The sequence below is a fragment of the Hermetia illucens genome, chromosome 3, assembly GCF_905115235.1.
Source record: "Hermetia illucens chromosome 3, iHerIll2.2.curated.20191125, whole genome shotgun sequence".
In the NCBI taxonomy this organism is placed as follows: domain Eukaryota; kingdom Metazoa; phylum Arthropoda; class Insecta; order Diptera; family Stratiomyidae; genus Hermetia; species Hermetia illucens.
In genome coordinates this window covers 36,992,126-37,280,483 of record NC_051851.1, presented here as the reverse complement: position 1 = coordinate 37,280,483, position 288,358 = coordinate 36,992,126, and the positions used below count along the sequence as shown (strand labels likewise).

The following is a 288,358-nucleotide window of genomic DNA, read 5'->3' as shown; positions in this document are numbered from 1 at the left end:
TGCTGCCACCCCTAAGTTCAACATTAACCGTTTGTAGTACCCAGCTGTCGCCTCACAGTGGGAGAGCTATTTTACCTGTCGGACGGTAGATATATTGGGTAAGCTGCCTGTGGATACCGACGAGCATTGGGCTGCCATCAAAAATGCTCTTTGCTCGATGTGCACACAGGTTTTCGGCTACGTTCCGGAGGGACGTCATAAGATCTGCTTGACAACAAAACCGTGGAAGCGCATCGATGAATAGAAGGATTGGCTCTGTTGACCGCTACGAGGGATGGCGGACATGACGCGCTTCAACTCCGATACCGAGCAAAATCCCGAGGAATTCCGTGTAGTGTACGCTGGTAAGGGAAGCGGAAGACGCCGCACATTGCAATGAATTCAAGAAAGTATGCCGCATGGTGGTTAAAGGGTAGTATAGATTCCAGTGCGAAACCGCAAAACCTGGAAATCGCCTGCTGCACCAACACCAACAACTCTATTACAAAACCCTATCTCCACCTCCACGCAGTGATCGCTGCGAGCTGTTTCTTAACAAAAAGCTGCAGACGAAGAAGAACGAAGGCGAGTCTTCCAAATCCAGGTTTGAGGTTGGAGAGGACTGACAACAACTTGCTACGAAGCCACAAACGGAGCCTCGGACTGGACTAACAACACAACGATGAACCTGGTAACGAAAACGGAATAACGATTTGCGCATTCTCTCACGGAACGTACGCTCCCTGTACAGAGAAGGAGCTACCAAGCAGCTAGCCGATACCCAGTCCCAATAGAGGGCTGATGTAACAGTATTGCAGGATGTGCGTTGGACAGGAACTGCTTTCCTGGAAAAGAGCCACTACACCATACATAATAGTGGCCATCCAGTAAATCAAATTCTGTAGTCCACCAAAAAATGAAATGTGCTGTTATTGGCTTGGAAAACATAAGCAAACGGCTATGTACCCTCCGCTTCCGAGGCAAATTCAGATATATAGGCCTTATTGACGTTCACGCCCTTACAGAGGCGACTGCAGAGTCGGAGAAGCATATCTTCTACAAGGCAGTTGAACTAACCCTCGAAACCTATTCCAGGTATGATATCAAAATCATACTTGCGGATTTTAACAGCCAAGTAGGGATGGAGACCGCATTCAGTCGATACGTTGGCTCCCCTACCTTACAAAAGGATATCAATGATAACGACTGCGGGTTATTCTTATATTAAAAGCGGTCCATAAACAAACGTGCGCCTCTCCATTTGCGGGATGCATGTTTTTGAGCTAGAAGGATTTGCAAACGATCTAGAGGAAGAGCGGACTTGGACGGGAAACGGCAAGTATATATGAACCTTCGAAGTAGGCTTTTGTAGGCTATATGGACCCGTAAGCGAGAATGCTCCAAGGAGTTTTCCTTGACTGGTGGAAGAGGCAAAAACTAGTTTTGCTCCCGAAACCTAATAAGCACCCAGAATATCCATCATCATACCGCCCGATTTGCCTCATCGAAACGGTAGGAAAGATCCTCGGAAGGGTCATTTACAATAGACTGCTCCCTATCATTGAATATAAGGATGCACTATCGGAGTGATAATTTGAATTTCGACAAGCCCACTTGTTGTTTTGAAGTTAGCTCGAGATGCGATGTCGTCTAATAAATTCTGTGCCGTGGTGACGTTGGACGTCAAAAATGCGTTCAATTCCGCTAGCTGGGAGTGGATAAAAAGCTCACTGGCTAAAACGGATATCCCTAGTTATTTGACTAAGCTCCCCGGAAGTTACCTCTCGAGGAGGACAAGGGACCACCGCAGGAGTACCACAGGGCTCAGTGTTGAGTCCTCTCCGGTGGAACGTGATGTACAATGGGGTCCTTGCCCTTCCCGTGTCTAAGGAAGCCACTATAATCGATTTCGCATATGATTTAGCTGTGGTTGTCGTCGCGAAATAAGCTGAAGGCGTTGAAGTGTACGTCAACGAAACCATTAGCGCCATAAAAGTGTGACTGGAGATGGTTCAGCTTAACTTTGCGAAACGAAAGACGGAGGCGGTCTTAATTACCAACCGTAGAAAGAGGAATACGGTTAATATTTGTGTTGGTGGTCACATCATCACTTCGAAATCGATTATCAAATACCAGGGGGTGATGATTAACGCTAAAATCAATTTCAAGGGACACCTGGACTATGCCTGTGAGAAAGCAGCAAATACCCGCGTGTCATTAACACATATGATGCCTAACATTGGAGGCCCAAGATACAGTCGCAGATTACTTGTGGCTGGAGTGGTTCACTCCACACTATTATACGCAGCACCAATTTGGGAGGAAGCACTAGCGTGTGAAAGTAATCTGAGGAGGGTAAGTATGACTTACCGCTTAGTGGCGCTAAGGGTATGCAGCGCCTTCAGAAAAATACCAGGCAACGTAGCGTGTGTTATTGCGGAAATGATCCCGATAGACATTCTAACAAGTGAGACACGCTGTCTGTACGAGAAAAAGAAAATGAATCCACCTGAAAAGGATGCAGACTACCGAAAGGCGGCAAGGCGAGAGTCGCTGGAAAAGTGGCATCAACGGTGGGATGATTCGCAGAGGGATCGCTGGACCCACACTTTGATTCCCCGTATTGAGGAGTGGATGCAGCAACGACACGGCGAGATGAACTATCATCTGACGCAATGCCTGTCAGGCCATGGTGGTAACAGAAAGTATCTGCACCAATTCAGGCTGGATGATTCTCCCTTTTGCCCTGAATGTGGTTGAACATGTTATGTTCCATTCGTCATCTACGCTTCAACTGATTTTATAATGTAAAGGATTGCCTCGAGGAGAAGTCCTCTGCCGGAAACATCTACTGGAAAATTCTTTGCCTGTTGAGACACCTTCCTATTATTAATTATTTTCGCATAACTACGTATAGGAAATTTTACTTATGTATAGTACGTCATTCTATAGTTTCTTGATTGAGTTGTTTTATAATTCAAAACAGTTTATGACATTCAGTTTTAACGTAAACAACCCAACCTTTCCAGTAATCTCGATAGAAACATGTTCATAGCCATATAAAAATTTTATTGCTGCTTCCTATTAACTATTACATCCGAGATACTTTTTGAAAATCCATAGTTCCTGACCCGTCTTATCCAAATGTTAAAAAATTATGTTGAAACGAATTTTATAGCACTTAACTTACCTTGCTCAACTCTATCAGCTGTTAATAAAAAAATAAAGATAAAACTTGCAAACTGGTCAATATATGTAGATCTTGATAAATATTTTGATGAAATATTATTTAACAGTTCATTTTGACTGCTTTTGAGAAAATGTTCCCAAAGTAAAGGCAAATTTTGTGCGTTTTATGAAAAAATGGACACGGCTAGACGTGAAATCTAATGTTTAATTTATTTGCGGTGTCACCAGTCTATCAGATTTCGCGCAGCCAGTCGATAAATTTGATATGGACTTCTGATATCATTCAAAGTAGACAAGAGCGGAAAAATAAAAGATAACTGGGGATTATCGTCAAGTGGTTCCGAAATTTAATGGAAAGATTTTATGAAAATGATATAGATGATAGTCATAAAATGCGGATAAGTCAGTAATATGTCAGTAAGATTGGGATTGCGTGGATGTGATCCGGCAATAATTCAACCTCTATTGAATGGGGACACCAGACAAGATATATAAAACTTGGCAAGTTTAATTTTAGACTATTTCTTAGAAATCTGCAAGATAAACAAGAACGGAACTAAAAAAATTTGTACGTAGTTTCTCTGGACTAAGTGATTTCTCACTTAATATTTTATTTTGTCCATTAAAACTGGATTAAGATTGAGGAACGTCAATCAGAGGCAGTATCCATTTAAAAGTATTTATGGAAAGAAAGATAGCCTTATAAGGCGGTTCAAAACAACACATGGCATTCATAACACGATGGGTCGTCAGGCGCTTGAATTCTAAATCAGTTTAGGATCGCATCAGTTAGTCGAATACTTTGTATTGCTAAATTGAATGTATTAATTCACTCATAGCCCTAGTAATTCCCCCCTCGATTGCGTAGTGTCCGGGGCTTAGCGACATGAGCGGTATTTCAGCCGCCTATAATGAAGCTAATGAAAAATAAGATGATCAAACGACTATCCTGAGTGGCCGAAGACGACCTAGATGAAAGAATTATCCCAAAACCTAAAAGATATTGGCTAAGGGACCGTGAAGGTCTGCCCGCAACTACTGAACCTCCATCAAAGTGCTCGGTTGACACGTTCCTGCACGCCTCTGTGGTAGCCAGGCTCGGGAATGTGGGAAGTCCTTTGAGCGCTTTGATCCCTCATTTTTATAAAATTAACGTGTCTACACCGATGTGGGGGTCCGCACCGGATCTAAAAATATCTCAAAGAACAAGGGAATTCGCGACGGCCTAACGAGATAAACCAGAACGCGAGCTAAACTTGGAAAATAAAAAAAAACAGCTCGACCGCGCGCGTAGAGTCGCAAATCTCCGAACCCGAGTGCCGCGATCAAGTGGAAGAAATCAACGACGGACCACAGCCTCAATCATTGTTTCCTCTGCCTCAGATTTTCAATGAAGCGCGCCTCCTGAGGTTCCTTCCTATCCATAATATCCTCAGACCAGTATTTGGAGGATATCCCTATGCAAAGGTTTTGCGGGGTCAAGGAGGAGGAGAAAAGGAAGAAGGCCTCAAATTAAAAGGATTTAATTAGAATCCATCCTATGATCTATATTATAAATCGATAAACATCAGTAAAATTAAAATAAATATAAAATAAATTAGGAACCAAACAGAAAACCGGGCAAAAAAAATAAGAATTAACAAAAAAGTAGCTAATTCCAATTAGTCAAGCTAAAATAATAAAATAAATAAGGAAATAAAATGAATATAATGAAAATAAATAATGGAATAAAAATAAATAAAACTCCGCCGAAGTCGGTCCCTAGCCCGGTTGCGAAAGGACGAGGGATGGTTAGCTTCAGTCTGAATGGCTGTACGCCACCGCAGCGTCTTAGGGGGTAGGTGAGGAAAGTGAAGAACTTTGTAGTCTTGCAGATTACTCACTGTGGAAGGTATTCCCACACCTGGCAATTAAGTATAAAATGCAAATCCATTCAATGAGAAGAAGGAGGTCCGGTACGGATAACCGGCGGAAGTCGTCTGACTTGGTGACTAGGTCGGGCTCCCATAATGGACAGCACAGCATCGAAACCGCTAGTCGTGGGGCGGTTCGACGTCTAGGCGCCAAGACGACCAGGAGCATAGCCACAATCTGTGTCGACCACTTCAGCAGTTGCGCGTAGGCAGCGGATGAAATGGACTGAACAAATGAACCTCTTCATCATTCGCTCCTACTACGAAATAACGGCGGGGGCGGATACAACATTTTACCGTCCCTTGTTGCACCAGAGCTTTTTTCGCAATTCGCGCACGTGACTGTACAGCGAGTCGCAGATCAATACCGCTTTATTACTCGCAGCGACACAATCCCGGCCACCATCAGGGCGCGTGTTCGACTTGAAGTCATCGGGGAAACTGGTGACCAAGAATCAATGGGGGCAGAGGCGACGGCATCAACAACACCACGCCGCACTGCAGGCAACAGTTTCAGTAGTCGCCGAAGCACTCTTCTCCACGGTCGAGCTGCGGTTTCCGGTGAGGTTCGGGACGAATTCCAAATTCCGTGTATAGAATTCTCGGATATGCATCCTTTGCATAGACCATGTACTCCCAGGCTCTATGCATATCCAGCAACTCCGGGAATTCTATCTCAAATCAATGATGATATTGCATCTCGGCTGTGTGCTGATATGTCGCTGCTGCAACTAAAATTACTTGTGTATTGTGATGCAGTTGCGGCTATCAGATTGCACGGTCAAAAGATTCGCTTTCGTGTTATTGGTTTGAGTGACAAAAGAGATCCGCCATGAAAAATTCGTCTGGAACGTCGGCGGGACTCACCGCCCAACATGCTGAGCATGCTCAGTAGATCACCGCCGAAGGCACCCGCCATGCCACTACGCCTGGCATGAATTTTACGGGTGTTACCGAAGAGGAAGTTCGGTGAGCCATAAAAAGCTCGAAGAACTGGAGGGGCCCAGGTCTGGATCGGGTGCAGAATTTCTGGTATAAGAATATTACCAGCGTACACTGTCGGCTAGCACGCAGTATAAATGAGGTCTTGAGTCGGCCGGAGGAATTTCCACCCTTCCTCACTGCGGGGATTACCTACCTTATCTCTAAGAAGGACACGGCGCAGGACCCCGCAGATACAAGACCGATTACTTACTTACCAACCCTCTACAAATTCATCACGTCCATTATTAGTGAAAGGATCAATGCGCACCTCGAGACAAACAACATTTTGTCCGAGGAGCAGAAGGGCTGCCGAGTTGGGTCAAGGGATTGCAAAGAGCAACTCATTATCGACTCGGTAGTTGTAGGACCAGCAACTAGAGGTCAAACAAACCTCTTTAGTTGCTATATGGATTATGCCAAGGCTTTTGATAGCGTTCCGCATACTTGGCTAATCGATATCCTTCATCTGTATCGCATTGATACGAAACTAATAAAGTTTTTGGCGACAGTCATGGAAGGGTGGCATACCACCTTATCGGTGCGTACATCTGAGGGTGCGAATACCTCTAAGCCCATCCGTCCCCTTTGATTTTGTATGGCACTGAACCCCCTTTCGTGGCTACTGAATGAAGTTAGAGGGCGTGGTTTTGCAATAAAGTATGGCCTACGTGCTAAGTGCGAACTGACACATTTGATGTACTTAGATGACATCAAGCTGTATGCTGGTACTGTCAACCCTCTTGGAAGCCTGTTGCGAATAATAGACATGTTCAGCCGTGATATTCGGATGGAGTTTAGATTAGACAAGTGTCGAATCCAAGCCATCCGCAAAGGTCATCATGAGCCGCATGCCGGACATAGCATTGGTGACCTCCACATCGAAGCTATGACCGAGACAGACTTCTACAAGTACCTAGGAATTCTGCAAGGAACCCATGTTCAAGTTGGTGTTCTGAAGGATGCTCTGCTGTCCGAATTCCTGCGACGTGTAAAGCTGATGCTGAAATCGCATCTCTCGGGGAAGAAAAAAATAAGCGCTTTGAAAGTATTTACTGGCTTATGCTTTCGGAATATTGCCGTCGACGAAGACCAATCTAAAAAACGTCCAGCGGCGGATACGGACAACTGTGTCCAAATTCCGAATGCATCATCCAAAGTCTGCCGTGGAGCGGATGAACCTGCCTCGTGAGACCGGAAGTAGGGGCGTGGTTGACGTGGCGGCACAACATCATCGCCAAGTCGACTTGCTGCGCGCTTATTTTTACAGCAAAGAAAAAGCGAGTCCCGGCTGTCTGTAAGGTAGACTGTGGGCTGACTCCACTTAACTTGAAGGATCGATCTTTCAATCCTCTGAGTGGGGTGAAGTCGGACCAAGAGCGGATCGATGAATAGAAGCCGAAGGCAATGCACGGTAAACACGTGAATTATCTTTGGCTGTCATTTGTCGATTTGCATTTGTCGAACATGTGTGTCATGTGTGCCATACAAGACGGCGTGGTCGCCACCCGAGCTTATAAAAAGCTCATCATGAAAGAACGGGTGGAGAACGACCAGTGCAGAATGTGTGGTTCGGCGTTAGAGACGTTGGACCATCTCATTTCTGGCTGTACTGTTATGGCACCGGTGCAATACATCACCAGGCATAATACTGTATGTAAGGTTATCCATCAAAACCTGGCATATAAGCATGGGCTGATCACGGGAACATGTCCGGTTTACGGATATGAGCCGCAAGGACCCTTACTTAAAAATTACTAAATTGGCCACAAATTACCCCACGTTACGATATCAACTCGAATAAAGTCAACAGTATTATATTACTAATATACTATAACCATTTTTCTGTCAGACATTGACCGCCCTCCCTTAAGTTTAGGAGATATTCCCTACAGCATGGAAGGAGCAGTAGCTGGTACTGCTGAAACATCCTCATGTAGACCCATATGATTTGTATACGCTATGTGGAAAATGTTGGAGTGGGTAATTTACAACAGATTACTCCGACTGTCGAAAGCCAAGGAGGCCTTTTAGATCGGCAGTTTGCCATCAAAGTGGTTACTGACTTGGCCGAAAATGCAATTCACAGTACGGGTTGTATCAGTAAATGTTGCGTGGTGGTGACCCTGGACGTAAGGAGCGCATTTAATTCGGCAAATGGGAACTTTATACGAAAGTGCCTGGCCACCATTGGTGTCCCCGCCTATCTCGCAGCTATTGTCGATAGATATCAGTGATAACGGAGGCTCTGATATGATACCGATGATGGATGGATTAGAGTCGACAATCACATCATCTCTTCCAAACAGGCCATGGTAGTAGTCGGAGGTGATTTTACCGGGTAAAAACGGCGTGGTGTGTCCAGGCAAGAGTCTTTTGAAGATTTCCCCCTCCATACAAAAAAAAACCATATCAGATGAGACAGTACTGGTGGTGATGAGAATGATCATAGTCGACATTCTGGCGAATGAAATGAGTACACTTATACCATACAAGACATATGGAGGGGTAACGGAACGCAGGAATGCGGCAAAGTCAAAGTGGCATAATCTCTGGGAATGCAGATAGGACCAGTCTTTGAAAGAACCAATGGACGCATCAGCTCATTTCCAACATTAGAGTATGGCTTGGACGGAAACACGGTGAAACGAACTACCAGATTAACCAGTTCACCATGGGACTCGGGGGTTGCTACAGGCAGTATCTACACCGCTATGGGCTGATTAATTCTCCTCATTGTCCTGCATGCAGTGGCCCACCGGAGGATGCAGAGCATGTGATGTTCCACTGCCCAAGGTTCGCGATGGAGAGAAGGAGCCTGAGCCAAGCGCTGGGAATGAACATGAGCCCCGGGAGTATAGTTGCCGAGGTGCTGAGGTCGAAGAAGAAATAGCTTACTGTTTCATCCGCAACTGTAAAAATACAGAGCAAGATGGTGAAGGAAGGAAGGAGGAGGAAAGCTCAAACGACAAGAAGCGCGAGTGTCTAAACGGTCAGCCGGCAGAGTTGGAGCGGACGTGTCTTCCTAAGATTTTTCACCTCCGTATACGATCAGACAAAAAAAACAAGGTTCCACTAAATATTGTAAATTATGCATTTGAATTAAATCTAAGAAGGTTAGAAAAAACCTGACTTTATTACTGCAAATTCAACTGTCTACCATCATAATTGATCCTGATAAAAAAACATCTTTATGCATATGTACCGACAGATATACTCCTACGAAGTTTATAAATTATTGATGAGTATTCTGCGAACTAACATTCAAACTTTCAAAATATTGTATTTTTGAAAAACATGACAATAAAATGCCAACCGAAAAACCCAAATACTGTCAAATTTTACGGGAAAGCACATAAATCTTAACAATAATCGATTTGGAAAGAGACTCTAATAAAAGGATTCCAATCGAGGGGAAATCCAGTAGTAAAACCCATAAAAATCTGAAAATTGCCAATTTTTTAATAATAGCGAATTCTATGACTTTCAAAATCTGAAAATGAGAGCTTTTAGACGACCTAATCTCCAAAATGGTTCATGAAATTGGCTTCGGATCACCATTAAATGCACCCCAATAAAATGTTAAATAACTATGAGTATCAGATTATGAACGAAACGATCAATGGAATGATCATTAATGGATAAATTGTGGTCATGTGGATTTATCTGTTTGTTGATTCCAGTTCAATATTCGGGAGTAAGTGTAAATTCTTACAACAACCTCGGCCAGGCTGTTTACATTCGATAATATTTACAATAAAGTTTGAGCAAGAATTGTAAACACGTTTCAAAAACACTTTTTTGGCGCCTCTTTGATAATAAGCGTCAATTTTTTGGAAGAAATGCCATTTCCGTGTGTGCAACCTTTTAGCGCATTCATTGAAAAACATTAAAATTTCCGGGAATTTCGATACTTCGCCATGGACCCCTGAAAGGGATGTCGTTCCAGTCGCTTATTTTTAAAAGTTTTATTGTCGATTATTAAACGATTTGAAAAGAAAAGGTAAAATGCAAATAAGAAAGTTCAATGGGGAGAACACGAAACTATCGATTGTAAATTCAGTTTTATGACCTACGAAATGAATCAGATCGTTGAGAAGCGCAGTTTATTTTGGTGACGTTGTTAACGATGGTATTCACTTTGTCCTGGGCACGGTACACTCATCCTGTGACATCAACCACTTTAGGGGTTAATTTATGGCGCCAATTCAAACGTTACCATATAATGTTCAAATTTGTAACATTATAAAGTAGCAGAGCCGTCGCCATGAAAACGGCGTGATCTCTTTAATGGAGGATTTGTAATTCTGATGGAAATTAGTCCCGGATTTAGTTGCACTGACTTGAAATAAGTTCAGTAATTCCGTTCGGTTTTATTTAAATTTTCATTTGCATGATTACAATATATTTTCGAAGTGCTGTTTGCATTCTCCGAAGTCATCACACAGTTCAACAGTTCAGTGTCAACTATCAGCCTGGCAGGTTTATTGTGATGTGAAGTGCATGTCCTTTCGATTGATGCTGGTATAGCGAACCTGTAACCATGGTCAGTCTATCCTTTTATCCAAGGTTCTAATGAATTGCCTTATACAAAACATCAGCATAGAAAAAGAATCATCTTTAAAGGCGCAACAACCGGTGTCCAGTCTAGGCCTACCTTAGTTTTTTGGAACTATAATCGCCAAGGTTCCACTAATTCAATATTCTCATTTGCTACCTCGCTTCCTATACAGTCACTCCATCTGAGGTAGGGTCTGCCAGATTTTTTCTTTTTCTACCATAAGAATTTCACATATATGTATGTTTTCCTGATTATCATCGCTAATTCGGATTAGGTGCAATCGAATCAATCAATCTTCACGGCGAAGGGTTGACTTTTTCAGGTTTTGTGTGAAACAAAACCTTATTAGAATCGAGACGGTGTCTTTTTTTTTCATCGTTGGAAGGTGGAAAGGTTCAAAACCTACTGCTGGCTCCTGCCAAACAGTTATGTGAGACTTCTACTCACTAAAACCACCACCTTCTTCTTCCACTCTCCCCACGGGACTGCTATAAGCATTGCATCGTGGGGCTGGATCAGTTCTTAACTGTGACGCATTGTTCGCTCCCTTTCTTGCTTTCTTCGCAGTTCTTCATGCCTTAGCTGTTCATGAATCATTTTCAGCTCAATTACCACTTGATTCCAAGCCTCCGTTGATTCCAACATAAACTCCACTATATTTCCAGGTGTTAAGCGCCTGCCTGCGATCGCCTTCAGCCTAGTTCGGTGTGCTGTAAACCTTGGGCACTCAAACACAACATGCTCCGCATTCTCAGCCACGTTACCACATCTTGGGCACCATGGTGATTCGTCGTGTCCAAATCGATAAAGATAAGCCCGATAACCTCCATGTCCACTTACAAACTGTGTTAGCTCGTAGCTTAGTTCCCCGTGATTCCTTTCCATCCATCTTCGAATGTGTGGAATGATACGGTAGGTCCAACGGCCAGTTTGTGCCTCGTTCCATCTCTTTTGCCATTTTGCGATGGATTCTCGCCGTGCTAGTTGCCATCGAAGTACAATAGACTCACCGATTGCATCATATTGTCGTAGAGACGCCGACCTTCATCCGCCAAGATGTCTATGGGGATTGTCCCAGCCAGTACATATGCTGCTTCTCCTGATGTCGTTCGATAAACACTGCATACCCGGAGTGCACTTAGTCGATACGCCATTCCTAGTTTTCCGCAGTTTGATTTGTTTTCCAGAACGGTTGCCCAACTGGAGCTGCGTAGAGTAGCACGGAACTAACTACCCTTGAAATAAGACGACGTCGACTTTGTCTTGGTCCACCAATGTTCGGTAGTATCCTCGAGATCGTTACAGCGATGGGAGATGCTTTAGTTGCAGCGCACTCAATGTGTTTTTTAAAATTGAGTCTTTTGTCAATCATTACTCCCAAATATTAAAGCGACTCTTGGGAGTAAATTGTTTTTTCACCAACTTTAATTTTCACGGTCGTGTCTTTCCTTCTTTTGCTGATTAGCACTAGTTCCGTTTTATGTTCAGCAAGTGATAGACCGGACTTTTTCAACCAGGAATTGATCTCCCATATCGCTTTATTTGCATAGATTTCGATCTCGTCTAAGCGTTTTGCCACTATTGTCACCCCGATATCGTTCGCAAAGCCAATAGTTGTCACGCCGTTAGGAAGGCGTAGCGTCAGCACTCCGTTGTACATAATTAACCACAGTAAGGGACCTAAGACAGACGCCTGTGGTACGCCGCACGTCATTGGGAATAATTTCTCTACATCGTCCGAGTCGCAATATAATCTTCTTCCAAGAAGAAATGCAACAACGATGCGTACAATGTACTTTGGAACCTTTAGTTTGGTTAGAGCCTCTACGATTTTCGTCCACTTTGCAGTGTTGAAAGCATTTTTTACATCGAGGGTCACCACTGCGCAGCATTTGTCATTTTGTATTGCAGCGCGAGCCAGGCCAGTCACCATGCTGATTGCATCGATGGTTGATCTCCCCTTACGAAACCCGAATTGCTTGTCGGATAGGCCTCCTTCCTTTTCCGCAACAACGAGCAGCCTGTTCTATAATACTCGTTCAAATAGTTTACCAATGGTACAAACATATCGGTCGATATGAGGAGGGGTCTCCCAATGGTTTACCTAGCTTCGGAATAAGTATCAACTTTTGCAGCTTCCATTGCTCGGGGAATTCTACTTCTCTAAGGCATGCCGTAAAAACTTTGGCAAACATACCTGGTGCTGACCTGGCTGCCACTTTCAGCGCGATATTCGGGATTCCATCTGGCCCTGGGGTCTTATTTTGAGCGAATTTCCTTGCTGCATCAAAAATTTCCTCTTCTACCACTTCAGGAATTTCGTCGGGATTTACATGCACTTTAGGCAGATTTGTGTGGTTCACATCCTCTGGGAAGAGAGTGTCCACTATGTTTTCTAGTAATTTTGGGCAGGTAATCGGTGGGGAGTGCTTGCCTTTCAGTGATGACATTACAGACCTGTAGGCGCCACCCCATGGATCAGAATCAGCTTCGGTACACTTCCGCTTGAAATGTTCGGATTTGCTCTTCGTGATAGCTACATCCTTGCAATTTTTTCCTCGCGTTCTTGTATTGCGTGTGCAGCTCAACGAATTCAGGTTGATTTCTTCTGCGCTGGGAGCATCTCCTAGCTCTGAGGCAGTTTTTCCGACATTCCTCAATTTCTGAATTCCACCAGAAATTGGGATTTCGTCTTCGGAAAGCGCTACGCCGTGGCATAGAGGCATCGCATGCCCGCTGCAATTTTTCCGCGGCCTGTAAAGCTTTTTCTTGTGCGCTTCCCGATACTAATGTGTCATCTAGAAGTACCTCCTTGAACATTTCTTCATTGAATTTGTTAGTTACCCAGCTCATCGTTATTCTTTTTGGTGGCTTCATATAATTCCTACGCGAGGTTTGGAAGACAATAGCCTGATGATCGCTGTGTGTGTACTCTTCGCTAACATGCCACTGCAAGTCTTTGATAAGGGTGTCACTGACGAAAGTGAGGTCTACTACCGATTGTCATTCTCCCCTCCGGTATGTGTTGGCTCCCCCAGAGTTCGCAAGTACGACATTTAGACGCGAGAAAGCCTCTAGCAGTATTTGCCTCCTTGCATTTGTTTTTCTGCTTCCCCATTCTTCTGCCCATGAGTTGAAATCCCCGGCAATTATTTTGGGATTATAGCGGCTGGCATCAAAAGATAGTTTCTCAAGCAACAAAGTGAATTCATGCAGCGTGAGGCTCGGGGCTGCGTAACAACTATAGATGTATATACCTCCTATTTTGGCACGTGTAAATCCGTTCTCTGGATGTTTTTTTACATCTTCTATAGCACGACTTCCGCAGCTCCATATCGCGGCTTTGCTGTTTTTGTCAGCTACCCATACTCTGCTATGAAGATTTTCATATTGTTCGCATACAATAGCTACGTCGACATTATTTTCAAACACGCTCTGGGAGAGCAGGTCTTGGGCCGCTCGACAGTGGTTCAGATTTAGTTGTATTAACTTCGTTTGCGCTTATTTATGAACGCCTTTCTGAATACTGGGCAATTACTGCTTAATGCAATGTGGGCGCTGTCGCTATTTTTCATTTCGACACAGAACACGCATTTGGGCTTTCCGTTGCAATCCTTCGCAAAATGGCCTTGCTCTCCGCACTTGCGACACAGACTAGGTCTGTCTTGTGAGCTGGTACAGGCTTTCGCAATGTGGCCGAACTGCCAGCACTTAAAACATTTATGCACCTGACTTTGCTCTCGTATCCGGCAAACTACCCATCCAATACGAACTTTAGTTGCTGCTATCGCCTTTTTTGCTGCTTCGACAGGAAGACAGGTGTCTGTCTGTCCGTCTGTCTGTCTGTCTGTCACACCCGATTTATTCGGAAACGGCTAGACCGATTGTCACGAAAATTGGTGAGAGTATGTAATCTGGTGTTCCCTTTACATGCAGTATGTGGTGCCATCTTCTGTTAAGTTTAAGGGGGGCTCCCCGTACATGTGAATGGAGGGTGCAAATTTGCCATGTAAGGTATCAAATGAAAGGTCTCCATTAGTACTTTTCAAATCTGGTTCAATATTTGATATTAGATGAAACATAGGGGAGTGAGGGTTCAAAATATGGCCCACAAAAAGTGTAACAGGTCTCGTTCTCAGAACCTATCCAACCGAAAAATCTGAAAAAAAATCACAATGGTGCATCTCTACGAAATCTAGGCCTCAAAATATATCCGGTTCCGATATCTGCACAAATAAAGTTAATAATAGTATATTTCCACATTTTAGAAATTTACCCGGCACCCCCCTTATGTTCATCCCAGAAGTACAAAATTTGGCATGCCTGTAATGAAGAACATAATGCAAAGTTTGATCAAGTTTGAAGAAAATCCAACAATTATTAACAAAGTTGTAGGGGGTGAAACATTACAATTTTTTGTGAATTTCATGGACTCTTCAACCTGCATGACGTCATCATCACATATCAATTCGTCAATACCACAACGAAATGAGTTCTTATGAATTGGGTCGCAGAGAATTATTTTGTTTTAGTTTTTTAGTTATTTGTCAACCAGACATGTGTGTGTGTAGGTATTTAATATATGCGTGCTAAGGAACTTTGCGGGTAGTGCCTAATTCAAATAGATATAAGAAGTAAATCGGAGATATGGGTACGATCAATTTATATACGTGCATATATGTGTACAGTATTCGGTTATAGGCAGTTTGTTTGTTTAGGCTAAGCGTGATATCTATGACTGTAATATGTACGTATGTCTGCGGGGATTTGTAGCTATATACGGACAGAAAAATGTGCGTTGAAGTTTCTTACATAAGATGAACACAAAACCTTTATACCCGAAGCGCGAGCTTCCGGTATTCCGACTTGTTTGATTGCTTAATTTTGTGCGCGTCTAAGTTAATGAAAAAAAAACTATCATAGTTTCTATGGCTTCTCAGCATCTGTATCATTTCATTTTCTTTGTACTGTGACGACCGTTTGACAGATTCATTTCCTTGTATGAGGCATATTTCGTTTTCTTCTTCTTAACTCTCTTCATTATCTCCATTACCCTCCTTTCTGTTTCTTATTTCCGATCACAACTCAACTTATGTTAAAAACTTTAACTTCAAAATGTTCATTTTAATTTTCAATTCTATTTACAAAACTCTCAATCCTTTGAACCTTCCACAGAACCTTGAAATTCATTTAAATATTCCAAAGTTAAAATTTAAAAAAACAAAATCCTAAAATTTCGAGAAGGATCATTAACATTATTTGTCGCAGTTTGCACATAGATTTAATCATGATGCATCTCCCCCTCGGGCACCACCTTGCCGTGGTAGGTGAACATGTAGTAGTTCACTACTACACTAAGGGTGTCCCAAATACACGAAGATTCAAGCAATAGATTGTAACTCTCCAAATGGTAACGAATCACAGACTTCGATTCCACCCGCGACTTTAAGAGATCAGGTGGTGCCCGAGACACGGATTTTAAGGGCCTCCCCAGATTCATGTTCCCCCAACAAAGAAGTGGGAAGCCTGCAACCAGTGTGTACGGCCCTGTCAGCAAACGATAGTATAGCAACTCCTTTAATGAGAAGAACTAGAAACCTAACTATGGTCGGAATGTCGGTGACACTGTCGTCTAATTCTTCAAGAAAACGGGAGAGGAAGGCTCGCTGGAAGGAAACTGCAGCCGCAAAGGAGTGGGGACTATGGGCTAAATCCTACCTGTTAGAACCTTCTTCTCCACCTCTATCAGGAAAAACGGAAAAAGGGAAGCCGGTGATGTGGACGCAGGAGGTATATGGAAACTGATCCATGCAGCCCGGACACCTTGAACCTGGGACGGCTCACAGAAGCCTACAACAATGGAAGGCACTGCGAAAAATGAGAAGTTTCTTATGAATAAGGAACTTTTCAGCTAGCGGCGGTTACGTCTCTCAACATAAAGGTTAGTAAAATTAACCTGCAACATGCCAAAACCTCTTCCTATCTACTGGTAAAGTTGCTGGACTGCCCTTATATATTTATGGCATAGGTTCATCTGTAGTATTGGATCAGTAAAGAGGACTAGGACCTTTTTCGATGAGAGATCCTCGAGACCTATGCCTGTGTACTGATCTCAAAATTGTTAGAGGCAACCACGCTTAGACAATTCGGTTCTCCGGACCTATTTCGGTCAATTTATAATACGTGGTTAATGGCAAGATCCTCTGCTTACTTACCTTATGATTCTTTATGTCCTCCGTGTGTGGCGGCGCAGCGGAGATGGGAACCATGCACTGCATTACCGAAAGGCGTTGCATGGAGCGCAGGCACCACCGATGCACTACTGCTGACATATCTGGCGGTCTAGCACGAGGCCCTAACCTTCTCGGGGTATAATTGGTTTAAACAAAAGCTGAAATATTAAGGAGATGATTATTATATTAAATATTGATGCTAATTAACTACAAGCGTGGAATGTTTAGCTAAAAGAGAAGCTATTTGATTTTATCACTTCAGCTGGTCTGTTGACCATGAGTGTTGGATCCCTAGGCCAAGTTGAAGTGAAATAATTGATCTCACAATCTGCTCTACAAAACTGTTAGAGTTAATTAGATTTTGATAAGTGCTAGGTGAAGTCTCACTGTCAGATTACCGTTTCTTAGAATTTAGTCCGACTATTACAGCTGAACAGTGTGTTCAATGAACCTTTTGGTAACAAAGTGGAGCTCCCTAGTCGACTAAGTACTCCTTTGACGATAGAAGGTCAATTAGAAACTCTGAATCGCACACTTTCAGAGTGCTTTGAAGAGGCTTACAATATTTCCTGAAGCCAAGCGATAAGACGGTTTCATAGTGGAACCGATAACTGCAAAATCTCAAGAAATCAGCCAGATGACTTCTGAATCGTGCTAGTAGAAGCAATAAGAATGAAGACTAGCTAAATTTCAGGAACTCACAGACTCGTAAAATATTCAAAGCAATACTCCTTTAGAGCATACTGTGAGGACCTGGAAAGTGAAAAGAGTCTTCCAGACTCAGCAGAGTCCTGAAAAAGAATGAGTCGCCCAAATTGGACTGTCTCAGAAAACCAGATGGAACTTTCATAAACTATGGAATTTATCTGGAATAATAAAAAACTTGTTGTTTCTTTTTCGTTGGTGTGGATATTTATTCTTGCAAGTACCGATATTTCGGGAACCACTTGTTCCCTTCATCAGTGCTAACAAGACTTGGAAACACCGCATAACTACACTCAGATATGGAATTTGGAAATACACCATCCGGGAGAACAGATAACAGAAGTGGAAGGAGAAGATTGGCGGTTTCTGCGCATCTTTCAACACAAGAGTGTTGCAAAGGGAATTATTACCAATGAAAAGTAAGAGCTGCTATACTATTCTCTGAACACTTCAAAGCAACTGGATGGCATCTATCCAGCGATGCTAAAGGAGAGCATCGAATACTGGGAACAACTTTATTATATTTTTCGAGGATGTCTTGTTTTAGGCTACGACCCTACCTCTTGGCAGAAGATTAAGGTTGTCTTCACAATTAAGCCTGAGAAAAATGACTTTTCAAATCGAAAGAACTTCAGAGAAATCAGCTTATCGTCATTTTCGCTGAAATGTCATGATTGCTACATTCATGAAAAGACGCTAAGGCCGTACCCATGAAATGAACATGCTTACCATCATGGAAAGTTCTATGAGTCTGCTCTTAACTCTTTGGTTTCAAAGATACAAGACGTAACTCTGAAAGGAGAGCATGCAATGGGGTGTTGTTGATCATCGAAGGGATGTTTGATTGTGCGCATGTGCTGGTGGGTGCTAATACAGAGATTGTTATGTGCTGAAAAGGGTGTTGACCGCTAGCTAACAGCGGAAGCGAAGAAAGGCTACCCTCAAGGAGGTGCGATATCACAACCCCTGTGGAGTTCGTTGGTCGACTCATTACTGTGAGAACTGCAAAATTTTCAAGTACACGCTCAAGTTTATGCGAATGACGTGGCTGTGCAAGTTATTGGAACGGTGTGTAGAAATACACAACGCCCCGTAGATTTGATTGAATTTAGTGCCTCAGGCGTGGACGTTCAGTAAGTGCACATAAAACCACAAGGGTATTATTTACTAAAAGGTGAAAACTGAATAGTATTTGCCTTGCAGATATGAAGGGTACGACCCTTTAACTCATCGGAGAAGTTAAATATCTGAAAGTTATTCTAGACGAGATCTTCTTCCATCATCATCGTCAACGGCGAAACAACCGGTGTCCGGTCTAGGCCTGCCTTAATAAGGAACTGCAGACATCCCGGTTTTGCGCCGAGGTCCACCAATTCGATATCCCTAAAACCTGTCTGGCGTCCTGACCTACACCATCGTTCCATCTCAGGCAGGGTTTACCTCGTCTTCTTTTTCTACCATAGATATTGACCTTATAGACTTCCCGGGCGGGATCATCCTCATCCATGCGGATTAAGTAAACCGTCCATCGTAACCTATTGAGCCGGATTTTATCCACAACCTCACGGTATCGCTCATAGATTTCGTCGTTATATAACCTACGGAATCGTCCATCCTCATGTAGGGAGCCAAAAATTCTTGGGAGGATTCTTCTCTCGAACGCGGCCAAGAGTTCGGAATTTTTCTTGCTAAGAACCCAATTCTCCGAGGAATACATGAGGACTGGCAAGATCATTGTCTTGTACAGTAAGAGATTTGACCTTATGGTGACACGTTACAACCGTGCGCGAATTTGAAAATCATAGGCAGAGGAAACAATGATTGATCCGTTGTGAATTTCTGCGTTTCCGGGACAACCGCAAGCCGAATTCGCTTTCCGGAAATTGTATTGCTATATGTGTAATAAAGCGGTATCATCGATTGCGACGCCGTGCTGTCCATTACGGGAGCCAAGTCTCACCCATTCACCAACTCAGACGACTCCTGCCCTATTACCCGTACCGACTTTAGGTTCCTTCTTCTCCTCATTTTATAGGTTTGCACTTTGGTGAGTTTGGCTTCTTCAGTGAACAATCTCTAAGACTACAAAGTTCCCGCACTTTCTAACCTACCCCTTGAGACACTACGGTAGCCTGAAACTATCCATCCCTTCTCCTTTCCTTTCACAACCGGGGTTAGAACCGGCTAGGGCGGAGTTAATTACTTAATTTTTTTACTCTATTAATTTGTATTGTTTTATTTAACATGATTGTTCCTTATTTCATATCAGTTTTATTACTTTGATTCACTTTTTTTATTTGGAGGTTTTATAGGTACATGGGGGAAAATTTTTGCAAAGATTTCCCTTTGGAGCGAATGTCATTTTGATAGCTTGAGTCCCACTCCTCTGTTATTTGGTTGGCCACCAGAAGATTTAAATCAATAGGTGCTAGGTGACAGTTCATCAGCGCGGCGCTGTTCTGGCCTTCGATAGCTTCCAGATGTGCACTTTCATTTAATTTGATGCCGGACACCACATTATGACTACTTCTTCGCAGTTCATGTATTTGATGTTGTTGTGGATTTGACTGACCATGTAGACTCTTTGCCCAGTATCCGGCACACGTGTAAGGAGTCCGTAATTATGACCACTTTCTTATGACCTTTTTTCAACGCATATTTAGTGGCTAGTCAAACCGCTTGGAGTTCTGCTGATAACGTTGTGATTTGGTTTAGCTTGTGTTGCCCCACCGTTTCAGCATGATCATTGACCACTGCAATGCTTACATCGCCTCCTCTAACAGAGGCATCAGTGGCATATATTTTAAAGTTTCTGGATTTGTAGTTGCATATGTGGCATTTATCTCGTTTGCTAACGCAGTTTTTGGAATGTTTCTGCCTGTCGCCTGAGTTATAATTACTTGTAGGGTATGTGCAGGGCTTGATTTTCTGTCAGCCTTCAGGAGGTCAAAAAGTTGAGAGAAACGTTTGTAAGTTGCAGAGAGGTCATTTTTAGCATCTGAACTCTTTTGGACATTCTGAAAGACATGAGGTCGATTTGCATGAAGCCTTAATAGCTCCTTAGTTGCTAAAATCGTTCTGAGATGAGGCGGTGGTTCATTTGCCAAAGCAAAGGGGGACAGGTGAAGAGCAGTTTTGGTAAGCCCTAGGCATCTTTTAAGGATTATCGTCGCTATTGAGGTGATTTTGTTATTTAGGTATTTGGGTGCTATTACAGATGTGGCAGCGGCGTAATCTAGGATGGGTCGTATTAGGACTCTGAACAATTTGATACTATTTTCAGGAGGAAGGCCTCAAGAATGCTCAGTAGAGAAATTGATGACTCTAGCGGCTTTTTTCGCCTTAGTGATGGTGTCAATTGTTTGATCTTTTAGTATTAAGAATGAGTTCCATAAAGGGCAATGGGGACTAATTTCACTTTCAACACATTGATAGTGTTGGTAAATGTCAATAAAATGCCAGAAAACTGGATTTTTTCTTAGTCGAGTTGAAATCTAAACACCGACTATTGTTTTTATTTGAAGAACTTTCAAACACTAAATTTCAATAACGTGATTATATATTACTGACACCCATAAAATATCGGAAAACTTATCATCAAAGAAATAACATAAATTAAATGGAAATAAAGATCTAAAAAGCAGCGGGTTCTCAGTGCTAAACTGAATATTTCGCCAATCATAAACATGAAGCCTTAGGTGTCCGATTACAACCTGTTCGGACAAATGCGCTAACCTATTTTATAAATCGTAACGGTTTGATTGAATCAAGTAAATAATACATAAATTAGCATAACAATTGAATAAATGGCCGAAATTCTCATCTTATTATCACACCTAATCATCAAAAGCAAACCGAAACCTGAGCCAAATTTAATGCGTTATTGACATTGAACCTTGAAAGAAAGGCGAAACATTGATCATGAAAAATATTTTGTTTCGTGGCTTCGTCTTTAGTTTCAAATCATAATCGATATAGACAGAGTGATAAGTGACCTTCATGAGCAAACCACGGGAAAACTTTACCTCATTCAGGTTTATAAGGTTTTTGACACCTGTTGAAGTCATAACACAGCAGATATTACTCATCAATTATGGCTACGTTTTAATCAAATCTATAAATAAGGCAATTACCGTGATCTATTTTATGGGATAAGTTTGTTTGACGCACGCAGTTCAATGAGATAAAAGTTGAAATGTAATTTTATGTTAAAGAACAGACGCAAATTTGGAATAATTTGACGTAATTAGCATCCAACTTGTTTCAAAAATCAGGAAAATTCATCGGCGAGGGCAGTTCATGTCTAATAATAGAAAATGGTACTCCTCTGTTTCATGTATGTATGTTGATAGTGTAAATTACTTTTATCATCAACTGATGAATGAATGTTCAAAAAATACAAAATGAAAAGTAATCAAATTAAGAGACGTTTCGGAACCTTGGAGTTTTCTTACGTTGTTTTCGAAACCTACTGTTAGTGGATGACTATGACAGTTAATTTGTAAGCACAAATCGAATGGCACCTTGGGGGAGTAGCTGCTAAAGTCGGAATCACCATTAGTTTTCTAGCTTTATTGTTTAAGGCAAATTGAACGACTAATTAAGCCATCATAGTTTATTATTCCTGAGAAAAAAGCTTTAATAATGCGTATTTAATCTATAAAGTAATCGAAATGGTTTTCTGACTGCCGGTACTCTTCCGGGGTCTAGATTAATTATATGTTACGTAAGCTACATTAAAGTTGGCAGCTATCAAAAGTGAGTGAGTACCAGGCAGATTTTGAGGCGCTAAGGCAGGTTTTCAAAACTAGTACATCATTACTTCACAGTAAATTAACATATGTCCATGTCTTAATTTCAATAATAGGAAAATTAAAATTCGGAGCATGAGATTAATAGACAGATACATGGATAATTATAATTCTTCAGTTTGATTGATTTATATACTACACTTATTTTCAACCGTGTTGGATACTACATTCAGTGGCGATATTAAATATCTCTAACTCATCACAACTTTCCAGTTCAAAAACAACATCTACCCATGCATCTCTTCCCCGAGATCCATGCTGGCATATCAAGATTGGCTTCTCCATAGATGCGTTGGAGTGTCTTCTTGCATTTAATACTTGTGAGATTTCTTGCGGAGTTTCCGCGAAACGCTTTCTGTACAATTTTGTAACGCTGAGGCAGAAACTCACCAATCGCAACACTAACTTCATTATGAAATGCTGCAATCATACTTTGTATCCTTGTAGGAATAGCATTGGCCTTCCCATCAAAATAGTTGTATTTCCCAAGGTTAGCGGACGAGGAACCGGAGAAACCGGAGTATATCAAGAGCAAAGTTGACTATCCTTCACCATTGCCTAGTGTTACACTACATAGCGCGTTTCACTAATTCGTTATAGTTGTCACTTTTATAAATAAATAACAAGAATAAAAAGGATACAAGCGTGTTGCTCATCGTTATATATAATTGACTCGCGCCAAGGCTGAGAAGCGGTTCGACTTTGGCAATTCATGTCGATGGAAACGCTACAAGCATACGGTGGTTAAACTTAAAAAGTCTTCGTTGAAGTTGATGCCACACAATACCCCCTCCCTCTAAGTGACGTTCGGCCCTCCGAATGATACTGATTTCTGGGAAGTTGTCTTCGTTCGTGGACTGGAGTATGGCTTGATGATTCCTCCAGATGTAATCGCACATGAATTTGGTTTCCTGAACGTTGACAGGTCTTACGATTCAAGTAATTCTGGGTTGAGGAAGTGCACTGACTTAAGACGATCCGTCGAGATCGTTGTTTTTTCCCGGCGATTTTCAGTTCAAATACGCGCTCGTTGATGTGATCTGTGATTAGACATGAGCCGGAATAAGGACGTTGTAAGTACTTCTTAGTTTCATCCTGCCGGACGAATGCATAAGTACAAGTAAATAAGCCTTTGTACACGGATGATTAACCGGTGTTGGTCGAAGGTTTTGCATTCTTTTTGTGGGGGTCGGCTGGGATGTCATCGATAACGAAGGCACCCACCGTATAGTCCAGACTTGGCACCAAGTGATTACCATCTCTCCCGGTCCATGCAAAACGCTCTTTATGCTACTAAGTTCGCCTCAAAAGAGGCTTGCGAAAACTGGCTGTCTGAGTTTTTTGCAAATAAGGAGGGGGGGAGGGTTATAAGATTGATTGATGATGATAAATTTGGTACTCCACAGATGAATTTAAGGGGGGCTTTTTGGTCAACTTCTAAAATTTTGTAATATACTATTAGTAAGCTTTTGCCATAGACTAACTCAGCTGCTGAACAATTGAGATTCTCTATGATTGTGGTGGTGAAGGCCAAGTAATACCGTGTGAAGCACTTTTGTGGCACATTGAGCATTCGGTGCTGACGTTTTACTATACCATTTGCTGCAATGGTAAGCCATTGTCCTGGCGCCGATTCAACCAATGAAATGCTGTAAGGATTTTGATAGTTCCGGAACTCCAAAATAACTATATGCCTACATACACACAAGTCAGTGCATATACAAATGACTAAACAACTAAAACAAAATAATTCTTTGCGATCCCATTCATATGAACTTACCTCGTTGTGGTATTGGCGAATTGATGTGTGATGATGACGTATACACGTTGCAGAATGTAGGAAATTCACAAAAAATGGCAAAGTTGCACCCCCTATAACTTTGTTAATAATAGTTGGATTGACCAAATTGTGTATCATGTTATCCCTTATCTGCATACCGAATTTTGTACTTTTGAGATGGACATAAGGGGGGTTTCCGGGTAAATTTCTAAAATGTGGAAATATACTCTTATTAACTTTATTTGTGCAGATATCGGAACCGGATGTATTTTGGGGCCTAGATTTCGTAGAGATGCATCACTGTGATTACACTTGTCTGTGTGTTACACTTTTTGGGGGTCATATTTTGAGCCCCACACCCCTACGTTTCACCCGATATCAAATATGGAACTAGTTTCGAAAAGTAATAATTGAGTCCCACATAGCTACATTTTACGAAAAAAAAATTTCGCCCTCCACCATTCACATGTGTAGGGAGCCCCCCTTAAACTTAACACAAAATGGAGTCACTTGCTGTATGAAAAGAAAACAACAGATCACATGCTCTCACCAATTTTCGTGACAATCGGTCTTGCCGTTTCCAAATAAATCGGGTGTGATAGACAGACAGACATATAGACAGACGGACAGAGAGACATCAACTCGATTCTATTAGGTTGTTGCAAATGAAATGTCGGATATTTGAGTAAAATTTCAAAAAACTATAACTTTTATGAAAATTAATTTTATTAGTCAAAATAAGAACCAGCAGCTTCAATGCACTTCTCCCAACGAGATACAAGGGCATTTATTCCAGTTTCGTAAAAGTCTGGGTTTCTAGAGCTAAGAAATTCTTCAAAGGCACTTTTGACAGCTACTTCATTGCTGAATTGTTTCCCCGCCAAAAAGTGATCCAAATGCTTAAAAAAGTGGTAGTCGGTTGGCGAGAGGTCGGGTGAATATGGTGGATGAGGAAGGTTCTCATATCGTAATTTATTTAATTTTTGGACCGTCATTCTGGAAACATGAGGTCGGGCGTTATCATGGAGCAGTATCACTCCATCTCTGTTGACCAATCTAGGCCGCTGAACACGTAATTTCTCGTGCATTTCATCAAGTTGGGCACAATATTTCTCTGCATTAATTTGTTTCACCACGCTCCAAAAACGAATAATGAATAATTCCAGATGCAGACCACCAACAGTTAGCATTACCTTCTTCGGGTGAAGGCTCGGTTTTGGCATGTGTTGTGGAGGCTGATCGGCATCTAGCCATTGCGCTGATCTGCGACGGTTGTCGTACAATATCCACTTTTCATCGCATGTCACTATTCTGCGCAAAAAGGGATTGTTCCTGTTGCGGTTGAGTAGAAAACTGGATATTTCCATTCGCAGCGCCATGTTTTGCTCGTTGAGTTCATGCGGAACCCACTTATCAAGCTTTTTCACCTTTCCAAGCTGTTGTAAGTGCCGAGATACTGTCGAATAGTGTACGCCTATTTTCTCTGCAATGTCACGAATCGATGATCGGGGATCAGATTCCACTATCAAATGCAACTCGTCGTTGTCGATCGATGGTCCTGGGTGTCCACGAGGTTCACTTTGGAGGGTCATGTCGCCTGATCGGAATTTTTCTAACCACCGCTGTGTCGTTCGTTCGTTTGCTGCGTCAGCTTCAAATGCTCTGCAAATGTTTCTGGTTGCCTCCGCTGCGTTGTGACCAAGTTTAAATTCATATAGAAAAAAAAGTAGACGTTTTTGACTCCTTTCCATGCTTTTTTCTTTGAGTTTTACTTGGAACTTCAATGACGATTGAAACAGAAATGACTCCTTGATCGAACGAACGACTATTTATACTCAATTATCCCATACCACCAGAGTCACCTTGCGGCAGTTTTAAACATTAAAATCATAACTAACTTCACTTCATTGAAAAATCCGACATTTCATTTGCAACAACCTAATAATAAGGTTTTGTTTCCCACATGTTATATCAGTTTCAAACTGGGGGCAAGTGAAAGATGGAATTCAACACAATGAACTTCCCAACCAAATCAGTCTGGTTAGTCAAGAGAAGATCTCTTACTGGTTTTTTAACTGTTGTTGTTTCGACAACAAAATTATAAATCATAGAATCTAAATAAAGTAATATACAATTGATTTTTTCAGGAAAAAGAAGAAAGCGTGGATAGAAGCTACAAAATTGAAATTGATATAAATCACAGTTAAAAGCCCAACAACTAATATTCGGCCCACACCTGCCTTACAAAGGAACTACAAACACACTGATTTTACGGCGATCTATCATTATACGTCATCGATTCATCTGAGCCATAGCAGATGTTAACCCTATAGACTTTCCGGACTGAATCATCTTCTACCCACTGTAGCTGGATTTAAGAGATGAAATTTCAAAGATTTTCCTCTTGAACGCGCTTCACATTATCAATTTGATTGAAAATGGTCCTATCTGGAGGGATAGTTTCCACTGCAACCCAGGTACTTCCCCCGACGATTTCGTTCGGCAATATTAGTTTCGACATATTGCCTGAAAAGAATAAGAGAATTAACAAGATGAGCTTATCAGAAAGGCTATTTGTCATCACAAAAGACTTAAGGCAGCACCCTGATTTTTTAATTTTTTTAAGTAGTAAGTTTTTTGAGTAAGTGTTTTTGATAGGAGAATTGTAATGAGAAATATTATTCAAGATTGTGAAAATTACCGTTCAAGTTGACTAGAGAGAAAATGTGACCAATTGTAACCATCCATGTCCGTCAGCACTTAATCGTTAAGTTTTACAAAGGTGAAACTTTGAAAAATGAGCAATTCTGACTTCAAACTTCGTGTTTGATTTGCCAGACAGAAATAGAATCAACTTTATTCCTGGCTAGGCTACACATATACTTCGTTTTATCTTCAACACTCTATTGTCGCATGGCTCTACTTTGTGGTACAAGTGTTTCTTAGCCTACATAACGACGAAATCTATGAGCGATACCATGACTGTCAAGATACCACTTGACCATCACCAACCGTAAAATCGAAAGTTTATTAGTTTCCTTTATTTACACAACAGAAGGCAAACTAACAATTAAAACTCATAAATCTAGTCTGAAGAATATTTGCAAAACGTTAACATTTTGATTAACAAGAGACGATCCCTTAAAAGAAAAGATTTAAGGCAGCAACCCGATTTTAAAATAGGTTTACTTCCATTATTTAAATTATGTGCACAAATGTAGGATTGGATCACTACGATAAAAACTGCTGGTCTAAATTTCATACTTCAGGATACTCTAGCGGATATTAATAATTAATTAATAGTATCGGGGCATTAACCTTTCAAGTAGTGACAGTGCATTTCGGTGTCTAGCTCTAAACATGCGCAGCATATTTTGGAGGCTTAGCCAAACGCACGGCGATATTATATCATCATATTATCATAGATATCAAGCAGTTCAGCAATTATAGAGATATCACATTACTGAGTACCGTCTATAAGATATTCTCCGCTATCTTGCTAGGCCGGATAGCCCCATACGCCCGGAAATATGGACAACAGCTGCACCATCTATTTATCGACATTAAAGCCGCCTATGATAGCTGAGTGGTTAGAGCACAAGGCTGTCGTACGGAAGGTCGCGGTTCAAATCTCACTGGTGGCAGTGGAATTTGTATCGTGATTTGACGTCGGATACCAGTCGACTCAGCTGTGAATGAGTACCTGAGTTAAATCAGGGTAATAATCTCGGGCGAGCGCAATGCTGACCACATTGCCTCCTAGTGTACCGTTACGGTCTTGAATGAAGTGCTCTAACACACTTCAAGGCCCTGATCCAACATGGATTGTTGCGCCAACGATTATTATTATTATTATGATAGCATAGCCAGGGTAAAACTGTACACGGCCATGAGAGAATCCGGTATTCTGAAGAAATTAATAAGACTGACTAAGCTGACCCTGACCAATGGTGCGAGGCCAGATAAAAGCAGGAGGATAACTGTCCAGACCATTCAACATCAACAACGGTCTACGATAAGGACTTGGCCTTGGAGAAAGTGATTCGCGTTGCAAACGTAAATGTGAGGGGCACCGTTCTCTTCAAGTCCTCCCCACTACTGGCTTATGCTGACAATATTGACATTATGGGAAAAACAACCCGAGATGTACAGTCAACCTTCATCCAGATCGAGCAGGCGGCGATTGGCGCGAGATCTTGGGCTGCACATAAATGAAGGCAATACGAAGTACATGGTGGCAACGTCGAATCACACTGGTCAAACGAAAACAATAAAGAAAGGAGACTACAACTTTGGGATCGTTGAAAATTTCTCCTATCTAGGGTCGAAAATCACAACCGATAATGGCTACGACGATGAAATCCGCACACGGTGGTTGGCAGCCAACAGAGCCTATTTCAGCTTATAAAAACTGTTCCGCTCGGAACGTCTCACCATAGGTTCAAACCTCTTACTGTACAAAGAGAGACTTGGGTTCTTAACAAGAAAAATTGCGAATTCTTGGCCGCATTCGAGAGAAGAATCCTCCGAAGAATTTTAGGTCCCCTACATTAGGATAGATGATTCCGTAGCCTACATAACGGTGAACTCTATGAGCGATACCACGACCGTCTGATTGTGGATAAAATCCGGCTCAACAGGTTATGGTGGGCGGGTCACTTAATCCGTATGGATGAGGATAATCCAGCCCGGAAAACCTATAATGGCAATATCAATGGTAGAAAAAGAAGACGAGGCAGACCTGGCCTGAGATGGAGCGATAATGTAGGTCAGGACGCCAGACAGCTTTTATGGATAGCGAATTGGTGGACGTGGGCGTTAAACTGGGTTGTCTGGGATTCTCTATTAAGGCAGGCCTAGATCGGATACCGGTTGTTGCGCCCGTTGATGATGATGAATTTATTATAGTGTACTCCCGGTCGTCGCGAGAAAGGGAAAGCTTTTAAATCGGCGGTATCAGTTCCGTAAAGTCAAATCAACTACTAATGTCATCAAAATAGTTACTGGCTTGGCCGAAAATGCAATTCACGGAAGGGGTTGTGCCAGCCAATATTGCGTAGTGGTGACCCTGGATATGGGGAACTCATTCAACTCGGCCAATTGGAACCTTATACGAAAGTCTGTTTGGGACGATTGGTATTCCCAACTACCTCGCTGCTATTTTCAACAGTGAACTCTCCGGTATAACAGTGATGATGGACCCAAGGACTTCATTACCTCCACGCGTGTCCTACAGGGCTACGTACTGGGTCCACTACTGTGAAACAACATGTGCAATGATGTAATTAACTATCTGGTTTCGGAAGAGGTCGCGGTGGTGGGTTGCGCCGTCGGCATAGCACCGTTGTGGCCGCGAAGAATCTCGAAGATGCTGATTTGCACTCAAGCGAAGTAATCAGTGGTGCAAAGGTTAGAATTGGTTAGAGAGTACTGGACTGGCACCCGCGGAGAAAAAGACGGAAGCGGTCCTCATCACTAAGCGCTGAAAGATAAATCACGCTTGTATTAGAATTGGGAATCATATCATCACTTCCGAGTCTGTCATAAAATATTGGGAGTGATGATAGACGGAAAGCTCAATTTTAACCGGTACATAGAGGACACTTGCGTAAAAGCATCCACCGGGAATATGGTTCTATTAGGGGTGATTCTGAACTTAGGAGGGCCGCGGCATACTTGCAGGTTACTCCTAGCCAGGGTGGAGAGTTTTAACTTGCTGAATGCTGTCCCAGTTTGGGAAAAAGTGCTGCATGTTTTAGGCAATGCACATAAACTGAGTGTGGTTTATAGAAAAACAGCCTTAAGAATGTGTTCTGCCTCCAGGACTATCCCAGATGATGCATCATTCGTCATCTCGGGAGTGATACCGATCGACATGCAAAAGCAGATGGCAACAGCGATGAGACCAGTCAGTTTAAATTGGACACACACCTGATTGTCCAAACTGTGACGGGGTCCCACGGGACCCAGAGAACGTATTCTTCCAATGTCCTGGGTTCGTGGTAGAAAGGAGGAACCTGGAAGAAAGTCTAGGTGAAGTGCTATACGCTCTGGCGCGCCCAGGCCAGACTCTTTTGCAGATGTTTAACTTCTTAAAACAGACAGAAAAATAGACGGACAGGCAGTAAACCGATTTTAATGCGGTTTTCTTTTAGATAAAACCTTGAAAAGAATTAGAGCACGCAATTCATGTTTTTATTAGTTTATGTATTTTATTAACTCAATACTTTTATTCAATAATACATAATTTCCTTCTACTTGCTTATCATATGGATCATATTATTACAACCAGTTCGACATAAACGTTAGTGGCTTCAGCTATTTGTGATAATGTAACCTTTGCGTAATATATGCTTTTGTTAAGCAATCTTCTCTAAACAATATAAAATTTTCTGTTGAAAAATGATAGTTAGCAATGAACAAGAAGCTCTTTTTCACAGACATAGCAGGGCTACAATCCTATAATTAACATTCAACTAGAAACAAAACAGTTTGGGAAATCATAGAAAACATCATTTGTGTATAATATATATATATACTCGTAGGATTGTATATTCTAGTCACAATTTGTTTTCACAACATCTAATTTCTATATATAAACTGTCAATTTATATTTTATCTTCTTGTGATTCTATTTCGTTCGATTTTAAATCAGAAATTGCTTAGATATATGTATGGCTATGTAGCATTAACATGTGTATTTTATCATTTTCACAAAATACCTACTTCCGTTCGTACTAAAAATATAGAATTTAACAGAATTTTCTTCCAGCAATCTGAAAGATAGTCAATAACAGCATGTATGTATGTATAAAGTTGATCTAAATGAATAAATCTAAAATATTTTCAACATATTTTCTATTTTATATTTGCAATTTATGGCCCGTGTTGATAAATCTCTAATTTTTCACTGGTTTGCATATGATGTTGTAGGTGTTCGCCGTTATCTAGGTTTTTAGTGATTTTTCACAGCATAAGTCTAATAGATTTTGCAATTTTGAATATTTCTGGCTTTGCTGATGCTTAATTGTTGCTATTATATATTGGGTTCTTTTAAAAAGCATATTCTCCTCGAAAATTCTTGAATTTAATTAATATAATTTTTATATTCTTGTAGAAAATTTTCTTGTATATAGAGCCTAAAGAATGTTGCATTTTATTTCATATTCTCTTGTATATTTCATATAAAATGATATTTTATTTATTGGTTGTTAATTTTATCTAATGATACGATGCATTTGTAAAGGGTGTGAAGTTCATAACTTTGTCTTCATTAAAAGTTTATTGAATATTTTTTTCCATATAAATGAGTCTATGTATATATTTTATACTTTGTCCTCATATATAATATCACACTCAACATTTGCGTTCATATTTTATATTGTACATTTTATCTTTAATATTACCTTCTTAGAAAAATATCATTTATTGTATACAATATAATTAATTTTGTCTACTTAAATTATTTTCATATTTTTGTTTTGTATTCAATATTTGTTTATCTTTGTCATTTCTAATTTCAGTGATGATTATCAGTACAAACAAAATAATAGTGCACTGAGAGTACGTACAATTTTTGGAGTCTATCAAACTACACTTTCCCGCAAGCATGTGAGCTAAAAGATTTTCTTTCATTTTATCGTTTTCACTAGATATTTGTGGTGCAACTATGTATTTTCTATATAAAGTCAATTCTACGCTACACATATATCTGTCTGGTGACTGCAATGCATATGTATAAAGTGTATAGGCCTTTGTAATGATATGTATTGGGTAATGCAAACTTTTGTATTTTTATTTCGTTTATATCTTTTAGGTATGCCACTTATTATCAGATGTCATAGCTTCTTTCATCTTTGTATACATAATTGCATTGTATCTGATTGATATTTTTCAAGTAGTGCTCTTAATGGATCTGCTAACTGTTTTCAAATGGGATGTTTGGATTCAGGGCTAATTACCATGATTTTTACCAATCAATAGTTTCGGAGCATCCATATGCACTTTCAATTTTGTTCTGCCTGAGATTGAAGGCGTTCAATTACGAAACATCCAAATGTTGTCTTCTTCAACTAAATTATGTAAAGAGATTCCAAAAAGATTATAAGATCGAGTATAAAAGTAGAAACACTCGTTAATAAATGTTATATTTTTAACTATTTTGTCAACAGCATTTCTATTTTTTATTTCGCAAATCAATAAAGTGAATCAAATTTAAAAAATGTGTCCGGAATCCGCCATCTAACGAATATCATTGTATATATGATGGGCACTGACTTTGCCTATCACGAAGTCTATCGAATGGAGAAACGGCTTCATAGAAAAAGGAAGCCTGGGAGACCCAAAAAGTCTGTGAACTCGAGAAATACAGGAAGCAACCGCCCCAGGCCTGGGAGTCTTACCATCTTTCCATCGACTTCAAGGACGCCTATGATAGCATGACCAGGGTAAAACTTTACACAGCCATGAAAGAATTTGGTATTCCGACGAAATTTATAAGGCTGACTAGGTTGACCCTGACCAATGTGCGAAGACACATAAAAACAGCAGGATGACTCTTGACACCATTCAACATCAGCAATGGTCTAAGATAAGGGAATGCCCTAACATGCATCCTCTTTAACCTGGCCCTAGAAAAAGTGATCCGCGATACTGATGTTGATCCAAGGGTACCATCGTCTTCAAGTCCATCATCCAGTACATGATGACAACGCCAGCACAAAAACCAACCGACCAACAGCATCAAATAGCGCTGGTCAAATGACAACAGTAAAGATAGGAGAGTACAATTTTGAGACCGTTGACAATTTCTCCTATCTAGGGTCGAAAATCACAACCGATAAAAGCTACGACAATGAAATTTATGTACGGTTGTTGGCAGCCAGCAGAGTCTGTTCCGCTCAAAATGTCTCACCATAGGGTCAAAGCTCTTACTGTACAATACAATGATTTTGTCAGTCTTCAAATATTCCTTGGAGACTTGGATTCTTAGCAAGAAAGATTGTGATCTCTTGGCCGCGTTTGAAAGAATAATTCTCCGAATTTTTGACCCCTTACATGAGGATGGATGAGCCCGTAGCCTATATAACAACGAAATTTATTAGCAATATCACGACCATCTAATTGTAAATGAAATCCGACTCAATAGGTTACGGTGGGTAGGCCACTTAATTCATAGGGGTGAGGATAATCCAGCCCGAGAACTCTATAAGGGCAAGAGCGGTGACGTAAGCTAGAACGCCAGATAGTTTTGAGGAATATCGAATTGATGGACTTCGGTGCAAAACCAGGATATCTGGAGTTCCTTACTCAGGCAGATCTAGATCGGATACCGATTGGTTACTCTGGCATCTGAAAGAAGTTTGTTGTCGCATCTCCACGGCGACCTGAATCTATCGAATGAGCTAGAGAGTCGGAAGTCTAAAATTCTGGTTGCTTTTGATCCCTATTTGGGATATAAGGCGTTTACCAAACATATCAGCTTCTCTTGGAACTTTCCAAGAAGTCTGCACTTCTCTTGTATTGTTCTGCAGTACCCTCTACAGTGTGTGAAAGATGCGTATCCTAAAGAATATTCAAGGAAAAAATTTAGAGAATAGACGGAAAATTAATCGGAAAAACAGAGAAAAAGGTGCCCAAATGACGATGAAATTTTAGCAGAAAAAGAAGAAGAAATTGCGTGACGCGGTCATTCAGTTAAGACACTTGTAGGCAGCTGTTAGATTAAATCAAAGTCCGAAACGGACTGCACTCCAGCAAGATTTCCTAAGTCTGGATATTATGTAGCGAAACTCTGCAGCCATAGTAACATCCTAGATGAAGTATTCGGGAACTACCAGCATGTCGAGTATTAAGAGGAACTTTACTGTTGGCTTTCCAACCAAGTCAGAATGGAAGACCAGCCGCAAAGTAGTCATTAAAGTTGTTCACTTGGTAGCCCTCTTTCCAAGCTAGCGAAACAGTGCAGAGACGTGCAGAACAGTCTGAATGACATGTTCAAAGTCAATATCCTCTGGTCAAACGGGACGCTACTATTGACAGTTCCTCAGTTTGCGCAATCGGAATCGGAATGTACTCGAAATACTTGGCTATCGCTGACTTCAGATGGAAAAAATTTATCACGATCGTTATGGAGGATGTGTAACATAAATCGATTGCCAGAGTTTCTGGGCGAGAGGCGCAAATATTTACAGAATTACGGCGCTTTACATAGGATCCTGACCTGACCTGACTTCATACTTTGCGATTCGGCACACCCTACAATTCGCATTGGCGAAGTTAAGGTTACGGTGGGAGGACACCTTTGGAAGTTTCTGCGAAAATTACCAGCTAGGGTCAGGCTGCGAACACTAAGAAAGCAACTCTTTGGGGATCTCTGGTTGTAGAGTAGAGGAATTACTATCATTCATTAATACTACGGGCTGACTTTAATTAGACTCTTCGGAGTGACCTATCACAACTATGACAACATTCAACCGGAAGACCCAATGACCCACCTAAAAATAAGTTCGACAACTTTAGGCAAAGCAGGGTACTACCCAGCCAGCTGACAGAGGGAGCGCAGTTACTGACATAAAAGTAGACACATTTAATGAAACTAAAAGGCGCAAATTATATAAATCTAGTGAAATAAGCACGCAGACCTCGCAAGAAGGGTAAACAAGCTTCATGGAACTCTCTGAAACTCACGTCCCCAAAACTTGGATATCTCCCTCGAATTTTACAAGAAAGCAATGATTCCATTGAAGTCATTACAATGAATTTTCAAGTAAAAAAATACAAAGAAACTGTGAAAAGTAATCAAAAGTATGCCCCCGAACAAGGAAATACAAGCGAATATTAGTTGATTACTTAGAATAATTGTAAACTTACGTAGCAAAAAAATGTATATCCTTTTGGGCGTAAATGAATTACTTCTTCCCAGTATATCAATAAACATACCTTAAACCTATTTGAATAGCCGATAATACCCATGTAAAGAAAGTCTTATAGAGAAAAATAGCTGCCAAAAAGCGGGTAGCAACTTGCATCTTTAAGTTTCCTAAATCAATAAAACATTCACAGCCTTAAATTAATAAAACGAGATCAGAAATTTGAATAGGACCTCTTCAGGACGCCAACAAATGCAAAGTGGTATACACCAAAAGTTACGAAGCGCCATTATTTGTCCGTATCGAATCACTGGTTCCCCATTTTCCAATGCCCGTTCATTGGCATTTCTGGCATGTCTTCTCCCTGCTTTGTGAAGAAAAGAGTTTTCATACAGTTTCCATTTTTTAATGAGACTATGCTTCAGTTTTATTATTGTCACACTTCATACTTTGCTGATGATAAGCCCATAGTAGCGGGATAGCACAAAGACGAACAACAAATATCCATGACGATCTGGGACCGTACTCAGGGCAACAAGATTGAATAGTTGTCGCTCAATTAACTCAACCATCGCGCGTCAGTTCAGATTTGTGGAAAAGCGTTGCGGTCCATAATTGATGGTGTTAGAGATCAAAGCAAATTTTTTACCATGCCATTCAAAGTGGTGATATAGAACCGTGCTCAGATAAAGCCAACGGGAAGAAGGAGTAGGAGCCTCAAATTGGGAATCTTTATTGGCTGTAAGGCGTATTCATGGTCCGAAATGAGAGACCCAGGTCCTGTAGGAAGCACTTGGCAACTTTTTAAATGGTGATATTCTGTAACAAGATGACATCTGGCTAACATGTGTATTTAGCTATCAGCCCTAGGAGAAAGTTGTACCTTTTCGAGGTTTTTAACGAGCCAATTATATCAACGTAAACATGGTCAAACCGACTGATTGGGGTAGCAATTTCCTTATATGGATGATCTGCCATGTCGGCCAATTTTTTTTTTTTTTTGACAAGATATGATCTTTTCAATTCGGTTTCCTGTTTTGATATATTTGACCAAACGAACTGACACAGGATTATTTTCTTTTTGATAGAGATATGACGAAAATGTCTATATGCTTGCTCTGGAAAAACATCAGCTGCTAAGGGGAATGCTCTTTTGATAAACTGCCCAGTGTATTTGAGTTGTCACTATTGATGGTTTGATCAGATGTATCGCTTGAGAGTGCGGCTTTTGCAGTTGAATAGTTGAAGACAACTACTTGAGTGAGCTTGTCCTTGCCCCTAACTGTTGGGAGTCTGATATCGATGGAATCGGGGTTCAATTTTCTCCGTGTAATTCAAGCAGGGGATTCTACATTTCAGGTCCTTGGAATCGGAAGATAAGGACATGTCTTGACGTCTCTTGACAAGTCGAATAGCAGAGCTTACTTTTCAGCGGCACCGCTTCGAAACTTTCGGTGAAAATTAGCCACTACTAGCAACTTTCTAAGTTTTGAATGCATTTGAGGCTCGGGGTAATTCTTGAAGACTACGGCGAACTCAAGTAGGGGTCGAATTATAGGATTGATTCTAAATCCAAACTTCATAAGACAGTTGAATTCGGTTTTCTTATGTGGATATGACGCCGTTCTGGTGACTAAACAATGAATGAGTGAATCTATATTCACGAAGTAGAAATCTCGCCTCGTTATGTATGATCAATCGGAGATTAATGGAGATGTATGTGTTAACCCGAAATTCATTACAATGAACTCATACAAACCAAATGATGGGATTATTGTAGTTTCTGGAACGTTTCCAGGAAAACCCGGCATTTGATGATACACTCTAATCAGGTCAATCACGGAAAAGATGGTGCAGTTTTGGAGACATTGAAGAGTGGAGCACTTGTATGATAAGGCAGCCGCCCTGAGTTTTCGGTAGACCTGGGAACCATGGGTAGAAGAATGACAAATTTTCACGTCCAACAATAACTGGAGCGCAATTTTCGCCTCACTGCTCTGCTTCGGGTAGATTTTTAGTCAAGCTGTAATGATATATGTTCCCTTATCATACATAGAGTGATCTTCTAGGAAGCGTGATGTCACGCGAGAAATACATATGATATCTTCCAAAGATAGGAAGGAAAGAAACTTAATGAAGGAAGTAAGAACGATACCAGCAATATAAGGACAAACGGAATATTCATCTAAAAATAATCTCAATAATTTCCAAAACAGCATATGCCTTAAGCTGGTATCCCTCACTTGGAACACCATAGTGCAACGGTTTAAACACAGAAACGAATTGAAAAAGTGCAATGAATGGATAGTGGGCAGTTTCCACGGTAAAGCTGATAAAGTTTCGGATCAACAACCTGAAGTAAGAGATCAGAGATTGGAGACAACCGGGCAACGCTAGGCGTTAGACTTAGGTCACTCCGCGAGAAGATGTCGTCGTTGTATTCAAAAAACAATTCAAACTTAGCGGTCTAGAGCGACATGCCACAAACAGTAGTAGATATTGTGAAAGCAAACTGATTCGTGTACAGTCTTAGCGAGTAAATAAGGGAGACGGGTTAAAATGCTCAGATTCAGCAGCTTTGTAGCAACATAAATGAGGGAAGGTGTAAAGGTATAGAAAAAGCGGCACCGCGGGGACCGGACCACCGCAGTGTTTAGTATGGAAAGCTCAAGAAGGCATATGTGAACAGTATGTTGTGGCTAGCAACAAATATCTGAATGTAAGAAGTCGTTTTACTACCCAAATAATTGAAGTTGATACCAATCTAATTCAAGCATGGGAGCGGCAGGAGGAGCTGCATTCGCAGATCGTTCTAGCGTCGGATATCATTGTGGCAGTAATTTACGAATCGTGTCAGAATTTTAGGGGATATTGCTTGAGGGGAAGATTCGTCAAGTAACATCACAATGTAACAATTTAGGCAATAGGGATAAAGATTTTGAGGACTTTTTTTCGTTGAGGATGCAGGGAGTGCTGTGTCCGCATCCACTTGATGCCGGACCCAACCGCTTAGGAATCAACTTACTTCCTCTCTTGTTGTCCGCGGACCCTTCGTTTTGAATTAAACACCGAAGTTTTTTTTAAAAACCCAAAAGGTGACGGTTTTGTCCAGGGTAGAGACGCTGCCTCATCTTTGCCCTGGAAGCAGCGTGACCGAAAGTGGCGACAGGTGGTAATCGCTCCAGTTATATATAATCGCACACACGACATGAGTGCGAATCATATTGAAGTGAAATCCGTCGTATGTTCAGATCTAAACTAGGCGGAGGTGAATTTTTTGTTGAGGATGCAGCGAATCCTGAGAGGAAGTAAGTTGGATCCTCAACAAAAAATTGACTGCTCACAGGGCGGAGGTGAGGCAGCGTCTGATGAATTGCCTCTGCCTCGGACAAAACCGTCATCTTGAAGGGGTAAAACTATGGTCCTGTAAGGCCAAAAATTGATGGCATTCACATTTGCAGCGACCACGTTACTTCTAATGCAATAAAAGGACAATACAAGGTGATATGAAGAGTTTGGTGCTTGAGACGCGAAATCACGTCTATAAAATAGTTGATTAGAAATCTGACCACAATTTGCAAGAAAGGTGTAGCAAGTATGTTGGTCCGACGGAGTTTGTGAGAAAGGTACATTCCTAGTGGCTCGAAAAAAATGGGAATCGAGAACGCAGAACCACCGCTTCAACTTAAAAGCGAGGTTTACGATGTAACTGTGCCAACGCGATGTTTTTCTTCTCGCAGGAAACCATAAAACCGAAGAAACGAAGAAATTGGAACGTTAAGATCACCCCACTTCTGAGCGAGCAGGTTTCGAAAGGCAAAACGAAAGCCAGAACATTAGAAGCTGGAGCGAAAATACCATTTCTGAAGTGAACTCTAATAGACCGCCAGAAAACGTAATGGTTGAGGGGGTAATGCACCAGCTTTCGAAACCCAATTGTTGGTCTAGTGCTTGCCCCGCTACTGTGAACTTATTGCTTGCACAGCGTTAAGTGTGATGATAGTGAAACTGTGACTGACTTTTTGGGAGTCCTATACTACGCCAAGAAGTGAACAGGAAACACCAAGCCGGAATTCGCCAGTAAGTTGTATCTTCAGGCAAAGATGAATCTATTGTGTACTGTCCAGAAATTATTAAGAGTATAGTAGAAGATAGGAGTCACTTCAACTGACATTAACAAGGTAAAAATAACCAATATTCCGTGGTAAGTAAAGACTCCAATCCAAAAGGAAACCCGTTCGCTATCTTCGCTTGGAGCAAATTAAATCCGGAATTGGATGGAATTCCCAACGAAGCTCGTGAACTGACTGGTAACACCAAAAACTAGACGCCGTGCTATCTTCTTATCACAATATCTGGCTACTGGATGCATATCATGCAAAGATGTTAGAAAGCGTAATCTGCCGTAAGCTGCTGACATCATTGTGGAAGATTTTTGGCGAACCCATTCTACTGTCGATACGATAACGAAGGCTGTTGATCTAGCGCGGTATGCGACGGACTTTGAAAAATGCTACAACGCTTGTCGTCAAAATACTTTTACTTTGCAAACTGGGGTAAGTTAGGGAATTTCAGCAAAACTGCTAGACCAATTAAAAATTATCTCTCGAAAATACTCTTTTAGTTTGAGACGTATTAAGGACCGATGGAATACAGTGAAGAAGCTAGTGCTGCTCCTTATTTTTCACTTTGTCCTGCCGCTGGGTTCCGAATGAAATCATGGTGATGGGTTCTGTGAACCTGGTGGTAGTTCTCTCTCTAATTCTTAAACAAGTCGGAATACCGGAAGCTCGCGCTTCGGGTATAAAGGTTTTGTGTTCATCTTATGTAAGAGACGCACATTTCTCTGTCCGTATATAGCTACAAATCCAACATAATCCTTCATATTTTTCCAAACTACGAGACATACGTACATATTAGAGCCATAGATATCACGCTCACCCTAAACAAACAAACTGCCTATTACCTGCTGTACACATATATGCACGTATCTAAATTTATCGTACCCATATTTCCGATTTACGTCTTATATCTATCTGAATTAGGCACTAGCCGCAAAGTTCATTAGCACGCATATATTATATACCTACATATACACATGTCTGGTTGACAAATAACTAACAAACTAAAACAAAATAATTGTCTGCGACCCAATTCATAAGAATTCATTTCGTTGTGGTATTGACGAATTGATATGTGATGATGACGTCATGCGGGTTGTAGAGTGCACGAAATTCACAAAAAATTGTAAAGTTTCACCCCCAATAACTTTGTTAATAATAGTTGGATTTTCTTCAAACTTGACCAAACTGTGCATTATATTCTTCGTTACACTCATGCTAAATTTTGTATTTCTGGGATGAATATAAAGGGGGGTGCCGGGTAAATTTCTAAAATGTGGAAATATACTATTATTAACTTTATTTGTGCAGATATCGGAACCGGATATATTTTGAGGCCTAGATTTCGTAGAGATGCACCACTGTGATTTTTTCCAGATTTTTCGGTTGGATAGGTTCTGAGAACGAGACCTGTTACACTTTTTGTGGGTCATATTTTCAACCCTTACTCCCCTATGTTTCATCTAATATCAAATATTGAACCAGATTCGAAAAGTACTAATTGAGACCTTTCATTTGATACCCCACTTGGCTACATTCTGTGAAAAAAAAATTTGCACCCTCCATTCACATGTACGGAGAGCCCCCCCTTAAACTTAACGCAAGATGGCGCCACTTACTGCATGTAAAGGGATCACCAGATTACATACTCTCACCAATTTTCGTGACAATCGGTCTAGCCGTTTCCGAATAAATCGGGTGTGACAGACAGACAGACAGACAGACAGACAGACAGACAGACAGACAGACAGACAGACGGACAGACGTAACCAAGTTTTAAACTCACTTGGGGAAAATGTCGCGGTTCGTTCCCAAAAACATGAGATCTATATCCAGTGCAAGGATCTCGATGAGGTAACATCCAGAGAAGAGATCTGCACTGCCTTGAAGGAACAATTCAAGTTGGAGGAATTTGGGGAAGCATCTATCGTGAGCCTTAGAAAAGCTTATGGCGGTACTCAAACGGCCACACTGCGACTGCCAGTAGAGTCAGCGCAGAAGTTGTTGGCCGTGGGGAAGGTTCGGATTGGATGGGTTGTTTGCCGACTAAGGGAACAGATCTCTTTAAAAAGGTGCTTCAAATGCCTAATGTTTGGACACTTCGCGAAGGCATGCACTACCGGCATCGATCGGTCCGATCGATGTCGACGGTGTGGGGAAAAAGGACATATTGCCAAGGAGTGCAATAGAGACCCCAAATGCATTCTGTGCGAAGAAAAGGAGGGAAGGGATAACCGGCATATTGCCGGAAGTGGTAAATGCCCAGAATTTAGGAAGGCGTTAACTGCAGTGAAAAAATGAGGTTAATACAAATAAACCTAAATCATTGCAGGGTCGCACAAGATTTGCTTGCGCAGACCACTTACGAATCCGCGATGGAGGTTGCTATCATTAGTGAACCGTACAGAAATCTTGACGGTGGTGTATGGATCACAGATGCGAGTGGTGGAGCGGCGATATGGGCGTGCGGTCGTCAAGCCATACAATATAGTATGCGTCAGGCGGCTAGTGGCTTTGTGTGGGCGAAAATAAGCGGTATATTCGTATACAGCTGCTACGCTCCACCGAGCCTCACACTTCCTGAGTTTGAAGAATTGTTAGATGATCTTGTTCATGACGCAAGGGGACGAGGTCCAAAGGTGATAGCCGGTGACTTTAATGCGTGGGCTATCGAGTGGGGCAGCAAAGAGACTAACGCAAAGGGGCGGTGCTTATTAGAAGCATTTGCCCAGTTAGATGTAGTTCTGGCCAACGAAGGCAATGTAAACACTTACCGGAAGGGGGGAACTGGTTCAATTGTAGATCTGACGTTTGTCAGCCCTGCGCTGGCACGTGGCATGTCCTGGCAAGTTAGCGAGGACTTCACGTACAGCGACCACCAGGCGATCACCTTTGAACTAAGGACCGAGCCACAAGGCAGGAGACCCGCACCCCGGGAGCCGAAATCCAGAGGAACACCAGGATGGTCTGCAAAAGCGATGGATGAGCCAACATTCATGGAAGTGTGGCTAGACCTGCCTAGCAAAGCCGGCACGTCCACGGATAGAGCTCTCCATGTTACACAAAGCGTCTCCAAGGCATGTGACGCGTCGATGCCTAGGAGATGCTCATTCTACACTAGAAGACCCAATTATTGGTGGAATAGTGAACTTGCCAGTCTTCGATCGATTTGCCACAGAGCCAGACGAACGGCTCAGAGGGCAATAGGTAGGATCGATCAAAGGCAAAAGGAGTATGCCTATAGGGAAGCCCGCAAGAACCTCAAGCTCGCCATCCAGCGGAGTAAGAGGAAATGTTTCAAGGAGCTCTGTTTAGAAGCGGACATAAATCCGTGGGGTAGCGCCTATAAAATCGTGACAGGGCGATTCAGAGGCCGATCATCACCGCAGATCACGTGCCCTATGCTCTTGTTGAAAATAATCCAGGGGTTATTTCCCCAGCAAGAGCGGGGTACTAACACTTTCCAGCGTCCCCTGAATGTGACGCCGTTTCCACCAGTCACCAGGGACGAGCTGCTGGAGATCTGCAGTCGAATAGGCGACAGCAAAGCCCCGGGTCTGGACGGCATACCGAATAAGGCGCTCAAACTTGCCGTCAAATGTAGACCGGATATGTTCGCGGAGCTGTTCGAAGCGTGCATGTCCGAGGGTATCTTTCCAGCGACGTGGAAGCGGCAGAAGCTGGTGTTGCTGCCTAAGGCTGGCAAACCGCCAGGGGAACCGTCCTCCTATAGACCCATATGTCTTCTAGACACTATGGGGAAAATGTTGGAGCGGGTTATTTATAATAGACTACTCCCAGTCGTCGAGAGCCAAGGCGGCCTTTCAGATAGGCAGTATGGGTTCCGCAAAGCCAGATCAACCATTGATGCCATCAAAATGGTTACTGGCTTGGCCGAAAATGCAATTCACGGAAGGGGTTCTACCAGCAAATATTGTGTGGTGGTCACCCTGGATGTGAGGAATGCTTTTAACTCGGCCAATTGGAACCTTATACGAAAGTCTCTGGCGACGATTGGTGTTCCCACCTACCTTGCCACTATCATAGATAGCTATTTGCACGAGCGAACATTGTGGTATAATACCGATGATGGACCCAAGGAGTACATTGTCTCCGCGGGTGTCCCACAGGGCTCTGTACTGGGCCCACTACTGTGGAACATCATGTACAATGATGTGCTTAACCTTCCGGTTCCGGAGGAGGCCACGGTGGTGGGTTACGCCGATGACATAGCACTGGTTGTGGTCGCAAAGCATCTCGAGGATGCTGAGTTGTACTCAAGCGAAGCAATCAGTGCTGTTAAGGCTTGGCTGGAAAGTGCTGGACTGGCACTCGCGGAGGAAAAGACGGAAGCGGTCCTCATCACTAAGCGCCGCAAAAGAAATTACGCCTGCGTCAGAATCGGGGATCGTATCATCACTTCCAAGCCGGCCATCAAATACTTGGGGGTGATGATAGACGGAAAACTCAATTTTAAGCAGCACATAGAGCATACTTGTAAAAAAGCATCCACTACGAGTATGGCTCTCGCAAGGATGATGCCGAACGTAGGAGGACCGCGGCATACTTGCAGGCTGCTCATAGCCAAGGCGGTGAGTTCTATCATGCTGTATGCAGTCCCAGTTTGGGGAAACGCGCTGCAGGTTTTAGGAAATGCATATAAACTGAGTAGGGTTTACAGAAGAACAGCCTTAAGGGTGTGTTCTGCCTTCAGGACCGTCTCAGACGATGCAGCGTTCATCATCTCGGGAATGATGCCAATTGACATCCTGGCAACCGAAATGATGAACATTTATAACACCAGGTCCATCTCTCCCTTATCGCAGGTGAAAAAAGCCGAAAGAGAGAGATCCATAAGCAGGTGGCAACAGCGATGGAACCAGTCAGAAAAAGGTCGTTGGACTTACAGGTTGATCCCTTCCATCAGGGAGTGGCTGGAGAGAAAGCATGGGGAGATCAATTATAATCTCACCCAGTTTCTCACCGGCCATGGAGGATACCGTCAATACCTGTACAGGTTTAAATTGGACACCTCGCCTAATTGTCCAAACTGCGACGGGGTCCCGGAAGACCCAGCGCACGTATTCTTCCAATGTCCTAGGTTCGTGGAAGAAAGGAGGAACCTAGAGGAAACTCTAGGTGAAGTGCTATCACCGGAAAATTTTGTCCGGAGAATGATAGCTTGCCAGGAAGACTGGGATGCGATCAATTTCATGATCGCAGTGATCCAGGAGAAACTGCGAAAAGCAGAAGAAGTGAGGAAGGCGCGGTTACGGACCCCGCGGGAAGACGGAAGGAGACCTAGCTAAAGTAAGCTAACTCCGCCCCGTGATGTAATACCTAAAGGTGGTTCCACGGGGTAGGGGGGGAGTCGGGGGTGGTTTTAGTGGGTAAAAATCCCACACGCTGGTGTGTCCAGACCAGTGTCTTTTGAAGATTTCCACCTCCTCAAAAAAAAAAAAAAAAAAAAAAAAAAAAAAAAAAAAAAAAAAAAAGACGGACAGACGGACAGACAGACACCGTCACCATTCTAATAAGGTTTTGTTTCACACAAAACCTTAAAAAACACCAAAAACGAGAAGCTATATGCAATTGGAAATGTTTGCACACACTATTAAGTGATGGTTTCGATTGGCCACACTGGACATAGTAGAAGGAAATCTAGAGGATCAATTACAAGAAAAATAATACTACCGATACCCACTCTGGTAACCACGAGGTAAGCCAGTAAGGGTTAGGTGTTCTTAGCCGGCAGACAGTTACAGGCTACTTGCGGCCAAGGTGGTGCGATCTATCCAACTGTATGTGGCTGTTACCTAGGTGAGAACATTGGCAAGCGCTTTAAACCACAGAAAAGTGAGTCTAGCGGACTAACTATGTTGCAGTTGCAGAGCAGTTAGGAAACCACCGGCTGGGATAGTGTGCATTATCATAGGTGCGAGTTCCACACGCTGATGCGACGTAGTAAGAACTCGTATACGCATATTTCCCAAATCTATTTCCAAAACCATACACTGACTTACAGGGAAAATTACTCTAAATGTGACACAAATGAATGGTAAATGCCAACATCTATGTTGTAAATTGAATAAATTTCAACCGAACGTGGTTCCATAAAAGCTTTCTACAACCTATTAAATGAGGAGGCGATAGTGAGTCATTCATTTATATTTAGAAAACAATGAATTGATCCAAATATATTCAACAAATTACCATTCATTCTCCAAATTCCCGGTCCTAAATCACTCACTACCCCAATAAACTACACGATCGTTATTACAAAAAACGGAATAAACGGTCCTCATAACTCTCCCTTTTTTACACCAAAAACCATTGGCATAAAATAACAATTTGTTTATGTTATTACGACCTGCAGAATTCACACCCAATTATGAAAAACTCCAACAAAAGGAGTATCTTTTTCGAAATGTTCTGAAAACAACTAGACGATACCAAATGAAGTCATTGTTGAATTGGTCGAGAAAAATTATTGATGGAAAGTAGGTGGTTCTTATCTTGTTCAGTGTCAAATCCATTCAAATCTGACATGTCCTCACACTATATTTTAGACACATTATTGCTTACTTCCGAATAAAATGATCACTTTCTACGCCCACAACGTACGCTAAAGGCATCCACTATTCTTCTGCTTAGTATGGAAATCAAAATTTTTGCAATCTTGTTCTGATCCGACTTGGAAGATGGATAATCTGCCCAGAAAAAATCAATGTCAAGATTACCTCTGAACCATTTTAGTCTGGGACTGTGTTTTGTAAATAAATTCAAATGTGTCTAGCGCAAATCTGAAGATGAACGCAAAAAAGCCGCTCCAGTAACGCATTCAAATGTGAGTGGACAACCGTTTTCAACTGACCTTTAGCTGAGGCATGAAATATTGATTGAGTCGAATAATATTCTTATCAGTGGAGATTTGAATTTTAGCGATTTCAAATCAAATAATCGGAAATATCTGCCAGATACGAGCCAAAATCCATCTGGTTAGCCTTCGAAATCAATTTAGCCAAAGAAGACCCATTAGCTGATGAATGCAACAACCCTCGGCGGAATATGGGTTATAGTGTCCATGGAAGCAATTCAACACATTCTTCTAGTGCTTTTAGCATAACTATGATATCACCAGGAAGTCAAGGAGATCAAAATAGTTCAAAGCGTTAAAAATAGATAGTTGCCATAAAATTCTACACCTGATCTTTTGGATATTGCCGTAACTAATTAAAGCCGCCTTCAATCTTAGCATAAAAGATAAATTTCAATGAGCCATGTGGCTTCTCGTTTTTTATGAATTTATTTATATATATTTTTTTGTCTTTGTTTAAGTGTCATCAATTTTTTTTTCTGCGGGTTGTTGTATCAATTTAGTTTGAATAAACATCAAAATTGAACTTATAGTTTTTTCTTGGTGAGAAATGAAACGTGCGCTTAGTGTGATGTCATCTGAGCCAGCAGATTCGATTACTCTAAGCAAGGTACGCTTACAAATACGGGATCAATTGTAAATCAAACTTTCTAGCCTTACATTGACTGCCAAAATAAGTAATTAGCAATAAAGTAATATCGTTAGCCTGTGGTAAATGATTAATTCCACAGTATGCAGACTTGAGCTACTTACCACCAAGACCCTGACTCGGCTGCTATGATATCAATTGTTATATTCAAATTCAACAGAAAAGAACATAAAATTATTTAAGAAAGATACAGAAAGCCCAAATACCAACTGAGTATGTCGCTCCGTGACAAGCTTCTTGCCTCCGTCAATTATCTAATAAGTGTAATAGCCTCATTTTCATTTGGAAAAGCAGAGAATTCACGTTACATCACCACTAAAGCAGCACATGCTAATCGTACAATTGTATGTATCCAATTCAACTAGATACAATATCTAAGAACATGTTTAGAGAAATATGTTAGCAGAAGATTGACAAGTTGTTCGAAAATGGTGTCTCTCTTTGATAATTCGGGTTGTTTATATGATCTTGTCAATCGCAGGCAAAAGGATTTGGGTAGAGGGTTTGAGATTATATACTAACTACAATCTTGTCGAAATGGAAACCAAATAATAACGATGGGCTCAAATCAAATCCTGCATAATCTCTCCCGGTGACAGGTCTCAAGTTGACCAGAAAAATTGATTGAATATGGTTGACCAATTTTTATGCCTCAGAACCAAAGACGTTTACCAACATCACAACAGCAGTAAGGACTTCATCCCTGATTCCAGAATCAAAGATAGCATCAACATCTGATATAATTGTAGCTATACAATATTGGTGCGTTTACTGGTAAGAAGGGAAAAGTCGGGAAGTTCTGCAAGAAGACCAATCGATATTTGTGTTCCATAAAAAACTTGATGGTCCGATACAAAATATAGAAGGTGAATGTGGAAAAAAAGAATATGAACTACTTTATTTTGATAGTCCATGAACGCAATACGACGTTGACTTTACCAACGCTGAGAGTTCCGCCAACACGGTTAAAGAACTGTAACGTTTTGATAACCTGCAGACGGATACCACAATTGTTTGTGCTGACCACACGATTGCGCCAAAGATTGGGCAACCCAATCCTGAGAAAAACGCCCTCTCACAACTGCTCCAAATATAATTTTCTGATCTCGGTGAAAAACAAATAGCGGCCGATGGAAAGAGGGTGAAAACTTCGGCATATTTATGACCGATAGCTGATCATCACGTTCAATAGTTTCCAACTAGAAATAATATACTCGCCCTACATATCTGTAGACCCCTAATATGTCAGACCTTCTATAACCTGTTAGGGGGAAGTAGATTTCTACAACCGGACACGCAACTACCTGCACTTGGCAATGTACCCAGACTGGTTCCGTCGGTTCAAAGATAGCGATTTCGTACTGAGCGACAAGGAGTGTGAAAATCAGCCCAGGAAAGTTAAGGACCACGAATTGGAGGCTCTCTTGGACGGGGACGATACGCAAATGCAGAAAATGCTCGCCAAGCAATTAGGTGTCTCTGCACAAGCCGTTTCCATGCGTCTACGTGCAATGGGTAAGCTTCAAAAGATCGAAAATGGGTGCCGCATGAAATGAACGATAGGCAGATGAAGCGGAGGCCAAAACATGCGAAATCTTGCTTGCCAGACACAAAAAAATATGTTTTTGCATCGGATTGTGAGTGGCGAGAAAAAATGGATTTATTTTGAGAATCCTAAACGAAAAAAAATGTGGATTGATGCCGGCCCACCAGGGACGTCTTCTGCAAGACCAAATCTCTTCGGACGGAAGACGATGCTGTGCGTGTGGTTAGAACAGCGGGGTATTGTCTACTATGAACTGTTGAAACCTGGTATTTTGAATAAAGTTTTCTTTGGTTCCTATAAAAAAAAGTGTTTTTCTTGAAAATAAAAACAGCGGATTTAAGCTTGTACACCTGGTAAATGGGGATGATCATGATTTTTTCCAATTTTTCAATTAGATAGTTTTTGGAAGTTCTGAAAACTAGTAACTTTTAACACATCTCTCCCCACGCCTTGCATTCATTGCCAAAACTGAAATCTTTTTCATAACATACCAGCTGAAGACTTTCATCCTTTAAACCCAACATCAAATGATGACTATTTCGTGTCAGTAGTTGCAAGCTTTTCCGAAAAAAAATGCAACTGACCAACAGCCAGAAGGACAGACAGCCTAATAAACAAACACTGCTATATGTACCTGCCTGGATAGATCTCCCATCTAGTTTGACCCTTTTTATAGCTGACCAAATCCCTGACGAATGCATATGAATAAGCACATGTGCACAACGGAATATATCCATTCATCTGCATGAACATGTTCTTGCACAGGTCGAGTAAGTGGGAGAATAGCGTCACCCTTTGGCAGAAATGACTATGACAAGGACCATCTGATCAAGAAACCTATATGAGGTGGTGGAATTCTTAGACAACGAAAGAAGTCCAGACAAAGAGGTTTTCTCAGAGGTAAACGTTGTTGCCAAGAGCACTATTCGCAAGAGCGCCGAAGGATGCCCTACAGGCAAGGCATCATCAATTTCCTTTTGAATAACCACGCCTGGATAGGAAATGTTACAAAACTAACGCTACACCTATTAAGGAGAAGTTTGTTGACTATGAGATTTCCTTGGGTGCTAATGGCGTGTTAAGTGTATAGGTCAGTAGTGCTACCAGAAAACTAAATAGGCGGCGACAGAACATCAATCAGACTAGCAGTGTTCGAACATGAATGATTAATTGTCAGCTCTACTCAGAACGAAAATAACTGCCCGAATTTATGACGGACCAACAAAATGTGCACAACACCGCTATAAAATGATGAAAGCCATGAAAATTCTTTGCAGTGCCAGTGATTTAACGAAGAAAAAAAAAGAGATATAGACGACGTAAGCAATGCCTCCTTAAAATTCAAGAGGATAAACAATTTTTTGGAGTACAGCACTAAGGCATAAGACGAAGTAGGATAGGTGAAGTAGCCGGAGCAACGGACGTAATAAGGCCACAATACATGCTATGCGGTTACCCATGGAGAAACATCGCGCTCTATATATTGCACTTCTGAATCTGGAGAAAGCGTTTGGCTGTGCAACGCGAACCTATCTGGTATGCTCTACAACACCTAGTATCAAAGAAACTCGTGCGCTGGTGAAGTTGCTCTATTACGATCCGAAAAGTGAAGCTCGAAATATGGCGTTCATCGAAGAAGCGTCCTCTCACCACTCCTCTTTCTCCTTTTCATAGACACTGTCCATCCAACTTCCCTATACACTGCTTTATGCAGATGATGTTTTCCTAGTGTCTTATAGAAAAAATCTCGAGCAACTTGCTCGAAAATGGAATGATCTTCTCATGCAATAAGGTCTCAGATTGAATCTGAATAGAAATGAATTTTTTATTCTTGATCCTCTTGAAACAGGCACTAGCGGTGTCAATGGTAGCGACCTGCCCAGAGACGAAGATGTCGCGTTGGACTAGTGGTGTGGCACGCCTTGATCACATCCGAAATGAGCAACCGAAAGAGCTGTCATCATATAAAGCTTTATACGCGCAAATTTTCCCTCTCATAGAATACATGCGTAGGGCGAGGAACAAACTGGTTTTCGCCATAAATGTGCACAAGATAATAATAATATTATCCAGCCAATACTATTCTATGAATATTACAAATAATGCAATTTAGTCAACTGAGGACGGATTAAAACAGTGATCCTTTGTTGCTTGACTAAACCGACCAAGAAGGCTGGAGAGTGTGATGAGCAATGGGGTTTTGCGGATCATTTAGCTATACTTATCGCTATGAAATTATCATTATCATTAGTGGCACGACAACTTTTTGGTGTAAGGGTGCTGCAGTCGAAAGTTCCAGACATTCAAGTTTGTTCCACCCAACAAAACCTTGACATTCTGGCATATACCATAGGTCTATAGACGACAAACCCAACCTCGTAGTTTCTTACCATAGATATTGTCCTCAAAGCAGTCCAAGTAGGGTCTTTCTCGCCAATTCGGGCGAAGTGCCCTACCCATCGCATCCTGGTGAGTCTAATTTTATTAATTACTGTGTAGTTTCGATGAAGCACATTATATAAACGTCGGAATCATCCATCTTTATATATGGGGCCAAAATGGGTTTCCCTTTTGAACGTGATTAAAAGTTGGCTATTTTGGTTCCCTATTACCCCAATTTTTGAAAATAGAGGACTGGCATCATATACAGTAGGAGTTTTCACTATATTGGAGAGACGTTTCGAGCGTTTCCAGATAATAACTTTGGGCCAATTTCTTCATTTGTGATTCCCTTTTGATGACCAACTGCATAAAAAAACAACTGGAGATGACCGAACCTATCCTAGATATACCATAGTTGGAGATGAAATACCTGAAGGTAATAAGTGACGCAAAGCCAACCTTTTATAAGCAGTATTAGTCCAGGATGGAGCACCACCATATGAAACTAATTGAGGAAAAGTGGACATGAACTGCCGCTCAGTAGCACTAGGGTCGTTTTTAGGGAAACTTCATAAGATTCGGCGTGCTGTTTCTGCTGGAGCCATCACGATAGATCTCCTAGTATCCACTAAGCGCCAAGACAAATGCCACTGAAAAAAAGGGATCATTGACTCCGCACATTGATTCTCGTAGTCCTGGCGAGTACAGATGAGACATAGTGTATTGATCCAACCTGCATTATTCCCCACTTTCGCGTTCAATGCTGTAACACAACTGTTTTATTTTGCACGATTTTGCTCAGATAGGAACTTGTAAGGTATTCCGAAGGTCAATATAGCCCTGGAAAACATTATTAGATGGTGAGATTAGAGAGACACTGGCGCGAGAAATGATCCCTTAAAACTCAATCCTTCGGGCAAAGTAATGTTTCACGACAGTGTGAAAGATGAAGAAGATAATGTTGGTGGTTTTAATAGGTGTTTATCTCACAAATTATTGGTTTCTAGCATAGCAGCTTCCCTCTAGTACCTCGACTTCCAGTCACACACGTAATGAACAACAAAGAGAATGTTCAATTGTAAGGTCATATCCACCATAGAATGTTCCAGTCCTGCTTGGGACTCATTTTGGTAAGCAGAAAAAGGTAAACGTGGTCTATCAATAATAACGGACTAGGCTGAACATGGCCAACGGATGAGTCTACTCGTAGATCAAAGCAACTGCGTTACTTTCGCTAGCATTCGATATCTAATTGAGAGAGAGATACATACTATCGTGTGCCTAGCATTGGAAAAAGTTATCCGAGGCCCAAGAATAAACGTAAGTGGTACCACCTTCAGTAAGTCCACTTAATGGCTGGCCAAGGCTAATTATATTGTTATCATTTGTGGAAACGAATATTCCTTAAAAAAGCTTCCATCCAGATTGAACAGGCGACCCAATATTCGGAACTGCTCATCAACAAAGGGAAGACCAAATTTGTAGTGATAGCGCCAGCACCAAAACCAATAACCAGGCAGATAGGAAGGTACAACTTTGAAAAAATTTTAATCCGGGGAAAAAGTATCAGCGAATTTTAACATGAATAAATGGTTGTTGGGTTATTTTAGCCTATCTAAATCGTTCTGCTTAAATGTCTCTCTATGAGGCTTTTATTGGAAAAGATAATAATTTTGTTAGTTTTCGCGTATTCTTCGGAAAACTTTGGGTTATAAGCAACCAACATTCTGAAAACTCTCAACTGCTTTCGAAAGCAAGGTCTTCAATCCAATGACGCATGCAGCATGCTTAAAATTTGTTAGGAGTAACGAATTGGTAATCCTAGTATGAAACCGGTTGTCGCACCAAAAATAATAATGGGGTGGGTCGCCATGGAACTACATAATGCGGGTAATTGAAGTACATCACCATGCATCGCAGTAATCAAGCATAGGTGTATTTGACGCGCGTTGCCCCACATGGCAGCCAAATATGTATATGGCCTATGACTTAGTGACAGCGCTTTCCGGATAACCTTAGGTAACATGTGTTATTTTGGAAATTATCTCGATAGCTCCGGTGGTTACAGTGATGTAGGCTAGATGATTCTTGCTTTTGCTTGAACAACATGCCATGGTATATAACAAAAAAAGTAGGTCTCCTGCAATTAGCTTCGTTATTGCATATATTATTATCCTCGATATAAGGAACTTCTATTAACAGGCTAAAAATCTATCCACATATATACAACGAATTAGTAGAGGCTACTTCGGGAAAAGAAAACTCCTCCACAACAAAGAACAGGACCAGTTAAAATAAACTGATGGACTACCTCAGAAATTTGTAATGGGGCCATTACTTTGGAATGTTAGGTCATAGCAAGTGTTGTGTATTCATTTTAAGGCCACAGACTACGTTTATTGGTTATGTCGACGATATCACGGTTGTGATTCTTCACAAAAATGTGCAACGTGGACATGCGAAGTATCAGCCTGGGTTATCAGTCTTACTTGATATTACATGGAACGTAGTTACCAGAGCATTAGACAGAACCTGCACTAGTTAACAGTGCTGAAGAAAACTGTTTCACGTAGGGAAGTTCATTTTGGAGCTTAATTCACCATTTAGATCATTTTGCTGTGAAATCACCGGTTAAATTTCGAAAAGCATCCCAATTGCGTGAGCACCAAACCCAAAGAAGTGACACTGCCACTAACTGAGATATTTCCCAACATTTAGAGACCCGAACTTATTTCAAAAATAAGGCTCCCAACGCTGCAACCGTGCGTAAGGATAGGCGAAGCCTGGCAACACCGCCTTGTTCGCTGGTTCCTCACCACCGAACCCAACAACAATCGCCTGTCTGCGACGGAAAGTACGGACCAGACAGCCATCCGCGGCACAGCCCGCCATGGCCGCAACAAACGAAGGACTTAATTGAGGGATTTAGCTGGGAAGTTATTGCCCATCCCCTTTACAGCTCTGATATTGCACCCAGTGATTTCTATCTGTTTCCGAAGTTGAAGGAGCACCTAGGGGTCAACGATTCGATACAGAATGCAAGATGCAAGATGAGGTTTCTAGGTTTCTCAACAGGTTAGCTACTAACTTCTTTAAAGCAGGAATGCAAAAGTGGTTTACTCATCAGAAAAAATGGGTAGAAAAAAATGGTGACTATGTAGAAAAATACTTAAAAAATCAACGTTTCCAATCGTCTGTTCGGCTTTTTTTTTTCCAATAAAAAATTCCTTGCCCCTGAAAAAAATGGGAACTTATTTTTGAAACAATCCTCGTAAGTCGATTTGCGGTCACTGGGATAATATCGATTGACATCTTGGCAGAGGAAAAGTCAGGGCTGTATGATTAAAAAGTGCAGAGTATTGGCAAGGCCAAAGAATGCAACAACAAGAATGAAGGTGCAAAAATTAGAATGTGACAGAAGACAATTCTGAAACACAACCGGATCCCTAGGGATATTCGTTACCACCCGATGCAATTTTTGATTACTCCTGGCAGGTACCGTGGATGCCTGTACCGCTTTGGACATGACGATTACAATTTTCATTCTGAATGCTTCATTGAATACAAAGATCTGGAGGACGTGCTTTCCTACGTCAAAAATTTTGTGGAAGGATATCAGGAATATATAACACACTTATTCGAAAAATACTTGAGTCTCCAATAGGATGCCAAGCAGTAAGTGGCACCATAAATTGTATCCAGACGGAATTTTAAAATGAAAAGGATTTTAACTCCGCCGCACTATGTAATGTCCATAGATGGTACTTCGGAGCTAATTAAGAATTGAATTCACTTTCTGGTTTCTTGCTTGTAGAAAAAACTGGGCTCCTTTCTCGTTATCATCATACCTAACACTGTGTAAGTGATAAGCCTACAGCAGCCGAACGGTACAAAGACGAACACAAACATCCATGACGATCATAAGAAAAGTAGTTGGTTCAATGATAGAAAAGGGAAAGAATGAATGAAAGCGAATGAAAATAGATACATTTACATAAAACCTATCATAGTTAAAACCCGAATAACAACCAAAACCCATTGGAAATAAGGACACCCGCAGTTCCAAAGCAATGTATTGTGTTTTGTGGTATCTGCAAGGTCATGAGGTACGAAAACCAGATGAGAGCATACAGACTTTCTTTCTTTTGAAGTTATTATCTATGTATATCAACTTGGTTCGTTTTAAAAGATAAGTGGGTAGTTCTTGCGGCATAGAGCTTCTAAACTGCAATTAATATGGGTAGAAATCAAAGCTTGTTATGACAATACTTTGAATATTATGACTATTCCCAGTTTTGTTTCTTTCATATTAATACCATCGCCTAAAGGCCTATCACTTTCAATACATAGGCGCACAGAGCGTCCAATAAAAAGAGCAAGAACCTACCCAGTAATAACTAAAATTAAAAAACCAGGGACAGAAAATACCACCCTTCATTCAAAAAAAAAAAATTAATAATTAGAAATAAAATATTGGGTACAGCTTTGATCTTGTTTTCCTACTTTTCGAATTACTATTATTTTGGCAGCCAATAAAGTTTTCAGGTTTTCAGGTTTTCTTTCCTTGATGGCAATCTTTTCCCAGTCTACATGTATATTCCAAGAATTTTGTCATGATTAATGAACTAACATTCTCCATTTCGGTCCTCCCAATGTTTACAAATACCTACATGGCAGCATGTACAAATTTACAAAGGACACAATTTTTTTTTTTCATAATTACACATTTCAAATTATTTTCGATTCATTTTTGTTTTCGAATTTCCACGTTCTCCTTGCATTCGCATCCCAATTTTATGGAGTTTGGTATAAAATTTTTTTTAAAACTTTTTTTTCAATTTTTCTTATTTGAAAAATTTATTTTTAATTTAGTGTGGCTAAAAGTTCACAATAGACACGATCAACGTGCTTGATGTCCTTCCTCTTAGAAATTGGATATTACTTCAACAGCTTCCCTATAAAAAATGAATAATATTCCAATAATGGGTAAGGTAAATATACGCATTTGTATGCTCCTTAATTTTCAATATTTTATAAATATTTAGAGAGGGTATATATTTTCATCTTTTTTCAGTTTTCTTATAATTTCAGATATAGTTATAAGCGCAGTACGATTACATCCGTACACATTTACGGGTTGTGTACGTACACACGTCCACCATTGTTATAATTATGAAGCCTAAAGTATTTATTATTTGATTGTTGTGTTTACTTGTAATTATCTTTTATTTGTTTTAGCTTTTGTTAATTTTATAAGCGTCATAATTTCTACTGTATAATTGTATAAACCTTATTACAACCTTTCCAAGCTAGGGTGTGCTGTAGGTTCCGCTTATTTTTAAGGGCAAGTAAAAACCATCCGAATTACATTTCAACATGCACTATACGAATGCGGTAAATATTATGAGTTTGTATCTAATTTAGATGTACCACTTTGGATAAATATAACTCGTCTAGATACGGACTTTGAACCAAAATGAAAGTTTAAAGCTTTAAATTTGTAGGTAGATGGTACCAAGTTTTATTTATCGATAATATTTTCTTCCTTAATATGCATATTCTCTTTATGAATGCAGCAGTCCACCAATATCCCGCAAAAAACATTTATATTCAATCTAACTTTCCGCTTCGATTAATCCTTAATATATTATGACCGCTTTAGGTATTCTCGATAAACATTCACGAATTACAAGAATTGGTACAAAGGAAAAACAGGCACTAGATTTAAATATGTTTTGGTTCTGTTCGTAGCTTCAAAATTCTCTCCGAGATACTGACTACCTTGACAAGGCAGAGAACAAGACTTGTCTTTAAATCGGAATGTATCTAAGTAGAAAGGCTGAAGGAGATTAACGAAATCAATAAATTTAGTTGTTGGGCGTCGCCAACTTGTCTGCTAAATACGAAAGTTTACATAAACCAAAATCAAGTTCGATGAACCAGATGAAGTTGAAAAAAAGTTAGGAATGTAATATGGTAATCAGATTGGGTCCAAAACTTATAAAAACGTTTAAGAAAATGCCAGCTACAGCCTGTATATGTTCATTAATCTACGGTATCAATGGATCTGAAAAAGGCTATTCAGTAACCTGAAAGTATCATTTACAGATTGTGTTTGTTTAGATGATGGGAGAATTCTATTAAAATAAGATTGTGCATATCATTACGAACCTAGAAAAAATAGGTTTTTTACGTTAACGTCTAGAAAAAAAGGCTGAAAGGAAAAAAACGGCGCAGCATATCGAATTAAGATTTCACAAATGAGTATACATTTCTCAAATACACAACATACCAAATTAGTCAAATAATGGAAAACATAATATAGGAAAATAATATAGGTTGAAAGACAAAATCTGAGATTCTTCAGCAAAGTTCGCCAGTATATTTAGAAGCTTTGGTTAGTGGATAGAGAACCTCTTGAAAATTAGTTCAATACCGGACGACAAGACGGTCAAAAAACTAATGGAGAAAGCGGCGCGACCTATATATAGACTCCCACCACGAATTACAAAATGTTAGGAGGAAATAACACCCCTGTTGAAGTTGGTTTTACCATCAAGGGAAGAACGCATAACGTACTGAAGACTTGACGTAGGCTAAAGTAAAAAGGCTAGATGAAAGTTCAGAACCAAATACGTTAATTATTATTAAAACAACCGCGGAACTCAGAAATGAAAGGTTAAGGAAGACCATTCCTTGCTGAAGGTCATTGTGTAATCGTGATTGATAGATTTAAGCCCAGGCAATAGAGAATATCAAATCATTACCAGATTAAGCAAATGCCTTAACAGAAGTCCTTAAAATCGTAGCTCGGACTATCATCGTGCTTGAGTCGAATGTGGCGAGGATAAGGAATGCATACCGTGGTATTCAAACTACCAAGATAAATCGTCCTATCGAAGCAGCAAAGAAGCTATTACTTGGGGCAAAGTCCACTGCAACTGCGTCAGCTTCACAGTCATTAAATTGTTATTTCTTCGATAGAAGCAAATGGCGAAACCGATCACGACGAGCCGACCCCGCTTGTGAACGGGACAAAGGCTGAAGAAAAAGAAGATGTATGTTGTTTTTTTCGGTTTATTTTATAATGAAAAAAAGTAAATGCTGAATAATGAGTTTTTATTCCTCATATACCGGTATTTCAAGGACCAGTTGTCCTCTTGTTCTGTGAGTTTTTTGGAGTCAAAAAACCGAAATCTAACAATCTAAATAGAAACTCATTATTCGGCATTTAAAAAATAAAATTTGCCTTCTTTTCATTATAATGATGTTTGTTTTTTTTCCATCGTTAAAAAGATGTTTCAAATATCTGGAATTTGGACATATTACGTAAGTACAGCAGGCATGACAGATCACATTTTTTTTTAAGGGGAAGTCGTACTTTCTTTAGTATGTTCGTTGTACTAACCCTTTTAGGAAATCACAAACACTCATAGCCGAGATTCGAACCGGGGCACGATGTCGAGATTGTGAAACTAACCCCCCAACCACAGTTTATCTAACAGGCAGTAGCCAGATTCAATGGACCGGATTTGCGAATGTATTGCGGAATCTTATCCGTACACATCGTAGCCCCTCAACATCTGGCAGTATCTACATCTGGTTTAGTGCCTATGACGTGTACGGATAAGCTTTCCCCAACATTCGCAATTCCGGTCCATTGAGTGTGGGTACTACTTATTAGATGGACTGGGGCCCCAACCATCTCGACCATCGCACCGTCGTGACAGATCTACGTTAGAAAGAAGATATTGCCGAAAACTGTAATGATAATCATAAACGTCTACGTAGCACGCCTTGATCACCAATCGTAGAAAAATTGCAAGAGGCATCTTGGATGGTGCCAAAATTGGTCTGAAGTACCGACCAAAAGGCCGGTCAAAACAACAGAGGTTTGATACGTTGGATGGGGATTTGAAAGCCTCACGACTGCATTCAGATCAGGCCATTGATAGGAAAACAGGCACAACCAATCACTACGGGCCGACCCCGCTTGTGAACGGGACGAAGGTTAAAGAGAAGAAGAAACGTCGAGTAAGCAAAGAGACACTGGACAGGAACATCAAGCTATAATGTTTACGTAAATTATGTGAGCTAGCCGTGAATGAAGACAGACGAGGAGCTCGTTTAGTTGCTTCACTAGTAAAGAGATTCTCCACAATCGCCCTTTTCACTAGCTAAAAATGTATATTATTATATTAACATATTCCGAATTGTAATCCTGCGATAAGGTGTCTGAAGTTTCGCCACCTTTGAGTTTTGAAGCCAAAAATGGACAGAGCCAGAAGAAGATTCTATTTAATTTCTGGAGAATTATCAATCAGGCTCGAAAGAGCCCTGTTGGGGTTTCCCCAACAAAGATCAATTTCATGCAAAGAGGTTTGTGCGGCTCATCTTCACTCCTTGTAGTGTATGTGCATTCATACGGTTTTTTTTCTTGTTGTCCTTCTCCTTCTATCTTCGTTTTTTCTATTTAATTTTCAGTTGAGCTGTGTATTAGATTTACTATCATTATAAACAATTAATCCGTCAATATAATAAGAAATCCAAAAGACTTTTCGACCATCTCTTGTTATAATTCTGTTTTTGTCGATCCTGGGCCATTTATCTGTTCTTCCGATGAATGATGAACACCTCCCATCCCTCCAAATAAGGGCTTCTAAAAAATCGTTTACTTTAACGACTCATAGATTCATATACTGGGGAACAACCAACATTACCGTGGTAATAGTACCGCAGTGCTTAGAATCTATATGACATAACCCTTACCAGATAAAGCTCCCCATAATTAAAATTTTAAAATGATCTTTGGTTTTGTTGAGAAAGAAGATTTTGGCGGAGTAATTAGTGTCGATGAGATTTATTTTAAATAGCGAAAACCGAGGAAACTTCCTTTGAAAAGCCCAAACCGGACTGCCCCTTGATTGCATTTTGCCACCGTTACCAATGGCGTCCTTTATGCCGCCTTGTCCGATGGAAAAGGCTTTTATTGGACGGTGATATCATCCCTCCGACACTCTGAATAAAAATTTGACATCTTCTCTACAATAAGTCTGTGGCCGATGGCAGGAGGCGAAATGGCTCTTAAATTGAAGAAGGTGGCAAGCAGAGTCGGACTGAAGACAAATACCAGCAAAACCCAGGTTCTTAGTTGGGTGGTAATCGGCATCGGGAGCCAAGACATTGATCAACTTGTCTGTCTTAACAGTAGAGTTTCTGCCAGTGGCACTGAGATTGATGTGGTTCGGCCAACCAAAAGCGCTAGATTCGCCTTCGCTATTTTGTCAAAAATCTAGACAATTGCATAAACATAGTAGATAGGTTCGAGCTCAATTAATTGAGCTTAAACTAGGCAAAAATAGGTCCCTCGAGCTCCAAAAGGGTACCAGAGGTGAAAATCTGTTAATAATCACTAACGATAAAATGCAAGGTCTTGCCCACTACAAAAAAAAGATCATCGTGGCGTAAGAGTGGTAATCACAACTGTGATTCACCACCAGCATCAAGTCGGGGTTGCAATTCCTTGTGAATACCTGTCTCCGCCGTGTCATTTATGTCCTCTGGCCCGACGCAATCTCAAATGAAAAATTTTGTTCGGCCCAGGTATAGATAGTCATGTTGATTGGAAAGCCAAAATAGATGGATCACACTTTAAGAGTGCGCGATAACTCCATCGGTGAATATGCCAGGGCCATGCATGATTATCCACTCTGCCTGAATTTCCATAGAAACACGTAGTATAGAAGAGTGAACTAGAAATATGGACTCTCAAAAGGACTTCAACGGAGCTATCACAAATTTCCATCAACCAACAACGATATTGTGTAGGTGTGGTTGACGCTCATTTAAAGGTCAATGGCAATCGTAAGTAGCATTTGCTTATGCTAATTGCCAAACTATTCCTAATGCACCAATGATAAAATGTATAAAAATTTAATTGAAAGGAGGGTCTACTATGCAAGTCGCCAACATATACGTAGAAGACAAGGAGCAGATGAAGATAGACGGATGACCATTGATTAAGATGAAACAAATATGCCATGGTGTTATGTAGACCTCCTGAAGATGGGAGAAAAGGAGCCAGGAAACAATCATTTGAAGCACTGGACTAATTCAATCATCAAGGTAAAAACTAAATCTATCGGTGGTGACAGTCTAACACTCGCAAACCTATCGGTTTCATCCACAATTAGATATCTAAAGCGGGGTAGAAGGCGGACTTTCATACGTGCCTTTCATTCATTTTAGAGGAAAAATAGATAAGTGAAATTGGGCTGCTATTTCGGCTGGAGGAGCATCCGATTTTGTAGGAAAATAACACATACCCCCAGGGAAGTCCTTATTGCAAATAATCCTAAGAGAAAGGGAAGTATATTAAATATACAAATTAGTTTGGTCCAGAGAGGTTAGACATTTGCCAATACTATTCAGTTCTGAGTTTCATACAAAAACCTTATTTTTCACCTTGATTTACGTATCAGATTTGGGGAGATTTTAATTTTCCCCTATCACTTGAAGAAAAGTACAACTGAAGCCCACGAAATGATTGTCGGAGCCTATGTTAGCACTGTTATAATTGATCAGTCGTCTAAGGAATAGTTAAGTTACTCCATAGATGGGGATTGAGGAGCGATTCAAAAGCAAAGGAATTGGATGTCTTACGAACAGAAGTCGTGTTGAGACGTTGAAAGATAATTTTTCGGTTACGCGCGCTTGATTTGAAAGCAGCAGAGAAAGAGTTTCTTTCTTTCGTTGAATGACGACGGAAGATTAAAGGCGGTTATTTACAACAACACCAATTATTACTCCAACACGAAAGTTGAACGTAAATAGTTCGAGGATCATGTTCTGTAACAAACCGATCGAATATCAGTTACTGAAATATGAAGATTCCATTCCGGGTGATCAGTCATCATCATCATCAACGGCGCAACAATCAGTATTCGGTCTAGACTTGCCTTAATAACGAACTCCAGACATCCCGGTTTTGCGCCGAGGTCCACCAAATCGATATCCCTAAAAGCTGTCTGGCGTCTTGACCTATGCCATCGCTCCATCTCAGACAGGGTTTGCCTCGTGTTCTTTTTCTACCATAGATATTGCCCTTATAGACTTTCCGGGCTAGATCATCCTCATCCATACGGATTAAGTGCCCCGTCCACCGTAACTTATTGAGCCGGATTTCATCCACAGCCTGACGGTCATGTTATCGCTCATAGATTTCGTCATTATGTAAGCTACGGAATCGTCCATCCTCCTCCGGGTGATCAGTATCGAATATAATTGATTAGATTCATTTGCGCCGTACATTGTAAGGAAAGCGGCCAGAATAATCTACAGCAATGTTCGGCCTCCTGCATCAAATGTCGTAAAAAGATATTTGCTAATCAACAACACAACACTACAACACTGTATCCACAGTAGTTTTCGTGTATTACTTCCTCTCATTACTCGCAGTTGCGAAAGATGCAGGACTTGGCAGATCACCTGTTCATTTTCCTTGTAAGTATCGAAAATTAGTTTCAAACTTGCATGGCCTCAAAAAATGGATCACTTTTTTGAGACAGATTCCGCAAATTGCCTGAGAGATGAAAAAAGGAATAGCCAGCGATGAGCAATATTTTAATTAATCTATTCACTGATTTAGTTTCGAAATACTTGTATTTCTTGGCTCATACTGTCACTCATTCATACCGCTAGTTTTATCACCGTGCCTTTGGAAACGCCCCTTATATTGAAGATAGCTATGTCTAGAATACGAAACATTAAAAACACAAGACTAACTGAGTACTTTTGGCGTATTTAGGTGAGTTTTAGCATGAATCCCATAGCAGTCGTTGCAATCTTCTCACGGAGCATCAATCCGATGCATTTTTATCATCTATTAAGATATCTTGAACAGAATAGGTTACTCGTATGGTTACCCCCTTTTGCAGTCGCCAAAGCTACTCAGACAGCTCCTTCACCGTTGTATTCTAGACATAGCTACCTTTAACATAACGAAAACCTCAAGAGCCTCGGCGATAAATTGGATCTTTCAGCCCGAGGATGTATGTATGACCACACCTAGTCGGACGCTGAGGAAAAGAGAATATTGAAGGAAGAATTAAAAGACGTTTCGGACTCAGAAGAAGGTTTCCGACTATATATTCCTCATGAATGTATCGAGGTAGGGCTGTTTCTGACAATAGTTCTGTTCTTTGATTAGGAAGCGGAAGGTCAATGGTAATGGATCTTAATAGAATCACTGTACGACTGATGGTTCAAAATTTCTCTATGGGAAGCTTGGTGGAAGCAAACAGCAACATTCTCGGCAATAGATCCGTGTTTGCTCTCCTAGGAAGTGAGTAACAAATAAGTAGATGCATTAAGATAAATCTTTCAGAATCATCCGTTTCCTTCTGAGATACGATGAAGAAACACACATAAGAAAACCATCTAGGTGACATCGACACACCTACGTCGTCCCTATCCGAAAGGTGCACAATGAGATTCCGTCCCCCTTTACCGCTGAAGTTGCTCCTCCTGTGTATAGTCTACTTACTACCGGTACTGTTTAGCTCGCAGAGTATATACATTTCTACGATGGACATGGCAGGAGTTTTTGAGAGACTAAAGTGAGAGGGGGGACGAAATAGAATAGATTTTGCAGCACATTGGAAGTTGAGTCTAGACAACTTTCGTCGCATTTCTTCAACTTAAGATGTGATTGTGATTTGTGAAGTAAGTCAATTACTAGACGATCAAGAATAATATAAATCTCGATGTGAAAGCGATGGCCTATTATCGGAGCAACGTAAATCCCAAGAAAATCCGTCTGAAAACAAATACCTACAGCTCTGCTACTAAACATCGTGGAGGTTTTCACGAACTGCAAATGAACGGTAGAAGGGGAGCTTTCGGTGCCTCAGAATGGAAACAATAATCTGATTGTTCCTCCAGGTTTGTAGTTTCGGAGCAATGGGCTTGCAACTAGCTTCCCACAATAACTCAATACGATGTACAGCAACAGGCTCTTGATTTTGTTTCCATTCTGGACTGAAGCTGGATACTACAGAAGCGATTGCGTAAACGGACGACTGACTATGCTCTAGGATCTGGGAATGTTGACCACTTAACAGAACTGGTATTAGTGGAAGAACAACCTACTCCAATACCGTTAAACTTTTCGAATCGGCCCGTAGAGGATGATCTAGAAAAGCATTACAACCACACCGAAAAAAGTAGTTGACTTCGAATCTCGGTACAGAAGAAATAATTGATTGGACAACTCGAACGCAAAAATTAAGTGGTTAAGCAATACTAAGGTTAATCAATTAGGAATATAGGAAAAAAGAGGAGATATTTTAAGGATAAAATAATGGAAATTGAATTGAAATGGGGCACTCTGTAAAAATAAAAATGGCGGCGATAATCGGTGACGGCAAATAAAAACGATAGGTGTCATTTTAAAGGTCGGATTTTTTTTTAACCGTGGGGCTAAAATCAAGGCAACTGTGTACCAAAAAGTTACTTTATAGTCCGTAGTAAAGCCGAAAGTTTAAAACTACTTCAAAAACCAGCAATGGACAACAAGACTGTACGCCGGCATATTCTGGGAAAAGCTGGCCCAAAAACAATTTTTTTTCTCGGTATTGTCGATTTTCATTAGGAGATTTGGAAGAGGCAACATTGACCTACTATGGTTTTCTTAGAATAGTACGATTTGCACCAAACTTTCCAGTATGGTGATCCCCGCTAATACTGTTTTCAACTAAATCCTTAAAAATTGGCAGAATTTCTTCTTTGCAAAATAAGGTTCGGTTTCAATTTGCTTTGACGTACGATAAACAAATAAACATTTAAAAACTTCTATTGTAATTTAGACTATTTTTTCGATAGCTGCGGACCCAAAATAATCACGAGAAAGACATGATAAACAAACTTATAACACTTTCTCATCATAAAACGACTTAGTGAGAACCACTCTGATATTTAGAAACACCCCATATAATACGTGAAAGAGAAATTCCTTGGCAGTATATTTGCTTTCTTCTCAACTCTGTTTTTGTTTTGTAATAAAAATAATCAAAATTAGTGAAAAATTAATCTTTGCCTCGTTTAGTACATAAGAAATCTCCAAAACCAATGACTCGAAATTTTCCTCAGTGTTCGGCTTTAAAAGTGTCTCGATTTGATTGCTTGACCCTAAAACTGAGAAAATTAAAACGAAGTAAAGATACTGTCCTGCAGAGATACGTAACAAATGTGACAACAGAATAACGTTGACGTTATTTACTACTTTTCATTAGAACCGGAAAGGCCGTTAAATTGAGTTCGTTTTTATGTTTTATTTCATTTCTTACGAATTTTCTATTTCCTTCCCTTTATAAATTTAGAAGACTCCTTACCGAGTCGGGAATTGTATATTTCTCTAAAAGCATTATATTTATTCTGTTATTAAAATATTCTCTTTATTCATTCTTTATTATAAAATTCATCTGATGACTATTCGATACTTCTTTGTGGAGGGAAAAAATACAGGTAGAAAAAACGCAAAGAAAGTAAAGCGCTTTTATCTAAAATGCATCCAACACCACAAAAGTGCTACAAGGTTCATGGATTTCATTGCCTAATTAACACTAATTTTAGATATTGTATTCTTGCAAATAATGTCATTTGAAATCCTTTATTGAATTTATTCAAATATTATTTGTTAGCTATTAGCATATGTCCCATACTAATTATATTTATATTTTTTAATATCGCTCCATTGTTTACACCTAGACTAACGATATTTAATGTAGCGTTACATTTTGGGTTATTTTTATTTGTTAATATCTTAATAGCCTACACGTATGTCTTATCTGTTTTAGTAATTTATACTAGATGCTTTAAATATATGTTCCATAAGAATAAGTTTCAGTATTTGCTATAAACACCTGTGATATTGTAAAAGTGGTTGCACAAAGAGTGCAGGGATCGTTAACAGGTTCTAAGAAACGCTCCTTCACTAGTCACTGCGCATATAAAAAGTTGGAAATAAAAAAGTAATGGGAAACCATCAGCATATAAAAGATATTAATATAAATATCACTCGTCAGATTTTTTGTATTCTATCCTTCATGCACTAGATTTTTATTATATTAGGGATTGTTACAAAACTGTTAATCTTCCATTTTGAATACCCCGAAAACAGCAAAGGACTGGGTTGGTAGTAATATTTCAATGAAATGATTATTTCAAGGCATTTGAATTCATGCCTATTAAATTAGATTCCTTCGTCTGGAAATATTTATTGTTTGTTGGACTTCATTCTATAACTTCACGTAACCGTGGGTCACAAATAACGACCAATTAACCGCCCAACAGGCTGGGTATGATTCTCCAATTTTCCAAATACTCTTCAGAGAACATTGTCTAGTAAATTTGGGTAGTTTATGTTTCACCGATTAATTACAGTTTGCTTCTATTAATGCTTCCATATTATTATTTCTGTTTTTGGTATTTTAAATTGTGCCGTGGCTGTGTATTCATTGGCCTACGTCTATGAATGTATATTATATAAACACAATGTATCAGGCTTGAATACATCCTGCCTAATATAATATATACCCTTTATGCTTGAGTGCAGATAAATCTTCATCTAATATTTATCTAAAAACGCTTCTAAAATGCTTTCATAGATGTGGAAACGATGTATATTATACTATTTATTGGGGCCATATATATATATATATATATATATGTAAATGTATTATTATACTGTTGAATTCTGGAATTCAGGCATTTATCCAGAATAAAAAAGGATTATCTCGATACTCGGAAATGTCTGCTGGGAGTAATGAACATTTTTAAAATTCTGCTTAAATACACATAACAAAATTGGTTCGATAATTTTTATATAAATTTATTATTATTTTTTTGTTATATCTCCTAAACAGTATTTTAATATACAAAGACAGTTACAGCATTTTTTTCTACATTATTTTAGAAATAATGCATTTGTTTTCATTTTTATAGATTAGGTCATCTGGAAATACTTGTTTACATTTGTTCAGTTGTCGTTTTGCTTTCATATAGGTTTCTACAAATAATTACAATAATAAAAATATATATAATTAGATTATATTTGTTTCTCTTTGATATGTCTTGAGATTTTTGTCCTGCTTTTTGGTTATGATTTTTTTTTTATTATTTTATTATTTTTATTTATTACCTTTCTCTTATAAATTATTTTGAATTATAACTAGTCTTTGCATTTTTATATCAACACCTATGATGATTTCTGATTTCATATGTAGATGATAAATTGTTGCTCTTCCTTTCGTTCTCGGAAAAAATACCGTTCAATTTAAAGGCTTATACGGGCGAGCACAGTCATTGTTAATATTGTGATTGTTATGTGGATGGAAGCCGTCACAGATGCTCCTGATGTTCTACTACTTTGTTCCAAGTCATTACATGGAGAGTTATAGGGAACTGGAAAAAAGAAAATATAAATTAATAATACCTATAAAACAGAAATCTCTTTGTCATTACTTTATTTAGAAATTTCCATCCTTTATTTTTTAATAAAATAAATAAAATAGCTTGTTTTTTTTGTATCTTATAAGGAATGGTAACTTGGACTGACATTTATAGTATCCAAGTGACTGGAGGACACTCAAAGTGATCATCCAAGGTGATTGTTCTCAATTATAATATGGTCGTCACAAACACCTACGTCTTACATAGATCGCCAACCTGTGTTATGCACCACGATTGTCCACTCCCAGCAATGTGCTTCAACTTCCTTCACGATTTTCTAAGAAGCTTGCACTTGTGGTTCTAGTAGTGGTTTACGTTTGTAGTGTCTGCGCTTCACGGCATATGCAAAATTTCGTTTTTTTTGTCCCGTGACATGCTGGCGAGCAAATTCATTTTGATAATTTTATATATATAAACTCTTGTTACCTTTTAATTTCCCTCCAAACCTTGAAATCCGATTAAATATTTCCAAATTTTAATAGGTTCGTTTTACCAATATCACGAAAACGATCATTAGCCTTTTCGTTGTTGGTTTCACATAGGCCTGCTCAAGTTGTATATTATTAAATGAATTCATAAAGCCTGTTTCTGGCTAAAGCAAAATGCATTCCAATACAAATTGACTTTTTTGGTATAATGAGTGAGCATTTAAATTTGGTCAAATGAGAATACCACATACGATCGCTAAATATGGAACTTAGTAAGAGCACATTTTTTGTTAGCCTTGGATGAGTCTGATGGAATCAAAGTTGTAGATGAATCCATAAGACACCTTCAAAAAGCAGTCGAGGAGAGAGGAAAAGAGACAAACTTTGGCAATATTGCATCACCAGTACAATCAGCCCGGAAGAAAAAAAGTAGTTGAAGGCCATGATAACTGCGTGAAAAAATCGCCCGTCGAGCCGAATCTAATGTTGCGATGCAACCCCCACTGTAGGCAGACTCTTCTTCTTCTTCCGCTCAGTTACTAGAGCAATATTAAGAGGTTAGATGTTGCCTTCTATTTGTAGTTAAGTCTAAAATTGATAGACCAAACTACAATTTTATTTTATTATATTTCGGGAGCAACTTACTCCCTTTATCAGTACAAAGCTTTGTACTGATGAAGGGAGTAAGTTGCTAATAATAAAATAAAATTGTAATTTGGAGTAAGCGACTGGTCTATCAATTTTAGGGCAATATTGATTATATTGTTGCTTGCTGAGCATGTGTGTGTTTGTTTTTTTTCATCCGTTTGAAAGGTTAATACATATCCTATAAATCAAATAATGGCTTGTTGTCTAATCTTGCAACACCTGTCCAGCCTATTCGGGCAGATTCCAACACAAATGTGTTTGCAAGAGCTTTAATAATAACTAATATTCGAGAAAGAAACTAAATTTGATAAATAAACGTTTGGCCGTTTGGCCCATGACGGAAGTGTGTTTCTGCCAACATAGTCTGCCATCAGTCCTGTTGGTGTCATCTTGGATGGTTTCAGGAAAACGTCTTAGTCTGCCAGGACCCAAGAGGAGAAACAAAAATTAACAACAACAGTAACGTATTCGCGATATAACGGCGGCGTGTGAATCTGCGACTGTCGCGGGACCAACCGCACATCAAAGCAAGGGGCTCCAGGAAGGCCACGTCCCACTTGGCTTAGTCGAGGCTTCGCTGGACCCAGTGTCATTATCCCACGCTCCGTTTGAGAAGCGTGTGGAGAAGAAATGAACTTGAATTCTCGACAAGCGTGTGTGTGTATATGAGGTGGGGAGAGGCAAAGCCTTCAAACACTAGGCGCCCAGTGATCCATTGTACTCGATCTCCCGTCTAAAGGAATATTCCGAACCTGTTTATGTATCGCAGGATTTCCGTAGATATGAAGCCACCGCAGCAGCTGGAGGTTGACATCTGATATCGAATACCATATAGAAAATGTTATGCGGATCCCGCTTCCTCATTACAGGATGGGGACGTATCATTTTGGAGAATCCGTATTCCGAATATATGTTCGGCTAACGAATTATAGCTAGTCAGATTGCCAACAATTTTTTTGCAAGTCTTCCTGTTTTTGGATAGGATAAACTTTGCAGTGTGTTTGTTTGGTTCTGACAGCAAAACCTTGGTGCGTCTAGCAGCACTAAGACCTTGCCACCAGCTGTTAAGGGAAACTTATAATGATGATACTGGTACTCCATTTGAATGCGGATATAGAGTATTGAATGCGGATATAGAGTTCAATAGATTGATACATACGATTTTTCAAGTGATGAAAGACTTCAGAACGGTTTTAATGCAGCCTGCCTATCTCTGCAGATTGCGATATGCCTGCCCTTCAACTGCTCGTCAATCGTACAGGTTGCTGCCTTCAGGATCACTTACAGCCTGAAAGGCCGTTTGCAGATTGTCCCAAGTTAAAAGCCCAGTTGTCGTGTTCATTTGAAAGGTAGCCTTCACCGTGTAGAAAACTTCCACATATCCCGCCACGTATTCCCCTGGGACTTTCCAGTTTTCTCGACATTTGAGGGGGAATGAATGAGAAACCGGGCATCAGGAGGCATTGCGAAAACTCAATTCAGTTCTTCCAATGTTCTGTGCCCCCGCGTCCGTTGTTTACATGTAGATCCAAACAAATTAGTCAGTGACCTGCTCTGATTACAGTGTTCTGAATAAATAAATCCAATAGCTGCAATTGAATAATGCTTTTAAAGCTGCGCTCGATGTCATGCTCGTGGCTTCGGTAATACAGTGCAAGGAGGCCAGCTTACAGCGAAAACTCTTTTATTTCAACTTACCCCACCACACTACGGATGCATTAGCGCTTTGGTGCGCCATTTTGATATCAAAAACTCCTAAGATCATGACTGGTGTTATGGAAGCAAGGAAGCAGAGTCCAACCGGCTCCGATCGACAGAGTCAGCCCGTAGCATTCACGAAGGAAAGCAGGTATCCCACCTTGTAGTTATAAATTTCTTTGAGGACCACAAAGAATAGTTTACCTAGTGTCTGTAGCCTGACGCTAGCTAAAGCGTCTGGCACAGGAGCTCTCATGATCGGGTGTTGTTATAAGCGGGTCAAATCCTCTTTGACTTGGCACAGGTGGTGAGCCTTCGCCATCTGAGGTCCACGGCTGCTAAGTAGTGCAAGTAGATCCCCTAGACAGTCGCCAGTGGAACACCGACTGTACCCGTTGAAGGACTGCCTAGAGCAGAACCCCGCCTGGCCAATCCGTTAGCCCGCTGATTCCCCTGTATGTTCCTATGAACCCAGAGCAGGGTGTTCTTGAGCGTTCCATCCAGACTATTCAATGCATTTGCACACTGTCCCAACAACCTGGAGGATGTCGCCGCTGAGTACAAAATCGTAATGGCGGCTTAGCTGTCGGTCAGAATGGTCATATTACACTTGGGGCTCGGATCATGCTCCAGCAACCGACAAGCTTCCGGTATTGCCAGTACTTCCGCTTCGAATACACTGGCGAAACCTGGGAGACCATACGACTCGAATACACTGTGTGTATTCCCTCGCACTGACTTTACAGACCATCTTTGATCCATCGGTGAAGAATACTGTGCCTTGCAACACGCCGCCGGACTTCCACTTTGTCCTGGTTAGAAAGTCCACAACAAAGCTTCTCGTGAAGTTCAGCTTGCGCGTGGAATAGTCCGTAGCGAATGCCCAGATTTCCTGAGGGTACTTCGTCTAAGGTGTTATTATGGCCGTAGAGTTTCGCTGTTTAGCATCCGGACTCACGTGATCTGACGAAACTGCACGCTAAAGCGTATTTAATATCTAGACGAAGGAGATGCAGGAGTACATTAAGAGCATCTGCCCGACAAGACAAGATGTATGTTGGGATGGGACGCACCACCGCCCCTTACATCCAGAGAACTATCCTCGGCCAGACATCCTATTTCTTTGCAAAGGTAATTTGCAGTTCTATGTACAATCTTCAATTTAGCTTCGGATCCAGGATTACACCCTGAAGAGAAGACTCACAGGACTTTCCATGCTAGTTTTTATTTAGTGGGAGCAACTTTAGTATCCTCCCACGAATGTGACCATCAACCTTAACCTGCGAAGAGCAACTTTGTTATAAACCTCTAAGCCTTTTAGACACTAAAGATTCTCTTCCTTGGTTAGAAGAATTTCCTTTGGCCGTGCCTATCAAATACTGGTTGGAAACACCGGGTTGAATTGGGAACGCCCGGTGATATGATGGTGGATATTCCGAATAAAGTTCTGATGATTGTCTATAGTAAGCCATTTAAAACCTCCCGTTTGCAGAATAGGCTCATTTTACGTCTTTTTAGGGAAATGATCTCTCTTATCTCATCAATGCAGATCCTTTCCATACCCTCGGCAGGATCGTGGTTTGCTTTGAACTTCACGTTTGTGTATGTCGCTCCAACGACGTTGGCACGTCCTAGTACTCAGACTTCATATCCTCTGAAGCTGGGTTATTTCTTTTCTCTCAGCACTTTTCAGAGGTAATTACAATCAAAAGGTAAGTGTCCAATTTGTGTTGACATAGTAGGGATAATGTAATCCTGCAGCACCTTATCTCTTCACGTCACAATAACATTTATACTACCTTGATCAAAAGATCAAGACTTTTTTCAGCGAATTCAAAATACAAGATTCATCATCATCATCAACGGCGCAACAACCGGTATCCGGTCTAGGCCTGCTTTAATAAGGAACTCCAGACATCCCGGTTTTGCGCCGAGGTCCACCAATTCGATATCCCTAAAAGCTGTCTGGTGTCCTGACCTACGCCATCGCTCCATCCTAGGCAGAGTCTGCCTTGTCTTCTTTTTCTACCATTGATATTGTCCTTATAGACTTTCCTGGTGGGATCCCCCACCGTAACCTATTGAGCCGGATTTTATCCACAACCGGACGGTCATGGTATCGCTCATAGATTTTGTCATTGTGTAGGCTACGGAATCATCCATCCTCATGTAGGGGGCCAAAAATTCTTCGGAGGATTCATCTCTCGAACGCGGTCAAGAGTTCGTAATTTTTCTTGCTAAGAACCCAAGTTTCCGAGGAATACATCAGGACTAGTAAGATCATAGTCTTGTACAGTAAGAGCTTTGACCCTATGGTGAGACGTTTCGAGCGGAACAGCTTTTCTAAGCTGAAATAGGCTTTGTTGGCTGACAACAACCGTGCGCGGATTTCATCATCGCAGCTGTTATCGGTTGTGATTTTCGACCCTAGATAAGAGAAATTATCAACGGTCTCAAAGTTGTATTCTCCTATCCTTATTCTTCTTCGTGTTTGACCAGTGCGGTTTGATGTTGTTGGTTGGTTGGTTTTCGATGCTGACGTTGCCACCATATACTTTGTCTTGCCTTCATTGATGTGCAGCCCAAGATCTCGCGCCAATTACCGCCTGCTCGATCTGGATGAAGGCAGTTTGTACGTCTCGGGTGGTTCTTCCCATGATGTCGATATCCTCAGCATAGGCCAGTAGTTGGGTGGACTTAAAGAGGATCGTACCTCATGCATTTACATCAGCATCACGGATCACTTTCTCGAGGGCCAGGTTAAAGAGGACGCATGATAGGGCATCGCCTTATCGTAGACCGTTGTTGATGTCGAATGGTCTTGAGAGTGATCCTGCTGCTTTTATCTAGCCTCGCACAGTGGTTAGGGCCAACCTACTCAGTCTTATTAATTTCGTCGAGATACCGAATTCTCTCATGGCCGTGTACAGTTTTACCCTGGCTATGCTATCATAGGCGGCTTTAAAGTTGATGAATAGAGGGTGCAACTGTTGTCCATATTCCAACAGTTTTTCCATCGCTTGCCGCAGAGAGATAATCTGATCTGTTGCTGATTTGCCTGGAGTGAAGCCTCTTTGGTATGGGCCGATGATGTTCTGGGTGTATGGGGCTATCCGGCCTAGCAAGATAGCAGAGAATATCTTATAGATGGCACTCAGCAACGTGATACCTCTATAATTGCTGCACTGTGTGATATCTCCCTTTTTATGTATGAGACAGATAATGCCTCGTTGCCAATCGTCAGGCACTGATTCGCTGTCCCATACCTTGAGCACAAGTTGATGAACCACTTGGCGTAACTGATCACCTCCATATTTAATTAATTCGGCTGTAATTCCATCGGCTCCTGGCGACTTATGACTTTTAAGCCGATGAATTGCACGGACTGTTTCTCCTATACTTGGTGGTAGCAGTTTTTGTCCGTCGTCTTCAGTTGGCGGGACCTCCAACTCGCCGATGTTCTGGTTGTTCAGTAGCTCACCAAAGTACTGAACCCATCGCTCCAATATGCCCATTCTGTCGGAAATCAGATTTCCCTCTTTGTCTCGGCAGGATGAGCATCGTGGTGTATAAGGCTTCATCCTGCTGCCTTGTTGGTAACTCTTCCGCCTTTTGTGCCTGGTGCGTTTGCTCCCTGTACTTTTCTAGTTCACAGACTTGTTGGTTCTCCCAGGCTTCCTTTTTCCATCTGTGAAGTCGCTTTTCCGCTCGACGGAGTTCATGGTAAGTCTCTGCGCGTGCCCGCGTTCTTTGAGAATGCAGCATTACTCGGTATGCGGCATTCTTCCGTTCCGTTGCTAGCTTACATTCATCGTCAAACCAGCCGTTCCGACTCTTTTTGCGGCTGGGGCCAACTATCTTTGTGGCCGTCTCAATGATAACGTTCTTCAGGTGGTTGTGAAGATCATTTGTTGATGCTTCATCTCCAGGACTTCTGTTGACTGCGGTTATTGCGGCATCCATTTCCCTCTTATAGGTGTCGCGGATGGCTGTGTTTGTGGATTAGAGAAATAACCTCTCGTATGTCATTAGTGTTCCATGGGTCCCTTCCATACCCTCATCAGAATCGTGGCCTGCTTTGAACTTCTTCCGACGTTAACATGCTCTTGTACTCAGACTTCATCTTCTCTGAAGCTGAGTAACCTCTTTTCTTTCAGCACTTTTCCGAAGTAACTAAAATCAAAAGGTAAGTGTCCTGCGGCACTTTATCTTTTCATGACACGATAACATTTATACTACCTTGATCAAAAGATCAGGACTTTTTTCAGGAAATTCAAAATAAAATATTATTCGTCAAAATCGATAATCTCCCTTTTGAAGTAATTTTCATCGGTTGCATTCCATGCCATGTAATTCTGCAAATTTTCTGATTAAGACAATATACATATGTTCTTGTCGACTCATTTATAAAGTAAAGGGATTCACACAATTTTTCCAAGTTATATCTTTTTTTCTTTGCCCCATTTATTTTTAATTGAGGCTGTGTTACGGTTTCGGTATCATCATCATCATATCATAATGTATAGAGGGAATAAGGTAACGGCAGCTGTATGAGTATAAAGGCAAACATAAAAAGGGTTCAGCCAATATTTGATCCCGAACACAGAATTAAGGTTATTAGCTTAGATATCTCAGAATCTTAATTGGCCCTATAGATATAGTAAACTACTTTAGACCACATTCCTATTATGTGATATAAAGAAGATGCCAAAGGTTGAACAGGTTCCAAATATACTCTATTTTACTTAGAAAATAACCTTCAGCTAATCGGCCTTTAAAATGAAGAAGCATTCTATTGATCCCCTCATAAATTTATTATCTCAAACCATCTTGGGAAGTTAGTGATTTCGCTGTATCGTTATTTTTAAAATACGCAATACTCCTCACGCTAAATTTGCAACAAAGCTAACTCCTTCAAATCTGGGGTTTAATTCTGACAAAGTGAAAATCAAATTAGCCAAATTGGTCAACTAACATTTTTTAATTCGATCAATATTGTCGAAATCGGTTTGATTTATTCCTGCAGCACAAGTCATCATGCGAATAAAGGCGGATCATCATTATATTTATCTGAAGTTTATACTAATGAAGAAACTAAGCATGTTTATGCAAATATTGCCAAATTGAATAGGATTAAAAGTTCGTCATTAAGATATCATTTCGAAGTAGGAAAAACAATTTACATGCAAAGTCTTTCAACGAATTCGCGAACCAAAATCATTTATAGATTATTCTCAATAAATTAATAACACATTCCAACAGTTCAAGCCCAAGAGACACTTTAAGGTACGCGTCCAATCCATTAAAGATTTAGTTTTGCCCGATGAGCGATATTTCCAAGGCACGGAGCGGCCAAACTGTCTTGAGGTGAGGAGCATCATCTCGTCGGTTATATAATAGGTTGTCCAACCTGCTATAAGTTCCACTGACTGTTAATTATATTAACACGGACGAGGGACACCTGAGAATTGTTCTTGGTGAGAAAGGAAAGAAGAAACATTCACTTCGTCGGAAATGCCAATGTAAGGTAATTTGAATTAATTATGACTAATATATCTACAGATATATGTCTAAGACGTAGGTTTTAGGCAATATTGAATTCGTTTCGCTTAAGTAATTTCTAAATTATGCAAATTGGGGCCAGATCAGAGTGAATTCAAGCAGAATAGACAACAAGCTTTGTTACCACGTGTTTGGAATTAACAGTTAAATCATCAACCTGGATAGACATTTAGGCGCTATATGGTGCTGTCGTGGTCCAAAGTTACCTGATGGGGCCAAGTATCGAAAGGAGAATTCCATTCAGTTCAAAAGAGAATACGAAAATGTATTACTAAATATGTATTATGTATTGCACAATTATTGGGATCTTCAATAGAAGAGTTTCAGGATTTGTTTTTGTACAATAGATATTCTGGACTAGTTAGTGGGATTATAAATTTTTTACAAACATCTCTTTAACTCCATCAAAGATTGCCCCAAGTCTTATGGAAGATAACGAAGGAGTAAGGCATTATATTTTCAATCACCGATGTCATTGTCGTTCACAACTCTACGGGGGAGAGTGCAGAGTGGTACGAACCCTCGAAACCTGCTCCGGGTGTGATACCAAAATCATAACTGGAGAAGTTAACAGCCAAATAGGGACAGAGTCCGTATGCGGACGATACAATGATTCCTATAGTTTGCATAAAATTTATAATAATAGCATATGCGAGGAACCAACAGAGCTTTTTCAGATCTCTCAACGAGTCCCAACAGAGCGTCCAGACAATACAGTTCTCGGTGACGGAAGCGAAAGAGTATTGGAGTCGACTTTGGGGGTAACCCGCCCAGCATGGTGAGCATGTTGAGTGAAACACCTTGCATGAATTTTGCGGATGTTACCGAAGAAGAAGTTCGACGAACCATAGACAGCTCGAAGAACTGGAGGGGCCCAGGTCTGGATCGGGTGCAGAATTTCTGGTATAAGAAATTTACCAGCGTACACAGTCGGTTCACACACAGCATAAATCAGGTCATGAGTCGGCCGGAGGAATTTCCACCCTTCCTCACTGTGGGGGTTACCTTCCGCAGACACAAGACCGATTACTTGCTTACCAACCCTCTACAAATTCATAACGTCCATCATTAGTGGAAGGGTCAATGCGTACCTCGAGACCAACAACATTCTGTCCGAGGAGCAGAAGGGTTGCCGAGTTGGGTCAAGGGGTTGCAAAGAGCAACTCATTATAGACTCGGCAGTTGTATGACAAGCACCTAGATGCCAAAGAAACCTCTTTCGTTGCTATATCGATAATTCCAAGACTTTCGACAGCGTTTCGTATACCTGGCTAATCGATGTCCTACACCTGTATCGTATTGATCACAAACTAATGAAGTTTTTGGCGACAGTCATGAAATGGGGAAGGGTGGCACACCACTTTATCAGTGCTTTCATCTGAGGGTGCCAATACCTCAAAGCCCATTCGTGCACGGAGAGACATCTTCCAGGTGGATTCTTTGATTCCCCTTTGATTTTGAATGACATTGAACTGGATGATGCTAGCGGGCATGGTTTTGCAATGAAGTATGGCCTACGTGCTAAGTGCTTCACTGGCTTATGCATTCGGAATATTGCCGTCGACGAAGACCGATTTGGAAAACGTGCAGCGGGGGATACGGACAACTATGTCCAAATTCCGAATGCATCATCCAAACTCTGCCGTGGAGCGGATGAACTTGCCTCGTGACATCGGAGGTAGGGACGTGGTTGACGTGGCGGCGTAACATCATTGCCAAGTCGACTGGCTGCGCGCTTATTTTTATAGCAATGAGCAGGCGAGTCCCTTGGATGCGGTTGTCTATAAAGCAGACTATATGCTGATTCCACTTAACTTGAAGGATCAATCTTTCAATCCTCTGAGTAGAGTGAAGTCAGACCACGAGCGGATCGTTGAATGGAAATCCATGCACGGTAAACACGTGAATCGTCTTTAAAAGCTATTTATCGCCATCATGTGTGCCATTCAGGATGGCGTGGTCCCCATCCGAGCTTATAAAAAGCTCATCATGAAAGAACGGGTGGAGAACGATCAGTGCAGAATGTGTAGTTCGCTGTTAGACACGTTGGACCATCTAATTTCTGGCTGCATAGTGCTGTATGTAAGGTAATCCATCAAAACCTTGCATACAAGCATGGGCTGATCACGGGAAGATGTCCGGTTTACCGATATGACGCGAAAGCAGTACTTGATAATTCTGCTTACAGCATGTATTGGGACCAGCAAGTTCTAACTGATCACCATATTCCACATAATAAGCCTGATGTACTGTTAGTTGAAGAGACGGGTCGCTTCGCATATATAATTGATGTTGCTATCACCCATAATAGCAACATTGAACGGAAATACGTGAAATTTGGCGTCTCAAACGGGTGGTTGTAGTTCCCATAATATTGTCAGCTACAGATGCACCTAAATCCCTCACAACTTCCCTTGATGTCCTGGGACTCTCACACAGTCTGGTTCAAACCGTGCAGAAATACACCATTCTGCATACATGCTCGATGTTGCGGGGAGTTCGCGACGGATTCTCCCATTGACCTATTACCGGCCACTACCACCAGCACCTCTTTATAATTTAAGTAGGTACGATCGACGGAGCCTAAATGCTTGGCACTTAGCGCTAGTATTAGGTAAAATTCGGCATCTGCTGAGATTGTGACAACTCGGAAATAATAATAATCATTGGCGCAATAATCCAATTGGATCAGGGCCTTGAAGTGTGTTAGAGCACTTCATTTAAGACCATAACGGTACACTACAGGATTAGAGTACTCTTTAGGGGGGGGGGGCTGGCTCGCCCTAGATTATTACCCTGATTTGACTGAGGTACTCATTCACAGCTGAGTCGGCTGGTATCCAACGTCCAATCACGATACAGTGAGATTTGAACCATGACCGTTGGTACGCCGCTTGTGCTCTAACCACTCAGCTATGGACTGCGGACTATCCAACTAACAGTCTCAGATGAAATAGTTCGAAAAGTAGCTGATCTACGCGGAAACAGATCTACAAATAAACTTGGGTTAACTCGAATCAATATCTCGTTGGGATGCGCTCTGGACCCAAATATTGATATCACCTCAAATCCCCTCTGATAATTAGATGAGAGTGAATCCATCCACAACAAAGCCGTAACATCTATATGAGAGGATAGCGCAACAACTATAACTCTTAGAGGTCCAGGAGACGATCATTATTATTCTGTTAAGGGAAAGTCGCACCGCGTCCTTGAAGAACTATTGTGCCCCTTTTACTGGTTATAGTGTACCTGTTGATCATAGTATCTCGAGCAGGCCTGTAACCGTTAGGAACTTAAGTATGTTCCCTACTTCCAGATGTTTCAGCTTTGCATCTGGTATTAAGTGTTCTGCCAGATATCTCAACCTACTCTGCACAAGTGCAGGACGTGCATAGAGGTTTCGTCCTCCTCCTCACAGAACCTGCAGGCAGTGTCCGTAGATATCCCTAGCTTCCTTAGGTGATAGTTCAGCCGACAATGACCAGTGAGAATTCCCACAATGATTCGGAGGTTCTTTTTGGTGAGGTTTAAGCAATCCTTTGTGCGCATGGGTTCGTATCCCCCAATAAGCACCCTGGACTGCTCCAACCCTGGTAGGCCCGCCCAATATAGTTCCCTCAACCGTTTCTCTTCGTTTCTTAGATTCATAGCCATGAAACCGTTTCCGATTCCACAGAAGGGTTCTGGCCCGTGTAAAGGCATTCCTGCTCCCTTCTTGGCTAGTTCATCCGCTGCCTCATTGCCTTCCAACCCAGCATGGCCTGGAACCCAAAGTATCCAGACCTTGTTAGACGAGCCGAGTGTATTCAGTCTCTCAAGGCATTCCCATACCAGTTTAGAGTTCACCTGGACCTAAGTGCCTTGATCGCTGCTTGGCTATCGGTGAGAATAGATATGTTCTATCCCCTGTAGTTCCTTTGCAGATTAAAGGAGGCACATTTCTCTATGGCGTAAATTTCCGCCTGGAATATGCTAGTGTACCTGCCCATTGGCTGAAAGTACATTTTCCTTGGACCAATGACACCGGCACCCGCTCCCTCTGCTGTGAGGGATCCGTCAGTGTACCAAGTAATCAGTTGCTGGTTTAAGCCGTATGTCGCAGCCACGCTCTCCCAGTTTGCCTTGTTACTCCAACGTGTTTCAAACTTCTTATCGAAGTGAAACCTCGTTGTCATGTTGTCCCTCGGTATCAGTAATTCGGGATACCGCCTAGAAAGGATATCAATCTTCCTTCGATTTAGGCAGCTCCCCGCCTCACTCATACTACCGGCCATCCTGAATATTGATCTCCTTGGCTGCATCTGTATGTGCAGATGGAGAGGGTTTAATCCCAGAAGGACCTCCAGGGATGCCGTTGGGCATGTGCTCATTGCCCCACTGATACACACGCAAGCCAGCCTTTAGAGCTTATGTAATTCCCTGGCTTGTGTGCTGAGTTCGGTTCTTTGTGCCCAGATTACCGCTCCATAGGTAATCATTGGCCTTACTATTGCAGTATATATCCAAAGTAGTATCTTCGGGCTGCAACCCCATTTTTTTCCTGCTATGGATCTGCAAGTCATCAGAGCCCTCGTGGCTTTTCGACAAGTGTTTCCGACATGTGTCTTCCAGAGTAATTTTTTGGAGGAGACGATTGGTCTACAAATAATCTTCAGAACTACGTCAAAAGTGTTATTTGACCCCAGTGCGCAAATAAAAATCGGAAAGCCTGAGGAAGGGCAATGTAGTAATCCCAAAGAACCCGAGCAACTGCAGTGACTCGTCACAACTTGCGTCGAGCGAAAAAGCTGTAATAACGAACAGGTCTATTGTCCAAATGCCACCACCACCAAAAATGGATGAAACGGTCCGTACATTTCATTGGCTTAAGGCCCTCACCCCTTATATTTCACCCATTGTCAGAAATAAGATCAGTTTCGAAAAGTACTAATTGATCCCTTTCAGCTGATACCCCTCATCACCATACTCGATGCAGAAAAATCTACAACCCCTTCCGAATGTATGGGAACCCCCCTCAAACTCAATACAAAATAGTGCCACTAGATGCCATATGAAAAGGGCTTCTCGCCAAATTTCGTGACAACTGGTTCAGCCGTTCCCGAGTAAATCGGATGTGACAGACAGGCAGATAGACATTGAATTGATTTTAGTAAGGCCTTAAAAAGAGGGTATCATACAGGGCAGCGTTTATAAGGGTATCACCATCCGCTATATGGGTGTCAGGGGTTTCTCCGACCTAGCACGACACGCTCAAACTAAGACTAGATTAAAGCTGCGAGATCAATCCTTTCCATAACCTACAGTTTAAAACAAGGGGATGTCGTATCATGCATCCTTTTTAACCTGATCTTCGAAAAAGTGATTTGAGATGATGATGTGAATGCCAAGGGCACTATTCTCTTCAAGTTCACCCAGCTGCTGGCCTATGTTGAGAGTAGCAACTTTATGGGGGGAACAAGGCGAGATGCCTTCATCTAGTTGGGGGCGTGTTTCAGCTTACAAAACTGTTTCCCTCGAATCGTCTCACCATAGGATCAAAGTTCTTACTCTACAAGAGAATCATCTTGCCAGTTCTCGTGTATTCCGTGAAGACTTGGGTTCTTAACAAGTAATATTTCGAATTCTTATGAATATCGAAATATTGGACATCAGCAGCAAAACCAAACACCGGCTGCTGCGCCGTTGATGATGATGCTATTATCAAGAAAGCCCTTAGTGAAGTAATATAGTGGACTCTGAAGGGAACACCTTTGTACTCTAGGTATCAGGTTGTTTCTGGCGACCACCGCAAAGAGGATTTTCTTAACCTGGGTGTCGGTTTCTGTACAATACTATGCACCATCAAAGATTTACGATATAGAGAAGGATTATTTCTACTAGCAATTATCCACAGTTCAGAAGACGCATTCTAAAGGTGGTCTGAATACCAAGATGGGCTCTGAGAACACCTTGTTCGGACATGTGATGAGGAAGAATCGTCTTGCCGACAGTAATCATCATTTTGTCATTGGCACAATGTTCGTGCACAGAGCCTGTCATAAGGTCAGTCGGGTTTCAACTGATACCGTGCGAGAAATCAAATTGACCACTTTGTGGTCAGTAGTAAGTATGACCCAGTTTTCGCTCGACAGTAGGAAAGCTACTTTCCTGATCGGACGGCAGGTTACTCAGTATACCCAACTGAGAATATCGATGAACATTGGGCCGCCATTAAAAATGTTTTTTTCTCGGGTGTTGTGCAGGTCGTTGGCCATGTCCCGAAGAGGCGTTACAAGATCTGACTGATTTCGGAGTAGCGGAAGCGGATCAATGAACAGAAGGTATTGAAGGTTAAACTGACTGCTTCGAGTGATGACGAGCGTGAAGCGTTCGAACTCCGATACCGAGCAAAATGCCAGCGTAGTGTACGCCGTGACAAGAGAGAATTTGCTATTGCGCTGGTCAAGGAAGCGGAAGATGCCGCAAATCGCAATGACTTCAGGAATTACAAAAAACCTTAGATGTGATCGCAAATCTTTCGATGGTCCTGTGAAGGACGTCAACGGCCGACTTCTCATCCACGATAATGAACAATTGAAGAGATGAAAAGAGCACTTCAAAATGGTTCTTAACCGCATTACATTCGGCGGGGTTCCTCGTTTTCTGGATGAAATGGTTAGTCACCGTAACTTGCAAATATGGCCTCCAAGCAGAAGAGAACTTGTGGCGCAGCGGGGCTAGCAACAACAAATTTATTTCGAATGTTGTTAATTCGATTGACAGTGGCCACCACCGGTGTTCGCCGTGACGGAGTAGGCGTTGATTTTTCGAAATGAAAAATAATTGAATTTGAGAAATGAATGGTGACAATTAATTTCTAAGTTAAGTAAAGAAAGGATTAAAAAGTTGTGAAGTTTTTGTTAGCTTTATATTTTAAATTATGAAATTAAATAAAGTTTTTATGTTTGACTTCCCTGTGTGGTTTTAATCCATAAAAAACAAATTGTAGCCTTTATAAAAGGGCTTTGCGAAATCTAACAGCGTGCTACGATCGAAGGCATATTTAACGCTACCAAGCTGTACTCCTGAGGAAATGGTTTGACGAACCGCGTTGCGTTAAAGACTTGCGGAAAGCTCAAGATCTACTCAAAATTGGTGACCCCGACGTGATCCACGCGTACTTTTTGAAGAAGTATTCCACCCCTACTTGGGACTTGTAGTATCAGCTGCAAATAACTCTACCACTGACCATTCATTGGATATGTCAGAAGACAACTTCTGATCCGTTATATTCAGCTACCATGGGCCTCAATCGATTTTGGAGTATGGCAAGATTCATTCGGTTTGAAGATGCGAATATGTTAATCGTAAAGCTCGTACCAAATAAGACAAAGCAGCTCCTATTCGCGATATATGCTCTATATTGAATATTAACTTATCAACGCGGATTGACAGTCGATGATCAGCTTTATCCATACAGAAGGCGAAGTAGATTCACTCATTATATACCATCAAAGCCATCAAAGTATGGTGGACATGCAATGCAGAAAATTTATATTCCTTAAATTGACAAATTTACACCGGAAAATTTACGGGTACCGCGAAGTAAATCAAGGCAAAAGAGTGGTAAAAGTTTTAGTCGAACCATATAAAGAATCCGGAATAAATATCTGGATGGATAATTTCTTTACCAGTCTTCCTTTTGCGAAGCATTTATTGTTAGGACTTTGAAAAAAGAAATCAAAATCATATTCCAGTGGAGATAGAGATGATGATGAAAATTTCATGGTGCTAGAATGAACTTAAGGGGGATTTTGCAGCCAATTACTAAAAATTACAGTAAAGTACTATTCATCAACATCAACGGCGCAACAATCGGTATGCGGTCTAGGCCTGCCTTAATAGGAAACTCCAGACATCCCGGTTTTGCACCGAGGTCCACCAATTCGATATTCCGAAAAGCTGTCTGGCGTCCTGATCTACGCCATCGCTCCATCTCAGACAGGGTCTGCCTCGCCTTCTTTTTCTACCAAAAATATTTCCCTTATAGACTTTCCGGGCTGGATCATCCTCATCCATACGGATTAAGTGACTTAGGACTTGTGGTGCAATGATGTATTCATTGGGCCTGTCGTCCGTCCCGTACCAAAGAGCTCTGTACGACGCCCATCTTTGCTCTCCCGAAACCAGCTCCCGGACGTTGCATAATTTCCTGAATGGCCTGCTCGCCGCACGGCCATATCGCTGCTTTACCGATCCCTGGTCCAGACACCAGCACCGTAGTTGCGATAGGGTTCACAAATAATGGCAACGTCGATTCCTTTCTCTCGAATGGTCTGTTAGCCAATAATTTCAAAATTGTTGGCTTTGCACTGGCAAACAAACAACCTTCAAATTTCATCTATAATGCAAAAATGTTCTGGAAAACAGGGCAGATTCGTCATTATGCAAAGTTCAGGAAGGAGGATATTCGTGAGAACTGCGTAGTTAGCCCATGCTACGAATCTATAAAATTTCTATTATGACGCCAATGACGCCAGAAGCATCACCTGAAAATCCACTGTTTGATAAACAAGCATTCGATTTCCGCGGACAATCAGCTCGTGATGAATTTCTCTATAAATTATGAAACGCATTTGGCGGTGACGAAAATGAATGTTCAAATGAACCGGACAATAAACCTTTCTAAGAAGTTTTCTTCCAAAACATCCGTTCCAAAAACGTGAGCATCACAACATGTTTGGCTTAAAGTTGAGTTTATTGTTCAGCAAAGTTGCAGTTACTCAGGTGAACGTGTTAATCAATTTATTGCCATTATTACCGCCATAAACTCCAATACCAAACAAACTACCTAACAGTGCCAACTTGACTAATCTAGACCATTATTTCTTGGAATCCCATATGTTTGTCTGGGAATACATATGATGATGTCTCTATTCCCCAGATGATGGTAGCAAATAAAAATATCTTCACCACTCAAGATGTCTAGTTGCGATTTCTTTGAACTTTCAAGACCTCTTTCCAGGGGTTTACATACCGACGTACATTCAAAATATTGGTTTTTGGTTCTGAAGCACGTGAAATAAATTTTGCTATATGCAGAGACGAGAATAAACACTGTAAACCGCGGCGGCAATTAGCGTTTATTTGTGGGGATTAGGAGCAAAAATACCCAAATCTCATTCATATTCTCTATTCCAGCTAAAGATTGTATTTGACGACATGTTTTCAAAAATTTGGATTGCACAGGTGTGATTTCCTATGAACCATTAATCCCGGTCGACTGCTGCTTCCTACTGTTTGTAAACATGTTTTCCGGACTCATTTCGTCATTTTATGATGAATGGTCAGGTTGTGTTGTATATTTTTGGCAGCAAATCAATCTAAAGATATTATATTAGAGGGTATTCGCACGGGCTAGTTTTTGGAAATTTGGCGCTTCGTATTTCTTGGGAAAAGTAAATTTTGTGGCGCAGAAGGAAACGTATGGTAAAGATTGACTTGTTTTTATGTTTGAAAGTTTGCGAGATGGGATTTTATTATTATTATTTCGGATGCCTCAAATAAAAAAAAAAGTTTATCCAAAAACATCAATATATGATGGAGAAAAATATAGTATTAACTCCGCATTTACAGTATCTATCAAGAAATGTTTACCAACAACGTAGTTAGACAGAGATTGGAGATCTCATACATACGGCTTTGTAGATTGGCTCACGAATATATTATATTATATTATCTTAGAATTATAATTTTGAAAATTGTAGCAGCAAAACTAGGAGACAGCATTTATTTATCGGAAATTCTATTCCATTCATTGAACAACACAAATGGACAAACAGAGAATGCACATATACCCCTCGAGGGTGCTTAAACGATCCTTGAAAAGTCAACGCAGATAAGAAAATATGATCGGGTAATATGTTCGGCTGGACAATAATGTAGAACAATTCAGGAATCCGGGAGCTGGATGCTTCAAGTACGAAAGGTTTTGTGTATTTCTTAGTACGTGGCACGTAATATATGCACATATCATGTGAAAGTATCCACTTTCGGGTGAGATTGAAGCAACAACGTATTATAACTTTGTTAGTAATGGTGCGATTTCCCCCAAGCCTGGCAAGATCATGCTCTATATTATAGCTTACATAACTGCATTTCGCGATTCTAGGATGAACTTAAGGGGGTTTTGCAGCCAATTAATAAAAATTATAGTAATATACTATTATTAACTTTATTTGAACAGATATCAGTATAGAAGGTATTTCGGTGCCCAGCCTCTTGATTTTTATTTCAGATTTTTCGGTTGGGTAGTTTCTAAGAACAGCTCCCTTAAAGAAATGATCACTCTCAACTCTCCGTACTATCCACCTTTTTAACAAATGTCAAAACAAAGACCGGCTTTGGAAAGTACTAACCGAGACCTTTCATTTGATACCCGACATGGCTATATTTGTGGAAAAAAAACTACACCCTCTTTTGCCTGTATGGGGACCCCCCTTAGATTAGACGTAAAAGGATGTAACTCTCTCTCTATATACGTGAGTGTTCATAGTTCCCACCTTTCCACCGAATTTTGTGTCAATCGCTATAACGGTCTCCGAGAAAAATGCGTGTGACGGACTGGCAGACAGACAGTTTTACAGAAAACCTTAAAAAATAAGCTGGTCCCTTTTCTACTATTTATTAAAGGCAGGTCCCAAAAGCCAGGCCTTGCATTTCGTACTTTCAACTTTATAATATTGTATTAATACCAAGAACGGTACACCAAACCTGTACTGCGTAAATTTTAACGTGACGCATCTAAACCTATTCGAGGCGGACAAGTTTGCCAAGTTGTGCGGATCATGCATTGCAGCGTAAGAGGAATGAAAGAAGCTTGTGTTGCTGGTGATTGGTAAACATGCAGGCGAGGCATTCCAGCCCCACTATGTAAAAAGGGCCTGGAAGGCATTTTGTTACTTGATTTCTATAAAGTGATCTCAACATTGAATTGGCTGAGAATGCATCAAATTTGGCCACCTGAAATCAAATTGGGAAATCACTATCGACTATATTCTCATAAGACGCCAACATTTTACCACTGTCACTGATTGCAAAGTCGTTCCCTATGAGACCATCACACCTCAACATCGGCCGTTGATTGCCGTCCTGCGAATTAAGCCACCGATAAAACAGCGTGAGGGACGCACTGGCCCGCCGCACATTAAATGGTGGCGATTTGGTGAGAAGAAAGAAGAAACAGTCTCACTCATACGATTGCCGACCATTACGAATTTGGAAGAATCATAGAACCAAATGAAAGACACGATCCACAAAGCGGCCTCTGCAACCCTCGGGGTCACCAAGCCGGGTAAGCGGTACATCAACCGAGATACTTGGCTTTGGAATGATGATGTTGAAATGAAGATCCGTGAAAAGAAACGCCTCTACCACAAATTTCTCGACGATAAAACGCCTGCTAATTGGAAAATTTATAAGAATGCCAACCGGGAAGCAAAGAAAGCGATCGCTGCCACCCGAGCAAACCATTTCAAAAATCTTTACGATAAACTGGACATTCGGGATGGCGAGAGAGATCTGTATCGGCTTGCTAAAAGCCGTAATGAACGCACACAGGATATCTAACACTTCTGTTGCGTTAATGAGAAGAACGGTACTTTGCTTACTGATCGTCGATCCGCGACGGATGGATGGCGAGAATACTTCGAGCAGATTTCAACTGAAGAATTTGCTCATCCCCCACTTCCACAATCATTGCCGACATTTGGAGCAGTTCCACCAGTCAGCGCAACTGAAGTCGAGGAGGCAATAAAACAAATGAAATCTGGGAAAGCAACAGGACCTGACGACATCGCATCTGAACTCTGGAAAGCGAAGAGCTGGGACCCAACACTGTGGCTCTGTGAATTCTTTAACCGGGTTATTCAGGAAGGAAGAACACCATCTGACTAGCAAGAAAGTACCACTGTTCCAATATGGAAAAAAAGGTAGTCCAGCAGAATGTTCAACTAACCGTCCGATCCGGTTACTTTCCCATACGATGAAGATTTTTGAACGCATTCTTGATAACCGTATTCGCGAAGTCGTTGAAATAACCGTGAATCAAGCCGGATTTGTCAAGAACTGCGGAACTACTGACGCAACACACGCTGCGCGGTTACTCATGGAGAAACACCGTGAGAAGCATCGCCCTCTTTACATTGCATTTCTGGATCTAGAGAAAGCGTTTGACCGTGTACCACACGAACTCATCTGGTATGCTTTACGACAACACTTCGTGCCAGAAGAACTCGTACGTTGGGTTCAATTGCTCTACCATGATCCGAAAAGTAAAGTTCGAAGTATGGCGGGTGTATCAAAACCGCTTCGTGTTTCTGTTGGAGTACATCAAGGAAGTGCCCTCTCACCACTCCTTTTTGTTCTTGTCCAACGTCCCATATATCCAACGTCCAGCGCCCTACACACTGCTTTATGGAGATGATGTTTTCCTAGCATCTGATAGGAAAAATGATCTCGAGCAACTTGTTCAAAAATGGAATGATCGCCTCATGCAACACGGTCTCAGATTTAATTTAAACAAAACTGAATTTTTGACGACCGATCGTCATGAAACAGGCACAATCACTGTCAGCGGCAGTGATCTGCCCAGAACTGAGCGATTTAAATACCTCGGGTCAACGCTATCAGCCAATGGAGAACTGCGTTATGAAATTGCTTGACGCATTAACGCAACCTGGATGAAGTTGCGTTCCACAACTGGAGTTCTTTGTGATCGACGTATCAACGAACGTCTCAAAGCTAAAATTTACCGCAATGTCGTCCGTCCAGTCGCTCTCTATGGTCCTGAGTGTTGGCCGACTATAAAAGACAATGAACGGCGTCTTGCGGTAATGGACACGAAGATGTTACGTTGGACTAGTGGCGTCACACGTTTAGATCACATTCGAAATGAGGATATACGCGATCGTTATGGGGTTGCACCGATCGTGGAAAAGTTGCGAGAGAGGCGTCTTCGATGGTATGGTCACGCAATACGTGCAAACGAGAATTCACTTGCCAAGATTGGTCTGAGCATCGAAGTCGATGGTAAACGATCAAAATGCAGACCTAAACAACGGTGGCTTGATACGCTAGATGGGGATTTGAAAGCCTCGAGATTGCACCCAGACCAGGCATTCGATAGAGCCAAATGGCGAAGCCGATCACGACGAGCCGACCCTGTTTGTGAACGGGACAAAGGCTGAAGAAAAAGAAGAACAAGAAGACTATCAACGACTTGTATCCTCAGTTAACTTGTTATTTTTTCTTTTTTGGACACTTACCCGGTTATTTTTTGACACTGATTGCGAATTCCACCGTCTTCACAAGTATAATCAGGGCTATATATTATGTTCACTATTATGACACATCACACACTATATTAAACAACGGAAATCGGAAGAAACGCTTCAGGTATGAAAGGTTTTGTTTATTGCTTATATAAGCATATTTAAGTAGAAATTTGTCCCATTTGTACCTAACTCATGCATGCAAATGACAACTTTGACCTATTATAACTTTGTTAGTAATAGTGCGATTTCCACCAAATTTGGTAGCATCATGCTCTATGGTATAATCTATATTACTGCAAGTCGATGATTCAAGGATAAATTTAAAGGTAATACCCAATTAATTTCTAGAAAATATATTTATAATTAATATGGTAAAATATGCTGTTATAACTTTATTTAAACAGATATCCGTATTTTCATGTCTAGATACTATGTGCCCATGCACACTATGGTATGTTTCTTTTCAGATATTTGGGTTGGGTAGTTTTTGAAAACGCGTCTGCCCTTTGTAACTAATGTCAAAACTAATATCGGTTTCGGAAAGTACTAATCGAGACCTTTTATTTGATATCCCACATGACTATACTTAGTGAAAAAGTCCCCCCCCCCTTCAAATTCAACGTGGCGCTATGTTTCATGTGATGGAATTCACAGGTCCCATCTTTCTACAGAATTTCGTATCAATAGGAGTAACCGTTTCTGAGATATAAGGCTGACAGGCATACAGACAGACAGACAGACTATAAAGCGATTTCTATGAGGTTTTATTTTACACAAAACTTTAAGTACCTTCTCCTTATCTTACACAAATTTTTTTATTGTGCATATGCATACGTATATATTTCGAGAGGTTGGCTATATACTGACGAAGGAAGTAAGTAGCTCCCGTTTGATTTGGAAAACCACGAGCAGAACTATAAAGTCAAAAAAAGATCAATAAACATTCAATAAAACATAGCAAACGCATCATCTGCTAGTGTGATATAGGCGCGTCGAATGAAGAAGTTGTTAAAATTAATTTTAATGCTATCGCGAACAATCTGATCCTTCAGTTCCCTTTTGTTTTTTCAATTCAAATTCAGAAGTAACTCAGACCAACATAAATCTACTCCAACATAAATAATAGGGCAATTGTATACCATTTTGCGTTTATTTGGTTATTTTACCGACTATCAGTTACGAGAATTTTATCGCAATGAGAGTCTGCACAAAAAGTAAACACCCTATTCCAACTGCAGAATTACTTACCAGCCCAACTTCTCAGTCTCGGAAGATAATCATTCCAAAATGCGCATGCAGTCGCCATTGGTCCTCGTCCAAACTTTTCAACTTTCTTATTTTCCTCGCCTTCCGCATTAAAAATGTAGTAAATTGGATTTTCTTTATTATATACCGGCCACAGTTCGCCATCTATCATTGGTTTCCTGAAAGTAAATATAAAGATAGCTAAGACAAATGTTGATAAGCTTTTTCGAAATTGAATATTGTTTGTAAGTAAAAGCTTAAAATAATTTCGAAAAGAAAGTTTGAAAGTAAGTTAAGCTTTGAGCTTACTTAGGACGTTCCGACTTCACTTGTAACTTCACTTGTGTCATCATACGAAGAACGACGAAGGCGGCGCGAGATCTTCGCCAGTATATTAATGAAGGCAAGACTAAATATATGGTGGCAATGTCAGCGTCAAAAACGAAAGAAGCAACAATATCAAATCGCACTGGTCAAACGGGAATAATAAAGATAAGAGACTACAACTTTGGGACAGTTAATCATTTCTCCTATCTGGAGTCGAAAATCACAACCGATAGCGGCTACGACCATGAAATCCGATCACAGTTGTTGGCAGCTATCTGACCCTATTTCAACTTATAAAAACTGTTCCGCTCGACACGCCTCGCTATATGGTCAAAGCTCGTACTCCACAGGGGGACTTACTTTCTCAGCAAGAAAAATTGCGAGAATTCTAGTCGGAAGAGACTTAGTTTAACGTCAAGGCACTCGAGGAACACAGATTTTGGAGATGGCAGGACCCATGACAGGACCCATTGTCCTAAATATCGGTAGAACTCCGACATTCCGACGTCCTGGTTGCAAGGGCGCTATCCCTGATGTGACTTTTGCTACGGAGTCGTTAGTCTCAGCAGTGCAACGATGGAAGGTACTGGAAGATTTCACGGGCAGTGATCATCAGTACATTTCCTTCAAAGTGAGAAACGGCTCTTCCCAATGTTCTGCCGTCCGGCAAGCACTTACAGGGTGGAACATCGGGAAAATCGATGAGGCAAAATTTGTCGAACCTCTCTCAAGAGGGGTAAATGAGAGACAAGACCCAGGTGGAGACAAAAGAACTTCAACTGAATTGCTAGTTCATTCAATAATAAGCCTTATTACCACAGCCTGCAATGCATCGGGTCCCAAAAGGAAACTGCATCCTGGAAAATTATCCGTGTACTGGTGGACCGCCGAAATTGCAAGGCTACCGAGAAATTACCTCAGACTTCGCCGGATTGTTCAACGCGCAAAAAGCCAAGACGAGGTGACACTTAGAACCGCAGAGTATAAGAGTGGGAAAAAGGAACTTCGCTATGAAATCAACAAGCAGGCACTCTGCTGGCAGGAGCTAATCAACGACGTAAACAGACAGCCATAAGCTAATTTCCAAAAAAAAAAAAACTCACTGCCCATCGGCCGCCCTATTCTATGGAAGCAGTTAAGATGGAAGAAATCGTGTAGGCCCTTTTTCCTGTCCACCCAATCTGAAGTGACGCTATCAATAAAGGAGTGAGTACTAAAGAATGCTAACCCTTCACTGCAAAGGAACTAGAGCAGGCGATCCGGTCCATGAAGGACAAAAGAGCACTAGGACCGGACGGTATTCCCAGTGAAGTTTTGAAACTTAAATTTATATTTACAAGCCGATCTTGCTACTCGACGCATTTAACGCACGCTTGACGGGGAATGTTTTGCCCTCCCGCTGGAAGTCTGCGAGACTTGTGCTGCTAAGCAAGGGCAAAGGCGATCCAGAGGCGCCGTCAGTGTATCGTCCACTCAGTATGTTCGACATAGCTGGCAAGCTGCTTGAGAAGCTCTTCAAGTCACGACTGACGCACGCAATATGTGCTACGGGAGACTTCTTACCAACAGAATATAGTTTTAGAGCGGGGCGAACCACAATTGATGCGATTGAGGAGGTGGTCAAAAAAACTTACTGAGGCATATGTTATGATATGATTGATGATGATTGATATGATTCTAGCTTCATGCCGGTGACACTACTTTAGGAAAGGCGTAGCAACTTCAGCCGAGGGTAGTTTCTGCGCTTTTGTCCAATGGAACTACTGTGTTTATCAACAGGGGGTTCTAGGACATAGTTAGATTTTGGCCCGAAACTGCAGCTTGTACTAATCTCTATGTAACCAAAGGTTATGTTTGTACATAATAAAAAAGATTAATAACGAACTATCTATAACAGACGAGGTTCTCCTTTTAATTTAAGAGCAATGACAGTACGGAGTAAAACCCAAATGTGGCTACCCGTACCGAAGCTAGCAAAATCTGCACTTTGGAAAAGAGGTCTCAATGTACATTCACTTAACACACACAGTCGTGACTGTCGGCGAGTGGCGCTCCTTGTGACTCTCGACGTAAGAAACGCCTTTAATTCTGTGAGCTGGTACGACATGCTTGAGGCATTGGAGAATCGTTTCCATACTCCAGGCTATTGCGGATGTTGAGGGACTATTTAAAGGATCGTGCCCTATTCTACGAGATCCGGAAAAGACAGCGCAAAATTAAGTAACATCGGAGGCGGCTGAGAGATCTATCCTTGGTTCGGACCTTTGGAACGCCTTATACGATAGCTTTTTACGACTCGAGATGCCTGATGAATCGCGGTTACCGCACGCACGGTTAAGCAAGCTCAGCGCACACTAGGAATGTTGATGCGGCGAGTAAGTAGATGGGTGACTGAGCATGGATTCTTCCTAGCTCTGGAGAAAACTAAAGTCGTTATGCTGACCAAGGAGAGGATTCCCACAGTCCTCTCTACTCAGGTTGATGAAGCCATGGCTTTGACGAAGCTGGCAGTGAAATACTTCGGAATTATGATAGACACGAAGATGAGCTTCTTCGAGTACATTCTAGCCGCAGACAAGACTGCGGCTAGAATGTTCTCAATTTGCCGGCTGAAGTCCAAAGTTGGAGGTCCCTTATCCAGCAGGCGTCGCCTGGTGATGAGCGCGGTTCGGTCCCTCCTCCTTTGCGGTTCTGAAATATGGGCTCTTACCGGCACACAATCGGGAAATCACGATCGTCTGACTGTATTTATTGTAAAGACATGATGATGATGCCTGCCAAACCTTTTTCTTCTGCAGGATGGAAGAGTGTCTTGGGTCCTCGGGCACCATAATTGAGGCTAAGCTGTAGAGCGAAGACACGTGGAGCCCAGTGGCACGTTACACTTAAGGCAATCTTAAGACGAACAAGTCGGGAAACCGGAAGCTAGGCGCTTCGAGTATGAAAGGTTTTGTTTGCTTCTTGTGTGAGTATATTTGAGTGTAGAACTATCCCATTTGTACGTAGCCCGTTATGTATCTGCATTTAGTATGTCAGATTTAGTACTTCGGGTTGTAAATTTACACGGTGAAGACAACTTTGAGCTACTGTAACTTTGTTGCTAATAATATGATTTTGATCAAACTTGGGGATAATATGCTTCATATTATAATATATTTTATATTACTACCAACTTTTATAACTCAGAGATAAACTTAAGCGAGGTTTTACTCAATTTTGGTGCTATTGCCTAAGGCTGGCAAACCTCCAGGGGGATCGTCCTTCTATAGACCCATATGGCTTCTAGAAACTATGGGGAAAATGTTGGAGCGGGCCATTTATAATAGATTACTTCCAGTCGTCGAGAGCCAAGGGAGCCTTTCAGATAGGCAGTATGGGTTACGTAAAGCCAAATCAACCATTGATGCCATCAAAATGGTTGCTGGCTTGGCCGAACATGCAATTCACGGAAAAGGTTGCACCAGCAAATATTATGTGGTGGTGATCCTGGATGTGAGGAATGCATTCAACTCGGCCAATTGGAACCTTATACGAAAGTCTCTAGCGACGATTGGTGTTCCCACCTACTTCGCCACTATTATCGATGGCTACTTGAAAGAGGTGGCACTCTGGTATTATACCGATGATGGATCCAAAGAGTACGTTGTCTCCGCATGTGTCCCACAGGGCTCTGTACTGGGCCCACTACTGTGGAACATCATTTATAATGATCTACTTAACCTTCCGGTTCCGGAGGAGGCCACGGTGGTGGGTTACGCCGATGATATAGCACTGGTTCTGGTCGCAAAGCATCTCGACGATGCTGAGTTGTACTCAAGCGAAGCAATCAGTGTTGTTAAGGCTTGGTTAGAGAGTGCTGGGCTGGCACTAGCGGAGGAAAAGACGGAAGCGGTCCTCATCACTAAGGGCCGCAAAAGAAATTACGCCTGCATTAGAATCGGGAATCGTATCATCACTTCCAAGCCGGCCATCAATATACTTGGGGGTGATGATAGACGGAGGACTTAATTTTAAGCAGCACTTAGAGCATACTTGTAAAAGAGCATAAACCACGAGTATGGCTCTGGCAAGGATGATGCCGAACGAAGGAGGACCGCGGTGAAGGGGGTGGTGAGCTTTATCATGCTGTATGCAGTCCCAGTTTGGGGAAAAGCACTGCAGGCTTTAGGCAATACACATAAACTGAGTACGGTTTACAGAAGAACATCATTAAGGGTGTATTGTGCCTTCAGGACCGTCTCAGAGAATTCAGCGTTCGTCATCTCGGAAACGATGCCGATTGACATCTTGGCAACCGACATGATGTACATTTATAACACCAGGTCCATCTCTCCCTTATCTCAGGACAAAAAAGCCGAAAGGGAGACATCCATAAGCAGATGGCAACAGCGATGGGACCAGTCAGAAAAGGGTCGTTGGACTTACAAAAATTACAAATTACAAAAATCCCACATTGCAAACAAAACCTTAAAAATGGAGAGATGCATAGGGGAGATACCAGAGTAGTTAAGGCTCCCTGAATCCACGGGGTTTTGCTCCTATACTGAATGGGCCTGGCCTGAGGTAATGGGTCAAACGGTTCCGGGTCAGAGCCCTGGAAGCTCCGGGGAGTGTTTTAACCGCTAGTCTGCTGAGACCGTAGTCCGGCACTTTATGGGCAAATGCATTTCAAGTCCCTACTCCCAAAAAAAGAGAGAGAGAGAAGAGTACTCTCCCGAGTCACAATTTTTCATCGCTCAGGCCCAGTATGTCCAGCTTATTTCGTTGGAATCTGTCTCTCGACGACCTTCGATACCATTGTCGAGGAGCATGCGTATATTCCAAGAACCAATCATGGTCCGTTATTAAGGGGTAACAGTAAAGTTTCAAAATTTGCGAGTTTTCTATCCCGTTTAGTCGCCTGTTTAGCTAAACAGGGAGAGCTTTCAGTGTATTCTTAGGCTCCAACTCTCAGGCCATTAAAACCATTGAGAAACCTACTTTACAAACAGACATCATATATTAGATATTCGTCGGTAATATCTCTAAAATTTGTTAATTATTTTGTTTATTAAATAACATTCAAAACAAAGACAACGTTACAAATTTCCATTTTAAAAGTCTAGAATAAAATACCAACGACTACATCTTCATCAAAGCAACTCCAAGCATTTATCGAACTTCAGCTGTTCGGAATTAAGAAGTTAAGGATCAAGGAAGTGAAAGCCAAAAGAAGATAAAGCTATTTATCTATTCAGTGGATGTTTACAGTCGGATTACAGTTTTGCTATGGCAGCTTTTGCAGTGGGTGAGGGAAGAATTTATAAAATAGACAACCGCAGTTGTGTTGCTCTAAATTTAGAGGACTCGCTCTGTTTCCTGGCATCTGCTCCATAAACGGAGGAAGACATTGGAATTTGCATATAATCATGAAAGTTAAATTCACATTCAGAAGAGGAACAGGACACTAAATATCTAAAGTGAAGATGAAGATTCGTATTTTCTCAGGATCTAAAGATAAACTCTTTCCAGGACTAAAACGCATACACGTCTATAAACATAAATAGTAAACATAAATTATTAAATTAACCCTTGCAGATTCGCCGGCAGGCGGGGGCTAAAGCAGATTTTCATTTCCATTATTATTTGATTAGGAATGTTTAAGGAACCCAAGAAATCTTGGATTCCTTTCCAATCTGGTCTAGTAGTCGAGCTAGTCTATAAGGCGCCAGGCGATTCTCAACAAATTAAAATCTTAATTATTAATGCATACATAGAATCCCTACATTTGCTTCACTGAGTACTTACCCTGTTCGAGCAAATTCGCTAACAGCATGTACCATTCTTTGGCTTAAATCTCGTTCCCGCTGTCTGTATTGGAGTGACTGATTCAGTGGCTGACCGAAAATGTATTCGATTTCATCCCCATGTAGAACTCCCATCCATTCACCCCACAGAGACGTACTTGTGCGCTGTAAATAGAACAAAAATGAATTTTCAATTAGTGGAGGAAAACCAAAAGGCTCGGAGCTATCTTTACCATTTAAGAACTGTAGAAGTTTGCATAATCTTTCTGGAGTTATCTTTGTGTATAATTATTGCGTGATATGTTGTCCTTGGACCTTTTATGGATGTCGGTACACTAATTATGCATTAATTTCTAAACTTAAAATGCTTTAAGCGAAACATAATTCATTCATGGGATTTTCTGCGGCTCATCATTACGCTCAGATATATCGCTAATGGGTCTAAAGTAATTACTGAAAGTCAGGGAACATTCTATGTGTGTCAACTTGATTGCGCATAACTTTATCAGGTTGCACCACACGCTGAAATAGAAGTCTGCACGTCCTTACATATGCATCCATCAACGAAAGGCATTTCCATGTGACCTAGTGACTTCTCCACAAAGCAGGGTATTATTTTGCTGTGGATCAAGGGCTGAATATTCATACATACTCATGCAGTTCCGTTTGGGGACTTCACAAATGCATTTGCCTCACTGGTATTTAGACGTCATTACTTTTTAATTTAATGAAGTGGTTGCTTGCGTTCACTATCTAGCTGACATCTAAACTTCAAGAAAGGAAGCATCCATTTTGGTGAATGGAGGTACATTTAGATGCTTTGAAGTTACTAACAGCGTTAATGGTTGCGAGCAACGTTTCTATGATGGATATAGAATTCATGATTTCATCTCTATTCATTATTAGAGAGAGGTGGATTCCCTGTCCATTCTAGGAAGTTTTCAAAACTGAACGTCTAGATAACCATAGCTTCCGTCTTCAAACACCAGCGCTTCAAAGGAGGGAAACAACCTCACCTAAAAACACACATGAGTATATGCTCCCAACAATAAATATCGAAAATCATTTTTTGTTGTTAGTTGCCTGGCACTGGAATAGAAAAAGGCTCTTCGACAAACACTAGAAACAACCATGTTTCGAAATATTCATTCCTAGGCAATCAGGGCCAACGCTGCCCCATGGAAAATTTGAATTATTTTTAGAACGAAAGTAGTATAGCTATGCGGGTTCTGCGCCAAAATCCCATGTATTTTTAAAGGGGCTTCCGATTTTTACATTCGCCGCCATCTTGGATTTTTGGGATGACGTCATAGGCTTTTTCCTAACGAATTGCATAATATGCGGAGTTGTTAATAATTAAATTAAAAAGCTCATTACATAATATTACCTTATATTGTGAAATAGCTTTTCAAGATTTTTACTCACTATGGATATTGGCAGTGATTTTTCATCTCAATAGATGGCGTTGTGTCTGTTAATGATATGTAAAAGTTTAATGTAGAAGGATTGAGTTCGAATTGGTTGGGTGCTAAAATATTGATATTTAAATTTATATTATAGCTCCACTTAAGTTAGATTAATAAGTACTACAATATACGCCAGTCAGTTTTCAAATACACACGTATGCGGTAAATGCCTAATTCAATGCCTTCTCTTTGATGATCACTTATCTGGTCAATGTACCTCGGTGCTATATCCAATTGATAATTTGAGAAAGGAAAACTTGATATTTATCCAATATCAGTTGAAAGAAGTGAAGGGTAATTGAAGCTTCAAAGCAAGAAAACCAATATTACCATATAATAAGAAATTTATTTATTGAATTAATTAAGTATATTACAATAGTGGATATAATTCATATTTTAAATTTAAAGAACATTCTCATACATAGTATAGTTTACAATATTTCCTTATTTGCTACGTTATCACTTATATCTACATCCATAATACTATGATGACCCCATGCAAGAGTTTCGAAAGTATCTTTTATCATGTACCTCTTATCATCATTAGCGCTCAAGGCAATTTTGAGTTGTCTTACTGAGCTCACCTTATGTTTCTGAGATTGTATGAGATTTTGCTTTACTTCTTTTCGAGTGTTATTTTTTAAACAGTCTACAAAATCATCGAATGATAATCTATTTTTTACAATTTGACTTTTAACACCTTTAGATTTTTTCATTTTATCTTCACCCGCCACGCGAATTGCATACATTTTTGAGCGTAAACCAACGAATTCGGTCATAATTTTCCCATTATTCTCATCTTTCATAAGGCCTAATACTTTTTTGTTTACGAGGGGTATTCCAAAAATGTTATTAGAAGGATAATCACTAGTATCAAAGCGATTGCGACAATCACGTTTAATTACTTCGTAGAAATCGTAACATTCTATTTCATATATAAGGGAATCTGTATCCGTATAACACAATGAACAGTTGAAACCAAATTCAGGAATCATATAATTATAGTGGAAATCATATATAGTGGTTTTTGCCAAATCCAAAATACACATACCTACATATATCGGTTTATTGAAGTAAATTTCAGATTTATTAAGTTCAATGGCTACAAGATTCTCATTAAAAACAGTTGACGCTTTAAATTCTGGCTTTGCAATTAGCGATTCAGCTCCATACCGACCTGACCATTGTGTTACTAGTTTCACAATGCTATATTTACGAACGTTTTCCATTGTTTTGCCAAACACAGCATTGTTCATCAGTTTAAACAAATGTTTTTCAAAGTCATTTTTTGATAAAGTTCGAAGTCGTGTGTTGAGTTCAATGTACGGTTTGAGCCAAGGAGACTACCTAAAACTGAGAACTCTGTGAATTTTAGTAAGATTTAGACCATGCTCCATTGCTTGCTTCAAGTTTCGGTAATGAATGATATATTTAACTTTATCTTTTAAAGTAGCCAACAATTTTTCTTCTTTTGATCCAGGCGGTACACTGCGTTCTGAACAGAAGGGGAGTTGATTGTGTAGATTATGTAATTCTTTCGGATATTCCAGATCTACTTCAAGGATATAACCAATAGGTGACTCATCAGACACATCTTCTACTTTAAAATCTGCCGTATTTTCCAGCCACTCAAAACTATTTTGTGGTAGAAATTGGCACATTGCCCACCCATATTGATTATTAATATCATTATAAATCAAGAATTTAGACGGCTTAGTTGAATCGTAATTGCACATATATTTATTGTTTGCCTTTGAATAACGTTTTGAACATTGACTAAGTCCTCCTCTAATGCCGCGTTCAAAAAACATTAACATATCTACATCAGTCAATAATTCTAAAGTAACATCAGTGCATTTGAGCATTGCATCCCAGGTATAACCAGGAAGTGTGAAGTAGTGAGCTGGGTCAAGACCGTATGTATTATAACAATTTGAACGAAATTCTTCAAAAACATCCGCCAGAAGAAGAACATCAATTTTTAGATACAAATCAGAGTATTCGCCAAGATTTTTTATTGAAAATTCCTCCCAAATTCTAGAGGTGTGCACGTAATCTTTGTGACTTACACTTTCGTCATTTAATTTGTTATAAAACTGGGGAAAATCAGGGATTTCTGTTTCTGTGAATTTATCGAAAGAGTTCAAATAGTCATATGGGTACAAAAGTTTGCGAGTTATGAGATTAAATTTATCTTCTGTAAGATCAGTGAATTGAGACTTTAAAATAGGAAACATGGTTAGGTAGGATGCTAATGTATCCAGACTATTTGCCATGAATCTGAAAGAATCAATAAAACGGAACTTAATTAAGTATCCTTCCAAATGTTTCGTGAATGAAATATATCGCTCTTTATTTATAGGCAGTAGATCAATGCGACCTCTTAACCCAGAAGCTAAATTCTCAATGATGAAATGGGAATCGTAGCCGCTAAGATTGTGAAAAATAACTGGAATTGTATGTGAATCTTTAAAATTAATGTTGCATGCATTATGGGCTGCACCTCGGTATTTACCTGTAAGATGACAGTGATCTTGCACTTTAATATCGTTCATGGAAAACAATTTTTCGCATATGTGACATTTGCAAGCATTTCTAAAATTACTGGTTTCTTCTATAGTTAACTCAGTCAATGGAACAGGGGAAAGGAAAATCGACTGTAGATATTCAGCAATTTGTTTCAATTCATTAATAAACCACTTTATGCAATCCTTCCCACGATAACTCTTGTAGAAAGATAAATTTTGATCATACGAACACTTAACATAATAACCTACATTACTGGGAATATGTTCTTGATACTTGTTTTTATCATTAATTGGTATCAGTAGACACTCTAAATCTGCATAAATTACAAAAGGAATTTCTACTTTATTACTAAAATTCTTAAATTTCAGAAACATTGAATCTTCGGATGGTAACCGAATTTTACAATTGTTAAGTTTATTACAATCCTGAATATGTTTTTCTAAACGTGTTGGGCTATAAAAATAATGAAGACATCGCTCACAAAATAAAATTTTGCTTTTATGTTGAGATACTTGTGAAGATAAAAGCCGTGATAGGTTTTTAATCCAAACAAAGTGATAATGCAAACATTCAACTCTATTAATATCGCTATCATTTACATCTTCGTCATTATAGTATTCACTTTGTACCATCAGAAGATTTACATGCTGGATTTTTTTAGCTTTTGTTAAGTAAGTTGGTAAAACAATATAATTTACTTTTTTTCCATCGCCTGTTTTCTGCAGAATATAAACATTAATAGAGAGATTATTCTGCTTCTCGAAACGGGGAATTTGCTTCACTGTTATTGGAAATCGTATATCTTTTAAATTCAGCACATGGGAATAATGTGGATATGAGGCTGGTCGATCTGGATGTTCCAAGCGATGTACTGAATGTAAAGCTGATACAACTGCCCAAGCAAAGCAAGCATTATCATCATTTTTTACATTAATACAAGCTTTCTTGTCACTTATTTCTTTAGGGAGTTGAATATAAGATGAGCCTTGCATTGGTGCGAATTTGTTAATATTAATGCTTAGGTTTATAATGGCTGATAGTGCCCAACCACTATCTTTCTCCTCGAATTCTTCCAATTTTTGTAAAATCTTATCCTGAATATTTCGCTTGAACCAAATATTAATATCAGTATCTTGATAGATTGGCATATTCCTTGTGTTCATACACTTGAACTCATAATGTTCATCTTCGCCTTTAACAATTTTAAATTCACCACACAATTCTGCGTTTACTTTTAACGCTATTTCACTTTTAAGAATTCTTGTTATACGACGACGAAATAAACTTGCACAAGCATGTAAAAAGTTAGCTGGGTCCTTGTTTTCAAGATTAGTGATCACTCCAGTCCGTATTCGACTTTTAAAAGCTGACTGCACATCTTCCCATTTTACTGTACGCCTAACTGGACATAGATTCGAAGAAGAACGGTCAAAGCACACAGGTCGACGTAGTTTCATTTGTGTTCGCAAACCACTTAAAACACATATTGCATGGGCGACTTTCCTTCTAGCGCCAATCGTTTTCGCGTTCATTAGAGCAGAGTTAAGTTTTCTTAAATTTTTGCTGCATTCCTTAATAGTACCTTCTAGTAATTCCACATTCTTCTTAGTTAAATTTACTGCGGATTTTGTATGCTCTATAATGTTTTTGATATTCATGTTGAGTTTTATCGTTTCGAGTAATTTTAGAAAAAACAATATTTATGAAATATTTTTACAGATTTTATATCTGACAATAAACAAGCAACTAATTAGATGCACATTAAACGAACATTAAATTTCGTTTGTAATTGTCTTTATTTCACAACGTTGAATATTGACACAATACACTTTAAAATTTGCTGCAATGTAACTTGTCTGCAACACCTTTCTACTTGAAAGATAAAGAGTGAATAACATGCATGTCGAAATTGCATCTCATATATAGATTTCAATTGCATCGCAGAACCCAATAATTAAAGCTCAGTAATTCAGAAACACATTATCTACAATAACAACAAATTATAAAGCATGTGTATTTAAACTACAGGTTAATTAGAATGAAGTGATAATATTAATTTAAAACTTTACCTAATAATTACCACAATTGATAGTTTATCCCGGAGTTTCACGAAACTTAGAAAACTTAAAGAATGTACATTGTTTATAATGATATTGATTATTATTGATTGATTGATTGATTGATTGACTATCAGTATAATATTAATATTAATATTATACTGAATATTAATTATTAATTAATTAATATTAATTATTAATTAATATTAATTAATATTAATTAATTAATAATTAATATTAATTAATTAATTAATTAATAATTAATAATAATAATTAATAATAATAATTAATTAATTAATTAATTAATATTAATATTAATTAATATTAATTAATTAATATTAATATTAATTAATTAATTAATTAATTATTATTATTAATTATTATTATTAATTATTAATTAATTAATTAATTAATATTAATTATTAATTAATATTGAGAATTTCGCAAAAAGGAGCTTAATTTGTGATCACAAATTAAGCTCCTTTTTGCGAAATTCTCAATATTAATTAATAATTAATATTAATTAATTAATAATTAATATTCAGTATAATATTAATATTAATATTATACTGATAGTCAATCAATCAATCAATCAATCAATAATAATCAATATCATTATAAACAATGTACATTCTTTAAGTTTTCTAAGTTTCGTGAAACTCCGGGATAAACTATCAATTGTGGTAATTATTAGGTAAAGTTTTAAATTAATATTATCACTTCATTCTAATTAACCTGTAGTTTAAATACACATGCTTTATAATTTGTTGTTATTGTAGATAATGTGTTTCTGAATTACTGAGCTTTAATTATTGGGTTCTGCGATGCAATTGAAATCTATATATGAGATGCAATTTCGACATGCATGTTATTCACTCTTTATCTTTCAAGTAGAAAGGTGTTGCAGACAAGTTACATTGCAGCAAATTTTAAAGTGTATTGTGTCAATATTCAACGTTGTGAAATAAAGACAATTACAAACGAAATTTAATGTTCGTTTAATGTGCATCTAATTAGTTGCTTGTTTATTGTCAGATATAAAATCTGTAAAAATATTTCATAAATATTGTTTTTTCTAAAATTACTCGAAACGATAAAACTCAACATGAATATCAAAAACATTATAGAGCATACAAAATCCGCAGTAAATTTAACTAAGAAGAATGTGGAATTACTAGAAGGTACTATTAAGGAATGCAGCAAAAATTTAAGAAAACTTAACTCTGCTCTAATGAACGCGAAAACGATTGGCGCTAGAAGGAAAGTCGCCCATGCAATATGTGTTTTAAGTGGTTTGCGAACACAAATGAAACTACGTCGACCTGTGTGCTTTGACCGTTCTTCTTCGAATCTATGTCCAGTTAGGCGTACAGTAAAATGGGAAGATGTGCAGTCAGCTTTTAAAAGTCGAATACGGACTGGAGTGATCACTAATCTTGAAAACAAGGACCCAGCTAACTTTTTACATGCTTGTGCAAGTTTATTTCGTCGTCGTATAACAAGAATTCTTAAAAGTGAAATAGCGTTAAAAGTAAACGCAGAATTGTGTGGTGAATTTAAAATTGTTAAAGGCGAAGATGAACATTATGAGTTCAAGTGTATGAACACAAGGAATATGCCAATCTATCAAGATACTGATATTAATATTTGGTTCAAGCGAAATATTCAGGATAAGATTTTACAAAAATTGGAAGAATTCGAGGAGAAAGATAGTGGTTGGGCACTATCAGCCATTATAAACCTAAGCATTAATATTAACAAATTCGCACCAATGCAAGGCTCATCTTATATTCAACTCCCTAAAGAAATAAGTGACAAGAAAGCTTGTATTAATGTAAAAAATGATGATAATGCTTGCTTTGCTTGGGCAGTTGTATCAGCTTTACATTCAGTACATCGCTTGGAACATCCAGATCGACCAGCCTCATATCCACATTATTCCCATGTGCTGAATTTAAAAGATATACGATTTCCAATAACAGTGAAGCAAATTCCCCGTTTCGAGAAGCAGAATAATCTCTCTATTAATGTTTATATTCTGCAGAAAACAGGCGATGGAAAAAAAGTAAATTATATTGTTTTACCAACTTACTTAACAAAAGCTAAAAAAATCCAGCATGTAAATCTTCTGATGGTACAAAGTGAATACTATAATGACGAAGATGTAAATGATAGCGATATTAATAGAGTTGAATGTTTGCATTATCACTTTGTTTGGATTAAAAACCTATCACGGCTTTTATCTTCACAAGTATCTCAACATAAAAGCAAAATTTTATTTTGTGAGCGATGTCTTCATTATTTTTATAGCCCAACACGTTTAGAAAAACATATTCAGGATTGTAATAAACTTAACAATTGTAAAATTCGGTTACCATCCGAAGATTCAATGTTTCTGAAATTTAAGAATTTTAGTAATAAAGTAGAAATTCCTTTTGTAATTTATGCAGATTTAGAGTGTCTACTGATACCAATTAATGATAAAAACAAGTATCAAGAACATATTCCCAGTAATGTAGGTTATTATGTTAAGTGTTCGTATGATCAAAATTTATCTTTCTACAAGAGTTATCGTGGGAAGGATTGCATAAAGTGGTTTATTAATGAATTGAAACAAATTGCTGAATATCTACAGTCGATTTTCCTTTCCCCTGTTCCATTGACTGAGTTAACTATAGAAGAAACCAGTAATTTTAGAAATGCTTGCAAATGTCACATATGCGAAAAATTGTTTTCCATGAACGATATTAAAGTGCAAGATCACTGTCATCTTACAGGTAAATACCGAGGTGCAGCCCATAATGCATGCAACATTAATTTTAAAGATTCACATACAATTCCAGTTATTTTTCACAATCTTAGCGGCTACGATTCCCATTTCATCATTGAGAATTTAGCTTCTGGGTTAAGAGGTCGCATTGATCTACTGCCTATAAATAAAGAGCGATATATTTCATTCACGAAACATTTGGAAGGATACTTAATTAAGTTCCGTTTTATTGATTCTTTCAGATTCATGGCAAATAGTCTGGATACATTAGCATCCTACCTAACCATGTTTCCTATTTTAAAGTCTCAATTCACTGATCTTACAGAAGATAAATTTAATCTCATAACTCGCAAACTTTTGTACCCATATGACTATTTGAACTCTTTCGATAAATTCACAGAAACAGAAATCCCTGATTTTCCCCAGTTTTATAACAAATTAAATGACGAAAGTGTAAGTCACAAAGATTACGTGCACACCTCTAGAATTTGGGAGGAATTTTCAATAAAAAATCTTGGCGAATACTCTGATTTGTATCTAAAAATTGATGTTCTTCTTCTGGCGGATGTTTTTGAAGAATTTCGTTCAAATTGTTATAATACATACGGTCTTGACCCAGCTCACTACTTCACACTTCCTGGTTATACCTGGGATGCAATGCTCAAATGCACTGATGTTACTTTAGAATTATTGACTGATGTAGATATGTTAATGTTTTTTGAACGCGGCATTAGAGGAGGACTTAGTCAATGTTCAAAACGTTATTCAAAGGCAAACAATAAATATATGTGCAATTACGATTCAACTAAGCCGTCTAAATTCTTGATTTATAATGATATTAATAATCAATATGGGTGGGCAATGTGCCAATTTCTACCACAAAATAGTTTTGAGTGGCTGGAAAATACGGCAGATTTTAAAGTAGAAGATGTGTCTGATGAGTCACCTATTGGTTATATCCTTGAAGTAGATCTGGAATATCCGAAAGAATTACATAATCTACACAATCAACTCCCCTTCTGTTCAGAACGCAGTGTACCGCCTGGATCAAAAGAAGAAAAATTGTTGGCTACTTTAAAAGATAAAGTTAAATATATCATTCATTACCGAAACTTGAAGCAAGCAATGGAGCATGGTCTAAATCTTACTAAAATTCACAGAGTTCTCAGTTTTAGGTAGTCTCCTTGGCTCAAACCGTACATTGAACTCAACACACGACTTCGAACTTTATCAAAAAATGACTTTGAAAAACATTTGTTTAAACTGATGAACAATGCTGTGTTTGGCAAAACAATGGAAAACGTTCGTAAATATAGCATTGTGAAACTAGTAACACAATGGTCAGGTCGGTATGGAGCTGAATCGCTAATTGCAAAGCCAGAATTTAAAGCGTCAACTGTTTTTAATGAGAATCTTGTAGCCATTGAACTTAATAAATCTGAAATTTACTTCAATAAACCGATATATGTAGGTATGTGTATTTTGGATTTGGCAAAAACCACTATATATGATTTCCACTATAATTATATGATTCCTGAATTTGGTTTCAACTGTTCATTGTGTTATACGGATACAGATTCCCTTATATATGAAATAGAATGTTACGATTTCTACGAAGTAATTAAACGTGATTGTCGCAATCGCTTTGATACTAGTGATTATCCTTCTAATAACATTTTTGGAATACCCCTCGTAAACAAAAAAGTATTAGGCCTTATGAAAGATGAGAATAATGGGAAAATTATGACCGAATTCGTTGGTTTACGCTCAAAAATGTATGCAATTCGCGTGGCGGGTGAAGATAAAATGAAAAAATCTAAAGGTGTTAAAAGTCAAATTGTAAAAAATAGATTATCATTCGATGATTTTGTAGACTGTTTAAAAAATAACACTCGAAAAGAAGTAAAGCAAAATCTCATACAATCTCAGAAACATAAGGTGAGCTCAGTAAGACAACTCAAAATTGCCTTGAGCGCTAATGATGATAAGAGGTACATGATAAAAGATACTTTCGAAACTCTTGCATGGGGTCATCATAGTATTATGGATGTAGATATAAGTGATAACGTAGCAAATAAGGAAATATTGTAAACTATACTATGTATGAGAATGTTCTTTAAATTTAAAATATGAATTATATCCACTATTGTAATATACTTAATTAATTCAATAAATAAATTTCTTATTATATGGTAATATTGGTTTTCTTGCTTTGAAGCTTCAATTACCCTTCACTTCTTTCAACTGATATTGGATAAATATCAAGTTTTCCTTTCTCAAATTATCAATTGGATATAGCACCGAGGTACATTGACCAGATAAGTGATCATCAAAGAGAAGGCATTGAATTAGGCATTTACCGCATACGTGTGTATTTGAAAACTGACTGGCGTATATTGTAGTACTTATTAATCTAACTTAAGTGGAGCTATAATATAAATTTAAATATCAATATTTTAGCACCCAACCAATTCGAACTCAATCCTTCTACATTAAACTTTTACATATCATTAACAGACACAACGCCATCTATTGAGATGAAAAATCACTGCCAATATCCATAGTGAGTAAAAATCTTGAAAAGCTATTTCACAATATAAGGTAATATTATGTAATGAGCTTTTTAATTTAATTATTAACAACTCCGCATATTATGCAATTCGTTAGGAAAAAGCCTATGACGTCATCCCAAAAATCCAAGATGGCGGCGAATGTAAAAATCGGAAGCCCCTTTAAAAATACATGGGATTTTGGCGCAGAACCCGCATAGCTATACTACTAACGAATCTTTAGGCAATTTCTCATAGGAATAGTTGTCCCGAAATATTGGAGCTCTATTGAATATACTGTGGAGGGAGGGGGGGTATAGTTGGGAAATGGCGCTGCGGCCTTGTCAGAACAAAGGACTTGAGAATTGAAAATTTGTTATCATTTATACATGGACTGCTGGGATTTGTATTCTACCGGCCACGACAGAGATACTTCATATCAAATATGAAACTATGAAAGCCATTTCAATGTCCTTCGGTCTACCTGTGTCTGTGTGGTTACTGTCCATGCAATTGTGCCGCTTAAGGTATAAATATTAGCCCCTCTATACAGTACAGTCTTGACATAGGTCAATAAATTTGGTTTGTGGCAAGATTTTGTAGGAGTTGTCCTCGGACGCCCAGCAGAAGTTGAACAAACAGTTTGCGGGCTCAGATACGTACATACTCATGTATAACCCAAATATAACTGCAGGGATTTGATAAATACATTTCCAATGTGGTCAAATTTGCTTTTAATGGAGTTAACCGAAGTGACTTTAATTTAAGAAAATATAGGTACAGACGCTGTTTTCAAGGAGCAGGGTATCACAGAACCCATACTTCTGACGTAAGCTCTTTACTTGCCAATTAGATGTATATATATACATATATTTTTTTTTTGTGCGTACACGGAGGTGGAAAATCTTAGAAAGACACGTCCACCGCAGCTCCGCCGTCGGAACTACAGCGAGCGCGTGTGGGATTCACACCCACTAAAAACCACCCCCGGTCTCTCCAGCCCCAGCCCCGCGGGACCACCATTAAGATATTACTTCCCGGGGTAGGTTTGCTCTTAGGCACTCATCCTTCTCCTATTTGCAGCTTTCCTCCTTCTTTGTTCCTTCAGCAACTCCTCCTGCATTTGGATGATTCCGGAGCCAACCGCAAGCCACTTCTCCTCGGACTCCAGCATCTCAGTAACCAAGCTCTCCGGGGCCCCGCTCCTGCCCAGCACCTGGTTTAAACTCCTTCTCTCCATCGCAAATCGTGAGCAGTGAAACGTCACATGCTCTGAATACTCCGGTATGCCATCACATCTGGGACAGTTCGAAGAATCATCCAACCCAAAGCGGTGCAGATACTGCCTGTAGCAACCACCGTGTCCCGTGAGGAACTGGGTAATGTGGTAGTTAGTCTCCCCATGTTTTCGCTCAAGCCAAATCCTAATGTTGGGAATAAGCCTGTGCATCCACCGACCTTTCGTAGACTCGTCCCATCTGCGTTGCCAGAGATCAAGCGACTCTGACCTTGCCGCATTTCTACGCTCTGCATGCCCCTCCATACGTCTTGCATTGTACAGGACACTCATTTCTTTGGCCAGGATGTCAACCGGGATTATGCCTGCCACCACCAATACTGCCTCATCTGATGTGGTTCTAAAAGCACTGCAAACCCTCAAAGCCATCTGCCGGTAAACCGAGTTCACCTGCTTCCGTTTCTGAGAGTTTGCAAGCGCCTCTGCCCACACAGGCGACGAGTAGAGCAGGATGGAGCGCACCACTCCGGCTAGCACCAACCTCCGGCAATGTTTCGGTCCACCAATATTTGGCAACATTTTTGCAAGTGCCGTGGTGGCACTGGCTGCCTTTTGGCATGCATACTCTAGGTGTTCCCTAAAACTCAATTTGGTGTCAATTATTATCCCGGCTTTGATACGACCGTATGTCCACCGACCTCCACTTTCACAGTGTTATTTTTTCTGCACAGCAGGCGCCAGAAATCAGTGCACCTTTTGCCAGGTTTACCACCATGCCAATTGCGTCCACCGTAGAGTGGGCGCGTCGGAAACCAAACTGGCGTTCCGACAAACCATTGCTGGCTTCGACGATGGGCAGGAGTCTGTTGTAGATGACTCTCTCCATCATCTTCCCCATTGTATCCAACAGGCAGATAGGACGATACGACGCTGGGTTTCCAGGTGGCTTGCCAGGCTTCGGAAGCAACACCAACTTTTGCTGTTTCCACTGGGCAGGGAATATTCCTTCTTTTAGGCACGCCTCGAAGTGTTGGCGAAAAGGTCGGGCCTAGTCTTCACTGCCAGATTCAAAGCTCGGTTGGGGATGCCATCTAAACCTGGGGCCTTGTTGTCACCGAACCTACCACATATTTCCCGCAGCTCCTCCACAGTTACAGGCGATATTATGCCGTCATTTAGCTGGACGAAAATTTGCCTTCCCCTATTTTCGTGGTGAGGGAACAGAGTGACAACAATCTGTTTCAGGAGGCGCGGACAGATCATCTGGGGTAATTTCCGCAGCCTTTTCATCACCACTCTGTAAGCCTCGCCCCAAGGGTTTATGTCGGCATGGTTGCACAGCTGTTTGAAGCAGTTCTTTTTGCTTCCCCAAATGGCTTCCTTTAGGCGGCCACGCAATTGCTTGTGTGCCTCCTCTCGACCGTCGCCACCGGGTTTTCCCCTGAGCCTCTGGCAAAGCCTCCTTGCCCAAAAACATGCGGCTGGCAAACTAGCGATTTCGTTGTTCCACCAGTAGTTGGGTTGCCTATTGGGGAGCAATCGCCTTCTGGGCATAGTAGCATCGCATGCTTCCGTCACCCATCGAGTGATCTGGGCCTCCAGCCGTACCATTCAGGGATATGTCGGATTTGAGCACCGCGGAAAACGTGTCCCCCTCGAAAGCTTTCACTATCCAGCCAAGCGTATCAGCCGGCATTCTGCGAAAACTCTTTTTCGAGCTCGATCCGCCCTTGATCTCTATGCAGATTGCCTGGTGGTCGCTGTGAGTATAGTCCTCATTGACATGCCAAGCGATTCTACTGGCTAAAATGGCACTCACGTATGTCAGGTCCACTATAGACCCCAAGCCCCTTCCCCGGAAAGAGTACGAAGACCCAACATTCGCCAGTACCACGTCTAGCTCCGCGAATGCTTCGAGGACCTGACATTAGTTATCCGGCTGCCCCATTCAAGAGCCCACGCATTGAAATCGCCTCCTATTATGATTGGCCAACTTCCTCTTGCATCCAAAACAAGAGCGGCAAGCATCCGCTCATACTCGACGAGTGTAGTGCTGGATGGAGCATAGCAGCTGTAGATGTGGATGCCCTTCACCTTTGCTCTTATGAAGCCCTCCTCCGGGTGCTCCATTATTTCCTCGAAGGCTTGTTCTCCACAAGTCCACAACGCTACTTGGCCCCTTTGGTCTTTGACCCAAACGCTACCACCGTGGTTTCGGTATGGTTCACTTAGTATGGCCACATCGATGTTTTCCTCGCGGATGGTTTGCGCGAGTAGATCCTGCGCCGCTTCGCAGTGGTTGAGGTTGATTTGTGTCAACCTCATCTGCGATTTGTGCTAAGGGCTCTCCTGTATTCCGGGCACCTGCTGCTGCCTGCAATGTGCCGATGGTCCACACCCTCCTTTCCTTTGCACAGTAGACAATTTGGGTCAGCTCCGCAGTCATTGCTGATATGGCCTTCTACTCCGCATCTCCTGCATTGCTTTGACCTGTCATTTGGGCTAGTGCATGCCTTCGCAGTGTGACCAAAGCCAAGGCATCTAAAGCACCGTTTTAACGCCACCTGTTCCCTAAGGCGACACATAACCCAGCCGATTCTCACTCTCCCTGCTGCTAACAGTTTGAGTGCGTTCTCCACTGGTAGGCTGATGATGGCGGTTTGTGTTCCCCCATAGGCTTTCCTTAGCGTTTTCACCACTGACTCTTGTAGTCCGGCAAGATCGAACTGTTTCTCCAACGCTTCGCGGACCGCCTTCTTCGTCGTGATTTCATCTATATCTTTGCAGATTATAGTGATCTCCGGCCTGCTAGCTCTTATGCCGGCTTCCTGCCCTAAAGTCTTCCCGATTTGGCTTAAGAATTTGTCTGCGGTTACATCCTTGGATTTCTTAAGCTCCAACATAAGATCTCCCTTCTGGGACCGTCTAATGCGGCTGACGTTGTCTCCCAAATTGGTGAGTTCGGGGTCTGCCTTCACTTTCCCAATTAGATGTATATAATAAAATGCAACAACTATGACATACATAGACTGAGTATACTGAGCTATAAAAACCTTCGAAAGATACATCCGCTTCACCCTAGCCGAATGTAACAACTAAAGCAGCTGCATGTGGGATTCGCACCCACTAAAAACCACATCAGGTTCCTCCAGCGTCAGCACCGCGGGATTACCATTTAGGTATTACTTCGCTGGGCAGGTTTGCCTATAGACATTCTTGCGTCTCTTCCCTTCTTCCTGCCGTCACCAGCTCGTTCCATATTTTAACTAATGCGGAGGGAACAGCAGCTTTGCAACTATATTCTACGGGTGCAAGCTGCTTCCCAGCGCTTGGTTCAGATTTCTTCTTTCCATCGCGAACCATGGGCAGTGAAACATTACATGCTATGGTTTCTTGGCTATACCATCACCACCTCCAGGACAATTCGGCGAATCATCCAGCCCAAAGCGATGCAGATACTGCCTGTGGCAGCAACCGGTTCGCGTGAGGAACTTGGTAATGGGGTAGTTGGTCATCCCGTGTTTCGATTTACGGAATGAGTCTGTACGTCCAACGACCTCTCGTTGACTCGACCGTCTGCGTCGCTGGAGATCACACGAATTTGATCTTGGAACATTCCTGCCTTCGGTGTGGCCCTCCATACGTCTTGGATGATACAGCATTTCGTTTCTTTTCGCAGAATGAAGGCTGGGGTCATGCGGCCACTGCCAGTACGGTTGAAGAGCGCCGCAATCCCTCAGTTTTATCAGCCGGTACACCGGTTACACAGGTAACGTGTAAAGCAGAATGAATCGCATCACTCCGGCTAGAATCAACCCCCGACAGTATTTTGGTCGGCCAACATTCAACAGTGCCGGGGTGGTATCAACTGTCTTTTGACGAAAATACTCAAGGTGTTCCACAAAGTTCAGTTTGGAATCAGTCATTACCCCCACTTATTTGACAGCCAGCTTCGAGACGATCGTATGTACATCGATTTCCACTTTCGCAAGTTTCTTCTTTCTACGTTTCGCTTACGACTGCTTCCGATTCCTCATCCGTTAGAATTAGCTCGGCTCTTTCTAGTCAGAGCTTTATCGGTTTCACTGTCTTGGTCACATTGACCTTCACATCATCTGGTCATGGGGCAGTAACAACTACAGCCAGGTCATCCACAAAGCCGATAATCGTAGCATCCTTCGGAGTAGAAAGCACCTCATTATATATGGCATTCCACAACAGGGGAATCAGTACCGAACCCTGTGGTACTCCCGCTATGCCCACGTATCTTTAGGGCCCTTATCTGTCTGATAACTGAGAGTTCTCACTCACGCAAATATTCAGGAACAGCATGTTAGCTAACGCCCTTTTAATTCGGGTTTAGTTGGGACAGCAGACGTCAGAGCGCAGCACGTTTTTTGTGTTTATTGCATGCATAGTAGAGTGGGCGCACCGAAGCCTAAACTAGCGGTCCGACCATTTATTGTTACTTACAACGATGTGTACCAGTCTCTTGAAGACGACTCTTTCAATCATCCTCCCCATTATATTCAACAAGTAGATCTATCTCTCATGGGTGCATTTGCAACTGGCTTTTGCTTTTACCGGTGAGGCACGCTTGCAGATGCTAGCGAAATTGTCGGGCCTAGTCTTCACTACCATATTTCTAGCAGCTCGTCCTCGGTTACTGTAGATATCATGCGCAGCTTGAGCTGGACCACCGTTTACCCTCCGCTGATGGTGGTGAGGAAACAGATTAGCAATATCTCTGGTGAGCTGAGATGATATTTGGAGCTTAAGGATTTATATCGGCATGAGCGGGCTATCGTCTAAGTCGCGGCCTTTCCCGGAAATACACAAAGAAGCTGCCTATTTGGAAGCAGTGACTTCCGGTAATTTAGGTGACTTTTCTTCCAGCCGTACTATCCATAATATATCGGGCGCCGCAGAGAACGTGCACTCCTCAAAAACTTTCGCATCCCATAGAGATTCTGCGAGAACTCTTTTTCGAACTCGATTCGCCTTTGAGTTCCATGCAGACTACCAGTGACTACCAGTCACTGTGAATAAAGTCTTAAGTGACTTACCAAACAACAATATTGATTGAAGCGCAACTAGCGTCTGCCAGGTCCACTATAGATCCCAGGCTCCTTCCTCTGATAGTGTATGAGGTCCTGACATTCGCGGGTACCACGTCTAGCTCCGCAAATGTTGCTAGCAGAACACGTCCTCCCACATTCGTTGTTCGGCTATCTGAATCAAGAGGAGGTTCGTTTAAATCTCCTTCAATGATTTTCAGCCGCCGTTCTGTCCTATTCAAAACGAAAGCGCTCCACGTTTGCTCATATTTTCCCAGTGTAGCGAAGGAGCTATATATGTGCATCCCTTTCACTTTTGCTCTGACGAATCCATCTTACGGTTGTTTCATTATTTCCTGGATGACTTCTTCTCCATAAGCGCTGCTTCGCTCCTTTGGTCTTCGACTCAAATGCCACCATCGCGGCCATAATTAGCGAGCCATATCAAATATGGTCACATCAATGTCTTTCCCGCTAATAGTTTGCGAGATTAGATCCTACGCAACCTGATAATGAAGTTGATTTATTTAACCTTACCTGCCATTTGCGTTGAGGGCTCTCATGCATTCTGTCTGTAATAGGCCAATGATCCACACTCTCCTTCATTTTGCTCACTTTACTGTTCGAGGCCTCCTTTTATTCTGCTCTGAATATTAACATATGACCGCACTTCGTTCGGAGATAGTGCCAGCTCCTTTACCAAGATACCACCTTTGTCCAGACTTCAATAACCTCCTCGTCAAATCCACTTCCTTTTTTTTCAGGATTGCGGCTGCATGAGTTTCCCCGGTAGCTTTAGCCGTTCTCTTCACCTGCTCCACTTGCTCTGGAGTAAACGCTTTTGCTGCCCAATTGATTCGCTTAAGCGTTCTTGATGCCGCTTATCATGGTTGTTAGCCGGTGCGATAAAGGCTGTTCCAGATTGGTTGCTATATCTTACATCGCTCGGGTGGTTTCGTGTTAATCGCGTGGACTTTTATCCGTAGGGGGCGATCTTCTACGAGTTGATATTCTTCTGAGCGGGTCCGTTGATGGAACCAGTTTAAGTCCTTTCCGTCCACTCTTAACATTAGATGCAAGAGGAGCCAAGGTTCCCACTACTGGGGTACTGCTGTCGTTAGGTATTCATGGTCAGTAGCCTGCCTGCTCACTCCCAAATATCGCTAGTACCGCATTTCCGGAGCTGCCTACCAGAACTTTGTTTTTCTACTGCTTCTGATATTGGCTTTCTTGGTATTTCATTTCATCACTAATTTTCATTCACGGATGGTCGTTTTGTTCCCACTGATTCGGCCAGCGTATAAACATGCTAATACACACATGCCTGCATGTGCCTATAACACATGCGTTGAGCGTTCCTTTCTCCCCACGAAGAGACGGGGGTGGATGGTAAACTTGGCAACTCCACATATATGGGTATGTTGCTGTGAATACTCCAGTGTCGCATGAATTTATTTGTGTTGAAAACAGCACCTTATTAAAATTGCTTATGTGTCCCTTTGTCCGTCTTTTTTGGAGGAGATGGAAATCTTCAAAGGGCAGGGAACTGGACAAGCCAGCGTGTGGGATTTTTACTCACTACAATCATGTTCAACTCCTCCATGTCACGTGGAACCACCATAAGGTATTATATCACTGTTCATTCTAGCATTGCCACCTTTTTTCTCTACGCGCGTGCATTCTCATCTCCTTTCTATTCCGCAGTTTGCTGTGGATTATGGAATTGACCGTATCCCAATCTTCTTGACGTGCTTACTTCCTCCCTACCAGATTTGATAGTACCAGCACCTCTTCTAAAGTCTCTTCAAAGTTCTTTCTTTCTTCCACAAATCTTGGACAGCAGCGGAAGAATACGTGGTTTGGTTCCTCTGGGAATCCATCGCATTTTGAACAATCGGGTGAGGTATCCAGTTTCTCTATGCCCCGTGAGAAACTAGGTAAGATTATAAATAATCTCATAGTGACGTCTCTCCAACAACTTCTTGAAGGCAGGGATGAGTCAGTGTGTCCACCAACCCTTTGCCAAGCATTTCCAGCGCTCTTGCCCTCTGTTAACAGATCCCTCCCTTTTGGCGTTCTTCATATGTGATAAAGGGGAGATAGGCTTCACATTGTATATGTCCGTCATCTCATCTGCCAAGATGTCAATTGGCATCGTTCCCGAGATGATGAATGCTACATCATCTGGGACAGTCCTAAAGACCGAGCAAACCCTTTGGGCTATTCTCCTGTATGCTGCACTCAGTTTATTAGAGTTAGCTGAGATCTGCAATGTTTCTCCAAAACTGGGACTGGTTATAAGCAACATGTTTGTCTGTCTGTCATACGCACTTATCTCAGAAACAGTTACCTCTATTGTCACGAAATTTAGTAGAAAAGTTAGGACTGTCAACCCCACACATGCGATGAATGACATTGTTTCACGATCAACTTGTGGAGGGAGTCCGAAAAATGAGAGTACAATGTTTTTCCACTGAGTATTGCCAAGGGGGGTATTAAACGAAATGTCTCGATAGTAGTAGTATTTAGTATTTAATATAGAAATATTAATTTTGACATTGGTTACAAAGGAGTGGAGTCCCGGGGTCCGAAAGAGGTCAATTATTTTAAGGTCCCGCTCTCAGAAACTACCGTGGTGGAAATCCTATTACTATTAACAGAGTTGTAATAAGTCAAAGTTGCCTGAGTCGCTCTACTCCCTAAGAGTTGTTCCTTCCAATTTTCCAGCGAATATTCTAGACGAAAATACAATTGTACAGGTTTCCTTCCAGTGGTTGAGTGAATGGTAAAGCTGCATTCATTTATCGATCTCTAAAAAATAATGACCGATGCAGATCGCCTCGTTTCAAGCGCCTCATGATTTCAAAGAGATTGAAGGCGTGCTATTTGGGCGTTTTCTCAATTTTACACAGAAGGGTTTTGAAGTTTTTTAAGTCGAGGTTATCCTTGATCGTAAACGAAAAGTAGGCTGATCAAATGCACTTTCATTGTCTTCTATGACGTTTTCAGGTATATAGAAAACAAGTCGAAAACCGGAAGCGCACGATGATTCCATTTGTATACAATTCGTAGTCCATAGGCACTGATTATGTTCGACTATTCACTTCGATGTGATATTGACATTTTATCCATTAGGGTACTCTAATTCTATTGGTTACTAACACTAGGAATTCTACCAAGCTTTCCAGGATGATATTTCCAATCATGGCCTATTTTTACTTTTTTAGTGTTACTTGTACGTGCTACCGACTTTATGGAGGACGAAAATTCAAGAAATTCAGAGGAATCCTTCAGGGCTGCGATAAACACAACCTGGAGGTTTTCAATCTACTGGTTAATTGAATGTGCATATGGATACTGAAGCATTTTATAGCGTAAAGTACCTCTATTCCACCAACTTTACTACCGATATCCTTTGAAAGAGAGCCACTATTCTCATATTGTCAACTTCCAATTGCTAACAAATGTCCGATAAAAATCCTTTTAGCTTAATTGACATGCATCCCAGTTATTAAGCCGACTTCCGCTCTTTAATATTCTACAAGAAATAGTTAAATGAATGGAATTGTAGCTATTAATCAATATATTGACTGTCAGCCCTAGTAGAAACATCACATACATTCATAGTAATTATTTTCTTTTATTTCTACAAGACAACAATGAGGGTAAGAGTTTAAGGACATTCAGAAACGTAAATCCATTTGGTCGGGCTATCTCGGCCAGGGTTATGGAGGAACAAGATTGTTATTACGATACTTATGAGAATGGTGTTACATTCTCATTGATTTATAAGAAATATCCTTTTAATATTCTTTCATTCAATCGGTGAAGATTAGATTAGTTGTTCTTCTGATTGGACATAGTGAAACGACTGACCTCCGTAAGAAGTTTGGTTCTGTAAGTATGCAATTAGCAACAGTCCGAGAATCATATCCTTCTTAAACAAATTTAGAATCATTTGGCCGAGGCCCATGGTTCGAAAAGACAGCAAGCAGTGTTAATGTCACCGTTCATCGAACTCCTCCACTTTGTTATATGACATTTTTGTCCTGCCTACGCTACTCTGATAATAGCTATTAATTTCTCAGGAATTTCACTCGTGCGCATAGCGCAGATATAATCCCTGTTGACGCTGACAAAAACTTTCACGAAATCGATAGAAAGTAAGTGGAGCTAAAATTTTGTTGCATAATGTTCAGCGAACTGTTGAGACAGCAGATGCAGGGGGTTGGAGCATGAAAAAACAAATGCCCCTCGAATTATCACACTCAATGGCCGGTGCGGTGGTGGAGACGGATGAGCACCAGCCTTTCGATCGCGTTTCCCCGGGTCCCAATCCCGGTCGCCTGAGACGAAACCGAAACCGAAACACTTTAATTCGGCATGATACCGTGTGAATGAAATGAATATGAATAGAACTTTACAGGAAACTGCGGCGCTTCCAAGAAAGCGTTCCGAGTGGAGACCGTTAGATTGATATTCCAGATGAATTGGTTTTAATTTGTGAAAAGGTTAGAAAGGGGATTAAGATGGTTTGCCATTTCTTCCACGTGCAATGGACTCTAGTGATACCAATGAGTATCTTGGTGAAATGCTCTTTCTACTTCTTGCCCATCATTCTGGATGAGAAGCTTACTATTAGCGTCCTTCATTGGATCGTCGAGAGACTTACAACCACCTGAGCATTTTCGTGATTTTCCGAAATCTGGCTTTATTGCCCTGCATTTCACGATTTCCGCTCCGGATAATTCTGTATCGACCATATCAATACCCTGCGGATCATCTCTTCCTCTTCATCGACTTCGAGAAAGCTTTCGGTAGCGTGAACAGGGAGTGCGTCTGGCGTGCTCCACGCAGGACGGATTTCGGCGATACCAGTAGCTATTATCAGAGCGACTTATGATAGCCCAAAATGTCACATGTTGCACCTGCGGAGTCCAACCAGGATGCAGAGAAGGGTCCCCGCTCTTGAGCATAGGGATGATAATGGCCCCTTTCCAGAGAGGGGGAAAGTAGCATTCTTCTAGAATTTTGTTGTAGATTCTACACAGGGGAAAGGAAATGTATTTTCTACAGTTAAGAAGGAAGAGGTTAGGAAGCCTATCGGGGCCAGGTCCGACACTGGGGTCAAGATTACCATTGAAGAACTCACCCAAGGAAGGCGTAAGTAGAGGAATGGCCAGAGATTCGGAGCGATCTGCAATTAGAAGAGGCGTAGAGGGTGAATGGGTCGAGGAAGAAAACCCAGAAGAGAAGTAGGTGCAGAGAAGGTCGCAGGATTGTTGTGGGGAGTTGGCAGTGGAGTCAGAAAAATTGATAGAAGAAGGAACAGATTGAGTGGAATTACGAAAATTGTAAGTGTGAGGACAAAAGGGCTAGGGCGGCTTCGACGCTCAATAAGCATCATTTGTGCGTTTTTTTAATCATTGACTTCACAGTGGAGCGCATAGCCTTAAAGTGAGCAAGGTCGGCGTCATTCTCAGTAGCCTGAAACTTCTTCCGCAGTGCATGTTTCAGGCGAAAGTTATTAAGGATCTCCGTTGTGAACCTAGTTGGGTACGAACGTAGGCAAGCAAGGAAAGAAGGGACATAACAGGAGTGGAGATCGCACAGGATATTGTAAAAGGTGCTTAGTGCTTGACCACACGTTGAATTGCTTAACATGTGAACCCGACTCAAAGACGCTAAAGCTGAGTTCAGACCGTGAAAGTTGGCTTTGCGGAAGTTGAACTTAGTATCAAACGAGTGGTGAGCATCAGTTTTGACATACGAGGATGTGCCAGGAAGGTTGGAAAGGAGGAAGAGATCGAGTGTGCGGCCCAAGGAGTTTTTAGTAGCATTGAAATTCAGGGCAGAGCAAGTGTTCATAAAGGAAGAAAGTAGAAAGGAAGAGGTCGTTGGAAGAAATTAGAAGGCTAGAAGGATTAGGTCAGTGGAACATGGAGAGGTTAAAATCTCCGCAAAGGAAGAAAGGAAGGGAAGGGAATCTGAGAGTAAGGAGTTCAGACCAACTGTCAAACAATTTTTCACACAGATGAGAACGGCAAGCACAGGGGACGTATACACAAGATACAATGAACGAGAGGAAGCTGGTCGGGAAGACACGACGAGCAACACAATCAAAAGGAAAGCCAGAGGAAGAGAAGACGAGTTCGGCGGGGAGTGTATCTTTTATTGCAATTAAGACCACATCGCCGATGGGCGTACGAGATGTATCCTGGTCCCTGTCACAGCGGAACGTGGAGTAACCTTCGGGGAGCTCGGAGTTTAATATGGCATCGTGCAGCCAGCTTTCGAAGATACAGATAGCATGTTGTTGCTCAGCCAGCGCGGATAAATTGAAGGCCCTCAGCTTGGTTCTCACACCCCTAACATTCTGATAAAACAGACGGATAGTAATCCAGTTATATTGCTCGGCGAAGCAGGCGGGTTGTCCTAAAATCGGGGCACTTGTATGGTTTGATGAATACACCTTCAGACCAGAAAGAAGGAAGGATAAGTGACCTTGCAAGACGCAATCACTTGGTCGGTGTTGTTTAGATACATATATGCTCTCCATGGATTTCTACCGGACTGAATATTAGTAATTGGAAGACAAAATTAAATGATGGAAAGTTCAAGTTGTTTTATTTTCCCTTTCGGCCATCTGGACTTAGTAAGGAAGAATTCCTGAACAGATTGATTTTAATGGAAAATAATGATCAACCTCTTTCCTAACTGAAGAGCAAAGCAGCAAGTAAGACCTTATGAACGGGTACGGTTAAAATTAGCAAACGTTACAAATTGATAAAAACTTGAATGAGTATTTAGAGCATTCCTCTCTCCCGTGTTTATTATGGGCACTTCAGGACGCTCGTTCCAACACCCTAAATGATAGGATTGTAAAACTGAATAAACAAGAAAATCCAAACTCTTCCGAAAATACTATCGGCAACTCTGCAACCGAATTACACTTACTGGATCAATACACATCTCTCCTTTACGCCTTCTCACGACGAGAGATGGGATGAGCTTCATGACCTCATTCTTGTTTACTGCCCAACATAATATCCCTTACCCTGAGCAGGTTTGTTTGTAGATAAAGGTAAACGCGGAAAATTCTTGGCCGGAACAGCCCCGTCTGTCAGCTGTTTGATATCGATTTTTTTGAAAGGAAGGGAATATAAGGACGAATACCACTACTATCTCCAACCCTGGCTATTGCGTGCTTGCTACATTTACGAATTATTAATAATTGCAAAAACATCACGGATGGCTCTAGCAGACTTGGAAGTTTAAGACTCTCTGAAGAATATTTTACTTAGGCAGTATCGGGATTCAAGGAAGGTCATTAGTTCGATAAGTTCCAGGTGAGACACACTGACGCGACGGGGTGGGACTGGAATAGGGAGATGTTGCGTGCTTATTTGGAATTCAAAAGCCCCATGCTGTTTGGTAGATTAACACGGTTATCTCTTACCTGCTATAGGACATCGCACATATATTGATAGTCTGTATCTGTATATACAATCTAATGTTATTTACTCCTATTACCGAGTTCATACTACACGGTTATGCTGCATGGGATTGAGTAAGGCCAGTAATGAACAAGTGATTTGGAAATTTGATTTATTGACCTCTTTCAAGGGTATGATAATTATGATAGTTATATGGATTTTTATTACATATAGTTACAAAGATACATGTGTAGATACATATAATGCATGTTGAAATACCAGAAAATGCTGTAGTATGTTATCTGTATAAGTCGTCATTTTGGGCACTAGGTTTAGATCAATAAGTCCCAAGGCAAATCCAATTTGAGACAGTGAGCAAAGGAAATTTTTCGAATTTGTGAAAAAATGACTATTTATAAAAACGCCACGAAGGAACCTTCGATTATAATTACACCACTCCTGCTGAAGTCGCAGCTTCCTCTTATTGGAACATTCAGGCACAGGTAGAGAGAATAACCACATCTGAACAGGGGATGAAGCATAAGAGATGGCTGGAGTTCCTTAGGGGAGGCTCGTTTTTAAGGTCGCATACAGTGAATTACATCTTTCTACGTCGAAGTTAAGGGAGGGGGGGGGGGGGGGGGTCCCCATACCTGCAAAAGGAGGGTGCACATTTTTTCACTAAATATAGTCATGTGAGGTATCAAATGAAAGGTCTTGGTTAATACTTTCCGAAGCTTGTTAGTTTTGACACTTGTCCGAAAAGTGTGGGGGGTGGGGGGTCAAAAGTGATCATTTCTTTAACGGACCCATTTCCAGCAACTACACAATCGAAAAATCTGGAAAAAAACAAGAGGCTGCCACTATATTGTGCCTAGGCTCCATGCAATATCTTCCATACCGATACCTGTTCAAATAAAATCGATAATAAATTTTTAGCGATTGGCTGCAAAACCTCCCTTCAATTCATAATTTTGCAACAACATAGGCTATAATTCAGAGCATGATCTTACCAAATTTGGTGGAAATCGCCCTGTTACTAACAAAGTTCAAAGGTCAAAGTTGTCCCATCTTTGCAAATTCAAGACTGAATGTCAATATCACGCGAAACTGGATATTCTCACATAATATATGCATAGTACTACTAATGGTACTAATGGGACAAATGCACACTCATTTCATGAGCTTTATAAAAGAAATACCTGAAGCGTCCAGCTTCCGGTTTCCCAACTTGTTATATGATTTCCGCGATGTGATATATGACGGAGTTTGGGAGAGCTGTCAGAAAACTTCTAAGTATGAAAGAGCGAATTGAAAATCGACCCAACAGGCCAGGACAATGTGTGCCAGATAATTAAGAACAGAGTGGGAACCATCTGATATGGAGGAAAGGAAAAGAAAATCGCCGAAAAGAATGGAAAAGGTATTGCAAGCAATAGAGGTGGGATCTTTTCAAAATTTAACAGGCGGAAAGCCAAAAAGAGAACGAAGGACTTTAGGACTTTTTTCTTAATCAAGGAGTCATTCTGATGAACACGTTCTACGGTTGATAATCCGATGGCCTAATTGACTGAAGAGCATCCTCTTGATATTGTGCTCTAGGTTTCAATTATGGTTGCGTCATAGATATTAGTGTTTGTTCCACCGTTGTGGGTTTATAATTTACACAATTATTGTCAAGGCGGATTGGAGACCCAAAAGCTGCGCCTCATAAATATCTGAGGCAGGAGAAGCATCTATTTTGGATGGGATCCGCCGTGAGTCTTTCCTCTGAATCGCGGCACTCAGGTCTAGACTTATGGCCCGACGCGCACGGGAAGCCATTATTTTTTTATTTTAAATTTTAGCTCCTGTGTTTTCTTCCCAAAGGTTCAAATGTTTGTTTGTTTTTCAGGTTCCAGTGCGGACCCACGCCTCGGTTTAAGAACACGAGGTTTTTTACAATCACACGTGAAGCACCCTTCACATTCCCGAGACTGACTTTCCTCTAGGTTGACTTCAGCCACCTTGTAACCACCACCCAATCCACTTAGTCGCTATACTGACCAGTGAAAATTAAATAAGCTCTGATTTCTTCAGCAGAAGAAAATGTGACAAGCACTCACTTGTTATAAATACAGCTGTTCGACTGCGATTACCAGCTTGAGTGCACATCAGGGGAGAAATACCTGAACTCCCTGAATAGCTGGGTGGAGTAGTAATGAATCTCATTGGGTCACTGGCTCAATCTCAGTCACACATTTTTGATTAGTTTTGCGTTCCAACTACTCCTCGATTCGCTCTTCTGAGTTTGCTGTGAGCAGCTGCTTGTTGTTTTCCTTACCTTAAGATATACAGCTATCCGTTATGACGCGTACAGAACGACAGGAATTGCGCATGCTATCATTAATCCCGCTAGCTTATAGATAGTATGGGAGGCTCATACTTCTCGGAGATCTTCTCTCCGTCATTAAGACTGTGCCGTTTATTAAAGATAAGAGCCTACACTGCTGAGCCGCCGAAAAGGACGGAGTTAGTCGCGCTCATAAGCAAATGACGACTATTGAATATGGGATCTTCGACCGCGACCATCGGTGGGCCAATCGCAAACATTTCTGATGAGTTTTGTCCGCGGTACTCCAAATCTGGTGCTATCTATCAATATGTCGAGGTGATTTCCTGCCGACTCTAATAAGACCTTAATCTCACCTACTCGTATGCTGCGCCCGGGCCAGAGGTCAGGCAGCGTCTGAAGAGCTGCCTCTGCCCTGGACGAAACCGTCAGTAAGCTTTTATGGTAATGTATTGTAGTTCTGCGTGTGGAATGAAAGGAGAAGGTGCTGGTTTTAGTGAGTGAGAGTCCCACATAGCCGGCTGACAGGAGTCAACGATAACGTTTGAAGCTTTCCATCTTCTATTGACAAACAAGTCGGAATACCGGAAGCTCGTGCTTCGAGTATAAAGGTTTTGTGTTCATTTTATTTGAGAAACCTCAAGGTATATTTTACATTTTTCTATCCATATATAGCTAAAAATCCAACATATTCCTTCATATTTTACAAATACAAATATACCTACATATTACAGACATAGATATTATCCTCACCCTAAGCAAACAAACTGCCTATTACCGAATACTGTACATATATATCCACGTATATGAATTGATCGTACCCATATTTCCGATTTACTTCATGTCTGAAAGTATACATATGTACATATATAGTATATATATTGAAAAGCGAAATCTTAAAAAGACGCTGCTGCTGCGGGTCCTCGAATGTAGCGGCGCATTCGGGACAGTCTGGGAACTCATCCAATCCGAAGCGATGCAACTATTTCCAATATCCACCGTGTCCCGTAGGGAACTGCGTTAGGTGGTAGTTCAATTCTCTATGCTTACGCTCGATCCATCTCTCAATACACGGGATCAGTGTATGGGTCTATCGGCCTTTTCCTCATCGGCCTGGCCTTTCAGAAGTTCGGTGTCACATTCGGTTGGATTCACCCTCCTTCTCGGATAGAGACAGTGTGTCTCCTTCTCTCGGAAGATCCAAGGGAATCAACCCTGCGTTGACACACACTGCCTCACCAGATACCGTCCTATATGCGCGGCACACCCTCAGCGCGATTAGCCGGTATACCGAACTTACCCTTCCCTGGTTCACTGTGTTATTCAGTACGCGCGCCCATACAGGAGCCGCGCATAGCAGGATAGATTTCACCATTCCTACGATAAGCAGTCGGCGACTAGATTTTGGCCCTCCAATATTAGGCATCATCCTTGTTAGAGATCAGCTAGCCTTTGCTGCCTTTTCGCGCGCATAGTCCAGGTGCCCCTTGAACCTCAACTTGGCATCGATAATTACCTACAGGTATCTAATGGTTGATTTTGAAATTTTCACATTGTTGTTTCTCTTGCGATTGGTAATAAAGACTGCCTCGGTCTTATTTTCCGCCAGGTTCAATTTCACCATTTGGAGCCACGATTTGATACCGTGAATGGTTTCGCTTGCACATAGTTCCGCGACCTGGTGGTGTTTCGCAACTACTACCACTGCCAGGTCGTCTGCAAAACCAATCAATATTGCCTCCTTTGGCACGCGAAGGCCAATCACTTCGTCGTACATTATGTTCTATAGCAGGGGCCCCAATACAGAACTTTGGGGAACACCTGCTGTCACAACATATTCCTTCGGCCCGTCGTCCATCTCGTATCAAAGAAGACTCCCCGAAAGGTAACTCTTCGTTATTCGAGCTAAGTAACCAAGAACACCTAGTTTAAAGGCATTCCTAACATCCAGCGCCACCACCGTGCAGCATTAACCAGCGGCCGATACCTCCCGGGTCAGGTCTACAACTATTGCAGTGGCATCTACTGTATAGGGCGCTCTGCAAAACCCGAACTGCCGCTCCAATAGACCGTCCGCTAACGCGACCAACAGAGGCAGCCTGTAATATATCACCCTCTCCAACATTTTCCTTATAGTGTCTAAAAGACGATAGGGCGATATGAAGAGGGTGCGCCAGGTGTTTTTTGGGGCTTCGGTAGTACAACCAATTTCTGCCTTTTCCACTGCGCGGGAAAAACTCCTTCCACCATGCACGATTCAAATGTACTTAGGCACCATGCGGGCCTAATTTCAGCTGCCAATTTCAGGGCTTTGTTCGGAATACCATCCAATCCCGGGGGCTTATTATCCCCAATCCGTCCACAGATCTCCCGTAGTTCCTCCTCGGTAAACCCTGGGATTGTCAAGGCGTCCTGTCGCACCGTTCGTTGAGGTCCACTTTCTCCCTGTTGTGGGAAAAGAATTGCGATTATTAAGAGCAAGTCACTTGAGGTAATTTTTGTCCACGAATCTTGTTCATTACAACCTTGTAAGCAGCACCCAACGGGTTCGTATTTGCATCAAGGCACAACTACTTGTAGCAATTCCGCTTACTTTCCCGTATAGCCTTCGTAAGGCTACTTCGAAAATCATCATTCTCCAACTGCCGATGTTCTGGCTTCCCTCTGGTCCTTTGGCAAAGCCTCCTCGCTCACGAACATGATGCTCTCAATAGGGCTGTGGTCCCTAGCATCCAACCCCAAGCTGTCTAGCAGGTTCGAGTTTAAATAATATATGTCTAGGTTCCAGTTTCCATAATATATGTATATCAATTTCCATTGCTCATGACTTGGTCGACCCGACACATTGCTTGAATTTGTATGGTGGAAGAAAGGCATTGCACATGCTCGACTTTTTAAAATCGGTAGCGCGTGAATGATTCCGCGCATTTTTTTAATATTGTATGGGAAAGAAAACTATCTAAGCATCATTGACATGCGCATCCGTTAGCTACTTCATACCTAACTCGCTTATATGCATGTATGTAGTATTCTTGGGTCTACCATTCACAGATCCTTCCCCGCGTAAAGCTTATCCGTTGCTTATCTGGAAATATATTTTCGGCCAATCTGGATTTTTTTATTTGCTCTTACTAATCAACTTTTTAATCGGTCAAACTGAAAATGTGAGGATAGACAGATAAAAGATGGATAAAACCGAAGCTTGTGAGAAGAATTTTTTCGATATTTTGGTGAACTGGGATATAATGCAAGTTGGTGTTCTGCGATGAGCAAATTGTATGCCTCAACTTTACCGGCTACACCAAATAATTTCAAAGTACGAAACTGCTCCAATGAGATTTAAGGGTATCTTTTGCTACGAACAAGTTAATGTGTATGACGCACGTGCCTCTTGGTGCTGACCTAAACCTATATTGATACTGACAAATCTAATAAAAGGACGAAAAACTTTCGGAAAAGTTCCAATTCCATTTCATCAGAAAATACGATCCAAATGCAGACTAGTTTCATATCATACAGTTATCAAAGAAGCATCTAACGCAAATGGATACTTATGTTTACATGGAGCCCGTGGATCCCAGAGTAAGAAGATAAAAGTCATTCGAACGCAAAAATTCGTTTATCCCCCGCGTCGCAACAGAATATTGTGAAATAGGTAATAGCGTGGAAGAAAGACACATAAGTAGGTCATCAATTTTACTTTCTCTACGATGAAGTCATAACTTTTACGTAAGTAGCGTAATGTGGTGAGGAAGCATGAAGTCTCTTTGGCGTCACTTATGTTTCCACTGATAACGGCATGAAGTGAAAGACGTATAACCAGAATTTGCCATTTAATGTTACAGGACAGAGCCGTACCCGCCATTAAAAAAACAGCAAACATTTTGAATGCTGGCATGCAGGACGAAATGTGGAGAGTGAGGTCTATAAAATGGGAATATTAAATAAGACGAACAAACAAAACAATAAATAGACAATGAAAATGATGAAGGACGAACTAAAGTCGCCTGAGATGAAGGGCGTTTCAATACTCCTCCATTGTGAATGTGTAGAGCACGGCCAAAGTGTGTGCGTGATACCCGATACGCCTGAAGGATTTCATCATGCGAGAGCCTTATTAATTTAGGCAAACCATTAAAACTCTGACTAAATATTGAAAAGCTACGTTCAGAGTTAAGCCATGCGAAAGTTCATTAAATATAGGAATTTTGACGTTATCTTGGCGTGAAGCGAGGATTTTGAGGGAAATAGTAACCCAGTAAGGATACAGAAATGTTGACGAGGGAAGAATGTGTGATGTCATAAGATAATATACCTTTTTATTCCCGAGGTAAAGAAAAACAAACTTGACAGAGTGAAAAAGTTTCAGACAAACGTTTTCAGTCTTTCCGGTGAGTAGGGAGGTTTCGTACGCAATAATCATCAAAGCGTGCGAAATAGAACGTGAAGGTAAGTCGCTTCGAACTAAGATTTTTTCGGTTAATGTTTTCTTCCCTTTTGGCTTATTATAAAAGGAGCTCTTATAAACGGAGAATACTAAAATCATCGAAAATTTAGTTATTCGCCGCTTGAATTATGCTGAACTTGTAAAGCATTTAGTTCGAATAGAATCAGATTGGTGTGTATATGGTTTTACTGAGTTTTGACTATTGCTATCTAAATGTCTATCCCAACCTAGATTGCAAGCAATTTATTTCGAAACTAATTAAGGGAATCGACAAATTGATGTCTTGAAAAGCCTTATTGAGGCTACTATAGCAGAATTGTAACCCTGGTCCTCAACCTACAGCTGAAACCTGCAAGGAAAATAATACAATCATGTGGAATGCTAGATACTAGAAGAGTAATCTATGTTTCGAACCCTAAATTTTCTGCGAAAGTTAGTCAAGAGGTCCAGTAATACTGGAATCCTTCGCATAATTACTTGTCTCACATTCCAAATTATTCAGACATGACTCTGAATTTGGAATAGAGGGTAGAAATCTTAAACAAGGATACATTCCTACAGCAACAGAGTTCCCAAGAGAAAAAGTAGATAGAGATTATCATCTTTTTTAAGCTGATAAGATCAAAAAATATCGTTCATGAGGTTTATAATCCATAAATTGAATAGATATTGGTTATTAGGCAGTACGTTTCGCTTTTCTGAAAGCTAGAGGAGAAATCTGAAGCTAGGCGGAGATCGAATCTTAGTCAAGGTCGACATAAACTTCAAGCCATTATAATCATAACTTTAGCAAGAAGACATGGAGAATCTGGTTTTACACCCAAGTTTCTCACATCATCAACTGCAAGCCAATTCCGTTCATCGTAATGGAACCCAGCCCTAACGGACGAGCGAAACCAGTAACATTTTGCCAACATGGCTGATAAGAGGCTGCAGTTAGTACCACCTACTGAGCATAAATCGCAACTCCCAGCCAAAAAATGCCCATTGCACGAACCTGGGCCCACTAGTTGCGAGTGAACCACTTTCAGGTAAATTAGCTTCTGGTGAACCGCAGCAGTTGTAAAATTCTTAGGTACGTCCACCCTAGCTCGGTCAGAGTTGTAAAAATCTTAGACACGTCCACTCTAGCGTCGGATTCAGAACGGGGGCTTGAGGAATTTGTTCCAACTAAACACCATTTCAGATCTCTCTAGCCCCAACACTTTTGGATCACCATTTAGGTACTACTTCGCGGAGTGAATTTACTTTAGGGCACTCGAGCTTACACCTATTTTACCTTTTCTTCTCCTTAATTTCTTCACCAGCTCGTTCTGTGCTTTCATGATTGGAGAGGGAACCATAAACCAGCTCTTCCTTCGAAGAGCTCTTCCCCGCAATTATATTCTGCGGGCTCACGACCCTTTCCAACGCTTCGTCCCTATTTCTTCGCTCAACCATGAACCTTGGCAGGTCGTTTATTATGTCACCGCATAAGACAATTCGGTGAATCAGCCAACCTAAAGTGATGCAGATGCCTGAAGTATCCACCGCGTTCCGTGAGGAGCTGGTTAATATGGTAGTCGGTCTTCAAGTATTTCCGCTCAAGTTATGCTCTAATGTTAGGAATGAGCCTGTGCGCCCGGCGGCTTCTCGTAGACTGGTCCCATCTACGTTGCCAGAGATCATACAACCCTAACCTATCCGCATTCCTGCGTTTTGTACGCCTCTCCATACGTCTCGCATGAAACACCACACTCATTTTTCGCTAGAATATTCACCAGGACCATGTCCGCCACCACCAGTACTGCTTCCATCTCTGAACCACTTTACTAATTATCACCCCCAGGTATTTGCTAGCCGACTTCGAGATGACCGTATGTGCATCGACTTTCATTTTTAGAGTGGTCTTTTTTCTATGAGTTATTATTAAAACCGCTTCCATTTTCTCTTCTGCCAGGGTCAGCCCGGCAATTTTTAGCCAGAACTTTACCGCGCTCAGTACCTCCGTCGCGTAGACCACTACATCCTCTGGGTGCTTTCCTGTAACAAAGCCGTTAGTCGTAGCCTTCTCTGGAACGGAAAGAACAAACACTGCATCATACGTGATTCCACAGTAGACGCCCCAGTGCCAAGCTCGGTGGTACCTTTGGTGTGACGATGTCTTCTTTGGGGGCCTCAGTCTTCCCGTACCAGAGATTCCTGACTTATTGGCTTTGAAAAGCAGCTTTCCATTGCGTTTCCGTTTTTTGAGGCGCATTTCGAAGATATTACGCTTCAAAGCTCTATTAGGGATGCCATCCAAACCGGAGGTGAAGTTGTTGTCGATTGTAGCTCATATTCCTCGCAGCTTCCCCTCGGTTACTGTAAGTACCACGCACTCGTTGAGATGGACCACCATTTGTTTTCCACTGTTTTGGTGGTGAGGATCATTGACTCTGAATCTTTTTCAAAAGCCGTGAACAGATAACTGGCCATAGCAGCCAGGAATATGTCAGCTCTGCCCGTTGAGGAAAACGTTTCCTCCTCAGCAGTTTGCGCTGTTCACCCGGCTTGTCCGGCATTCTATGACAGCTCTTTTTCGAGCTAGATTTGCTCTAGATTTGCATGTAGTCTGCTTGCTGGGCACTGTGAGTATGTATAGTTCTCCCTGATTTACCAAGCTGCGCTCACATATATCAAGTCCTCTATAGACTATAGACCAGTTCTTTTAAAAGTGTAGGAGGCTCCGACATTCACAAATACCAGGTCTAGTTTTGCAAATGCTTCGAGGAGAGCACTTCCTGCTAATAGTATCTCCAAAATTAGTGAGTTCCGTTTGCCTTCGCTTTCTCAAGAATGTCAGCGTATTACCCTTCACCTCGTTTGGAGATAATGATAATCTCCAGTCTTATCTGTCCCCGATCTTTCCTTTCTCGAAGTGTCACCTTTCTCAAGGCTTCTATATACTTTTTGAGAATTCCCGAGTTTCCCAGGAACTGCAACTACGAGAGTTCTTCTTTAAGGAGTCGAGCCAGGATCGGATAACCTGTTAATTTGGGTAACCTCTTCCCAGATTTCTCCTCTCACGTGTTTTGAACGGCCGTCACTAAAGTCGCCTGGGTCACTGTTTCGTTGGACACTTTCACTCCTTTTTCATCTTGGGCCTTGCCATACAACGACTGGATGCTTCTTATGATGGCTGTTATATTCTGGTGGATATTTCGGCCCTATTCCTCTTGTTATCCAATGTGATGAACGTAGCTCCCGATCGTTCATCGCATCTTATATCGCTCGGATAGTTTGTCGTCTAAATTTCTCTTCGTATCTTCCCACTGCACACTCACCATTGAGGTATCGTTTCCGACCGCGGAAACTTGTGCCCTTATGAGAGGGGATCTGCAAAGAAAACGCAGTATTGGATTTCCGAAGTCCTGCACCATAGCTATATTCGAAGAAACCGTATTCGAGTCCAAGATAAACCGAAGTATTAAGTCTCCTGACGATCCTAACTCGTTAATTCAAATATAGGTCTAACAAGCCTACGGGGCGTAAGTGACAGGGAAATCTAGTAAATAAATTACCAGTATCAAAAGGCGCATGTCATTTATGTATATTACTCATATTTGAACCATGAATTATAAGTGGAAAAATGAAGAATCTACATTCCTACCATGTGAATTTACTGTATCGGAACAAAAGTGAACGATCTTATCTTATCTTCAGGCCAGGTAGATAGCTAGCATCTTCAGACTATTTGCATTCATGCCCTCTGCGATGACCTAACTTCTCAGTCATTAATCAATTATAACCAGTCAATACAAAGACAAGCTGGAGACCTGTTTTCCCGTTATGACGAGGACGAAAGCCTTTATGGGGCATTTAAAAATGTTCCTACATATGTGCTAATAATGTTAATAATATTATAATAATATAATAATAATATAAACTGCCAACTTAATACCTTTAAACTTCAGCCGGCAGGCGAAAATTCAAGGAACCCGGAGCCACTAGAGCAGTATTTTTGTTGTCCTTTAAGAAGTGGGACATGAAAACCCTGGTACAACGGTATATAGAAGAAGAGACAGTCCTGCACTTCGCAACTGCCCGACCACGTCAGACCTCAGACGAAGATATGTTACCTTGGTAAGGTTTTCTTCAACGAAGAGTCTGCGCATTCTCTGTCTCTGGAGAATGTTCTCAGATTCGCGAAAGCCTGTGAACGCCGTCAGCGAGAAGGCGACGAATAGACGATCTCCGGGGATAGTACAATGGGTCTAGCAGAGGTCTGAATCATCATTATCATCATCAACGGCGCAACAACCGGTATCCGGTCTAGGCCTGCCTTAATAAGGAACTCCAGACATCCCGGTTTTGCACCGAGGTCCACCAATTCGATATCCCTAAAAGCTGTCTGGCGTCCTGACCTACGCCATCGCTCCATCTTAGGCAGGGTCTGCCTCGTCTTCTTTTTCTACCATAGATAGTGCCCTTATAGACTTTCCGGGTGGGATCATCCTCATCCATACGGATTAAGTGACCCGCCCACCGTCACCTATTGAGCCGGATTTTATCCACAACCGGACGGTCATGGTATCGCTCATAGATTTCGTCATTGTGTAGGCTACGGAGTCGTCCATCCTCATGTAGGGAGCCAAAAATTCTTCGGAGGATTCTTCTCTCGAACGCGGCCAAGAGTTCGCAATCTTTCTTGCTAAGAACCCAAGTTTCCGAGGAGTACATGAGGACTGGCAAGATCATAGTCTTGTACAGTAAGAGCTTTGACCCTATGGTGAGACGTTTCGAGCGGAACAGTCTTTGTAAGCTGAAATAGGCTCTGTTGGCTGACAACAACCGTGCGCGGATCTCATCATCGTAGTTGTTATCGGTTATGATTTTTGACCCTAGATAGGAGAAATTGTCAACGGTCTCAAAGTTGTATTCCCCTATCCTTATTCTTGTTCGTGCTTGTGTTTGACCAGTGCGGTTTGATGTTGTTGGTTCATTCGTCTTCGGTGCTGACGTTGCCACCATATATTTTGTCTTGCCTTCATTGATGTGCAGCCCAAGATCTCGCGCCGCCTGCTCGATTTGGATGAAGGCAGTTTGTACATCTCGGGTCGTTCTTCCCATGATGTCAATATCGTCAGCATAGGCCAGTAGTTGGGTGGACTTGAAGAGGATCGTACCTCTTGCATTTACCTCGGCATCACGGATCACTTTCTCGAGGGCCAGGTTAAAGAGGACGCATGATAGGGCATCCCCTTGTCGTAGACCGTTGTTGATGTCAAATGGTCTTAAGAGTGATCCTGCTGCTTTTATATGGCCTCGCACATTGGTCAGGGTCAGCCTAGTCAGTCTTATTAATTTCGTTGGGATACCGAATTCTCTCATGGCCGTCTACAGTTTTACCCTGGCTATGCTATCATAGGCGGCTTTAAAGTCGATGAACAGATGGTGCAACTGTTGTCCATATTCCAACAGTTTTTCCATCGCTTGCCGCAGAGAGAAAATCTGATCTGTTGCTGATTTGCATGGAGTGAAGCCTCTTTGATGATGTTCTGGGCGTATGGGGCTATCCGGCCTAGTAAGATAGTGGAGAATATCTTATAGATGGTACTCAGCAACGTGATACCTCTATAATTGCTGCACTGTGTGATATCTCCCTTTTTATGTATGAGACAGATAATGCCTCGTTGCCAATCGTCAGGCATTGATTCGCTGTCCCATACCTTGAGCACAAGTTGATGAACCACTTGGTGTAACTGGTCGCCTCCATATTTAACCAATTCGGCTGTAATTCCATCGGCTCCTGGCGACTTATGATTTTTTAGCTGATGAATTGCACGGACTGTTTCTCCTAAACTTGGTGGTGGCAGTATTTGTCCGTCGTTTTCAGTTGGCGGGACCTCCAACTCGCCGATGTTCTGGTTGTTCAGTAGCTCATCAAAGTGCTCAACCCATCGCTCTAATATGCCCATTCTGTCGGAAATCAGATTTCCCTCTTTGTCTCGGCAGGCTGAGCCTCGAGGTGTATAAGGCTTCATCCTGCTGACTTGTTGGTAAAACTTTCGCGCCTGGTGCGGTTGCTCCCTGTACTTTTCTAGTTCATAGACTTGTTGGTTCTCCCAGGCTGAATGCTAGGAGAAAATGGAATGGTAAACTAAACTAAACTAACTCACTCCGGATTAACATGAGGCCAGGCCACCCCAAGTATCACTCTGGATTATATAATATCTAAATGCTAGGCGACGGTACAAATCATCCCAGATAAGGGGCTATGCGGATCATTTAAATATCCTGTTACGAGCCCGAGGAAGACCTTGATGAAGCTTGGCGAAGTAGCAAAGGGAGGTGGCCTAAATGCAAACGAAGATGAGACCGAAATCATGACAAACTAGAAGAAAGACTGCAATCAGATAAAATGCGACACTAAATAATTATAAGAAGTTCGCGGTTTTGTGTACTTAAGCGCAACTTTCAGTGGGGACAACACCGAAATAGACAGAAATAATACTGTGAATTCTAAAAGCCAACAAAGTTCATTATATTTGAAACTGATTAGGCTGGCCCTCGGTTAAGGAAGCTTGGGTATAAGCCCCAAAGGGAGAACGGTGAATGGTGGATTCGATACAACAGGGAGAGGATATCCAGAGGAAAGCTTTGTATAGAAGAATTGCAAGGGCTTACTCAAAGACAAGGCAGAGGACAATCGATTACATGGGAACCTTTGAAGCAGATAGAAGGGCTCAGTGGACAACGCAGGTTACATGCTGCTCAGTTCCTGAAATTGGAGATAGAGGTCACTGGGCCGACATGGACATAGAAGAAGAAGATATTGTATGTGTCGCGTCATTGAGTGAAAATCCTGAAAATCAAAAGCTGGGATGCCATTGTTGCCATTGTCATATTCCAAAGAAAATGTGATGGATGTGACCTTTTTCGGTATTGAAAATTTTTGGAAAAGCCTACGTTAAATTGTAATTCTTTCTGAAAATTTGGCTTCGTGTTATATAAAATCAATGTTGGGCATTTTAATTGTCCATTCTTTTTCAAATGCCAGCTTTTCTAACCACACCATATGCCGTCATAATGCATTGCTGTCACTTGTGGTTACACTCATTTTAATTGTAGCATTTAAACGAATTAAAACCAACACTTTCAGTCATGCCACATTGTGGGTGAGAGTGCGGCAAGTGGGACGATTAAGTGGCCTTTTACCGGTCACATTAGCAAGTGTTTCATGCCACCAGCACCCTTACATCCGCCATCCCCATCTTCATATCTTTGCTAACAAACACTAACGCCATTAGTCCGGATCATGAGTTGTAGATTAATTTCACGCTAATTGACATTGAGTTGGGGTGCTTGCACGGCCAGCTCTGGCACAGTTTACTCCCAGTCCTGGCATGTTCCCATCATGTGGGTTTGAAAATCATTTTATATGAGCCATGGTGGTCTACGCTGAGGATGGAGACTCCTCTGGTGAAGCTGTTTTTTATTTATTTCCACCTTGTTTGTCATTTTTCCATTTTATATTAGCTTGAAATGAGCATTTTTATGGTGCAAAGAATTAAAAGGACCTTTGGATGGTGATACAGGTAAGTATCTAATTATGTACAAGTAGAGTGACTCTCATTAAGTCCTTGTGTCTGTGGCTGGCTACACTCACTCATTCACCTATGTTGCTTATTTAAAAGAACCATAACAGCATACATATGTGTACTCGTAGCGTATCATATGTACAATGTATGAATTTCAACCTGCATTTGAGCAGAGAGTCCTATGAAACTAGACCAGCTTTTGTTCGACGCACAGAATACTGCTTTTTCAAAATTTCATCACGACCCGTCCTTCTGATGACGAATGCACGAATCAGTAACAGGAAGTGGTGCTACATATATGCATATGTGGCACAGAATGCAGTCTAGCAGCTTTCGTCGCAGTGGTTGACGGGGTCACGTACGTTTGTCGAAGAGTTCGAAATTTCCATTGCATTATGCAATATTATCATACGTATCACTGCAGTGTCCTACATCCCTAATGGATCGTGAAAAGGAATAATAGTTTTACCGTTATAGCATCTTTTATTGTTGGTAGTGCTTCACCTGACATAAATTTCGTCCCTAATGTACTCGTAAGTATAATATTTCCTTCTTCTCATTAAAAACCCAATCAGTTTGGCTTTTATTGATCGATATTTTCTCCTGCCGAAATTACTTCAAATGGTTCTCCCTTCATCTGCGTGCTAACTTCTTTTGGCGTTTTCTTAGTTCGTCCCATATTCCTCGCTGCCAGCATTTTGCTACACCCAAAAGGGGGAGCTTGCTAATCTCAAAATCCCAGTCCTCCAGGGAGATAGGATTCGCTTCATCTTAGAGATACACATATGTAACATATAATTCCTATGCATTTGCGTCAATTTGACGTAGTCGTTTCTTCCTGTTATAGATATATGATCATATTATACATACGTGCGTACTGGAAGCGAAAGAATAACTTTTTTCGTAACGGCACAAAGAATGTATATTCAATTTTAATTGTAAGTTGTATCTGTAGTTGAGCATAAATACCAGTAACATGCATTTTCTGGATCTCCTCAAAGAACGCAACTTACAGCGAAGTAAATAAGACAGGGAGTTTCGTCCTTCAGCTGTCAGGATCTTACAATCACTTCAGGGTTTATTTAGATTATGAAGAAATCATTGCATTGAAGGAAACAGGACTTTCCTTTTGTGAAATTGGGAAAAGGGTAGAATGTCGCCACTGTGCTGTTCGTAACTACTTAAAAAATTAGGAATATTGAAAAGAATATGGTCAGCGATGCAGAAGAAGAGCAACAAATGCCAACAGTTGAAATATTTTCAGAATTGTTTCAGAATCTGGGTTTTTACGAGGCATATCCTAACACGCTTAAAAACAGTGGAACAAGCACTAATCGTCCAGTACTGAAGAGTCTATATATCTTGAACTTAAAAGGTGTCAAATAACATGTTATTTTAGTCAGATGAATCAAATTTCAGTTGATATCTTGGCAACTTTATATTTTAATGCCATGGAACTGCACTAATTGAAATTACACTTTGGTATGGAGGGCTGTATCCTACAGCGAAGTATAATGGAGCTGGCTGGAACAGGATAACTTAAGTATAGACGTATGAGTCCAGGGACCAATAGGAGAAAAACTGCCTCCCACTTTTCTGGTCCATAGGCTCCTCATTTTGGGGTAACACCCAAAGTTTTTTTAACGAAACCGTACCCGTCGATATACTTAGCTAAAAGGTGGCAGAGAATGCTTCAAAACCAAAAACATTACCTTTTTTAGTCCATTCGAAGACGTGCAAGGCACCTTTTGGTGAAAACTAGAGTGACAGACAACACCTAGTGTAATGGGGGTAAGGGACTTCTTTAATGTTAAACGCTAAGCGTTTTTTGGGTTTTTCCCATACTTAAGACGTTATGCCTGGCAATAGATGGACTATTAAACGGTTGTCTTATCTTTTAAAATTTTAGGTAGGAACAGTCCTGTCCAAGGAATCCATTAACTTACCGTAAAGTAAATGGCTTTTGGTGAGAAAGGAGAAAAAATCATTGTGAGATTACCGACTGCCAACTATTTCAAACATCGAAGAAACATGGAAATGAAAAAACAATCCACAAAAAGGACTATGCAACCCTTGATGTCACCTAGACCGGTAAGTGATGATGGTTAATCAAGATACTTGGCTTTGGAATGACAATGTCCAAATGAAGGCCTGTGAGAAGAAATGCTACTATAATGAGTTTTTCGTCGTCATACAGATTTATCTGCAATTCATTGCGATAATACCTAGCGCTAGATGAATTCATGTGTCCAAGAAAAAACGTTCCAAATATAAACAAACAAATATTCTGTGTTCATCTTGTGTGAGAAATCCCCTATTCACGTTTTCCCATTCGCGTATACATCTAATTCAAAATATTCCTTGATATACATATGTATTTCCAAACTTCAACTCCGTCGTTCATATGAGTTCCTTTTTCATGATTTCAACGACATATACGTCTTAGACTTTTCGTTTACATAATCCGACAAATACCCACACGACCTCCTCGTGGTGGCCGCTGGAAACCGCCTTCGGGCGGACGAAGAGTGTGTAGGATCGGGCTGGGAGGAGGCTAATAAAGATCTGTTTGCCTGCTGGTCACGTGTTAACAGCGACTGAATCTGATGGAGGGATGAGCCAATGCAACTCCCTACACTGGAGAAGATGCTAACAGGACTCCAAGCCAAAAAAGATCAGCATACATTGAGTTCTGCGTGATAAATGGGGGCGTTGGTCCTTAATATGCGACTTATGAATACTTTGGGCACCTTCAGTTTCAAATAAGACCCTTACGCTGGTGATCGGGCTAGCCAGGGTGGACATTCTTCCCGGACTACGCATGGGACCAAGACATGGATTCAATTAATAAAAACAAGAAAGCGAAGAAGAAGAGGTGGTAAAGCCGGTTGCATCATAATAGGATGAGTTGCTGTCATAAAACCAGGAGACAGTGGCCGTCGAGAGCCTATAACAGCAAACGTCTGGAGAATGTGAAACCCACCGCTCACAAATACAATTGATTTCAAGACGAGGTCGAACAAAAATATAAGCGGAGCAGAGTGTGGAAAAGCTCAGATGCTAAGCAAACTTTGCCGACGAGCTACAAACTGTGAAAACCTTCAGCGACACGGCCAGAAGTCACTTGCGTGTAGCGCAAGTGATGGCAATTCCCCTGGCGTTAAACTAGCCCCGGCAGTTTCAACTAGCGTTTTGGTCAGGCTGTCGGAGATGGTCATTGAGGATCCCCTGGAATCCAAAGGAGAATACAGGGGATCAAGGAGGAGGAACCCCATGTGCAAGGCAACCTTTCCTGCTCCGTTTGAACGGAGAGTGCCTGGAGGCACCATAAAAAGTAAACTATAAAATGCGGTTCGAAGTGAGGAACTCAAAAGTGAAAGTGTTCAAAAGTGTTGCAGAACCGGACGACGACCTAGATTTATTCGACCCCGCCAACGAGTTGTTGGAGGAAATCAACGGCCCGACGGGGACTGACTAGCCCCCTACGCAAAGCAGATCACGCTGAGAGTAACGGAGATAAATCTGGAAGTGCGCCTCGGCTAATATGCTTGTTTTCCTCTTAGAGAAAGACATTGACATCGCACTAGTGCAGGAACCCTGGATAGGAGGCGACCGAACCATTAAAGGGCTCCAAGGCAAATATTATAATTTATTCCACAGCACAGCAGATGCTAATCAAGACACACCTACAGCATGTATCCACAAGAAGAAAAGTCTGCAAGCTTTTCAGCGTCTAAACCTGGGTTCCACCGACTTAGTCTTAATCAAACTGGAGCAGGCGAGGGTATAAAACGTATATATTTCCTCAGCTTACATGGCTCACGACCGATCAGCTCCATCACAAGAACTCCAACATTTGACGACCACCATAACAGCAAAGGAGGCCAACCTGTTGGTAGGCTGCGACGCCAATGCAAGGCATACGGTTTGGGACAGCTAGCAAGTCAAGGAAAGAAGTGACTCGCTCGCTGTTTTTATTATTAACACAAACACACCAGAGTGCAACAGGGGTAGAACATCAATCCTCCATTTTGCTAGCTCGGAGAACTGTGTTCGTTGGGAAGAAATTTTTAATATCACCCTACTAACCGACAATGGGATTCTTAGCGTGGAGAACTGGAGAGTGCTGACGACTTGGTGATATTGGTGTCAGAAGTGTCTCCATCCATTGTGAGTGACATCGAGGAAGGAGCGTTGGGAAAGGTGTGCCTATGTGCCGCAAGATGCGGATTCGGCATGAATCCAATCAAAACGGAAATGATGCTATTATCCACCAAGCCAAGGGCACCCGAATTCCACATCCCGCGGGTGACCGAACAAAGATTGGTTCTTTACTTCAATAAAAAGTTTCTAGGTGTAATCCTGGATCCGGAGCTAAATTGGACATTGAACATAGAACTGCGAATTAAGAAGGCCAGTGGAAGGATGTACACAGCTACGGTACGTCTCATTCTAAAGTACGGGTCTATTGTACGGTGGCAGGCTCTGAGCGAAAAGTACAATAGAACCAAGCTTAATAAGATTCAAAGAACTGCGTGTGAAGGTGCTACCGGGGTTCTGCAGTGCTGATCGGCAGATGGTACCAACGTACTCCTATACCTCTTCCCCTTAGAGCTGGACATTAAATACATTGTAGCGTACACTGCTGTCAGACTATGTGAATCCGGATGTTGGATAGCGAAGCGCTTTGGTTATGATAACATAGTAACATAGCAATGTACCTCGGGAACTCTAGACATTCCCCATGGACTACACCAATTGTAAGCCAAACTTCACGAGAAACTTTCTTGTGGACTTTCCAACTAGGGCAGATTAGAAGACCGGCGTCGTGTTGCATAGTTGTGACACAGTATTCTTTATCGACTGATCAAAGATGGTCTTTCGAGTCGGTATGGACGTTTTCTCGGATACACACTCTGTGTCCGGGTCGTACCGTCTCCCGAGATTCACCAGTGAATTCCAAGCGGAAGTACTGGCGATATTGTCGATGGTTGGGCGTATGATCCGAGCAACAAGCGTAACGGGCCGTTCTGAACGACAATCAAGCGATCATTTAGACCTTGTATTCAGTGGCGACATCCTTCAGGGTGGTACGCTCAGAGTTATCCTCATCTGGGTTCCCGGTCATAGGTATCGAGTAGGCTGACGGACTGGCCAGGCAGGACTCTCCTCTTGGCAATCCCACCGCGGGTACGGTCTGTGTCCCGCAGGCCACAGTCATGCGTGAAATTTACTCGCACTAATGAGCAGCCACGGACCTGGGGAACGCTCACCACCTGTGCCAAATCAAGTACGATTTGGCCCACCTACAACAAAACCCGATCGCAAGAACTCTTTTGCCAGACAGGTGCAAATGCATACAAGAGTGCGGCGGTTTGCACGGGGCACTAGCCTATAGAGGACCATGCCGCCAAACTCGCCATACTCTACAATTTGCATTGGCGAAGCTGCGTCCAGCTCTAACTAGAGCCAGGCTACGGTCACCAAGTAAACCATTCTTGGAGGACCTCAGAGAGATCTCTAGCTGCAGGGTGGGAGAGCTGGTTTTCATCGTGAATGTTCAGTGCTGGCTCTGAAGATCTGAGCTGACTGGGCTCTTCCTCCTTGCTTGTATCGCATCAGCCAGAAAGTGAAAGTGGCAATGGATAGCTTATATATTAAGAAATTTGGTGTGAGACTACACTGCGTGTAATACAACGTACACTATCTTAGCAAGGCCGACGAGTGTACGTAACGAAGTGAAAGAATACAAGCTTCTGGGAACATCATCGTAGCAACTGAAGCACATTGCCGAAAGCCAACAGAGATGGCGCGTTTGTGTCGTTGACTCAGGCTATTCCCTATATTGGGGTTTGTGTGAAAACCACAAAAAGATCCATAAATCTCTTTAGACGAAGTTCCCTTAACCAAAGTACAGGCAACTTAAAGTGGATCCAATTTTCCCTATTACTCGCATAGATTGTACCAAGATTTCCTTGAGCGCAAAAGGATTCTGCTAATGAGAAACATAAAAAGCGAAGTGAACTATCATAGTTTAGTCATCTTTCTCCAATCACTTCATAACTTTTCCTAAACGCAACGAACCGGCACAACGTTCACCGATATTAATTTTTCTGAATGCGTTTTTCAAAAAATGAATGCCTTCCCATGTCTATATCCACATTTCAAGGCAACTTTAATTAAAGGCATTGCAGCCACGCTCATTAAATGCGACCGTGAGCTTTCCAGGAAAATTTCTACATAGTTCTAACTTTTTGTTCCTTACAATTTTTTTATGTTTGTGAAGAGTCCTTAAGGTATTCATTATTGAAATTACGCTTTAATTTTCTTAACAACCCTCTTCCTATCGGAGACCTAGAAATGAGGATAGTTTTCAAAAGATTTCTGCTGCAAATATAAACACAAATCTTGACAACCCTCGTGCATGCATTCCCGCTACCAGTTACACTTTTTTCCCTTACGACGAGAAAATTTCACTTTCTCCGCAACTCAATAGAAATGGAAGAAAAGAACTTTCACGTTGCTGTCGCCACTAATACCTGGGCGCCATACCCTCGTCTGGTACAGTTTTATTTTTCCAGGAGGTGTACTTTCCCATTTGAGGCTTTGCACGTTTTATACATAATGATGACGATGTTGCGCCAGGTAGGGAAAGTTCCCTATTCCCATGCTCATTTGTCCTACCTTTTTCTCTGCAAGCTGATGATGGCGACGTACGGCGACGTTATGTAAAGAAAGATCTGAATCTTTCCATTGGATTTGTTCGTTACGGCGGCGGTCTTGGTAGGAACTCCGTAAATGGAACGTGTAAAGCTACACCGGGTTGCTTCGAAAAATCAATAGCTTCACCTTGGAACTCGCCGCTACCACAGCTCCTTCCATTTCACTTCAAAACCAAGGAAGTAGAACAGACAGCGGAATGCTGTGTAGATTGCTTCCACGTACTAATGCAGCCATCTGGCATCCTGGTTCAAGTGCGTGGATGGTATCGACTGAGGAATCGATGGTGGGAATAAGTGCACATGCCAGTCATTCAAAAAGTCCGTGCAGAATTAGACGAGCAGGACACCGTGGGCTTCACTAGTCAATTGGCATCAATAATCAATTGAATCGGAGTACATAAGCCCTCGCAAAATTAAGCGAGCTGGACAACGTGGGATTCATCAGACACTTTGCATCAATAATTAATTGAAAGAAACGACAGAAATAGATAATGATATTTGCACCCGGATTTCCATTGTGTATTTCCCAACCGAACATGAGGACTAGCCTCTTGACACTCGTAGATTCAAACTAAATCCATTTTCCGGGAATATCGATACTTTTCCAGTGCCGAAATCCCATCAACATCCTTTATTGGGGCCTCCATGAATCTTGGGCTTAACACAAATTTATCGCACTGGGACAGCTCATCTGATAACGGAACTTTCACGATAGCGTTTGCTCCTTCTTCCATCCAAATATCGGAAAAGGGAGCTGACGCAAGGGAAGCGGTTATGCATGATTAAATAGGGGAAATATTGACAAATCGCGATGATCCGTTTTTGCAACTATGACGTTCCTTTTATCGATTAGATGCCATGTCGCTCTTGAAACAGGCTCGAAGTCTTCTTCCCCAAACCGGAGCAAACAAAATCAAGGACATTACATATGTATGCTTCTACATGGCAGACAAATAAGGGTTTGAAATCTGTTCACCATGCTTCATACTTATTCTGTCAGGAAATGAACTTCTGGCAGTATTGAATCATGCTTCAGTCGGCGCAAGCTGGGCCAACTAGTAATTTCGTTTAATCATGTATGTGGTTGCTCACACCATGCCGAGGACGAAAGAAGGATGAAGAATGCCTTCCTAGTCATGTTTTTGTTGATTGCTTCCATATCCCGAATGTTGATTTTGTAGTGTAATACGAACATTGTTCAATCGATTATGGTTTAAGTGCGTAAGACACGGGCTGAAGTTTGGAGTCGAGGCTATTAATTATTTATGAAATTGGACTTGTCCGATAATGATATCATAAAAATGTCAGCACAACGTACATATGTGGTGTAGTGGAAATTGAGGTGATCATTAGGACAATGTTCGAACATTTGTTGGCAGATAGAGATATTCTTTCTACGATAATTAGCTATGATTTCTATAGTTAATGTTAGCACGTTTTCGATATTAAGGGAAAGGCCAAATCAGGTTTTTAATCCGGCAATTTCCCACTTGACACAATGGAAAATCTCTTTTTATTCTCATCTGTCGAAATATGGTATAATAACGTACTTCCACACACATATACTGAATTGGGCGAAAAGTTATACAACTCTGTCCAGTAAACTTGATGATCTTGTGGCGTGGCAGCCTGAATTTTAATTTCCTGTGCGGAAGTGCAGCTACCGCACAACAGATGCCACCACTAGAGCTCTCCACCGCGGGCTATGCCCGGAAACCGAGTCGATTGGAGAAGAAGCGGGACTCGCCTAGGCTTTCGATAGCCACGAGCGAGCACGGTGGCAGTAATTTTAAATAGAAATTGAATTGATTTTAAAGAGAAAGTTTTTGGAGATTGAATTGATTTTTAGAAAAGGAAGTTAACGAAATTGGTTAAATTGTAAGCGCACTTAAATACTCTGCATTGGTGACCCCGAATGGATGCGCGCAGAGCAAGTTGGAGTTTCCTGACAAGACACGGGCGACAAGCGAAGACGCACTGGTGATAAAACAGCAAGGATTGTTGGCTGGTCTATCGGAAATTACGGGACAGCTTTGGCTGCGATGCTACAATGCATCAACAGCTTTGCACTGCATCGTGCCTGCTAGGAAGAAGATTATACCAAAGGACAAGAGGGAAGCCGCAACAACGGGAGCTGGAGGAGATATACCGGAATTTTCGAACTAACCTCAAAAGCGTGTTTCTATATTAGGAGGGTGAACCTTATTCAACGGTCCAACAAGACGGTTTCTCTATACATAATGTTACCAGCGACCAGAATTGGACGGGTTTCCGAACAAGGCCCCAAATTACCTGTTGAGGCCAGGCAGGGGTGGTTCACAAGCACATTTGAATGCATGGTGGAAAGAGTATTTCTGGTCCATGGGAAAGAGCAGAGCTATTTTCAGCCGCAAAGAACACCTGGCATGCATTCTTCATATCGTCCTCACGGTGTTTTAGGCCACTGTGGGGAAAATGTTGGATAGGGTGATATATAAGAGGGTACTCCTGCTCAAGTTTGTGGGTAATCTATCACAGTGACAATATGGATTTTTTTGAGCCCATTCTACAGTGGCAATAGCAATCGTCGTGAATCTGGTTAGAAAAGCAATGTTCATTGGTAAATGCTACACGATGATGACACGATGACACGAGATGTAAGAAATGCTTTTCATTTAATCAACTTTGGTTAGTTTAAGCCAATTTGGCTAAACTAAGCGTCACAGGATACATGATTTGGTTTTTTAGAAAGCTTTTTTGCTACCAAATGGATGACGGACCAAAGGACCACATTGTGACAGCGGGTGTTTCTCCAGATTTTGTATTGAGTCCCTATTGTGGAACGTCATGTACCATGAAGTGTTTGTACTTCACATGGCCGAGAACAATGGTTGTTAGCGCGAAATCCTAAGAACGTGAAATAAAATATATGAAAGTGAAGCGATTTATACCATTGAATCATGGTTACGAATGGATAAACTGGAGATGGATGATGGAAATACGAAGGCGACCCTCACTAATAATCGCAAGGAAAAACATTATTGCTAACATCCGGATTGGTGGTCATGAGGTCGTTTTAAAATCAATCAATTCACTAAGCATCCTCGCACCAAGCGACTCATCATTGGGGACACTCGGCTTTTGAATGGCGACGTCCAAATAAAGGTCTGCGTCCAAATAAAAGTCCTAGCAAATAAATCGCTAGACATTTGGCAAATTAATAAGAAAACCAAATGTGAGACAAAGAAAGCGACAGCTGTATCAGGGCAACCAAATACAAATATCTTTTGAACGACATGGGAGATCTGTACCAACTTGTAAAAAGCCGGCACTAGTCCACCCAGGATATCGAACACGACAACATCCAGAGCCTGAGGAACTCGTGCGTTAAATTTACCGCAATCTGGAGGGTAAAGTTGAAAGTAACAGAGGTACATAAATCAGAGCCGCTTCGTTGTTCCTGTAGCGTTCCACATACTGATCTATGTAAATTATGCTTCCCTTGTGTCCCGGAACCCAGGCAACCCATCCAAAAGTGTAATGATTGAGTATTTGACAACCGGCCTTAACAAAACAGGCACTTTCATTGACAGAGACCTGGACACAACTGAGCACTTCAAATATCTTGGATCAATGCTGTCAGCAGACGGGTAGGCAAGTTCATGGGAGACACTGACGATGGTATGACCTTGTAATCAGCGCTGACGAGAAGTCATAAGCTTGTGTGCGTGTGTTTGAGATGGGGGAGAGGTAAAGCCTCTGAGCACTCAGACCTTAGTGGTCCATTGTACTCGATTCCCCCCGTCTAACGGAATATCCCGAATTCGTTTATGTATCGCAGGATTTCCGTTAGTGGATGTGATGCTATCCGCTGCAGTTGGACCATATCAGCACCAAAAATGTTATGTCTGATGCATCCGTAAGCGAGGCACTCATATAGAAAATGTTCCATGAATTCTGCTTCTTTATTACAGGATGGATACGTATCAACTTGGATAATTCCTATTCTGAATATATGCCCAGCTAATGAATTATGGCCAGTCAAAATGCCCACAATACTTCTGCAAGTCTTCCTGCTTTTCGACAAGATAAACTTTGCAGTATGTTTGTTTGGTTCTGACAGGAAAAGTTTGGTCTATCTAGCAGCATTAAGGGTTCGCCACCTGTCATTATGCGAAGTTTGTTCCCAGTTTTTGACAGCAGCATCAACCAATGCTACCGACACCCCAATTGCTGGTTCTGGTTGGGGCGTGGGGAAATTTGAAGTGTCTTTTGCTAAGGCATCCGAGATTTAATTTCCCTCTACAGCACAATGACCAGGTACCCAGAGTAAATCCACCATATTAAATCTAGAAATAGAATTCAATCGGTTTCTACATTCCTGAATGACTTTTGAAGTGACCAAAGTACTACTCAACGCCCTCAATGCAACTTGACTATCGCTACAGATTGCGATGTGCCTGCCCTTCAACCGCTTGTCAATCATCCGGGTTGCAGCCTTTAGGATTGCATAAACTTCAGCCTGAAAGACCGTTGTGTGTTGCCCAAAAGGAAAAGCCCAGTTCTCGTTTTTATTCGATATGTAGACTCCTGATACAGAACCATTTTCTGTCTTTGAGCCATCGGTGTAGAAGACGTCCGTGTATCCCGACACGCATTCTTCTGTTTCATCCCAGTTTTCTCTCCGTTTCAAGATAATATCATTTCTACTACCAAACAGATGTATGGGGACCTGAGAATCAGAAGACATTGCGAAAACTAGATTCAGTTCTCCCAATGACTCTCCCTATGCTCTGTGCCCCCCATGACCATTGTTTTCCCATAGATCTAATCGAATTAGTCTATGAGCTGCTCTCATTGCAGTGCTCTGTATAAACTGAATAAACCAAGGGCTGCAAATTGAGTAATGAATTTAGAGCTGCGCCGAATGTCGTGCTCATGACACACAGTTCTTTGCAGTGTGGCTAGTTTACAGCGAAAACTCTTCTCTTTCACCTTAACCCAACACCCTACGGATGCATAAGCGAACATCGGACTAATGATAGCAACATATATCGACATTACGACCTGAGGCCTAAGTCCCCATGTCGAGGCAAAGGGCCGCCTAAACAGCCCATAAGCTGTTAGAGCTCGTTTCATCTTTACCTCTACATGTTTGTTCCAGAAAAGCTGCTTGTCTAGAATAACCCCCAGATATTTCACTTCTTCGGAGAGTTGAAGGGTTGTACCCCTCATCTCTGGAAGTGAAAGACCATTAAGTTTCCTCCTTTTAGTAAATTATACCATTGTGGTTTTATTTGGCTTTACTTCAAGTCCATGTCTGAGACACCAACTGTCAATTAAATCAACGGCACGTTGTGTATTTCTACACACCGTTCCGAGATCTCGACCAACAGCCAGTACAGCCTAGTCATCCGCATAAGCTTCAAAGTGTATTGGCAGATTTTGCAGTTCGCATAGTAGTGAGTTGATCAGCATAATCCACAGAAGTGGCGATAGCACACCTCCTTGAGGGTAGCCTTTCGTCGTTTCCGTTGTTCAGAAGCGATCAACACCCACTGCAATACACGACAGTCTCTGCGTTAGCAGTTTCATCAACACCATGCTCTCTGGCGGCATTATAGAGCTTTTGGAAGGACGCACAGTCAAAAGCCCCTTTAATGTCCAGTGTGGGTGCGACTTTAGCGCCTTCTCGCGAAAGTGACGCTCAACCAGTCTCTCCAGACATTTCAGCGAAGATGATGTTAGGCTGATTTGCCTAAAGTACTTTGGATTTGAATAGTCATCTTTCCCAGGCTTTGGTATGAAGACTACCTTTACCTGCTCTGAAGAGGATAGCACGTAGCCCAGAGCAAGATATCCTCGAAAAATGTTTTTTAGAAGTTGTTCGAAATGCTCTATACCCTCCTTTAGCATCGCTAGGTAGATGCCATCCATACCAGGAGCTTTGAAGTGTTCAAATGATAGTACAGCAGCTCTCGCTTTTTCATTGCTAACAACCGCTCTCGCAGTGTCCCAATTTCCCTTTCAACACCTTCCTCTTGAAGGGTTTGCAGAAACCGCCAATTCTCTTCTTCCCACTTTCTCCCAGGTGGTGTACTTCCAAGAGAGTCTGTATAGATTAAAGTCTGGAGTTCGTGAAAGTACCATCCGGTTTTCTAAGAGCGTCCAACTTGGCCGACTCATCCTTATTAAAGACTCTGCACAATCTGGAAGTCTCCCTTTCACCTTCCAGTTCGTCACTAGACTAAATTCTAAATAATGCTACGTTGGCGGTCATCAAACCATCTGAAGTGATAAAATCAAGCAGCTTGTCTCCTCTAGGATTGCATTTGCTACTGCCTCAACAAATATGCTGAGTGTTCGCATCACAACCTATTAAAAGTTCAAGGCCACTTGATTCTGCATACACTACCAGATCCCTTCGTTCTTGCGTCGGCGGAGGGCACAAAGAATCATAGGGTAAGTAGGCAGAGACAACTATAACGTTTCTCCTCTTATCATTAACCTGGTATTGTAAGTTGACCGCAACAAGGTCCTGGGAACAGAATTGTCTCAGCATGATTGCCTCTAACAATTTCGACATCAGAACGCAGGCCCTCGGTCTCGAAGATCTTTCATCGAAGAAGATCCTGGTTCCCTTGACTAATTCAATACCATAGATTCTGCTAAAACGAACCCATGGCTCTTGAACCAGAAATATATAAGGACTGACCTGAAATTTTGCCAGCTTTGCCGTCAGTAGATAGGAAAAAGCTTTGGCATGCTGCAGGTTGATTTGGCTAACTATTATGTTTGTAGCCATAAGTGCAATCTAATATGAAAACCGCAGCTAACTGAAAGATTTGCTGAGTTCAGTGTGGATCTCACCAGGGTTACCAGCTTGTCCTCACCTTTCCCCGAAAGTTCCACTTTCTTGCGTCCGATTTCTGTGGATACCGCCACACTTGGTGGTGTAGCACCGTCCATGTCATTCCCCAGAAACTGCGCCTTCTTTCACAGTCCTAGCCCTTCCGTTGTCGTGGGCTAGAAGCCCTCCCAGGTTCACGGAGTCCGGGCAGCATGGATCTGTTTTCACATACCGGCGTTAGACCGCTTCCTTCCTTCCGTTTTTCCGGGTACAGGCGGAGGAAAAGGCTCTGACAGGCAAGTCTGTATTCACTTCTCCTTTGTGGCTGAAGTTTCCTTCTGCCGAGCCTTCCTCTCCCGTATTTTAGAAGAGTTAGGTAACAGTGCCACCGACCGACCGGCCATAGCCAGATTTCCAGTTCCTCTCATTAAGGGTATTGCTGTATTATCCTTTTTGGCTGACCGTGTCGTAGACACCGGGTGTAGGTTTTCCACTCAAGTGGAGAGCCTATCTTTCACAGATTTCTCCGGGGGGGAACATGAATTAGGTTAGGCCTCCAAAATCCGTGCCTCGGCCACGTGTTCTTAAACACTCTTAGAGTAGTCATTAGCTTAGATTAACCTGAACATTGAGGTTGATGGAAAGCGACCCAAATACAAATGAAACAGTAACAGCGGGATATGGTAAAGCCGACCTCACTACCAAACAAATAGAGGAGAATTATAATTAGTGATCATATCATCAACTCCAAGCTTGGCATCAAAGTCTTGAAACTGATCTTAATATTGAGCTCAGTTTCAAGCAGAATGCACATCATTCCTGAGGTGAGGTACCCACAGTGATGATGCCGAACCTAGGAGGGACGCGGTATGCCAACAGGCTCCTCATAGTCAGGGTGTTGAGTTCGATCTTCTTGTGTGTAATCCAAATTGGGAGGTCGCTAAATATTTCTTGTAACACACATACATTAAGTGCGGTCTATAGGACAACCTTAAAGGTGCACTTCGAATTCAGGTCCGTCGCTGTTTTGTGAGTGGGTTAGTAGATTTTTTAGTATAACCGAGAAAATCCCAGAAATGCCTGTACTTTCTTTCAGTGACTCCACTAAACAGGCTAACAGGAAACGATTTAATGTTACCGTGAAATCGCGTGAGGTATGCCACAAGATTTGATAATAAATAAATAAATGAGAACTTACATGTGTAAAGTAGTAATAGTAGATATTTGCTCCCTGCTCTGCTAATCCTTGTGAATATTCGTTTGTTGGGCATATGAAGAAATGATCACCAACCGCTTGCCCGACCTGGTATTGATTTTGGAATCCATCGTTCCCACTTTCCCAGCCCGTATACTGAAAAAAGAAACGTAAATTAATTCAGTGGGGACAGAATCCAAACAGTTAGCAAATGTAAATTGATGAAAATCGCTTTCCAATTAACACTTGTTTGTGCTAATTAACAAAATTCGGAAATCACCGCGGAAAAAGAGCTGAATCGAAATCGTTCATTGAAGTGAAAACAATTCAACTGAATAAATTTTATTTAATTTACCTGGAATATAATCGCTTCACGTTCCGGTTCCGATGCTTTATTAAAAATTGTATTCATAATTTCCAGAAATTTCTCTCGCTGCAGGGACGTGGCAACATCCTTGTCGAAATAATCGATGAAATCGTAGAGAAGAAAATATGTCCCTGGAAAGTCAAACAGAAAACGTACATTAACATGTGTAGTCGTATATGCACGTAAAATGAGGAATCAATTTGGGAGTGCATAATGGAGGGTTTTGTTTGCACTCAGCTATCCACATGCAGGATAAATGCATTACCAATTTGCATAATAAGTCGAGTTCAGAAATCAATGCATGGATTTTGGAATTTGCATGGATGAAAAGTTCACAGACGAGCTTGATTTATGTGAGTCGGTCAAATGTTTGGCATTAACATTTGAAATGGGATCTGCATAAATTATGCTGCTGCCAGTTGGAGTGCCACGAGAGTTGCCTTGGGTAGTTCGTTTATACTTATCTGTTTCAAAATTATCCAACTTTTATTTATAAAGTCAGTCTGGTTTCAATGAAAAGCAGAAATGCGCTTTTTGAAGTTTTGTGGAAAACCAAAATTTATTAAAATCGTATGTCTGTCTGCCACACGCACTATTGTCATGAAATTTAGTGGAAAGATTGGAACTGTGAACGCCCCCACATGCATATTGTTCCACGGTGAGCTTAAGGGGGGTCCTCATACAAGCAAGCCAGGAGTGCAAAATGTTTTTTCACCGAATATAGCCATGTTTTCTAAGCAAATATTAGTGTTGATATTGGATGCAAATGGGAGGAGTGAGGGTGTCCGAAAATGGTCATTTGCTTTGCGGACCTCAGAAACTATTCAACCGAAAAATTTTTAAAAAATCGTGGTGGTCCATGCTCATAGTATCTAGGCCTCAAAATATTTGCGCTATCAGCAAAAATAAAGTTAATAATATGTTATTATATTTTGACAATTTACTGCGAACAATCTTAAGTTCATCCCAGATTTTTAAAATTTTGCAAAGTTATAGAAGATCAAAGTTGGCTCTTCCACGTCAAATTACCACTCTCTAAGAGATAAAATGTCGATATCACATCGGATTGAATACCGGGTACATTCACCGTATTAACACAACGAGCTATGTATAAATGGAACAATTGTGTACCGAAATATTCATACGCAATCGGGGACGTGCACTTCAACTCAATAAAACCTCTCATAATTTTCCACATTTTCCCCGCGTAACCACTGTTCTGGTATTACCTCGCGGGGCTGTTTAGCCCAATATTCACGCTAACTCCTTTTCGGATATCATCATTTAAAATCAGTCTTCGGGCAAAATAATGCCGCCTTCGGGCAAACCCCCTCCGGGCAAACCATCTTCGGGCAAACCGCCTTCGGGCAAAACATAACCCCCGGGTTGTAAAGACTGCATCCTTGCAAGGGATTACACTACGCTAAGTAGGTATATACTGTAAAATGTTATGGATAAACTTTTCCGATGAAAGCATCAACGAATTGCTTAGACAGTACTGCTCCCCCTTCAACTATGTGTGGGAGGATGCGCGACCGACCCTGAAAAGGGCTTCCGAGCTACCATCGTTTAAAAAGTGCCTTCTCTGATTTCCAGAAAAGGATCGTAATGGTACTAAGGTCCTGGAATAACTTGGAGTCCATAATAACCTCAATACCTCCATCTGGGTGCTACTAGCTAGCCAATCAGAGAGAAAAGCCGATAGCCCGGAACTTTCCTCACTATCGGCATTTCTGAACCAGATATTAAGAAGGCTCGACAACAAACGGGCTACCGGCTCTACTACGGGCTTGGGACCGTCACATTACAAGTGTCGGCTCCTAAAACCATCGAAGGAAACGAATTGTAGATGAAGTGCCATATCTCTCAGATAAATTCGTAGCATTGTAAAGGGCGACTGCGCTTATCAGTCGTCGGATCAATAGCTACAACAAATGTATATACCTCATACAAGAGCCATGGGTTATTGGTGGGAAAATTAGGGGCTTAAACTTTCGACATGCTGACCTGTTGCATACCAACAGAAGTGATAGACGCCGCTCCTGCATGGTGGTTTCAAAAAACCTCCAAGCTATCTTGATTAACGACCTAACGAGCAAATAAAAAGCCAACAGGGAGATAAGGAGATTCTATGGTGCTCTGCTTATTTCCCTTGTGAGTAAACTAGGTTCCCAGCGGAACATTCATCAGAGCTAACCAATACGCCAGAAGTAAAGGCATGGGCATAATAGCAGGATGTGATATTAAGGCCCACCATATATGCTGGGGAATTTCTAACATTAACGCGAGAGGATAGAAACAACTGCAGTATCTGGTAGGAACCGAATTGCAGATCCTGAATTTGGGTAATGAAACCACTTTCATCAAGGTGGTCAGGCAAGACATCATGGTGGCATCTCCTGACATTTCGGCTCTTGTCGGAGAGCGGAGAGTATCAATTGATAGCATGCTCTAGGATCACAGGCGCATTGATTTCGTAATGGGCATGGATTTCGGACTCCACGTAAGACAGATTGGGCAACGTAAAACAGAACTGAGTGCCCAAGTTACGACCCTGGGAGCCCTGGAATTTTGAAAACAACCCAGATGACCACAACCACCATGAGAAAAGCTTTCGAAGAGGGCTGTCTATTCATCATGCCAAAGAAGAGTAAAACACTACAGTGGAACTCGGATTTGGCAAAATAGAGGAAAACAACAAGGTCAAACGATCGCCATGGAAAAGTTTTTGCGAAGAGACTAACTCTCTTGAGGTAACCTCAAAGCTAAAGTGGAACCTTGTCAAAGAACGCAACCAGCAGTTCGGTTATCTAAGTTTACAGAGTGGGAGGTATAGAGAAAACGATAAGGAAACGGCAAATCGTTTGCCTGAAGTGAACTTCCCAGGCAGCATCCAAAGTCTAATCTCGCGGCCGACAGACACATACAGCCGTCAACCGGAAGAATGGACTCTGGTATGCAAAGCAGTTTCACTAGAACGAGTGAAATGGGCATTTAACTCTTTCCATAGATACTAGTCTGCAAGTCCGAATGACGCTATTTCTGCTCTAGTAATAGAGGGAATGGATAGCCTGGGTCTACACATTCGGAATATATATCTCGTTAGCCTAGCACACGCTTATATTACAACCAGCTGGGGTGATGTGAAAGTAATATTTATTGCCAAACTAGCGCCACTTCACTGTAAGCAGCAGGCCTACCGGAAAGGGAAATACACGGGGACAGCACTCCATGAGCTAACGGTAAACATTGGGAAGGAAATGCCTGATAAAGAATACGCCTTAGACGCATTTATGGACTTCGAAGGCGCCTTAAATTATGCCTCATTCGTGGCGGTTTGTAACGCGGCAAGACAGCATGGAATCAATCGGCTATTAGTCAGTTGGATCGTTCACATACTAGAGTAGCGAAAGATCTACATATTGCTCGGACAGAAGTCTATTGAGGCAGAGTATCTTAGGAGTCCTCTTTCCTATATCATGGCTCCTGGTAATGGACACCTTGCTATGACTCCTGGAGGGCACAAAGGTCTTCACACAAGCATTTGCGGACGATCTAGCCGTAATAGTTATCGGCAAGTTAGCGAGCACAGTGTAATAATAAAGGTTTGATGGTCGGATCGCCTAGTAACGTTAAAGGTTGCAGGGTAGTAGAGCTGTTGATGGAGCCGTCTATGTGACCGCCTGATTGCAACATTGTATGTAATCTACAGTTGGTGCATTAATAATGGACTCGCGGTGAACGGTAGGAAGACTGGACTAGTTGTGTTCATTAGAAACGTACACGCTACCCACCATAGCAGGGGCGGAAATCTAGCTGATATAAACAGTCAAATATTTGGGAGTCCATCATCATACAAGTTAACATGGAAGCACCATGTCCAGGGATACCAGAAGACCTGCAGATTGCTCTCGTGCTGTAGGACTGCGATGGATAGATAAGATCTGGGCACTTTCACCAAAAGGGATTCATTGGATGCATAATCCATAATCCATAAGCAGCAGGATCACTCTCAAGACCATTTGACATCAACAACGGTCTACGACAAGGGGATGCGCTATCATGCGTCCTCTTTAACCTGGCCCTCGAGAAAGTGATCCGTGATGCTGAGGTGAATGCAAGAGGTACGATCCTCTTCAAGTCCACCCAACTACTGGCCTATGCTGACGATATCGACATCATGGGAAGAACCACCCGAGACGTACAAACTACCTTCATCCAGATCGAGCAGGCGGCGCGAGATCTTGGGCTGCACATCAATGAAGGCAAGACAAAATATATGGTGGCAACGTCAGCACCGAAGACGAATCAACCAACAACATCAAACCGTATTGGTCAAACACAAACACGAACAAGAATAAGGATAGGAGAATGCAACTTTGAGACCGTTGACAATTTCTCCTATCTAGGGTCGAAAGCCACAACCGATAACAACTACGATGATGAAATCCGCGCACGGTTGTTGTCAGCCAACAGAGCCTATTTCAGCCTACAAAGACTTTTTCGCTCGAAACGTCTCACCATAGGGTCAAAGCTCTTACTGTACAAGACCATGATCTTGCCAGTCCTCATTTATTCCTCGGAAACTTGGGTTCTTAGCAAGAAAAATTGCGAACTCTTGGCCGCGTTCGAGAGAAGAATCCTCCGAAGAATTTTTGGCCCCTTACATGAGGATGGACGATTCCGTAGCCTACACAATGACGAAATCTATGAGCGATACCATGACCGTCCGGTTGTGGATAAAATCCGGCTCAATAGGTTACGGTGGGCGGGTCACTTAATCCCTATGGATGAAGATGATCCCACCCGGAAAGTCTATAAGGGCAATATCTATGGTAGGAAAAGAAGACGAGGCAGACCCTGCCTAAGATGGAGCGATGGCGTGGGCCAGGAGGCCAGACAGCTTTTAGGGATATCGAATTGGTGGACCTCGGCGCAAAACCGGGATGTCTGGAGTTCCTTATTAAGGCAGGCCTAGACCGGATACCGGTTGTTGCGCCGTTGATGATGATGATACATCCATAATAAAACCCATTTTGGTGTATGCGTGCATCGTCTGGTGGCGGAGACTGAACTTTACTAAAAGCAGGAAGCTGCTGACGCAGATTCAGAGACTCGGTTACCTTCGTATTACTGGAGCAATAAGTAGTACGCCGACCGTGGTACTCGAAGCTATTCTAAATTTACCCCCAATTCATTTATAGGTAAAACGAAAAACAGCAAATGACGCATACAAGCTTGATACTATTGACTCGTAGAAAGGCGGCCAATTATACGGCCATGCGTCCATTTGGAAATTTATTGGCAAGCATCAAGTGTCTCTGATGCCTGCCGATCATATGGTTTCCAGATTTGTATTCGAAAAGAGATACTCCGTCGTAATCATCACAAGAGAAGAATGGTTGATAAATGGCCATGAATCTTTTGGGATTACGATTTTAATAATTTTCATGGATCGGGCTCATGAGTGTTTTCGGGAAATCCGATTATGGAACTGGGTCGACCTCTCGAAAAAATGGTGAACATATTCCAGGCGGAGATATATGCTATTGTATTGGCAGCAGAAGAATGAAAGCAACGACATATCAAGCCAGTTGGTGTGGAGTTGACATCAGGTGCTCTTGAAACTTGGCCAACTGAACGAAACATTCCTAATGTGGATACCAGGGCATTTAAACATCGTTGGTAATGAGAACGCTGACAGACTGGCTCGCCAAGGTTCTATATCCATAATAGTGGGGCCAGAACTATATTTTAACATCTGGCTATCTACTGTCAAGTCTACTCTGAAGGAGGAAATGACAAGAAATTTGAATTTCTACCGGCAGGCGAAAATTATTGTGAAGGAACCCGGGGCCGCTAGAGCGGCATTTTTATGTCTCTTAAGAAGTGGACCATGAAGATACATTCACTTGCGTGTTGCGTCCGCCACTTTTCGTAACAGTTGGGGAGCTGCGACCCCGTAAGTTCAACATAGATGCTTGTACGATTCAGCTATTGCTTTACAATAGGAGAGGTATCTTGCTGATCGAACGGTAGATATACAGAGTAGTCCGCCTGACAATATCGTCAACCAAATCCCGAAGGGGCGTCATAAGATCTAGCTGACTGCGGAGTCGTGGAAGCGGATCGATGAACAGAAGGGGTCGAAGGTTCTACTGACGGCTACGAGTAATGGTGGGCGTGATGCCCTCGAACTCCGATACGGAGCGAAATTTCGAGAAGTTCAGCGTAATGTACGCCGTTACAAGAAATAATTTGATATTGCGCTGGTTAGGAAAGCGAAAGAGCCCGCAGATCGGAATGATTTCAGAACTGTATACCGCATCACGAAGGAGCTTGCATGGTTGATGGTTTCGATGGTTCTGTGAAAGAAGTCAACGGACGAATTCTCATCCCCGATGGCGAAAAACTAAAGAGATGGAAAGAACACTCCACCATGGTTCTTAACCGTATCACATCTGGTGAGGTTCCTCCTTCTTCTGGATGAAATGGCCAGTCACCGTAGCTTACAAAAACAAACTGTTCCTCCAAGCAGAAGCGAAATCATTGCGGCCATCAACGCACTCAGACAGAGGAAAGCCGCTGGGCTTGACGGTTTCCTCGTAGAGTTATTTATACTACATCTGCAGTTACTGAAGATCTACTGGTTCCACTCGTACGAGAATCTTGGAAATTCAGGACCTTTCCTTATTCGCTGCATCTGCTCTTCATCGATTTCTAGAAAGCTTTCGATAGCGTGAACAGGGAGTGTATCTGGAGTGCTCTACGTAGGAGGGGCATTCCGGAGGAACTAATAGCTATTATCAGAGCAACATCTATGGTGTAAATTGTCACGTACTTCACCGAAGTAAAATCATAGAGGATTTTGAAGTCCATAGCGGAGTCCGCCAGGGTTGCATCCTGTTACCGATATTATTTCTTCTTGTTATCGGCGATGTTATATGTTTGGTCTCTCACCATTTCACGGCCCATGGCGAAATGGCTCTGGATTTGGAAGGAGAGCAGGTAAAGTTGGGCTGAAGATAATTACCAACAAAATGAAAGTTCTCAGTCTGACGGTTCATCGCACTCCTCATATCTGCATCAATGGTCAAAGCATTGAAGGCGTCGATCAATTTGTATATCTAGGAAGCTTGGTTTTTGCCGACGGTAACACCGAGCTGGATGTCGTAGATCTACTTTCACTACCCGGTCTAAAATCTGGAAATGCAGTTATCCCAACACCAAGATCAAGTTGAGACTGTTGTGTGCTAGTGTTCTTTCTGTGTTGCTATATCGGAAAAGCACATGAAAAGTGAACTCCACTGTTACTCAAAAGCTCCAAGCTTTGTTAATACCTCGCTGCGTCTTATCATCGGAGTACGCTGGTCTGACACTATCTCAAACGACCAATTTGGTCGGCGCCCAGGTCTGCCACTCTTACGGACTGTGATTGGAAGACGAAAGTCGCAGTGGATAGATCACACATTAAGAAGCCCAGACAATTGCATTGTTGGCTACGCCATGCAGTGGATTCCACTCTCAGAAGATGTCCAACGAGAGGGTCGTCCCAAGAGTACTTGACGCAGAACAGTTGAGGACGAGTGTGAGCGTCTCGGGACGTCGTGGGGTGTGCTGAAGGGAATTTCAGATAATAACGAAAGATGGTGCGTAGGTGTGGCTGTCGCGCTATATAGGGGTGAAGGGCAGCCATATGTATATAAACTAGAACCACAAAAGAGTCACTGGTGCTTCAGGGCATATTAGTACAAATCCCCCTGATTACTATTGCAGTTATTAACTTCTGTACCGCTGTGATATCTACTTTTAAGTGGCGTACTCTTCGTTATTTCGTAGTATTGTCATATGGAATCAATATATTTACACTCATCAACTAAATCAAGCGATGATGATGCCTACTCATCAAAATTTAATCGTATTTATAACAACCGATAGCACCATTTTAACAAAATCGACTTCGAGGACGAATGACTAAAAAACGACCATTACCTACTGACTTATTTAGATTTCCACGATTGTGGTTGGACTAGCTGAAAATGGAAGTATTTTGCCGCTAAAATACTGATACATACATACATATGTACATATATCCAACCTTCTATTCAGGTTACTGCATGGTGTCTTCCCAATAGGTTAAAACGAATAACCCAGTTTAACAAAACCTTTTTTTTTGTTTCAAATATTTACTTCTCCTTAATAAACCGGAGTAGACGGATAAAGTTTATAAAATCTCTACGATTCCCCCCATTAACTCTTGAATTTCAATTATCCCCAAAAACTTCCTGCTTACAAAACTCCATGGAAAGTTTTCAATCAATTAGTCATTTACAAAATTCCACTGAAACCACTAAACATCATTAGCATGCCTACAATACACTTCAGAAGAAAGGTTACATAATAAATAATGATATGACCTTCTTAGCGAAAGGTCAATAAAAGGTGTTCACTACCTCCTAATCACTAACGTGAAAAGTGAAAAACAGGCGAAAAAAAGCAGAAAAACAATGCCAACCACCCCTCAAACATCAACCAACGCTACCAGGCTCCGCACTCCAGCTTAACCTTCGAATTCATCCAACCGTCCCTATCGAACATTTGCCTTATCACACTTAATAACTAGCACGCAAAATCCTCTTAGATTTAGATATTTAGATGTAGATATTCATTTCCATCCCTATCCGGCGGAGTCGAGGCGAGACGAGGCCATTGCCATATGATCGACCCGAAGTGTAATGTTTATCCATTTCAAAAGCGACGACATTGATACACACACATCCCCACTTGAGGGTCATCGCATACATTGAAGCTACCCCGGTTCCCTGCCGCCCGACCACCAAACTGTCCCGAAAAATATCGTCAAGGACCGCAGCCAACTACGAAAACCTCCCCCGCTCGCTTCCTCCCTTGTTGATAAGGGATGAGTAGCCTTGACACGTCTTCAAACATTGCTTAGGAAGAAGTTCTCGCTACACTCCCTCCTTTTCGAGGAAAACAAGTATGCGGGTAATCCACATTAAAACAAAGACCTTCGGCTCCTCCGTCTCATACAGTGGCTGCGGGAAATGAAGTTGGAAGCGGGAAGGAAGCAGCTATTGAACTTTCCTGTTCGAAGTTAATTTACATAAACACAATGTCCTCAACCCCTGTCCATCCGCCTCTCACTGCACTTTCTTCGCAACACGTTACTTTCATTGCGAAATCGCATCTACAGGAATCTTAAAGGACCATCTCAGATAAATAGAAGCACTTGAAAAGATTGCCGCAAGCCAGAAAGTAAGTTTGTTTTGCCAAGTTAGATACAATATATTTCAACTTTGTATACCTTATGTGCTGTGTGCCTGCACACGCTCCTATGACTTTCACGCTGATGATGAAGTTGTGCCTCCTGGCCAATGTTTTGACTAGGATGTAAATTGGAAACTGTGCGAGGCTATACGTGGCATGAGGAGAAAGTGAAGTCAATTAAGACAGGGTGGAAACAAGCGTAAATGGGGTGAAGCATTTGCGAGAAGTGTTGTCGACAATTGAATACAAAAAGTTATTTGCAAGACATCAATGCAGTTTTACGCAGAAATGTTAGGAGAGGAACAAAAGATGGCTTTGATCTAAAAACCTAGAAAAAATATAAAGCAAAAGAAATAATTGCTGCAGACCCTCCATTCCACAAAGTCCTAAATATTTGTGTTTTGATTCTTTGAAGGATCAACGTTTACTCTACTAAAAAATCTCAGTTCCTTGCGGAGCAATATTGACGGGTACCTGAACATCGGGGCTATATTTTATTATTATTCTGTTAAGGGAAAGTCGCACCGCGTCCTTGAAGAAATATTGTGCCCCTTTTACTGGTTATAGTGTACCTATTGATCATAGTATCTCAAGCAGGCCTGTAACCGTTAGGAACTTTAGTATGTTCCCTGCTTCCAGATCTTTCAGCATTGCATCTGGTATTAAGTGTTCTCCCAGATGCCTCGACCTACTTTGCACAAATGCCGGACACTGTCCCAGGACATGTATAGAGGTTTCGTCCTCCTCCTCACAAAACCTGCAGGCAGTGTCCGTAGATATCCTTAGCTTCCCTAAGTGATAGTTCAGCCGACAATGACCAGTGAGAATTCCCACTATGATTCCGAGGTTATTTTTGGTGAGGTTTAAGCAATCTTTGTGCGCATGGGTTCGTATCCCCCAATAAGCACCCTGGACTGCTCCATCCCTGGTAGGCCCGCCCAGTATAGTTCCCTGAACCGGTCCTCTTCATTTCTTAGATTCATAGCCATGAAACCGTTTCCGATTCCACAGAAGGGTTCTGGCCCGTGTAAAGGTGTCCCTGCTCTCTTCTTGGGTAGTTCGTCCGCTGCCTCGTTGCCTTTCAACCCAGCATGGCCTGGAACCCAAAGTATCCAGACCTTGTTGGACGAGCCGAGTGTATTCAGGCATTCCCATACCAATTTAGAGTTCATCTGGTTGGACCTGCCTTGATCGCTGCTTGGCTATCGGTGAGAATAGATATGTTCTGCCCCCTGTAGTTCCTTTGCATATTAAAGGAGGCACATTTGTCTATGGCGTATATTTCCGCCTGGAATATGCTGGTGTACCTGCTCATTGGCTCAAAGCACATTTTCCTTGGACCAATGACACCGGCACCCGCTCCCTCTGCTGTGAGGGATCCGTCAGTGTACCAAGTAATCAGTTGCTGATTTAAACCGTATATCGCAGCCACGCTCTCCCAGTTTGCCTTGTTACTCCAACGTGTTTCAAACTTCTTATGGAAGTGAAACCTCGTTGTCATGTTATCCCATGGTATCAGTAATTCGGGATACCGCCGAGAAAGAATATCAATCTTCCTTCGATTTGGACAGCTCCCCGCCTCACTCATACTACCGGCCATCCTGAATCTCCTTGCCTGCATTTGTATGTGCAGATGGAGGGGGTGAATCCCAGAAGGACCTCCAAGGATGCCGTTGGGCATGTCCTCATTGCCCCACTGATACACACGCAAGCCAGCCTTTAGAGCTTATGTAATTCCCTGGCTTGTGTGCTGAGTTCGGTTCTTTCTGCCCAGAGTACCGCTCCATAGGTAATCATTGGCCTTACTATTGCAGTATATATCCAAAGTAATATCTTCGGGCTGCAACCCCATTTTTTTCCTGCTATAGATCTGCAAGTCATCAGAGCCCTCGTGGCTTTCCGACAAATGTTTCCGACATGTGTCTTCCAGAGTAATTTTTGGTCTAGCGTAATTCCCAAATATTTGACCTCTGTTTCTTGTTTCACCTCCATATCATGTAATGTTATGGCTCTCAGGTGATCAAGCTTACGCCTCCTAGTGAATGGTACTATGGTGGTTTTGGCTGGGTTGATCCGCGGTTCCACCTTCCTGTACCAGGCACTAGTAACCCTTAGTCCAGTTTGGATTCACATAGGGTATCTTCATATTTGCCCCTACAGATTAAAACAATGTCGTCCGCGTTAACACGTCTAGGAGTTCATCCACTACCATACTCCAAATCAGCGGCGAAGTGCTCCACCCTGTGGACAGCCTTGAATGATGTTCATGTTAATAGAATTTGTACCTGTCGGTACCTCTATTTGCCTACTTTCTAGCATTTTGCCCGTCCAGAGTGCCAGGGTGTTTCCCAATCCTTTGCGGCTCAGGGTATCGTGTATCTCTGTGTGCGATGTGTTGTCGAATGCTCCTTCGATATCCAAAAACGCGCACAGTGCAATTTCCTTTGTTTCTATGGCATTCCGTAGTACCTCTGTCAGCTGATACAGAGCAGTTTCAGTTGACTGTCCTGCGCGGTAAGCGTGCTGACAGTGATGTAGGGGATTGCGCTTTAGAACGTTAGTTCTAATATAGTTGTCTATGACCTTCTCCACCCTTTTTGAGTACCAACGATGTTAGGCAAATTGGTCTGAAAGATTTAGGGTGAAAAGGATCCTTTTTACCCGCTTTCGGAATAAAGACCACTTTTGCCCGTCTCCATGTCCTTGGTATGTATCCCAGCGCTATGCTCCGCCTTACCACCCTCAGAAGAGACTCTAAGACAATTCCTAGGCCTCTCTGGATAAGTGCTGGGAAAATGCCATCTACGGGACTATATTTCTATATACTTGTCTGTGATCTGGCTCTCGTTGAGAAAATGGATGAGCACTAGGTCACCATCAAAAGTATTTGTCTCTGGTGGGGATGAAATTGGCAGCTATGTCTCAAGAAAACTAGGTAGTAGTCCCGACAACATTTCTTGATGAAGAGCGAACTGATAATGACTGCGACACGCGACGGGACACACTGCAAATTCTCAGAGCCTTCAACCCGTTACCAACTTCGACGGTGTGATGCGAATCTAGCTCTGCCAAGATGATAGTTGGGCGTATCAGGTGCCATCCCCATCTGAACCCTGGCCGAGTAGTGTGCGTTGAACTGTATTAGCAGATGGCGTTGTCACGAGCAATGATCTGTCCGCCAGTTCTGGTGCCAGCTAAGCGTAGAACAGGCCTCAGGGAGCTTTGCACCCGTATTTGACTATTATCCGCCCTTTCATGCAGAATCGAGGAAATGAGGAAACAGTAGGGATGGAGAAAGAGCTGGTTGAATTTGTGCGCAACGCGAAATTGCCTCGCTCGCTACAGTACCCAGCGAAGGAGGCAGCAAGGGCTAATATATCTGACGAATCACCGAAATACGCACAGGCAAATAAAGAAGAAGATTGGCAAAGTAATGCGGCATCCCAGACAGAAATGGCAACCACAATACCATGCATTGCTGCTGTTCCGAAAAGAGGCATAGAGGAAACCGCTGAAACTATGCGGATGGCTTCGGATATACGCTGGTTGGGAGGGCAGTCGACTTTTCTTGCGAAAGCCAACGAAGAAAAGCTTATCAACAAATACGCGGCAGTTGTGAAGCGCACGCGATGTGTAATATTCTTCCAAAAAAATGTCAGCAAAAGCGTGAAAAAGGGGATGATGGAGCTGGAGGAAGTTTTGGATTATATCCCCTTTTACATGGAGATCAACAGAAGATGCGTTATAACCAGAAGCAACCGCGACCCCGTTGAGAACACTGTAAGCGCCGAAAGAATTGACGAAATGCAAGAAGAAAGATGCATCTGCAGGAGACTTCCCCCAGGTGGTGTTCAGGGTGCAAAAGAAAAAGGTGATGAGGTACATGAGATAACAACAGGCAGCGTCGTTAGAAACCCCTCTGCCTAAAGTTAAAGCGGACACGAATGATGGAGCACCAAAGGAAAAGATGGGGAGACGAAAGAGGACTAGAGCGCCAACTCTACTTATTAAGCCAACGAAAGACAAGACCTTGACTGCCTCGCAGAAAAGACCGAAGTAAAAGACGCCATCGAGCGTGAAAATCCACCCGAAATGGTACTACAACGAACTCTCGAGGACAAAAACCTGCTGTGGTAGAAGTTGCCGAGGAATACGCGAGAAAACTTGATAACAGCGAGAAAGTCAGAATTGGTTAGGTAGTACGTAGGATAAGAACTCAAGCGCCCCCACCAAATATACAGATTTTTAGATTATTGGCACAAGTCTGCAAGCTGCCGAAGACCAGACTGGATTGCAACATGCCGCATATGAGAGCGCTGCATATACTGCGGGTTCGGGGCAGTGTCCAATCTTCAGAAAAAGATCAGAAAGAGCTAGGACACGTTAACATGATCCGCATTCTACAGATCAATATGCACCGGAGTGCAGAGATAAAAGATAAAAGCTGATCTAGTGCTTATCAGTGAACAGTACCGAAGCATGAACCCAGCTTCACAGTACCCCAACTTAGTTATTAAATATTGCAGCTATTTGGGTTCGAGAAAGCACTCGTCTTAGCGATATGCCCAAGGCTGGGGGAATAGCTTTGTCTGGATTTTGTGTTTATGGGTAACATTTTTCAGTGTCTGTCTAACACCGATTGAAACGATTCCGGACTTTCGACGTAAGCTTAACGCTCTGGAGGACGCAGTCTTGGGCACCGAGGGGCGGATCCTGGTTGATGGTGACTTCAATCGGGCATGCCTTACCTGAAGACCAGAGGGAAACGGATTTTGGAAATAACGATTGGAACAGGACTTGCAGTTTTAAATACCGGATCCACCCCCACGTTCCGTCGCCCAATTTGCAGGGGAAGAATTCCCGATATAAAATTCCATGTCGGAATCGCTGGTGTCGCTGATAGACAGATGGCGAGTCCTGGAACACTACTGGGCTAGCGATCATCAATGCATCGACTTGAAGTGGTTGATGCAACCTCTCGGTGTGCGCAGATTTGTGGAAGCTCTTGGAGCAGATAAATTCGCGTGCAGGGCACTTCCGTGGATGGTGGCGCAGCAGCTGGAACTGTCCTTAATTGAATTATGAACCCAATATCATTAAGTGAGTCGAAATGTGGTAAACCTTCAATGTATTGGTGGACGGCGGAAATTGCCGAGCTCCGGAAGGAGGATCACAAACTCCGTCGCTTCACCCAACGCCTGAACCACCAGGAGAACGCATGCAGCCCAATGATGCAGTACAAATCAGCCGAAGGAAGACTCCGTAGCGCGTTAAATAAAAGCAAAACTCACTGCGCGCAAGAATTAGTTGACGAGGTGAATGGGCACCCCTGGGTACCCGGTTATAGACCGGTAACCCGAGAAATCGGGGCTATCAACATCATCAACGGTGCAACGACCGGTATCCGGTCTAGGCCTGTCTTAATAAGGAACTCCAGACCTCACGGTTTTGCGCCGAGGTCCACCAATTCGATATCCCTAAAAGCTGTCTGGCGTCTTGACCTACGTCATCGCTCCATCTCAGGCAGGGTCTGACTCGTCTTCTTTTTCTACAATAGATATTGCCCTTATAGACTTTCCGGGTGGTATCATCCTCATCCATACTGATTAAGTAACCCGTCCACCGTAACCTATTGAGCCAGATTTTATCCACAATCTAACGGTCACGGTATCGCTCATAGATTTCGTCATTGTGTAGGCTACGGAATCGTCCATCCTCATGTAGGGGGCCAAAAATTCTTCGGAAGATTCTTCTCTCGAACGCGGCCAAGAGTTCGCAATTTTTCTTGCTAAGAACCCAAGTCTCCGAGGAATACATAAGGACTGGCAAAATCATTGTCTTATACAGTAAGAGCTTTGACCCTATGGTGAAACGTTTCGAGCGGAACAATTTAGTAAGCTGAAATAAGCTCTGTTGGCTGCCAACAACCGTGCGTGGATTTCATCATCGCAGCTGTTATCAGTTGTGATTTTTGACCCTAGATAGAAGAAATTATCAACGGTCTAAAAGTTGCAGTCTCCTACCTTTATTCTTCCCGTTTGACCAGTGCGGTTTGATGTTGTTGGTTGGTTGGTTTTTGGTGCTGATGTTCCCACCTGTCTTGCCTTCATTGATGTGCAGCCCAAGATCTCGCGCCGCCTGCTCGATCTGGATGATGGCAGTTTATACGTCTCTCAGCATAGACCAGTAGTTGGGTGAACTTAATGAGGATCGTACCTCAGCATTTACCTCAACATCACGGATCACTTTCTCGAGGGCCAGGTTAAAGCGGACGCATGATAGGATACCCCTTTATCATAGACCGTTGTTGATGTCGAATAAGCCTGAGAGTGATCCTGCTGCTTAGTCAGTCTTATCAATTTCGTCGGGATACCGAATTCTCTCATGGCCGTGTACAGTTTTACCCTGGCTATATTATCATAGGCGGCTTTAAAGTCGATGAATAGGTGGTGCAACTGATGTCCATATTCCAACAGTTTTTCAAGTTTTTCAGTTTTTCAACCGCACAGAGAAAATTTGACCTGTTGCTGATTTGCCTGGAGTCAAGCCTCTTTGGTATGGGCCAATGATGTTCTGGGGGTATGGGGTTATCCGACCTAGCAAGATATAGGAGAATATCTTATAGATGGTACTCAGCAAAGTGATACCTCCATAATTGCTGCATTGTGTGATATATCTCTTTTTATATATGAGACAGATAACGCCTCGTTGCCAATTGTCAGGCATTGATTCGCTGTCCCACACCTTGAGCACAAGTTGATGAACCACTTGGTGTAATTGGTCGCCTACATATTTAACCAATTCGGTTATAATTCCATCGGCTCCTGGCGACTTATGATTTTTAAGCCGATGAATTGCACAGACTGTTTCTTCTAAACTTGGCGGTGGCAGTATTTTTCAGTCGTCTCCAGTTGGCGGGAGCTTCAACTCGCCGATGTTCTGGTTGTTCAGTAGTTCATCAAAGTACTCAACTCATCGGCTCAATAATAAATAATGGATCACGCCAATATGCCTATTCGGTCGGAAATCAGATTTCCCTATTTGTCTCGGCAGGATGAACATCAAGGTGTGTAAGGATTCATCCTGCTGACTTGTTGGTAAAACTTGCGCACCTTCTGCGGTTGCTCCCTGTGCTTTTCTAGTTCACAGACCTGTTGGTTCTTCCAGGCTTCCTTTTTCCGTCTGTGAAGTCGCTTCTCCGCTCGCCCGAGTTCGTGATAAGTCTCAGTGTGTGCCCGCGTCCTTTGAGAATGCAACAGTACTCGGTATGCAGCATTCTTCTATTCCGTTCCTAGCTTACATTCATCGTCAAACCGGCCGTTCCGACTTTTTTTGCAGCCAAGTATGTTTGTGGCCGTATTTATTGTAATGTTCCTCAGGTAACTGTGAAGATCATTTGTTGATGCTTCATCTCCACAATCTCTGTTGACTGCGGTTATTGCGGCATCCATTTCCCTCTTACAGGTGTTTCGGAGGTGGGTTGTGTTGTGGATGGCTTCAGTGTTAGTTCTGACCTGATTGTCAGAGGGGATTCTGGCTGATGTTGTTATTCGAGCTTGGAGCACCATGCCAACGAGATAGTAATCCGAGTCTATATTGACCTCCCTATATATTCCGACATTCATTAAGGCTGAAAGATGGCGGCGTTCGATCCACACCTGGTCAATTTGGTTGAAAGTGGTCCCGTATGGAGAGGCCCACGTGTGTTTGTGGACCGCTTTCCGCGCAAACCAGATACTTCCAACAATCATTTCGTGAGATACTGCTAATTGAATAATCCGCAGTCCGTTACCATTGGTATCCCTATGTGAGCTATGGGAGCCGACGTATCGCCTGAATTCGGGCTCCGTCCCTACTTGACGGTTGAAATCTTCAAGCATGATTTTGATATCATAATTGGGACAGGCTTCGAGGGTCCGCTCCACCGCCTCGAAGAAGGAATCCCTCTCCGACTCTGCAGTCTTCTCTGTAGGAGCGTGAACGTTAATGAGGCTTATATTTCTAAATTTGCCTCGCAAGCGAAGACTGCTTAGCCGTTCGCTTATGTTTTCAAAGCCGATAACAGCGGGTTTCATTTTTTGGCTGAACAATAAACCTACTCCGAGCACATGGTTTACTGGATGGCCACTATAATATATGGTGTAGCGACTCTTCTCCAGGAAACCGGTCCCTGTCCAACGCATCTCCTGTAACGCTGTTACATCAGCCCTATATTGGAACAGGGTTTCGGCTAGCTGCTTGGCAGCTTCATCTCTGTACAGGGAGCGCACATTTCATGAGAAAATGTGCAAAACCTTATTCCTTTGTCGTTGCCGGGTTCGTCGTTGTGTTATCTGTCCAGTCCGAGGCTCCTGTTGTGGCTTCGTAACTTCGGTTTTCCATGTAGGGTTGTCAGCCCTACCTCCAACCTGGAGGACCAGTTGGTACAATTTGTCACGTTTTTAGGTGGGGGGACTCGCCTTCATCCTTCTCCGTCTGCAGCTTTTCGTTAAGAAAGAGCTCCCAGCGGTCACCGCGTGGAGGTGCAGATAGGGTTTGGTAGTGGAGCTGTTGGTGTTGGTTCAGCAGGCGTTTCTCAGGTTTTATGCTCTATCTTGGATACCAATCCACGTTTCGCCCTGGGTCCTATACTACCCTTTGACCACGGTTTCATGGTAATGGAGACGGAAATGTTGCGTTCAGCTAATGAGGTAACCCACCATGATCACATTCAATACTAGGCTATTCGCGATCGATATGGGGTTACACCGATTATGGAAAAATTGCGAGAGAGGCGTCCTCGATGAAATGGTGACGTAATTCGCGCCAAGATTGGTCTGTATATCGAAGTCGATGAGAAACGACCAAAAGGGTCCCCGAAACAACGATGGCTTGATATGCGAATTGGTGAATGGTGAAACCTCCTAACGGCCTTTGACAAAGCAAAATGGTACTACCGATTCAAACACGCACTGAGAGGGAAGAGGTGATCCTGACTTGCCTGTTCCATTCCCTGCCTGCCTGCCTGCTGCCTGTTTCATTCGTTAAAAGCACTGGATATTATAAGGAATTCTGAAAACGTGAATGATGTGAGCCAACCTCAGTTACTTTTTCCAAAACAGTTTAGTATATTTTATAGAATTGTCCTATCCTCATTTTGTACGATTCGATATAAAATGAATGACGCACCATAAAGAGAAAAGAAACAACATTTTTTTACCTGACATTGAAGGGGATTATATTGAATAATTTAAAAATTTGCGTCCTGTTTTAGATTCACGGTTAAATCCCATACAAAAAAGATTTCAATTCATCCCCCATATAAAGTCACAGATGTCGATTCCGAAAATCTGTCAAGCGAACACTCGATATAGCCTTCGACGTTCGCCATGCTAATCGATCAATCTTTGTTCTCAATTATCATAGATTCCTTTGACCGACCGTTCAACAATTATAAAATCTCATCTAACTTTTCGCACTTATGCAATCGACTGGAACGAATAGATAACGTTCCCCATCCAAATAGAAGGAAATACAGCCGTGCAGAATAGCAGACAGGAACGGAGACAAGGGCATCCTTCCGTCTTCGTAGCGAAATTATCGTCCATAGCGAAGACGGTATTGACTACTAAGGTTGTCCTGATATTGCCTGTAGAACAGCCATCACTACTTCCCGTCGCCCTCCACGCAAAACCTCTTCTTTGATGAAGAGGTTGCTGCGTTCGTGACTAAAATGTCTAAATCATATAAAAGTTAGGTGGTCGGTCGTCAATATCCTGACGAACGCAGGAAGGGTGAAAGGTATTCATAAGGACTTTCCTATGCTATCACGTAATTTATCTTAGTTATATAGACACTATGAAAATGATGAGTATGGTGCAGAAAAGCTAAAGCTGCGGTGATGATGAAGATTTGTGGAGTAAGAACTAACACAGCGCAAGTATCGATGCTTCGAAATTGACACTTGACCTCTTTGAATCAAGAAACCGAAGAAAGGGGACTAAACTAATGTGCGGACATTGCGCGTGAAAGCCATAACGTAAATGATAAGCGAACTTTGCCTATTCAATACTATCTCTGAGATTACATCCTTCGGAAGGACATGAATCATGTTCACACTGTGATGTTGCCTGCTTCATCCTTGCCTCTGAATATAGCCTCATAGAGACTCTCCAAATCCTTTGAATTATCTTCCTAATAAAAATCCATGATTCTTGTATTTCTGAGAAAAAGTTAGTGTGTTACGTCATGGACTTCGATGTATCTGAAAATTCAAATAACCCTGACCAGCACCACACTATCCACCATCAATTTCATCACTCCACTGTGTGACCCGCACAAGTGCCCTGTGCCCTCTATCAAAAGGTAATAATATCGAAGGACGGCTTTATATATTGTTGCTTTTCCCTTTTTAATTTCGGTGAAAGCTGAAAGGTTACCTTCAACCTTATCAGCTTTCCGATCTGAATCTTTTCAGGATGACAGACACGCACCGGTCATTCGTTTTCAATTTGGAATTAGGTTCCGTTCCTGCAGTTTTATTTCCATTTTTTTTCCCAAAGCACCGCCGCCATCATCACGGTCGTGCTGTGTTCACAATCAAAGGTCTAGGACTTTTGAGCTATGATCCCTTTCCGTTTTCCACTGTGTGTGCCAAAACAAACAGAATCTCACTTTTGTGTTTTGTACGATAAATTAGTAGATACGGGGCAAACTACGAAGGGAGGAAGCCTGTGGTTACTATGCAGCAGAAAATCGAGGGCTATGCAAATTGTCTAGGTAATGGAATAATTGCTGCGTGGTCAGAATGGGTGGAAGCGGATGTCGTTAGAGATTTAATTGCTTGATACGAATCGATATTAGGACCCTCTTTAGTTTCACGGAATAACGTTTTTCTCTGGTATTTATAATGCCATCAAGCGAATGCGATTGCTGTTGAGGACGTTGTCGATTTACACCATTGGGGACCGATTCTCATTTACATTATAGATGCTTAGCACAAGCAGCAAGTCCTTGACCAGGACAACAAAAGGCGGTAATTGTCAAATTCCCTTCTGAGACAAAAACGTATAATAAATGTATATGAAAGTAAATAAAGCTTCCGAAATTTACGATATTCCGGCAAAACCATAGCGAAATGAAACAACAAATGTAATTTGCGTCTGCAAAGGAACTCGGAAAGCCTCACCGAAATTGCGTGTTGCAGGGAATCAGATAAAACAGCGTCGCCAATGATATTGTTATATAATATATAATATTTAGATACAGGTTGTGTAAATAAATTCATTTTATCTTAATGAAATGCAAGCGCCAACCAGGCGAAGACCGCACACGGTGCAGATTTTGAACCATGCACTAAAGTTTAATTTGAGTGTTGAAACTTTTCTTTTGTTTTCAACAAAATCTCATTAAAATCGGTTTACTATCTGTCTGCCTATCCGACTGTCTCTCTATCTGTCACACGCGCTTTTCTGAAAAAGGGTTAGATCTAATGAACGGAAATTTGGAAGAAAGTTTACAACTGTGAACCATCACATTGTGGTGAATTACATTGCTGAAGGTTGGGCTTAAGGGGGTCCCCCTACGCTAAAAGAGGGGTCCAAATTTTTTGTAGGGTATCAAATAAAAGACCTCGACCAGTACTTCCCGAAGAAGGTATTAGTTTTGACATTGGTTGCAAATAGAGAAGTGCAAGATTCGGAAAAGTCCCAATCGATACATGGTATCTAGGCTACGAAACCCTCTGCGTTTTAATATCTGCTCAGATAATGCCAATAATACAATAGAATTCCGATAATTCGTACATTAATTATTCGTTTTTTCCGGCTAATTCCTACAAATTGTCCGGTCTGCAGAGCCAAATATTTCGTACCAAATGGTCAGTCCCTTGACCATACGAAGTATCGGGATTCTACTGTAATATATTAGTTTATTTTGAAAATCTACTGCGAACCACTCTTAGGTGAATCCTAGATCCGTAAAGTTTTAATATGAAGCAACATGTTGAAAGGTTTAGTGGAAATCCATCCATTATTAACAAAGTCATAATAAGTCAAAATTGATTTTTTGCCTCAAATCTGCATCACGTCGAATTCAATATCGGTGCTCTACAGATAGGGGTCTGTGTGTGCGTGTGTGGTGGGGGAGAAGCTGCAGCTTCTGAGCACTCAGGCCGTGTTGGCCCATTGTACTCGCCACCCCGTCTAACGGAATATTCTGGATTCGTTAACGTATTAATTGATGTGATGCTACTCGTCGTAACTGGAGAACATCGGCATCAAAGTTCTGATGCCTCATGCGTCCATAGGCGCGGCATTCACATAGGAAATGTTCCGTGGATTCCGCTTCCTTATTACAGGAGAGACACGTATCATCTTGAGTAATTCCTATTCTGAACAACTGCCCAGCTAGTGAATTATAGACTGCCCGAATGCCCTTAATACACCTGCAAGTCCTCCTGCTTTTCGACAGGATAAACTTTGCGGTACGCATGCTCAGTTTTGGCAGGAAAAGTTTGGTGTGTCGAGCAGCATTTAGGCTCTGCCACCTGTCATTGTGGGAATCTTGCTCCCAGTTTTTGAAAGCAGATTTAACCAATGCCACTGATACTCCAATCGCTGGTTCCAGTCCCGACAAAGGGGAGATTGACCCCTCTTTCGCTAAAGCATCCGAGATTTCATTTGCCTTTACGCCACAGTGACCAGGTACAGGTAGTTCCACCATATTGAATCTAGAGTTCAAACGGTTTCCGCATTTCTGAACGATTTTCGAGGTGATCAAAGGACTACTCAACGCCTTCAACGTAGCTTGGCTATCACTGCAGATTGCGATGCGCCTGCCCTTCAACCGCTCGTCAATCACCCAGTTTGCCGCCCTTAGGATCGCATAAACTTCGGCTTGAAAAACCGTTGCATATTGTCCCAAAGGAAAAGCCCACTTCTCGTTTTTATTCGAGAGATAGACTCCGGCTCCAGAACCCCCTTTTGGTTTTGAGCCATCGGTGTAGAAAACTTCCTTATATCCCACCACGCATTCCTCTGGGACTTCCCAGTTCTCTCTACGCTTCACGGTAACTTCATATCTTCTACCAAACAGATGTATGGGGACACGAAAATCGGAAGGCATTGTAAGAACTGGATTCACTCCTCTCAGTGACTCTTCCAATGCTCTGTGTCCCCCACATCCGTTGTTTCCCCACAGATCTAATCGAATTAGTCTATGAGCTGCTCTCATTGCAGTGCATTAAATAAATATGTCCTGGTGCTGCAAATTGAGTAGGGCATTCCGAGCTGCGCCGGATGTCGTGCTCATGGCACCGGTGATACCCAGTCACACAGTTCTGTGCAGTGCGGCTAGTTTACGGTGAAAAACTTATTGTCTCAGCTTAACCCACCGCACCACGGATGCATATACGAACACTGGCCTAATGATGACAACATATATCCACATTACTACATGAGGTCTGAGTCCCCATGCCGAGGCGAAAGTCCGTCTGCACAGCCCATAAGCTGTGAGAGCTCGTTTCATCTTTACCTCTACATGTTTGTTCCAAAAAAGTTTTTATCTAGAGTCTGTCTATCAACTCAACGGCATGTTGTATATTCCTACAAGCTTACATGTGATCGCAAATTTTTCGATGGTCCTGTGAAGAACGTCAACCGTCGACTTTTTATCCACGGTGATGAACAACTGAAGATGTGGAAAATTACACTTCACCGTGATTCTTAACCATATTATATCCGGTAAGGTTCCTACTCGTCACCGTAACATGCGGATACAGACTGTTCCTCCAAGCAGAAGAGAAATCATTTTGGCCATCAAAGCACTCAAACAGATTAAAGCCGCTGGGCTTAACGGTCGCAGAGATATTTATCGCTACGTCGGCAGTTACTGCAGTTCTACTGCTTCCTCTTGTACGGAAATATTGAGAATCCGAGACCCTTCCCAGAGAGTTGAAAAGGGGATTATCGTTAAGATTCCAACAAGTCCACGAGAAAGATGCATGTGACGGACAGACAGACAGTAAACCGATTTTAACAAGCTTTTGTTTTACACAAAACCTTAAAAAAGAGTACACGTTTTGAGTATGATAATTGGAAGTGTATCCGTGTGCTACTTGCCGTTGCAAAGATAGTAGCGAAAATAATCCTGGAACGCATCAAAGAACATCTCGAAAGCTTGATCGACAGTGAGCAGACTGGTTTCCACTCGGGATCCTCCTACATTGACTACATCAACACCCTACGCATTACTTTGAACAGGATCCAGAGTGCTGTATGTGGAGTGGGCTACGTGGGAGAAGCTAGTACCTATTATCAGATCCACAAATGATGGCGCAAAATGACAGATGCTGCACCACGCAAAATTCCGAACGATTTGGAGGTCCAAAGCGGAGTCCACCAGAATTGCATCCTGTCGCCGATATTATTTCTTCTTGTTATCGGCGACGTCCTTGACGCTGTCTTGTCCGGAGTACGTGGAGACATCCTTCCTCAAACACTTCAACTACGCTGATGAGATCTTTTTCACCGGGTCATGGACCATGGCCAAATGGCTCTGGATTTGGAAAGAGAAGTAAATAGAGTTGGACTGAGGATAAATACCAACAAAAACCAAGGTACTCAGTCTGACGAGTCATTGCATTCTCCCTATCTGCATTAATGGGCAGAGCATCGAAAACGTCTATTAATTTGTATATTTAGCAAATATGCCCCAAAAGTACTTGGCGTAGAACATTAGAGCACGAGTGCCAGCGTCTCGGGAAGTCATGGGGGGAGCTGGAGCACATTTTAGGTAACCACGGGCGATGCCGCGTAGGTGTAGTTGACCCACTATACCCCACCAAGGGGTAAATGACGACCATATATAAACAAAAGCCGGTGGATGCTACATTTCTAGTATTTTCGCGGCCAGATTGATCCTCTAGCCGTGTTCGTCGATGCCTTAGACACAGCGGTAGGTGGTGCTCTTCACCATCGCATAAACTAAGCCTGCAACCGTTAAGTTTCTTTTCTAAATAACTCCACCCATCTCCACTCAACTACAGCGCCTTTGATCATGAGCTACTCGCCACATATCTTTCCATAAAATACTTCAGTTCCTCCCTTGCGAGTAGGCCTTCACCGTGTTCACGGACCACTTACGCTTTGCGCTTGAATAAAAGCCCAACAAAGCGTCTCCTCGCGACTGAGCTTCATTATCCAGTTCACTTCCGACATCCAACAAGTGTCTGGAAAAAACAACGTCATTGCAGACGCTTTATTACGAATCTCGGAAGTTACAGTCCTCGCCGCGGTTAATTATACGGTAATCACCGGGGCACAGAAGGACGACGCAGAGCTTTATAAGGACAAAAAAAAAACAAAAGTTCAAGAAGTTTCCTATCGTCGGTTTAAAATCCTACTTATTCTGCGAGACTTGAGAAAAGGAACCTAGGCCATTTAATTCGGCCGATTTTCACGAGTAAGTATTCCATGCAGTAAACGATGTTACGCACCCAGGCATTAGAACGACGAATCGGTTAGCCACCGAAAAATACTTCTGGCCATCCATGAACAAAGACGTAAACACTTCGGTCAGACATTGCATCGCGTGCCAGATGTGTAAGATCAACAAGCACGTAAAAAAGAAGTAGGCGCATTCCCTCGCTTCCGACCGAGCGCTTCCATACCATCTACCTCATCATCACTGTCCAATCGCGAATGATTGACAGGTTTACTCGGTGGCCTAAAGCAATACCTCTTACTGATATTACTACACAATCATGTGCCGAGCCCAAGGCCGACGCCCTCTGCCGAGAATTAATCCCGCGCTTTGGTGTACTGGCCGTAATCATGAATCTACCCTTTCAAACGCCACAAGACCACTACATACCATCAGTAGTCCAATGGGATGCTAGTACGTTGGCACCGGACGCTGAAGGCCGCCGATGTGGTCGGAGTCCTTGCCATTCGTCCTCCTCGGCCTTCGCACAGCCCATCGAGAGGAACTCGCGGCCAGCCTGGCCTGGTGTACGGGGAGAATCTGCGGCTTCCCGTCGACCCCGTACTGGATATCAGATTATGGTCAAGCATGTAGCGTTTGCTCAGGGACGCGGTTTGAAAACTACGGTCGACTCCACTTTTCGACATACGACGCCAGGGGCTTCAAGACATGCTCGTGGGCCCTCATTAAGGTGGACGCCCCTCCGAAGCCGCTGCAAGCACTTGTAAAAGCACTTTTAAAGTTCTGGGCCGACGGGAGCACTCTTACAAGTTCAATGTCCGAGGCGGGCCCAAATGGGTCTCCTTGTCAAGACTGAAACCCTTCGCCGAAGCGAGGGACGCTCCAACAAAGCGTTCGGGAAGCGGTACCTTCTTCTTGCCGTAACTTCCGCGGGGTGTAGTCGTGCATCTCTCCCTCTCCCTTTTCGAGTATTTATAGTTTTCAAATTAATTTGCATGTTCAAATAAAAAGCAAATAAAACTTTTGGAATTTGGAATCAAGAAAAAGAGTGCAATCCAAAGGATCCTACTTATTTTAAATTGCCTATCTACGATAACCATAAACAAAAGGTTTGCTACAATTACAACCAAGAAATATGCCACGTGGATATGATATAATCTGAAATATGTTTTAATCACGACCTTCCTTGCCGGCTTAGTTACCACACAAAACGCACCGACAATTCAATCATTGATAGTGTGAGTAAATACTGCTCATTCGAGGGTTTTCTTGTCACGAAATCAAATCGCCTCCTTCCCACTGGAACGATATAGGCTATTTTCAGATAATTTCTTATTCCGGGTAACTCCTCTTTGATATTTCTAGTTTTCTTTGAAATATTTTAAGGAGCTGCTCTGATTTGCTTCTATCTGCTCTTTTTGTAATGTAATCCTTTATCTACCAAAGAAAAGGCAATAAGTAAAGGGACCATCTCAGATACTTTGGTTCAGGGTCTTCTAAGAATCTGCCGAGGATATTGGGTAACGCAGATCAAAATCATAATGCACGTCATCCTTTAGACAGACCCTTTGGGACAGTTTGCTGTCTTTATTGATTGAAAGTATAATAAAAGCTCCTGTTTTGTCATTTCATTTCACAGAAGAAGTTTTTCCCATTTCCCATTTAGCCGGCAGGAAGTTAGCCAATATTCACAAATGTTTATTGCAATTGTCATTTATTGAGCCATTTCTAAGTCTTTTCAAGTTCATGCAACTTATTCGAATCCGACACAATTTGTCACCTTGGGTGGTATTTCTCAACGAGGATATCCCCTACTGGAATTCCAAGCATACCAAAGTCAACCCCCCTTAAATTACCATAGGTCAACAAATTAGTGGCGGAGTTCCTGGCTCCTCATTATCCGGCTTCCTTACTCATGTTACATTACAGAAACAGAAAATACAAAGCTCATTATTTTGTGACCAACTTTCAAAATCATCACATGTCATACATAACAACCACTTTCCTTATTGCATTACTCCTATATGTACATACATTCATATCGCATCCCCACAAAGAAAATCCAACAAGCAGAGTGGAAGAAAAACATCGGGGAGCGAAGTAGGAGTAGATGTTCGTAATGTAGGCCTATAAGCCTATAGTTTGCTGTTCCACGCTACAAAATGCCCATAAACTCAACTCGTGGAAGGGTGCCTATATCCCTATACAAGTAGCGCACACAGCTACATATATACTTACACATGTACGACGAGAAGAAAATGGATTTGAACAGTGCGCTCGAAGTAGTATTAAGCAAAGTGGTTTATGAATTTGACAGGATGATGGAAAAATGGAATATTTTACGGGAAATATAGCGTGGAAATGACTAAAATGGCGCTACATCAACAACAACTGTAACACCAACACAGAACAAAGTAACGAAATCCACGAGAGGCAAACAACAAGGATCCCAATCATATCACATCAGAAGAAGGGAATTTTGAAAAGCGTGTGGAGAAGAAACGAACTGTGTTGTTGATAAGGATTATCATATGTGCTCATATGGGAAACGGGACAGACTGAAACTGAATACTCGTATGTGAGTACTTTCCAGCAGTTAGTCATTGTATATTATGATGAACTTCGAAGGATATACATAATTTGTCACGACTATCTGCCCAAGGTCGTTTTTACCCTACTTCAAGGACTGAGTTAATTAAGGTATATTAATTCATGGCTCATTCATGTAGGAAAAGGGTTAATTGTGGTCAAGGGTATCAATCAACAAGTTCACTTTAGGAATTCATTCACGATCTTTGTTATACAGGTAAATATTGGAAGAGTCCCGCCGCCCCACCTCTTGAAAATAAAAAGTACTCGAGATTAAGACCTTCGACACACCTCCATCTTTTAGTGAAAGTCACTTTCATAAAGAAAAACCAGGAAATGATGATACTGCGCTGTCATTGCTTTACTAATATTTTCAGCGAAGTTAGTGCTGGGAGCAATTAATGTGATATACATACGGCGATAGTATAGGGCCCAGGGAAAGCATGGATTGGTACCCTCGATGGAGCATAAAACCTGGGAAACGCTTGCTGAACCAACACCAGTAGTTCTACTACCAAACCCCATCTCCATTTCCCCGTGGTGATCGCTAGGAGTTCTTTCTTAATGCAAAACTTCAGACGGATGGGATGAAAGCGAGTCTCCTGCACCTAAAAATGAGGCAAATTATACCAACTGCTCCTCCAGATTAAGGGTTGGGTAGGGCTGACAACCCTACATGGAAAACCAAAGTTACGGAGCCACGAAAGGAGCCTCGGACTGGATTGACTACATAACGACGAAAACGGACTAACGATTTGCGCATTTTCTCATGGCCAAGCACCTAGCCCATACCCTGTGTCAATATACGGTTGATGTAACAGCGTTGCAAGAAATGCGCTGGGTAGGCATCGGTTTCTTGGGGAAAAGCCACTACACCATATATTATAGTGGCCATCCAGTAAACCTTCTGCTCGGAGTAGGTTCCCTAGTCAGCCAAAAAATTAACCTGTTGTTATCGGCTTCGAAATCATAAGCAAAAGGCTATGCCCTCCGCGTTTGCAAGACAAATTTCGGAATTTACACCTCATTAACGTCTACACCCCTGCAGAGGAGACGTTCTAATCGAACGTCACCACCTGTCGACCTTGATGAATATCAGAACATATAAGGAGGCAATATGGGCTCGGACTATCTCGTTGGTATGGTGCTCCGAACTCCAATAATGATACCACTTCGAATCCTCTCTGACAATCAGGGAAGAGTGAATACCGAAGCTATTCATAACGAGCCCTCCGTAACACCTATAAGGGATAAATGACCGCCGCACTACCCGCAGCTAACCGTGATCCGTGAGATGAAGTATCAACAAATGATCTTCACAACCACCTGAGGAACGTTATCATTGGTACGGCCATAAACGTACTTGGCCTCAGTCGCAAGAAAAGTAAAAAAAGTTGGAACGACTGGTTTGACGATGAATGTCAGCTAGCAAAGGAAAGGAAGAATGCTGCATATTGACAATGCTGCACTCTCAAAGAACGCGGGCAGGCGCAGAGGCCTAACATGAACGCGGTCGGTTGGAGATTTCACGGGCGGAAAAGGAAGCCTGGGAGAACCAACAAATCTGTGAACTCGAGAATGGAGCAATCGTACTAGGCAAGGAAGTTTTATCAACAAGTCAGCAGTCAGTCAAGTCAGGTTTCAACCTTATACACCTCGATGTGCATCCTGGCAAGACAAAAAGGCAAATTTGATTTTGACAGAATAGGCATATTAGCGCGATGGATTGAGTATTTTGATGAATTGCTTAACAACAAAAATATCGGCGAGTTGAAGGATCCGCCGGATAGAAGAAACAGCCCGTTCAATTCGTCGACTTAAAAACCATAAGTCGCCAGGAGCCGATAGAATTACAGCTGAATTGGTTAAATATGGAGGCGACCAATTACGCCAAGCAGTTCATCAACTGATGCGCAAGGTGTGGGATAGTGAATCACTGTCTGACGATTGGCAACGGATCAAGTATTTCCTCGACCGACTACCATTGCCGAACTCCAGTAATTTTACAGTGTAATCAACTTTAACGGGACGCATTTAGCCTACGCCCCCGAAATTCAAGCACCACTCCACGTTTGTATACCTGGAGCTAAAAAAAGAGACAATCGACCGGTTCGCCGTACATCGGAACCAATGATGGGGTTCGAAACTTACAACGCAGCAGTCCTGAGACAGCTATTGGAAAATGTTGAGTTCACCATCCACACTGATGCTTCAAACCATGCCACTGCCGAAAACTGGGACCATGTGGGTTTCCTTTTTAAGAACCTCAGCGACACTCAGAACAAGTCTACAGCGCCCTCAAGTACTTCCGCTTTGAATCAAGACCGAGCTTTCCAAAACAAAGCCTCAAGTTCGTCTCTCCGATAAGAACTCAAATATATTAGTTAATTCACTCCTAATACAAGTTACGTCGCAGATACAGTCAATGCTTCGCGCCTGCCTTTAACCACATCTAGATAATGTCCATTGGAACTCAATACAGCTCAGTTCGCAGCACTTCTTCGCCGACCAGACGAACGATTACGAATCCCACTGAAAAACGACCGAGCTTCAGCAGCCGAGCTACTTTTTTAAACAAGTTTCCGTATGCCTGGAGAATTTTCTCAAACGTCGACTATGCTTCGAATCCTCAACCGGAAAACGTGCGATTCAATGACAAAAGCCGCCCTTTCATTTTCAAAGCCCTTTACGAAAGCACTTAAATCTCCCCCCAATCCAGAGTGTCATGTGAACCGTCTCCATTGGATAGTTTGAAGTCGAGGAAAACTGACTGGATTCGAACGGAACGTCACTGTAACCTGGTCGCCACATTGAGTAAATTTAACGTTATCGTGGCACGGGTGATATGTAACGATGGGCTTCCTAACCCCCATATTTGCGGGGATCAAATGAACGAGCACTTTAAAAAAGAAAAGAAAAACAACAAGCGGCACTCCGCACAGGACACAAAGTGCGTCAGGCACAGGCACATCTCCGCAACACTAAGAACTGGGTGACTACACCCAAGAAGGGAGAAGTTGGGAAATCAAGCAGTGGAGCCTACTACCTACTAAAACTATAATCAGCAAGGGACCCTGCTGAAAAAGCAGGTCACTATATCAAACGTCAAAGCTTAGACAGGGCTTAGTGGGCCACGTGCTAAATTCTGTCTGCGCTATCTAAACGAAGACCTAAAGCCAGAAGAGGCCTTTAAGAAAGCTCGGGATAGATCCTAGCCTTCAACAACCGAACCAAGGAAGGAGAAAGCAGCGGAGATGAGCCCCCCAGAGGAGGGATGCTTCCAAGAAAGCCAAATCCAAACCCACAAAGGAGGTAATTCCAGGTAGATCAAAGGTGAAGGTAGGAACCAAGAGGCCCGCCATTAACTACGCTAATGCGGTGATGGGCAATCGACTGGCTATACTGCTGAAACTATTTTCGGAGCAGATATTCACTTGTAGGGAACAGAAAATTATCGAAGACCTCATCGTCATGGAGTTGTATGACAAACAGAGTATGGAGTTCGTATTCACTGGCATACCGCGTCTTATACTAGTAGGCTGTGCAACTGAAGACTGACTTAGGACTATAGTCCCTAAATTGCCAGGCAGGAGGGGAGAAAAACTGTGGACATGTGCTGGGGATGATATACCAGGGGTGCATATGGTTGCAGTTTACCTTTCCGAAACCGCAGAGATTAAGACGGAGAAGTTTTGCGTCTCCCAATCACTCAAAACATAAAACGTATGCGATTTTGAAGAGTTTTTAAAAGCAAGGAGGAGGACAAAAGCAAGCTCTTCACGCCATAAAGACAATTAAACGCCGCAACTGCCTTATCAGTTATAGATTTGGCAGCATACCTGTGCATGTGCACAAAGAGCAACCAAGGAAATATACTTTGAAGAAATCGCGTCCATGACCTGCGACTGAAATGGGAAGACCGATCAAGGAAGTGCAGCTGGTGGCAACAGAAGAAGAGAAATTGGACCAAGTAAACCTGAACCTTTTAGCAATTAATGACAGCGGTTCGGAAGAAAGTGCCATGTAGGACGAGGAAGATGTTGTTTCAACATTGGAGAAGAGCTCCAAGCACTGATATAGTCCAGGTAAACCTCTGTAATAATTTTAAAGGAAATTTGGAAGGATGAAATTGAAATAGTGCTGCCCCAAGAATTTCGGGTGCACCAGTAATGTGGGACTCCTCTGACGAAAAATCAAGAGTTTGCATCATTTTTAAAAGAAATTTAAAGCATACATATCTTTCAGAGTTCTGCCTGAAACCTGCTGGCTGTCAAAGTCTCATTTGTAGACGGGGAGAACTGGAGATTCAGTGGTTTAATCGAGACAATTCCCAGAAGACGACACCCGGATCTCACCGGAATTGGTTGTTAGACTGATGAAGTTGCGCGAAAGGAAGGCGCTATCACAATCAGAACAGTACTATAAAAAATTTTCAACTGGAAAAGCATACCGGCGACTGGTAGAAGTACAAAAATGCAATGATGACATTTAGAAACAAGATCAGGGAAGGAAAACGAGACAATTTCAGGGAATTATGTGAAGGGATGGAACAAACCAGAAAAGCATCTAGGCTATGCAAGACTTCATCTAAAGACAGGGCAATATTTTCTGTCTGTCGGAAGAAGGAAAATGGGACATTGACCGAAAATGAAGAGGACAGGTTACATCTGCTTTCTAGAACCCATTTGCCGGGATCTTACTCCACGACGGAAGACAGTAATACTCTGCCCGTCACTCCAACAACAAACCAAAGGTGGGAACATTTAAACCACTGAAATTACCCGAAGTATATGGGATTTTTTCAACACTACTTCAGAGGAGCCTACAAACCATCTTAGGATCTCTTCCAAGGGTAGTACGGATCAGCAATTCATACAATATCGGGATATAGACCAAGTGTAGTGGTTTTTATTCTGAAAGTGGGTAAAAAGGATCCTTTTAAACCTAACTTTTCCAGACCAATTTGCCCGTTTGTACTCAAAAGCGGAAAAGGTCATAGAGAACTATATTAGGACTTACTTTCTAATGCGTACTTCCCTACATCCATGTCAGAACACTTATCGAACAAGACCGTCGATCGAAACTGCATCAGCTGGCAGAGAAACTAAGGAAATAGCACAATGTGCGTTTTTGAACATCGAAGAAACATTCGACAACATATCGCATACAGATATACGAGATACCCTAATCCGTAAGGGAGTGGGAAACACCCTGGCCTTCTAGATGGGCAGAATGTTAAAGAGTAAGCAAATAGAAGCGCCAGGTATAAAGTGTTGTCATGGATACTACTCAAGGTTGTAACCAAGCCGGTATATTATTACCGTTAATGTGGAGTATGGTAGTTAATCAGCTCCTCAGCGAGTTAATAAAGATGCAGTGTTACGCAGATGACATTGTTTTAATCTGTGAGGACAAATATAAGGATACCCTATGCGGCAGAATCCGAACTGTACTACGAATCACTAGTGACTGGTGTTGGAAGACGGAGCTGCGCGTCAATCCAGCCAAGGCCAATATAGCACCATTCAGTAGGAAACATAAGCTTGATCACCTGAGAGCCATTGGATTACATGGCATCTATTTGAAACGGTAACAGAAGTCAAATATTTGGGAATTGTTGGGAACATGTGTCGGAAAAAGCTACAAGGGTTGTGATGGCTGACAGGTCCACAGTAGGGAAAAAATGAAAATGCAGCTCGAAAATGCTCTTTCAACTTCGAAAGGAATTATAGGGAGCAGAACATAGCTATTATAATCGACAGCCAAACATTGAGGCACTTATGTGCAACCAGATACATTATTAACTGGTGTGGGAACGTTTTAGTAGACTGAATATGCTCAGCTCGCTCAGTAAGGTGTGGATGCTCCAGATTGTAGACCAAATTGGGTTAGGCAGCGGACAGTAGGCAAGGAACAGAGATGCCGCTACATAAACCAGAGCCCTTGAGTGGTATTGGAGATGGGTTCATGTCGAAATGAAGAGGAACAACTGAGAGAACTGTACTCGGCGAGCCAACCACGAAAATAACGGCAAACAACGGTGAAAATGGAATGCCCATTGTCACCTTTCTTGAGTGACCTATTTATGAATAGGACCCAGAATGATCTTCAATCAAAACTCTACTCCCTAAAACGGCACTTATACCATTGTCCATAAGCATTCGAGTAAGAGGCATCGGAAATTGATAATGATGGAAATTGAAGACAATTGAGAACTCCCGGTTTTGAATTTAAAGTTCGAGCCTCTTCCGCTTATAAAAAAATGGCAACCTTCCATATAATAATCCAAACATTTTACTCAATGCAGAATGATTCAAAAAGGAGAATGTGTCTTTCAATACCCGAATTAAAGACGGCTTCCAATAGGTGATTGAAATAGGAGAAAAAAACCAAAACACTAAGAAGTACAGACTTGAGTATTCCTCTTTAACAATATCAAATTGAAGAGAGAATTGGCAGCCCCGTACTCAACGGCTCCGCCAAAACTAAAAACTGATGATAGGTTTGAAAATTGGCATGGTACAATCGATTATAATCGCTAGATCAAAACCAAACTGGAATCCCTCAAGGAACAAAAACTGTAATACGTATCCAGTGGCATATGTAGAGCAACGTGTCCAGACTGCATGAAGAGTTAGATAGGACAAACCAAAAGACTGGTTTCGGTACGCTCGGTAAAGCACGTGAGAAAAGCAGAAACCACCTGGCAACTACCCCTTTAATAATTATTCATTGGTAAAGATACCTTTCACGTCTCAATAAACCCCTGGTTTCTTGGTTTCCCTTATTCCCCTAATGAAAATATTATATTACCAGGTTTTTAAGAGATATAAGAAAGAGTACGTCAGACGTCGCATACCAGTCGACTCAGCTGTGAATGAGTACCTGAGTCAAATCAGGGTAATAATCTCGGGCGAGCGCAATGGCGACCACGTTGCCTCACATAGGGCTCTGTAATCCGGTAGTGTATCGTTATCGGTCGGTCGGTGTCATTCATGCTGACATGCTACCCATCCCTCCATTAAAATTCACGAGCGGACCATCGAATTAATTATCAATAAACACTGCGATAAAAACAATGACATCCCAAACTTCCAGTTCGCCAACCGTCATTGCAGATGGAAAGCTTCCAGTACTGGTATATTTAAAAATCACAATGGTACCAAATATTGATCCAACTGAATCCTATATGAAATTTCCCAAACCCCGCACATCAACTCATTCTGCTGATGATGTCACATACAGGAAAGTTCCTTGACAGTTGTCAGCCGCACTTCTTAGTTGTCAAGTATCTGGTATCGAAGAACATTGCCTCCATTGGAGTTAACTCCTGTAAATCCTCATTCCCTATACCAATGATGACTGTCTGATTTCGACAGGAAAAGTAAAGTAGTCGCCTACAAAGGTCACCAGTCCCGTTGAAGATACCTCCCTTGACTCAAGCTACATAGCGAAGGCAGCAAGACGCAGAAATTAAAACTTCCTCATCCAACGAAATTAAAAACTTGGGGGCTCGTGAGATGCCTATTTGCAGATTTTCGGAAGCAAAATAAAACAATTTGAACTGAGGAAATTCGAGAGTTAATGATCGGATATTTTGCATCTCAGTTTCAAATTTAAATATAAATTCAGCAGCCTTGAAGTTACTCTCCTGTAACCAAGAGAATCCCGACCAACTTAAGCTACATAATTAACGTATTTCGGTGGAATTCAAAGAGACAGTAAAAGTAAAAGTACCAAAATCACAAGCAACAAAAACATCTACGCAATCTACATGGATTTCCCATTCCGACATACAAAACAAGTTAAAATAATTTTTATGCTAAATCTGAGAATATGGTCCAAATTGGACCAGACCATACGCAGAAAATTCACCTTAATTATTTATGGAACGTATTCTGAAAATACGATACATACGTGGATTATATTACCAGACATAATGAAGACGACGACGGCGAGCCTAGTCTATTTGTTGCCATGCAATGGACGGCTTAATTAAAAAAAAAATCATAGAATGTAGGAAGATCCTGCATATTATCTCAAATTACATTGGACTTAATCAATCAAAATTAAGAAAAAGTATGATTGAATGAAAAACCAAAACCGGATGTTGTGGTGGGTTGTATTCATGGTAATCGTAACATAGTAACATAGGATGTCGCCTACATATAACGTCGTTAAAAATATCTTAGCGAGGACTTTTGTGACACAAAAAAGCAAAAAACGTTTGTAGGATCCTCTTGTCTCACTACCCACAGATGATACTTCCATGCATGTAGTCACTCTCATTCTCTTCTCTTCCTTCATCATAATCCGTTCCTTTACTAATAAAGAGCTAAATTGTAAAGATAATAAGTATGAAGTGGTTGGTTGCTGTTATCGTGCTATTCGAGGCAGTATGGTCAACTAGATGGACGATAGGCACGTTATCAGCTAGAGGTAATCGTATGATAGGCGGGCTTAAAACAAAGTGTTTTTCAAGGGAAGGGTTTATTAGAAAATAGAGTTCAGATGGAGATCGCAGGAATGACCTGAATGCTAAATGAATATTAGCAGCATAGACAGCTCACCTGTACAAGAACCATCCCGCAGCAGTGCAAAATAATCACTAATCACGATCGATGTTTCCGCGCTCAGGTGTAAGAAAACAATAGGATGAAATATTTCTTAGAACTGCCCACATCTACACGAAGTTCTCAAAACTAGAAATAGCACATTTAGCAGTCAAACGCCTTTACACAGTGGCTGAGTCGTACTACCAACTGAACACCGCCAATTCATCAGGAAACTAAACTTGACTGGTGCTCCCGCTTTCCCGCATTCAACCATCAAGTGAACGAGGGAAGAGAAAGAACGGAATTCGGTAATGTTATTCGACCCACCCACCAGTCGTAGTGGTTAAAAGGCAGTACAGGCGAAGCGTGCACTCTCTTTCTTGATGAAAAGCTCCAGACGGAGAAGGACGAAGGCGAGTCGGCTGACAACCCTATACGGAAAACAACTTGTTCCGATGTCACGAAAGGAGCCGTGGATTGGACTGATAACACAACGACGAACCCGGCAGCGTAAACGGAAAGCAATTTTCACATTTTCTCATGGAACGTGCGCTCCCTATGCAGAGAGGGACCTGCGAAGTCGATACCCTGTCCCAAAATAGGACCGGTGTAATAGTGTTGCAAGATATGCGTTGGACAGGGACCGGTTTCATGGTGAAGAGCCACTACACCATATATTATAGTGGCCATCCAGTAAACCATGTGCCGTTAGCAGTATCGCATGAAATGGTTGTTGGAAGTACTTGGTTTGCGCGGAAAGCGGTTCACAAACATACGTGGGCCTCTCCAGACGGGACCACTTTCAACCAAATTGACCACGTGTTGATTGAACGCCGCCACCTCTCAGCCTTGATGAATGTCAGAAAATATAGGAAGGCATGGTGCTCCCAGCCCAAATTACGACACCACCTACAATCCCTTCTGACAATCAGGTGGGAATCAACACTGCAGTCATCCACAACACAGCCCTCCGCAACACCTATAAGAGGGAAATGGATGCCGCAATAACCGCAGCCAACAGAGATCCTGGAGATGAAGCATCAAAAAATTATCTTCACAACCACCTGAAGAACGTTATCATTGATATAGCCACAAAGATACTTGGCCCCACTCGTAAAAAAAGTCGGAACGGTAGGTTCGACGATGAATGTAAACTAGCAACGGAACGGAAGAATACCGCATACCGAGTAATGTTGCACTCTCAAAGGACGCGGGCACGCGCAGAGACTTATCACGAACTCCGTCGAGCGGAGAAGCGACTTCACAGACGGAAAAAGGAAGCCTGGGAGAACCAACAGATCTGCGAACTCAAAAAGTACAGGAAGCAACCGCACCACGCGGAAGTTTTACCAACAAGTCAACAGGATGAAGCCTTACACACCTCGATACTCCTGCCGAGACAAAGAGGGAAATCTGATTTCCGACAGAATGGGCATATTGGAGCGAATCAATGTCTGACGACTGGCAACGAGGCATTAACTGTGGCATACATAATATCATAAGAAAGATATCACGCAATGCAGTAATTATAGAGGTATCATGGTCAGATATTGTCCACTGTCTCGCTAAGCCGGATAGCCCCATACGCTCAGAACATCATTGGCCCATACCAAAGAAGCTTCACTCCAGGCAAATCAACAACACATCAGATTTCTTCTTTGCGGCAAACAATGGAAAAACTGTTGGAATATGGCCATCGGTAACACCATTTTTCTATCGATTTCAAAGCCGCCTATGACAGCGGAGAGAATTCAGATTCCCGACAAAATTGATCACACTGACTAGGCTGACCCTGACCAATTATAAATGCAACAGGATCACCATTCAACATCAACAACGGTCTACGAAAAGGGGACGCCCGATCATGCATCCTCTTTAACCTGCGAGGGGTACGATCCTCTTTAAGTCCACCCAACTATTGGCCTATGCTGGTGAGCCTATTTCAGCTTACAAGAACTGTTCCGCTCGAAATGTCCCACCATAGGGTCAAAGCTCTTGCTGTACAAGACTGTGATCTTGCCAGTCCTCATGTATTCCTCGGAGACTAGGGTTTTAGCAAGAAAAATTGCGAACTCTTGGCCGCGTTCCAGAGAAGAATCCTCCGAAGAATTTTTTGCCCCCTACATGAGGATGGGCGATTCCTTAGCCTATATAACGACGAAATCTATGAGCGATAACACGACCATCTGGTTGTGGATAAAATTCGTCTCAACAGTTTGCGGTGGGCGGGTCACCTAATCCATATGGATGAGGATGATCCAGTCCGGAAAGTCTATAAGGGCAATATCTATGGTAGAAAAAGAAAACGAGGCAGATCCTGCCTGAGATAGGCATAGGTCAGAACGCCAGACAGCTTTTAGGGATATCGAATTGGTGGACCTCGGCGCAAAACCGTTCAGGGCATTTATACTTAATGGTCTCTTCCGCCTTAGTTTTCTTCCGTAAGACAGCTTGGATCTCGGATTTCCAGAGAGAACATGGCCTTTTCTTTCGGCGTCCCCTCGACTGCCTGACAAAACGTACTCTTTTCGTAATTTTTTGTATTACGTATGGCAAACACTGCCGCTCCACTGTTTTTGGGCTTAACTTTATAACGGATGTCATTATGGATTTCCACAAAAGCTCTACCCTTTTATTATAGAATGACATGGCCATTTAGTCCAGAGAATAAGCTGTCGACCACGAAGTAGCTTGCCCTGAATTAGATCAGAATCATCGACTTACTACACTCAGCAATTAATTTATTTTTCTGGGATGACATTACAATAAAATTCTGGATGAAAATGGAATATATATATTTGAATTCATAGTGCACATTTCTGTTTTTGTGATTCGCAGCGTTGGCTCTGTTTGTTCATTGAGTGACTCAATTTTGAGTAGCCCTATGAGCTTGAGCTTAAGGAAACACACAGTATCTCCCTTGCTTGTCAAAAAGCCGACTAACAGGGATAGAAATATGGGCTAACAACCTCCAAATTTTCATACATTACTGCTACCGAAACATCAATAGTGCCTCGAATAGGAACTGACCTCAGGCCGAGGACCTTTCACTATCGAAAACGGATAATGATTGATTTTTGGAATGTGTGCGGTTGGGTGGTTACTCACAATGCTTACTTTCTTCAACTTGAATGAGAATTCCAGCGATGTCAGTTGGACATACCGGGAAGTTCAGCGCAGTGTACGCCGTAACGAAAGATAATTTTCTATTCCGCTGGTCAGGGAAGAGGAAGATGCCGCAGAATGCAATGATTTCAGAACTGTATACCACATCACGAACACGCTTACATCTGATCGCGAATCTTTCAATGGTCCTGCAAAGGACGTAAACGGTCGACTTCTCATCTACGATGATGAACAACTGAAGACGTGGAAAGAACACTTCACCAGGGTCCTTAATCTTATTACATCCGATGAGGTTTTTCCTCTTATGGATTAAATGGCTAGTCACTGTTACATGCATATTGGAACTGTTCCTCAAAGCAGAAGAGGAATCATTTCAGCCATCAATGCACTCAGACGGTGTAAAGCCGCTGGGTTTGACGGTCTCCCTGCAGAGCTTTTTAGGGTTGGACCTGCAAATCTGCTACTCCTACTCATATGGAACTCTTGGGAATCCGAGATCTTTCCCAGAGAGTGTAAGAAGAGGATGATCAGTAAGATTCCAAAAAAGGGCACCCGTTTTGAGTGTGACAATTTGGGGGGTATCTGTGTGCTCCCTGCTGTCGCAAAGATAATAGCGAAAATAATTCTGAAACGCATCAAAGAACATCTCAAAAGTGTTGATCACAGAGAGCAGGCTGGTTTTCGCCCCGGACCCTCCTGCATCGACCACATCAACACCCTACGGATCAGTACGCGGAATTTAGATCTTCGCTGCACCCGTTCTTCATTGATTTCGGGAAAGCTTTCGATAACATGAACAGAGGGGTGTTCTACATAGCAGGGGCCTTCCGGATAAACCAATAGCTATTATCAGAGTATGTTCGCGTAAAATGTCACGTGCTGCACCGAGGCGAAATCTCGGAGGATTTTGAGGTCTAAAGTGAAGTCCGCCAGGGAGCATCCTGTCACCGATATTATTTCTTCTTGTTATCGGTGATATTCTTCATGACATGACATCTTTCCTCAAACACGTGGACTGCGCTGCTAACATCTGTTCGCTCTCTCACTGGGTAATTGGACATTGGCTAAATGGCTCTGGATTTGGAAAGGCTAAAGATAAACCCCAAGAAAACCAACGTTGTCAGTCTGATGGGTTATCGCACCCTCTGCATTAATGGGCAGAGCATGGTTTCTGCCGACGGTGGCACCGAAGCAGGTGTTTCCCGACGCATTAATAGTACTAGATCCGCTTTCGCTGCCCTGTCTAAAATCTGGAAATGCAGTTATCTCAACACTAAGAGCAAGTTGAGGTTGTTCTGTGCTAGAGTTCTTTCCGTGTTGCTATTGGGAGTAGCAAGTGAACTCAACTGTTACTCAAAAGCTCTAAACGTTCGTCGATACCTGTCTGCTTTGTATCATCGGAGTCCGCTGGTCTGAAACTATCTCAAACGAATTCCTTGGTCGGCGCATAGGCTTGGCACTCATATGCGATGTGATGGGAAGACGGAAGTGACAGTGGATAAGTCACACATGGAGGAGGGGCGACAATTGCGTTGCAAGCTACGCCATGCAGTGGAATCTATATGAGGCTATCCGCCTAGCAAGGTAGCGAAGACTACCTCATAGATGGTACTTAGTAACATGATACCTTCACAATTGCTGCACTGCATGATATCCTCCTTTTTAAGTTTTTTTTTTGTGTGTCAGTCTCTCCGTCTGTCTGTCTGTTTGTCATATACACTTTTCTCAACAACTGTTAACACGGGGTAAAAGGGTAGGAACGGCGAATCGCCACGCATGCGTTGAATAACATTGTTCAACTTTGATCTTGAGAGGGGGTCCCCATACACCTGAAAAAGAGGTGCATATTTTTCACCGAGTTTAGCCATGTGGGTCATCAAATGAAAAGTCTGGATTAGCACTTTCCGAAGCCGGTAATAGTTTTGGCATTGCTTGCAAAGGGGGAGAGTGCAGAGGTCTCAAATGTGTCAACCACTTGAAGAACCTATTCTCAGAAACTACCCAAATGAAACATTTGAAAGGAAATAAGGATGGTATGGTATATAAGATTCGAAAAACTCTCCACTTCTCCACTCGACGAAGTTAATGATACACCTCCGTGCATGACCCCGCTTTTTGAGAGTTCAGTATTGCCTGGTATGTAGCATTATTCCGTTCCGTTTCTAGCTTACATTCATCGTCGAACCAGTCGCTCCCACCTTTCTTGCAACTGGGGCCAAGTATGTTTGTGGCCATATCAATAATATCGTTCTTCAGGAGATTATGAAGATCATTTGTGGATGTTTCATCTTTAGGACCTTTATTACCTACGATTATTGCGAAATCCAGTGCGTACTTACAGATTTTACGGAGGGGGGAGACTTCGAAAAGGATCACTATCAGGGACAGCGGATGCGCGGATGTGCGGATTAGAAACCGCTGTGTAACGCATGGTTTGCTGGGCTGTAGTGCCTGACGGCGGATATTGAACATCGCTCAACATGAATGCCACAATTTCGCTTATTCCCAGGGAAAATAAAAGTTATCTCATCATCATTCAGGATATAACAATCGATATCTGGTCTAGGCCTGTTTTAGTAAAGAAGTCCAGACATCTCTTACACTGGGATGCACCAATTCACTATGGCTATCTGTCTGGTCTCCTGGTCTGGCCTGAGGCAAACTCTGTAACGTCTTCTATCATAGATATTGCCCTTATAAACTTTCCGGGCACCACTATCCTCACCCAAATGGATTAGGTGGTCCACGCAAGCTACATTGGACCGGAGATTCATTGTTATATGGGCTAACACTAAGGATGGGGGTGATTTTAAGGAACAGCCAATACACTTCTAATATGAAGGAATTGCAGTATATTTAATAATACTTCCAAAGTGACGCAAAGTAATTCGATAGCCATAAGTTAGCGAATGCAGTTACCGTGCAACATTTGAATCAATTGAAACCAGGTGAAACGACTAATGGCAAATAACAACCACTTACATCAGTGGTATACCCTATTTAAAACACCTGGCATTGGTCATAGACCTGCTAGAGATAAAATCATCCTGGCAGGTTTTATTAAATACCAACTTCTGGAGCGATTCCTCGTTTATCTTATAACAATAAGCCAGATGTATGCAGGCACCAAAAATTTTTTCGAGGAGAGCTTACTAAATTTTTGATCACTGCAGGCGATCGACCAGACTCTTCAGTCCACACTACGAGTATACCAGCAGAAAAAATGGGCAAAATCGATAATTCTGCTTTCAATTACTCGTCCTTTCACCTCAGAGCCAAACAATCCTTGCCAAGTGTAATTCAAGACCCTGTTGCTTTCAGCTCCCAACCTCATTTTCCACAATTTGAAGATGCTTCCTCGGAGCATATTTCCTGTGTACTTCCTGGCCTTCTGTGTTACGCTAATATACTCGAAAATTTCCATAGAATACAATGAGGACTGGAATAAAGGAGTGTCACGACTACACTCGAGATTTTATTGCACCTGTTACAGTCAAAAGCATATACACTCGGCGCAGCATAAATGTCACTGAAATCAGCGAACTTTCCGCTCCTTCCACCCCATTATTTCTTCATTTCCTCTTTTCGTCTTTCTCAAGCGAGTAAATGGAATTTTCCGATGGAAAATGGAATGAGTACATATTCTGTCTGGTTTTCGCATCTTTTCCGGACGAGAGGCTGGTGGTAATAATACGACTCGGCTCTACCTCCTTACGAGGTTATCTCACAGGAGCGGAGTGTGCTTCGTGACTTCGTTAGGATTAATTTCTCTCGCGCACCAGAGATCACTGTGTAGTCGAGTGACGTTGCACGTTCAGACACATTGAATTCTGGCACATTCAACCACTTGAAAAGATAAAAGATACCTCTTATGCCTTTACCGTAGTTCCTTAAGAAGCTGGTTCGTTGGCTCGGGCCAGAAAGCAGCTCCTGGCTGTGCCTAATGAAAAGTTTCTAATGAAAAGTCTTATCACGATGTGGAAAAGTTTCCTTCTTTCTATCTCGTTTGTTATTAATTTCGAGGAGGGAACATTTGATTTCATTGTTTGTGCGGCTGCTGTTCGTTTTATGGGAAAATGTGCGGCGAATCGAATTAGCCAATTAAGGTTTCAAGTGGAGAAGAAGATACGCCTGATAAAAGTCTAAGCGCAATGTGTACCTTTTGTATTATTAAATTTAATGGCGCTACACAGATTGTAGATTTAAACAGACGCTTGGAAATGAGGACTAAACCAAATGTTTATTTAGGCTGGGAATAAGAATTTTGCGAAGGTTTGGAAGCAACTGGTTACAGATTACTTAACACTTTTCCACGGGGAACACCTCGTTCCCAGAGAAAACCTATTTTCTAAGTGATATTATCGAGTGGATAACAACATAACGTCTGGTATATTAAAGATTAAGTCCCAATATCCGCTGGTCCACATCATTTGCTTTACTTTGCGCTTTATGCTTCCATCGATAGTATACCACACCCAAAATACTTAAGTCTGAAGGGACATACTCAAGTTGGGAAAAATTCACCATGGATGGAAATGGAGATACAAGGGAGATATACTTTCGAAAGAAATTGAAATCAATTTTTGATCGAAACGCAGTTTCACACTGCGGACCGCACCAAACTGCAGGCATTGTGAACTTCCTTGTGATGCCTTCTGAGCTAGCACCTGGATACCAGTACGCCAATAAATGTAATGAACATTAGGGATATGAACATGGAATGACGAAGCGGCAATTCCTAATTGGCTATTATCAAAGTCAAACTGTTGGCCTACCTTTAAGAGTGACTTCACCGCTTATGAGAAGTGTTGAAGTTACTTTTAGAATGTAGCCAGTTTTTTGGTACTTTAGTCCTTTACACAACATTGTACAAAATATCACATATCTCACCCCGATGTGTAAGAGCTAGTTTTTTACAAATGGCGCCCAATGTGGGAACCAAAAGAAGTCAAGCTTTCTGGCTATTGCTGGGAAATAGTTTATTCTGACCCCAAACTTCGAATTTTGCATTGTCAGATAGAAATTCCTACAGATTGAGATATTGTTGGTTTCTCGTCGTGTTCCTGTCGAGTATATTTCCGGTGCGAACTACGAATGACCGTACACGCCGGGAAGGGGGAGTCCTCGAAATCGTCCGCGGCTATTTGTCGACGTCGATGAGATGATGTGAGCCAGCCCCTTCGGGACCCTGGTCGGGTCCGTGAATTCCGGGATTAGTTAAGTGTAGATCAGGCCTCAGTGCAGCAACGAGTGCTGGAACACCTGATATAACCCCGGGAGGCCTAAATAAAGAGGAAGCTTTACACAGTGACGTGGCTGACGTGCAGGGACGGCAAATCCAGTACTATGCAGTGCCCCTGTTCAGGAAAAAAGCCCAGTCCAAATTGCTAGTCCTGAGCAGGTGGATTCGAACAAGAATCAAGTGGAAGTGCAGTCGACCGCCCTAACTAGAGTCAAAGAGGAAACGCTCATCAGGAAATGCGTGACAGTTGTGAAAGGTACGCGGCGGCAAAAACGGATTGTTGGAACTGGAGGAGCCACTGGGCCGCATCTTCTTCTACAGGCGAACATAGCCAGCAATGGAAGACGCGCGGAAAGCATAAACAGCCGCACTTCCGGCTGAGAACACTTTTGGCGCCAAACAATGGAACCCCCACGAAGTGCCACAGGTGTCTGAGCTATGGACACACGTCAGCAATACCTCCCGACAGGAGGACAGCATGCCGCAGATGTGGTCAGGTAGGTCACTATGTAAAGACCTGTAAAGAAAGCGAAAATTCCGCTCTCTACAAAGATCGTGGCGCGTCTGGTGAAAGCGAGAAATGAATCCTGCGATCCTGCGTCCTATATTGATCGGCGAGTTAACTATAGAGCCAAAACACGCGATTAAATATGTTGGTTTATAACTCGACTCGAAGATGAGCTTCTTCGAGTACATCAAACAGCAGCGGACAGTCTTGCACTGGAGTCTTTGCCTAGCAACGCGTTGTAGAGCAACGCAGTCCGTTCTGCTCTACAGTGCGAAGATATGGGCTGATGCCCTTGTATCGAGGTGCATCATAAGTGCTTTGCATAAGAGCAGATACGGAGAGCATTACGAGTGACGTCTACTTGTCGTACTGTCTCAAAACCAGACAAAATGGTGATCGTGGGAGTGACCTCCGCTGCCCTCCTTGCTAAGGAACGTAAAGCCATCTAAAGCCACAAGGGTGAAGATTTAAGAGAATTGGTTCCTCGCGAAAAACGACAACATACATCTGCCGGCAAAATGAAACAAGAGGCAGATGGACTGCGCGGCTCATCGACAATTTAGATCCGTTGCTAAATCGAACGCATGGTGATATTGATTATTTCCACACCCAACTTCAAAATGGGCATAGAAGTTTTCAGTCTTACCTCTTCTAAATTGGGAAAGCGCGCTCTCCTGACTGTGTATTCTGCAATGGAGTGACAGGAGACGCCGAGCACATATTTTGCTCTTGTGAAAAATGGGGTTGATTTCATCAGCAGCTTTATTCAGTCACAGGGGAGCTCTCTTCAAGCAACATTGTTAGAAAGATGCTAAGGTGATGACTTCATGTTGCGCATTATGCTCAGGATTTTCTTATTACGATAAAGATCGAGTTCGACCGGTGGACGGACCGGATGGCAAGAGGTTCCCTAAAATAACCACTCCTTCCTCCTCTCTCGTCCCGTTGGTAAATGGAATTTCCTGACTTAAAGGTTAAGAAGCCTTTAACCCAGGAGAGCGGGAGGGCTAGCCTGAAATAATGTCTCAGGCTAGTTTTGCTGATGACAGTGAAGTGTTTAGTTGGTAATGTGTCAGCGCATCGTTGCGGGAGTCCAACACTCTGTGCGTAAATGCATTCATCTATCATGCTCCCATCATACCAAAGCGCCATTTCGCAAAAGGTAACTTTCGATTAGTTTAGTCAAATAACATAGCTAGGAACACCCGTTTTATCCAAGAATTTTTTTGTACATTTAGAGTCCAATTTCACATGGCTCAATATTTATTAGAGGACATTGCGTCATGAGCCAGCCTCGACTACAGGGCGAATTTGGCGAAAGCCAAACTGCCCCTCGGTTGTTGCACCTCTATATTCTATAATAGCCTTCACTATATCTGTATATTCTATGATAGCCTTTATAAGTGACCCTCTCTAGCATCTTTCATATGATGTTTACACCGCAAACCCAGCTTCTCATCCACGAGAATAAATACCACCCCATAGCCTGTTTTCTTCAAGAGAAAAATTGTCTAGTGTGGAACACATATAGTATGACAAATAGATTATTGCATCTGAGCCTATATAAATGCCAGTTATTTTTGGCCTGACAAAACCGGCTTCCAGGAATTCCATCACTGTTTGTATGGTTTCATTTCTACAGTCCCATATTACCGCCTTCCTAGTTACATGTTTGGACCAGGTGTGGTGGCTGTTGTTTCGATAAGACTTACTGCTAATGACCGCATAGACGATCTATGAGAAGGGATTAATCTCATAGATCGTCTATGAAAGTAAGTTGCGTTATCTGATAATAGTTCAAGTTCTTCATTGCGCCCAAGGCTCTCCCTAGACATCTGCTGCTGAGTTATGGCAATAGTTGACGCCTCCTTTCCTCTTTGCACTCCTTGAATATATGGGCCACTCCTCTTCATTTTCTTCTTCTATGACAGTGTGGGGTATACTCTTGGTATGTCTACATGCAAAGAACCTGAAGCTGTGCTTCAAAAGCACCTGCCCGATTTTTTGACCAATCGGAATCGCCGGTGTATATCGCCGCTTTGCAGTTAAATACAATATATCTCAGCGCTTGAGAGATACCTAGGCCTATTTTCACTTTACCAATTGCCAGTAGTTTGAGTGTTACATCAAGCGGCAAACTGAGAGTTGCCGTTTGCTTTCCTCATATGCCTTTCTGACTCTTGTTTTCCTAAAGTCTCTCAGCCCTTTTAGGGTGCAACTTCATGAATATCTGTATCTTGTATGGCAATCTCCTGTTTTTTGGTCTGTACTTTAGCCCCTTTTCCTAAAAAGGAAATTTTCAAATATTTTACCTAAGGCTTTCCGAGCTCCACCATTTAGCCTCCTTTCCGAAAATGTTTGATTGTTCTGACGTTTTTTTTGTTGCCCATTAGTTCCGAATCGGATTCAATTCGTGGTTTCTTTTAGAGGAAATGCCTCCCTTAGCTAGTTTGTCCGGATTTCTCTTTATCGGCGAAAGGCCGTTTTGGCTTTTAGTATTCTGCTGGATATATTCCCTTGTTGGAATTGACTGCCCTTTAGGTTGCTGAAGCGTCAATTATTTCTTCATGGTATTTTTCCTGACATTATTACACAGAACGCTAATGGTTTCGACCATGTTTCTAACCGCTTGGTGCTAATTTTTTTTTTATCCTTTATGAATTTGGCCAATTCTATTCCTTTCCCTCGAAGGTTAACGAAAGATGATTACCATTTGAACATTGCTTTTCTACTTTGTTCCCTATTTGCACCTCCACGTATTTGATAGTTTTTTGGGAGCTGTCTGTTAGTCCTTGTCCCTATCTGCCCGTCTGTCACATGGTTTTCTCAGAAACAGTGATACATGAAAATTTGGTGAAAATATTGGACCTGTGAACCCACATGTGTGTAACGAATAGCATCTTACTAGGTTGAGTTGAAGAAGGGGGAAAGGTAGTCCTCATACATGCAAAACGGAACTATACATTTTTTATAGTTACACGGGATATCTATAATCACTTTTTCAAGTAAATTTTAATTTTAAGGTTGCTTGTCAAGTCGAGAGTTAGAGGTTCGTAAATGGTCACTTAAATTAAGGGGCTGCACCCAGAGAAAACAGCAAAATCTAGAAAAAAAGATTTATAATGAACCTTTATGATATCTGAATCATAAGAACATGTCAGTAATAAAAAAGCTCAGTAATATAGATGGCAACATAGGGCATCATACTGAAAAGTTTGACGGAAATCTTATTATGACTAACAAATTAGTCAGCATTGTCTTTGTGTAAACTTATCGGTTCCTAAGACATCATCTGCCCATAGAATGTTAGCATCACATTAAAAAAAATAGCCTAATTTACCTGATACATATACACAACTTTGTACAAACTGAACTGTCGAAAACAAAAAATTCTTACATAAAAAAGCGCCGCTTCGGGTTTCTTGTTTGTTTAGTATTATCTTTTTTATAGTTCGTTTTCAAGGGAACAGTATGTCAACTTTTATCATCACAGATAAACTTATAGGTGCAGGATAACCTTCGACCGAGAGACCGACGCTGAAGCCATTTGACAATCGTCCCATCCATCTCTTCTCTGGGGATCCCAAAAAAAACTAGTCACAAGTCGCACAGCTCCACACCAAAAGTAATTAATTAATACCACCAACTTTGGGCGCATTTTTAGTTATTCCCACTCACTTCGAAATGCACATATTAATTGCCTTGTTTATATCGTTTAATATAAGGAGACCTCTAATGGCAAGCCAGCAAGATGATGATTCTGGCAGATGACCAGAAAGCATTTACCAGACTTTAAGAATTATAAAGGAATTTGAGACGAGGAAATCGGAGGCAAGAAGCTGTGACTAAAACTTTTTGTAGCCTTTTCAAATCCCATGAAATATAAGGGACACAAAGCTAACCTCTACCTGTATTAGCCGCTCAAAAAGGTTAAGGAAACTGGCGAAATAGCAAATGGTCCCTGGAATTAAAGACGCCTCAAGTTTTAGGCACCATTGCAGGCTTTCCGGGTTGGATGCTCCTCCAGTGCCAAATAATTTATTGGAAATAAATTCCCTCTTGTCACACTATAGTTACAGATGTAAACTTAAGAAAGTTCCTCAACAGATCAAAATCTTCGGCAAACTCTCTTCCGATTCCCCGTAATTTATTCATCTCGTGAAATTTTCAGCATTAATTACAGCAATCGATTTTTTACCCAACGGTGCTCGTTCAAGGTCATAGAAAATTGAATCCGTTGATATTCAGGCAAGCACTCAGTCAATGTCGTGCTACAAGAAGGGGTAGACACTTTCGCTCCTCTTCCTTCCTAGCGAACGAGAAATCCTAGCCCAAACCAACGCAGCTTTCTTAGGGCAATTCCACTGCTACAACCGCAGCCAGACACACTCTTCAAAATGTCTGAGATAATTACATTAAAAGTGAAAAATCGACGAGAACAGCAGGGCATAACGCACACACACATCCATACCAGAGCAGCTCATATCCAGGACATTCCGGTCCTGGAAGCGTATACAAGCTCTCAGGTGAATACAGGGAGCGTTATCCGAACAATCATATCCAGAAAAGGGGGTGGAAAGGAAGGAAAAGACACAGAAGCGATAAGCATATAAAGTGAATTGAAGAAGGAGCGGAGCGTGGTGGGGCATCGAAATGATGTCCTGGAAAAGGTGCACGTGCTATCTGGTCGAGGTCATTCCCAATAAGAACGGAAACAGCAATAACGCCAGCGCGTAGTAGAAGCGTAGTAAAAGCATGGAGTTGTATAGTAAACTTACGCCTACACGTCTGCTCGAGTCTGCCATGGTTTGAACACAAACGTAACCTCTTTTCCAGGATATACGGGACAGAAAAAACTAATACAACGCCAGGTATAGGACTATCTCGCCTTTTCGCAGCCACGGATAGGCCACAAAATGTTGACTCATCACGCTTCCGGTGAACGCGGCGTTGTGGCTACTTCTCTTGGATTATTTATGTGGAGTTTTTCTTATTTCGCCAATCACTTTCAATGTGTATATAATGCAGGGCACTCGGTAAATAATGGTCCTTATACGTTTTCCCAAATTCGACATTATTTGAAAGAAAAAAACTCCAGGTGAAAAAGTTAAATCGATCAGTCCTGGGTGATTGGAACGCGTACAGGAGAGCACGTGCATAGCATTGTCACCTGCCCATCCGGCAGAGGGTTTGCAAGAGGTTTCGAAAGTCGCTGGCTCAAATCTCACTGGAGGCGACATTTATTCATATATAAGGATTTTTCTATTGGAAACTTTTCCAGGAATAAACCTACATAAAAGATACATTGGCTCAACTTGCAACATAATGCCGGGAACGCTTTTCGTCCAAGTCGTGAAATATTTTATGGTTTCATGTCAAACGTGTGTTTCATATCAAAGTATCACTAGACTTCTTGGCTTTTGGTAACTTCCTTAGGAGCGAAATCCTTCTTTTTATTCGAAAGTATCAGCGAGTTCATCATCTGAATGCAGAATTTTATGAAAAGAGTAAAACTTTTAAAATATTTTTCAGACAGAACTAAGTATCTCCTAATAGAAGTCCTGGTCACCCAATCAGAGCACTAAGACTTAGGTAACTAAAGATGACTTCAGTCGTCATGAAACTTTCTTCTTCTACGTCATGAAATTTTCTACACCATTCAGGAAGGCTTAATCGCCACCTGAGCTTATAAAAAGCTCATATTGAAAGAGAGGGTGGACAGCGATTAATGCAGAATGCATGGTTCAGCGATAGAGGCGCTGGACCATCTCTTTTTTGGCTGCACTGTTATGGCGCCAGTTCATTACACGAATGTAAGCTGATCCACTGAAACCTTTCATATAAGCATGGGTCACTCATGCTTACAGAATGTATTACGATCTATAAGTTTTAACTGATCACCATATACCACATAACAAACATGACGTGCTGTTAGTTGACAAGATGGGTCGCTCCGCGTTTATAATTAATCACATAAGAAGGGACCTCGTTCTGGTTTTTTGCATTGATTCCAGTTGCTTTAATGAAAACTGAAGCGAAAGCCCTCCTTTGCGGATCTAAGGAATACAGAGTCACGATAGAAGTTCCGGAAGAAGGCCAGTGTTGAAAGCGCCTGCAGGAATCGGTTTTTGCCGATGGCTAGGCGAGGTAATCTGAAGTTATTGAAATGTATATTAATGAAAAAATCAGAGCCATATAATATGCAAGCAAGATTAATACCTAACAGTAAGAACAAATCGCAAATCGAAAACTCGACGCTTTAGGCATGAAAGGTTTTGTGTATTTCTTATGTAAGTATATATCTTCGTCAAGCCTTATCAGAGGTCTAAGCTTCGTGAAAATTTTCGGCCCGCCCGCCTGCCTCGCCGAACTTGAATGATTCCAATAATTATACGCTATTTTATCAAAATGTAAGTTGTCTAAGGACCAAGCTGTCGGATTTCAAACTGTCTACCTTAGCATCCCAACATCATGTCATCTGCATTTCTGAAACCTGGCTGGATGACAGGATTTTAGATTTTGAGCTCCTCGAAGGTTACTCTATTTTTCGTTGTGACAGAGACTGCGCTGCGCTTGGCAAGACAACTGGCGGAGGTGCCCTAACAGCTGTTAAGTCCCCTCTCCGTGCCGAAATCATCTTTTCCTCCTCCTCCTCCTCCTACGATTCTGTTACCATACGTGTCCTTCCGCCAAACGTATGTCCCCTTATCATATCGTGTGTATATTTTCCCTGCCTAAGCCCGCCTTCTTTGTGCGAGGATTTCTTCGACAGATTATCAGAGGCCCTAACCGTTTTGTTTCCATCACTTCCTTTCATCCTCTGTGGCGACTTTAATCTTCTTATGCTCTCCTGGCCCATTACTCCTGGCCTTCCATCTCTCCCTAATAACTTGACCCACCCTTCCCTTCCTCTATCCATTTTTATATACACCTGTGGCGCCCTCCAGTTTAACCTTTCTAGGAAACACTTAGATCGCACTCTTAGCCTAATCCTCTCTAACCTTCCTGTGCGTTGTCTTTCCCAATCCCTTCATGCTCCGTCTTACGTTGCCCCTGACGCCCATCATCCTACTCTCGAGTCCGATGTTCAGATATCCGGACTCCACTCTCCTGTCGCTCGTAAGCCTACCAAGTTCAACTTTCCTAAGGCGAAGGTCTGAACTCAGCCCTGGCGCCAATCAACTGGGCCCCCCTCCTCTCTCTATTTACGTGTGACCAAGCACTCAACACTTTTTATACCATTTTATCTGATCTTCTTCCTTGTTACGTTCCCTCCTCTCCTAAGTGCTTACGCTCTTACCCCGTCTGGTTCACCACTGAAATTCACAAAAAACTACGTCAAAAGCAGACTGCGAGAAAGAAGTTCCTGTCTTCTAGAAACATTGCTGACTTTGTTTTTTTCAAATCCCTTTGTTCCTCGGTCAAATTCTTAATACGTAAGTCCAGAAACGAATATTTGTCCAGCGTGGAAGACTCACTAAAGCGCGGCAACCTGAAACCTTTCTGGTCCCACATTCGCAACTCCCGCTGCCCTGCCCAGTTATCCTCTCCGTCCATTAAATTCTCTGGGTTTTCAGCTAACTTCCCCCAACTATCTGGTGATTTACTCTGCCGCTACTTTGCGTCAGTCTATGTTTCCCCTCCCTCCTCCGAATCCATCCCGATAGTGAATGTAGCCTGCCCCGCATCGCCTACCATTTCCCTTCTTACCAAACTTGAAGCCAATGTCGGACCTGGCTACGATGGTCTTCCGAACCTCTTTTTGCTCAAAACTGGTAAGTCCATTTCCCTTCCCCTATCTCTTATTTTCAACAAAAGCCTCGAAGAGAATCATTTTCCTGGCTTGGGGAAAGAGGCTCTCATTATCCTCATTCACAAAAGTGGCGATCGTTCGCTTGCCGAGAATTACCGTCCCATTTCCCTCCTCTCCTCCTGTTCCAAAATCCTGGAAAGACATGACAGCGACTGGTTGTCCGCCTACTTTGGCCAGCACATAGTGAAAGAGCAACACGGCTTCGTTAAACGTAGGTCCACTGCCTCTAACCTGCTTGACTTTACCAACTTTCTCGCCAAATGTCTAAATTCACGGCAAGAAGTGCATATCATTTACACTGACTTTGCGAAAGCCTTCAACACTGTAAATCAAAAGATACTTCTATCCAAACTCTCGTCCCTAAACATTCCCATACCACTTGTTTTATGGTTTGCCTCTTATCTTTCCAACCGATCCTGCCGCGCTGTACTTCCTTCTCCCCCTCTTCTGGTGTCCCACAGGGATCTATTCTGAGTCTTTATTAACGACCTTCCTCCCCTCCTCCTGAGGACAATAATTAATTGGAATTTACTCTGTTTGTTGTCCGTTAAATAAATAAAAAAAATAAAATATATTTGAGTGCAGAACTACTTCATTTATATGTAGTCTGTAATGTACTACTTACTTGCGATTCCTTTTAATTTTCTTATTTCTTCTATGTTTGAGATAGTAAGTCCGACTCCTTCATACATACACATTGCAGACAGCAGCAGATGCCCGGAATTTAAGAGAGCCCTCAACGCGATCTATTCTCGCAAACCATTCACAAGAAAAATATCGATGTGTCCATAATTAGTGAGCCATATCGAAATCGTGGTAGTGGCATCCGGGCCAAGGATCAAACAGGCAAGCAGTGCTTGGTTTCGGATGCAAGAGGGCGTTGGCCGATAATCTTAGCAGATGATTTTAATGCGTACGCTCTTGAATGGGGCACCCTGATAACGGATGTGACAGGATGTGTTCTGCTCGAAACATTCGCGCAGCTAGATGTGCTACTGTCTGAAAATGTATGGGGTCCCACCTCATACATTTTCAGAGGAAGGGACCTGAGGTCTATAGTGGACCTGACATACGTAAGCTCCGCTTTAGTCAGAATTGTTGCTTGGTAAGTCAGTGAGGTCTACACTCACAGTGACCACCAGGCAATCCGAGTTGGAAGGTGAATGCTTTCGAGCGGGACACGTTCTTTTCGGCACTTGCATCTGATATATCCCTGATTGGTGTGGCTATAGGAAAAGCCACCCAGATAACCCAATATGTGACTAAAGCATGCGATGCCGCTATGTCCAGTAGGCAACCTAATTACTCGTGCAAGAAGGAAATAGCAAGCTTGCGAGCCACATGTTTCCGAGCAAAAAGGCTTTTCTGGAGGCTCAGGGGAAAACTCGGTAACGACGATCGTGAGGAGACGCATAGACAACTGCGAGGCCGTTTAAAGGGGGTTTACGTAAAAGTAGTTGCTTCAAACAGTTGTACGAAGATACCGATATAAACCCTACAGGGTGATAATGAAAAGGAAACCAAGGCGACCTGTTCGTGCTTGCTGCAAGAGATTGTTACCATTCTGTTTCCTCATCATGAAAATAGCGGAAGACAAAAGGTGATCCAGGTCAAGGAGTGCGTGATAACTCTAGTTACCAGGGCGGAACTACGGGAAATACGTGGTAGCATCCAAACCCAATAAGCCACCTGAAGATCCAGCTTCGTATTGTCCGATCTACTTATTGGATACAATGAGGGAATCATATATAACAGACTCCTAGCCATCATCGAAAGTGGCAATGACCTGTCGCAGCGCCAGTACGGGTTTCGACGGGCACAATCTACGGTGCGTGCAGTAATCATGATGATGGGTCTGACAAAAGACACTGGATTCTGTTGGTTACTGTGCTGTGGGAGTACTGTATGTCAAAACCGCATTCAATTTTGCGATCTGATGCCCAATTGAAACCGTGTTTCTGGATATTTAGCAAGTCTGGTCGGGAATTACCTCTTAAGCCCGTCATCCACGTGCGATTCCGCTTGTCAGTTATGCCTGAATAGTCCACATTTGACAGGCGGCCGTTACGTGGAGGGAATGCATTTGGTCTGTCCGTTTTAACTGTTTAGCGATTCAATTCGGCCAACAGGTCAGACATGTTTGTTTAGGATGTGATCGAGGATTTCATGTTTATTTAGACTATGAGCGACTATGTTATGAGCATCTTGATCACTAACGAACATTTCTGATAAATGTTCAAGCACAAAATTATCTCAAATTTGCATTTGAACGCCTTCCATGCCCTGAGTTGAACCAATAATGTTATGTTACTATCTCACAACCAATTTTAAATATTAGTGGAGAATTTTAATGCCCAAATTCGAAATTAGGACGTTCAGCGAAGAACAACAGAAAGATCGAGCCCTCACGAGACCAATAATAATAATGGACCTCGAATCGTGGACTTCGTCTCTAGTAAGGATATATTAACAAGCTCCGTATGATTCTCACATAGGCGCACAGACAAAAGAACCCGGGCAGATCCCAATAGCCGCCGCTATAATCAGATCCACCATCTGCTTACTCAGAACGATGGCAACTTCAATGTTCGTACATGTCGAGGAATGAACTGGGAATCTTATCACTATCTAGTAAAAGCCATCTTCGAAAAATATTTTTTAGAAATTGCTCTAAATGTTCTATACCCTTTTTTAGAATCGCTGAATTGATGCCATTCACGTCAAATGCTTTGAAGTATTCAAGGGAAAGTAAAGCGACTCTAACCTTTTCATTGGTAACCGCGTCTCTTGCGGTGTCCAAATTCAAATTCATTGGTAACAGCCTCTCTCTCTTGCGGTGTCCAAATCCAAATTGGTGTACTCCCAAGAGAGTGTGTATTGTATAGAATCAAATCAGCAGTTTGTGAAGGTTCCATTCGGTTTTCTAAGAGAGCTCAACTTGGCCGAATCATGCTTTTTAGGGACTTTGCACAGTCCGGAGGTCTCCATTTCTCCTTGCAGTTCCTCACAGTATGTTCTAAAGGAGTGTCGCTTCGAACGTTTTACAAGCCTCTTATGCTTACGCTGTGAATTGCGGAAATTTAACCAGTCTTCATATTTATTGCTTTTACAGCACGGTTCAGAAATCGTTCTTTTGGTCTCCTCAGTCTCTACAGTTCTCGGTTCCGCCATGGCCATTGGCCTTGAGAAATAGGATAAGTATCTTCAAAGCACTCCAAAATTGCGCGATTTAGAGCTTTCAATCGATCTTCTATCGCCATACGAGTCTATTCGTCTGGGGAGCACTACTTGTCTGCTCATTGAGCTCTATCCAATCTGTTTTCCTAGCATTCCTTCCTTGTTTTACAGACTGTTCAAGTTTCAATACATGCTTGTAATAGTCAGACCAAATTCAAAGCAACGGTGATCTGAGAGTAAGACTTCATCTAACGCTCACCAGTCTCCAATCAACTCTAACCTGGTATTGTAAGTTGACCGCAACTAAGTCTTAGGGACAGAATTGTCTCAGTATCGTTGCCTCTAACAATTGTGACATCAGGACGCAGGCTGCCTGTCTGAAGGATCTCTCATCAAAGGACAACCTTCTGCTGTCATCGGCTGGGAGGTTCATGTGTCCGGGCTGCATGGGTCTGTTTCCACACACCGGCATTAGACCAGTTACCTCCGCATCACCACTTTCCCTTCCTTTCACTTTTCCTGGTTGAGATTGAAGAGAAGGTTCTGACAGGCAAGTTTTCCACCTTCGCAGCAGAAATTTCCGCCCCCCGAGCATTCCTCTCCCGTATCCTAGAAGAATTAGAGAACAGTATCAACGACAGGTCGGTCGTAATCAGGTTTCCCGTTCCTCTCGTCAAGGAAGTTGCTATACTCTCCTTTCTGGATGACCACGCCGTAGACATTGCAAGCTGCAATTGCAAGCTTTCCACTGAAGCGGAGAACATAAATAGAGTGATCATGCTGACCACATTGCCTCCTAGTGTACCGTTACGGTTTTGAATGAAGTGCTCTAACACACTTCAAGGCCCTGATCCAACATGGATTGTTGCGCTAACGATTATTATTATCCTGAGGCCTCCAGAATCCGTGCCTCGGCCGCGACCTAATTATTCAAAGTCGCGGTTGAAATCGAAGTCTGTGACTTTTTAATACTTGAAGAGTTGCAATCCATTGCTTCCATCTTCATGTGTTTTGGACACCATTACTGTAGACTACTATAGGCTCCCCCGCTATGAACGAGTGGTGTCCCAACTTAAGGGAAATCCTCAGATAATGTGTCGCCAACAAACATAAGGTTTATCACCGATCCCATATTTCGTCTCCGCAAAGAATTGACGCCGCCAATATTCGCCATAACATCAAATGTGAAAATATTTCGAGCAATATGCGGTGCACTGGTTCCTCGCCTAACCCAATATTAAGCCCAAGCGTTAAAATCGCCGGCTTTTATTATCGGGTTGGGTTAAATGTGCTGCAAATAAAGCGCCTTCCATGGCAGTAAGGACCTCAGGATACTACCGAATATTATTGGGTCAAGACAAAGTCAACGTAGTCTTATTTCAAAGATAGTTCTGTGCCACTCCGGCCGGAAGAGTGGAGGAAACAGAAGCTTGTGCTAATCCTAAAGCCAAATAAACCTTTGGCTGATATTTCGTCTTATAGACCTATATGGCTGCTAAACGGCCTCGGCAGACTTTTCGAACGGGTCATTGTCAATAGGCTTGTATTAATTAGACAGGCAGTTCGCATTCCGAAAGGCAAGATCCACTGTTAATGCGATCAGCACGGTGACGGAAATCGCGGAAAAAGCAATGGAGGCCAATAAATCTTGCGCGGTAGTTACTCTCGACGCCTCGATGCCTTCAATACGGCAAAATGGAGCAAATGGTCAAATTGGGCGCTTCTAAATACCTGGTGCATATAGCCATGGCATTTCTTCGAGAGAGGATATTGTGTTACGATTCGGACCATGGACCTAAAATATATACAACAACCTGCGATGTTCCACAAGGATCAGTCGTCGTTCCTCTCCTATGGATAATAATGTATGACGGAATTTTAAAGTTGCAACTACCCAAGGGAGTGGCAATCGTTGGCTTCGCAGACGACTAAGGAGAGACTATCGTGGCACAAGATATTGATGAGATCGAGGTACTGACAAATGAGGCAATTTTTGAAATCAGAACTTGGCTAGAAAAAGCTGGTCTAACACTCGCGGAGCATAAAAAGGAGGTAGTTTTGATTACCAAGTGAAGGAAGCAAACGTCGATAAAGATCAGGATTGGTGAACACATCATACAGTCGCAGTCAACGCTTAAATACCTAGGAGTCATGGTTGACCAAAGACTGAAATTCAAGTCCCATTTTCAAAATTTAGCAACCAAAGCTTCCGGGGTGGCTACATTATTGGCAAGAATGTTACCAAATATAGGTGCTCCTAGGCCAAGCCGCCGACTTCTGATCTCGAGAGTTGTCAGCTCCATATTGCTTTATGCAGCTCCATTCTGGGCGCCGTCTTTGAAGTTGGAAGCAAATAGAAGAAAAATCGCAGCCCCATGCCGATTGACTGCATTGCGAACGTCGTGTGCTTAGAGTACAACACCAGACGAAGTAGGCATGATCCCCATCGACTTCTTGGCAAACGAGGGTCGACGCCTCTACGATCTATCATATGCAATCGGCGAGTCCTATACCTATCGTCGGCAATTAGCACGAGGTGAATCTATTTTGGAATGACAAAAAAGATAGAATAGGATTATTCTAAATGTTTGTAAATGGATCAAACGAAGACATGGTGAGGTTAGTTACCACCTAATTCAAATCTTAAGCGGGCACGGAAGGTACCGTGCATACCTTTATCGCTTCTGGGATGGTGACTCCCAGTATTGCCCGACATGCATGATGATTGCGGAGGATGCGGAGCATGTTGTTTTTAACTGCCCGCGGTTCGCCGCACACAGAGCGGAGACGGAAATTGACGCCGGGGCACCGTTGAAACCCGAGAATATCGTAGACCACATTCTAGCCTCTGAAACATCTTGGAGGGCGATGGAAAAATTAATGAAGGCAATCCACAATCTGTTGAGGAGGGGGGAACTTCGGAGGATAGTTACAAATAACGACAGCAGCCGCAGGTCGTAATTGATCCTGCCCCGCGACGTAATACCGAAATGGCAGTCCCGCAGGGTAAGTGAAGGAGAAGGAGATGGTTTTAGTGTGTAAAAGTATCACATAACCAGCGGTACGTTTTGAACTTTTCCACATTTCAACATATAAAAGAAAAATAAAGAAGGACAGGCAGATAGTGAACCGATTTTAATAAAGTTTTGTTTTACAAAAAGCCGCCTATGTGCAAGCAGTGATGCAATGGGAACAGCAATCGGGGGGCACGTAAAATGGCAAAAGAGAGGACGAGGCACAAACTGGGTCGTTGGGTCTACCGCATCATTCCACATATTCAAAGATGGATTGCAAGGAGCGACGGGAAATTAAACTACGAGCCTAAGGCAGTTCTTAAGTGGACATGGAGGTTATCGTGCTTATCTATACCGATTAGGTCACGACGAATCGGCATGCTGCCCCAGAAGTGGTAGCATGGTTGAGAATGCGGAAGATGTTTTATTTGATTTCCCAGGTTTACTATGCACCGAACGAGACTGGAGGCTGTAGTAGATAAGCGTTTAACACCCGAAAATATGGTGAAGTTCATGCTGGAGTTAACGGAGGTTTAAAACCAAGTTATCAGGGAGGTGAAAACTATTCATCAACAACAGTTTAAGGAAGAAGAATTGCAAAGAAAATAAGAAAGGGAGAGAACCGTAATGAGCCGTAATTGAGAACTGATCCAGCCCCGCGACGCAATGCTTTATAGCAGTCCCGTGGGGAGTGGGGAAGGAGAAGGAGGTGGTTTTAGTGAGTAAGAGTCACACAAAACTGCATAGTAGCAGGCAGCAGTAAGTTTTAAATCTTCCCACCTTACACTGATGAAAAAAATCCAGACAGACAGACAGTAAATTGATTTTAATAAGGTTTTGTTTTCAACGAAGTTTGTTTTCAACAAAACCTTAAAAAGAGACATCCCACGTACAATTAAATAAATTTTCCCACCAGTTCGGTACTAGCAAATGAAGAACCAGAATACCGCATGCTGCAGCTGTGTTTCCGATATCAGTGCAAACAAAGATCGACCAATTGATTTTTCATAACAATAGCGCTCGGCAATATGCTCCACGCTCAGTGAAAACTTACCTGGGAAAATCTTACCCCAATCGTAGCACTTCTCCTTCTAATTATCACTTGTTCCAATCGATAACACATAACCTGGCTGAGAGGTACTTTCATTCTTATGAAGGTGTCAGAAAAATTGGATAATCTTAATGGGCAATTCGTTTTTCTTACGTGGCATTGTAGTGCTGTCAGATAGATAGGAAATAACTGTGGCAATTTGCTGAGAACATTTTGGTTGATATGTTGATTAGATTTCTTTTCAATAAAGCGTTATTTTTATCAAAAAAGGGCCAGAACTTATTCAAGTCCCCAATACTATAATCCTCTTAGAATGTTTAATATCTTCAAGCCTAAGCTCTAGATGGAGCGAAAAAAATTAATTTTATAATACTTTTCGCTTGAATATCACAAGAAGAGCGGGTTTCAAAAAATATCCCTCGAAATTATTCACTAGTTTACATGGTCTTTGAAGTCCTTTGTTGTTCACCCTTTAACTTCTTTGTGCAGACTGTAAACCAAGTAGACGATGAATCGATCCTTTTGATTGCTATTTTCAACAAAACCTCTTGCACTATTTATTGCTCACAATTGTCATTCAATAAAAGAACACAATGTACCACTTTATAATTTTCTTTAACTCAAACTACACCATACCAGTTTGAATCTGTGCCAGTCTTTTCTGCACACGAAGCAATCGTACGATTGCCCATCAAATCCCAAACAAAATCAACGTAAAATAGGTCAACCACTGAAGCAAAAGAACCACAAATTCAGCTCTGCAGTCTTTCCAGCTTTTCGTGTTGGTAGGTTTCAGTTGCTCCATCTCTCGAAGTAACAGAAACTCTCTCGAGAGTAATTATTTCGTAGCTACCACAAGCACTCAGCAAAAAGCCTGCCAAACAGGAAGTTTACCCATTTGCACAAATCCTGAGGCACGAAATTTTAAAAATACGAAAACAGACTTTATCTTGAGAATATTTTAAAAGAGGAAGCCATATCCACTGTAGGAAGGATTTAGGTCACTTTATTTCGTTATGGCTGCAAAGTCAGTTCATGAAGTTAGAGAGGAAGGCAGATGCACATGTATCTTTGTGAGATGATTTCATCGACCTTTCGAAAAAAATAAAGATGGAACAAATTTGGGGTGTTCTGACAAGCAGTCTGTCCCCTACATGTCCTTCATTGATAATGAAATTTACGGAAAATAGACGTAATCACATCTTCATGTTGGCTAGTCTAATATTCATGAAACATAGGGACCACAAAACCTTCCGATATTAAAAAAGAAATCAAAGTCAATTAGGACATTTCACTTACCTTCGTCTTTATTGCTTCCTACAAGGATATCGATACCCTTTAAATCAGCGTCACGCAACATAGTCGCCGGGTCTGAGGGCATGAATGCTCCGTCTATTGTTGGAGCCGAAGGGAACCCAAGAATGCCTGAATACGAATTCCATTGTTGAACTGAAATAGTTTTTGCATCTACCGCACGCATACACGCCATAACTGTGCCAGGTGAATCCTTCGGAAATAGAAGAATTAAACAAAACGAGGTGAGAAATAAATAATATTATACTTGGAAGGTTGGTTAATTTATTCTCATTTACACGTGGCGAGCAAGACAATGCTTGTAGTGATTTGAAACTGTATCTGAAGCTATCTGGATTCTAGCACAAACGAAGGATTCAGTTTTCATTTTGCCAAATCCACTTGGAACCCATTTGAAAATCAATTAATAGTATCCAATTTCCAAAGCAAACAAAACTTACCAACAACATCGATGCGTTGCAATTGCAATCGTTGATTAAAGCTTTCCCAATTTCCAGTGCTCGTTCGCCGGTCATGTGGCTCCAGGGAGCATTCAACGTGCCCGACTGCAGCACACCTCGTTTCACTAAGCCACGCGTAACAGGCGACAAAAGGTGCAAATTCACCGAACTAGCACCGGCCGATTCTCCAAAAAGTGTTATAAGATTCGGATCTCCCCCAAACGCTCGGGCATTATCCTTTAACCAACGAATAGCCAGAGCCTGATCCCACATTCCAACATTTCCAGGAGCTTCCTCTTCATATCCATCTAATTCAGGAGCTAAGTAGAGAAATCCAAAAGCTCCAACACGATACTGCATGGATGCCACTATAACGTTCCCGACTGCGGCTAGGATTTCGGCATTATAAAGGTCAAGCGTTGCTGTGCCACTCATGAATCCTCCACCATAGATCCAAACGAGCATCGGAAGTCCTGTGCTGTTCTGTGAACCGTGACCTGAACTGTGGTCGTTCTCGGATGAATGCTCCTTGCCGTAGTGCTGTGAACAAAAACAAATAAATAGATGTATGAGCAAATCATGAGCAGAAGGAGGTAAAAGGACGAATTCAAGAAAACGCTGGCTTTGGATGGCCCCCATGTAACCAGACGTTTTTAGGTGGATTAGGCAGTGAGCAGGCAGGCAGATCCTAGAGCTGGTTTTAATCTTTGGAATACGCGTTTTAAAAATTAAAGACAATCAACAATATCCTGGGAGTTTTTGAAAGCACACCATAGCATACAGGACGGGTTAGAAGATGAAAAAATCTGGAAATTCCTAATTGGATTTTTCCTTACTCGATTCTGTTCTCTGTGGATATAGTGAGAATAAAGGAAAAATAAATGTCGAGCAGAAATTACTGACCATGCCATTTATGAAAGCCTTTTAAATCGAACTATATGTGGTGAATGTTGTAATCTGTTTAGGATTAGTATGGACGAAGTTTTAAAGGGAGGGTTTCAACAGCCTAAAGGAGGAACCTACTCTCTACTGAAGGTGGAGTTTTCGAGATTATCAAATCATCCTTCGTGCTGACTACTACCAACTGCAATGGCAATAGTGACATATCTTTCAGGAGACTGAAGATGTTTGAGTGTTTACGTCCATCCGTAACAACGTTCAGCCGTAGACGATCCCAAGCCCATTTGAATGGGTAAGAAACACCTATGTGCTGTTAGTGGTAGCCACTGCTAATCTAGTCGGTCAAAGGGTTTTGTAGGCCCCAGGGCAAAACATGAGTTGGTACCCACAATGGAGTATGAAACCTGGGAAACTCTTGCTGAACCAAAACCAACAGCTCTCCTATCAAACGCTATCTCCACTTCCACGTGGGGATCGTTTGCAGTTTTTTCTCAAAGAAAAACTTCAAACGGAGAAAGATGAAGGTAGGGGAAGGCACTGCGAAAGAAGGTGAAGCACCTTGGGAATGAGAAGATGGAGGTGTGGTAATGTCCAGAGAAATCGGACGCAAGGAAGCGGAAAAAAATCCAACTCCGGCTATTCTTAGAGAAATCAGACACGAGGGAATCGAGTCTCAGGCGGTATGATGCGAGGGAAATCCGGTCATACGCCGATAGTAGTATACGCTTCTAACTGCTTTCCATTACACATTATACTAAGTTTATGCCGAAGAACATAAAAAATTGATCAAACTAACCTGCAGCATATCAAGTCTTCCCACTATTTGCTGGCAACGAGGCTGACAAAGCTGCAGGACTACCACTGTTTTTTCCTGGTGCAAGAACCATCATCATTAACGGCGCAACAACTGGTATCCGGTTTAGGCCTGCTCCAGTAAAGAATTCCAAACCGGTTTTGCTCCGAGTTTCACCCCCTTCATTGGTGGCAGATTATTCGAGCACAAAGCTTGCCATATGGTCAGTTGGATTTCAACTGATCGGCAGCGTACAAGCAATGAAATCGACAACTTCGTGACCAGCAGTAGATTTAGGATTTGTCTCCTTGATCTGTGTAACAAGAAGGATCACCATATGATGGCCGCTTAGATTCACTTGAGTGTTGTGTCCCCTTATGTTTAACATCGACCGCTTTTGCTCGACAGTGGGAAAGTCATTTTGCTGATCAGCCGGCAGATATAGTGCCAAGTCATGCCATGTCCCGAAGAGCGTCATACGATCTGATTAATTGCGGATCGATGAACGGAAAGGATTGAAGGCTCTATTGGCCGCTGTGACTGATAGCGAGCGTGACGTGCTCAAATGCCGATATCGAGCCAAATCCCGAGAAGTTCAGCACAGTGTACAACGTGCTATCACCCTGATTTCAGAGATATATACTGCATCAAGAAAGAGCTCGCATGTGGTCGCAAATCTTTCGATGGCCCTAGAAAGGACGTCAACGATCGACTTCTCATAGACGATGACGAGCAACTGACAAGGTTGGAAGAACGCTTCATCATAGTTCTTAAGCGTACTACATCCGGTGAAAATCTGCCTCTTGTGGATGAAGTGACTAGTCACCGTAACACATGGATGCGGACTGTTCCTCCGAGCAAAAGAGAAATCCTTTCGACCATCAATGCATTTAAACGGAGCCGCTGGGTTTGACCGTATCCCCAGAAAGTAATTTATCACTGCATGTGCAGTTACTGTAGATCTGTCGCTTCGACTCGTACGGAAGTCTTGGCAATCCAACACCTTTTCCAGAGAGCGGAAGAAGGGGTACCGCCTTTGAAGGTGACAATTGGAGGAGTATCTGCATCCTCCGTACCGTCGCGAAGACAATGGCTAAAATGATCCTGGAACGTATTAAAAAACATTGATAGAGAGCAAGCAAGGGTCATCGGAAGGTCGCGGTTCAAATCTCACTGGTGGCAGAGGGATTTGTAATCGTGAATGTGTGAATAAGTACCTGAGTCAAATCAAGGTAATAATCTCGGCGAGTGCAATGCTGACCACATCGCCTCCTACAGTGTACTGTAGTATACCGTTACAATCTTGAATGAAGTGCTCTGACACACTGCAAGGATTGTTGCGACAACGATTATTATTATCATTATTAGCTTAAACGGGATGAAGTGGCATTCCACAACTGGTGTTCTTTGTGATCGATGTATCAACGAACGTGTCAGATTTAAAATTTACCGCAATGTTATCTGCTCGTCGTCTTCTATTCTTTTGAGTGTTGGCCGACTATAAAAGACAATGAACGGAGTCTCCCGATAATCGAGAAGATGTTACGTCAAACTAGTGGCGTAAAACGTCTTGATCACATCCGAAAATCAGGATATCGGAGTTAGATATGGGGTTGCAGCGACAGTGGGAAAATTGCGAGAGAGGTATATTCAATAATACGGTCATGTAATCCGCGCTAATGCGAATTCACTTGCCAAGTTTGGTCAGAACATCCAAGTCGATGGTAAGAAACGAAAAAGCCTGCGGAAATAATGGTGGCTTAATATGCTGGATGGTAATTTGAAGACATCGCGACTACATCCAGATCAGGCCATTGATAAAGAAAAATTGCACACCGGATCACGATGACCCGCCTGTGACAAAAGCTAGAGAAAAAAAGGGAGATGTTTTAATCTGTAGGGGCAACTATGAGGATACCCTATGTGATAGAATCCAAGCTGGACTAAGGATTAATAGCACCTGGTGCAGGAAGGCTGGGTTGCGCATGAATCCAGCGAAAACCACCATAGTACCAGTCACTAGGAGGCGTGAGTTTGATTACCAGAGAGCCATAAGGTTATATGGCATGGATTTGAAACGAGAAACAAAGGTCAAATATTTGGGAATTACAGTAGACCAAAAATTACTCTGGAAGACGCATGTTGAAAACACTTGTCGGAAAGCTACGAGGGCATTGATGATTTGCAGGTCCATAGCAGAAAAACAGTGGGATTTCACCTCGAAGATACTATTTTGGATATACACTGCAACAATAACGCCTTTGGGGTAGTAATCTGGGCAAAAAGAACCGAATTCAGCACAACAGCCCGAGAGTTACACAAATTCGAAAGATTGGCTTCCGTGTGTATCAATTAGGCAATGAGAGCGATCTTCTGGATAGCCGTGAGTATCAATGATTCTGGAAGCTGCCTAAATCGAAGGAAGATTGACATGATTTGCAAGGGGTACCTCAAATTACTGATACCAAGGGATAACATGATAAAGAGACTTTATTTCGATAAGAAGTTCGAAACACGTGGGAGTATGATTACTTGTTATACTGATGGTCAAAGGGCAGTATAGGTCCCGGGGCGAAACGTGGATTGGTACCCACGATGGAGCATAAAACCTGGGAAATGCCTGCTGAACCAACACCAACAGCTCTACTACCAAGCCCTACTTCCACCTCCACGTGGCGACCGCTGGGAGCTCTTTCGTAACGAAAAGCTGCAGACGGAGAAGGATGAAGGCGAGTCTCCCGCGCCTAAAAACGGGACAAACTGTACCAACTGGTCCTCCAGCTTGGGGATTGGGTAGGGCTGACAACCCTACACGGAAAACCGATGTTACGGAGCCACGAAAAGAGCCTCGGACAGGATGGACTTTACAACGACGAACCCGGCAACTACAACGGATTAACGATTTGCGCATTTTCTCATGGAACGTGCGCTCCCTGTACAGAGATAAAGCTGCTGAGCAGCTAGCTGACACCCTGTCCCAATATAGGGCTGATATAACAGCGTTACAAGAGATGCGATGGACAGGGACCGGTTTCCTGGAGAAAAGCCGCTATACCATATATTATAGCGATCATCCAGTAAACCATGTGCTCGGAACAGGTTTCTTAGTCAGCCAAAAAATGAAACCTACTGTTATTGGCTTTGAAAACATAAACGAATGGCTATGCACTCTGCGCATGCGAGGCAAGTTTAGAAATATAAGCCTCATTAACGTTCACGCCTCTACAGAAGGTAGTCTCACCTTCTACGAGGCAGTAGAACGAACCTTCGAAACCAGTCCCAGATATGATATTAAAATCATACTTGGGGATTTTAACAGCCAAGTAGGGGAGGAGCCCGTATTCAGGCGGTACGTTGGCTCCCATAGCTTACACGACAAAACAAATGATAGTGGACTGCGGATTATTCAATTAGCAGGGTCACACTTTCAACCAAATTGACCACGTGTTGATCGAACCCCACCACCTCTCAGCCTTGATAAATGTCAGAATATATAGGGGGGCCAATATAGACTGGGATCACTATCTCGTTGGCATAGTACTCCGAATAACAATACCACCTAGAATCCCCTCTGACAATCAGGTGAGAGTAAACACTGAAGCCATCCACAACACAGCCTTCCGCGACACCTATAAGAGGGAAATGGATACCGGAATAACCGCAGTCAACAGAGGACCTGGAGATGAAACATCAACAAATGATCTTCACAAACACCTGAAGAACGTCATCATGGATACGGCCACAAACATACTTGGCCCCAGTCGCAAAAGGAGTCGGAACGGTTGGTTTGACGATGAATGTAAGCTAGCAACGGAACGGAAGAATGCCGCATACCGAGTAATGTTGCATTCTCAAAGAACGCGGGCACGCACAGAGACTTATCACGAACTCCGTCGAGCGGAGAAGCGACTTCACAGACGGAAAAAGGAAGCCTGGGAGAACCAACAAATCTGTGAACTAGAAAAGTACAGGGAGCAACCGCACCAGGCGCGGAAGTTTTACCAACAAGTCAGCAGGATGAAGCCTTATACACCTCGATGTTCATCCTGGCGAGACAAAGAGGGAAATCTGATTTCCGACAGAATGGGCATATTGGAGCGATGGGTTGAGTACTTTGATGAGCTACTCAACAACCAGAATATCGGCGAGTTGGAGGTCCCGCCAACTGAAGACGACTGACAAATACTGCCACCATCAAGTTTAGGAGAAATAGTCCGTGCAATTCATGGGCTCAAAAATCATATGTCGCCAGGAGCCGATGGAATTACAACCGAATTGGTTAAATAGGGAGGCGACCAGTTACACAAAGTGGTTCATCAACTTGTACTCAAGGTATGGGACAGCGAATCAATGCCTGACGATTGGCAACTAGGCATTATCTGTCTCATACATAAACAGGGAGATATCACACAGTGCAGCAATTATAGAGGTATCACGTTGCTGAGTACCATCTATAAGATATTCTCCACTATCTTACTAGGCCGGATAGCCCCGTACGCCCAGAACGTCATTGGCCCATACCAAAGAGGCTTCACTCCAGGCAAATCAGCAACAGATGAGATTTTCTCTGTGCGGCAATCGATGGAAAAACTGTTGGAAAATGGACAACGGTTGCACCATCTCTTCATCGACTGAGACTGCCATGAGAGAATTCGGTATCCCGACGAAATTAATAAGACTGACTAGGCTGACCCTGACTAATGTGAGAGGCCAAATAAAAGCAGCAAGATCACTCTCAAGACCATTCGACATCATCAACAGTCTACGACAAGGGGATGCCCTATCATGCGTCCTCTTTAACCTAGCTCTCGAGAAAGTGATCCGTGATGCTGAGGTAAACGCAAGAGGTACAATCCTCTTTAAATTCACCCAACTACTGGCCTATGCTGACGATGTCGACATCATGGGAAGAACCACCCGAGACGTACAAACTGCCTTCATCCAGATCGAGCAGGCGGCAATTGAAGCGAGATCTTGGGCTGCACATCAATGAAGGCAAGACAAAATATATGGCAGCAACGTCAGCACCGAAGACGAATCAACCAACAACATCAAACCGCACTGGTCAAACACGAAGAAGAATAAGGATAGGAGAATACAACTTTGAGACCATTGACAATTTCTCCTATCTAGGGTCGAAAATCACAACCGATAACAGCTACGATGATGAAATCCGCGCACGGTTGTTGTCAGCCAACAGAGCCTATTTCAGCTTACAAAGACTGTTCCGCTCGAAACGTCTCACCATAGGATTAAAGCTCTTACTGTACAAGACTATGATCTTACCAGTCCTCATGTATTCCTCGGAAACTTGGGTTCTTAGCAAGAAAAATTGCGAACTCTTGGCGGCGATCGAGAGAAGAATCCTCTGAAGAATTTTTGGGCTTCTACATGAAGATGCCTACACAATGACGAAATCTATGAGCGATACCATGACCGTCCGGTTGTGGGTAAAATCCGGCTCAATAGGTTACGATGGGCGTGTCACTTAATCCGTATGGATAAGGATGATCCCACCCAGAAAGTCTATAAGGGCAATATCTATGGGAAAAAAAGAAGACGAGGCACACACTGCCTAAGATGGAGCGATGGCGTAGGTCAGGACGCCAGACAGCTTTTAGGGATATCGAATTGGTGGACCTCGGCGCAAAACTGGGATGTCTGGAGTTCCTTATTAAGGCAGGCCTAGACCGGATACCGGTTGTTGCGCCGTTGATGATGATGATGATGATGATGGATCCCTCATGATAGAGGGAGCGGGCACTGGGATCGCTAGTCTAAAGAAAACGCATTCTAAATCAACGGGTAAGCACATTAGTATATTCTAGGCGGAAATATACGCCATAGACAGATGTTCCTCCTTTAACCTCCAAAGAAACTACTGATTGACAGCCAAAAGGCTATCAAGACAATAAGGTCCAACTGGGTGAATTGTAAACTGGTATAGGAATGCCTTGAGACTGAACACCCGGCCTGGATATTCTGGATTCCAGGCTATGTTCGGTTGTGAGGCAATGAAGCAGCAGACGAACTGGCCAGAAAGGAAGGAGGGACGCGTCTGCACGGACCGGAACCTTTCTATGGAATCGGAAACTGATTCTTGGTTATGACGTTAAAAAAATTAAGAGAAACGGGAGAGGGAATTATACTGGCTGCACTTACCAAGAATGGAACAGCCCAGAGTGCTTATGGGGGACACGAAGCAGAGTGTACAAAACAATGATTAAACCTCACCAAGAAGAGGCTCCCAGAATACTCACTGGTCACTGCCGACTAAACAATCAACTGCGGAAGCTATGGATATCTTCGGACACTGCATGTAGGTTCTGTGCTCTATGTGGGGTGAGATGCAACCTCCATACACGTTCTGGGACAATGTCCGGCACTTATGCAAAGTAGGCCGAGGCACCTGGGAGAATACTTAATACCAGACGCCAAGTTGAAGTATAATACTTAGAATCAGTTAAAGGGGCAGAATAGTTCGTCTCGCCGTGCAACTTTCCTTAACAGAATAAGATTAATACCTTGGGTGGAGGCTCCCAATGCATGTAAATTTTCCCTCCCCGAATATAGTCACGTGAGATAATAGATGAAAAGTTTTGATTAGATCTTACAATGCAACTTAATTTTTGCAAATTGGTTGTACAAGGAAGATATAAGGGGTGAAAAAACGTGGTTAGATTTCAACAATAATAGTATATTACCATGCTTTGGAAATTGACCGGAGATTGTTGGAAGATTTCAGTCTGCATTCATAAGATTTAGTAGTAAATTGGATCGTAAGCTGACGGATGGGATCAATTTCCCCATTGTCTGTGCATAGGAGAAAAGTGGCTGATGGGTGGCTTGAAGATAGTGTTTCGACCTTCAATGCGTTATAACCCCAATTCTGGACCACTTCTTTCGAAAACACAACTCTCATCTTTCATAAATTTCAGGACTATTTTCTATCTTCAACCCTCCCTATTCAGCTTTCGGTAACATCTACCCGGCGCCAAGGTCGACCCTTCCGCTCGGTCAGCTGTTGCCGACCACCACCGTGAAGGCTTTTCAAGCTTTATCGATAGTTTCCAGTTTAATCGCCCGGACGAAATGGGTAAATTGCGTATATTTCGGTTCTCGCTCTTATTAATGCAAAAATATGAATAAACAATTCCTACTAAATTGCATCTACGTTACAATAATATACCTCCTACCACACCCCCACAGACCTCAGAGAACAGTAGATGGTACAGTTTTGAAAATTAAAGGATCTCTACATATTTACAACCCTCCATATTGTTTAAAGGGCATTAAAGGCTCATGCTTTTCATTAAATTTTTTAAGGACGATATTCTGCTCAGTAGTTGTTGCGAATATAACGAGTCCCTTGAGCGACTTTTATTGTCATTGTATTTTATAGCCTGAAACAAAAATCTGAAAAACTCACCTCTCCACCGCCTCCGCCTCCATTCACTCCCCGTCCGTGCCTCAGGCGTGCTTTAGCAGGAGCCCAGATATTCAAATATAGACAATCCTCGGATACGTTGGTATTCGGATTCCACATTTCTTCACCAGGAAATCCAGGAAAATATTCGTATCTGAAATGTCAACAAGAAAAGAACAACAGTAAGACGTATTGAATTTTGCTTTATTAGTCCGATACACACAACTAACTCCTACGTAACAGTCCAATGAAATTTTGAGAAAAAAAAGTTTACGTAATCCTCTGAGGCTCCATTGCTTCCCTGCCTTCAATACCGAAAAATGTTCGAATGAGTAAGCGATTCGTTTTTCCCATTTTCACAACCCAATTACATACTTCAGTGAAAAGAATTTACCGTGATGCAACGTACTTCCTGTCGCTCTCAAATATAAACAAAAACCACGCAAAAAGGATATTTCAGGTGAATTTCAGAAATCGGTCAAAGGTTAAACTCTACTAGGGATTTCCACACTTTAGGGAAATAAAGAAAACTCCATCTCTGCCTAAAAGGTATTTACCAAACTGAAGGTCGTGACAACTTACATTGTGTTTTCACCTTTAACATTACAAAGAAAGAAAGGAACTGGCAGCGGAGAAATGTACCTGAGCTCAGAAGGTAGGACTCCATTTGAATGGATTTCTTGGACGACTGCATGCATAAAGGACTTCCATTCGAGATGATGAATGAGATTTTGTAAAGAGGTCAGCTCGTGCAAGCAATTTGCGCTGCAAAAGGCAGCCAGAAATTAGTTTTCTGGAAGAGAAGGAGATGCTGAGTCAGCAATTAAGAAAGTTCTTAAGCAAGTCCAGTGTTGCGACTAAACTTCTCAACACCTCATTCCATCGCCGTCCACTCTGCATCTATACCCCCAAGCGCTCATTTGCTTTCTGAAAGTCAACTTCGTGCTTCCAAAGTTAAATTAATCCGTACTACATTTTTCAATCCCCCAACACGAGCCACTGAAATGGAATTTCTATGGGAATTTACACGTGTCCCTCAACCCTTGAAATTCTCCCAAACCTGTGCTCAGAGAATCATCTCTTTAAAGATAACAACAGCGACGAAATGTTGGACACAAAAGTCCTAGATTTTCCAAAATATTTTCTCAACCACTGCGGCACCGGTTCTGATGCCGGAATATGTAAATAACAAGGATGTTTCCAATTTCTTCACCTTTGTATCTGCGAAAGACTTTTTTTTTGTGCGGAATCTCGGGGAGGCCACTGTATTGTTCTAAGCTTCCTAGAACCCACTGAACCTGTTAGAAATACAAACACACAACAAATATACAGAAAAAAATTTGCAATTTACGCCGAGGATTATTTCAAAGAGAATTCATACCATTATTGGATTGCTAAGCATGTGAGGAAGCCAAATATTTCCTTAAGTAGTTGGGCAATCAACGGCTGGCCAAAGGCAAGGGATGAAACGAATATAAAATGCTTAAACAATTTTCGAATCATTTCACGCACTTCTTTGATCCATCTTACTCATTGGAAGCATATTTTATCTGTTCAGGTGTAACATCGAAAAATTATTTCATGCCCCCAGATATTTGGAAGTAGTAATGGGAACGAGGAAATTCGATATTTGCACGTGGATAAATTCTAAGGATGTTTTAAGGGTTCGTAGCTCGGGCAAAGAAGGGGAGGGGGAAGAAGAGAATACAGGCATTAGAAACATCCAGAAAAATGGAAGACAAAGGAAACTCATTAGCCAATAATATGGTAAGTCCTTCCACATGAAAATTCAATTCTGAAGTTAAGGCATTTATTTCAAGGGAAGGCATATAGCACAACTTTATCAATCAAAATGTTTGCGCCGACAGCTATGACTTTTGTTCCTTTTTGTGGTAAAATTGGATCCCTTGTGGACTCTTTCAACATTACGCCGTTGCATTACCAACTAAATGTCTACGGTTTGTCACATTACTTCGGGCTAACCGTCCTCTCTCGCCTTGGTTAGCCTAGTCAGGGAATTCTTTTCACCAATCAATCTCACCTTGCTGTCGATTCTGCTACAGATCCAAGTTGCCGCTCAGTTCATCTGCCTCTTGAGTAACTTAAATCACTCCCGCGGTCATCGCAACAGCCAATTCAGAAACAGTGCAAAGCTCCTCGTCTATGTACTTGCACAAGGCGCTTACGCCTCCATGCCAAACGCTTCAACCCATACCTTGACGCCATACGGCAGAATAGACTGCATTCATTAGAAGGCGTCTTCTGTCAGATGTAGGACTCGCAAAATTTGCCATTAGCCGGCATAAGCTGCAGCCTTGTCCACTGCTGTTTTGATTTGCTTGGAAAAACTCATCTTCAGCGTTGATCCAAGGTACTTAACTGTAAGTTTTGAAGCGATTATCAATTCGCCGATCAATATACGAAACACGGTCGGGATTCTCTTATCTACCAAGACGCTACATCGGTTCTTTCCAGCGCAAGCCTGAAATCATGAGCAACCGTCCGTCCGCTTACTCATCGTACCGATATGTCAAGTCTGCTTTGAGCTTTCCAGGAACAAGTGCCTTAACATCATCTACAAACAATCCGGCGAGACTCTTCAGGCGTGTAAAGTCTCAGTAGACTATTGTAACAAGCGTTTCAAAGATCCGACCCTAACATGGATCCCTGTGCTATTCCCGAAGTCTCACAGAGCAAGTAACGGGCCAGGCATGTGAAATAAATTTTCTAATGTGCCTAGCATATCTTTCCATTTGACGGAATTAAAGGCATTTCAACCGTTACGAGGAGCACTGTCGAGATCGGCGGCTGTCTGCCCAAGCTCGGTAAACCGCATTACCTATGACCTCCATGACAGAATCCACCGTGAATTTCCTTGCTCTAAAACCGAACTGTCTTGGAAAAAAGCCCCCGGTAGAACATATCCCTTCAGCGCGTATCTTCCTGATGAACTTTTCGAGCACGTCACACAGAGTGGTCGGTATGCAAATGGCAGCTTTGCTACTCAACGCAAAACTTGCCACATTCCAGCGCCTTCCCTTAGGAAGACGTTGAATGCACCGAGCATACCCTCTGCTGAGATAGCATCGGGTTTTGGCATTTTTCATAAAAAGGATTGTCTCTGGATGTAGCCTTCTCAGATTTTTCGAACTACTAGTTTATAACCAAATTTCCACAAATCTCTTCACCTGGTCCTCTAGGTTTTGCTAACATCAGGCTCTATTTATTCCGCTGTGTAGCTCCTTTTAGATGATCTGTACTATGTCATTGTAATGCAAGTCACTCTCAACTTTTTGAAAATCACGTCAAACAGCGGAGCTTTTGGCTCTTCAGTTCAGCAATTATAGCCACCACTAATCCATAGAAAGTTTGCCACGGCTTATTGGCATTCTGGTCGTGCCAGCCTCCCCAGCGGTCGTTATCAAAGAGAGTGCCAGAGTGAGAAGCCTTGTAGAACTCATCAAGAAGGTTACGACGCCTGAACGCGAGAACATTGGCGTAGATGTGTTTAAATCTCCCCGCCGTTTCGAGAATTCGAAACCCCCAACTGGGATCCGTTCCTCCGTGCCAAACGTCCGTTATAGTCTCATTCTTTCTAACAGAGACTCTGAAAAATATCATCCTTAAACATCGAATCCAAACACAACCATCTCCTTGGCCATGGACAAGAATTTGCAGTCGTTTTTTACGACTTTACTGACTTTCTTTCTGGGGGAAGGTTACAAACCACATTCATTTCACAACTGCTGCCCATTTCCCGATGAGCCTTCCTACTTGGCTCTCCCAAGGGATAGAAATCTGTAGGCTAACGATCTGAAAATTTCGAAATTTCCTTGCAAGCAAAACGTCAATAGTTCCTCGAATATGAACTGCCTTCACGGTTTGGCTATAAAAAACAGCTTATGATTGGGTATATGAGTTAGTTCCTCGACAACGGCATGGAATTTTTGTTTTCTCCAACTTATGTGCGAATTCCGTGACTTAGAGAAATTGGGTGGTGTGACTCAGGAGAGTACTCCTTTCTTCTTGCACAGCTGTATTTTTGCATTCCGCAAAAGCAAGTGATAGCAGACCGGAATTCCAGGTCGAACTGTTACTGGCGACCACTGCAAGGTGCCTTCTGATAGCCTGTGCGGTTTCAGAATCCTGACAGCAAGGTTTAGGTCCGGGGCACCACAGTTCTGCTTCGTAGCAACGTAGATATTGAATATAGAGGTGAAGGATGATTTTCATAAGAATTACACGTAGATGCTTCCTAAAGTTGGTATTGTGATAGCCATAGGTGATTTGAATGGCCAACGTGGAATCTGTCAGCAAGTTGTTCAGGCATATAATAGCAGGGCATGATTTTGATAACTGTAAACACAATGGTGAAGGGCTTGTAGCCTTCTACAACTGTCAATGTCTCGTGATCAGTGTCATACTATCCCAGTACAAGCCCCGCCAATCAGTTTGAGTTTCAGCTGACCGGAAAGAACATCTATTCGAATCCACCATACCGCGATCAGAAATAAATTTAGAAGTTTTTTCTGATTGCGCATAACAAAAACAGTCCTCGCACTAGCCTTGAAAGGGTCGATTATTTAATAGTTGCTTAACTTCGCTTGCATATCAGTTCACCAAATTGAACACGGGTGGTCTCCGCGATCTGGGTGTCAACAAAAAGTGGAAAAAGTTTATTACTACGCTGGCAATACAAACTTCAAACTACCTGAGCGAGAATTCTGATGAGAACTGAGCCACCACTGAAAGTATCTCTATCTCTGGTGCCCATAAAATTGTCGATCACGTCCCAAAACGACATTACAATAAAAAGCGGTGGATAGATGGACGTAAGGAACTGGGGATGACTGCAAGTGGGGGAACCCCAAGTAAACTGGAGCTTCATCATCGTGGAAAAGTACGAAAAGTGCAGCGTTTAACTATTGCCTTAGTGAGGGAAGCAGAAGCTACCGCAAATAATAACGATTTCGCTCCTTTATATTGCATCACGAAAGGCTTGTAGATGTCTTTTAATGGTCTTTATGAGACGGTAATAGCAGGCTTCTCACAAAAATGATCAGCAACTGAAGAAATGCAAGGGGCACTTTGCCACGATTCTGGATCGTCAAAGATGCGATGAAGTTCCACCTCTTGATATGGCAAGCCGGTGTCACGTGGAGATTGGAACTGCTCCTCCAAACAAAACTAAGATTATCTTTATAATCAACGCACTGAAGCGGAGTAAAGCCGCTTGTTTTGGCGATCTGCCTATGGAACTTTGATATGCATCTCCACGCATTCGTCAATATTGGTCACCTGAAATTGTTCTCAACTAATCAGAGAAACAAACAATTGCAGAACGAAGATTCCGAAGAAGTGCATCCTTGTTGGTTGCGACAACTGGAGGGGTATTTGCATATATTTTGTTGCTGCGAAGATATAAGCTTAAATCATCCGGAAACGCATCGAAGGACACTTCAAAAGCTTGATCGACAGGGATCAGGTTGATTTCCGATCTAGATCCTCCTATACCCACCGCATTAATACCCCTTCGATCATTGTGGAATAATGTGCCAAGTTTAGATCACCGCTCAACCTATTCGATCATTTCGAGAAAGTTTTCGACAACATCTGCGGGGAGTGTATTTGGAATGCTCTATAGAGGTGGCGCATTGGCATCGAGGTAAATACTCAAAACAAGAAAACTTTTTCTTTTTTTAACCTTTGTCCCGTTCACAAGCGGGGTCGGTTCCTACAGCAAAGACTATATATAGTGTATAGCCTTCTTGACTCAAAGGTATTTAAAGTCGAAAACGCAGTCTGTCAGGGTTGAATTTTGTCAGTACGTGGGGGACGTTTTTCATACTTACTTCTCCGGAGGAGTGTGGGGTTCAATGGACGATGTCATATTTCCTCAAACACCCCGACTATGCTGATGATATTTGCTTGTTCTCTCAGTGAGGAATGAACCTTCTCCAAATGGGTCTGGATTTGAAAAAGGAGCCACATAAACAATCACGCGTATGCTTGGGGATCAATGGGCATCTGGACCATCAATTACCCCAATACATGTGAGAACACAAATCAACCCTCCAAACAAAGCAAAATGACAAGGATGACACAAAACGACGACGTCGACAAGCGAAATGGAAGAACGAATTCGAGGCCAGGACTGAGTCAAACTCTGAACGCGATCCATAAACCCTTGCCTTGTTGAAAAGAGCAAAGGCATAAAAAACTCTGAAGATAGCATTGTTACTACTTACCTACGGTGTAGGAAAAATAACCTTAACTGAAAGGAAGTTTCTAGAAACCAAAGAAAGAAAACGAGTATGGGTTGTCCTGGTGACTTCTACCCAAGCTTGGGGCAGGTAATGAAACTCCAAAGGCATCCAAAAGGAAGTACACCAGCAGATCATATTCCGAAACTGATTTTTAAAATTAGAAGAAATATCGTGAAAATAAAACGATGACGACCATCTGAAAATGTTATTTATGTTCAAAACTGAAGACAAAAAAATAAAGTTTTAGTCCCGGCAAATTGGGTCTCGCCATTTAATTTGAAAGTGGTAAATCAGACGCGATAACCGAGCTAGATTACTTCTTGTAGACCAACTTGACATTTAAACCGGTTTGGCTGGAACTTTGATGCATGGAGTATTTTGTGCTAGTGGTGCTTCCCAAGTGCGAGAGAATATTGTCCTTGAAGATAGGAATGAACGGAAGTTCCTGAGCAGATGGTTCAAAGCGCATTGCATCGTTTAGGTTACATTATGGAGTCCGAGCGGCATGTCCAAAAATGTTAACCGCCCGAAAGGCGTTGCGAATACAGTCTTGCATATGTCTTCCGGGGCATCGAGTATTTGAAATCCCCATTGGAGGTCGTTCCGTTAGTTCTTTTCTCCAGAAAGCTGTCGAAGTCGGAGCGCGAGATTCCACCTACGACCGCGAGCTCTTAGCAGGTTATTTTAAAGCATTCTGGAGGGTTGCTACTTCGGAATTTACACCGGCCATTGGTCACTCGCAGATGCTTAGACACAACGCTCGGATAAGACCTCGCAGCATCAGAGTAGGCAAGTCAACTTCATAGTCAGTTCGAAACCCGCATGGAGTATACGCCAAGCGTTGAATGCACCGTCACAATGCCAACCTCTATCGCGTCTTGAGCTCTCAATCATCTACCTCACCTGTTAGCCAATTTGGGACTTGATCTTGATCCTATGGACCTTGATAGACATTCAACATACTATGCAGAATTCAACATACTAGGGAGAATTCAATAGCGGTCAAAGGGTAGTATAGGTCCCAGGGCGAAAAACCTGGGAAACCCCTGCTGAAGCAACATCAACAGCTCTACTACCAAATCCTATCTCCACCTCCACGTGATGATCGCTGGCAGTTTGTCGTCATCAGAAACTGCAGACGGAGAAGGATTAAGGCGAGTCTCCCATGTTCCAACTGGTCCTCCAGGTTGAGGGTTGGGTAGAGCTGCCAACCCTTCACGGAAAACCGATGTTACGAAACCGCGGAAGAAGCCTCGGGCAGGATGGATCCTATAACGACGAACCCGGCAACGACGGATTAATGATTTGCGCATTTTCTCATGGAACGTGCGCTCCCTGTACAGACCGAATGCTGCTGAGCAGCTAGCCGATACCCTGTTCCAATATAATGCTGATGTAAGAGAGTTGCTACCATAGCTTACATAGGGATACCAATGACAACGAACTGCAGTTAATTCAGTTAGCAGTATCGCACGAAATGGTTGTTGCAAGTACCTGGTTTGCACGGAAAGGGGTCTTCACACATACCTCGGCCTCTCCAGACGGGACCACTTTCAACCAAATTGCCTACGTGCTGATTGAACACCGCCACCTTTCAATCTTTATGAATATCAGAACCTATAGGGGGGCCAATATAGACTCGAATCACTATCTCGTTGGCCTGGGAGAACCAATAAATCTGTGAACCAGAAAAGTACAGGGAGCAACCGCGCCAGGCGCGCAGGTTTTACCAACAAGTCAGCAGGATGAAGCGTTATACACCTCGATGCTCATCCTGCCGAGATAAAGAGACAAATCTGATTTCCAAGAGAATGACCATATTGGAGCGATGGGTTCAGTACTTTGATGAGCTACTGAACAACCAGAACATCGGCGAATTGGATGTCGCGTCAACAGAAGAGGACGGACAGATACTGCCACCACCAAGCATAGAAGAAACAGTCCGTGCAATTCATCGGCTTAAAAACCATGAGTCGCCAGGAGCCGATGGAATTATAGTCGAACTGATTAAGAATGGAGGCGACCAGTTACACCAACTGGTTCATCAACTTATGCTCGAGGTATGAGCCAGCGAATCAATGCCTGACGACTGTCTTCTTCTATTTCTTCAGCCTTTGTCCCGTTCACAAGCGGGGTCGACTCGTCGTGATCGGCTTCGCCATTTGGCTCTATCGAATGCCTGATCTGGGTGCAATCTCGAGGCTTTTAAATCCCCATCCAGCGTATCAAGCCACCGTTGCTTAGGTCTGCCTTTTGGTCGTTTACCATCGACTTCGATGTTCAGACCAATCTTGGCAAGTGAATTCTCGTTTGCACGAATTGCGTGACCATACCATCGAAGACGCCTCTCTCGCAACTTTTCCACAATTGGTGCAACCCCATAACGATCGCGGATATCCTCGTTTCGGATGTGATCTAAACGTGTGACGCCACTAGTCCAACGTAGCACCTTCGTCTCCATTACCGCAAGACGCCATTCATTGTCTTTTATGGTCGGCCAACACTCAGAACCATAGAGAGTGACTGGACGGACGACATTGCGGTAAAGTTTAGATTTGAGACGTTCGTTGATACGTCGATCACAAAGGACACCAGTTGTAGAACGCCACTTCATCCAGGTTGCGTTAATGCGTGAAGCAATTTCATAACGCAGTTCTCCATTGTCTGATAGCGTTGACCCGAGGTATTTAAATCGCTCAGTTCTGGGTAGATCACTGCCGCTGACAGTGATTGTGCCTGTTTCATGGGGATCGGTCGTCAAAAATTCAGTTTTGTTCAAATTCAATCTGAGACCGTGTTGCATGAGGCGATCATTCCATTTTTGAACAAGTTGCTCGAGATCATTTTTGCTATCAGATGCTAGGAAAACATCATCTCCATAAAGCAGTGTGTAGGGCGCTGGACGTTGGATATCCCGTGTGACGGTGTCCATAACAAGGACAAAGAGGAGTGGTGAGAGGGCACTTCCTTGATGAACTCCAACAGAGACACGGAGCGGTTTTGATACACCCGCCATACTTCGATCTTTACTTTTCGGATCGTGATAGACTAATTGAACCCAGCGCACGAGTTCTTCTGGCACGAAGTGTTGTCGTAAAGCATACCAGATGAGTTCGTGTGGTACACGGTCAAACGCTTTCTCTAGATCCAGAAAGGCAATGTAAAGAGGGCGATGCTTCTCACGGTGTTTCTCCATGAGTAACCGCGCAGCGTGTATTGCGTCAGTAGTTCCGCAGTTCTTGACAAATCCGGCTTGATTCACGGTTATTTCAACGATTTCGCGAATACGGTTGTCAAGAATGCGTTCAAAAATCTTCATGGTATGGGAAAGTAACCGGATCGGACGGTAATTTGAACATTCTGCTGGGCTACCTTTCTTTTTCCATATTGGAACAGTGGTACTTTCTTGCCAGTCAGATGGTGTTCTTCTTTCCTGAATAACCCGGTTAAAGAATTCACTGAGCCATAGTGTTGGGTCCCAGCTTTTCGCTTTCTAGAGCTCACATGCGATGTCGTCAAGTCCTGTGGCTTTCCCCGATTTCATTTGTTTTATTGCCTCCTCGACTTCAGTTGCGCTGACTGGTGGAACTGCTCCAAATGTCGACAATAATTGGAATTGGCAATCAGTTGAAATCTGCTCGAAGTATTCTCGCCATCTATCCGTTGCGGCTCGACGGTTGGTAAGCAAAGTACCGTCCTTGTCATTAACACAACAGAAGTGTTCGATATCCTGTGTGCGTTCATCACGGCTTTTAGCAAGTCGATACAGATCTCTCTCGCCATCCCGAGTGTCCAGTTTATCGTAAAGATTTTTGAAATGGTTTGCTCGGGTGACAGCGACCGCTTTCTTTGCTTCCCGATTGGCATTCTTATAAATTTGCCAATTAGCAGGCGTTTTATCGTCGAGAAATTTGTGGTAGAGGCGTTTCTTTTCACGGATCTTCATTTCAACATCATCATTCCAAAGCCAAGTATCTCGGTTGATGTACCGCTTACCCGGCTTGGTGACCCCAAGGGTTGCAGAGGCCGCTTTGTGGATCGTGTCTTTCATTTGGTTCCATGATTCTTCCACATTCGTAATGGTCGACAATCGTATGAGTGAGACCGTTTCTTCTTTCTTCTCACCAAATCGCCACCATTTAATGCGCGGCGGGCCAGTGCGTTCCTCACGGTGTTTTATCGGTGGCTTAATTCGCAAAACGGCAATCAACGGCCGATGTTGAGGTGCGATGGTCTCATAGGGAACGACTTTGCAATCAGTGACAGTGATAAAATGTCTTATGAGAATATAGTCGATTTGCGTTTTATTGTTCCCACTATAAAATGTGGGAAGATGAGATAATCGTTTGATGAACCATGTATTCATAAGTACAAGGTCATGGGTGTCCGCAAAATCGACTGTCAACGAGGCATTATCTGTCTCATACATAAAAAGGTGGATATCACACAAAGCACAATTATAGAGACATCACGTTGCTGAGTACAGATCGAGTAGGCGGCGCGAGATCTTGGGCTGCACATTAATGAAGGCAAAACGAAGCACATGGTGTCACCGAAACCAAAAGAACCTCGGAGATTTGGGTTCTTAGCGAAAAAAACTGTGAACTCTTGGCCGCGTACGAGAGAAGGATCCTCCGAAGAATTTTTGGCCCCCTTCATGAGGATAGACGATTCCGTAACCTACATAAGGACGAAATCTATGAGCAATACCACGACCGTCTGGTTGTGGATAAAATCCGGCTCAATAGGTTACGGTGAGCGGGTCACTTAGTCCGTATGGATGAGGATGTTCCAGCCCGGAAAGACTATAAGGGCAATATCTATGGTAGAAAATGAAGACGAGGCAGACCCTGCCTAAGATGGAGCGATGACGTAGGTCAGACAGCTTTAAGGATATCGAATTGGTGGACCTCGGCACAAAACCGAGGTGTCTGGAGTTGCTTATTAAGGCAGGCCTAGACGGGGTACCGGTTGTTGCGCCGTTGATGATGATGATTCTGGAAGGTCGCCACTTCGTAATTAACACCAGCCGTCGATCACTCACAGATGCTTAGACACAACGCTCGGATATGACCTCGCCGCATCAGAGCAAGCAAGTCAACTTCATTCGCCAGTTCGAAACCCGCATGGAGTGTACGCCAAGCGTTGAAAGCACCGTCACCGCAAATTTCTTTCCCATGGAATCGTCACAATGCCCACCTCAATCACGTCTTGTTGTGGCGCAGCAGGATTGCCAATTGTTAATGCGAACGGATAGATGATGGCGCCGGCGCTCTCTGCACTTTTTGGAACTCGCCACAGGAGTGGAAAGCCAGCGGGGAAAAAGCTCCACTGGTTGGAGACAGAGGGACCGAAAAATGCTTTATCACCATCGACCACTATATACATTGGACCCAGGCAGTATCATTACGGGACTGTCGTTAGAGCACTTTTCAACCAATAGATTTCAATCTTCGCCCCCCTCTCGAGACCACCACCGACCAGGCGAAAAGATTTAAACCAGACCTCATCGCCTAACTTGCTCAATCTTAAGTGTTCACCATACCCACACAATGCGGTATCCCTTTCAGGGGAATGGTATAATTGAGCGTATGCACTGCACACTAAAAAAAGGCGTCCTTATGTACAATCAGGAGACACCTTTGGCTCTAGGAACTACCTCCAGTACTGCTCGACATGGACACCACCATCAAGGAAAACCTCCAGGTTTCACCGGCCGAAATGGTCTCCGGAGTCCACACGGCTTCATAGCCAACTTACTGCGGCTATTCAACGCGATCCGTCTAGTGCCGTCTGCCAGGCATGCAACGCACCACCCACTCGTTTTCTGCCTCTGGAAAAGCCGTACATTGGTCCACACAGGATGATAAAGAGAGAGACCACCGCCATAGAAGTCAACAGAGTTGTTAAGATTATCTCAACGGACCATCTAGAGCGACGTATTCAGAACAGACCGACGGCCAGCCATGCCAAGTATCTCTCCAGCACCGCGCATATAAAAGTTACCTATCCATCCATCAAATGACAACACAAACAAAAGTTCGCAGTTTCACGGGTCATCTCACCCTTTTACTTTGCATCGATGGAAAGAATGTCGAAGACGTCGAACAATTTCTTTAATTTGGTAGTATCATTTCAGCCGAGGGTGACACTGAACTTGGTTTCCTTGGATGCTCGAGTAGAAAAGATTGGAAAGATTGTTAACCTCGAAGTAGCTCCTGGTGGAAGCGTTGATACATATGTATTAATTATAATCTTGCAGTATGTCGGGTTTCGGATAGAATTTCCCAACATGAACACCTACCTACTTCCTTTCAGAAAACTTCTCCTAAGTAGGTTCAGCAGCCCATATCCTGCGATGCTGCGATCATTATATTCGAAAATATGAATATTTTAAACTTATGCAATACGTATCACTCTTCAATGACCCAGGAGCTCTCCGTAGCGCAATATATCCATCATGAATATTTTGTCCGCACGTCAAATTGGAGAAGCAAAAAATAGGAACGTCCCAGAAAATAAATGTAAAATGTATGCACAGCAGAATATCGATGAAGGGACAAGATATCTGCGATAAATGGTGTCGAAATAATTTGTTGTCATATAATATCCCGCTCCTGAAAAAAGGAATGATGGTTTTGTAACACGAGAAGGGCGCAGACAGACAAACGTTATATAAGCTGAATATCCGATGCTGACATCAAATCATCAAATTAGAAATTATTCAAAAGAAATCGATGAAAATTTATTACGGCCCCGGCGACAGGCAAATCGATAGATGATAAATAATGCATGCCGTCTGCGTATACACTTCCACCCATTTTGATGGAAAGGAAAAAGGACGAAAGGTTTACTTTTTACATCATTAAATCTTCGGGTCGAGAATTATAGTTCCTGTCGGTTTGGATAGAAGATGTGCCCGTGATGCACACGTTGAGGTACGTATTCAAGGAGACACCTAAAGAAAGAACAATCTTCCTGAACTGTAAGAGACTCACAATCTTAAAAGGACTCGACTCATCCCATCGGTCAACAACACCAATCGCTGCAAAATTCAATTTCAAACCTCCTAAATTATTCACAATTTCTGTTCAAAGTTAATCATTTCCCTTGGAATATTCGTAATGGAAATTTTCCTGTGTCTGCCTCAGATTTTTCCAGCTCTCCTTCCTTACCTTTTGTCCTGACACCTTAGCCTAGTCCAAGGCAACATAGACGAAAGAACAAACAAATCAACAAGCGGAACTACAACGAGGTCGAGTAGAATCGCTGAAGACTCTCCATTTCTTAAGGTGGGAAGTATCGTACACGAGAAATCCATCCTGCTGTAACGGTAATGGCAGATTAGGTAGGACTGAGAACATTAGATTTGTTTCTAGGAAATTAAAATTACCCTCAGGCACTTTTTCGCTAGAACTTTGACGGGGTGGCTTTAATGATGTTTCCGTTCGATTCGCTCGAGATTGGGTGAGTACACGAGCCTATTTGCAAGTCCTTTGGAAATGAAAGGCGTGAAAGTTTTCAGGATTTCGCTTTGAGGAGATGCGTGGCTCTGTGCGATTTGTGTCAGGCGGTTTGTGTGGCAACGAGGAATGGATTTTCTCTGGGCTGATTACTGTGATTGTTTTTGAGTTAACGAAAAATCTTGGGAATTACAAGATTTAGGATTTGCGTTGTTCGTTTTTTAGATAGAAGTAGCGTATTTACACATGTTGGCACTTTCACGCTTAGGAACAAAGAAGATTTTGGAAAAGTGGATTCAGTTGAGGAGATAATACTGAATCTAATCTTTATTGTAGGAGATAGTCTCTCTTTGAACGTTATTGTGAAGGATACTTGGAGCTTGGAACTTGCACCTCAATAGATGTGCGCGTGTTTGAGGTGGAGGAGAAGAAGATTCTCTGGGTACTCAGACCGTAGCGGTCCATTGTGCTCGACTACCCCGTCTAAGCTGTTTGATTTTATCACTTCAGCTGGTCTGATGCCCGTGAACGTATGGGGCGCCCCTACGATCATGGGACCAAGAAGAAGTGAGGTAATTGACCTAACAATCTGCACTTCAAAGTTGTTAGAGTTGATTAGAAACTGGCAAATACTAGATGAAGTCTGACTCTCAGAACACAGTTACTTAGAATTTAGTCTAACTATTACAGACGAACAGCTTGTAATACAAAGGCGGAATCCTAGGAAAACGGATTGGACAAAGTTTAATGAGCTTCTTGGCGACAAAGTTGAGCTCCCTAGGCGACTAAGGACTCCTTAGTCCTTCCTTAGAAGATCAATTGAAAACTCCGAATCGCAAACTTTTAGAGTGCTTTGAAGAGGCTTGTCCTATTTACCGAGGCCAAAGTGGAAAAACGGTTCCATGGTGGGACCGAGAACTACAGAGACTCAGGAAATCAACCAGATGACTTCTAAATCGTGCTTGCAAAAGCAATAAAAATGAAGACTGGCTAAACTTCCGGAACTCACAGCGTGAATATAAGAGGCTCGTAAAACGTTCAAAACGAGACTCTTTTAGAGCATACTGTGCGGAACTGTAAGGCGAAAGGGAAAATCCCAGGTGTTGCAGAGTCCTTAATAAGGATGAGTCAACCAAGTTGGACTCTCTTAGAGAACCGGATGGTATTTTCACGAACCCGAGAGTTGAGTCTACAGACTCTCTTGGAAGTACACAACCCGGGAGAACAGGCCTCAGAAGTGGGAAGAAGAGAATTGGCGGTTTCTGCAAACTCTTCAACACGAAAGTGTTGCAAGGGGAATTGGGACACTGCGAGAGCGGTTGTTACCAATGAAAAAGCGAGAGCTGCTATACTATCATTTGAACACTTCAAAGCACCTGGCATGGAGGGCATCTACCTAGCGATGCCAGAGGAGGGTATAGAGCACTTAGAGAAACTTCTAAGAAATATTTTTCGAGGATGTCTTGCTCTGGGTTACGTGCCTTCCTCTTGGCAGAAAGTAGTCTTCATACCAAAGCCTGAAAAAGAAGACCATTCTAATCCAAAGAACTTCAGACAAATCAGCTCAACATCATTTTCGCTGAAATGTCTGGAAAGACTGGTTGAGCATCACATTCACGAGAAGGCACTAAAGTCGCACCCCCTAAATGAAAACCAGCATGCTTACCAACGTGGAAAGTCCTGTGAGTCTGCACTTCATTCTTTGGTTTCAAAGATTGATGATGCAACTCTGAAGGGTGAGTACGCGATGGGGGTGGTCGTGGACATTGAAGGAACTTTTGATTGTGCGCCCTTCCAAAAGCTCTGTGATGCCGCCAGAGAGTATGGTGTTGACGAAACCCTAATAAAGTGGATCTACGCTATGCTAGCTCAGAGATTGTTGTGTGCTGAGTTGGATGTTGATCGTTACTTAACAACGGAAGCGACGAAAGGCTGCCCACAAGGAAGTGTGCTATCGCCACTTCTGTGGATTATGCTGATCAACTCACTACTATGCGAACTGCAAAATCTGCCAATACACGTTGAAGCTTATGCGGATGACTAGGCTGTACTGGCTGTTGGTCGAGATGTCGAAACGGTGTGTAGAAATGCACAACGCGCCGTGATTTGATTGACAGTTGGTGTCTCAGGCATCCACTTTCAGTAAATCCAAATAAAACCACAATGGTATTATTTACAATAAGGAGGAAACTGAATGGACTTTGCATTCCAGAGATGAAAGGTACAACCCTTCAACTCTCTGAAGAAGTGAAATATCTAGGAGTTATTCAAGACAAGAAGCATATAGAGGTAAGGATGGAACGTGCTCTCACAGCTTATGAGCTGTGTAGGCGGACGTTTGCCTCGACATCGGGACTTAGGCCTCATGTAGTAATGCAGATATATGTTGCTTTCATTAGGCCGATGTTCGCTTAAGCATCCGAAGTGTGCTGGGTTAAGGTGAAACAGAAGAGTTTTCGCTGTAAACTAGCCACACTGCATAGAACTGTGTGGGTGGGTAGCACCGGTGCGATGAGCGCCTCATCCGGCGCAGCTCTGAATGCATTACTCAATTTGCAGCCCTTGGATTTGTTTATTCAGAGCACTGCAATGAGAGCGGCTCATAGATTAATTCAAGTAGATCTATGGGAAAACAATGGACGTGGGGGGGCACAAAGCATTGGAAGAGTCATTGAAAGAACTGAATCTAGTTTTCGCAATGTCTTTCGATTCTCAGATCCCCATACATCTGTTTGGTAGATGTTATATTGAAACGGAGAGAAAACTGGGACGAACCAGAAGAATGCGTGTCAGGATATACTGACGTTTTCTACATTGATGGCTCAAAGACTGAAAATGGTTCTGGAGCAGGAGTCTACCTCTCGAATAAAAACGAGAAGTGGGCTTTTCCTTTGGGACAATAATACACAACGGTCTTTCAGGCCGAAGTGTATGCGATTCTAAAGGCTGCAACCTGGATGATTGACGAGCGGTTGAAGGGCATGCGTATCGCAATCTGTAGCGACAGTCAAGCTGCATTTAAAGCGTTGAGTAGTACTTTGATCACTTCAAAAATGGTTCAGGAATGTAGAAACCGATTTAATTCTGTTTCCAGATTCAATATGGTGGATTTACTCTGGGTACCTGGTCATTGTGGTGTAGAGAGAAATGAAATCTCGGATGCGTTAGCAAAAGAGGCTTCAACTTTCCCCATGCCCGGACCGGAACCAGCAATTGGGGTATCGGTAGCATTGGCTGATGCTGATATCAAAAACTGGGAACAAGCTTCCTATAATGACAGGTGGCGTAGCCTTAATGCTGCCAGACAGACCAAAATCTTCCTATCAGAACCAAACAAACATACTGTTAAGTTTATCCTGTTGAAAAGCAGGAGGACTTGTAGAAGTATTGTGGGCTTTCTGACTAGCCATAATTCACTAGCTGGGCATATGTTCAGAATAGGAATTATCCAAGATGATACGTGCCCATCCTGTAATGAGGAAGCGGAATCCACGTAACATTTTCTATGTGAGTGCCCCACTTACGGACACATCAGACATCATATTTTTGGTGCTGATGTGCTCCAACTACAACAACGGATAGCATCATATCCACTAACGGAAATTCTGCGATACATAAACGAATCCGGGATATTTCTTTAGACGGAGGAATCGAGTACAATGGACCACTACGGTCTGAGTGCTCAGAGGGTTTGCCTGTCCCCCACCTCAAACACACATACACACACCCCGTCTAACGAACTACCCCAGATATGTTGATGAATCGCACGATCAACGTTGGATTTGGCCTTCCTTAAGTGTTCTAACACCCTGGTGTGGACTAGCCGTTTTGTTTGCCCTACGTAAATATTATCGCACTCTAGGCAGGAGATCTTATAAATGCCGCTTTTTTCCGTACACTCTTTTTTGTCCTTGACTAATTGTAACCGGGTCCTAAGTAGGTGTTGTCTGCTGGTCGAGATGATCCACAATCCACGTTTATGTTGTCGCTTTTTGATGTTCTGCGTCCGACCCGAGTAAGTTAGTGTTATCCATTCCCTAGGTTTTGTGTTCACTTCCTGGAAGAGTGTCGAAAGTTGCTGTCTTGAGGCCTGGCGTAGTTTCTTTTTGATGCGATTTTCGATGAAGTTCCTGTTGTATCCGTTTTTTTTTTTGGCTGTTTCCAGGATGTATTTCATTTCTTTATTTCTTCTCTCCTCATTGAGCGGTGTTGTGACCATCCTGTGAATTAAAAAGTTATATGCCGCCATCTTATGGTGGAAATCGTGGTTTGAGGTGTATGTGATGGTTCGTTGTGCCTGGGCCGGTTTCCTGTAGATGTCGAATTCAAAATCCCCTCTTTCTCGGATTATTTTTAAGCGTAAGAACGGTATCTCCCCTTCCTTTTCGATCTGCATGGTGAAATCGATATTCCTGTGTGCCCGGTTGAGTTTCTCGAGGATTGTTCCGGCTAGTACACACCAGGATGTTAGAACACTTAAACGAGGCCGAATCCGCTAAAAATAAGAATAATCCACACAACAATTTAGGAAATTAGGAAGGACTAGAAGAAGAACAGATGCCTAATTAAGATATTATAAACACAAGAACAGCTATAAAAACCCAAATCGTGGAAGATTTTTCGGAAGATACAACACTGAAGAGGGGGACGGTTGGTCCCCAAAATACATATTTTTTTTTAAATTAGATACTTTTAGCCAATAAAACCGAAAAATATCTTCCAAGGCAATCTTTCATTTTAAGACTTCGGCTAACAAACAACGTTCTAATTCAAACCTTGTTTTCAGTTTTTAAAGGCAGCCTTATCCAAGGCTATGGATACTCTAATTGTTGTTGTTATTTCCCTCTATACTGCAGTGACTAGGTGCCCAGAGAAATTCCATTGTATTGAATCCAGCAATAGAATTCAATCGGTTTCTACATTACTGAATAATTTTCGGGGTGATCCAAGAACAATTCATGACCTTCAGTTCAGCCTGGCCGCCATTAGGATAGCATACTCAACCTGTAAGATCATTGCATATTGTTCCAAGGGAAAAGCCCACTTTTCGTTTTTGTTCGAACCGTATACCCCTGCTCCAGTACCCTGCACTATTTTTGAGTTATCGGTGAAAGACTGAAAAAAACTTCAGTATATTCTACCACGCATTTTTCTGGTTTGCCACAGGTTTTCTCTACGTGTGACAATAGCTTTATATATTCTACCGAACAGATCCTATATATTGGGATACGATACCTTGGAAAAAATTGCGAAAAGTTCAAAATAACTCTGTCAATGCTCTGCGCCACTAGTGCAGTTAGTTTACAGTGAAAGTTTGTGTATCTCATCTCAAGCCACATGACGGATAAACAAGCGAACAGTGGCCTAATGATATCAACGACCTAATGATATTTACAGTACAACATGAGGCCTCAGTCGTTATGTCTAGTAGAGGTCCGTTGCATTAATAGGTAATGTGATATCATATCATTTTTTAAAAAAAAGTGATATTACAAACATTACCTTTCATTTCCCTTGTCGTACCTATGTTATGATGCTATATCATCAACATCAAATATTAACACTCGGCAGCCGGTAGTACTAAATATAACTTATCACTAGAATGATTTGCCATGCATTTATTACATTCATAAAGTAAAGTGTACGATAGCACAAAATAAATATCACTGAAGAATGAACTTCACCAAGAAGCTATCTTTGTTTGGCAGGATTAACAGTTTGTCAATCATATAAAATCGAAGTTATGTTTTCACACTAAAGTCAGCCGCGAGGACAGATTCGCTACCAATAGTCGATGTCAGCATTCGATAGTCGCTTCGACCGGTTGTACTAGGAAATATTAAACCAATGATATAAACACATCAACCAACAGCCGGAATTCATTCAACTCCATAGTATAACAAATCAATTGCTAAAAACCAAGAATCTTTATCCCCATATTCACACGCATCCGAAATCATTTTCTAGCCCAAAATCAGCATAAAGCCAACCAAAAGGACAGGCAATCATAACAACAATAGACACCATTTGCGTTGTTTGCATCGGCTCGACACTGGACAACTGTCGCCGCTATTTTCAGTACGAAAAATTGCAATGGTAAATGATGCTTTCAAATGCGATATCACATTGCAAAACATTACCTATCATAGAAGAAATATCACCATAACTTTTGTAGTGCGGTAATGTTTAATAATGCGGTGATGTTAGGTAATACGATGATATTCCAATCTTTGGCAATGTTTGGATCACGCTTGGTGCTGGTAATATGATATTACACTTTGCGGGGATATCACTTTTATGATAATACATACATCACCTATCCATCTCTAATGTCAAGACTAATGTCAGTCTGCACAGCTTATAGGCTGTGTGAGTCCATTTCTTTTTTTGAAAGCCCCATTCATTGTCCAGGAACACCCTATCACCTTTCCGAATTGTATCCTATAACTTTGAAATCAAGGAATAAAAACCAAACTCATAGGACTTTTCACGCTGGTAAGCATGGTGGTTTTCACTCAGTGGGTGCGACCTTAACGCCACCCCATAAATGTGACGCTCAGTCAGTCTCTCTAAGCATTTCAGCAAGAATGATGTCAAGCTGATCTGGCTAAAATTCTTTGGGCTTAAATAGCAAACAATCTTCCCCAGGATTCGGTATGAAGACTAAGTTAACCTTTTGTCAAGAGGTAGATACGTAGTTACGTGCGTTACACCTTCTTTTAGCATCGCCAGATAGATGCCACCCATGACAGGTATTTTGAAGTGTTCAAAGGAGTTGTATTCTCCTCTCACTTAAATAAATACTTTCCAGAAAAATCCAACCGTATATGTGTATACATCTGGCATAATAAATATAATTCCTGTGCGCTCCCATTGGCGTATCATTAGTTACAGAAAAGGGCATGATCCATCGGGTCAGCTGCTAATATCGGTTCAATAAAATAACTGGTCAGGGAGAAGTAGAGTGTTTTTTCCTTGTGTGTGGCTCCTTGCATTCCTTCTTTCATTTCGGGGAATCTAAGTAAAAAATGCATGACCCGGAATGAAGGAGTAAACTCATCTATGATATGAATTGAAATAGCGTTGCACTATGTTTCAGCGAACTAGGTGTCTCCTGCCGTTGATATAGGTGTCCACCAACAGACGAAAGTTAACAAACCAGTGAAAGTTTACGGAAGTCCTGCTCGAGGTCCAGCAGACCATCCATATTCTTTATAAAATTGCGAAGAATGGAAAACCCGATACTCTTCATGAACCGAGAATAAAAGGTCCTCGTTAAATAACAGGGGGAATATCGTAACAACCGCTTAAAAAAACCGAACTGTAGTTTTCCTCCTCTCTGTTCTGTTAGACTCGTACTCATGCTATAACTTTAAGCGAAGGAACACTGTCCAACTAGATTTTCGCCGGTTATTATCTTAAATAAATAAATTAAATTATTCCTGCTGTTGCTAAACGTTAGTTGCTTTTTTCTTTAATCTTTGTTCCGTTCATAAGCAAGGTGGACTCGTCGTAATCGGTTGCGCCATTTTGTTCTATCGAATGAGAGGGTAATGCTCCACATGATGTTTCTCCATGAGTTACCCCGCAGCGTGTATTGCGTCAACGTTTCCAAGTGATACCGATCCCATGATAAGATTAAACACTAGAAGAAAAAAAGTGGAGTTTGTAAAAGCTTGGACGCCAAACAACCTCTGCAGATAGCGAAGCAGCAACGGCCAGCTGACGGTACACGCGCTGAGAAGTCCTCCAATGACGTGGCCAAGAGTCACTTACTGATGACGAATGACAGTGCCGCCAGGTTACTGCTGGCGGTGAAGCTATGGACCAGCGTTGAAGCCCGGCTGTCGTATCCCCTACTTTGATTCTTAGCAGGTAATACAAGAGTATCACATCATAACATGTGGTGACCGACTAGTTAGAAATTTTCTCAATTCACGCGTTATCCTGGGAGGGTGTCGATCACAAGATTATCGCATATGACGGAGCTCCCCGTTATATTTATATTGAAAGTTTAACGTGAGTATCAAACGGGAAGATTCGAAAGGCAGAGAAGAAGAGAAGCTAGTGTGCAAGAACTAGATATCCACAAACCAGCTGCTTCTACGAGTCAGGAAGCGAGAACTTAGTCACGCGTCATCGGATGCTGGAAGTGATTTAAAAAAATACTCAAATGATAACCACATGCCAAATAGTCATAACTATGGGGTGTAGAGGTAAAGCATGAGTTGATAAGAGCCACTACGATTCTTGGAGGAACAGAAAGATGCTTCTGGATTATTTGATCTTCTTCATTGTTGAGGCATTGAAATATGGGGATCCCCTTTGCGCTGAGAGTTGTTTCAAACAGTTCTTATTTCTTCGTTGTATAGCTAGCTTGAGGTGTTCGCGTTTGCTTGTAGACATGACGTTCTTATGGTCGCTTGTCTAACGCGATAAGACGTGGGACGCTGTGTCCAAGGGTGTACCTGGTATAGTGTCCGGCTCTGTCCTCGTGTGGTCTTTTAAACTCCAACATGAGATCCCCTTTATGTTCCTGTTCATCCTTCTTACCTTGCTTTTCGAATTATGAATGCCTAGAGTATACTAGCAGCGCTAAAAATGATGATCACCCAGGAGCGGATCCTCATTTTTAAGGTTTTGTGTAAAACAAAACCTTATTAAAATCGATTCAATGTCTGTCTGTCTGTCTGTCTGTCTGTCTGTCACACGCATTTTTCTCCAAAACGGCTGAACCGATCCGAACGAAATTCGGTGGACAGATGGGAACTATGAAATCCCACGCATACAGTGAGTGGCATAAATTTAGGTGGAGTTTAAAGGAGGGCTCCCCATACATGCAAAGGGGGGATTCAAAAATTTTTTTCACCGGATATATGATAGTTGTGTAGGGTATCAAATGAAAGGTCTCGATTTGTACTTTCCGAAACTGACATTAGTTTTGGCATAAATTGCAAAGTGCGTGAGTAATGAGTCAAAATGTACGCACTTGAAGTGAGACAGGACTCATTTTCGGAAACTACCCATCCTAAAAATCCGGAAAAAATCAGGGTGGTGCGCCTAGATGAAATCTAGGCCTCAAAATATGTCCCATTCCGATATCTGCTCAAATAAACTTACTAATAGTATATTACTACCTTTTAGAAATTTACTGAAAAGCCCCCCTTAAGTTCATCCTAGGACTTCCGAATTTTGTACCAGCATAGAGGACAATATTTCGTAAAAACATGCAAAATTTCGTAGAAATCTGGCAATTAACGCCAAAGTTATAGCAGTTCAAACTTAGCAATTTCGCGCGAATTTACCACTTCCAAAGCCATGCAAATCAGATGCTGACGTCATAATTACCCGGAATAATTGACATTCGCGTGAAATATTAAAGTCGCATTTATGAATAATCTACTTATCTGCAGCACTTTTTAAGATTTTGTGTAAAACACTTATGTGAAATCTAATCTTCGAGAGATGTCCTATTCCGGTATCTGCTCAAAAAATTTACTAATAGTATATTATCAACTTTTAGAAATCGACTAAAAAACTCCCCTTAAGTTACTCCAAAGTGTACTAAATTTTGCACCGACATAGAGGACAGCCTCGTGCATACACATGCCAAGTTTCACGAAAATCCAACTATTATTGGAAAAGTTATAGCAGTTCAAACTTATCAATTTCGTGATAATTAACAGCATCCTAAGCCATACAAATAAGATGCTGACGTCATAATTAACGAGAATAATTGAAATTCGAGTAAAATATTAAAATTCCATTCAAGAAGAATCTAATTCTCCCTAGCCCTTTTTAAGGTTTTGTGTAAACACAAAACCTTATTAAAATCGGTTTACTGTCTGTCTGTCTGCCTGTCTGTCTGTCCGTCTGTCTGTCTGTCTGTCTGTCTGTCTGTCCGTCACACGCATTTTTCTCGGAGACGGTTGCAGCGATTGACACCAAATTTGGTGAAAAGGTGGGAACTGTCAACGCTCACGTATACAGTGAATTACATCCTTTTACAGCGAATTTAAGGGGGGGTCCCCATACATGCAAAAGGGGGGTGTAAATTTTTTTTTCATCAAATACAGTCATGTGGGGTATCAAATTAAAGGTCTCGGTTAGTACTTTTCGAAGCTGGTCTTAGTTTTGACATTTATTGGAAAGGTGGGGAGTGCGGGGGGTTGAAAGTGACCATTCCTTTACGGGGGCCATTCTCAGAAATCACCCAACCGAAAAATCTGAAAAAAATCAAGAGGCTGCCACTATATGGTGCCTGGGCTCCGAAATACCTTCCACACTGATATCTGCACAAATAAAGTTAATAATAGTATATTACTATAATTTTCAGTAATTCGCTTCAAAACCCCCCTTAAATTCATGCTAGGACCACGCAGCAATATAGAGTATAATATAGAGCATGATCTTGCCAAGTTTGGTGGAAATCGCACTATTACTAACAAAGTTATAATACGTCAAAGTTGTCGCTTCTTTGCAAATTCAAGACTGTGAATGTCAATATCATCCGAAAGTGGATATTCTCACGTAATATATGCATATATTACATGCCACGTACTAAGAAATACACAAAACCTTTCGTACCTGAAGCGTCCAGCTTCCGATTTCCCGACTTGTTTATATTTGATGTTGGTTAAATTGTTGGCATTTGCTAATAATATTAAACTCAGAGTGTGAAGCGTATGAGGTTGACTATTTCAATACAGGGCTTTCCATCAAATGATTTATTTAAATTACTTTCTAAAAAATAGATGCCAATAGAATTTTTAACTATGTGACACGGAACTGTCAGGCTCATCGCTCCTCACATCTTCTTCTTTTTCTTCAGCCTTCAGTTCACAAGCGGGGTCGGCTCGTCGTGATCGGTTTCGTCATTTTATTTCATCAAATGCCTGATCAGGATGTAATCGTGAGACCTTCAAATCCCCATCCAGTGTATCATGCGACCATTGTTTTGGCCGGTTTTTTGGTTGCTTCTTCGATGTTCTGACAAATACTGGTTGTTGAATTCTCGTTAGCGTGAATTACGTGACCACACCATCGAAAACGCCTCTCTTGCAGTTTTCCCACGATCAGTGCAAACCCATATCGAACGCGGATATTCTCATTTCAGACGTGACCAAAACGTGTCACGCCACCAGCGCAATGCAACATTTTCGTCCCCATTACCGCAAGACGCCGTTCATTGTCCTTTATAGCCAACACTCAAACTATAGAGAGTGACAGACGGACGACATTGCAGTAAATTTTAGATTTGGGACGTGCGCTGATACGTCGATCACAAAGAACACTAGTTGCGGAATGTCACTTCATCCAGGTGGCGTTAATGCTTGAAACATTTCATTACGCAGTTCTTTATTGGCTGGTAGCATTGACCCGAGATATTTAAATCGCTCAGTTCTTTCAATGGCAGTAATCTGCCCCTCCAGATATTTAAATCGCTGAGTTCTGGCAATGGCGGTAACCTGCCCAGAACTGAGCGATTTAAATATCTCGGGTCAATGCTATAAGCCAATGGAGAACTACGTTATGTTCCTCACATAAGGAGACACAAAACCTTTTATACCTGAAGCGTCAAGCTTCCGGTTTCCCGACTTGTTTCCATCTTCTTTTCAGCCTTTTTTGGTTGAACCTTCGCCCAACCGACAGATACTTTTTAATTCGACATTGACTCCCTTGTTGGCGATAGCCTTTTGGACACTACTTATTATACAGAAACTTGATGGGTCTCACCACATTCTCGAATGCTTGCTGCACATTAGGTTTGTCTTTAATAAATTCCGATAGTTTAACAATTTTTTGGCTTTTCCATTCCGTCTTCTGTTCGCCAGAGTAACTTCCACTCCTGCTTCCGCATACTTCGATAGAGCTCTTTTGGCACAAGTCCCCTAGGTATTGGAGGGGATCTCATTATTGTGAATGTATTCCTAAACGGCTTCTCCTGCAATTGTGAGATACTTTTGTGTGGTCCATTAGCTGAGAAGCGGTTCACCTTATTACGTCCTCTGGGGGTCATCGTTCCTTCCTGGTCGCATCTTTCTGCGTTTTTTGTTGACGTCTGTGCACTTCGTTTTGTAGGTATTAAATTTCACCATAGCAAAGCTGCCAACCAGCGTCACACTGCCTAGTTATATCGTAAGCATGTCTATCCACTCCCAAAAGCCGTCGGTACTCCATTTTGAAGCCCCCACACAGTAAAACTATTTTTGTCAACGAGTGGATGTTTTCCTTCCACATACTCGGGTTGTGCATAAACGTACCCATGCACGCACATCTCTAAGTGCGTACATATGGACGTTAATATGCATCTGCTGAGTATTCCCTTATCTACATAAAGAGGCGCGCCTCATGCGAAATCTGGCAAGTCCTCCCAGGATAGAATACAGATGAAACAGTATATAGTATAAAAAGGCTGAATTTAGTGAAGACTCATACAGAACAGATCCGTGATCCCCAATAAATACTTTTCACGCAGATTAGAGCGGAAATAGTTGAGTTGTCCGAGTGTTTCAGTGACAAGCATATCCTGCGCCGTTTGGCGCACGATTTTATGTATAGTTTTATAAAATATATAGGTAGCAAGAGGAACACACTGGTCTCCATTAAAGGCGAAACCTTCGATCCCACAATTTCAAATTTGATTTCTGACCTTCGATAACCTGCAAAATAAATAGAAGAGTACGGGAAAAGAATGGAGGAAACGTAACTGAAAGTTACCAATTTACGAATCAAGTAACCCGAGTATTCCAGGTGAGGCTAAGATAAAACTACTTGAACCTACATAAAAGACTCAAAGCTAATCTCAATTAAGCAGTTCTAGGTGTAAATGTAATTAGGAAATAAAGAATTCAAAGTTTAATTGAACAGTCCTCATGCTCCAATGGAAACATGTCTCCTGTCCACTCCCTTGTAGAGTATCAAGCATCCACACAGTCTTTTTTTTGTTACTGTTATTTTTCTCCCAATTTAGCTTCTATGAGACTGTGCTTTAGTTTCGTTATCATAACACTTAATATCCTGCAATTGATACACCCAGGCCAGTGCGACAACCCAAAGATCAATACAAACATCCATAACCAACCGAGATTCGAACGCGGAGTAACGCGATCGAGAGGCTTAAGCTCAACCAACTCAACTTGTTGGTCGTAGGAAAACTCAGATTGAATAGATTCTCCGCAGTTGGCATTGGCTTTGTGTGAGTGAATATAAATGATGGATATGTGTACAGTTGGTATACCCCACCAAGTCTCCCATTGTCGAAAGAGAGGAGAGGATTTGTTTGACAACTGCGTAATTCCTTAGGACTGCAACACATTGGCCCAATAGTGGTGAAGTAGGGCAAATAAGACGCAGTTTATTAGAAGCTTCTGCACAGTTGGATGTGATACATGCCATTATAGATGATGAACATATTTACGGTGGGGGTATCGTATATACTCTATGTCAGCAGAACAAACTTAACAGCGAAAGTCTCTTGAGTCAACTGCCTCGGTATTTGGAGCAAATCGTTTCTTTTCCTGGCAAAGTACGTCTATAAAAACAAAAGGAAAGCAATTCAAATACAATAGCCAAGTCAAGGGAGAACACTTGGAGAAGCCAGGCAGAAAAAACGGTCAGCCCTTTAGCGCAAAATCCAGTATTTCCAGAGATTTCTAGAAGGCAATCATTTCAGAGGTATACTACATATAGTCGATAACAGAAACGATAAATCTAACTTCACAGGGTCGGTAAAGAATATAGCCTAGAAATACTTAGCTTATAAAGGGAGGGGCTCATCCGATGCTACATTATCTTTGCCATGGGGGTAGCGTGTCTGAAAGTAGTTCAGTTTTAAGCTGGTCACAAAAGAACTAATTTTGTTTTATGGGAGAGGGTTCTTATATGGTCATTCATCTGATGCTGAGTCGGACTAATTGGAGAGAAAGGAAATAAAACTTTTGTTCTAAAAAGACGAACATAAGTGAACATGGGCCCTAGCCGACGTCTAAGTTTGAGAGGCAAATATCCTCTCATCCGGTTATTCAAAACAACAGAAAAGGTTATTTCCAAGGATTTCATATTCGTAACAGGTATTCTGTTTGGACCCCACCATGGGTGCTGTTTTTAATAACAGGTGCTTGGACCTTATTTACTGAATGCGCAGTAAAAAAAAGTCATCACACCCCCCAAAAAGTGGGTTATGTGAAATTTATCGTCAGTATACGAGCCATCATCTATTCAGACTCCACTACTGGGGAAAGTCACTAATAATTCCGATAAATCATAGATCCATAATTCATGACAGGCAATAATAAAATAGGAAATCGGAGGGATGAATCTAGTTACCACACAGCAATTAAAAAATTAATCAAACTCTCTTGGGCTAAAGCTATTATCACCCAACATCAGTCATTAGAAAGTGATTTGTCTGCTTGGCGCAATTGAAGACTGAATGATATTAATTACACCTAATTATTGGTAATTCCAAAGTAATGAGGTCTTGCTCGATAAATTGATAACAATTAAATTACAGAGTTGCAGGGTAGCTTACGTAATGTTTCGTGACTTTTTAAAGTGAAGAGCCCACGGGGTTTCTGAAGCAATAGTCGCACTACGAAGTCGACTGCTGTGACTCCACTTGCGAGGCCAAGGTCTTCCCCTGCAGAACTATTCAAAATTCTATTCATTCGCCAATTTATTGCGCTGCCATGTTATAAACAAAACGTATTCCACTATTATTACTTACTTCCTTAAAAACTCATTCAAAGTCATGCAATATATACATAAAGCAAACCTGATAACAATGACTTACCTCTCTTGAACGCACGTGTTGGGCAATCGTGTAGCATCAAGGACACCGTGCCATGGTTCGGCTGGGACAGGCTTTCTAAATCGTAGACTATCGACAGGGGGTTTGGCGAATGGAACTCCGTTGAAAACGTGCACTTCCCGACCGTGGACCATAACCGACCGACCGCGAATCGGCCCACTATTCGTTTGAACGACAAGTCTATCGATAATTGCTGAAACGCTCACGAACCGAACCGCCAGGATAATGGCTATAACGAACTGTGGATGTAACGTGAACACTCCGCGAAAAGATGGCATTTTTATGTGTTTCCCAATCAATAACCGAATAAACAAATTGAATTATGGGACAATGTTAGCACCGCGTGTAAATGGATATGAAAATTCAGCGAAACTTCGTTTCGAATGTCCTTCGAGACACAATGGTAGACAACTACATTCTCCGTTGAGCTTCCGCACAGTCTATGAACAACTAATTTCTATAGGGAAGTTCGCAGTGGATATACTGAAACGGAAAGGAAAAAAAATATGAGAAAATTTGTAAGACATTTCCATACTACAAACTTTTCTCTCTCTAGGAAAAATTGTAAACAAGAGCAAGAGATGTTTTCTACCTGAAATTCATTGCGAAAAAATAAACTCTTCCTTCATAGAAAAGTTAAAAACAAACCGAAAGGTATACGCTTCGGTCATGATGAGGTTTGCGTTTTTTTTATGTAAAAACTTTTAGGTGCCCGAACCTTCCACACTCTATGATATCCGATGCAGCAAATCCACAAAAAGAAAACAAAACTTTGACCGGCTATAACTTCCTTAATATTAGCAGGATTTACACCAAATTTTCCATTTTTATTTCCGAGTTATCACAATCTCGGCAGACGCCGGATTTTACCTAATACTAGCACTAAGTGGCACGCATTTAAGCTCGGTCGATCCTACCTACTTAAAAACTAAAGGGGCGCTGGTGGTGGTGGCCGGTGGTAGGTCAGTGGGAGAATCCGTCGAGTACTCCCCGCAACATCGAGCACGTATGCAGAATGGTGTACTTCTGCATGGTTTGAACCAGACTGTGCGAAAGTCCCAGGACATCAACGGAAGCTGTGAGGGATTTAGCTGACAATATTATGGGAACTACAACCACCCGCTCGAGACGCCAAATTTCTTTGATTTCCCGAGCCAATGGCTCATAGTTCACCTTCTTCTCCACATATTTCCGTTCAATGTTGCTATTATGGGGGATAGCAACATCAATAATATACGCGGAGCGACCCGTCTCGTCAACTAACAGTACGTCAGGCTGGTTGTGTGCGGTATGGCGATCAGTCAGAACTTGCCGGTCCCAATACATGCTGTAAGCAGAACTATCAAGTACTGCTTGAGGCTCATATCGGTAAACCGGTCATGTTCCCGTGATCAGCCCATGCTTATATGCAAGGTTTTGATGGATAACCTTACATACAGCATTATACCTGATGATGTATTGCACCGGTGCCATAACAGTACGGCCAAAAATGCCTTGGCATAATCGATATAGCAACTGAAGAGGTTTCTTTGACCTCTAGTTGCTTGTCCTATAACTACCGAGTCGATAATGAGTTGCTCTTTGCAACCCCTTGACCCAACTCGGCAGCCCTTCTGCTCCTCGGACAGAATATTGTTGGTCTCGAGGTGCGCATTGATCCTTCCACTAATAATGGACGTGATGAATTTGTAGAAGGTTGGTAAGCAAGTAATCGGTCTTATGTCTGCGGGGTCCTGCACCGTGTCCTTCTTAGGGATAAGGTAGGTAATCCCCGCAGTGAGGAAAGGTGAAAATTCCTCCGGCCGACTCATGACCTCATTTATACTGCGTGCCAACCGACTGTGTACGCTGGTAAATTTCTTATACCAGAAATTCTGCACCCGATCCAGACCTGGGCCCCTCCAGTTCTTCGAGATGTTTATGGCTCGTCGAACTTCCTCTTCGGTAACATCCGCAAAATTCATACCAGGTGTATTGGCATGACGGGTGCCTTCGGCGGTGATCCACTCAGCATGCTCAGCATGCTGGGCAGGTAACTCCCAAAGTCCACCTCAATACTCTTTCGCTTCCGTCACCGAGATCTGTATTGTCTGGGCGCTCTGTTGGGATTCGTTGAGAGATCTGAAAAAGCTCCGCTGGTTCCTCGCGTATGTTGAATTTTGGACACGTCTGGAATAACTTTCGCCATACCGTCGTAACCGACTGCATATGACAGAAAGTTTCTGTTTTATTGTGTCCAGAATTTCAACAACGGGACATTATTGAGAAGAAGAATTTGATGTGACAAAAATTATGTAATATTCTTCTATCAACCTTATTTGACACCATATAGAGATGAAATATATTTCTTTGGATAGTGCCTGAAAATGAGTCTTATTTCACCTTAACTGCTTAACTTTTTGGCCCCTGATTCCCCTACTTTCCCACCTATGTCAATACTAAAACCCACTTTCGCGCCAATCAGGAGCTTTAATTTTTTTTATTACCGACATCAATCAAAGGTGACACGTCCCCTTTCCTTCGCCCTTTGCACGTATTCAACTCAAGAATGAGTCCTAAATCTTCGAATGTTCAGCAAAAAACAAATTGCAAAAAGGAGTATTTATGCAACCATCAATTGTTAAAGAAACAAATGCACGTGGTTTGCTTCGAAAACGCGGGCCATAATATCGCCCCCAAAACACAAGTACTAGCAAGCGAGTTAACGCTCAAACATATGCCCCTAGCGGTTGACCAAAGGTTGAGTCAAAAAAGGAGCCAAGTCAAGCCAAAGGGGCGTTGCATTTCTGAAATGTTTCAGGCAGTTGGACGTTATATTTACTGATGAAAATGAAAAGATATCTACCGGAAAATAGAATCCTGATCGGCTCACACATACCTGACAATCTTTCATTAGCAGGCCATATCTTCTTTTTTCTCTTTAGTCTTTGTCCCGTTCACAAGCAAGGTCAACTCGTCGTGATCGGTTGCATCATTTCATTCCATCAAGGACCTTATCTGGATGTAACCACGAGGTCTTCAAATCACCATCACGACCATTGTTTCAGCCGGCCTTTTGGTCGCTTACCAATGATATCCATGTTCAGACCAATCCTGGCAAGCGAAGTCTCGCGAATTACATCGAAAACATCGCTCTTACAATTTTTTCACAATTGGTGTAACCCCACATCAATCGCAGATATCCTCATTTCACATGTGATCAAAGAGCGTCACCTCCGACTCCCCCTCGGACACCACCTTGTCGTGGTGGGGGAGCCTGTAGTAGTTTACTACTACACTAAGGGTGTCAAAAATATGAATATGGAAACGATGGATATAAACTCTCCAAGTGGTAAGAAGTCACAGACATGAGCAATCATGTCGCGGCCGAGGCGCGGATTTTGGAGGCCTCACCACATTCATACTCGCCTATAGAGCAATCTGTAGAAGGCATGCTTTCCGACTCAGTGGAAAGTTTGCATTTAGTGCCTACGGCGAAGTTAGCCAGAAAGGAAAGTACGGAAACTCTCAAATTGGGAGAAACTGGAAATCCGACTACGGCCGGCCCGTCCGCGGTACTACAGCCCAAATCTACCCGCAAGCGGAAGAGGAAGGCCCGGCAGAAGGGAACTTCGGCCACTAAGGAAGGGGGACTACAGGCTGAATCCTGCCTGTCAGAACCTTCTCCTTCATCCTTACCGGGAAGAGCGGAAGAACGGGAAGCTGGTGACGTGGACGCTACTGGTTTAACGTCAGTATGTGGTAATGGATCCAAGCGGTCCGGACACCGTGAACCTGGAATGGACCTAAGCCGACGGCAGAAGAGAGCACTGCGAAGGAAGATGAAGCACCTTGGGAATGAGGACATAGACGTGGCTGTACCACTAGGCGCGGTAACGCCCAGAGAAATCGGACGCAAGGAAGCGGAATCTCCGGCAGAAGGTGGGGATAAACTGCAAACTCCGGTAAGATCCACACTGGACGCACCAGACTCGTCTGTCAGCGGTAATGCGCGCAAAAAGCGTAAGACCAACACATCTGCTGTGGACAACGCTTTATTGTGCTCCGCACCAGGGCTTATATCCACACGTCTCGCGGGGATTAGGACCGGAGGCCGGGAGGTGATCAAATCAGCGAGAGAGATCTCAATGAAGCTGGTCCCTCCCACAGGAATACGAACACGAAGGCGGGAAGGGAGAGGACGTATGCGCAAGCTGCAGCCTCTGTTCTGACTGCTGCCGTGGGAGTTTCCTCCAAGGATGGCAAAATGTCTTATGACTAAGTTTATGTCGAAAAACATAAAGATTGGTCAAATCAACCTGCAGCATACCAAAGCTCCCTCCTACCTGTTGGCAGCGAAAATGACAAAGCTACAGGATTTCCCCTATATCTTTCTGGTGCAAGAACCGTGGGTTCGATTTAACAGAATCTGTGGCATTGGATCAGTAAAGGGGGCTAGGATCTTCTACGACGAAAGATGCATACGACCGAGAGCTTGCGTCCTGATGTCAAGACGGTTAGAGGCAACTATGCTGAGACAATATTGTTCCCAGGACTTAGCTACGGTCGTCATACAATACCAGATAAATGGCGAGAGGAAAAACATCATAGTTGCCTCCACTAACTCCGGTAACCTATGATTCTTTGTATCATCCACCGACGCAAGAACTTAGGGACCTGGTGACGTATTAATAGGATGCGATGCGAATGCTCAACATATTTGTTGGAGCAGTAGCAAATGCAATCCAAGAGGAGAGAAGCTATTTGATTTCATCACTTCAGCTGGTCTTATGACTGCAAACGTACGGTGCGTCCCTACGTTCGTGGGACCGAGAAGAAACGAAGTAATTGACCTAACAATCTGTACCCCAAAATTGTTTGAGTTGATTACAGACTGGCGAGTACTAGACGAGGTCTCACTGTCAGATCACCGATGTCTAGAATTAAATCTGACTATTGCGGGTGAACAGTCTGCAGTACAAAGACGGAACCCTGGGAAACGGATTGGGCAAAGTTCAATGATCTTCTTGGCAATAAAGTACAGTTCCCTAGGCGACTAAGGACTCCTTTGGTGCTGAAAGATGAAGTGAAAACTCTGAACAGCACACTTTTAAAGTGCTATGAAGAGGCTTGTCCTATCTCCCGAGGCCAAAGCGGTAAAACGGTTCCTTGGTGGAACCGAGAACTGCAAAGACTCAGGAAATCAACCAGGCGACTTCTAAATCGTGCTTGCAAAAGTAACAAGAACGAAGACTGGTTAAATTTCAGGAACTCACAACGTGAATATAAGAGGCTCGTGAGGTGCTCGAAACGAGACTCCTTTAGAGCGTACTGTGAGGAACTGGAAGGCGAAAGGGAGACTTCAAGGCTGTGCAGAGTCCTCAAAAAGGATGAATCGGCCAAGTTGGATTCTCTTAGAAAACCCGACGGTACTTTCACGAGCTCCAGACTGGACTCAGTACAGACCCTCCTGGAAGTACACCACCCGGGAGAACGGGTGAGAGAAGTGGTAGGGGGAGAGTTGACGGTTCTTGCAACCCCTTCAAAACGCAAGTGTTGCAAGGGGAACTGGAACACTGCGAAAGCGATTGTTACCCATGAAAAGGTGAGAGCTGCCATACTGTCCTTTGAACATTTCAAAGCACCTGGCATGGATGGCATCTATCCGGCAATGCTAAAGGAGGGTATGGAGCATTTAGAGCGACCTCTAAAAAATATTTTTCGAGGATGTCTTGCTCTGGGCTACGTGCCTTCTTCTTGACAACAGGTTAAGGTAGTTTTCATACCGAAACCTGGGAAAGATGACTATTCTAACCCAAAGAACTTCAGACAAATCAGCTTGACCTCATTCTTGCTGAAAGGTTTGGAGAGACTGGTGGAGCGTCACATTCGTGGAAACGCACTTAGGTCACACCCACTTAGTGAAAACCAACATGCTTACCAACGTGGAAAGTCCTGTGAGTCTGCTCTTCATTCTTTGGTCACAAAGATAGAGGATGCAACTTTGAATAGTGAGTACGCGATGGGGGTGTTCGTGGACATTGAAGCTTTTGACTGTGCGCCTTTTCAAAAACTTCGTGATGCCGCCAGAGCGCATGGTGTTGATGATGCTTTAATTAAGTGGATCCATGCTATGCTAACGCAAAGATTGTTGTGCGCTGAGGTAAGGGTCGATCGCTACCTGACTACGGAAGCAACGAAGGGCTGCCCCTAAGGAGGTGTGCTTTCGCCGCTTTTGTGGAGTATACCGATCGACTCACTGCTATGCGAACTGCAAAATTTGCCAATACACGCTCAAGCTTATGCTGATGACGTGGCTGTACTTGCTGTTGATCGGGATCTTGGAACGGTGTGTAGGAATAGTAAGCGTGCCGTTGATTTGATAGACAGCTGGTGCCTTAGACATGGTTTGTCAGTTAATCCAAATAAAACCACAATGGTTTTATTCATAAAAAGGAGAAAACTGGATGGACTTTGTCTCCCTGAGATGAGGGGTACTACCCTTCAACTCTCCGAAGAAGTGAAATATCTGGGGGTCACTCTAGATAAAAAACTTCTTTGGAACAAACATGTAGAGGTAAATGATGAAACGAGCTCTCACAGCTTATGGGCTGTGCAGACAGACCTTTGCCTCAACATGGGAATTCAGGCCTCATGTGGTAATGTGGATATACGTTGCCATCATTAGGCCGATGTTCGTATATGCATCCGTAGTGTGGTGGGTTAAGGTGAGACAAAAAGGTTTTCACCGTAAACTAGCCGCACTGCAAAGAACTGTTTGTCTGGGTGTCACTGGTGCCATGAGCACGACATCCGGTGCAGCTCTGAATGCACTACTCAATTTGCAGCTACTGGATATATTTATTCAAAGCACTGCAATGAGAGCAGCTCATAGGCTAATTCGATTAGATCTATGGGAAAACAACGGATGTGGGGGGCACAGAGCATTGGACGAGTTACTGGGAGGACTGAATCCAGTTCTTACAATGCCTTCCGATTCTCGTGTCCCCATACATCTGTTTGGTAGAAGATATGTAGTTACCCTGAAGCGTAGAGAGGACTGAGAAGACCCAGAGGAATGCGTGGTGGGATATACGGAAGTCTTCTACACCGATGGCTCAAAAACAGAAGAGGGTTCTGGAGCCGGAGTCTACCTCTCGAATAAAAACGAGAAGTGGGCTTTTCCTTTGGGACAATATGCAACGGTTTTTCAAGCCGAAGTTTATGCGATCCTAAGGGTGGCAAACTGGGTGATTGACGAGCGGTTGAAGGGCAGGCGCATCGCAATCTGCAGTGACAGTCAAGCTGCATTGAGGGCATTGAACAGTCCTTTGATCACCTCAAAAATCGTTCAGGAATGCAGAAACCGTTTGAACTCTATGTCTAGATTCAATACGGTGGAACTACTCTGGGTACCTGGTCACTGTGGCATAGAGGGAAATGAAATCGCGGACGCTTTAGCGAAAGAGGGGTCAATCTCCCCTATGCAGGGACCGAATCCAGCAATTGGGGTATCAGTAGCATTGGCTAAATCTGTTTTCAAAAACTGGGAACAATTTTCCCATAATGATAGGTGGCAGAGCCTAAATGCTGCTCGACACACCAAACTTTTCCTGCCAGAACCCAACATACGTACCGCAAAGTTTATCCTGTCGAAAGACAGGAGGACCTGCAGGTGTATTGTGGGCATTCTGACAGGCCATAATTCACTAGCTGGGCATATGTTCAGAACAGGAATTTCCGAAGATGATACGTGTCCCTCCTGTAATGAGGAAGCGGAATCCACGGAGCATTTCCTATGTGAATGCCGCGCTTATGGACGCATCAGGCATCAGATCTTTGGTGCCGATGTTCTCCAATTGCGACGGATAGCATTACATCCACTAACGGAAATCCTGCTATACGTTAACAAATCCGGAATATTCCGGCGAGTACAATGGGCCAACACGGCCTGAGTGCTCAAAAGCTGTAGCTTCTCCCCCACCATACCCACCATACACACACACACACACGTCACCTCCGGTGAGACTTCGTGGCAAAACTGACTTCAAATGTGTTCTTTGCAGTATCTAATTTGCTCACCCCCCTTTAGTACATGAAGATGGATTATAGCAAAATTTATACCAACCTTTTGCGCAACTTGTCCTTTATTCTAACTTGGATCTTTGCAAAATTTTGTACCGCTGGGATAAAGTTGAATTCTCATTTAAAGTCTGGATTTTTTTGACTTCTCACTCTGCTTACCCTAAGTATAATAAGTTTTATCTGATATTTAATACGGCTATATTCGTGGAAGACATTTGCTTACCCCCTTGTGTTTGACTAAGTAGTTTCTAAGAGTAGCCCCTTAATTTAGGTGATATTCATTTCTGAGCCTCTTGTTCGCCGCCATGTTTACTGACGACAGAACTAACGCATTTGAAAAATACCAAAAATACTAATCTTTATTTGATACCGAATCATCTTTAGCCCTGCTTGAAGGGAAAAGATACAGTTGTCCGAATCCATAAAGAACGAACACGATGTGCATCAGGCTACGAAAAACATAGCTAAAGCCATTAGGGTCCGGTATAACAGTGCCAAGAGAAAAAAAAGCCACAACAAAGTAGACAACACAAACGACCCCTCCTCAAATCAAATAGCGATAAACTAGAAAAGAGGGGGGAACTATTCATTTAGACTCTCGCAGGGCGCTAATAGTAAAAAATGCCTCTCAGAAGAAAGGTACACACAGTGAAACACAAGGAAGGTAAAGTACCAAAAAGGGGTCACGGAAGCATGGATCAGAGATTGAGCTAAGAAAAAACGGCTAAAGTAGATTACGATCCGAATTGATTATCGTCTCCAAAAATATTATATGGCATCTATCGATGTTCTTAGGAAGGTCAAACCCAATCCGGTATACTTTGTAGAAAACGTCAGCAGAATCAAAAGATCTCAAAAAGCAAATTCGTTGCTAAAGAAGTCTTTAGGTGCAAAAATTCTAGGCCGGGCCAAGAAGCAAGGGATTGTGATACAATGAAAAGACATTGATGGAATCAACACCATGGAGGTTACCGGCGAGGCCCTAGAAAAACAGTTCGGACAACTGCAAGAGCGAACAAACTCCTGACGGCTGATAAAGTAAAAATAGGGTTTCGTTTGCAACCCCAGAGAACAGATATCCTTTAAGCGCTGTTTTTGGTGTCTTGATATTTGCGACATAGCGGCAAAATGGACCGGCGAATGTGATAGGACAAAGGGAGTCCAAAAATGGGGGGGGGGGGGGGGGGGGCATAAATTCAATGAGCACAAGTTTGGCTCGCAATGTGCGCTTTGTAAGGGTAAAATGGCCGGGAGCAGCAGATGCACAGTATTTAGCAGAGCTATGGTTGCAATGAAGAAATCACAATGATAGAAATGAATCTCAACCATTAAGAGGCTGCGCAGACCTACTCTCACAGATTAACTATTGCCATAATCAGTGAACAGTATACCAATAATAAAAGGATCCGGGGCCGCAGATGTGACTGGCAGGGCAGCAATATCGGGACGCGGAAATCGAACCATCCAAAAATTGACGAAGTTTCCGAAATTTGAATCGTTAGAGCAAATGTAGCCGGCGTTTATATATAAAAGTTACTACGCATCACCAGTCGTAACGATGGCCCAATACGAGCAAATGGTATTATAGATGTGCAACTTACGAATAAAAGAAGTCGAAACTACAAACTCACAGCGGGTGATTTTATCGCGTGGGCGGCGAATTGAGGCCGTCGAACTACGAACACCAGGGTTCATTTTGTTCAAGACTTTTGGGGAGCCTGACTTGGTGTGAATCAGTAGTCGATTTGGCATATTCGAATACCACATTCGCGAGGAGAATGGTATGGTTTGTTAGTGAGCACTATCCTCATAGGGACCATTAGGTAAGAGCTGGAAATCAGGGCTAGTTCGTTTCGTGGGGATACATTCGAAGACATGCTATTGAGAGGCCATAATCCCAATAGTACCGCTTCAGAAAAGGTAGCACAAGTTATGAGTCGCATAATGAAAGCATGCGATGCTGCCACGCCCAGGCGGCAAGTACTCGCAAATAAGGGTGGGATGAAGAAATCGTGGAGTTGTGGGTTCCACGCTTTCGAGCAAGAAGGATATGATCTAGAGGAACACCAAACTTCGACAGGAAACGGAAAGCATACTCGAATTTTCTAGGTAGGCATAAACAGGATATATGCACTAGCATGTCAGAATGCTTGAAAAGGCTTTGCATGAGGGCGGACCTAAATCACTGGGGAGCAGGGTAAATAGCTGTTATGAACAAGATCAAGGGATGAACAGCCTGCATCGACAAATAAATGGTAACTGAAGAGGAACTTGAGGAGATTTACTGGAGAATCGGCGATAATAAATCTCCTGGTTTGATGACTGTTCCCGGTAGAGCAGTTAAGATCGTTGTTGGCAATAGACTGGTCTATCAGAGTGTTTGAGGTATGCATGATAGAACGCAGAAGGAAACAAAAATTAGGCTCATCATAATACCACTTAATTTACATTATAAATACCATAGGAAAGATGGTGGTCAAAAAGGAGTGTAGGTCCCAGGATGAAACGTGGATTGGTACCCATGATGCAGCATAAAACCTGGGAAACATTTGCTGAACCAGCACTAACAGCTCTACTACCAAACCCTATCTCCCCCTCCACTTTTAACGAAAAGCTGCAGACGAAGAAGCATGAAGGCGAGTTTCCCGCGCCTAAAAACGGGACAAATTATACCAACTGGTCCTTTAAGTTGGGGGTTGGGTAGGGCTGCGCCCCTACAGAGAAGACTACAGAGTCGGAGATACCATCTACGAGGCAGTAGAATGAACCCTCGAAGTCTGTCCCAGAAATGATATCAAAGTCATACTTGGGGATTTTAACAGCCAAGTAGGGAAAGAGCTCGTATTCAGGCGATACGTTGGTTCTCATAGCTTACACGAAAATACAAATTATAACGGACTGCGGATAATTCAATTAGCAATGTCACAGGAAATGGTTGTTGGAAGTACCCGGTCTGCGCGGAAAGCGGTCCACAAACATACATGGGTCTCTTCAGACAGAACCACTTTCAACAAAATTGACCACGTGTTGATCGAACGCCGCTACCTCTCAGCCTTGATGAATGTTAGAACATACAGGGGGGCTAATATCGACTCGGATCACTATCTCGCTGGCATTGTGCTCCGAGCTCGAATAACAACACATCCAATCCCCCCTGACAATCAGAGGGGAGTTAAAACTGAAGCCATCCACACCACAGCCCTCCGCAACACCTGCCACAATAACCACAGTCAATAGAGATCCTGGAGCTGAAGCACAACCACCTAAAGAATGTTATTATAAATACTTGGCTAGCTACGGAAGGGAAGAATGCTGCATACCAAGTAATGTTCTCAAATAACGCGGGCCACGCAGACTTATCACGAACTCCGGCTAGCGGAGAAGCGACTTCACAGACGGAACAAGAAAGCCTGAGAGAAGCAACAGGTCTGTGGACTCGAAAAGTACAGGGAGCAACCGCACCAGGCGCGCAAGTTTTACCAACAAGTCAGCAGGATGAAGCCGTGCACACCTCGATGCTCATCCCGCCGAGTCAAAGAGGGAAATCTGATTTTCGACAGAATGGCCATATTGGAGCGATGGGTTGAGTACTTTGATGAACTACTAAACAATCAGAACATCGGCGAGTTGGAGGCCCCGCCAATTGAAGACGACGGACAAATACTGCCAGCAACAAATAGAGAGATGATGGAATTACTACCGAATTGGTTAAATATGGAGGCGACCAATTACACCAAGTGTTTCATCAGCTTGTGCTCAAGGTGTGGGACAGCGAATCGATGCCTGACGACTGGCAAAGAGGCATTATCTGCCCCATACATAAAAAGAGAGATATCACACAGTGCAGCAATTATCGAGAAATCACGTTGCTGAGCACCATCTATAAGATATTCTTCGCTATCTTACTAGGCCGGATAAGCCCCATACGCACACAACATCATTGGCCCATACCAAAGAGGCTTCACTCCAGGCAAATCAGCAATAAATCAGAATTTCTCTGTGCGGCAAACGACGGTAAAACTGTTGGAATATGGACATCAGTTGCACCATCTTTCCATCGACTTCAAAGCCGCCTATGATAGCATAGCCAGGGTGAAATTGTACACGGCCATGAGAGAATTCGGCATTCAGACGAAATTGATAAAGCTGACCCTGACCAATGTGCGAGGCCAGATAAAATCAGCGGGATCACTTTCAAGACCATTCGACATCAACAACAGTCTACGACAAGGGGATGCCCTATCATGCGTCCTCTTTAGCTCGGCCCTGAAGAAAGTGATCCGTGATGCTGAGGTAAATGCGAGGGGTACGGTTCTCTTTAAGTCCACCCAACTACTGGCCTATACTGACGATATCGACATCATGGGAAGAACGACCGGAGACGTACAAACTGCCTTCACCTAGATCGAGCAGGCGGGGCTGCGCATAAATGAAGGCAAGACGAGATACATGGTGGCAACTTCAGTACCAAAAACCAACCAACCAACAACATCAAACCGCACCGGTCAAACGGAAAAAATAAAGATAGGAGACTACAACCTTGAGACCGTTGATAATTTCTCCTATCTAGGGTCGAAAATCTCAACCGATAACAGCTATGACGATGAAATCTGCACACGGTTGTTGGCAGCCAACAGAGCCTATTTCAGCTTACAAAAACGTCTCACCATAGGGTCAAAGCTCTTACTGAACAAGACAATGATCTTGCTAGTCCTCATATATTCCTCGGAGACTCGAGTTCTTAACAAGAAAAATTGCAAACTCTTGGCCGCGTTCGAGAGAAGAATCCTTCGAAGAATTTTTGGCCTCCTACATGAGGATAGATGATTCCGTAGCCTACATAACGACCAAATCTATGAGCGATACCATGACCTTCAGGTTGTGGATAAAATCCGGCTCAATAGGTTACGGTGGGCGGGTCAGTTAATCCGTATGGATGAAGATGATCCAGCCCGGAAAGTCTGTAAGGGCAATGTCTATGATAGAAAAAGAAAACGAAGCAAACGATACCTGACATCGAGCGATGGCGTAAGTCAGGACGCCAGATAGCTTTGAGGGATATCGAATTAGCGGACCTTGGCGCAAAACCGGGATGTCTAGAGTTTCTTATTACGGCAGGCCTAAACCGGATACCGGTTGTTGTGCCGTTGATGACTCAGACCAAAAAGGATCTGTGTATCGCTAGCGCGGAGCATGTCTAACATTGGAGGTCCGAGTTATAGGTGCACCGGTTCCCTCTACACCACCATACGCCGCACCGACCTGGCAGGAAGCACTCGCGGGTGAAAGCAATCAAAAGAGGTTACTATCATGATATACCCTCGGCCACGGGAATGATCCCAATAGGTATTCTGGCAATTGTAGCACGTTGTCTGCACGAGAAAAGTAAAATGAATCTAACTGAACACGATGTAGGATACCGAGGCCTAGCAAAGTGAGAGTCATTGGAAAAGTGGCGGTAGCGATAGTATGGCCCACAGAGGTTTAGTTGGCCCCACACACTGACTCTCCGGATTGAGAAGCGAATTTAGGGACAATACGACGAAATTAACTACCACTTGACACAAGTTTTGTCAGGTCATGGTAGTTACAGAATGCATCCCTATCGATTCAGGTTGCATAATTTTCCTTTTTATGCTGAACGCAGCTGGATATCCAACATCCAGCGCCCTACACGCTGCTTTATGCAGACGATGTTTTACTAGCATCTGATAGCAAAAATGATCTCGAGCGTGCATCTGGATGAAGTGGCGTTCCACAACTGGTGTTCTTTGTCATCGACGTATCAACGAACGTCTCAAATCTGAAATTTACTGCAATATCGTCCGTCCAGTCGCTCTCTATGGTTCTGAGTGTTGGCCGACTATAAAAGACAATGAACGGCGTCTTACGGTAATGGAGACGAAGATGTTACGGTGGACTAGTGGCGTGACACGTTTTGATCACATCCGAAGTGAGGATATCCGCGATCGTTATGGGGTTGCACCGATCGTGAAAAAATTGCGAAAGACGTCTGCGATGGTATGGTCATGTAATTCGTGCTAACGAGAATTCACTTACCACGATTGGTCAGAACATCGAAGTCGATGGTAGCTACCAAAAGGCAGGCCTAAACATCGGTGGCTTGATACGCTGGATGGGGATTTAAAAGCGTCGAGATTGCACCCAGATCAGGCATTCAATAGAGCCAAATGGCGAAACCGATCACGACGAGCCGACCCCGCTTGTGAACCGGACAAAGGCTGAAGAAAAAGAAGAAGAGGATACTGAACGTAGTTGCACACCTGAGAACCCAGTACATGTGTTCTACTGTACTGTTCACGATTTTGCTGAGAGAGGACAAGCTTGGGAAACTTTTTGAAAGTCAGCCTAAGTTCGCAGAACATGGTCAGGTAAATGAAGTGGAAGGAAAACTGGTACGTAGTTAATTCCGTAATAAGGAAGATTCAAACAGAACTCCGCCGAACAGAGCGCGCAAGTAGGACGAGAAGAATGGAGGCCTTAGTCGCTTAAAGCGCAGTGCTTCTCGCGTAGTATTGGTAGTAATGCGGGCAAGCAAGAATTAGAGGGTAATGGTGATTTTATTGGTTTAGAATCGCACACACTGTTGCAACCCTTTGGAGTAGTATCGTTCTAAAATGTCCGTCCAGCCGTAAAAAATACAACGGTGAACCAACTTTAATAAGCTTCTGTTTTCCACAAAAGCTTTAAAGTGATGATATCATACACTTTCAAAGATGGACATAAAGAGCTCCTACCAAGAGTTGAAACACCTGTGCAAGAACCCATAGATTTGCAGTTTTCTTCCAAATATCTATTCACACTTTCCTACAAGAGACATTCGCCTGAACATTCTTCCACAGTTTCTTCGGTAACAACATGTTAATGATATAATGAACACTTTATTTCATTACCATAACAAGCATCTTAGCATTTGAAAATCTATAAAGCCCAAGAACACCCCAACTAATCACCTCCAATTCCCACCATTTATAAGCCAACGAGCCAGTGCCACTTCCTGACTAATGATCCGCTGTCACCGCCGCCGCCTTGATTTGTTGCAATACAAATTGCCCGCATATTACTTGGATTGCTCATATCTATCACAACTGGACAAGAAATGGTCAATCTAGATCCGTTGATTGTGCTTCTTGCTTGCTCCCATCATTTGTCAGCTCACCCGACGGAGTCTAACTTACGCTCATTGAATTACTCCTACTTAAGTGCATTACGCACAGTGAACTTGGGTCAATAATGGCTTTTGTGAAGTTGACGGTCACTATATAGTGCAATCAGTGTCTCCACCACGAACCCTTAAATTGCTCAATTGAAACAGTTGCAGGTCCTTCAATCTTGAGATGCAGTTCATATGCCCTGCGGTTGCAATTCAATGGATGCACTATGGTTCATGCGTTTTCGTTTTGTGTACGGTATTGGGATTAATTGGTTCGGAACTATTGCGGAGATTGCACGTGATTGCTGGATGAGTTCTGAGTGTCCGAAGGACTCTGGTTCACACAAAAGCAGATATTTATAAACGCTCACGAGACCGGTTTATGTGCATCTTATGCACTGGATTCACTTTGAAGGCAAAAAGCGGAAGCACAGCCTTATGAATTATGAATTAGGTACATTATCACCAAGAGGGAAACTATGTAGGTACAGTCGTACAAGCATGTAAGACTACAAAACGTTACATAAATGAATTCGATTATTACGATAGCCTGGAAAGCATTGTCATTCCTCTTTCAGCTTAAAAAAAAATGACTTTTCTGTGAAAAACGCTGGAACACAACGTATTTTAAAAGCTCATGAATCATGCAAATTTTCCTTCATCCGAACTCTGTCACGGCTCCTTTTCGTCTCCTCATATTTTCACATCTTTCGCAAAAATAATGATAGATTTTCTTGGAAGATACTACAAAAAACACGTCAAATACTTGGCATTCCCATCCACGCTAGGAGCCTTTTATCTCCGAAAATTACCTAGCCGTGGAAATTCTCTCGTTAGTGTGGAAAAGTCACATGAAAAATATTAACAGGCGAGTTGCCGAGTAAATAACAACTGGCAAGACATGCATAAATGTATCAGGTTGTCCACAAAGTTTTCGCACAAATATTAATGTCACAATTAAAAAGCAATTAGCAGACAAACCAAAACAGCAGGTACAACATGTGATATCCCAATGGAAAGGTCAGAGTCCTAACTATAAAATGCATGGTAAATTATCCTTGAAGGATCAGTGTTGTGAAGGATATTCAAGGATAAACATGGAATTCGACAAAGTACATTTTCGTCATTGCATTTTGTACGAGTTTCAAATGGGGACGAAGGTGCCGAAGGCGATTGAAAATTTGTCGAAGGTATTCGGTGAAGGAAAGGTAAAGCGCAGGACAGTTTACGATTGGTTCGAAAAATTCTACAGCGGAGACCTGACACTTGAAGATGAACCTCGCTCAGGAAGACCCTATACGATTGACGACGATATCCTGCGCAACAAACTGGAAGCGAATCCTTTTCTTTCGACACGTGTGCTTGCAGGGGATCTCGGTGTATCAAAATCAGGAGTAGCAGTAGCCATTACGCGTCTTGGATATGTTTTGAAAAGCACAAAGTGGGTACCGCACGAACTGACTGAGCGAAATCTGGCCGATAGAGTGAGAATTTGCTCCGCTAACCTTTTACGGAACGAAAACGACCCTTTTTTGAATCGATTGGTAACTGGCGATGAGAAATGGATTGTGTACGAAAACGTAGCGAAGAAACGAGCCTACACTCATCGAGATCAACCGGGTCCATCGGTAGCAAAGCCGTCTATTCATCAGCAGAAGCGAATGCTCAGTATATGGTGGGACGTTCGTGGCCCCATACACTACGAGCTTTTGGGACCAAACGAGACCATTACCGCCGATAAGTACTGCGAGCAGCTCGACAGATTAAACACCCAGCTACGTTCGAAACGACCAGCATTGGCCAACAGGCGAAATATTGTCTTTCATCATGATAACGCCCGGCCGCATACATCTTTAACTACTCAGCGAAAATTGAGTGAGCTTGGCTGGGAAGTTTTGAGTCATCCTGCGTATAGTCCCGACCTTGCTCCTTCTGATTACCATTTGTTCAGGTCCCTCCAACATTTTCTGGATGGTAAAAAAATGACTTCTGAAGCTGACCTCCAAAGTGCACTTCGCACGTACTTTGAGGGGAAGGGGGAAGAGTTTTATAGAGGGGGGATTTTGAAGTTGCCCGATAGATGGAGGGAAGTCGTATCTAATGGAGGCAATTATATATTAGATTAAATAATTAAAGGTTTTTATAAACTTATCTGCTGAATTCTGTCTTTGATTTGTGCGAAAACTTTGTGGACAACCTGATATAATGTGCCCATATTTCTTCTGATTGAGGGGGAGTTTTCACCTTAATTGTTGTACATTCACAGGTCAATGGAACGTTATTTGAAAAATGTATTCGATGATGGATTGAAAGTGAAGGTGAAAATTCGCAATTTGCGAATGCGCCGCATTATAAAAGCCACTGAACTTTAGCGAGAAAGTTAGATACATTTGCTTCGCTAAAATGCATCAATTAAAGGCAGAGGGAAGGAAAATTTGGAAGGATTCAGTCTAATCGGTGTCGGAATTCTCTTCAAACTGTTCGAAACAGGGTTTAAGTAAGATATTCACAGTTTGCGTTTATTAGTAAATGTGGAAAACCTGTTCCCAATTAACGGTTTTTGATTGGATTCTGGAATGTGCGAAAGTAGGCAGTGGTCGGCGCATTCTACGCGACTGCCATCAACCCGCAGGGGATGCGCAGGCAATAGTGCCCGTACAATACTCAGCCTCAAATGAATAGGGTTTCCACAGAGTCACCGTTTTTCGGATTACCAGTTTGTAGCCGAGTCCCCACGGGTCCCCAATCACGTTGTCGACCAGATCTTGCCAACTACAAGCTGTATTTCTGTTTATTATGCTGTCGAATCTCCTTTTGGCTGATCTGTCATTGTGGTTTGTACCCACTGTGTCAAGCGACAGCATTCGGCAATTTCCACCGTCCACCAATACATAGAAGATTTGCCACATCTCTCTTGGGAATGGAACCTCCACAGGCTGTCGTTATCAGGTACAACTGAATTTCCGACAGTACCAATTGCAGCGTCACCACTCCCAGGAGTACCTTAGAACGCGAGCCTGGAGCTCCAAGAGCTTCAGCAAACCTCCCGGGTTTCACCTTCGCGAAGTTCCACGCTCAGAAAGCGCACCGGGGTGACGCACAAGGAAGGGTTGCGTTGACCGAGAAATCTTCGCCATCCATCCACCACCGTTATCAATAATTCCAACGCAAAGGTTACGTCGGAAATGCCTCTCTCACGGCTTAGCTGTAGGAAAGTTGGGGTGGAGTTTAACCCTACGAGTCCTATTCTCGCCGTCATTTCGAAAATCCGAAGAGAAATTCAAGTGACCTAGCATTGAAGTCATCCAAAATCAGGATCCACCACTCCGTGCCCAAAATAGAATCCTCCAGAACACCAAGCCTGCTTCGAAAGTCCGAGACCGTCTCATTCTGTGTTAGATAGACACTGAAAAACGTTACCCCTAAACACTAAATGCAGACAAAGTCACCCCCACGGCCTTAGGCAAGAATCCTTAGATGGACACCATCCCGAACCAAGATGAAAGCATTACCTGATATGTCGAGGTGCCATACGACTGGGTTCTTGTTTGAGTACTGTTCAGTAATGGGGAATAGATCAGCTTTTATCTCTGCAGCGAACTGCGGCAGCAACTCATGAGCTGTTGCATTAAAGTACATATTGATCAGTAAGATGCGAATCATTTTAACCGCGTCCTAGCTCTTTCTAGACATTGACTACATCCGGACATTCGGGGTTGATGGTCTCTTCTACTTCGTTCGTTTCTGTGAGGCAGAACGTATTTTTGTTTGATGTCTTCGAGCCTAATTTGACGAGGACTCCACCAAAGTTCATTTCCCGAATGAATAACACTTCTGTTCCGCTATCTTCTGGCTTGATACTATAACACATTTCGCTAAGGACTCCCGCCAAGGTCTTGCCTTCGGTAGGCTTAAAAAGCTGAGCTGAGCGACCTAACATTTCTTCGTGCTCCCACCTTTTCAGAGGTCGCGGTGCCTCTTATCTCTATTCGTCTTCTTCTTTGACACTACCTGAGTAAACAACCCTTCAGATGCCCCTTCCTCTATTCATTTTTCCCCAGCTAGCAAGCTATCTGCGATCCGTTCGGCGCTCTCAGCGGGAGGTGCGGTTGCTTCTGCTTTTCGCGCATCTTTTGTTGCTCTTTATGCCGGCCTCTAGTACTTACGATTTCGATTCAGAGTTTCTGTAGCTCCATCAGCCCGTTTTTCACGACTTTGCTGACGTTATTCTGGAGGAACATTTCCGACCAAATGCGTTTCACCATTGACGCGCATTTTTTGATAAGTCGATAAACTTTTTCTCTTTGGGTTTCGCAAGAACAGTCGACTGTGCTCCCAGTTTGCTTATATTTGACACCATCTGATCATGGATTGCCGTCCCAGTCCCGGGTGCCGCATCCTTTTGCGAATCTTCTTCTTGGTTGGCTGAAGACAACCCAATGTCTCGTCGGTCATTTAAGCCCCTGCTGCCTCCTTCGCTGGGTGCTGCTGTGAGCGACGCATTTTCGTGCTGCGCACAAACGCAACCTACCATTTCTATATTCCAACTTCCATTTCAGTTATGTGATTTCTATTATTCATGGAAATTTGTTATTAGCGTATCCTGTGCAAGCGTCCGGAATGGGTGCACCAACGGGGGCAAAGCTCGTTCAACTAGTTCCCTGAGGCCTCATCTACGCTTATCTGATCCCGAGACTCACGGATGGATCACACTTTCTTGGGCAACGCGGTCCACTTATACCGATTTAATTCACACTACCCGACCAGGATTCCGAAAAGACTGACTCCTGATTCACGCCACAACTACCACCTTCGCAGAGTGAGACTCATATCACCCCACGCAGGTCAGCAAGGAATTGTTGACAATTCTAGGACTTCCAATGTGTCTCGGCGTGTAACGGCCATTAGCAGTTCACTCTTCACCGAGGAACTTTCTCAAGGAGCAGGAGGAGGAGATATAATGCCAGCTAGGGAGTTGTAACTACTTGTTCGAGTACCTCGGCAACACCACTCCCCGTGTCGTAAGTGACCCATTACGAATCATTGACAACCCCTTAGGGGGAATTAAGTGAAGTAAAATGATGGGACTCTACCATAACATATATGTACATATTTACTATAACAAGATGGTTTTCTCCCTTTCGTCAGGTGGTGCTATTCTGTTCTGGTAAACCTGCTGGAAGCAAGAGTAAATCTGGTGACGAATTAATGCTCGCCACAACCGCTAGGCGTACCCTTTTGTCCTGGGAGAGGAGGAACACCACAATACTGTAGTGTTATACGTCAACGGAGAATTCTGATGCAACGGAGAACTGCATGCAATCCAGCAGAGGCATTGACATTGTGATCCAGATGGGTGATTGCAATGCGAAGGTGGGCTGTGATAACACCTTCCTTGGACATGTACAGCTTCCATCGCCTTGCCATTGGTGGCACACTATTCCAACACAGAGTCTACCCTACAGTCAGTTGGACTCCAACTGGCCGGCAATGTATGTACATTGAAACCAACCATCCACATCGCAATCAGCAATAAGTTCAGAAGTTGTCTTCTGGATATGAAAAAGAAGAGAGACCCTGATATCAACCTCGAGCGAAATCAGTATTGATTGCTTGCACATTTGCGAAGTCACACTCATTGTACTCCTACAGCAGTGGGGGTACAAATCAAGGATATTCATCAACTTATATATGAGTCCGTATTGCCACACGGAATGAGACTTTTCTTATATGAAGGCGACAGGCAATGTTGCTGTGTTACAATTAACTCCGAACAAGATGTCTATTTCAAATTTTAGAAGAGCGTTCAATCGAGAGACTTTTCGGTTGGTGAACTGAAAATCTGAGATAGAATTATTTATATCACAATGCTGCTTCTGCGCTACGTAGCTCTGACGATTGTCTTGATGTCCTGCCACCATTGAACCGCGGGCCACATCTGCTGTCATCTTGATATCATGTCGCTCCAGCCGGCCCCTGTTCCGTCTTCCTCACCACTTGCTTGCCTTGTCATTTTCATAATTAAGGACTTCAATACCAAAATGTACGGAATCTAAGGAGCAACCTGTCATGCTTCAATTTATCTGCCTTAGCATTCCAACATCACGTCATCTGCACTGAAATCTGCACTGAAAGGTTACTCTGTCTTTTGTGGTAACAGAAACGGCGCTACACTTAACATGCCCCGATAACTGTTAAGTCCTCCTACAGCCAACATTCTGTCACCGTACGAGTAAATCGTCCAAATGTATTCCGATTTATGTATGTGTATATTTTCCCTGCCCCAGCTCCCTTTCTCAGTACGAACATTTCTTCGACATATTATTAGAAGTCCTAACCGTTTTGGTCCCCTCTCTTCCTTCCATCCTCTGTGCCGACTTTGACCTTCCTAAACTGTTAAATTAAATCGCACTTTTAATCTTGTCCTCTTGTGCGTTGCTTTCACAATCCCCGCAAGCCCCTCTTACGTTGCTCCTGACGCCCATCACCCTGCTCTTGACTTTTATGCTTAGACAATCCGACTCCACTCCCTTGTCGTGCGCAAACCCACTAAGATTAAATTTCTTAAGCCACACTTCCAAGGTTTGAACTTAGCCCTGGTGACAATCAACTCCTCTCTACATTAACCAGTGACCAAACACTCAGCACTTTCTGTATCATTGACGTTAACGATTGACTTCTCGTACCAGATGACAAGCAGCTGAAGAGATAGGAAAAATACTTCACCATGGTTCTTAACGGTGTCATGCACAGTGAGGTACCTCCTTTTGGGAATAAAATGGCCAGTTCTTGTAACATGTGGATACGGGCTGTTCCTCCAAGCAGGAGAGAAATCACTTCGGCTATTAATGCACTCAAACCGAGTGAAGACGCTGGGCTGGACGGTCTCCCCGCAGAGTTGTTTAAAAAAAATAGCTCAAATAATCCTAGTTTCCGCTCCGGATCTTCCTACATTGATCACATCAACTTCCTACGGATTATTTTGGAACAGTGCGCGGAATTTCGAACTTTGCTTCTCTTGCTCCGCATCGATTTCGAGAAAGCGTGAACAGGGAGTGTATCTGGCGTGCTCTAAGTCGGAGGGGCATTCCAGAGAAAGTAATTGCTATCATCAGAGCGACATATAATGACGCCAAATGCCAAATGCTGCACCAGGGCAACATCTCAGAGGATTTTGAGGTCGAAAGCGGAGTCCGCCAGGGTTGCGTCTTGTCAACAAAGTTATTTCTTCTTGTTATCGTTCTTGATGCCGTCTTGTCTAGAGAATGAAGAGGAGTTCCATGGACGATGAAATCTTTCCGTAACAACCTCAACTACGCTGAGGACATCTGTTTGTTCCCTCACCGTTCTCACCGGCTTGTGGAGCTTGGCCAAATGGCTCTAAATTCGGAAAGAGGGGCAAGTAGAGCTGGACTGAAATAAACACCAATGAAACCAAGGTTCAGTCTGACGGGTCATCGTACTCTCCCTATCTGCACTAATTGGCAGAGCATTGAGGACGTTGATCAGTCATCATTTCTGCTGGCAGTAGTTCCGAACTGTATACATTAACATGGCTAGATCCACCTTCGCTGCTTTTGAAATGGGGTTATCTGAAAACCAAGATCGATTTGAGACTGTTCCGTGCTAATGTTTTTCCATGTTACTATATAGGAGTAGCACATGGAAAGTGACCACCACTATCACTCGAAGGTTTCAAGCTCGTCAACACCTGTCTGCGTCGTATCATACGTTGACCTGAAACTATTTCGAACAAAGAACTTGGTCGACCTGCAGGCGTAGCACCCGAACACAGATCGGAAGGCAAAACTATCAATGGATAGGTCACACATTAAGCAGGGGCGACAATTGCATTGCTGGCTATTCCATACAATCTGTTTCAAATGTGACATTTCATTTGACGGTCCAGAAAACTTGATGTTTCATTGCCCAAGCTTTATTGAAGTGCCAAGAGGGTATGAGAGATAGGTAGACAAGAGTCACTATAATCTGCGGGTTGGGAGTTGAGGGTTCACCCAAAGTATTCCCTGCTCGTATATTCTCTCACACTCACAGGTTTTCCAGCATAAAAGTAAAAATTAAAATCAATCAACCTATGCTTTCTTCTGTGCCAAATTGCGCCAGTAGTCACAAGGTATCCTCCTTGCTACATTTTCCAGTTCCAGTCTCCTTACACTATAAAATACTAAATCAGGATGGAATGATCAACTATAATTAGAACTGATAATTATAAATAATATTCATGTCTTGTCCATACGACAATGACTCTAAATACTGCTCTTGATTATAATCTTCAATCAACTGAAATCATACAATTTAATGTGCAAATGCACATTTCAAAATCTCATAGAGTCCACTTTTCTATTTTTAGTGCAGCCATATCTTCATACTATTATTACATATCTGTTGGATAACAGCACATTTGCGAATTCTCATTCAACAGTTCGCAATCTGAAGCAACAATTAAACCAATTATTAGATTTCCTCTCCTGAACTCTGACGATCAAGAGCGTTTTATCAATTGCTAATTGTTTGGATATTCTGGTCAAGTAGCACTTCAACTCCTAATGAATGAAATTCTATTTCCAAACGCTCAGAATTGGCGAATTGTTTGTAAGTACTTCAATGAATGGTGAATTTATTTTAAGATTGTCAACAATCTGTGGGCGAAAGATCCTACAAGAATTGCCCGATTTATTATAAAATTAGAATTGTGTGTCTGTATGTCTGTTTAGCTGTGTTATAGACAGTAACAGACATTTCCCATCATTCGGTAGCTTTCTATGGTATTCGTTATTTTTTTTGTTAATTAACCTTTTATAGGTCCCACATCAAAATATCGGCGGCATTAAAGAACGGCCGGGAATTAATTTGAGGGCCTGGTATTGGTATAGTATTGTAGGTGGTGAAATATAACGAAATTGTTGCAATTTCAACTTTTGATCAACAACAACTTCGTTAGTAACAGTAAGGTTTTCACCAAACTTTCAAATATCGTGTCCCGTGCTGTGTGGCATAATGTCACCACTAAGTCGACTCGTTTCGAGATTATTTGCATATCAAGGAGCAAGCAAGTTCCTTGAATGTGGCTGTTTGTAAACCAGATTGTTGGCTGAATCAAATTGACTTGAAGAATCGATTTCTCAATTCTATGAGTGGGACGAGGTCGGGTCAGATGAGTGGAAATCGAAGGCAATGAATACGCTCAACAGGTGAATTATACGTACATGTTGCCTTTCGTCGTTCTCCATTTCGTGAATGATCTTCGCAGATACGCGCGATCTATGAGTCAGCTGTGCGAATGAAATCCTTCGTCTCTTTTCCCGCGAATTCGGCGCCATTTAATTGTTTTTACGGTGGTTTTATTCGCATTTTATTGAAGTCCAATTAGTGTCTCTTGTTCACCTCTTAGCGAGGTATAAGACATCCACATAGTCTCTTTGTTATTTTTGTTATCACCCATTCATTTACAATGAAACTATGCTTTAATTTCATTATCATCACACTTAATGCTGTGCAAATGATATATTCACAGCATTCAGAAAGATACAGACATCCCATGAGGACTGAGATTCACGCTCTACCCCCTCAACCTTTGCGCCGTCATGGTGCAATGGTCACCGTGGATCGACCTGTTTATTACACCTAGACGGTAAAAAAAATTGCAGGGATCTTCATTGCTTCCCATCAAACTGTTCGACTTCTTTAATAATATCACAATAATTCGCGGAAATGTGAAGTAGGTATGCTACCAAAGCAGAGGAATTCATAGTCATTTTCACCGGGTTTTATGTGCCAACTCTTGGCACCACATCATCGAGTTTCTTTCACAGCGCAAAGATCGATGCACCCCTTATAAAGCTTTCCTGCGGTTTCCTCGGTATTACCAGTAGTGGTACCAATCTTTAGCGAGCAGGCACGGGATTGCGTGGCTCGGATTCGTTTGTTTACATCGTGACATCTTTTGTCAAGAAGTTCTAGTGCTCTTATGGAGCATTATGTTTCTAAGGTTTTGTCAAAAACGAAACCTCATTAAAATCGGTTCACGGTCTATCACACGCACTTTTCTCAAAAACGACAACACGAAATTTGGTGGACATATGCGAATTATGAAGCATGCAGTGAGTGGAGTTTAAGAGGGGTTCCCCACACATGCAAAGCTAATAATTTGGCGGAAATTTACTGCATCTTAAACCATTCAAATAACATCCTTGCCTCCTCCATCCATCCTGCCTAGTAAGGAACTCCATAGGTGCCGGTTTTGTGCCAGGGACCACCAGTTCCTTATCTCAAAAAGCTGTCTGGCGTCCTGGCCTACGCCATCCCTTAATCTGATATTGCCCTCATAGACTTTCCGGGCTGAATCACCCTCATCCATAAGAATTAAATGACCCGCCCATCGCAACCTGTTGAGCCGCATTTTATCCGCAACCAAACGGTCACCGTGTCGCTCATAAATTTCGTCATTATGTAGGCTACGAATTCACTTGAACACTGCCAAGGTGATTCGATGTTGTTTATTCTTTGGTTTTGGCGCTGACGTTGCACTTCGTCTTGCCTTCGTTAATGTGCAGCCCGAGATCTCGCGTCGCCTGCTCGATTTGGATGAAGGAAGACTGTATACCTCTTGTTGTGACGTCGATATCGTCAGCATAGGCCAGTAGTTGGGTTGACTTGAAGAGGATGGTGCCTCTTGCATTAACATCTGCATCGCGGATCACTTTTTCCAGAGCGAGGTTAAAGAGGGTGCATGATAGGGCATCAAATTGTCTTAGACCGTCGTTAATGTTGAATGGTCTCGGGAGTGATCCTGCTGCTTTTATCTGACCTCTCACATTGATCAAAGTCAGCCTAGACAGTTTTATCAATTTCGTCGGGATACTGAATTCTCTCATGACCATGTATAATTTTACTCTGGCTATGCTATCATAGGAGGCATTGAAGTCAATGAGAAGATGGTGGAACTGATGTCCATATTTCAGTTTTTCCATCGTTTGCCGTAAAGAGAAAATTTGCTCTGTTGCTGATTTGCCTGGAGTGAAGCCTCTTTGGTATGGGCCAATGATGTTCTGGGCGTATGGGGCTATCCGGCCTAGCAAGATAGCGAAGAATATCTTATAGATGGTACTTAACAACGTGATTTTTATGTATGAGACAGATAATGCCACACGTTGAGCAGCGGTCAATGAACCGCTAGGTGTAGTTGGTCGCCTCAATATTTAACTAATTCGGCTGTAATTCCATCGCTCCTGGCAATTTATGGTTTTTAAGTCGATGAATTGTACGGAGTGTTTCCTCTATGATTGGTGATGGCTGCATTTGTCCGCGTCTTCAGTTGGTTGGACCTCCAACTCGCCGATATTCTGGTTGTTCAGCAGTTCATCAAAATACTCAATCCATCCATCAATTTGTCGAAAGTCTGATTATCTTCTTTGCCTCGGCAGGATGAGCATGTATAAGACTTCATTCTGCTGACTTGTTGCTAAAACATCTTGTGCATGAATATGTCACTCAAAAAGAGTTAAAGGGGTTTGGCCATTGCCACCTCTCTGGTTCGTTTGTAGAAATTCCCTCTAAATGTCAGATGCTACCCCCGCAAGTTTCATGAGCTTCACTGTTTATCTTTTCTACGCCAAGGATGAGATATTTTTACTCAGTAGCCACTCCTGTAGATAGAGAAGTACCTCCTTTACTAGAATGCTTGGAAACAAGGTCTCCAGATCGAATAACACTAGTCGTTCATCCGGTTCTGTAAATTCTACTTCTTTTAGTTTCCTAATAAGGTACTCTCTATTCCCGATGGCTCTTCCCGCTCCCTTCCACCCTTTTCGAGTGGGATGGATAAAATTGGGAATGATCTACATTCCAAAAACGTGCTCCCAAAGATCTGGTCAAGGTACATAGATGACATTTTCACCATTGTCCCTGAAGACAGAGCGAAAGAGAGGTCCTGAATAAGGTACATCGGAGCCTTAAATTCACAATGGAGGTAGGGGACAATGGACAACTCCGTTTCTTGATTTAAGTATCATTAGAGAGGAAAAGGGGATCTCTTTTGATATCTACAGGAAGCTTATTCACACCCAACGAACGATACGAGATAATTCGAACCACCCCCATTCACATAAAATAGCACCTTGCGATGCCTTGATCCATCGATTGTTCACCTTGCCCCTCGGTGCTCAAAGTTTTAAGAAAAAAGGATATATAATCGACAGCGGAGCGAAAAACGGCTTTCGACGTCGATTATTGAAAGACTCATGTGGAAAAAGGCGAAATGGCAAGAAATAAAGCCATTGACATCCCTCGCTAATAACTTGGAAGCGAAAAGAAGAATAGGGGTCATGCACTCTGCGGCTTCGTCGAAACTTATAAAAACAAACAAAAAGTTATACGCTGAAATCAATGAAAGCACGGCACATGATTAAGGAGATACACAGGATCACATGGGACAACCTAGAAGTCATCAAGAAATGCGGGAACAGGAGGAAGTTGGACGCACAAAAGAGCTTGGCGATCCTAAGACAACCAGAAAGGAACAGATTGAAGCACGTGACGGGCAACGTGCAATCAAAGCTTCTGAGAGAGGTGGCAAGTGAGACACAGGGCAACGTTAGCGTCACGACGATCTCCAATTAAGTAATCTGTTAGCAATTATAAGATCGCAAGAGCCGATTTCATTTTTTAGCTGACTGGGAAACCTGTTCCGAGCACAAGTTTACTGGTTTTTCGCTATAATATATGGTGTAGTAACTGTTCTCCAGGAAACCGGTCCCTGTCCAGAGCGCACGTTCCTTTTTCGTTGCCGGGTTGGTCGTTACAAACTTCATGTCTGAGGCTCTTTTTGTGGCTTCGTAACTTTGGTTTTCCGTGTAGGGTTGTCAGCCCTACCCAACTGCCAACCAGAAGGACCAGTTGGTACAGTTTGTCCGGACTTCCGGCCTAGCGTTCGAATTGCAGACCATCGCAGTTGATGCAGTCATCGAGGCGCTGAACGCGCTTTCCAGAACGCGTTTTCGATGCCTTGAAAAGCGTCATAAATCTTGCAGATTACGTGGTCTACGAACGAATATCTTGTCCTTCACGACACCCCAGAAATAAAAATCCATGGAGGTCAGGTTAGGGGAACCCATGCCGACCAATAACACGTGCTTGGAATACGTCATCTAGGTAGCCACGGACTATGACTGCATAATGCCTTACTGGAAGTACAGGTCATCAAAATTTGGAAGCTGCTGTATTCCTGGGAGGAAGTAATCTTGCAGCGTCTCCAGGTAATTGTGAGCGTTGACATTGGCGCCAAAGTAATAAGGGCCCTAAACACCTACTTCCGAAATTTCACCCACGCAGTCAATCCTAGCTGGCTTAACTGCTGTTCCAACGTGAGATGCGGATTTGTAAAGTCCCAAAGCAATGACGGTTCACGGGTCCCGATAACTTAGACTGAGCCTCGTCAGACCACAGGATACTCGAAGAGAATGTGGGATCGACTATCAACTGATTCTTCATGAGCTCACAACACTGCAGTCTTCGGTTCAGATCATCTTCATTGAAGGTGTGTATCAACCATGGCCGATAACGTACATAGTGCTGGCATACATCAACACCGTCCTGTTTCATTTTTATCATTTTTGTACATGTTAGCAGAGAATTTTTCGAAGCTTCACGCGCACAGAATACCACTTTTTCAAAAGTGCGAAAAGACGTTTGGAAAACCCCGTACGTCTGCATCTCCTGTCCCTGTCCACCTCTATCTACTCACACTTCCTTACGGACAGGGCTGATGGCATCGCACTGAAAAACCTGTGAGGATGGTATCATACTAAGAAAGGTAAAAGATACAAACAAAAACTATTGTGAATTTTACCTGGCTATCTGGATTATAAAAGGTTAAGTTAAATATTTGGAGTAATTGACAATCCCTGAGTGTTACTGTGCCAGTTCTATTACTCATCCCAGTCTAAGTCATTGGTAAGGGAATGAAAATAAGAATCATAGATTATTTATAAAATAAGCTCCCACAGTCATAAATTGGGAATTCGCGAAATGATAACCCAGTGACCCAGAGCGAAAACCTCCCGCTAATCTGTTAATATGATGTAACGAAAAGCAAACCAATCATAGTTACGAGCACATAAACCTATGAACATTCATACGAGCTTGTCAACATTTCGTTTTACAAGATAGCGATCTGAAAATTCAAAACAGCATGGTGTGCGCCCATATCCTCATCCATAATAATTACTTTGGAACATTAAAACATAATTTGGTTCTTGCGGCTCCACTCCAGATTGCTGGGGGTTTGTTTATTTTCCACATTATTTAGATGCTAAGAGGCAGCAATTATTACGTTTATTGCCGCAACGTGAGTCGTAATTACTATATACGAATGTGTTCTGTGTGTCTAGCATGAGCCTCCTTCATTCCAACGTAGGCTCGTATCTTCGTAGAAGGGTAGTACGTACGAATCCAAGGAATGCTTATTATGAGCCCAATTTGCTAAGGTACAAGAAGTTACCCATTCCCATTCTTAACATATGTATGTTGACTCGTTGATTATAGTTCTACGATTACCATGCCTGACCGTATATAGCGGCTTCCCCGAGCCAGCATGATGTTCCGATATATACATATATGTTTGCTTGAGTTCCACCTTGAGGGATTTTTAGTGGTTATTAGATGTAATGTAGAAATCTTCCATATAATGTTGTTGTTGTGCGAAACTACAGGGAACATTGTTGAAAACTTGCATTATTTTCTATTAATAGTCCCATTCTGCTCAAGCAGCTCGAAGCTTCCATAGAAGGTTTCAAGGAGTTGTCATTTTACCATTTTTTTCAAGTCCTTGAAAGAATAAGCCTTTTGTTTTCATGAATTCTTCGTTATCCTTCATTCAATACCTGAGAGGTCTGCGACAAGGGGACCTGTTGGCATTTCGTATTAACTACTCACAGTGTTAACATGATTGTTGCAGATAATTAAGTTCTGCATATTAACTCGCTGTTGGTGTAGCCAGGATTATTAATTTGTGTGTCGTTTACCCCTACCTAACACTACCCAAAATGTGCACTGCTTCTCAATACTTTTGCATCAACATTCCACTTGTTGTTCTCGGTGGAAAAGTTGGTTTCCGATGTATTAGAATCTAGTCTTAAAGCAAATCATCATCTGTTCACCATTAGGATCTTCAAGGGTAGGTGAGGTAAGAGCAAAAACTTTTTCGTCTTCCAGATTACTCCCTGAGGAAGCTATCACCACACCTATCAGTTCGTCTGATGACTGGTTCGGGCTTCAGTCGAAACCGCTAATCTTTGGGAGGCTACACGTCTAGGCGTCGCGGATCACGCAGCCTCTTTCGCAACAATTTATCGAGACCCTTTCAGCTAGTTCGCATAAACAGCGGATGTAGTGGAGTAAAATGCACCTCTTTGATATTCGGTCGTACTCTTCTTTTTCTTCAGCCTTTGTTCCGTTCACAAGCGGGGTCGGCTCGTCGTGATCGGTTTCGCCATTCGGCTCTATCGAATGCCTGATCTGGGTGCAATCTCGAGGCTTTTAAATCCCCATCCATATCAAGCCACCGTTATTTCGGCCTGCCTTTTGGTCGTTCACCATCGACTTTGATGTTCAGACCAATCTTGAAAGTGAATTCTCGTTAGCGCGAATTGCGTGACCATACCATCGAAGACGCCTCTCTGGCAATTTTTCCACGATCGGTGCAACTCCATAACGATCGCGGATATCCTCATTTCGAATGTAATCAAAACGCGTCACGTCACTAGTCCCACGCAACATCTTCGTCTCCATTACCGCAAGACGCCGTTCATTGTCTTTTATAGTCGACCAACACTCAGAACCATAGAGGGCGACAGAACGGACGACATTACGGTAAATTTTAGATTTGAGACGTTCGTTGATACGTCGATCACAAAGAACACCAGTTGTGGAACTCCACTTCATCCAGATTGTGTTAACGCGTGGAGCAATTTCATAACACAGTTCTGCATTGGCTGATAGCGTTGACCCAAGATATTTAAATCGCTCAGTTCTGGGCAGATCACTACCGCTGACAATGGTTACGCCTGTTTCATGGGGATCGGTCGTCGAAAATTCCTTTTGGTTTAGATTCAATCTGAGATCGTGTTCCATGAGGCTAGGAAAACATCATCTGCATAAAGCAGCGTATAGGGTACTGGACGTTGGTTGTCCCGTGTGACAGTGTCCATAACAAGAACAAAGAGAAGTGGTGAGAGGACGCTTCCTTGATGAACACCAGCGGAGGCACGAAGCGGTTTTGATACACCCGCCATACTTCGAACTTTACTTTTCGGGTCGTGGTAGAGCAATTGAACCCAGGGTGCGAGTTTTTCTGGCACTAAGTATTGTCGTAAAGCATACCAGATGAGTTCGTGTGGCACACGGTCAAACGCTTTCTCTAGATCCAGAAATTCAATGTAAAGAGAGTGAGCTTCTCACGATGTTCTTCCATGAGTAACCGCGCAGTATGTATTGCTTCAGTAGTTCCACAGTTTTTGACAAATCTGCAGTAATTTCTTACCAGTCAGATGGTGTTCTACCTTCCTGAGTAACCCGATTAAAGAATTCACTGAGCCACAGTGTTGGGTCCCAGCTCTTCGCTTTCCAGAGCTCAGATGCGATGTCGTCAGGTCCTGTGGCTTTCCCCGATTTCATTCGCTTTATTACCTCCTCGACTTAAATTGCTTGACAGATGGAACTGCTCCAAATGTCGGCAATGATTGTGGAAGTGAAGGATGAGCAAATTGTACCTGTGTTTTGTGAAGCAGTTGCGGCTGTCATTTTGTAGGCCTAGAAGATTGGATTTCGTGTTATTAATCTCTTCCTTTGCCACATCGGCACGTTTCATTAAGACTCAAATCACCACTTACAATTCCAACAGATTGATAAAGAATAAAGTGCAGAGGGCTTACCAAAACTATACTTTGGCCAAAGAGACACCCCCAAAAACTTTCTGTCGAAGACCATGACTATAGACACGTTCAAAACGCAACGTACGCGAAGGATCAGTGTAGCCTTCTCGAACCACTCAACGAATCCCAACAGAGCGTCCAGATATTGCAATTTGCCATATCATTATCATCAACGGCACACTATCCGGGCTGGGCATGCCTTAGTAAGGCATTCCTGTTTTGCACCGAGGTCCACCAATTCGATATCCCGAAAAGCGTTTTGGATTCCTGGCCTACGCCATCGCTCTATCTCAGGCAGGGTCTACCACGTCTCCTTTTTCTAACATAGATATTGCGTTTATAGGTGTTCCGTGCTGCATCATCCTCATCCATACGGATTATGTCACCCGTCCACCATATTGAGCCGGATTTTATCCTTAACCCAACGGTCGTGGTATCGCTCATAAATTTCATCGCGATGAAGGCTACGGAATAGTCCATCAATCATGTAGGGGGCCAAAAATTCTTCGAAAGATTCTTCTCTTCAACACGGCAATTTTTCTTGCTAAGGGCCCAGATCTCCGAGGAATACATGAGGACTGGGGGAACGAAGGAGTTTTTGTAAACTGGCATAAGCTTATAGGGTTATCGTTTGTGATTTTCGACCCTAGGTAGGAGAAATTATGAAGGATTTCAAAGCTGTAATCTCTTATTTTTATTGTTCTCGTTTGACCAGTGTCATTTGATGTTGTTGGTCCTTTCGTGTTTGATGCTGACCTTGCCACCATGTACTTTGCCTTGTCTTCTTCAATGTGCAGCCCAAGATCTCTTGCCGCCTTCTCGATGTGGATAAAGGTAGACTGTACCTCCCGTCTTCTTCTTCCCATAATATCAATATCGTCAGCATACACCAGTAGTTTGATGGACTTGAAGAGGTTGGTGCCTCTTGCATTGACATCTGCATCGCGGATCACTTTCGCCAGCGCCAGGTTAAAGAAGACGTATGATAGGCCATCCCTTTTTTTAGACCGTTTTTGGTGTTGAATGGTCTCGAGACCAGTCCTGCTGCTTTTATTTGGACACACACATTGTTCATGCTCCGGCTGACGGCGCGATGGTTGAGAGGTAGAACGGGTGCCTCCAAACTTCGGTGCTCTGGGTTCGAATCCCAATCGTCGTGGGTATCTGTGTTCGTCTTCTGTTTGGCTCGTTGCTGTAAGATTGTCACTTGTGCAGCAACTAAAGCACAATCTCATTGTGTGGGTGCCCTATGCTCCCGCAAGGAGTGAGCAGGAAACACTACACATTGGTCAGTGTCAGCCTACTCTGTCTTATCAATTTTATTGTGATATGGAATTCTCTCATGGTCGTGTACAATTTACATTTACCCTGGTTATGCTATCATAGGCCTTGAAGTCGATGAAAAGATTATACAACTTAAGGCCATATTCAATTTACCCCTCGCATTCCGTGAAGAGAAAAGCTGATCTGTTGCTGATTTTCCCGGAGTGAGACTCTTTCGTATAGGTCCATGATATTCTGAGCGTTCCGTCGTAGCAAAATAGCAGAGAATCTCTTACAGATGGTACTGTATAACGTGATATCTCTATAGATGCTGTACTACGCGATATCTCCCCTTTTATATAAGAGGCAGGTAATGTCTTGTTGCCAATTGTCAAGCATTGATTCGCTGTCCAACACCTTGGTCATAAGTTGATGAACCGCTTGGTGTAGTTGATTCCCTCCATATTTAACAAATTCGGCTATAATTCCATCGGCTCCTGGCGACTTATGGTTTTTAAGTCGATGAATTGGAAGGACTGTTTCTTCCATGCCTATTGGTGGCAGCAATCAACTCGTCAATATTTTTGTTATTGAGTAATTCATCAATTTACTCAACCTGTCGCTCCAATACGTTCCTTCCGTTCTGAAATCAGATTTCCCTCTTCGTCTCGGCAGGATGAACATCGAGGTGTATAAGGCTTCATTCTGCTGACTTATTGATAAAACATCCCACCTGGTGCAGTTGCTCCCTGTACTTTTCGAGTTGACAGATCTGCTGGTTCTCCCAGGCATGCTTTTTATGTCTGTGAAGTTGCTTCTCTGCTCGATGTAATTCGTGATACGCCCCTTTAAGAGTGCAGCATTGTCCGGTATGCAGCATTCTTTCGCTCCGGTCTTTTTTTACTACTGGGGCCAAGTATGTTTTTCGTCGTAACCATGATAACGTTTCTCAGGCAATTGTGAAGATCACTTGTTGATGCTTCATCTCCAGGACGTCTGTTAGCTGCGGTTGTTGCAACATCCATTTCACCCTTACGGGTGTTAGGGTGAACTCTGTTATGGATGACTTCAATATTCACCCTCATCTGATTGTCAGAGAGGATTTTAAATTTGTAATGTGATCCCGGAGCACTATGCCAACGAGATAGTGATCCGGGTCTATATTGGCCCCTTTTGTATGTTCTGACATTCATTAAAGCCTAGAGGTGGCAACATTCACTCGACACATGGTAAATTTGAAAGTGGTCCAGTATGGAGAGGCTCATGCATGTTTATCGGCCGCTTTGCGGGCAATCCAGTTACTTCCGACAACCATTTCGTGCGATACTGCTAACTCATAATTCGCAGTCCGTTATCATTTGTATTTTTATGTAAGCTATGAGATAACGTAATACGGGCTCCGTCCCAACTTGACTGTTAAAATCTCCAAATATGATTTTTATATCATACTTCCCATAACGGAAGCAAAAAACTATTGGGGAGGGTTTTTGGAATTAACTGCTCCCCATGCTGAGCCTGCTGCATGAATTACGGCTGCAGGCAATCGCCATGCCACTACCCCGGGTGTAACCGACCGAAGAACTGGAAAGACCCAGATCTGGACCGGGTGCAGAGTTTCCGGTCGAAAAATTCACTACTACACAGGTTGATTGGCACGTAGCATAAATCAGGTCATTATTCGGCCGCAGGAATTTTCACCTTTCCTCACTGCGACCATGGTAGGTATGTACGTTGATAATTTCACCTATCTAGAGTCGAAAATCACAACCGATAACAGCTACGATCATGAAATGCGCGCATGGTTGTTGTCAGCCAGCAGAGCATATTTCAGCTTACAAAAGCTGTTCCACTCGAAACGTCTCACCATAGGGTCACAGCTCTTACTGTACAGGACAATGATCTTGCCAGTCCTCATATATTCCTCGGAAACCTGGGTTCTTAGCAAGAAAAATTGCGAACTCTTGGCCGCGTTCGAGAGAAGAATCCTCCTGACGAATTTTTGGCCTCCTACATGAGAATGGATGACTCCGTAGCCTACATAACGACGAAATCTATGAGGGATACCACGACCGTCAAGTTATGGATAGAATCCGGCTCAATAGGTTACGGTGGGCGGGTCACTTAATCCGTATGGATGAGGATGAACCCGACCGGAACGTTTTTAAGGGCAATATCTATGTTAGAAAAAGAAGACGAGGCAGACCCTGCCTAAGATGAAGCGATGGCATAGGTCAGGACGCCAGACAACTTTTAGGGGATGTCTGAAGTTCCTTATTAAGTCAGGCCTAGATCGGATACCGGTTGTTGCGCCGTTGATGGTGATGATGACCAACATTACTGTGAGTATAAACCTAATGTTCGTCTCGATGCATCACGAAACAAAAAAATTACCCAGGACTTAACGTCAAACCGGAGTTCAAATATAGCAGGCATGAGTAAACTGCTTGCATGGTAATTTCTGCCCTTAGTTAACCAACAATTATCAAATAGATACTTCGAGGGCAGGCCAGGTGTAATCATCATGGAATATCTGGATTTCATCGCTGGCAAACTTTCGAGGAAAATTATTATAAATAATAATTAATTTCCTCTAGATAAGAAAACTCCAAAGTAGAGTACTCGGACTAATGCAAGCTTACTGGTTCGACAGCCTTCAAGAGGATAAGCACAAGCTACTAAGCTAAAAGTAAAAGCTGGTGAACCCCAAATGTCATTCTGATTTTCAAATGCCATATTTATTAGCTTGTGTATTGACGATGTAATACAGAGATCCACAATCAGAGTACACAAGCAGAAGGTCCCTTGATTTCCATCCCGAAATAGACAGTTCAACCGGGTCCAATACCTGCGAACTGAACATTTGAAATTCCCTTTAAGGATTCAATGTCAACATACATTGAGTTGGGTTATTTATTATTTATGTGTTTATCTTATTGCTTTAGAAATGAAAATAATCTCAGGAATAACCTTGAATGAAGTCAAGGTTTCAAGTCAGTATAAGCAACTTTAGGATTGGTAAATCCAACCGATTCCTCAGTATCATTAGTCTCCTAACCCCAGTTTTTCTTGACCATAATGTTGAGCAAAGTTATTTAGATAGTCCTTAGACCAATTATCTTAAAGTCCTGCATTCAGGATGACCCTTATTTCAAGTTTTGCATAAGATCGTCTCGATTCGTTGAAGTTGAAATCGGCTGGGGTTAGCGCGTGACCAACTACGCATTCACTACCATCAAAAACGAATTGGTCTTGGCCAATTATGTTTATGAAATTCAAAGTATCTCTCCCATCTGAACGTCAGTTATTCGCACTCAATTATGTAAGTACTAGTAAATGTCTCCCTCCCCCGCCTATCTTCAACTGATTATAAGTATCTGCTTCTGATAAAATCGTGGGCCTGGAATGATACAATCCGATTCCGGACATGTCTCTGCACTAATCAGCAGAAAAGCAAATTTTATCCTTGCATATATCACTCGACATTAGGGGCAGTTTTCAAAGGGCCGTAAAACCTCATATTTTTAACGACACTATCGTACATTATCAAAAACATTCAAATTGAAAAAAGTACAAATTAGGCGAACCATTCGCTTAAATGGAACATTCAACACGCTAATAAACTACAGGCTACCACCCTCATAGTCCGGACTGGAATAAAAACAATAAAACCATACTACACGAAACCATCAATTACCACGCAGATAATAAAGTGAACCACCTCGATTAGATCCATGCAGTAGCAATAAACTGTCCCAACCAGAACAATATACGGAGATGGAATTATGTCCGCATCATAGGTACAATCAAATGTGGTTCGTACTCGATTTACTGAAGAACAGATTACATCAGTTGATACTCCATGATCCATCACTCTATCAGCGTCGCTACCCATCAGAAGCGTATAGCGGCGCATATCACCCCAATCGCGTAGCAGATACATGATTTCCTATACAATGGCTAAACACCATCCCGTAAATCCATTTCCGCATGAGGCGGCCTCCGTACATATATTCAGTGAATTTCAAGCAGAAGTACACCTCCTGATACACGACGTGTGCTGCAAAATTGAGCTAGTTCCGGAAGCTCCTGGAATCCTAACATCTCAAGTATCTTACTGTCAAGTACTTACTTTCTGCAGAAAACCTATTCTGTCCGCAAAGTTATCAATTGATTGGGATATCCGGTAACTGCGTTTGAATCGTAACAGACAACACCAAACACACCACACAATGCCTTTATCAACACACGCTAATTAATTCCAACTCGGGCCACAATAGCTTTAAAAAACATCCTTAATTCAAATCACTTTGTAAAATATTTCCTCTCTCCGCTTTTTGCGCTTTTCACTGCCTTATATCTTCCTCTGAGCTTTAACTTTCTCACAAAATAATTCCAGGTCTGGGATCAAAATTCACTTGCGAGCTAAAGGCATATCACCAAGTCCTACCGCAATGATGACTCTACCTAAACTGACTAGGGAGCCCAACCTGTTTTGTTCTCGGCCCGGGTTCTTATTCTCTCATCTGTACACTGTGCTGCCGTGCCATGCTATACTATGCAGTCGATATACTAATGGTTCTCTACTATAGCATCTATAAAGATGTATCTACAGCATGGAATCTATACGACTTTGCCCTAAGTCGGCCCGACTACCAAGGCTTGTGTACGGGGGGATAAAAACGCGCAAAGCGAAAACATTTAGATTTCACATCCAAAGACCGGATCGAGCCTGACGTTAAAAACCGAATTCCAGATAAGATTCCAGCTGGGATTCACACACGACGCTACTACATCCCTTTATGGCCATGCCTCACTACAACGGCGACTGTTCAGATAAAACCACATATACAATTGCCGCATACCTAGCGTGGTGTCTATATCTATCCAGCTGTACTCAGCGTGCCGGCAAGATATCCGTTGGATAGAGGATATTTCCATGAAACATATTCCCTGTATATGCCTACAACAGATATTCCTCGAAAAGCTTCCAAAAGAAGGGGGATCCCCCAGCGAATAAGATAGCCATGTCTTCCGTA

The 288,358-nt window shown here is 42.4% G+C and overlaps 1 protein-coding gene across 1 annotated transcript; it reads right to left on the bottom strand.

The window, feature by feature from the left end:
• Positions 1-66,923: 66,923 nt before the first annotated feature.
• On the bottom strand, positions 66,924-287,828 carry LOC119651295 (acetylcholinesterase). The gene is made up of 10 exons (XM_038054816.1): positions 287,452-287,828; positions 249,855-250,355; positions 221,335-221,485; positions 212,213-212,752; positions 211,758-211,965; positions 150,661-150,803; positions 150,309-150,461; positions 96,119-96,282; positions 90,008-90,183; positions 66,924-67,059 (listed from the first exon to the last, which is right to left on the bottom strand). The coding sequence occupies exons 2-10, from the start codon at positions 250,148-250,150 to the stop codon at positions 66,932-66,934; spliced, it is 1,959 nt and encodes a 652-aa protein (XP_037910744.1). The 5' UTR covers positions 250,151-250,355; positions 287,452-287,828; the 3' UTR covers positions 66,924-66,931.
• Between the last annotated feature and the right edge of the window lie 530 nt (positions 287,829-288,358).

Bases quoted from the DNA above. Each gene is read 5' to 3' on its own strand.
- LOC119651295 (XM_038054816.1), bottom strand. From the start codon at position 250,150: ATGCCATCTTTTCGCGGAGTGTTCACGTTACATCCACAGTTCGTTATA. The intron at 221,486-249,854 runs GTAAGTCATTGT...TTGACATTTCAG, and splicing joins AACACGTGCGTTCAAGAGAG to ATACGAATATTTTCCTGGAT. The intron at 212,753-221,334 runs GTGAGTTTTTCA...TTTTGTTCACAG, and splicing joins GAGGCGGAGGCGGTGGAGAG to CACTACGGCAAGGAGCATTC.